The sequence below is a fragment of the Equus przewalskii genome, chromosome 11, assembly GCF_037783145.1.
Source record: "Equus przewalskii isolate Varuska chromosome 11, EquPr2, whole genome shotgun sequence".
Lineage (NCBI taxonomy): Eukaryota > Metazoa > Chordata > Mammalia > Perissodactyla > Equidae > Equus > Equus przewalskii.
The window spans coordinates 9,529,681-9,784,277 of NC_091841.1; the positions used below are offsets into that span (position 1 = coordinate 9,529,681).

At 59.0% G+C, this 254,597-nt stretch overlaps 2 protein-coding genes and 3 long non-coding RNA genes across 14 annotated transcripts; 3 read left to right on the top strand and 2 right to left on the bottom strand.

Annotated features, from left to right (window-relative positions):
- Positions 1-1,244: 1,244 nt before the first annotated feature.
- On the top strand, positions 1,245-10,241 carry LOC139074322 (uncharacterized). 2 transcript variants are annotated; one of them, XR_011523829.1, is made up of 4 exons: positions 1,261-1,321; positions 3,771-3,877; positions 9,129-9,339; positions 9,797-10,241. It is a non-coding gene; the product is annotated as an uncharacterized lncRNA (long non-coding RNA). The 2 variants fall into 2 exon arrangements; XR_011523830.1 differs by lacking the exon at positions 3,771-3,877 and having other exon boundaries at positions 1,245-1,321; positions 9,797-10,138.
- On the bottom strand, positions 8,065-11,190 carry LOC103560928 (uncharacterized). 2 transcript variants are annotated; one of them, XR_547319.2, is made up of 5 exons: positions 10,958-11,190; positions 9,814-9,981; positions 9,155-9,358; positions 8,581-8,845; positions 8,065-8,456 (listed from the first exon to the last, which is right to left on the bottom strand). It is a non-coding gene; the product is annotated as an uncharacterized lncRNA (long non-coding RNA). The 2 variants fall into 2 exon arrangements; XR_547318.2 differs by having other exon boundaries at positions 9,094-9,358; positions 10,958-11,096.
- Positions 11,191-32,645: 21,455 nt separating this feature from the next.
- TSPAN18 (tetraspanin 18) lies at positions 32,646-203,541 on the top strand. 7 transcript variants are annotated; one of them, XM_070563824.1, is made up of 10 exons: positions 32,646-32,939; positions 63,907-63,985; positions 178,301-178,384; positions 183,258-183,330; positions 185,554-185,748; positions 192,340-192,414; positions 192,900-192,998; positions 193,475-193,657; positions 198,794-198,877; positions 200,441-203,541. In XM_070563824.1, the coding sequence occupies exons 4-10, from the start codon at positions 183,268-183,270 to the stop codon at positions 200,486-200,488; spliced, it is 747 nt and encodes a 248-aa protein (XP_070419925.1). In that variant the 5' UTR covers positions 32,646-32,939; positions 63,907-63,985; positions 178,301-178,384; positions 183,258-183,267; the 3' UTR covers positions 200,489-203,541. The 7 variants fall into 7 exon arrangements, with proteins under 7 accessions (XP_070419925.1, XP_070419928.1, XP_070419924.1 ...); XM_070563823.1 differs by lacking the exon at positions 32,646-32,939 and adding an exon at positions 33,578-33,835; XM_070563825.1 differs by lacking the exon at positions 32,646-32,939 and adding an exon at positions 34,066-34,115.
- On the bottom strand, positions 203,465-220,526 carry TP53I11 (tumor protein p53 inducible protein 11). 2 transcript variants are annotated; one of them, XM_070563831.1, is made up of 8 exons: positions 220,193-220,526; positions 210,068-210,145; positions 209,179-209,338; positions 208,559-208,617; positions 208,298-208,346; positions 207,928-208,024; positions 206,480-206,581; positions 203,465-205,983 (listed from the first exon to the last, which is right to left on the bottom strand). In XM_070563831.1, the coding sequence occupies exons 3-8, from the start codon at positions 209,305-209,307 to the stop codon at positions 205,850-205,852; spliced, it is 570 nt and encodes a 189-aa protein (XP_070419932.1). In that variant the 5' UTR covers positions 209,308-209,338; positions 210,068-210,145; positions 220,193-220,526; the 3' UTR covers positions 203,465-205,849. The 2 variants fall into 2 exon arrangements, with proteins under 2 accessions (XP_070419932.1, XP_070419931.1); XM_070563830.1 differs by lacking the exon at positions 210,068-210,145 and having other exon boundaries at positions 220,193-220,359.
- A 3,987-nt stretch (positions 220,527-224,513) lies between these two features.
- On the top strand, positions 224,514-226,408 carry LOC139074324 (uncharacterized). The gene is made up of 2 exons (XR_011523831.1): positions 224,514-224,914; positions 226,066-226,408. It is a non-coding gene; the product is annotated as an uncharacterized lncRNA (long non-coding RNA).
- Positions 226,409-254,597: the final 28,189 nt, after the last annotated feature.

Genomic DNA, 254,597 nt, shown 5'->3' on the forward strand with positions numbered 1-254,597 from the left:
AGGATGTCTGAAATGAGTGGTTGCAGAGTTGGCAGATTCAGCAGCTCCACGGAAGTGAATTCTCAGTTGGCTTCTCAACTTCGGTCTTGACTTTCCCCTCATGGTCGCAAGATGGCTGCCACAGTTCCAGACAGCGCAGCAAGATCTAAAGCAGGAAGACCAGAGATCCTGTATTAGGTAGAACAGCTGCTGTAACAAGACTCACAGCTGCAATGGATTAAACCAGATGGAAGGCTGTTTTCCTGCCCCTTTGCAGTTCAAGGCCCGTTCAGGGTTCACATGGCAGCCAGCAGTCCCGGGGGCTAGGCCGCTCTATCTTGTCACCCTTACCTGCAAGGATGGAGATGCCTCATCACGAGTAAGTATTCTAGTCGTCAGGAAGGGGGGAGGGAGGACACGCCCCTCGGCCTTCAGACTCGGCCCCAGAAGTTGTACACGTCACTTCCACTCACACCAGTGGGTAGAACTTGGCTGCGTGGCCACACTTAGCTGCAAGGGAGGCTGGGAAGCACAGTCCTTGGCTGCACAGCCAGGTGCCCAACTAAAAACTCCTCCTACGTGGAGAAAGGGTCAAACGGATACCTGGGGACACCGAGCTATGTCCTCACAGCCCCTGTCACAGGTCCCCTTGGAATAATAAGGGAAACTCCCCCTGGCAGCCGCCGCCTCCAGCACCCTCCCTTTCGTCTCATCGGCCGGTTCGTTCTCTGCATGAAGCCTGGGGCGCAGGTTCCGCCAGAAGAAAAGACGAGCAAGGATGGCTGTGGAGTGGTCAGCTCAGCTCAGCCATCCACCACACGACACAGCTGCGGCCTCGGCAGCAGCCTCATCCTCGGACTCTCTCTCCCTCCTCCTCCTCCTCCTCCTCCTCCTTCTTCTCTGGCCGGAGGCAGAAACCCGCCGCGTCCACCGAGGCCAACATAAAAAGGAATGAACAAGCAAACAGCAAGCAGGGCTGGGATGCCGCTGGATCCGGAAACTGGAAGCAGAAAACCTGACACCACAGGACTCTGTGCAGCCTGTGCTCACGCCCTCTCCTTGCAGACGGAGTCCCCCACAGGCGGGGACACAGCCAAGGAGATCTCCGGAGCCACGTCTTGCATCCCATCACCAGGCAAGGGCCCTTCCTGCATTCCAGCTTGAAAACCTGTGGAAGGACCATGATTGGGATCAAACGCCCACCCTCGGACCAATCAGCTGTGGTCCAGGGGTGAGGTCATAAAAGAGCAGGGCAGCCACTCCTCACAGCATGAGAGGGAGTTGGGAGGGGCGGCACCCCAAAAAGAAGGCGTGGGCGGAGCCTGGGCGGATGGAACCCTAGGTGAGCATTTCCTCTCTTCACCAAGACTGGAAAGTGGGGTGGTGAGGTGGCTTTTGAGGGTGACAGGACCCTAGAAGGCTGCTGAGGTCCCAGGGAAGGGTCCCTGGTTGAACTTTCTGTGGCACACGGGTTTAAGACTAAATTAGACAATCCGTGAGAAGTGCTTCACGGAGCACCGGGCACCTAGGAAGGGCTCACCCCCCATTGGCTGGTGTTATTATCATTGATTACTTACAGAAGAGGTTATTTGAAATAAGGGCTCTCTGGCTAAAGGGACTTGAAATGGCTGGCCTATTGGAATGGAGGTCCAGGGGCCTGAGGACCTGTGACCTGGCAATGGTGTGACCCAGGGCAAACCTCGGCCTCCTCCTGCAGACTGGATCTGCCCACCCGGGGCCCCTGTGCCGACTGGAAAGCAGGCCCCACCCACCCCACCCCTGGGGAACAGCCCCGTGCGAGGGCTCGTGACTGGGGGGCCGGCCAGCCTGCACCTCAACCCCACCTGCCCGCTGAGTTGGCTGCCCTTATGCAGTGTGCAACCTGCGCATCCTTCCCGGACTCGGTCTCCTGTTTGGTGGGGTGGGGGTCACACGGCACCCTGTGCCTGTCCATCAGGGTGGCTGTGACTGTTGATGAGGTGCTGACTGTGCAAGGGTTTGAACCTGCTGCGCCTCGTGAGGAGGGGCGGAAACGTCACCACAGAGAGGTGACCAGCAGAGGTCCCGGGTGGTGGGGGGGCAGAGGCTGGGAGGGTGAGTCGAAGTCGGGGAAGATCTGCCCGGAAGGCTCCTGCCTGCCCCCAGGGAGAGGCGTGGGCGTCCCTCCTCCACCAGGCCTCACCCCAGCACTGACAGGCCCCCACTGATCAGCCAGCCGAGAGCCCCGCCTGCCCAGGCCTTTTAGCCGAGGCCTTGGGCCTTCATTGCCTCCAGGCTGCCAGACCCAGCGGGCCGGAGAAGTACCGGCCCCTCCGCCAACCCGGGGCAGCCTCCCGTCAGCCCGGAGACACCAGAGACTCCTCCCCACACGGGCTGCAGCCCTCAAAGCCAGACGCAGCTGGGTGCTTCTGCCCTCAGGCAGGTTCCTCTGACAGCCAAGGGCAGGATCTTCCAATCGCGCCTGATCCCAAGGATCACCTGGGGCACTTGTCAAAATACAGCTTCGGAGCGGCTGCCCTAGCATCCAGCGAGTCCAGGTGGGGCCCAGGAGTCTGCATTTCACCAGCACCCCGAACGATGTGACGGACACTGAAGTTGGACAGTCACATAGCCACCGAGATTAAGAGGGTGGGCTATGGATCCCTTCCGATCTGGGTTAGATGCTGTGTGACCTTGGGCAAATGACTTAACCTCTCTGGTTCCCTCTGAGTCAAAATAAGGACAACAGATTACCTACCTCAGACGTTCAATGTGAAGCCCGAGTCCCTGCGGCGAAAGTTCTTAGAAGCAGCCCAGTAAGCACCAGCAGATGGCAGTGACTGTGGTGGTTGTTATTATTATTAATATCATCGCTACCCCCTGCCTCCCCAGGATGTCAAGTCCCTTAAGTGAAGGGCTTGGGGGCCCACAGGGCACCTGCTGTGGCTCTGCTCCTGCGTTTTGTCCCCTCCCGGGGCCCCGGATGGGAGCTCGGCCCTGTGCGCCCTGAGGGTCTGTGAATGCCATTAGCTCTGCGGCGCACCCCCTCCTGCCCGCTCCACACCTCCCCTCCCCAGAGCCCACCAGGCAGCGTCTGCTTCTGCCATCAGGCGGCCCCACACGCTGCCCCTTTGGGGTGGGTGGTCGTCCCCCTGAAGGTGGTGAGCAGAGCGCAGCAGGCCCGGCTGGGGGGGCGGGGAGGGGGGGGCGGGGAGAGGGGTGCGCAGGGGGCGCGGGGGGCGCGGGGCTCACGCTGGAGTTCAGGGTCTGCGCCCGGCGCTGGGCCAGACGCGGGGTCCAAACCCTCCCCCGGGCCGGGCGAGGCTGGGACGAGGATGCCCGAGCGCAGGAGAGCAGGGCGGGGTGCAAAGGGTCCGCGCACCCCTCTCCCGTCCTCCCTCGGCCCGAGGGTGCGGGGTCCCGACATCCCGGCTCCAGAGCGCGCGCGGGGCCGCCAGGGAGCCGCCGGGGTCCGCGCCCCCCTGAGCGGGTTTCTGCGGGAGAAGGAGCGCGAGCGGGGCGGCTCCGAGCTGGTCCGGCGATGCCGCGGGGGCGCTGCCACCGCATCCCCGACACGGGTCCCGCCAGGACCGAGCGCGGTCCCCCCTCACGTCCGCGCCGCACAAACCACGTTAGTGGAGACGAAATGGAGTCACCCCCCCACCCCATGTCCTCATCCTCCCTGACCCTTCCGTCCTGTCCCCACTGGACACAATCCTGGCGGAGCTGCCACTCGGTCTAGAGCCGCAGTCTGGATGTTTTTTCCCTACTTAACCTCATAAAAATCATAAAATGTTTTCTATTTATCGTAGTGTTTCATTCAATTCAATAAAAACCTACTGGACATCCCTCGGGCGCCAGGCCCTGAGTTTTCATCCCGAGGAAATGTCGCTCGCTAAACTCGACACCTGCACAGGAGGTCAGTGGCCCGGTTTCCCCCATTTTGAGAGGAGAGGTTGAGGGGCTCCGGCGGTGGACAGCGGAGGGGGATCTGGAACCCGAGACCCAGCCTGGCTGATGCCCGAGCCCGGCTCCCAGCCCCCGGCTGCCGTCATAGGTGGGATGTGGTCCCTCCCCGGCCGGGAGCGCTCATGCTGCCAAGACTGCCAGACGTGGGTGTTTTCCGTTGTTGTTTTTCATTGATGTATTTATTGGTGAGGAAGATTAGTCCTGCGCTAACTGCCGCCAATCCTCCTCTTTTTGCTGAGGAAGACTGGCCCTGAGCTCACATCCGTACCCATCTTCCTCTACTTTATATGTGGGACGCCTACCACAGCATGGCTTGACAAGCGGTGCCATGTCCACACCCGGGATCCGAACCAGCGAACCCCGGGCAGCCGAAGCGGAGCGCGTGAACTCAACCGCTGTGCCACCGGGCCGGCCCTGGACTTGGGTTTTTAAAAGCCACACGCGAAGCCTCTGAGGTCAGATTTAAGCTGGCCGTCGCTCTGAGGTGGGTCTGTGGGGCACGGCCCGTGGATTATTAGTATTGTCATTATTATTTTGCTTCCACGAGGATTTTAACGACTCTGATCTGCCCCCGTGGTCTGGACATTCTCCCCATTCTGGGGACAGGGACTCGGGTTCAGAATTTCCAAGGTAAAAGGCGAAAGATCAGAGTGGGGTGTGCTCCTTGCTCCCACCCCTGCCCAGCCCTGTAGAAGACACAGCCCTCCTCCAGGACAGCAGGAAAGAGGGGAGCCGGAACTCTCAGGAGTCCACAAACTATTGTTCCCGCCATGTTTCCAGGATGCAGACGAGGCAGAGGGGAGCGATGCTTGCCCATCTCAGCCCTCCGCCTTCCAAGCCTCTTACAGGACAGGGGCCAAGGGCCCAGGCAGAGCCAGACTGCCTGGGTTCAAATCCCAGCTTTGCCACTTCCCGGCTGTGTGACCTTAGGCAAGTCACTTGACCTTGCTGTGTCTTAGTCTCTTCAACACAGCGGTACTTCTCGCATAAAATGATTGTGAGGGTAACTGAGTTAATGCCCAGCAAGGAGTGAGCACTTTATAACCATCACGCACCGTCCGCCCCTGGTCCAGGGACAACATGGCCACTTAAGGCTGACAGCCCTCGAGCCATCTCGGCCTTGTGCAGAGGCACCGCAGCTCCACCGAGAAAAGCCGGCACGCGTGGCCACAGGCTCTCACAAGTCCCCTGGCCACATGGAGGCTGCTCTGGCTTTGGCGACATCGCCGCACCAAGTACTGATTCCTGTTCTGAATGTGCCGCCCACATTCCCTCCCCGGGGCTCAATCTCATGTCCTGTTTCCCACTGTCACCATCTGTGACAGAAAGAGCCCAGGACTTGGACTCAAGCTGTGACCTCAAAGTGGCCTTCCGGACACCAGGCGGGCTCTCTTTCCTCCGTCACGCTGAGTCTAAACGTCCTCGGCAGAAACCCCTGCGGCTTCTGCACGGTCACCTCCAGGACCGGCTCCTCCCACTGAACTCTCCAGAAACACCAAACTTGTGTGTCTTGCTGCTTCTCGCCTCTGTGCCTCTCCTCCTGCCTGAGACTCCCTGTGCGTTTGCCCAGTGCCACCTCGTCCTTCCAGACCTGCTCGGCTCAGACCTCACCTCCTCCTGCAAACTTTTCCTCACCTGCACTGAGAAGAGACAGTCCCAAGATGTGCTCAGGAATCTGTGGGTTGCAAGTGACAGAAATGCAAATCAAATTGGTCAAAGCAATAAAGAGAATGTCTTTGCTCCTGTAATGGAAATGTCAAAAGTAGGGCTTCAGGCATGGTTGGATCTAGGGACCAGGATTATGCTCTCTGCACTCAGTGCTGGCCATCTCTCTGTTCTGCTTCCCTCCAGGTTGGGGTTTCTCACCCAGAGGCCAGAGAGTCCCTGGCAGGTCCAGGCTGACCCCCTATACTCTTGGCAATCTCGGTGGAAACACAGCTTCCTTTCTCTGAGTTAAGTTCCAAAGTTGTCTTTTCTCTCGTGTTGGACCATGAGCCACAGAGTCGGATTAATCATAATCCTTCCTGCACGACCCCCTCTTGTCACAGGTTCAGGAATGGTTCTCCTTTGTTTATTCATATAATTAAACACTCAGGACCTGATCGCTCAACAGAAGAGTCAGAACCTTTACCAAACCCCGCCTCTGTCTGTGCCTGCTCCTTTCTTCCCACTGCAGGCCTCTGCCTGGCAGAGGAAGTCCCTGTCCTGAAGCCTTGCTCAGGTCGTACCATCACCCCTAAACCAGTCCCTGTGGCCTGGGGGACAGGACACGCTGACTGGCTGGCTCTGGATCACATGACCACCCTGGCTTAGGGCCTGGGGGGAGAATTAGCCCCACCCGACGCATGCGGACTGAGCCGGGCGATGGGTGGTTTCCCAAGGGCCACCTGAGGGGACGGGGGCCACACGGGAAAAAGGAGAGCTGTCAACCCGCTTAGGCCCATACTCGGGGTCACATGACCCGGTCCTTCTGCCGGGCGCAGGGCTGCCTGCCCGCCCCAGGGGGACCCCGATCCTGGAGGCAGTGAGAGCTGGTAAGAAAGGACGGCCTCGCTGTCCCCCACAGCCTGCGGCCCCTCGCCCCCATGTTGGCCGACGGAGCCGGGAGAGGGGGCACCCGTGGGGGCCCTGTGGAGGGGAGGGCCGTGGCCTGCAGGAGGGGCCTGGGTTCGGGTCCTAACCCCCTCCACGTCATGTGCTCGGGGTGTTGCCCGCTTCGTCTCGGTTTATCCTCTTAGGGACTTGGTGCCCGGGGGTCGATATTGTCCTCTCACAGCCGAGGCTCAGGGAACGGAGGGGACCTGCCCAAGGTCATACAGCTAAGTTGGGGGAGAGGGTGCCAGAGCGGGGTGGGGCACTGGGAGTCGGCCCAACTGGCACGTTGACCTTATTATGTTGGGGAACTCGAAGCCTGAAGAGGTCGGGTTCTGGCCCCAGATCACTGCCCGGGGCTCACTCCGCAATGCCACGGACAGCCAGCCCTGAGCGCTCAGGCAGAACTGCCCTCCTCTTCAAACTTCTTCCTTCCTTTCTTTCTTTTTGTTGAGGAAGATTGGCCCAGAGCTAACATGGGTGCCAGTCTTCCTCTACTTTGTATGTAGGTCGCCTCCACAGTGTGCCCACTGACAAGTGGTGTAGGTGTACCCTGGGGTCCAAACCTGGGCTGCCGAAGCCCATCACTCTGAACTTAGCCCCCAGGCCCCCAGGCCAGCCCCCTCTTAGCCTCTGTCCCTCCATGCCCTCTTCCCGATGGGGACAGCAACAGGGCCCACTGAGGAGCTGGCCGTGAGGCTGACTCGGGTCTCACCCACAAGGTGCCGAGCACAGCGGCTGGCACGCGGGACCTTTGGTAAGTGCTCAGCAGGCGAGGACTTTTTTGAGGATTGTGGTGTAGGCTGCGTTTCTCCATCTGCAGCGTGGGCAGACGGGGGCCCGAATGAGCCGAGGGCTGTGTCCCTGCTTTGGGCGATGTAAGGTCGAAACAGGCACAGAGAGGGTTTGTTAGAAACCAGCGCGGCGGTTAAGATCTCGGAGCCCCGGCCAGCCCGGGTTTCAGCCCCATTCCGCCACGTGGCATTCTGGACACACTCCTTGACCTTTCTGTGCCTCGGTTTCCTCTCCTGTAAACTGGGAGAATGATGGCTGCTGCCTCCTGGGGTTGCCATGGGGATTAAGCAGGTCACCTTCTGCGTCAGGGACTCTGAGCAACACCAGGACGCGGCGACGGCTGCGTGAGTGTCGGCTGTTGCTAAAGCCGCTGGCCCCTGGCCGTCACCTTTCCCAATCTGTCAGTCACAGTCAGAAGACAGACGTAAGTGCCAATCTGAAAATAAAATCGCACAGCCAGCTCACACCAGGGGCGGGTGCCTCACCAAGTCCCTACTTCCGTGCAGGGTCATCAGCGTTACTGCCTGAAAGGGACACACGACACAACAGGAGTGTTCTTTTCTTTCTTTTTTTTTAAAAATTGGTACCTGAGCTAACACCTGTTGCCAATCTTTCTTTTTTCTTTTCCTTCTTTTCCCCAAAGCCCCCCTCAGTACCTAGCCGTATATTCTCATGGTAGGTCCTTCTGGTTGTGCTAGGAGTGTATTTCTTAAAGTTTCATTCCGAAAAATGAGAAGCAAACTTGGAGGGTTTGGGAAAATAGAGACATTTGCCTTTTATTATTTTTTAACCACATGCATGTATTCTTTCCACGGGAAAAAACAGTTTAACAGAAAAACTTAAAGACAAATAGATGGAGGGGTATCTCCAGAATGACCAGCAGCTGGTGTGTATGCGCAGCCCGGGAAAATTGTCCCAAACACGTTATTTAGCATAAAAACAAATTACAGAGTAATAGAGTGATGTGGGGTTAGCAAAGGAAAGAAGAAGACGCTCAGTGAGTGGACTGGGTGTCCAGCACCAATGTGGAGGGGCCGTGCTGGACTGTCGACCATGCTACCCGCCCTGGGCAGGAAGGAACAGAGGGGCAGAAGCGTCCATGCTCCCGCCCAGTTTGGAGATCTTTCGACAAGTATTTCTCCCTATAAAGAGAAAGTGTGTGAGGAAGGAAATAAGTCTGAAGCAAATGTGATGATTTTTATTTCCAGCAGGAAGGAGCCAGGCACCCAGAAACACACTCCACCCACCCCCCCGCCCGGCCCCCACCTCCGACTGGCCGGGAGTCCTGCTCGCATCCCGGAAGCTGCAGGGTCCCTGATGGCAGGACCGCGGGCCTGGTCCAGCTCGGGCTGGGCCTTCAGATCTGCTCAGGGACCCCGTGGGGAGGGACAAAGTTCTCCTGAGCAGCTTCTGACCCAGCCAGGAGCTGGCTACCAGGACCAAGGCGGTCTCGTGCTTAGCTGGTTCTGGAACTTAGAAGGTTCTGGAACTGGGGGCAGAATACCTCACGCGGGCCCAGACAAGAGGTCACCTGTGGGTGGTACATGAAGGCATCAAAGAGCCCCTTCAACAATATGTCCCCAGGCATTCATTCGTTCACCTGTCAAATGTGTCCTGAGCCCCTGACATCGACGTCCGAATTTTTACAACTTCGTTGGAGCTCGAAACCCCAGGTCCCAGCACTCTCACCCCGACCCCTTCCTTTTATGTTAAAAATACGTCATATCCTTCTTAATACTCTGAAAGGTAGCCCATGGATGCTGTAACCTATATACTCACATAACTTTTTAAAATCCCCGTATGTCACACCCCAGCTGTAATATAAAGAAGCATGAAGAACCTCGTGTGAAATGAAACCTTGTTGGACACATCAGTGCTCCAGCCTAGCCGCTCTGGGAGACGCGATGAGATGGTCAGGAGCTCGCAGCCCCACAGAACCATCGTGAAGGTGACAGCCGCAGGTGGACAGGAATGCGGGGCTCTGAGCCAGGACGCCACACCCCAACAGCGACACTGTCCAGAACGGTGAGGACTCTTGGCTCTTCTGGATAGAACAATATAGAAACTTCTCTTGGTTTTGTCTTTCGTTGTGTCCCTGGGAAATTCGGTGTGTGTTCAAATTGTGCAAAAACACTTCCTATTTATATGTACAGCAGCGTTAGTTAAAGTCGAGACTCGTAGCATTGTCAATCATCGTTGGCATCGTTTCTTCCCTACCTGGGTGGCCAGCGGGACTCGTGAAAGTCACGTGTTCTCTCTGGGCGGGTCTGTCCTGGTCTTTGCTCGTCACCTGCCTTCCCCAGTCCACTGTCCACTAATAAATACAGTGGGCTGCCCACCTGCCCCCAGCTTTGTGACAAGCCAAAATACCCCCGTCCCTTTCCAAAACATCCCCTGGGGGCAGTGCCACCCAATTAGATGAGCCCTTTAATTGTCTCAACAAGCTGGTTTAAGAGGAACTAATATCGTCTCCACCTTACAGATGAGGACGCTGCGCACCTGGTGGGAGGGGCTGAGCCCGGACGCTCACCCGAGGCTGTCTAACATCCACCGAGTCTGCGCACGGCCTTCTCTCCTGTCGATGAGAACTGGGCTGGCACCGGGGACCCAAATACGAGAAGGGCACCTCTCAGGGGGACACCGACACCGGGATGCTCCCTCCACAGCCTGGTGAGGAAATGAGAGAGGACGTGTGAAGTGCAGGGGACGTGCAGCCAAGGAGCGACCATAGAGCGAGAGTTCCAGTGGTAGAGAAGGGGGACAAGCAAGCGGGAACAGCATTCAGGCAGGGGGAACTGCATGGATAAAGGCATAGAGGACTGGGGAGCTGGACACGCTCCTTGGGCGAGGCAGGGGGTGGCAGAGGGGCATGGGCCTGGACCAGGAGACTGTGATGTCATTGCAAAGCATCCAGGAGGCCCAGCGAAGCAGTGTGGTTTGGGCTGGGGAGGCAATGGGGAGCCATGAGAGGCTTTAGAGCCGGGCAGCTGCATGAGGGCGTGGGTTGTAGAACAATCCTGGGAGCCGGGAGGAGGAGGAGGCCCAGAGGGTGGAGAGACGAGCTGGGGACCAGGGAGGGGGTGTCTCAACAGCCCAGGGTTAACACGGCAGCTCCTTAAAGTCACAGAGGGGAATGTCAGCGCTTCTCTCTGAGCCACCCTGCTAGGAAGAGGGGTCTCTGTGGACCGCACCCCCACTTGCTACGAGAGGACAGTGGGAGGGCACTCCCTCCACCCCTGCTCTCTGTGTGTGTGTGTTGGGGTGGGAGGGGAGAAGGACGGGAGCCTGGGTCCTTTCCGGAAGCTGGAGGCAGGGTGCCAGCGGCAGGTTCCTGAGCAATTCCCAGGACCAGGGGAGGGGGCCCCAGACCTGAGCTCAGCAGCTCCAAGATGTGCCGGCCCCGCAGTCCCCAGCCCGCCCCACCCTTCCCGAGGTCCTGCAAGCCCCCCCACCCCGCGCCCCCGTCCCACCCCGCAGAGTCCTCCAGGGGCTCTCTGCCTCGGCAACAGAAGTGAGACGTCCCCAGTGGTGCGGTGACTTCCACCGTCTCCCTCAGTGCCCACAGTGGCCCTGGGAGAGGGGCACCCGCGCCACCCCTATTTCACAGACGGGGAAACGGAAGCTGGGGGAGGCTGCCACTCACCCGAGGACGCAGAGCCAGGCAGAAATCGCGTGCTGCGACATGGACCGGCCCCACCACCCCAGCCCCGCGTGCAGGCAGGGCCCACACATCTGGACACCCCAGCCTCGGTGCCCCATGCCAGCAGAGAGAGTGGCCGTGGGGCCTCCCCAGCAGGCGCCCGGCCCTGGAGCCTCCAGGAACCTCGCTCCCTATCACAGTCATGCACAGGGCCTGCCTCCCGCTCTCTGTCCCCTGGGGCAGGAAACAGCCCGGAGAGAGATAAGGAGAAGAGAAGGAGGGGGGGCTCCGGGGAGAGGGCCCTCCCCACACACAGCAGAAGAATAGAAGGAAACGGCTGGAGAGAGGCCAGCGTCTGCCCGGGGCAGGGGGTTATCTTGGTCTATAAATAACCCCAGCTCCAGGCTCCCAGGACGGGGAGGGAAGGGACTGAGGCCGAGGGCCTGGACTCTGCGGTGGGCTTGGGGTGGGGGCGGCGGTCATTCCTGTTGGCCAGGGATTCAGACCAAAGGGCCAAAGGGGATAATGGCCCGACCTGGGACCCTACCCCTCACCTCCCGCTAGGGGGCTCTGACCCTGTACTTGACCAGGGGGTCCTGCAGCCCCCCGTTCCTCCCCCGTCCCCATCCACTCACCTGTCCACCTACCCTTCCCGCCTCCCTCCCTGCCTCTGAGCTTCCCATTTGCTGTTCCTTCTGTCTGCAACACTCTTCCTGCCCTCTTCACCTTGCTGACTCGCCCTCCAGGCCCCAGCCTAGGCGCACACTCTCCAGGAAGCCTTCTCGGACCCCCAGTCGGGGGTCAGGGCGGTAGCCGGTGGCGGCCGCAGCCCGGTCTTCCCTTCCCACAGCACTTATCACAGTTACATTTTCACACTCACGCCCCTCCCACCCCCGAGGGAGCTGATGTTTCCACAGCGCCTAGGGCGACGCCTGGCACACAGTAGGGGCTCAATAAATTCGTTTGGTGTCTCCATGTTCCATCTGTCTTCCCTCTCTCCCCCCTCCTCCCCTCCTCCCTTCCTGAGTGCCGACCTCAGCCAGGCTGCTGTCGGTCCCTGCCCCTGAGGATGGCTGAGCCTGGTGAGGGAGGAGAGAGGGGAGCGGAGGGGAGCAGGGCCAGGCCACAAATCACACGACACAGGTGGAGAGAGAGACCCACCGACTCCTCGAACTTCAGACGACTGAGCTCTCTGTTCAGGGGGAGGGGGTGAGGAGGTAATGAGGGTGGGCTTCAAGGAGGAGGTGGCTCTGTCTGGAGGTAGCCCTCTGTGGAGATGGCAGCAGGCTCAGCTGGCTCAGGAGACACAGAGGCAGGAAAGCACAGGGTGGCGTTAGGGAGTGGGAGGTGGACGGGGGTGCCTGCAGCCAAGGGGGTCAGAGGGAAAGGGATAGAGCGGTATCGAGATGCCGGGCGGGGAGAGAGAGACACGAAGGGGAGACAGAGACAGAGAGTGAGACGTCCCGAGACCCCGTGACATCCCAGGGTGTGTGCTGGGGGAGGCCAGAGGGTGGCCCAGGGCCTGGATACGTGTGTCCTGCCCCTGAGAGAACGGACAGACAGCAGCTCCTAACCTCCCCAAGAGAAGTGGTCATCGTCCTGAGGTCGCAGTGGAGCCAATGACTCTCCCTGTGTGTGTGCACGTGTGCACGTGTGTGTGTGCATGTGCGTGTGTGTGCCCATGTGCACATGCGGGTTCATGGCCATGCAGACAGCCACCCAGGAGCTGTGGCTCTCAGGAGGGAATGTGGAGCGAGGCCAGTGCTGGGGCCCACTCATTGCCTGGACGCCTCTGACACCAAGGGGCCAGGCTGAGCCCGCCTTGGAGCCTCTGGCTGCATGCCGCCCCTGCCACCCCTCCAACCCCTTCCTCCCTGGGCTGGGGATGGAAGGCCCTTCTCTAAGAAAGGTTGGCTTCTGGAGGTGGGGCAGCGGGGGCACAAATCCTGAGGTCGCCCTGAGGGTGAAGCTGGGGTACAAACCAGTCCAGGGTGCAGGGTGGGACCTGCCAAGTCACGGACATCAGGACAACCATGAGGTCCTGCAGGGGCAAAGTGACTGGGGCAAAGACACTCCTGTCCTCGGGGTGGGAGGTCCGAGCCTGGCCCTTCTAGACTCAGATCTGTGCAAACCCCAGGCACGGTTCAGGCCGGGAGTCGGGGTGGCACAGGCTTCTCATTCGCCCTCAGGAAGGACTTAATCATGAAAGTGAAAACAGCGACTGTTCCTTGAGATGTCACTCTGTACCGGGCAGGGGGCCACAGGCCTTATAGGAAGCATTGTGTTTGATCCCCAGATAGCTATCAGTGGCAGCCACAAGTATCACCCCCTGTGTCAGTAAGCTATTGCTGTGGAACAAATTACCCAAAATTGCAGCAGCTCACGATAAGACAGTTACGGTCTCACAATTTCTGTGGGTCAGGAGTGTGGCATGGCTCAGCTGGACCCCGTGCTTCATTCAGGGTCTGTCCCGGGCTGCAGTCAAGCTGGCTGCCGGGGTCACGGTCTCATCTGCAGGCTTGACTGTGAAAGGGTCCCCTTCCCAGCTCCCTTGCAGCTGCGGGCAGAGCTCCGTGCTTTGTGGGCTGTAGCCAGAGGCCGCCCTCGGTTCCTTACGGCATGGGCCGCCCCCCCGCGGCTGCCAGCTTTCTTGAAGTCTGCAAGCCCAGGACGCAGCGACTCTCCTAGCAAGATGAGCTCACAGTCTTTCCTGACCTAATCGGGGACGTGGCCTCCCTCAGGGTCCCCATGTTGTGTTAGGTCGCTCCCTGGAGAGAATTACACAGGTCGGGGACACCAGGAGGAGGCACCTCCGGTGCCATCTCCGAGGCCACCTGCCACCCCTCATGTTATAGAGTTTCATCATCCGAAGTCACAGCTGAGAAGGGACAGGGCCGGGACCTGGCTGTGGGTCTGCCGGACCCCGGTCCACGGTGCTGCTGAGCCCGGCTTCCGCTAACAGAGCGGCTCCACCGTGGCTAGCGGCTGACCTTGGGCAAGTTAGTTGCCCCTCGAAGCCTCAGTTTCTCCTTCTGTAAAAGGAGACTGACAATAATAGGGGGTAGCAGAGCTCGTACAGCCCTTCCCCTCAGGCTCTGCAGGCGCCGAACCCCTGGCTCCTGCCTGCACGGCGCAGCACGAGCCCTCGCATCCCGCCACCACAAATCATGCCACCTCACTCCCGACTCGAGCTTGACAGTGGTTTCCTTCCTGCTCGAAGGGCACGCTGAAGCCCTCTGCGCGGCCGCGGGACCCGCCCTCGCTCGCCCTCCTCCAGCCACACTGGCCTCTGGCTCTTTCTCCAAAGCCCCAAGCCCGCTCTTCTGGGGGCTCCCGCGAGCAGCACCCCCACGGCCTGGAGTCCCGTTCCCGTGGCTGTGGCTCCTCCCTCACTTCCTGCGGGTCTCTGTCCAAGCGCCGTCTCCCAGAGAGGCCCCCCCCGGGCCCCAGTTTTATGTGCCCCCCTCATTCTCCTTCCCCACCCTGCTTCTCTTCTCACACAGCCCTGGCATTGCACTCCTCACCTACTGGTGTGTTCGCTCACTGTCTGTCTCCCTCACTAGATTGCAAACGCCATGAGGCCAAGGACTTTGCTCACTCACCACCACGTCAGCGGAAGCAGGATAGTGCCTGACCTGCCACAAGGCACCCAGCAGATATTTGTTGAGGGAATGAAGGAATGAGTGAATGAATGAATGCATGCATGAGTGAATGAATGAATGCATGACTGAATGAATAAATGAACGAATGAAAGAATAAGTGAACGAATGAACAAATGAGTGAATGACAGAATGGGCGAATGAATGAATGAGCGAATGAATGAATGAGCAAATGAATGAATGAGCAAATGAATGAATGAGTGAGTGAAAGAATGAGCAAATCAAATAAGTGAACAAATGAGTGAAGGAAAGGATGAGTGAGGGAATGAATGAATGTGTGAATGAATGAGTGAGTGAGTGGGTGAATGAATAAATGAGTGAATGAAAGAATAAGTGAATGAATGAACAAATGAGTGAGTGAGTGGGTGAATGAATGAATGACGGAATGAGGAATGAAAACCTTTGGGCGGGAAAGGCATCTCTGACCCTTCCGCTCATCCTGGCTGCATCTCCCTCTGAGAGACCGGCCAGGGTGGGAAGGAATCCTCTGGAAAGTGCTGAAAGGAGGCTCCCCTGTGGCTGCTCAGAGCAGGGATGGAGCCGCCCGGAAAGGAGCAACTCGGGTGCCTTCCACGCACCAGCTCTGGCTGCCAGCAGCTCGTGTCCCCCCGCCAGCCTCCCCCACTGCCAGGAATGGATCGTTTCCTTGCTGCCAAGGGGCCCATTCAGCTGTCACCACTCCAGGCTGAGATGCCACCTGCCAGGCAAGACCAGGAGGCCAGGGCCAGTAGGGCACCACCACCAGCTGGGCACCCAGGCTTTACCCAGCGAAGCAGGCAGGAGCCAGGGGCCTCGAGTGCTTTCCCCGCCCTCCAGGAGGTACCATCCCTAGATGCCCCCAGCAGCGACTCCTCCCCAGGGTAGGGGTTTGTCGGCAGAGTAATGTCTCCTAGAGGATTTTTAATTTTGTTTTAACAGGTCAGTCATATAGAGCGGAGACTTCAATTTCCATCTCCTGGTGGAACCGTATTTAGAGAGAGGGTCTTAAAGAGGCCATTAAGGTGAAAAGGGGTCCTTAGGGTGGGCCTGTTCCAATATGACCGGTGTCCTTGTAGGGAGACATGATTAGGACACAGACACACAGAGGGACGACCGTGTGAAGACGCAGAGGGAAGACAGCTGTCTACAAGCCAAGGGGAGAGGCCTCAGGATGAAACACCACCAGCACCTTGATCTTGGCCTTCCAGCCTCCAGAACTGTGAGAAAAGAAAATTCTGTTGTTTAAGTCACCCAGTTTTGGGTGGCCGGAGCAAACTAAGACTCCAGGCACGGAGCTAGGGCATATGTGCCATTCCAGCTGATGAGATGCAAGGGAGGTCTGATGGGGTGCTTCCAGAAGGTTTTTCTCTCTCTTAAAAAGGAGCAGCAGGATGAAGGAGCCCACTCGCCTCAGGCCTGTAGACATTGTTGTTTGAGCACATTGTGCCGGGAGCTACTGCAGCCATTTTGCCACCATGAGGTGAGCAAGGATGGATGAACAGAAAGATGGAGAAACCCTGGGTCTTTGATGCCATCACTGAGCATAAATTATTCACCCTAGTGCTGACTTCTATTTATAAGAGAAATAAAGCTTCCTTCCTGTTTAGGCCACTTTGAGTTGGGCTTTTTGTTATTTGCCTCCACATGGCTGTAACACTCCAGTGACGGAGGTAGGCCTGGTCGCATCTGAGGCTCAGAGAAGCAGAGTGATGCATCTCAGATCATACAAGTGAGTAAGGTTGCTGAGACTCAGGCCCCCTCTTTCTACTCCAAAGTTCCAGCCCTCCGGGCTGGGTCGGGCTGCCCTGGCCCTGACATTTTGGTTGGGAAGAAATCCCCGTCATCTAAAGCCACGTGGCCTCCCAGCTGCTCCAGGAGGCAAGGAGGACGCAGAGGACAGAGCAGGGCCGAGAGGTGGACGCTGGATGGAAGCGATTGTGGGCGCAGAGAGAGCCGGGACGTGATCAGAGTCGGTGGCAGCTGAGGCAGCCTCGGGAGGCTGTGGGCCTCAGTTTCCTCAGTCGTCCAGGAGGAGGGAGAATGGTGCCCACGTCTTTGCCTTGTGAGACTAAGGGAAGAAACTGCAAAAGGCTCCAGGCAGGATTAGGCACATAGTGAGGAGCCGAGGGTCTCAGCTGCTACTGTTACTGTTGACATGAGCCTGTCCCGTCCTCGTCCTCCAGGCCCCAGCTTGGGCCCAGCCTCCTCCCGCCTGGACCAGTGGCATCAGTTGACAACTGGCTTTGAGAAGGTCCCTCCGTTCTTCAATTTGGGGATTTGTTCCCGGTCACAAAACAGCTCTGGGATGTTGCGATCTGAAACCCAAGAGCCCCACAGGCATGATGGGAATTCAGGGGCAGCATCCCTCTGCGGCCCCCGCACGGCCTGCCAGGACCACCTGCCCTCTCCCTCTCGCCGTGTCCGCCTGGCTTGACCGTGGTCAGAGGAGGTGCCGCTCCAGGTGATGGTCACCCTCATAGCTGCTGTTTGTCCCGGACCTCATTTCATTCACCAACACAACCCATCGAGTGGTAGGTACCCTCTCCCAGAAGAGGAGACCGAAGTTCAGAGTGGTGAGGCCACTTTCCCACCCAAAGTGGCAGAACCATAACCTGCACGCTCCCTCTCTAGATCCAAGGCCTGTGCTTTTCCCCTCTCCCGTGCACGCTGGAAAATGGCCAATTTACCCCAGCCAAACTGAACCAAGTCGAGGGTCCAAATCACCAACTGGTCACCCACCACATGCTGGGTTCAGTTAAGAGTCCACTCTGTGAAGCACTGTGCCAGACGCCGTGTTCGAGGTCCCTCTTGGGGATTCGCCATGTGCTGTAGCCCAGTAAAGGCCCTGAGAAGTCCTGCTGGGAAGAGCTCCATTCAGCTCTCATTCCTCACCAGTTGCATTTGGGGGCTCCTTTCTAAGACTCCTGCTCGCACCCCTCACACAGAAAGTACTTTTGGGAAAGGTTGGTCTAGAGAAGGGGGTGCTGAAGAGTCTCACAGGGCCTTCAGAGCAAATTCACGCAGACGAGGCAACTTCCTCCCCAGAGACGCACGGAGCTCGCAGAGAGCAAGCAAGGGTGGACTCCAGACTGTGAGCTCTACAAGGGCAGGACGTGCTCAAGTACCTGGATGATGAGTCCAGGGGACGAGAGACACAGAAAGATGGTCTCCACCCACCTTCCCACCAGAAGGAAATATCCAGACGGCGGGAGGGCGGCCCGCCTCTTTCCCTCCCCCACACCTCACGCGGGTGCATTAACTGTAAAACCTCGCTCACGGCCTAGCTGCAAGGGAGTCTGGGAATATCAGTTTTTAGCTTTCCAACCTCCCCCCAAAGAAGGAGGTTGAGAGAGCCATTCAAGAACCTGCCACATCAGCCAACAGTGGCTCAACTGGAAGGAGATGATGCTTTTCACTAATCAAAAGGACTGGAGCAAGGGGTGGCGGGCGTCGGGTTGGTGTCCTAAGGGCATCAGAGCTGCCAGCCTCTCTGAGCCTGGTGGCTTTTCCCTTATGGTGGCAAGGTGGCTGTCACACCTCCCATGTTACGTTGTCCAGGGTGGCAAGGAAGATGGGGGTGGGGTGTGATTTGGGGGAGCTGACCAACAGTCACCACAAGCTACTGACTAGCCAGAAAGAGCTTAGAAAAATCTGGAACGCCCTCTCTCTTTACCTCCTCCCCCCTTTCCTTAAACCATCGAAGAGCCACCAAGTCCTGTGTGTAGTGAGGCCACCGTATCCTCTCAGCTTGTCCCCTGTTTGTCGCCCCTTCTGGGCACCATAGAGCCTCCTAAACTGTCTCCGCTTCCTGTCACCCTCTTCATGCAGCAAAGTCCCTGAGTCCCTCAGGTGGGGCAGGCGCTGATCTCGACACCCGGACAGTTCAGGGAGCAAAGTAAACAGGCCCCCCACCCCCGGCTTGTTCCCACAGCACGAGGGGAGCGGTAAGCAACGACCAGAGCAAATAACCGAGTTGTCTCATTGTGGGACGGTGATGGCGTTATGTAACGAGAAACGTGGCTCAGGATTAGAGCGATCGGAGGCAGAGATGCAATGTTAACTTTCGTGGGGGTTAAGGGTTGAATTGTGTCCCCACCCCCTCAAATTTAACTTGTTAACGTCCCCATGTCCCCCAGTACCTTGGAATGTGAGCTCGTAGTAATTTGTTTAGTTAAAATGAGGTCATCCGGGGCAGGGTGGACCCCCTCCCAGGTCCTTACGAAAAGGGGGAATTTGGGTGCAGATGCGCACGTGGGAGAACGCCGTGGGAAGGGGGCGGCAGAGACCTGCCAGCCAGGGCACGTCGGAGAGCGCGGAACAGATTTTCCCCCACTGCCCTCAGGAGGAACCCACGCTGCCGACACCCTGATCTCAGACTCACGGCCTCCAGAACCGTGAGGCAGTAAATTCCTGTTACTTCAGCCGCCTAGTCTGTGTCACTTTATTACGGCAGCCCCAGGAGATGACTAGAGCGATCAGGCAGCCTCACTGAGAAGACGCCTCTGAATGACGATGTGAAAGCAGTGGGTGTGAAGGCAGTGAGCCTACCTGGAGGAAGAGCATGCCGGGCACGGGAACAGCCAGTGCAAAGGCCCTGAGGCAAGCACTTGCCTGAAGAGTTTGAAGACAAGCACGGAGGCCTGAGCACAGCAGGTGAGATGAGGGCTGCAGTGCTGGGGGTGGGGGGCTGGAGGGTAGACCACGTTGGGCCCTCAGGCCACCACACAGACTGTGGCTTCTACTCAGCAAGAGATGGAGCCATCGCAGGGTTTTGAGCTGAATGGTGACATGACCTGACTGACATTGTAACAGGATCACTCTGGCCGCTGTGCAAGAAGAGGCTGGGGGTGGGGAGTGGCAGAGGTGAGCAGAGGGGCAGAACAGGGTTAGGGGCTGTGGCAAGAGATGACCGCGTCCTGGACGAGGCTGGGCACGTGGACGTGGGGAGAAGATTCTAGGCGCATTTTGAAAGTGCAGCCGATGGGTTTCCTGACAGAGCAGCGGTTGGCGAGCGGAGGAGCTGAGCCGAGGATGTCGCCAGGGTTCCGACCTGAGCAGCCACCGACTGGAGAGGGAAGGCCGGGGGTCCTGCTGCTCCCTGAAAGTCCGGGGAGTCAGTGAAGGCGGAGAGTCCAGCCTGGACCCGCTAAGGTGACAAGTTCAAATTCCTCTTCGTCCGCAGAACAGCTGCCTGATTGATATTTCTGTAAAAAGCAGATAAATGAATGAGGAAACAGGCAAAAATGCTCGTTGGCCAAGGCGTGAAGTCCCAGCTCCTAGCATGGGGGGAAAGGTCGTTAATAAAACCCACCCAAACACGTCACTCCAGCTCTTCTCCGCCGACTCTCTTCATGCCACTATGCCTCAAGACGCCACTGAGCCTCTTGCAACTTATTCATTCACTCAGCATTTGTTTAACATCTGAATTGGGCATTGAGGTACAGCCCTCATGGAGCTCACTGTTACCTGATTATCACTTTCTCCCACACCCCAGGGCCTTTGCACAAGCTGTGTCATTTGCCTCAAATCCCAGTCACACTCTCTCTCCTACCCCTATTCACTTTCTAAGCCCCAGCCACTACTCTCTCCTCTGAGGGACCTTTCTGATGCTCTAGACTCAGGGAGGTTGGTATTTCCAGAGTCCTCTGTCCGTGTCACCTGTGGGGGCTTCTCAAAGGCAGTAACCTGTGTTCAGTCAGCCCTCTATCTCCAAATGTTTGAATGAATGAATGAGTATCAGTAAGGATTCAGCAGCTTTGATCCTGGTCTGACCCACACTTGGCTAATGGTCGTGAATCCAGCCTAGAGGAGCCCGCCACGGGTCTGACTTCTTTTCAAGCAAGCTGCCAGCACTGTCCTTTTGAGAACTGTATGGCCGCCCAGAGAATTAGGGTGGGCTCCCTGGGCTGGAATCCCTTGGAAAGGAGGAGAGAGGCCCGTTAAGGGGGGACACGGGACCCAGGGAGGTGTTTCTGGTCCCAGTTAGTCCAAGCCAGCAGCGCCAGCATCCCCCGTGGCCTCGGAAGAGAGCCGAGGTAACCATGGCAACCGGGCATCCGAGCCAGGAGCGGGATGGAGCCAGGCCGCTGAGGCCTGCAGGCCAGGCTGGGCTCCAGGGCCACTCTGTGCATGTCGGGTGGGGGCACGGGGAGATGAGGGGGGTCCCAGAGACCAGGGGGTGAACTGGCTGTGGGAAACGGGGGTCTGTAAGGCACAGATTTGGGGTCCCGAGTTGATGAATTGTCCTTGAGCTTCACACGGCTCAGGCTTCTCTGGTCCTCAGGGCCCTTCTGTGAGCGTCAGGAAAGAAAGCGGGAGTGAGAGGCGTGGAGATAGAGACCGAGGCGGAAAAGGAGGGCAGGGACATGGAGCCACGCCCGAGAGAGGGAGAGCAGGGGCAGTCGGGTATCTATCCAGAGGGAGCACCGACAGGAAGGAAAACAACACGGAGACCCAGAGACACACAGAGGGATGGAGAGACAGAGGGAAAGGCTAAGCAGAGGTGGAGGAGATAAGGCGAGAGGGAGAACGAGGTACAGAGAGCAGGCAGGCGGGAGAAGCACGGGGCAGAGAATCAGAATCCACAAGAGGGGGACACAGAGAGCGAAAGAGACCAGCAGAGAAAAGAAGGAGGAAAATGAGACAATGAGGGCCAAAAACATGAGAATGGCCAAAAATGAGAGAAAGAAGAAGGAGAAAGAGTCAGAAATAGAGAGATCAGCAGGAAAGAGGGAGGGGTGCGGGAGCTGAAAGACGATCAGGTGGGCAGGGGCGCCCTCTGAGCCACAGTGGCGACCGAGGCGGGCTCCCAGCTCGGCCCCAGGCAGGGCTCGAATTCCCTGCAGGCGAAGGACCCAGAGAGGACCCCAGTCCATTCCAGGACAGGTCACCAGGGTGTCGCATTAGAGTGTCCTCAGGCCCGGATTGGGTGGGCCCAGGCTGTTCCGTGGGGTCCACAGGGCACAGTGGTGGCGGGGGCAGCCTTTCCTGGTGGCGGCCGCACTCCCTGGCCCTCCAAATGTCCCCTGCGTGTGTTTAGCAACCTACCTCCAAACCAGGAGCTGCGTTTACACCCAGGGCAGGTGACAGTCTAAAGGCAACTGGCAGTGTTCTGCATTCCAAGGTGGTGTTGCCATCTTCCCAGGCTGGGATTCCCAGGCAACCTGCAGCTCCCGCTTCGTGGAAAAATAAGAACCATTGTCTTTCTGCCGAGAGAGAAATTCCTGCCAGATGATGGGGCCAGCAGGGAGATTCTTCTCTTTTGAAGAACTTAATATGCTTTTTCCCGTGAAGATAAACGAGAACCACAGAACTCAGTATCTCCTTTTTGCCTTGGCTGCCAGGAAGCTCAGACCTAAATTGCAATGATAAACGTGTTTATAACCAGCTTCTAAACCAGGGGTTCTTCACTTGAAGTCTGTGGATCCTGAAGCCTTTCTAAAGCCCCTGAAATTGTATGCAAAATTATTTCATCTGCTCAGGCTGCCATAGCAAAGCACCATAGGCTGGGCGGCTCAAACATCACAGTACATTTATTTCTCACAGTTCTGGACGTTGGCAAGTCCAAGGTCAAGGTGTGGGAGGATTTGGTGTCTGGTGAGGGCCCCCTTTCCTGCTGTGTATTCATGTGGTGGACAGAGGAAGTTCTGGTGTGTCTTCTCGTAAGGGCACTAACCCCCTCATGGGGGGCCACCACCACGGCCTCATCTAAACCTAATTACCTCCCGCCTCCGGCACGGTCACACTGGGGCGTGGGGCTTCGCATGTGAGTTTCGGGGGACTCGTTCGGTCCATAACGATGACGTGTATGCACGTTTCTGGGAAGGGAGGACTCCAGCTTTCTCAAGGTTCTCAAAGACGTTCATTACCTTTAAAAGTTTCAAAAACGGGGGCAGTGCGGCTCAGTGTGACACTGTCCCCTGGACACCCAGTGCTCCCGTCAACGCCACAGCGTCCTCCCCTCTGCAGCGGGGGGTCACAGCGGCCGTGGCTGGTGGGAGCTGTCAGGGGGATGATGAGCACGGCCTGGCCAGCGACAGGTCTTCACAAGTGTCGGCTGTCCCTGTTGTCCCACCAGGCTGCCTCGGGCGTGACTTCTAGCACGCAGCCTTGCACACAGTAGGTGCTTAATAAACCGTGGCTGCCTGACTCACTACCTAGAGCTCTCTGGGTCCCTGGTGTCCCTGACGGGCCTCGGCAAACACGGGCTGAGCCGGGGGAATTGAAACCAGAGGCCGGGTGTGAGGAGACTTCTGGAAAGTAACTCCCGTTTCCGTCTGAGCCGCTCTCACAGGCAGACCCCGCCACCAACACGGGCCCAGGGAGCTGGCCCGGCCCGTGTCTTCTGTCCTTACTGTCCCCGGGACTGGAGCCCAGGGGGGCAGGGGACCCAGATCCGCCGCCATCTGCCGGGAGCACCCGGGCCAGCGTGGACCCAGGGGGGCAGAGGCGTCTGCACCAGCGATGGCGGCCCTGCGCCCTCCGTCGTGATCTCATCTATCAGCCTGGGGGCCGTGCGCCGAGGGGCCCGACACATCCTGCTTCGTTAGTGATGATCTTTTGAAGGTGTCTCGGGTCCTAAAGGCTCTCCCTCTCTGTCATCCTTTGAGACGGCGGCCAGAGCACCGGGTGCCCAGAGGAAGGGGGCGCGGAGCTTCCAGGCAGGGTTTTGAAGTTTCGTTCCTAGGGAGCTGGGTAAAGGAGTGAAACTCATCCATCCATCCATCCATTCATTCAATTCATTCATTCAATTCTCAGATGACCGTAGGACCTCTGCTGGGAGTCAGGACTCGAGCCAGACACCTTTCCTCTCTACAGGGGTGGTCTTCAAACACGGGTCCAAGGATGTGCCTGCTCCATAGCAAGCATTGAAAAAACGTTTGTTTGTTGAATGAACAAAAGAATTCGCTGCACTGCCTCCAGAACTCCTCATAAAGCCCAAACTCTTCAGCTCAGCACTTCATGAGCGGCCCCTCCCGACTTCTCTGACTTTGCCTCCCTCTCTCCCTGCGCATCCCATGATTCAATCAACAAACCCTCACAAGTCCCAGAGGGCCTCATGCTGTCTCACACGCTCGTCCCTTTGACCTGGAACACCCTCTTTGTTTCTTCAGCTGGTGAACTCCTATACATACTTCAGGACCCCAGGGAAGCATCACTTATCATAGGTGGCCTCTCTGACCATATTTGATATCAATGTCCCCTTTGCTTCCTCGCGTGCTTGGGCTGCCCTTTAAGGACTGCATGAGTCATTGGCGTGGAGTGCCCTCTACCAGCCTGTGGGCTCCTAGGCAGTACGGGCTCTTGGGCCAGGCCCCTGAATCCAAGCCCATCTCTGCCACTTATCAGACTTTGGGAACTGGCTCGGTTTCCTCCTCTGACAGTGGGGCTGAGGGCGGCACAGGGTCAAAGGCATTCACGCATCCACAGGCCCTGGAACGCCACTGGCCAAGGAGCGCTGAGTAACGGGAGCTCCTGTGGTGGTCGTGGTCGTCATTGTGGTCCAGCGGGCCTGCCCTCTGGGCGAGATTCCGTCTGGTTCTTGAGCTCTGTGTCGGGTGGGGTGCTTGTGAGGAAGGCCTGTAAGCAGTGAAAGGCCCCTGGATGACAGAGAGAAAGGGGCTGCGTCACCGTCTCTGGAAGCCACAGGACGGCCAGCTGAGGAGGCGAGGGGCTGGCTGAGCCTCAAGCCCAGGTGCTGCCCGCATCCCCGGACCCCAGCACTGACATCTTTGCCCTTTGACTTCCGAGCCCAACAGTGGAAGCGGGGGGCCCCTCCCGGACCTGGGGTAGGCTGAGGCTCTGGTGCACGACTGGGCCTGTGGCCACCTAGGAAACTCACTGTTGAGAGTGAGAACACGCTCCTAAGAATTGCACCGGCCAATCCAGGCATCAGGGGGATCCTCAGTGGGGGGACGACAGGCAGAGGGTCAGAGAAGACGGAGGAAAACAAGGTGCTTATAGAGACGTAGAAGGTCTAGCTGGAGGGACCCATGGTTCATCTGGTCCCACTCGGACATCTCCTTTCAGGGCGGGGCCTCGTCCAGGCCACCAGCGTGTCAAGGGGGTCTCTCGTGCCCTGGGACACGAGGAGCGACTGGGGCGGCTTCTGCATTCACAGGGCAGCCTCGTGTCTAGTAAATCCCAACACAGACAGCCTCCCCCTGACCTGAGCGCCGGAAAGGCAGGGACCACAGCTGTCGCGTTCACCGCGAGACGCCCCACGTTCCCTAGCACAGCGGCTGGCACACACGCGTCCTCTGAAATGGTGGCCAGGTGAACGGAAGCTCTGACGTGAGCGATCACGTCCCTGAACGCAGCCCTGCGTCTCTGACAACGGGGTGCCCAGGGACACAGACAATCAGAAGAACAAGGTCTTTTTGGCCCGAGAGGATGCACTATTTCATTTTTTCCCTTAGGAGGATTTGATCTCCTAACTCTGTTTTGCTGAAGCTAATATTTCTTGATTCTTTGATTCATTCCTTCATTCACCAGACATTTCTCGAACCCTGACCAGGTGCCAGGTGCTGGAAATTAAACTCCGAGCTGGTTCACGCATGCTCAGTCGTGAGCCACCGCGCCTGCTGCGTGCCCATCCTCTGAGCCGACCCCAGGTCTCCCAGCAAAGGTCAGCCTCTCAAAGAACCGAGCCAGGAAGTGGATCTTCTGGGGGCGCTTGATGGCGCTAAGCTGTTTATGCTGGGGAAGCGTTTCTAAAAACTGCACAGGGGGCCTGTTGTCTGCCTTACAATCGGCTCCAGCTCCCCAGGAACCAGGGAGAAACGTGCCTCTAAGTTTATTAGAGGTTTACATATTTGGAGTAAAAAGCAAGGAATCGGGCCAGCAGCAGCAGAGGAGAGAAACCTGGGAAGAAGAAAAACTCGAAGGAGAGAAGCTGACAGCTGGCCTCGGGGGGCCTGGGCTCCGCTTCCGCAGCGAATCAGCGGGTGAGCTGGGCCGAGCCGCTTCCCCGCCCGGAGCTGGGAGGGTCCCCATCTGCGGGGGAAGTCGGGCGGCAAAGCCACTCCAGATAAACGGTGGGATCCTCGCCTCTTCCTGTCTTCCGGGAGTCTAGGTCCCCTTCCTCCACGAGCTCTCACGCTTCTCCTCTGCCAGATGCCCGAGGGGCACCAGTGGGCATCGCTGCGAAAACCCAGCACAAGCCAGAGGAAGCTGACTGTCGCCCAACGCTTGTTAACTCCAGAGCAAGTCACGCCCCAGATCCTCCTGAGGGGAGCGTCTTAGGTCAGTTCACACGGCACAGGCACTAGCTGTTCCCGTCACATGCGGCGGGCAAAATGTGACCATTAATCTGAGTAAGTGAATCAGCCTCACTCTGGAACAAAGATGCCATTAAGCAGTGTGGACGTGTACCAGCACACACACAGAGACACACACAGACACAAGCACAGATGCTCACACGCACATATACACAAGCACAGGCATGTACATATGCAAGTATAGACACACATACGTACGCATAAGCACCAACATGCATCATCACACACACACAACACTACGTACCCCTATTCACACACTCACAGACATGGATATGTACACAGACAGCGCAGAAACGCTCACACACACTCGAGCAGAGGGCTGGCCACTCATCACAGGTCCTTCCATCTCCACGGCCTAATGAGCTCCACTATGGGAACCGCCATTTAGCTGTGCAACGTTTGTCAAATTACTGAGCCACTCTGTGCCTCAACTTTCCCGTCGGTGAAATGGGATAATGACAGTAGTGACTATTCAGAGAGGGCTTAGAAGAGCATCTGGCGTGTAGCAAATAGGAACCCGTCTCCGAGGAGCAGGAGAAGGCCCCGGAGTCCTGCCTTTCGTGTTCCAGGCACCAAGTCGCACAGCCCAGTTGTTGGGGAGAACTCGGCCCAGGGCCCTTTCTTCTGGGCCTGGTCGCCCTGAAGCGCGTGTTTGGGATACGGAGGCGAAGTGGGGTCGTGAAGACAGAGCGAGCACCCCTTCCCTAGGGCGGATATCACCGCGTCCCACAGGCCACGTGCCTTAAAGGACAGAGCACCATTGCGTCACTTCTGGAGGCTGGAAGTCTGACTCCGGGCGTCGGCAGGGCCTCGCTCCTTCTGAGTCTTGGGGTAGAGTCCCACCTCGCCTCATGGGGGCTCCTGCAGGTGGCCAGCAGGCCTCGGCTCGCAGCCGCCTCCCTCCCGTCTCTGCCTCCGTCGTCTCATGCGTTCTCTGTGCGTCTTCACGTGGTCTTCCCTCTGGTCCGGCTCTCTGCCCGAACTTCCCCTTTTTATAAGGACCTGTCCTATTGGATTAGGGCCTGCCCTAATGACCTCATCTTAACTCTGTCACCTACGGACACTGTTTCCAAATCAAGTGCCATTTGCAGGTACTGGGGGCAGTGGCTTCCATATCTTTGGGGGCCACAATTCAGCCCCTCACCGAGGGAGAGGGGAGGCAGGAGCACGAGGGAGGAAGAGAAGGTTGCGGTGAGCGAGGGAGCAGGAAGCAGCCCGGGCTACCTAGGTAACAAGAGCAGGGCCTGTGTGACACACAGCCTGTCACAGTGACAGTGGGACGCAGGTCTGTCCTTGAGCCCAGAGATAGCCCGGTGGGGACGGGTTTCTCAGCCCTCTCTCCGTCACTGACCGACACACCAGAACACAGCACGGACACCAAAATCTGAGACCAGGCGCTGGACAGGCCTTCTTGGTCCACACGCCCCAGGGGCCCGAGAGCCCTACGCGACACCTACGGGGTCCCTCAGCTCCGAAGCAGGCAGCCCTTCCTGGCTCGAGGGACCCCGTAGGCCAGTCACCTCTCTTGTCTCTCACAAGCCACGGCCATTGCTGCCAGAACAGCTGGGGCTCTTTCTCTCTCTGCCCTCGCTCTGCTCAGCGAGTCCCTGCACCTCTCTGAACCTCACTGTGCTCATCTGTAAAATCGGGACGACACTAACAACCACAGGATTATTGGGACGAACAGAGAGAGCGGGCATGGAGCGGTGGGAGCCGGGAGGAGCTGGCCTCTGGAACACCACTGCCTGGATTCAAATCCCGCTCTGCTGCTCACCGGCTGCGACGGACGGGAGACTTCATCTCTCTGAGCCTCAGCTCCCCCTCTGTGAAATGGGGACAATAACAGGCGCTTCCTCCTGGGATCTTTGGGCAGAACGAATACGGGTACCGTATTCAGCAAAGTGCCCAGGATTTAGTAAGAACGCAGTGAGGTTCCTGGCCTGTGGCCCCCGTGGCTTGGCCTCCCTCTGAGCACGCGGCAGGCTCGCACAGCTTCGCGTAGCAATGGGACTCGGTCTGCGAGGAAAATGGGTCCAATGGGCTGTAAGGCTGGCCCTGCGCCCTCTGTAAGCGCTTTCCACGTGTCGGTTCAGTGAACTTTCTCGAACCCCAGCGGTGTTCCTGTCTCCATTCGCAGAGGAGGAAGCGAGCTTCAGGGAGCGTGAGAGGCCTGCCCAGGGTCACGTGGCTGCAATTGCAGCCCAGGTCCCGTGTGCCCCCAAGTCCAAGGGCTGCGACATTTCCATGCTGCGTGGAAGTTGATCTCCATGGCAGTTACTTCCACGGCTGGAAGGTTAGCGGCCTAAATGGGGGGTCCACTGCTCACGGGCAAAGATGGGGAGCAGAGGTGTGGGGGCTGACGGTTCAGAGGAGAGATGGGATCTGCAGGCAACGGAGGCTCAGAGAGCAGAAACGAGGCAGGAGGTTTGGTCAAAAGAACATTGGGTTGGGAAGCAGGACCCAAACTCCCCGAAACTCTGAAGTCAGTTTGCTGGCCGACCTTGGGTAAGTGGCCCGTGCCCCCCGCAGCGTGACCTCAGTGTGTCCATCTGTAAAATGGGCGCGCCATCGCACGAGCTGAGTCTTCCATTAAAAGACTCGCCAGTCGTGTTGCTTGTTTCCTTTCAAGCATCGGAACGAGGGCAGGGACCACGGACCACGTGCATTCTGGCCTCCACTCCGGTTGGGGGGTCCAGAGCCAGAGCCAGTTCCCGGCCCACAACTCACCTTCACAAACATTTGCTGCGTGACTGAACGGTACCCGGGGACCCTGAGGTCCCAACTCGTAATCTCAGCAGCTCCACGTAGACCATAAAGAGGACCTTAAAAAAGACTTACATTTCTTACATGGTTTTCAAAGCCCCTTTGCCAACGTCGTCTCCTTCAATGTTTACAACAACTGCCCCCTGGGCTAGGTGCTATCCTCTCCCTTCACAGAAGACAAGGGAGGCACAGAGAAGTCAGGCCACTTGGCCAAGACCACACAGCCCGAAAGTTCAGCGTCAGGATGGCCGCGGTCTCCTGACATCCTCCCGTCCATCCCTTTCTCCCTCTCTCGTGAGCGTGTGGTCCTGATGGACATGAGAGAAAGATGTGGACCTCAGTTCTTTGTGTGCTGGGTGCCTTTGGGCAGGTCTCTCGGAGTTTCTCTCTCTGTAAAACAGGCTCTGGCCATCCCTCCCAGATGAGCTCCTTGGAGGCTTATGTGAGCTGGCACTCTAAGGGCTCATCCCAGTGCCTGGCACACAGTCTGCCTTCCTCATGTTAATGATTAGGAGTCTAAAGCACAGAGAGGCCAAGTAACTTGCCCAAAGCCACACAGCTGATGAACAAAGGAGCTTTGAATGTGGGCTTCTCTAACCTCACATCTGAGCTTCTGCCCGACAAGCACTCCAGGAAAGGTAGTTAGTAGTACTGTGTTATTTACTACCAGTTAGTAAGAAAACAGAGGTGGACGATGAAGGGTCAGGGGTCTCTTTTCTGGCGGGATTTATTCCCAGGGCGCTGCTTTCTGGAAAGCCAGGCTGCGGGCACCCAGAGGAAGCTGCCCTGGGCCCTCCCGGCGCAGCACAGCCATCCAGAATCCACCTCTTTGCCTGCCAAGGGTGGGGGCAGCGAGCACCACCCCGGCTTCCAGCTCCCGGCCTGCGGCATTCCTGCCAGGGGAGGGGGCCTCGGGCCTGGTGCTGAAAACACTCAGAGGCTGGCTGTGGCCTCTGGGTATCTCTTTGGAGGGAGAAAAAGAGAGAAAGAGGGGGAACCGTGCAACTGGTCCAGGCCCGGCAGGGTCAAGACCAGATTCTTCAAACCTCCCACGGACGTTCCTAGGATTTGCAAATTTATTTCCGTGAAAATCATTGTGAAGATAAACAGATTTGATCACACTCCGTTGTACATTTAATGAACTGTCATTTTTTGGGAAATGATTGCAAATTACAGATGAAAAGAGACAATTCAGAAAAAATCAGAGAGGCAATGATTAAATATTTAAAATGCAGACTGCCTTGGAAAAGCTGGGTTGTGAGGTCGAGACGCCTTCTGGGGAGAGATCTGGCCGGCCCAGCATCCTCCTGCCGTCCGTGCACACACAGGCTCGCCTTTACGGAGCATCTGTTCAGCACAGGGGCTGCGCTGAGGCCTTCCCAAGACTCTGACAGCCCCCCAGTGCCAGAGGTGTGGTTCTGAGTCCCGTTTGAGGAATGCATCAGCTGGGGCTCAGAGAGTTTAAGCGGCTGGCTCGAGGGGGCCCAGTTAGGCAGAGGCCTCCAACATGCCCGAGTGCTGACTCTGCAGATCCCAGGGACCCAGAAATGGACAATGCAGGGCCCCAGGCCTTGAGAGCTCACAGTCTGATCAGCCACAAATTTATGAATGTTAGGAGCAAGAGGTCATCACTTCCAGTGATTTCAAGTTCTTTTTAAGTGAAGGACAGTCTCTCCTTGAAATCTTATGTGAGACACCATCACACAAAGCAGAGGAAAAGGGCCCCTGCTTCTGGTCAAAGCTGGGAGGGAGGTTTCCCTCCGTCTCCCATGGTCCTTAGGGACCTAGGAAGGAGCAGGAACCGCCAGCCCAGGTTGACACCCGCTGACTTGCTCAGACGTCTCCTTTTACAGATAGGAACATGGAGGCCCGGAGAGCCAAGGGTAGCGTCCAGATCGCCAGGACCGGAACTCGGGCCTGTGGGCTCCTGGTCTGGGGCTCTCTGCTCTGCATTAGTGCCCCCAGGATGCCTGTGTGTGGATGCTCGCCCCAGGGGTCCTGTGTCCAGGGACTGGGGCACAGCGCCTGGGCTGCCCAGCATTGGCCACGACTGGAAAATTCAACGTTTCTTCCAAACGCCAGAGAAAACGAAGTCTTAGAGCCCCTGAGGGAGAAGAGAGAATTTTCAAAGGAACCATTTCTACTAGACCCCCAAACGCCTGGGGAGTTGAAAGGGCCCCCACCCAGGAGACAGGAGGTCTCATTCGAGGCCCAGCTTTCCCACCTTGACTAGCATCTAGTCCATCGTTCTACCTCAGTATCCCCATCTGTAAAATGAGGTGGTTGATGACAATGAATTTGCCATAAGGTTCCCTCCAGAATGGGCATGTGGGGGATCTGGAACCTTCTGGGCCGGGCCACCTCTGGGTTTATGACAACCTAGAGCCCAATGGGTCAGCAGTGGCCTTAACAGCACCTTTGCTTCCTGACCCTCATTCCTGCCCACCCCCCTCCCAGCATCTCTCCTTCTCAGTTTCCTGACAAGCCACCATCTTGGTTCCTTTCTTGCTTTTATCAAGAACGGCAAAAGGGATCCTGGAGGCCACTCGCCCAGCCCCTCATTGTGCAGGTGGAGACACGAGGCCAGGGAGGGGACTAAGGCCCCAGCTAACCCTGCGAGAGGGAGGCTGGCACTCTGCAACCCGGGTCGCCCTCCCTTGGCCAGGACTAAACTCTTGGGGTTCCTAACTTTTGCCAAAAACTACTTTTTGCCTCCTTCCCTCCGAGTGGCGTTTCCCAATTGCGGGGGACACAGCTTCACGAGATTTAAGGTCATTCATCCGCGGGCCTCCCCTAGACAGAGACGGGGTGGGACGACCTTTCCGGTTCCCTTCCAAGCCTTCCGTCACAGCTCAGTCTCACTTTGGTGTTAATGCGTCTTTAACACGTTTCCAGCCCTTGTCACCTCCCTTTTCAAGAGAGAAGGGGGCCTCGCTGGGCCCTAACTCAGGCGGCAGGACCTCGTTAGAATGTTTTTATTGTGGTTAAATATACATTGCTAGAATTTAATAACACTGTTTTATTTTCATTGTATTTATTGCCTTCTATTTATAGTCGCATGGTGCTGGTTTTCCATTTATGGTAATGATATAACATTTCTTTGCAAAAATAAGCACATTTAAGTTAAAAAAAAAATAACAAGCGTTGATTTAAAGAAAGCTATTAACCAAATGGCCCTTTCTGGGGCACCGAGAGATCCTCCATGGAGGCGGGCGCATGGCTGAGGTCTGGGAAACTCTGCCCGGACGCTGGATGCGAAGCTCTCGTCCTGGCTGGGTGGCTGAGCCGTCCAGCTGTCCTGCTCTGCCCTCAGCTCCCTGCACGCTCCCCCTACCCCCTCCTGCCTGTTTCTACCAATCCTCCCCACCCTCGGAAACCCCCTCCATCCTCTGCGCTGGCTCCGGCCTCCACCCCCCAGGCCCCAGCACCCTCGCCATGGGCGCACGCTTTTTTCCTCTTTAAATTTAAGTGGCGCCTTGCCTCCGAGGAGGCCCACACAGACGGCCTCTCCCAGCAGCATTCCATAAACGCAGAGCCTGTGGGGTTTCTCAGTGCCAAGGGTCAGCCTTCCCCCCAGACCCTGTTTTGGCAGCTGGGGAGGGGGCATGTGGAGGCTGAAGCCCTCTAGAGTTTTCTTTGTCCATGTTTTACAGAAATTGCACTGTTAGAGGTTTTCTCCCCTTGGGTTAAGCACTGCTCACTCTGGCTCCACTCAAACACTGCGGCCCGGTTTTTTTTCTCACAGCCACACACACTTCTGCTCTGTTAGCCTCTCCTCGATTTACTTGGTGACTCAGGGAAATGGCCGAAGGGCCAGACATCCTCGAAGTCCTTGGAGGGACACTATTGTTTTCCTGGAATGTGGGCAAGGAAAACCAGCGGCTTCCTGGCCCTGGAAACCCTGCCCTGTGGCCTGACATGACCAACATTCACATCCAAGCCTGGAGCAGGTTCAGCTCCTATCAGTCACTCACTCCTTAGTGCAAATCAGTGGACCCAGGGGCCTCCTGCAGAGCTTGTGTGTGTTCCAAAGTCCAGGGCCGGCAGGCACCGGGTGCGGGAGCTTCAGAACTGGAACTCAGTTGCCCAGGGAAGAGGAGTGGGCAGCCCAGCCCCGCGCATCTTGGGGCTAGCCGGTGCCTTCCCTTGGGCTGTCGGCTTTGATCTGGTCCTTCCTCATGTCCTCTGGGACAGGGGGCTGGGCAGCGGCCTCACAGAGGAGGCTCAGAGGTTAAAGTCTCAGGGCCGTCGCGAGCCGGGCTGGAGAGGGGTGTGCGGCTGCGACAGTAGGGCAAAGAGGAAAAGGTGAGTCCTGGGGTTGGCCACACAGCCCTGGCCCCTTGCGATCAAGTCATTTGCATGGGGTCTGGGGTCTGCCTCCCCCCTCTGCCTCTAATATCTGCAACACGTGAAGCAGCCCAGGGCGGGGGAAGGGCCCTGGCTTGCAACAGGTACTGCCAGGGCCGAGCAGCGAGGTCCGGATGGAGGACCACCGCCCCTCCAGCCCCGCAGCTGGCCACGGGGATGCGGCGGGGTGTGTGTGGGGGGGGGGGGGGGGGTTTGGGTAGCGTGAAAGTTTCCCCGGAATAAATCCTCTGGGTCCAGCCCTCTCCCCACTTCCCAATGGAGCTTCTGAATTCAGAGGATGCACGGCCCGCGAGCAGAGCGGGGAGGCGGGCAGGGGGCGAAGGGAGGGGAGAAGGGCAGAGGTGACCCCAGGGACCCCTAGCGCGGCCTGGATGCTGGACTGAAGGCGGAGGCCGAGCCGGGAGGAGGCGAGGGCAGCTGACCGGAGGACCGTGCCTTCCCGGCGGCCGCCACGGCAGCGGCGGCGGCGGCAGGAGCCCGAGGGGGCGGCGGCGCGGGGAGGGGCGGGGGCGCGGGGGAAGGGCCGGCGCGGCGGCGGGAGGTGGGGCCGGCGGGCGGGCGGTGCAGCTGCCGCCGGCGTCTCGGGGGCTCCAGGCTGCGGGGCGGACGCAGCGCCGAGCGATCCACAGCCGAGTCCCGGCCCCGGCCCCGAGCGAGCCCCGCTGCCGCCGCCGCCCCGGGCCCGCCGCACCCCGGACACGCCGCGGCCGCCACCGCCGGGAAGGCAGCGGGCGCCGGGCAAGTTGCGAGCGAGCACGCCCCTCGCCCGGGGAAAGTTTCCCCCGCGGCCGCCGGCGGGAGTTGGCACGGGGTCCGGCCGCTGCCGCTGGAAGGTAGGGGGCTCCGCACCTCCGTGCGCCCCGCCGCTGCGCCCCCGGGACTTGGGGACCCCGCGCGCGCGCTCGCTCCGGGCGACTGCTGAGCACGGTGGGGAGGAGAGGTGGAATGGGGGCATCTCAGGACCGGCCCGGGGAAGCCCCGGAGCTAAGTTCTACTTAAACTAGCGTGGGGAGGGGCCGAGGGGACGTGCTCGCCCCCGATCCCGGCCCGGAATCGGCAGAGGGCTGGGGGCTTCCTAGCGCACAGGTGCAGCGCAGGTCTGCGCCCTGGGTGGTGAGTGGGGGCCGCCGGCACACTGGCGGGAGGGGGGCTGGCAGGTGTGGCGGCCAGGTTCGGGGGCTCGGCGAGGGCTGCGAGCGGAGGGAGGGGTGCGCGCCACTCCGCTCTCTAGGAGGGCAGGTAGGGACTCGGGGTTCCGAGCGGGGATCCGGGCCCAGAGGATGGCGGGGCCCAGCGGGGGCACCGAGCGCCGGCAGCCTTCGGGGTCCCAGGCAGCGGGCGGGGCGGGGGCGCCGCGCTTTGCTCCGGGCCCCCCCCCCCCCTTATTCCGTGCGCGGTGTGCGCGGTTGGGGGAAACGGAGACTCCGTGGGGTGCTCGGTGGGTCCGACCCTCGGGCACGTCCAGATTTAGGGGGTGCAATGGGAGTCCGCGGGGAGGGCCGGCCGGCCGCGGTGGGCTCGCGCGGATTTGGGGTCCCGGCTGGATCGAGGTAGTCGGCTGCCGCCAGGGGGCGCCCCTCCCCGGCCCTCTCACCGACAGGAAGGCGAGTCCTGGTTCCTGCGAGACAAACGCCGCGAAACCCGGGACCCGCGGCCCCGGAGCCCCACCCCTCCCCACGCAGGGGCGCCCGCCTGAGGGGCCCCGCCGGCCCCGGGCTCGGGGACAGCGTCCGGCTGTGAGGTGGGGTCCCCCCGGGGTCCCCGCGCAGCGCGCTGGAGAGCTCGGCTCGCGGGAGGCGGTTCGTCTGGGGGGCTGGCAGGGGGCTTGGGTGCGTGAGAATTTCACCCCCAGACAGACAAAAACGAGAGTCTTTACATTAAGGGCGAATTGGTGTGGAGTGGGTGCATGGGAGAATTAACTTTCTGAGGTTCCTTTGGAGTCTGGAACCCAAACCGCGGGGTGCACCCTTTTTGTAAAAGTTGCACCTTTGTTCCGTGGATCTGGCCAGGTCGATACCTGGGGTGGGCGGGACGGGGATCTTGGGGCGTATCCCTTCTTATCCATCTTCTCTCTGGGTGCAAGTGAACTGGGAGGCACCGGGTGGGGCGATGGGGCCCCCTTGAAGACTTTAGCGTCGCAGGCTCAAATGGTAAATTTCTCAGCAGTCAACAAGACCCCCTTGCCCCGGGTCTGGGGTCCACAGGCCACAGCCATCTGGTCATTTCACAGTTACTGGTGGAAACCTGCTGTGCGCCCTGTTGCCTGACCTCGGGGCGTCTGTGTGTCTGTGCCGACGGCTGCTGGCGTCTATGAGGAGCATCATTGTCACAGTGGGGCTGCGCGACATTGAAGGGACACTGAGGGGACCGTTGCCTCCTCTTTCTCTAATTCCCTCCCTCCTCCCCACACCCTTTGCAAACGAGCAAATCACAGGATGTGAGCGGCCTCATAGCGCAGGGAAGTTTTCCTCTTTCTTTTGGCCACGGGTGCTCCTTGGGCAGCCCCCTCCTGCATCCCCAGTCCCCTGCAAAGGTGATGGAGACGAGGTGGTCCCTGAAAGAGAGCTGAGCTGCTTGCTTTCAACGCAGCCCACCAAATGTTTTTGTTGGATGCTATCAGAATGCTCCTGGACAAAAGTTGCCGTAAAGAAAGGCCGGCAGGATTTTTATTTTGAATAGAAGAGGAGGAGGGGAGAGGAAAGGGTGGAGGAACTCGTGTCTCTGGATATGTCTTCAACACATTCCACGGGGCCAGAAAACAAAAGGAGTTTTTTGTTTTGTTTTGTTTTGAGTGACTCTTGTTTTTGTGCGGAGGGAAGCCTGCCCGGAACAGCCCGGCCCTTGGAACCTGGGTGTGGGCACGGGGCCCCCAGAGGGCTGGCAGCTCCTGTGTGGGACCCCTCTGCTCTGCCCCCCACCCACACCAACCTGCCCAGAAGAGAAGAGGAGATCCAGGCCCTGAGGGCTGCTGATGGCCCTGTTTGGACTTGGCGTTTCGTGTGTGTGTGTGGCCTCAGACTGCTCCCAGGCGAGCTCCAGGATCTCTGATTCAGCAACATTTCACATGGTGAACACTCCGTCTGCTTGTTTCCCCACTGTCCCCAAATCCATTCACACAACCGATCGTCGGGGCGTCTTTTCCCAGCTCCAGGCCGAAAGGGCAGTCTCTCGATGAGACTTCCAGGCCGCTTTCTAGAAGCAGAAGTCCATCAGGAGTTGGGGTTAGGACACTGTGGGTTGATCCAGGAAATTCCCCCTCCTCCTGTAAAAAACCCACAACAGCCTGGAATTAGCTCCCTGAGTTCCTGAATGAGGTTTTCATGGTCTGGGGGGTGGGGGGTGGGACGGGGGGCAGGGTGCTCAGGGACAGGCTGGGGAGGAGGTGTCGGGGCAAAGGATTACCAGGGTTTTGTGGGAGGAGGTTGGGGCGGGAGGAAACAGCAGATTGGAGATCCAGTCCGTCAGTGTGGCCTTGGCGAGTCACTTCCCTTCTTGAATCCGCTTTCCTGGTCTGTCAAACCGGGGTGTTGGCCCGGAAGATTCTGAGGGGCCTTGGAACTTAAAGTCAGGAGGGTCTAACCTTTTAGGGTGCTAGGCCGCCCTGCTCTGCCTCCGGGGGGCCCCTCTCTGGGCTGTCCGGCCCTGCCCCGTCCCCCACAGCAAACCATCAGATGGCGGTTCTGGGGTACAGAAGGTGATGTGGGGGACCGGTTCCTGCTGGGAGCCCCAGATCTGTCTGCCAGCTGGCACATGGCAGGCTTTCTCCGTCTGCCTGTCCAGCCCTCAGTCTCTCCCCGTCCCCGGGAAGGGCAAATGGTGGCTGGGCTGTCCCTTTGAGGGACCCCTCTTGCAGAAGGCTGCTCTCCCGGGCTGTTTCATCAGCCGCTGGGAAAGAAAATCAGGAACATTTGTTCGTGCTCGGCTGGGATACAGCAAAGGGAGGCGGCCTTGGAAACCCCGCTCGGGTCTCCCGAGCAGATGATTGGCTGGTTGTTATTTCGCAGCTCCCTGCCCTGGAGCAAAGCCACCAGCCTGGGCTCCTCCTGCCTCGCGGGCTGGCACCCTGGCCCCGTGTCAGCGCTCCGGTCTGTGTCGGGAGAGGCAGGCAGAGAATGAAGCGCTTTTTAAAGAGAGCGTGAGATGCTGAGCCCCCAGTGTTTGCAGCTGGCAGAGCAGGTCTTTCATTTCAGCCCTTGTTTTCTTAAGATCCAAGCCTTGCACCTTGTCTGAGCCCAACACGGCTGGTTAATTAGTGAATGAAACGACCCGGAGATGAGCAAAAACATGTTCCCTGGTCGTGTGCGTTGTGTCTGTACTGAGAGGCAACGGGCTGGAGTGGGCGCTGGCCCAGGGGTTGGGGGACATGGGTTCTAGCCCTGATTCTGTTCCCAGTGGAGCTGTGTGACCTCAGTGAATCCCCACCCCTCTCTGAGCCTCAGTTTCCTTATTTCTCTCCAGGCAGCATCGTGTGGTGCTTAGGCTGCATGGGTTCGAGTGTTGGCTTTCTCCTACTTACTAGCTGCGTGATCTTAGGCCACTCGGCCTCTGGCGCCTCAGTTTCCTGATCTGTAAAATGGGACTAATAATGCCCCATCAGTTGGTTGTGAATAGTCAGCGAGGTAAACGCCAGGCCCGGCAGGTGGTAAATGCTCCGCAAATATTCACTACCATCAATGTCGTTATTATTATTACTGTCACTGTGAAATGGGAGGGATCAACTTCCATCCTTTCCAGCTCCGATATTCTGGGGCACCGTGCGTGTGTGTGTGTGTGTGTGTGTGTGTGTGTGTGTGTCCTGGCATTTGGGATGAAAGGCAAGGGTAAATAAAATGAACTGCCCTTTTGGTTTTTTTGTCTTCCTTTCCCTGCCCCGGTGAGGGGCTCCTGAGTTACGGTCTTGTACGTGTTCTCTTGATCACCCGTCCCCGTGGCAGGAAGCCCAGTTTGACGTCACTGAAAATATCCTGCTTTCTGGCACGTAAGGGACGAGATTTCATCAGCTGGTGCTCGCGCATCCTCTCCCTTCCACCCTTAGCCGTAGCACGGAGGCCGTATGTGCAGATAATAAGTTTAAGCTGATAAACAACGCCCAGATTCACCCAAATGAAAGGCCGTCCCCCTAGAAGACACTTTGCACTTTCAAATAAATGACCTGGCTCCTCTGCGACGTCGCCTTGCGTCCGGCCGCCCTGCCTCCCTCTGTGCCCTGCCCCTGGGTCTGTGTCAGGGGCGTGGGCCGGGCCAGCTCTGCGGTCTTGGCTTTGTCAGCGTCCTGGCTGGGCGGCCTCCTCTGGCGGCTCCTCTGCCTCGGCTCCCTCCGGCGAGGCTGGTCCTTGCAGCCACCCAGGCACCGTCTTCACGGTGACACACGTTTTGGGAGAGCATACCATCCTCCGCCAGCAGCCAGCAATGCTTCATCTTGCCGCCACCCTCAAGGCAGGTTCAGATGTTGTCCCCATTTTACAGAATAGAGAGGAAGGCTGGGAGAAATCGAGAGAGAAAACGGTGGGACGAGGGTTTGACCCTGGGCTGACCTGATGCCCGTCCTGTGCTCTGGTCCACTATGTCACAGCTCCTCTTGTATCGAGACCTCCTGTGAGCCCGAGGGCCCAGGAAGGACATCCCTGAGCTGCGCTCCAGCCTCTCCTCCCGGCTTTGGGTCCTTGTCCAGGCTCAGCGTGCCGTGTGGGCTTCTCTCTTCTCATCCTGCATCAGTCACTCGCTTATCCTGGGGACAGTGAGGGCCAGGAGTTTTTTGGGACAAGGCCGCTAAGAGGAGAGGAATGATCTTATTAAGCAACAAAAGGCTGTCACTGAAAGAGGATGCGTGTCGGAGTCACAGTCTGAACTTGCATCTTGTTTCTGCCACTTAGGGCTCTGTGGCCTTGGTTTCCTTCTCTGTGAAAATCAGAATAGGAGCGACAATGATACTGCTGAGCTGTGAGCCCGCTGCCACAGCGGACGGCCCCAGGCCCTCAGAGGCTTAACCCGGCCGGTTTGGTGCTCGCTCCTGTCACTTGTGTAACGTGGTCTCTGCTCCACGCGGTTACTCAGGGCCCCAGGCTGATGGTGACGCCGCTGCCTCTATAGCTGCATCTTCTGACCATGTGGCTTCTGCAGTGACTGCAGAAGGGGAAGGAGGTGGAGAAGACAGGCTCACCATCCGCAGCCTCGGCCGGGAGGCGACACGCATCACTTCAGCTCCAGCAGCATCGTCAAAACCACCACGCGGGCCGCACTGCCCTCTGGGGAGGCTGGGAGGGTGAGGCAGCCCGTGGGTATTTGCTGAGTGCTGACTCCTGCGTTTGCGTTTCCTGCGTAGGGTTCTCTGAGGATTAATCGAGGTGATGCATTTAAAGCGTCTAGCGTAGACCTGGCACCATGGAAGGCTGCTTTCCCCCATAGTCCCTGACGCGCATGGCTCTTCACAGATTACAGGCTGTGTGCGCGGAAATGATGTCCCGGTGGATCATGTAGTGCCCGTCATACACTGGAGGAAGGCGGGGTTCAGAGAGGCCAAGGGACTGGCTGGTGGATACACAGCAAGGGCGCTAAGCCGGGCCCCTACCTTCCGCCCGGTGCTCCCATGGCCTCCTTTGCTTGCTGAAATTTACTGCTCCCAGAACTTCTTCCAGGAGCTTCCAGAACCTCCTTCTGCTCCTGTCTCCTCCTCCTGACCCCTCATGGTATGGAGCGCCTGTGTTCGTCTTGTGGGTGCATGGGGTGGGGGCCGAAGGGGCTGCAGACGAGAGGCTGCAGGAACCATCTGGAAGCTGAGGAAGGAGCGAAGGGGCGTGAGGTGAGGGAGCCACGGTTTTAGGTTTTCGTAGTGGAAGCCACAGGAATTTGGGCCCCACGTGCCGCTTTGGGGACTGCTGTGCGTTCAAGCTCTGGGGTGTCCCCAGATGATGACAAGGTTCCCTGTGGGTCCTGTCCCACCCACGCAGCCCCGCGCTGGCCCTTTGGCCTCTTGTGGGCTTGGGAGGGGGAAGGAGGGCCCGATGGGGCCACCCTGCCCGCTGCTCGGAGGACAGTGGGATGGTCAGACCGAGCTTCTGATCCTGCCTCCTCTGCCAGCCCTCATGCCTCTCTCTGAGCCTCAGTTTTCTCCCCTGCAAAATGGGAAGGGTGTGGGGAAGCTGTAAGGCGGTCAAGTTCCTGGTACGTCGTGGGTGTCAACGTGTTTGCACATGTCTCCTCTCCCACTTGAGTCGGAGGAGGAGGTGCCTGGCGAGGGACCAGCAGCTGAGGAGAGGCCAGAAGCTGCCCAGCACGGCCGCCCGTGCCTCGCCTCTTGGATAGAGGGTCGCCGGGCCCCCTCCCCGCGGCCCCAGGCCGAGCTCTGGTGGTGAGCTGATGTGGCTTCCGTTTGAAAGGGGAGAAGAGCTTGGAGCCCTGGCCCTTGGATTCGCGCCCGTCTTTTCATGTCTAATTACTACGGTGGGCACGGGGCCTGGGGTACCGCGGCACGGGGCTCCCTCCCGCGTGGCTGCCTCTCCGGCTAGGCCAGATGGCTGTGCGCTCGCTGGCCAAGTGCGCCCCAGCCCCCCCAGGAGCCGCCCTGCCACCACCTGGAGCCTGACATTCCCGGCTGCAGGGAGCCGGGCAGGCCGGGCCACTGCTCGGTGTGGGGTTTCAGCCCCCGGGGCAGGGAGGTGCTTCTGCCGCCAAAACCTAAATGCCCGGAGTAATGGAGGTTAACTGTCCCCTTCAAAGGACCCCCAGGAAGGGCTAGTGGGCTGGACACCGGAGGGGAGGGGCCTCTGGGAGAGGATGGCTCCCCAAGACGGGTTCTGAGGTGGCCCATCGTCCCCCTACGCATAGAGGACACTTGTTCTTGGGGGCACTGAAGAGAGCGACTTCCACTGTGGCCACCAGGATGCCTGGGAGGCACGCTGGCTGCCGGCTGGCATGCAGGCCGGTGGGGCCGGGAGTCGGACGCCGTGGGGCCTCAAACACGCCCCATTCCGCCTGTCCCCTGACCTCGGCTTTGCAGCCCCTCCCACCTGAAACGCCTGGGCCGGGCCTGGGACCAGCTCTGGAGCCCCCTGAGGCGGTGTCCTGGTCCCCTCGGGCTGCCGTAACAAAGCGCCACTAAGTGGGGGCCCAAAACAGCAGACGTTTGTCCTCTCGCAGTTCTGGAGGCTAAAGTCCTGGTGTTGGCAGGTCCCAGGGAGGGTGCTCCATGCTCCTTCCTAGCAGCTGCTGGTGGCTGCTGGCAGGCTCGGTGTCCTTGGCTTGTGGACACATGACTCCCGTGTCTTCCTTGGTCGTCACGTGCGGGTCTTCCTGTGCCATCCGTCCTCTCACTGGATTGGGGCTTAACAACCTCGTCTGAACTTGATCACGTCTGCAAAGACCTGATTTGCACATAAGGTCACATTCACAGGTACCGGGGGCTGGAACTTCCGCATATCTTTTTGGGGGACGCAATTCAACCCATACCAGGTGGGCACTATTATTTCCCCATTTTACAACCAAAAAACCCAACCCAGGGGGGTGAAGTCGTTTGCCCAAGTTCGTCCCACTGTCTAGGAAGGGGTTGAATTGATCTCCGTGCGCTTCAGTTTTCTTATCAGTGAAGCGGGCACTTAGACCCGCCTCGTGGCCTGGTTGTGAGCGTCCGAGGAGTGACCGTCTGCGACAGACACGCTGCCCACAGCTCGGCGCTGTCAGATGCTGTGAGCCGTGTCCGCCCCCTCCCTCCAGGCCTGGAAGGCTGCTGGGTGTTCAGTCTGGGCCCCAGGAGCATCGACGTCCATGGACCATAACCAGATGCAGATGGGGTGTTTTCCAGAAACGTGATTGGAAATGACTGCGCAAAAGGCGCCACGTGCGTTGCCTCCACTTGGCTCCTGGAGCTGCCCGTGTCCCCGTCCTCTCAGGTGGACAAGATGGGGTTGAGGTGAATGTTCGTGCTGCTTGTCCTGGATTCACCTTTAGCGCCGGAGATCACTGTGACTTTTGCGCCTTGGGCACCTCTCCCCGGGGACAGCGTCTGGACGTCTCTGCCCGAGGAGGGGCCTGGAAGGATCCACAGGTGCTTCTGGGCTCCAGAACCCACCCCGTGGGACCCAGCAGGGTTTGGGGCTCCGCTGTGGACGCCCGGGGTTCAGATCCACAGCCTCGTCCCCATGCCGTGGAGCAGAGGAGGCGTCGCCCCATCGAGGGGCTGTGGCCTCTGAGCGTGTGGCCCTGGGTTCACGTCCCAGTTCAGCCGCGTTCTGTGGCCTTTGACAAATTACTTCACGTCTGTGTGTCGCCGTTTCACCTCCTAGGGTTTTATGAAGATGAAATAAGATGAAAATGCAGAAATGTGCCTCTTAGGGCTGAATGTGGCTCTATTCAATGAGTGTTAGAATTATTCTAATTCTAGATTCTAATTCTAATTCTCTGCTCTGCTGATTACTTTATTTATTATTTGTTTCCCTCCGTGTGATGAGGGCAGAGACCTGTCTGTTTTGTTCTTCTTGGACCCCGCAGGGTGTTCTCAGTGCTGGGGGCTGAAGGATGCTCGATAGGCACATGGTGAATGAATGAATGAATGAATGAATTCCTAGTCACAGCTTCTCTGGGATCACATCCTTCCTTGTGTGCACTGAGGCCTCTGCCAAGAAGCCTCTCTTACATGGGGGTACTGGGGATATTATGGGAACAAAGCCGGTGGGGAGCCCCGGGGCGCCATGGAAAACTCCGGAAAAGCCCTTCCATCTGGGGGCATGGCCACGCAGGCCCCCCACGGAGTGAAGTACAAGTTGAAGCTGGGAGGACGACAAGAAGCTGGGGAGTGGGGCCTGGAGGGCGGTGGCCGCCACGGGAAACAGGCCGTGGGGTGGCCCGGTGGGGAGAGCCACGTCCGCAGTGTCGGGCGTCCCCACGGCTCGTGGGACAGAGGGGCACGGCCGGCAGGGACACTCGCCCCACTTCTGGCGCACGGAAGGGAGGCCAGTGCTTCTCCAGGGTTGCTCCCGAGCAGGTGCGTCTCGCCCGGGACATCCCTGATCTCAGAAAATGCCAGCTGGACTGCGGGCTCCTCATTCAATGTGCAGACAGATTAACTCTCAGGTTCCCTGTGCCCCCTCCTGCCTTGAAAATCGAATTCGATTCACCCCAGTTCCACTCACGCACTTGGTTGGGGAAACGTCTGTCGTGTAATGTGATCCTGTTAGCCGCCCGGCTCGAAGCCCTTCAGCGGATTCTCAGTTGTGTTCAGAGTTTTCCCCGCAGCCTTGGCCCCCGTCCCCAAGCCTGCCTCCCTCTGCCCCGGCCCACCTGCCGTCTTCTGCCTTCTCTTGCCCCCCCCATAGAGGGTCGATCTGCATCCTCTCCCCCCTCCCCTGCGATGCTTTTCCCTCCCTCTCTAGCTCCCGACTCCTCCTCATCCTTTGGACCCCAGCCCCTGTGCCACCTCCTCCGGGAAGCCCTCCTTGACTTCCGAGTGGGCCACGTTGCCCACCCAGTGGCTCCAGCTGCTCCACAATCCCCTCTTTCATGGGATCTTGTCACAGCTGGGAGATTGTTGCCTTGTCTGTGTCGTTCTTTAACGTCCTTCTCCCCTCATCTAGTGTAAGCGCCAGAGGACAGGGGCCCCGTCTGTCTTCACTCACCCCTGCCTCCCGGGCGCCTGGCACAGCCATGCCAGATGCCCGCCTCCCTTTTCTCCTCTGCAGGCCGGTCTCCTTCGGGCTGTCTCGGCAGCAAGCACCGCGAGCGTGTACCGATTACTCGCTGTGTGCCGGGCGCCCGCCCGTCTGACCTCACCGGATGGAAGGTTTACAGTCCCGGCCCTACCCACTGCCCAGCTCTGCAGCCTTGGGCAAGTCACTCAGCCTCTCTGAGCCTCATTTTCTCATCCATGAAATGGGACTAAAAATAATACCTAATTTATTGGGTTGTTGGGAGGATTAAATAGGTTAGTTCATTTCAAATTTATTTTCTCCGTTTCGGAGGCTAGAAGTTCACGACCAAGGTGTGGGCGGGGTTGGCTTCTGAGGTCCCTCTCCTTGGTCTGGAGATGGCCGCCTTCTCCTGTCCTCACGTGGTCTTCCCTCTGTGCACGTGTGGCCCTGGTGTCCCCGGGGTGTCCAGTCTCCTCTTATAAGGACATCAGTGAGACTGGATTAGGGCCCATCCTAACGGCCTCATTTAATTTGGTCACCTCTTGAAAGACCCCGTGTCCAAATACCGTCCCAGTCTGAGGTCCTGGGGGCTAGGGCTTCAACACATGAATTCTGGGGACAGAGTTCAGCTCATCACACCTTCTAACGAAGTAGTATGATTATTCTCATTTTATGGCTAAGGAAGCTGGGGCACAGAGAGGTTAAGTCACTTCCCGAAAGTCACACAGCTGGTAAACAGATGTAGAAATGCCAACTCGGGGTCTGAACCCCGAGCCCACTCTCAGGCATTCGGTGGTCTGTTTCCTGGCTAGGCTCCTTGGCAGGACACCAGGGTCGTCCCTGTTGGAGCCAGTCTGTGTCTTAACAGCCAGGATGGGGAGGGAATCAGGATCCAGGGCTCTCAGAGGCCTCTCCCCTGGCCCTTTGCTCCCTCCAGCCCTTCCCCCCTTGCTCAGTGGCAGCTGCCAAACCTTTGAGAGAATTGGGGCCTGTGTCCTGCACCCGGGCCGAGGCCACAATGGGGCGAGAATGCAGTGAGAGGGTCCCAGGAAGTGAGAGGGGTTATCCATTCCAGAGTTTTCTCCCCCTCCATAGTTGATCTATTTGATTTCCCAGGAGTTCTCAGAAACTATTTGAAAATAGTGAAGTTTTGCTGGTGAAACACCTAAGACAAAAATAATGAGGGTAAACGCAGTGAGAGAATATGGAAATAGAACAAAGGCGTCTTCAATGGAAATGCACTCTGGGTCTTAACCCCGCGCCCTGCGTGGAGACGACCACGGTGGCCAGCTTCTCGTGTCTCTGGAGCGGCGCTCTCGGTGGACGAGCCCTCTGTGAGCATCGCGCCCTTCATCTTTACATCTCTGTTACCTTCCATACCTGGTACGCTGCGCCTCGCATCTTTTCACTTGTTCTGTATCCGCACACACTCTGCTTTTTTCGGTTGGGTGTCTCCAAAAGCAGACCCTGAGCAAGGATTTGGGTGCAAATCGTTTATCTGTGAGGTTGGCCCCAGAGGTGAGGGATGCAGAGGGAGGAGAGCCTATGAGAGCCTGCGCTGTGGGCAAGGGGGCTCCCTCCCCGAGAGTGTGGGGGGCATCCCTCAGAATCTTCCGTCTCCCATTGGTGGAGGGTTGCTCCTGGGGACTTCAGCTTCCGGAAGCTTCCAGCCTGCCCTCGGGCCAAGAGACTGAAGGGGGTTCTTGAGCAGAGGCCACCAGAGTGAACAGAAGTGTCCCCTGAAGCTGTGGGGTCTCCAGGGTGGACCACGGGATACAGGCAAGACACAGCTCACGTGCCTGCTACTTACCGCGTCCTTTGTGACGGGTGCCTAGTATTCCATGGGGCACAGCGATGCTGCTCCTCCCAATTCCCAGCTGGTGACCTGAGTGCTTTTCTCGCACACGCCCCTTTCCCGACCCTCCACCAGGCAGACGGTCCGTGGAGACCCCTGTGGTGGGGCGGCCAGCTGGGTCCCTAGCCGTCTCCTGTCTCCCATAGTTGCTTGGCCCTCTTCCTGCCCTCTGTCCATCCCTGCTCGGTCCCCACAGTGTCATCTGACCCTTTCATCTCACAGGGTCCAGCAGCCCGGGCCGTGTGAGAGGGAGGCCAGCAGGTCATGGCAGAGGGTCACTCCCGCCCCTGCCAGGGTTGGACAAGTGTGTCCATCGGTAGATCAAAGGGCCTTTGTTGTTGTTTTATTTTCCTTTCCAGCAGCTTCTTGCTGGGGAAGCCGGCTGCAGAGCCAAGGCAAACAGAAGGTCGTGGGGCTTTGGTGCTGCAGGGGGTCTGGAGCTGGGGCCACAGGGGGCTTGCCCGGGGCCTTCCCTCTTCTGAGCCCAGAGACGAAATGGGGACACTGGGGGCCGGGCTCGGAGCCTGATGGGCCCCAGGAGGCCTGGGAATGTGGTGTTACCACGGAATTGGGGGAGCCGGTGGGGGCGCCAAGAGAGCTGGACCGCAGCCTGGACCCAACCCGTGAATGGCCGTCCCCACTGTTCTCCAGCTGAAGAGCGGGGGCGAGCACTGGGTTGGGAGTCCAGAGTCACAGCTTAGAGCCTAGTTCTGCTTTGACCTGAGTGGACTTGTGACATTGCATCTCCACGCTGGGTTCTCCGGGTCTCCTAACTTTAGAGTCGCCCCCGGACTCTCCAGCGGGAAATCTGAGCAGCCTCGAGTCCCCTGGAGAAAAGCTCTCAGGAAGCCGAGGCGCGGCTGTGGATGGAAGTGGGGGTGTTGTTTAAATAAATTAAAAGCGCGAGAGGAAAACCCATCAGCGTTATTTTCAATAGCTGGGACGATAGGCAAAGCATTTCCTTCCTTTCATTTGATAATTTTTCCTTCTCCCAGTGGTTCGAAGAAAGTGTCTGATGCTTTGCGGCACAATGAGCTCAAATGAAAATATTCTCTTTAAAAAGTGGTTGCTATGTCACTAATTTAGATAATGGGCAATTTTTGTTTCTCAGTAGCCCTACCACTCACAAAGGTCTATTCACAATTCACAGCTGCCTGAGAGGTGCACGCGTGCGCGCGCGCGCGTGTGTGTGTGTGTGTACATGCAAAGGGAGAAGATCTCACCGACAGAATCTTTTTGGCAAAACAATCCTAATGATAATAGAATATTGAAATGAAATTGTGTGCCTGAGTCCATGCATGTCTGCCGGTGAGAAGGGTACGGGATTAAAGGGAACCACGCGTCGAGAAGGAGGCAGCTGTGGATCCGAGCGGCATGTGGATGCCGGCTGGAGGCAGGAAGAATCCGGCTTCGGAATCCCACAGGTCTGAGTTCCAAACGGCCTCTGCCGCCCTCAGCTGCCTGAGCTTTGCGAGTTACTGATCCTCACTGAGCCTCAGTTTCCTCATCTGGAAAAAAGGACAGCACAGGCGGATGACGCGCCTCGCCGGGCGCTGGGCGAGGAGCGACCTGCCACGGGGCTCTCTTCCCTTCCCTTTCTCTCCAGGAGCACAGCAGAGTTTTTCCACGTGCGCACCGGACCCACAGCCGGGGTCTCATTCGATACCCCACAATCCGATCGGGCTGAGCTTTTAATCTGCGTTTTACGGAAGGGAGACCCGAGGCGCCGAGACTGTGGAATTCCATCCATCACCCAGTCAGTGGAGGCGGTGGGGCCGTGAGAAGCAGGGTTTGTCTGAGCCGTCACAGGGCCTGGCCCTTCCCGTCCTCGGGGAATGTGGCCTGCGAGTTCTGCTGGATGCAGAGAGGAGCTCCTGGTGATGCTTCGTGTGGGCGGTCCTTCATTCATTCGTTCATTCGTTCTTTCTCTCTTCCGTTGTGTGTGCTAGACTTTTCCTGAGGATTTGAGGCCGAGGTGGTACGTTCCGAGGGTCTAACCATCCAGCCCGACACTGCCAGTGTAGACTTTTCCGGGTCCTTAAAGCCCCTGAGCCATACCCACCACGAGGGACTCTCTCCCGGGTCCCTGACCCCACTCCTCTCGTCTCCCAAGCGTGTCCCTGGCCTCGGGCCCCCACTGTCCCTCCCTCTGAGGACCCCTGGTCTTGCCCGGGCCCTCGTGCGGGTGACGCACCCTTGGTCTGCTACCACGCAGACGCGGATGAGGAGACCGCCTCTTGGTGCCCAGCTCACCCCCTCTCCTGCCATCCAAATGCCTGTTACGGGACACCCTTCCCGACGGGGCGTGGCCGGGCTCCCAGGCCTCCCGCTCTGGTGCCGCCAGATTCCCCCAACACTGACTGTCTTGGCAGGTGGAGGTTCTTCAGGAAACACTGTCCTTCAGACCCTCCTGTGGGGGTGGGGATCGTCTCCGTCATCACACCTGTGTGCTTGTCTCTCTTGTCAGTTAACAGGATGCTGTGAACAGAAGTAGCACTTTTTCCCCCCAAAAGAGTTCAGGAGCTGATGCATATGTGCGTCCACACGTCTGGGCCCTGCTGGGCCCTGAACCACCTGTGCCTGAAGGTGGGACTGAGGGCTGTGTCAGAAATAAGTGCGACAGTGAAGGCAGTGGATAATGGCATCTTCGGGATGAGGACCAATAGGATTAGGCCAGTGCAGTGGGTCATGGGAAGAGAGCCATGTGGTGCAGTGGTTAGAGCTGCGCCTGGGGTCAGGCCATCCATCGTGGGTGGGTTCTGGCCCTGTCCCTTTCTGGTTTGTGTGACCTCGGACTGCTTCCTTTTCCCTCCGTGTTGACTGTGCTGAGCACAGCTGGGGGGCCCTCCACGGCGGCTGCCGGGTGCCGTCAACAGCGAGTCCCCAGAAGTTTGGGGAGGGGGTGAGTGCACCTCGTGGGAAGACGTCCTCAGGACTAGAGATTCTCCACATTCTGAGTGGCCCTGGGGCCCTTTTTCCCCTCACATCAGTTCTGCCACCTCTGGGCGTCGCCGGAAGTTTCCTGAACGCCACAGCCGTTTCTGGAGTCCTGCCTTCCCTCCCCCCACGCAGACGATGCGCTGGGTGCCTCCCTTGCCCGCACGTGGACCATTCACCGGGTGGCTCCCTCCCAGCATGTGGACGATGCACCCGGTGCCTCCCCTCCCCACACGCGGACGGTGCTCCAGATTCCTCCTCTGCCATTCCCGGAAGCCCCCACGCCCCGCAGAAGGAAAGGCTTGGGAGGTGAAGGGAAAGCTGTCCCCGAGGGAGGAAATGCCATGGTGACACAATTGAGGACCCAGTTTCAGGTACATTTTGGTAAAAATGGCCTCAAAAGGCAGACTTGCAGATGTTAGGGAACTTTTAGTAGTTTTGAGCTTTTAAAAAAATTTCTAGCATGAGTGAGGAGAGACAGACTAGAAGGATCCATCTGGCCTGGTTGAAGGGAGAAAATGAGATCGCAGCAAAGTGCACTGTGGGTCTTTCTGCAAATGGTAATGAAGAGAGAAGGCTGGAGGACCACAGAGCGGCTGGGCTGCTGCTGGAGACACCCCCCGTGGCGGAGCCCCTCCCTCCGCGGCATGTGGGCATCATCGTGTGGGAAAAGGGCACATTTCAGCCGCGTCGCATCACCAATCTCAGCTGCCGGGGGAAATCTCTTCCTCCTAGCCCAGGATCAGCCTGGGAAGGAAGCCTCGCCCACTCTTGGCTGCGGCCTTGTCGCTGAGCTGAGATCCCAGCCTGCAGCCAGCCTGGGCGCTGTCTCCCCTGTTTACTGCTTAGCGGGGAAGAAGTGAAACAGATGCGGTTGGTCTCAGATGAATGAGGTTATCATCATGTTCCTGGTCTGTCCAGGGCTCCTAATTGAGAGGCGCCCTGGAGTGGAGAGAAAGTGCCCTGGAGTAGAAATAGGGAGGTGGTTCAAGTTCCAGCTTTGGCGTAGCCTTGCTGTGTGACCTTGGGCAAAGCACTAGCCCTCTCTGGGCTTGCCATCCATAACACCCAGGGCAAAACCCCAGACCAAACAAACAAGAACACACCAGGGAAGAGAGAAATCATCTTCGCAGCCAGCTTAGCAGAGTTGGTGTGGGAATCAGAATCAAATAAGCTGAAGAATGGGGCCAGGCCTGGGTGTGGTCCTTTCTAGGTTGCTCTGTAACCATCCTGAGTGTCGGAAGACTGAGCCACTGACCAGCAGCAGGATGTGGTGGCTGGATGCCCAACACCTTTCATCTCAAATGCTGACTCTGATCGATTGGTAGGGTCTGCTTGAGCCCCACTGAAGGGAGGGTGAGGCTTTGATTTGGGCTCAGCAGAAACGCGCCAAGATCGACTATTGATGTCTGCTGTGGTTGGAGGAGAGGAGAGTGCTAGCCTCAGTATAGGAGGTATTAGAATGTTCCCCATAATATTGCATGCATTTGTGGGGCGCCAGTATGCGCCCGGGGAAGGCGGTCTGGCCAGTGGCTGAAACGGACAAAACGCACAGGCCAGAGATGCACCCTGGTGGCCTGTGGGCCGCATCCAAGCTGCAGACGGTGTTTGTTGAAAACATGAAAGGGACCCCACGTTAAAATACTGGGAAATGTAACTAAAGTTGAACATACGCTTACTGCACGAGCCCACGAGGCCACTCCTAGGTATATACCCGACAGAAAGGCGTACATGCCCCAAAAGGCACGTCTGAGATTGCTCATAGCGTCGTTATCCGTGACAGGCAATACCTGGGAGCATTGCGAGTGTCCATACATAGAGGGGTGAAATGGATGTAGTCGCGCAGTGGAAAGCCACGCGGCACAGAGTGGATGAAGAGCTCCCACTGCCCCCCGCCCGGGGGACGCTCTGCATCCCAGTGTGCAGCAAAGACGCCAGATGTGGAAGGGCACACGCAGTGGGACTCTGTTTATGTCAGGTTCGAAGTCAGCAGCGTGACGCCCTGTGTTGGAAGTCACCACAATGATGGCCTTTGGGCGGAAGGTGGGGGTGCGGGGAGGGGGCGCCAGGCCCTGGGTGCTGCCTGGGTCACTCTCTGATCCTGGTTGGTGGTTTTGTGGGTGAGCTCAGTTCGTGGATAGCCCCTGAGCTGTGCGCTTCAGATCTTTGTACTTTTCCATGTATATGTTATATTTCAATGTTTAAAATTCCATTAAAACAAAACATAAGGAGGATTCTCACTGGTTGAAGAAGCGAGAGATGAAGCATAAAGCTCTTGATTCCCGCTTTCCTTGACAAGTGGGACAGTCTGGGCCTCTGGGTGGCGAGAGGGGCCTGGAAGTGACCGGTGCCTGCAGCCTCTGGGCGGGGTGTCTGCCTCTCCGTTTCTGCTCCAGGGTTCTTGGGGTTTGGAACCCCTAACTAAACACTGCCCTCGGGCCCCCACCCCAGTCAGCAAGGAGGGTGTTGCGGTGAGTGACGGGTGACCTGGAAGGAGCAGAGGTCGCCTGGTCACGCTGGGCTTCAATCCAGCTGTGCCTGGATTCACCATCTCGGTGACCTGGGTGAGTTACATAGTCTCCCCGAGCCTCAGTTTACCCATTTGTAAGGCGAGATGAGTATACCCACATCAAAGGGTTGTTTGGGGTGAGGACAAGACCATGGTTAGAACATACACAGCAGGCCTGTGGCCGTGGATGCTTGGCACAGTGACATCTGTCCACTCCCCACGGCCTCATGCCTGTTGAGAGGGGCGCCTTGGTGGTTCCTGAGCTGCAGCCGCCTGCATCCGGGAGATGGGAGATGGGAAGCCCTTGCTCTGGGGCCCTGGCATGCCCACCTCCCTGCCTGTCCTGGGTGCCAGGGCCCGGCTTGCATGGAAGGGCAAGGCCTTCCTCTGGCCAGCCAGCGCCAGGCGCCAGCACAGTGGTGACCACGGCCCCCAGCGGCTGATAGCCTGGTCCTGACGCCAGGCGCTCGGGCACAGGCGGGCGTCTGCCCTGCCTTGCGGGCAGCTGGGCACAGGAACATGCCAGCTTCCCTCCCTGCCTCGGGCCTGCCTGCTCCGGCCTGCGCGCAGCTCAGGGGCTCAGTTCTCAGGAGCACGGAGCTTCCACGGGAAGCCTGCTGGGTGATTCTGCTGCGCCCCAGGCTTCCTCGTCCCAGAAACCACTTGGGCAGGGAGGTGTGGGCCTCGGTGACCCCCTCTGCAGCCTCAGTGGCCTCATGCGGGCAGTGGGCCGTGGTCACGCCTGGCTTGGCATTGCTGCTCGAGAACCCGCCGTGTGACTGTGACAGTTCCTGTTGCTGTTTTATTGGTCATGAGGGGGCATCAGGTGGGCCATTTGGGGTTGACGCTGGGATAAAGGATGTGGTTTGAAACGGGCGCTTTGTCTCAGAACAATCTGTTTTGATTTAGTCAACTGTGGGAATTTGAAAATGGCCCAAATGTGTTTCCTCCTCTTGTTGGCTCGCTCTCTCTCTCTCTCCAGCTCTCGGATTTCCTCTCATTCACTCCTCACCGCTCACATCCCTCTTGCTCACTCATCCTCACACTTGGTCACCCTCATCTTCTCACACCCGAGTCAAGTGCAGGTGGAACTCGAAATGGCCCCGATGTTTTCCCTTCGACCTCAGAGGCTCGTGCTCGCTCAGCTGCACACGCTCAGTCGTGTGTACACTTCTCACGGTCTCGCTCCCTCCCTCTCTCCATCTCTGTCTCTCGCACCCCCGAGTGCCGGCAGGGAGACCTGGTTCCCTCTCTGTCTCTTTCACCAACCGACTCTGTGGCTGTGTGGCATAGGCCAAACCACTCAACCCCTCTGGGCCTCCGTTTCCTCCCTCGCAACAGGCAAAGCTGCCACTTTACATTTAGACACATCATCACTTTCTCCTGCCGGATCTCAGATGCTGCGAGGTGAGGTTGTGTCTGCATCTTAAATGCCCTGACTCTGCAAACGCGTGGATTTGATCTCCTTAGGCAGACCGTGTGCCAGCCTGAAACTACTTCTCAGCCCTTTCCTGGTCCCGAAGAGACATCATTCTAGTTTGAGCTAGAAATTAACACGAGGTCAAGAGAGAATAGAAAGTTCAAGAGGATGCTTCTTGCTTGACCTTAGAGAGAGACCCATCACAGCGTCTCCCTTGGGCTCATTCCTCTTACTGCCCCCCGATGTCCCAGGCAGAGGGGACTAGGGAGACAGGGGCGGTGGTCAGTTTGCCACTGCCAGTGGGGGAGGGGGTGGAAACGAGGACAAAGGGCCTGTGTGTCCTGCCCCAAATCCCCCAGGAGGGTCCCGTTCACCTTGTGTCCCCAGGTTCTAGCTCTAAGCAAGTGAGAACTTACTGAGCCCGCGCCACGTGGCGTACACTGTCCTACGGAATCCTCGCGACAGCCCCGCACATTCAGTGGGACTGGCATCGCATTCCAGCGAGGGTGAGACGGGAGCTGGTGAGCCTGAGCGCCGCAGCATGTCCATGGCACAGTTGGCTCTGCGGCCAGCAGTGTCTGCGCTTCAGCCAAGCTCTGACCGCCAAACCGCGCTGTCCTGAGTGGCCCCTTGGTGCCAAGGTCGCGTGGGAAGACGTAGGAGTCTAAGATTGGAGTCTGAGTTTTAGCCCTCCTCTGCTGCAAGCTCTTAATGAAGCTTGGGCGAGTCGCTGACCCTCTCTGGGCCTTGGCACCCACTGAAAGATGGAGGAGAGGGGCCGGTCGATCCCCAGTCCCCTCAGGCGTGGTATTCTGGGGCCGTATATTCCAGGTGGCAATCAAGAGTCAGGGTGCTGGGGTTAAATTCTGGCTGAAGGGCTGTGTGGCCTTGGGCCGGTTACCTACCTTCTCTGATGCTCGGGTTCGCCATCTGCAAAATGGAGAGATCAACACCTGTTGCACAAGGTTGCCATGGGGACTGAGAGGTCAAGTCCTGGGACCGTGTGAGCGTTCCAGCTTGCCAGCTGTTCACGATCCATCTTGCCAGACCCTTTTGCTGGGAGTGTGGGCTTGCTACCTGGCGTGGAGAGCCCTGCCCCAGAGTGAGGGCCATTCCGTCCCCAAGTGACGCTGTGCACGCACTGCCATGATGCCATTGGATGAAACCCACTTGGCCACCAGCCTGCCTTGGGGTTTCCTAATCAAGGTGCCGTCGTGGGCATTCCACGTGCTGGACTGTCTGGGATGGTTTGGTCCGAGGACACTTAATTTGCTTGTAGTCGTAGGACTTGCAGAAAGTTCGACACACGGCCCCCAAATATTAAGTAGCTCCAAATGGAGCTGTTGATGCAGGCTCAGGGGGCTGCTTCCCCCCCCCCGGTTTCCCCCTCCACATTGCCGTCTCCCGAGGAACCCCTGGGACACCCACTTTGAGAATTGCAGGCTGTCAGGTGCTAAATAATGAAACTGAGACCCTGAAAGGGGCGGCGAGTCACCCAGGACTCAGATGCAGGCGCGTCTGCTGGAATCCTCGTCCTCAGCAGACTCGTTTTCCCTTTTTATGAGAGGGTCCTCCCATGCTCTTATTGTCCCTTGATTGTAATTAATCACCTCCAGACGCGTCTTTCAATATCGACACTCGCTTCCTGGCTGGAATTTCTGGATTGTTCTCTCTCCCACCTGCCTCACGGCCGTCGGTAAAGGCTGGATGGATATTTATTGTTAAATCAGGGAAAATGGGGCTTTCTATCGGGAAGGTTTTGAGACATAGTATTTGCCCGAATAATCCTGCCTGAGTCTGCAGGTGCCTGGAGACCTGGGAAAATAAATTTGACCAAAAAATGAATAAATAAACGCTGACCCGAATGAGCCCACAGGTGGTGCTTTGTCTCAAGAGCCTGTCAGGTGGAGCGTCTCTTCCCACTCCCCACCTGCCTCCCTTTGCATCCCCCCCCGCCCGCCCCAGTTTAGTTTTCCAGATCACGTGGTGTTCTTGCCGTAAAGCCTAATTTCCACACGGACCTAGCCCGCGGTGACCTGCCATAGGAAGAGCTTTATTGGGAATCCGTAGGGGTGGGTGTGAGACCCTGCGGTGTCAGAGCACGATGGGTCCCCTCCCCCCCATTTTAAAGGCGAGGTGATGTGGCCCAGAGAGGCTTGGTGACTTGCCTAAGGTCATGCAGTGATTTAGCGGCAGAGTTCAGGTCCTTAGGTTCCCCTAGCTTGGACCTGTCACCCTGTGCCTCCTCTCTGCTGAGGCCAGGCTGCTCTTTGCCTTATGATCTAGGTGATAAGCGGGTTCTGTGGTGCCAGCACGGGCAGAGAGGGGACAGTGCGAGCGCGTCACGGCAGGCTGGCTTTGGAGGATGGCAGGAGGTCTGGCTGAAGGCGATGCCATCGGAGCAGCTAGAGAGGTGTTCTGTGGTCTTTGCCCAGCACCCGCGAGCCTTCTGTCCTGCTGTGATGGGAGGCTCAAGAATGGAGAAGAGGGGCCGGCCCGGTGGCACAGCGGTTAAGTTCGCACGTTCCACTTCTCGGCAGCCTGGGGTTCACCGGTTCGGGTGCCAGGTGCAGACATGGCACCGCTTGGCAAAAGCCATGCTATAGTAGGCCTCCCACGTATAAAGTAGAGGAAGATGGGCATGGATGTTAGCTCAGGGCCAGTCTTCCTCAGCAAAAAGAGGAGGATTGGTGGTGGATGTTAGCTCAGGGCTAATCTTCCTCAAAAAAAAAGAATGGAGAAGAGCTAGAGAGACCCGTGTGAATTCCACTCGAGGCTGGCGGAGGCCTGCGCTGGCTGCCCCGCGGCAGTGCCCTGGGAGCAGGGGGGGAGGGGCGGGGGGTGTGGGCACGGACGGGGGTGGGGTGGGGGCACATGGTCTCCTCCAGGCCGACCCCTGGCGGCCGGGCAGCTGTGTTTATTTCCTCCATTGCCACTTGGGAGGCGGCTCTGCAGGGCGGTTGGGGGGCAGCCTCCGGGGCCAGGCTGCCTGGGCTGCAGATCCTGGCGCTTTGGGCTTCGGCCTGTGGTCTGAGGCTGGCCGCTTGGGCTTCCGGTTCCTCGTCTCTGGTGTGGGGTCACAAAGGTGCCTTCACGCAGGGTGGCGGTGACATGACATCAGCCGCCTTCGTGCCGAGAGCCCAGCTCAGAGACGGGGTGAGCCAGCGATCTGCGTTAGCTGTTAGTTTGGGGAATCTCAGAAGGGGGCGTGAATGTTCTCCCTGTAAAAAATAACATTTATCACTTTTTGATTCTAAAAGTCACGCATAGACATATTTCAACCACCTAAAGCTACCCATTGGAAGGTTTTGCTGTGTTTCATCCCATTCTTTTCCTTAGGCATCGTGTGTGTGTGTGTGTAATGGGGTGTGTACTGTCAAGTATAATTTTCAAGAAATTATAAATCATATAAAATCTCACATAAATCTTTAACGGACAGGGATCCAAAATTGATTTAACTCCTTAATGAGGAAGCCAGCAGGATGGAGAATGAGAGGCACGGGTGTTACACAGGCCTTGAAGAAAGAAGCCTGGAATAAGATGGCTGGGTTTAGGCTGGCCTGGTGGCTCAGCGGTTAAGTGCACATGTTCCGCTTTGGCAGCCTGGGGTTCGCTGGTTCCGATCCCGGGTGCGGACATGGCACCGCTTGGTACACCGTGCTGTGGCAGGCGTCCCACGTATAAAGTAGAGGAAGATGGGCACGCATGTTAGCTCAGGGCCAGTCTTCCTCGGCAAAAAGAGGAGGATTGGCAGTAGTTAGCTCAGGGCTAATCTTCCTAAAAAAAAAAAAAGATCGCTGGGTTGATAAGAAACTGGCAGTAAAATCATAACCTTTGGGGTTATCTTTTCTATGAGACCAAAAAAGAAAAAAAATCTAGAAGATCACATGTAACTTCACATGAGTCAAAGTTCTTCTAGAATCCCCTAGATGATTGAAGAATCCTTGGGTGGATCTGCTATGCAATGCTCCCATATGATGTGGAAAAGGCCGGCCTTTGCCCGATTTCCAAGTTTTGGGTCATTTTTCTTAACAGCATCTATATGTTCTTTCTGATCAGACGCTAGAAAACTCTGTGCCTCTCCCTGTCTACACTTGATATTACATAACATTCACTTTCAAAAGAGAGTTTTGAGGGAGGACCAGGCACCCCCCCGAAGGGTGTGACCTGCTCATAAACCCGGCTTGGTTTGAGGTGCCTGTCTCCCTGGGGTCTCAGGGCGGCCACCCTTGCCTCTGTCGCCCACTGTGTTTCACTGTAATCGTTCATTTCCCTGGTTCTCTCCCCGTCTACACTGAGTTTCCTGAGAGCAGGGATTTGTGGAGCGGAACTGACTTCTGATCCTTCTCTCCCACGTGTGTAATAGGCAGCACAGAGCGATTCTCCTCGGAGATGCTTCTGGGGGTGTGGACGTGGAGTGGGCGTGGACATCAAGAGGAGGGGCCTTTGTCAGTTGCAGATAAACCGCGCTGTTGGGAACCGGCGGGCTCCTCTCCCGGACCTAAAGTGTCCTTCTGTTGAGTCAGAGATGCTCCTGACCCCCACGCCCCGCACAGCCTTTTCCCCTCCCACGTCCCTGATTCTGCCATTTAATTGTTTGGAGAGCTGGACTCACCCAGCCTAGAAAATCAGCGTCGTCTCTTCTCTGTAGGACATTAAGACTGAGCTTTCTGAGTTCCTGACCTTCCTTCCTAATCGAGGTCAGTAAAGGGGTAGAAAGTTCTTGGCCACCTCGAGCTGGGGAGAGCAAGGCATGACTGGAAGGGTTAATCTCCACACTCTGAATTTTAAAGCTGTCTTGTTCCATGTGCTGGGAAAACCCATCAAAATGCTAATGGCTGTGCGCTCCAACCTCCCGCAGACCCGTTCTGCGGTTCTGCGTTAGAATATATTTACATGGATTGAGCCGGGAAGAATGACAAAGAGCTGGGGTGCCATTTTCCCAGATTCCACCGCAACCCCGTGGGTTATAAAGTCTGAATTAATAGCCTCGCGTTCCGGAGGAAAGCTGTGGTTGGCTGTGGGGTCGGCCCCTCCGCTCAGCTCCAGTGACGCGTTCTCAGCTTTCGGCTTCCTTGCTGAGCTGCGGGTGGCCAGTGTGGAAACATCTCTGTTCCGGTCGTGTGGCTTTTTATTACTGCCTCTCTCAGAGGCAGAATATCCTCGGACGGGCGTCCCGGGTGCATAAGACTGCACGGTGGATCCACAGTGAGTTCAAGGTCTGGAAGGTGTCGGGACATCATTGTCCCAACGCCACCTTCAGCACGAAGACAGTCTCTGGTCTTGAACCACGTCCCGGGAGCGCTGGCTCTTCTTGTGGCCTTTGAAACCCCAGAGGTCTTTGCTCCAGCCGGCCAGTGGCCTGAGAGCCATTCGGATGCATCCTGGGGAGGACGGACACCCCGGCTTTGCCCTACTGCAGGCTGGACTCGATGACGTGGCTCCGGGCAATTGGGCTGCAGACAAAATCGTGGCTTCCGGTCCTCCATCGGCCCGGTTCAGCTCTGGGGCTGTAGACCAGCCTCTTGGCCTCTCTGAGCCTCAGTGCCATCCTTGGCTGGTGAGGACGAGGACACTGGCCGCCTGGTGGAGGAGTTACGGGGCTCGTGTCGTTCACTCACTCGTTCATGCGGACGGCACGGTGGTGTCAGGGTGGGCAGGCCAGGCTCCACCTTCAGGGATGGGTCCCTTAAACCATGAGGGCTTCCAGGTCCTTTTGGGACCAAGTGCCCAGGCCCAGGCTGTGGGTGCTTGCCCGGAGGTGCGCTGCAGCCTCCCTCGTGCAGGTGAGGGAGCCTTCCTTAGCAGACGCCCCTGATAGAATGCTCTATGCTTTCTTGTTCCCTCTCTCCACGAACAAGGCAGCGATGTGTGGTGACATAAAGTGCTGTGGCCCAGCTCGCTGTCCTCCTCTGTTGGATGGGAAGGGTGATCCCGCTCCCCTTGCACGTGGGTGGGTGAGGAGTGAAGATCAGGTGGGAAGTGGGCTCCCGTGGATGGGGACCCCTCGTCCTCACCTCCTTCAGGAACCTTACAGATAGGACACGGGAGCAAGCGCAGGGCAGTGCCCGCTGTTGACAGGGGGCTTGGGCTCCCAGAGGCCCGCATTCTCCTTCCTGCTCAGTGGAGCATCGTGGTGGCGTCTGTCTCACGCCGATACTGCTGGGGAGGGCACGAGAGACGCTGGCTGCTGCGCCATCTGCAGGAAAGGCCAGAGACTGATGGGAGGGGCGGAGAGAGAGAGAGGATGACTAAGGACCATCGCATGGAGAAGAAACAGCTCCCCTGTTAACTGATGGGGTTCTACAGCCCCTCCTCCCTGGGCCTTCCACCCTCCGCAAGCTGCCAAGAGCTAATGGGCTCAGCCTGGGGGGACCCTCCCTGGACCTTGCTGGCAGTCCCAGAGCCCACCACCCCGTGCCCAGTGGGATGGAGGGAGCGGCCCTCTGCTCCAGGGCATAAATAAATCCCAGTATTTCTGAGGATGTCCTGGCTCCCACCCCAGCCCTGCTGTGACCCTGGGGCACAATTAGCAGGCCCATTCAGGGGCTCATTATGGGACCCGAGGGTGATGGGGCTGAGTGACTGGGCAGGTGGTCCTGGGAAAAACTGTCCCTCCTCCGGCAAGACAGGTGCAGGCGGAGAGACGGGCAGACGGGACAGGCTCCGGCAGCTTCATTAAGGGCTGCCTGGGGGTCATGAAGATGCAGGACGCAGCAGGAACGTGTCCTGAACACGCCTGGGCTCCCCCCTCTCCCCCACATCACTCCCCCCGCGTTGCTAAGTTAAAACAAAGCGAAACAAAGGCCCAGCTTGGCTTTGGAGCCACAAACTGCAAGCTTTTATCTGTCAACAAGGGACGTGTCAGCCTGGCAGGGGCCCGGCCTGGGTCCCGTGACCTGGCATCGGCGTGGGGAGAGGGCGCCGAGGCTGAGCCCAGGGTCTCGCTGAGGCTGCCATCCCTTCTCGAGGCACAAGACCGAGAGTCCTGGTGGTCACAGGCTCAGAAGGATGCAGTTCCACCCAGGAGCCAGGAAGCAATGGAGGGTGGGTGGCTGGAGTGGGGAGGGGGAGATCGCTAGCAGGAGCTGCCCCGGAAAAGGCTCATCGTTGGGCTGGTCACCTCCCTCCCTCCATCCTTTCCTTGCCGCCTCTTCCAGGAAGCCTTCCCAGCTCTCCTTCTTCTCTGAAAGCCTGCTGACTTGGGATTGTAGGATATCAAGAGACTGTAAACCAGTAGCCTTCAGCATTATCTGGAAACTTTATGAAATATTAGAGAGTTCAGCTGTTGTGGATTAAGTATGGGGTGTAGACTCATCTGTGCTCAGTGGAGACCTCGGAGGGAGGGAGGGAAGGACCTGAGAAGTTTGATTTGGATCCACTAATCGTGGCCTCTACCATTGTTAGAGAAAGCAGCCGCAGATTCTATGTTACGTCATTGCTGCTTCCTCTGTGTATCAAGGGCTTATTTAGCACGTGTTTCCGTGGGAATCACCCAGGATCTGTTAGCTCATCTAAGCCCCTGCTCAGGCGAGCAAGATAGGGCTCTGGTGGTCCACAGTTTGCAGGCGAGTTCTCTTTGACTGCAGGGTCTATGCCCAGTGTGAGGACCTGCAGATCGGCCTGGAAAGCTGGGCAGCCAGAGATCAGATGATAAAAGGCCTTCTGTGTAGGCAAAGGGAGGCCAGGGAACCCACTGACGCAGGAGAGAGACATGGCCCCTCCGCATTCATGGGCTCAGTCTGACAGCAAAGGAGAAGGCAGGTTGGAGGGAACAGAGGGAGCGGGCTGGCCAACCAGCCAGGAGCCCGTTTGCAGTAAGCGGACAGGCAGTGAGAAGGCTGAAGCCGGGCCGGGCTGGGCAGTGGCGGTGGGGGTGGGGAGTCAAGGGTCATGTGGGAGACGTGCGCTGGAAGAGAAGCAATGCCGGGGAGAGCAGAGAAGAGTCTGATGGGCGTGGGTTACGCAGGGGCGCGCTGTCTGAAAATTCAGTGGCCGTCTGCTCAGGGTGTGCGCACTGTTGCGACATGTGTTCTGTTTTAATTAAAAAATAGAGGAGAAAGCATCAGAGGAGACATTAAAATCTCTCCTCCGGGCCCCATCCGGGATTTTCCTTATAAATCGAGAGCCAGCTTCCCTCACACAGTGCAAATTTGCTTTTTCCGGAAGAAAAAAGAGGAGGAAGAAGATGCGAGTTTTGAGCCAGACCTCGCAACACGGCAGGACCGACCGATAGTCGCACATTCGCTACCGCTGATTAAGCTCTGACTGTATTCACGGTCTAAGGCTCAGTTATTTTTTAATATTTGAATGTCTCTGAAACCAGGACGCGTCATACAATAAGTGACGTCCTCCTTAATTCACTTAAAGGTCGTGTTTTTTCCTTCGAGAAGTCCGTGAAATGATGGTCCGATTATAATCTGCGGGGTCTTACATTCAAGAGATGGGCCTCTGCGTGCCCGGCTCTCTGTGTAGACGTCCCCGTGGAGTCCTCACGGCAGCTGGTGACTCAGCGGCTGTTGCTGACGCTCTTCCTCAGAGTGGGAGTCGAGGCACGAGGTGGAAGGTCACTTGCTCAAGGTCACAGGGCTCGTTAGAGCTGGACTCAGCATTTCCAGCTGTGCCACCCCACACCTGAGGAGTCTTTGTGCAGAACAAGAGCAGGTCTGGGGGCCCGAGGATGGTGGCCTTTTCCTTTCTCCAGCCCGAGACGCCCAGGTCAACCGCGACCACTATCGCCTGGCCCACCATCTTTTGATGCTGCCTCTTGTCACCCAGGATCATTTCCCCTCTTGGCCCTAAACCCTGGGATTCCTTCTCCGTCCTAGGAGGGCTCTGGGTCCGACATCTGTGGTGACCTGCCTCCTGCACGGAGAGGAGGGGCTGAATGAGCTGTCGGGGTTGGGGGAGGGGGGAAGGAGGAAGAAATTCCAAGCCCAGCTGGTCTCTCGCACACGCAGATTTGCCTAAATAGGATTCAGGCTTAGGGCAGGATTTTGCTCTCCTGGCACACTGGCAATAAACTAACCCCCTCGCGGGCTGCGGGAGGGCAGGAGGGCAGAATTCCTCCGAAGACGGAGGCAGCTTCAGGCCCGGAGGGCGAGCCTGCAAAGTGCTTTAGTTACTGCCGGGCCCGCCCACCGCCTGACATCAGCCCCCAGCCTCTTCCCAGCGTGGCCGCAGCCTTTCATGCCGCTAACGTGTGACATTCACCCGGGCTGCGTGGCTGACAGGCACGCCTGACATTAATACGTGTTCCTCGCGGTCCCCAGAGCTCATAAAAGCTCATTATCAGTTCTGAGCCGGGGAATATGGTACCCGGCTCAGGTGCGCCCGGGATCCCCGGAGATGCCCCTGGGCGGTGGGGCTGTGTGCAGCGTCGTGAGCCTGGAAATAAACTCCTCCCTTCGTCCAGCCACTGGGCGGTGACCGGAAAAACCCCGGGTTCAAAGTTGCGTCCCAGCAAAGGGACTCCTTCCGCCCTGGTGTTTAAGGGGAGCTGGTCCAGCACTTTGGGAAGGCGGTTTGTCAGCGTCTGCTCAGATGTGCTGTGTGCAGGGCCTCGCCCGGCTCTCGCACTTGTGGGCATCCGGGCTTTGCAGCGCGTGGACGTTTCCACACGGAGATGTGGGCACCATGGGGCCCATCACAGCAAGGTTTAATGGCCGGAAATGGAAACACCGCCACATCCGTGGTGGGAGAGGTAAATAAATTACGGTCCACACCTCCTGGGGTGTTACGCGACTGTGGAAGGCTCCAGGTCGCTCTCTTCTCGCTCGTGGGTAGATGTGACAGCAGTGATACTGGGGGCGTAGGATGTGTGAGGCAAGAGCCCGTTTGTGTCGTCACACCGTCTGCACCTGGGCCCACCTGGCGCACGCACACACACACACACACACACGTGATCCTGTAGAATAAAGTCTGGGAGTCATGTTACAAAGATTTCGCGGTGGTTCTCTCGGTTAAATAGGATGGACGGGTTAAGGAATAACTTTCGCTTTTGTAGTTAAGAATGAAAATTATTTGCATACGGCCACGTACATCCGTGTGTGTCTGTGTGTGTGTGTGTGTGTGTGTGTGTACGGTCGCTTAACAACGGGCATGCGTGCTGAGAGCTGCGTCGTCAGGCAATTTCGTCACTGTGTGAACATCATGGAGTGTGGTTACACAGACTTGGATGGTACAGCCTGCTGCACACCTAGGCCGTGTGGGACTCATCTTATGGGACCACTGTCTTGTATGTGGTCTGTCACTGACCCAGACATCGCTCATTGTGCGGCGTGGGACTGTATGTATGTCTGCATCTGGATGTGTATGTATGTGTGTGTTTATACATATCATGAATTCCTCTGATTGTCGCCTCCGTCTGGTCTGTGATCCACGCGGTCCCCTGGGCTGAGGCAGAGATGGCCAGATAAACAGTCTCGCCTCCTCCGGCCACGCCGTGGTCCCCCTCCATTAGTGGGGCTTCTGAGAAGCTCCACCGTGCGGAGGGCGCCGAGACGGCATCCACAGCATCGACCTTGAGCCCTTGCTCTCTGCTTGCACGTCTCCCGCTGTGGGATTGGCGCTTGGCACCAGGCCTCCCTGCCCGTGGGCCTGCGCTCCAGTCCCAGCCTTGCCCCACTGCAGCTGTGTGCCCTTGGGCGACTTATTGACTCCTCTGGTTTGTGGTCATGGTCCCTAACGTGGGGGTGCCTTCCCACGGGATCAGAGAGGGTCATGGGATTATTGTCGTTGTCCCTTGAGCCAGCAGGACACTTGGTGAGGGCTTCCCCTGTGCGGCCTGCTCACTGGGGGCGGGGAGCCTGGGGTGAATGGAGTCGGGGGAACCTGGCTCCCCTCCCCTGGAAGCCTTGCTCTTCTGCTTCTCAGCCGTGCGTGCGAGCAGACGCGTCCCCTGGGCCTGGCAACAGCCTCACCTGGCACGTATGTGGCCTGGACACGGGGAATTTGATCCTTCGCTCCTGACCCGGGCCCCTCGTCAAACTGACGGGGGAAGCGGGAGAGGCTGGGCTTCTGGCCCCTGCCCTCCCTGGCTGAGATGCTTGTTTCCCCACCAGACCCTCTCTTCTTATGGCTTATCTCTTCCTGGATCCACAGCTTGAGGGTGTTGGTCTGCCCCAAGCCTCCTTCATTAAGCAAAGGTGAATTCTCCTTCCCGTTTTCCAAATTACTCAGAAAGCCTTTTTCCCGCCTGAGGAGGATGGAGTTCTCACGCCGTGTTGATCATGTTCTAGCTGGAAGCAAAGAAACGTGATGTGATGTGATTTGCAGACTCAATGTCCCCGCGTGGACGTTGCGCTGGCTCCCGGGCTGATTCTGGAAGCCTGAAAGTATGCCCCAGCCCGGAGGCTCCGGGACGCCATCCTGGGGCCCGTGGGAAGGGATGCGGACCGTGTCTTGCTGGCTGGGGGGGCCTGTGTGGCCTCTGCGGCTGCAGAGATGGAGGGAGGGGACACCCACATGAGTGGGTGCACGTCTGAGCTGAGTGGCCCTCAGCCACAGGCCCCGCTCACCACTGCCTCTTTAGCACTTACTTCCCTCTCTTCTCCTCCTCTTAGAGTTTACGGAAGCCGCCGTTGGAAAGAGACCTCGAGGCGTCTTTCCACCCCTGAAAGGAGAAGAAAGCGGTGGAAAGAGGTATGACGTGGCAGTGTGGCGGAGTGGCATCCTCCCTCGTTCAGAGAAGGGGTCCACCCTTCTCTCTCCTCTCGCTGCCCTCCAGACCCTCTACGTCCGAGCCGGAGAGCTCTTGGCTCGTGCTGGGGCGCAGGGCAGGCCGAGGGCCGCTTGACTCTTGGCCGCACCCCCGATGTTTGTTCAGGGATGGGGAGCAAAGGGGAGGATGGAGCAGCGAGGCCAATGCTGGGGTGGGGTCTCTCCGAGGCTGGCGGCTGCCCCGGTGAGGGGCCATGGGTCATAGTGGCTCCGCAGGGTCCATCCAGGAGGTGAGGGCTGAAGGGTTGGAGGGGGCGAGCCCGCCACAGGGAGGCAGCGTTCCCGGGGGCGCACAGAGGGTCCAGCCTGTGTCCCCTGCTTCCCAGGCCTCCCCACACCCACTGCAGTCTTGGGCCTTCCTAGGGTGACCCCTCCCCCCCATCGCAGGGCTGTCTGTTGGGTAGCATTTAAACCCACAGGACTCGGCCCCATCACCACATTCCGTGATGGAATCGGGAGTGGAGAAGGCCTGGGCTGCTTCTTGGCCTGGTCCTTGGGTTCCCGGGACCGGCGGTGGGCTGGGTGGCCTCATGGAAGGTTCCTGAATGAGGAGCCAGGACGTCTGTCCTCTGACCCAGTCTGTGCCACCATCATGCCACACGAGTCCTCATCAGCTGTTTCCCTCGTTGGGCCTTGTTCTCTCCTCTGTAAGATGGGGCGGCAGTGACTGGAGTCCCTGTTCCGGCCCTCATGTCCTCGGTTTCTGAGCTTCCTAGACCACGGCTGGCGCAGAGGACATGACAGGTGTGGGGGGCAGCCGGGAGGGGCGGGTGCCTGGGGACAGCTGCTGAGCGGAGAGGGGATTTGAGAGCTCCTAGGAGATTTGGTCTCCAGTCTGGGCAAAGGACGACTGAGTCCTTCCGTGCAAAGACCCCAGGGTCTGAGTGCAGATGGACCTGGTTGGAGTCCAGCTGATCAGAAGAGTCACTTTAACCTCCGCTGGCTGAGGCCACTCTCTGCCGGGAGAAGTGCCAGGCGCGCCCCTGCATCCTCTCATTCGCTTCTCTCAATGGCCCTGTGATCTTGGTCCTGTTCTCACCTTTCTTAGAGAAGAGAAAACCGGGCCTCAGAGAGGGTAAGCCACTTGCCCAAGGTCACACAGCAGTGAGCACTGTGGCAGAGGTTTAAAGCCCCTGCCTGGACGACCATACAATTCTTGTGTATTTCTCTTACCAGCTCAGACTTGAAGCATAAGGTTAAAAATAACTTTTTAGCTGAATCTGAAATTCCTGAAATTCCATTTCCTAAAGACATAAAAATGACTTGTTTGCTTGTCCTAGAATTTTTTTTTTTAAACTTTGGGCTCTTCTTAAAGTCCCTATGGGTCTTGGTTTTCTGATCTCTAAGGTGGGGGTATAGCACCTACCCGTGGGGTGGTTTTGGGGTGATAATGAGATGAAGGAGGTGAGGAAAGCCTCCCACACTGCCCCTCCCTACACCCCCCCCCCCGCCTCCCCCGCCCCGAGGGCCGCTGTGAGGGTGCATGGGGGTACACACTGTAAAGGGCTGTGCCCCGCCACCTGCTGGCCTTTGCACTTCCGTCCGCTTCCAGTGCCCCTGGTTGGGAAGCCCTCGGCCACGTTCCTCATCACCGATCTAATGTTCCCCAGTCTCGGAGCCCGTCCTCTCCTTTCTGGAGTGTGCTCGCTGGCTGGGAGTATTTTAGGCTGGGATCCAAGCAGGACATCCGGCTCCCAGCAGCCAGTAAAGCAGGGCTGGGCCAAGGCCTGAGTGGACGGTGGCAAAGAGTGGTGGGGCCCGGGGCCTGCGTGGCCTGTCCATCCCTGACGGCCTGTCCCACTCGGCCCGCCGCCGGGCCATCATCTTCATGGTCAGACTCCTGGCAGTGGCTGCCTTGAACCCCACAGGAAGCCGTCACCTTATCACAGAGCCTGGATCCGCGTGGTCTTCATCATCAGGAGACAGCGCTGAAGCGAGTCGGAAAAAGCTGGACTCGCCCGGGGCCTTCCAGCCAGGGATGTTCCCCAGCGGGTGGCTGTGGGCCCTGCTGGACGAGAGGAAGGGATCGTTCAAGTCCAGAGGACGGCAGCCAGGATGCTGCTGTTTCCGTTTATCTCCGGGAGGGCTGCCGAGGGAGCAGAGCCATGGTGCCTAGCCGCTCTTGTGTGCCAGGAAACAGAGGAACGCTGGAGTCCCAGGGAAACTTAAAGACGACCGCCGACGGCGCGTGCCATGGAGGGAAACCTCTGCTGGGGTCTGGGGGCCGGGCTGGCGGAGGCTGAGGCCCAGGCAGTGATTTGATGCCCCCAGTCTCCGTTTTCTCATCTATAAAGTGGGCAAATAGCACGCCCCGAAGTGGGTGGTGGTGAGGGCATGGGGCCGCCAGCGGGGCACTCCCGTTGGCCTTGGACGACGGCAGCCCCCTGGAAGAACATGGCCTTCCGAGGTCACCTCCCTCAAGAGGCTGGGGCTCTGGGGATGGACGAGCTGGGTGTTTGCGACTAACAGAACGGTCACCCTGGAGATGCATGCCTCTGTCTGTGCGGGGTCTAAAATGGGGCCGAGCGTGGGCCTGGGCTGTGTCAGCGCTCTGCTCTGACACCCTGGGCACAGGGCCACCCGGGTGTGGACAGCCCTTCTGGAGCTCCCTCCACGGTGTGTGCTGCTCTCCAGATGGTCTTGATGGGCCCTTTCTGGGGGTCTTTGCTGGTCCTCCCCTCACCCCGAGAGCCAGGGGTTCATAGGCGCCGTTTCGGCTTCAGAGAGGGTGTAAGTGCCTCCAGGCTTCTCCTCTGAAAAGCAGCAGGTCAGGACCCAGACCCAGCGCTCCTGCCCCGAGGGCAGTGTGGACTGGGGCTCCCACGGTGCCACAGAGGCCCTCCGTGTGTCCACAGCCACGTGCCGCAGCATCGTGACAGCACCTCACACCCACGGCACCTGCAGAAGCACCCACGTTGTCCCTGGGGCACCCCTCAGGACTCAGCATCACCCATGGCGGTGGCGCTGGTGCCCGTGTGTCACAGAGCCGCCTGCACACCCACAGGGACACCCCGTGGCGCCCGTGGTGGCGCTCTTCCCATGTTCTCCACCTGGCCTCGCGGACTTTGGCACTCAGACGGGAAGGGAAGTCCCCTGAGGTTTTACCCCCTGCCCGCCCCCTGTGGCAGGTGGAGCGAGTGCGTGAGGCCCTTTCCGGGAAGCGTGGGGACGGTGCTCCTGCAGAGGGCTGACCGTGCTCGGGAAGCAGGGGTGGGCAGCGGGCGGGTGATGGCGTCTGGCCGCCATGGCAGAGCCCCTCCCTGGGCCCCAGTTTATCGATTTTCTCCTTTGGGGTTCAGCCTTCTGGGGTTCCTATCTGAGGATCCATTGCCAAATGCAAGGTCATGAAGATTCCCCCGCCTTTCCTTCTGAGTGTAGATTTTGGCTGTTGGAGTTGACGCGTGTGTGGTGTGAGGCAGGGCCCCGCTTCACTGGTTGGCGTCTGGCTTTCCAGTTGTCCCAGTGCCACTGGGTGAGGAGACCGGTTTCTCCCCGTTGGCTCATTTTGCGCCCGTGCTTAAAATCCATCCGCCGTAGACACACAGATCCGTCTCTGAATCTCCTTTCGATCCCGTTGGTCTGTGCGTTCTCAGGACAGTCCCGCGCTGTTTTGATTGCTGTGGCTTCCTGTGTAACTTTCGGAGGAGTGTCGGGAAGTTTTCAAGCTCCCTGGTGATCCCAGGGTGCGGCGAGGTTGAGCGTTCCCGGTGGGCGGAGGAAGATGAGGCACCATTAGGGAGGCTGGTTGGGAAGCTGCCGGAATGATCCAGGGCAGCGCTCGTGGGAGGGGCTGTGGCCTTGAAACAAAGCTGCGGTTCCGGGAACGAAGAGGCTGTGATGGACTGGAGAGAGGGGAGTGAGTGAGGGAGACGTCCTGGTCCTCCTTGATTCCAGGAAGATGCCAGGGGTGGGAATGGAAGCCAGTGGTCCGGGTGAGCTTGGTTAACCTCCTACTCAACTCCAGCATGATTTGAAGGAAGACTTGGGTCCCAGTTATAGCTCTGTTCCACTGTGTGACCTTGGGCAAGTCACTTGACCTCTCTGAGCACCCTCATTGCCTCTGCAAGGTGGATCAATGTTCTCTGCTGCTCACACAAAGAGTCGAGTGAAGGTCAAATGGGTCAGCTTTGCAAAGCCTGGGAGGGGCTTAAAGGCAACTGAACGTGTGGCAGAATCGCCACCCCTAAGTTCCTGCCAGGTTCCAGCATCTTCCTAACGGGCTGCGGGGACTAAGGGCTCCTGGCCTCCATTGCGGCGTGTGCAGCCTGGGGCTGCCTTGGGCTGGCACTGACAGTCAAAATGTCTCCTTGAGCTGGGTTGAAATCAGTTTTCTTGTACCCGCCATCTACTTGCCCCAAATCTGCCTCGTGGGGCTGCATCACCCCTTTTCCTCCAGGTCGTTACCCTGCATCCCCACCTGGCACCTTCTCCTCTGGGGCTGGAAGGTCGTCGCTCCCTCTGCCTCCCGCTGAAGACGCAGGTCTGGGGCCTCTCTTGACTCCGTGCTCGCCCCCTCGGTGGACTCTGGTCTGAGTTGCATTTCCCTTGGTGTTTAGAAACCGTAAATGGTCTGACCCGGGCGGGAGAGCACAGCTCCGGCCACGGGTCCGTTTCAGGGCTGTTTCTTACCTAGTTCTTAGCTTGAGCAGATGCGCTCAGTTTCTTCTCCTGCCAGATGAGGACTTCATGGCAGTTGCAGGCTCTGTGGTCCAGATTAAATGAGATGGTGGATGTCAGGTGTATTGCCCTCTGCCCCGGAAGGAGTCCAGAAAGTGGTGGGTGGACGTCATCACTCTCATCATCTCAATGCCGCCCTTCATTTTTCTCCAAGTCGGACGGATGGGGCGCGAGCCCTGAGTTTGAGACGAGGCAGGGACAGTGGCCCAGGCCTTGTCCCCTTCCTGGCTTCCGCCTCTCTGTCTGTCTGGGACTCGTAGGTGAGGGGACAGGGTGACAGGCTCTCACCACCCCGGTTTCCTGCTCACTCAGCCGACGTGGCCAGAGCTTGCTGGCCTCAGACCAGCCCTGTGTCCACATGTGACTCATGACAGCTCCCTGGCCTTTGCTCCCTTCCTAGATATTTTCCATCTCAAACCTTTTCCTTCTTTTCTTTTCTGAGTTGTTTTAAATTTACCCAAGAAGGTTCATTTCAGGGCCACGCAGCTGTCCTCCCTGACAGGAGGCTAAGCCAGTGGAGCTTCTCGCTCGGAGATGCTCGGTCCCTGACACAGCTGGCAGAGAGAGCGAGGCTGGACCGTTTGCTGGGGGGACGGCCTTTTCTTCACATCCTGGAGAGACGATAAGTCTTCATTTTCCCATCTGAAGAACCAGCAAAGCTTTGCTTATCTGTTTATGCAGCAAAAACGAGCAGAATGTGCCCTGCAGAGGCTCTGTTACTGTTTTTTAATAATGACCTATATACACAATGGGAATTACAGCTGAAGAACTTTCCAGCAGCCGGGCGTGGCAGGGAGGGAGGGAGTAGGAACCCCATTTTCGGATGCCGTGTCAGCATCAGAGAGGGGAAGTGACTTGCCCAAGGTCACACAGCTACAGAGTGGTAGAGACGGGCCTAGTCTGAGTCTTCTGACATGGCTGGTGGTCGTTGTGCCCCTCTTAGCTGCTGCTTCTATTATTTAAAAGTGTAAAATATACTTTAATGAACAGCTTGCAAAGAAAGAGGAAAGTCCAAACTGGCTGGCTGGCAGCTCTGTTGGCTGTTGTAGTTTATTATCGGCACGGAGCTGCTGATGTGGGGAGAAAGGAACGATGCCATTCCTGTGCTTTGGGGTTCGCCAGGGTGTCCCCCTGTCTGGGGCCTGGGTAGGGCTGGGTTGTGAGAGAAAAGCTCTGTGGGGTCGAGGAAAGAGACTGAACCCTGGGCTCCAAAGGCTTTTTTAATTTTTTTGATAAACTTATTTTCTAGAGCAGTGTCAGGTTCACAGCAAAATTAAGGGGAAAGTGGGGTGAATTCTCAGATTCCCCCTGCCCCACACGTGTGCAGCCTCCCCCGCTGCCGACATGGGGCGCCAGAGTGGTACCTGCATTACGATCAAGGCCCCTGCATGGACCCGTCATCATCGGCCAAACCCCGTAGTCTCCGTGAGGACTCCCTCTCGATGGGGGGCGTTTGTGGGTTTGGACAAACGTTTAATGGCATGTGTTGGTCGCTACAACATTACACGGAGTAGTTTCACTGCCCTAAAGCCCCCTGTGCTCCCCAGTTCACGCCCTGGCATCCACTGATCTTTCTACCGCCTCCGTGTCTTTTCATGGCTTGATAGCGCGTCTCTTTTATTTTTCCAATTTTTTATTGTGGTAAAATAGCCATCATGTAGAATGTACTGTTTTTAAGAGAAGAGCTCAGCGGTGTTAAGTACGTTCACAATGTTGTGCAACCATCACCCCGTCTGTCTCCGGAGCGCTTCTCCTCTTGCAACTCTGCACCCGTTACTCCATCACTCCCAATTCCCCTCCCCTCTCCACCTGGCAACCACCATTCTGCCTTCTGTCCCTGTGACTTTGTTACTCTAAGTGCCTCATAGAAGCGGAATCGTATAGTCTTTCTCCTTTTGCGATTGGCTTATTTCACTGAGCATAATGTCCTCGAGCTTCCTCCATGTTGAAGCATAAGTCAGAATTTCCTTCCTTTTTATGGCTGAGTAATATTCCTTTGTGTGTGTAAACTACATCTTGCTTATCCATTCGTCTGTCGACGGACACTTGGATCGCTTCGCATTTTAGCTTTTGTGAACAGTGCTGCTGAGCTCGTTTCTTTTTAGTGCTGAATAATAGTCCATTGTCTGGCTGGTCCTCTCACCTACTGAAGGACGTCTTGGCTGCTTCCAAGTTTTGGCAATTATGGATAAAGCCGCTATAAACATCTGTGTGTGAGTTTTTGTGCAGACATAGGTTTTTGACTCGTTTGAGTAAATACTAAGAAGTACAATTTCTGGATTGTGTGATAATGTGTGTTTAGTTTTCTGAGAATCTTCCGAAGTGGCTGGACCGCTTTGCATCCCCACCAGCAGTGGATGAGGGTTCCTGTTGCTCCACATCCTTGCCAGCTCTTGGTGTTGTCAGAGTTCCAGATTTTGGCCATTCTAATAGGTGTGTAGTGGTATCTCATTGTCGTTTTAATTGGCAATTCCCCGATGACATAGGGTGTTGATCATCTTTTCCTGTGCTTATTTTCCATCTGTGTCTCTTTGGTGAGTTTGTCTCTTCAGATCTTTTGCCATTTTTTAATTGGATTGTTCATTTACTTGTTGTTGAGTTTTACAAGTTCTTTGAGTATTTTGGATAACACTCCTTTATGTGTATGTCTTTGGCAAATATTTTCTCCCAGTCTTTGGCTTCCCATTCTCTTCACAGTGTCTTTCACAGAGCAGAATTTTTTAATTTTAATGAAATCCAGCTTATCAATCCTTTCTTTCACGGATTATCTGTAAAGTCCAAAGTCATCTAGATTTTTCTCCTGTGTTGTCTTTTAAAAGTTTTATAGTTCTGCATTTTCCATTTGGGCCTGTGATCCATTTTGAGTTAATTTTTGTGACCGTTGTAAGATCTGTGTCCAGATTTGCTTTTTACGTGTGGTGTCCAGTGGTTCTAGGGCCGTTTGTTGAGAAGACGACGTCTCCTCCATTGTATTCCTTTGCTCCTTTGTCAAAGACCAGTTAACTGTATTTGTGGGGCTCTATTTCTGGGCTCCCTGGTCTGTTCCGTTGATCTATTTGTGTCTTCTTTCGCTGGTCCCACCCTGTCTCGATGACTGTGTCTTTATGGTAAGCCTTCTAGTTGGGTAATGTCAGTGCTCCAACTTGATTCTTCTCCTTTACTGCTGTGTGGGCTGTTCTGGGTCTCACTTCTCCATGTAAACATTAGAATTAGTTCGTCAATATCCACAAAATAACTTGCTGGGATTTTGATTGGAATTTTGTTGAATCTGTAGGTTAAGTCGAGAGGCACTGACATCTTGATGGCTGAGTCTTTCTATCCATGAACATGGAATATCTCTCCATTTATTAGTTCTTTTTTGATATCTGTCATTAGAGTTTTGTAGTTTTCTTCATATAGATCTTACACATATTTTGTCAAATTTATACCCAAGTCTTTCATTTCTTTTGGTGCTATTGGAAATGATATTATGTTTTTAATTTCAAATTCCACTTGTTTGTTCCTTTTATATGCAGAAACAATTTACTTTTGTATATTATCCTTCTGTCCTGCAACCTTGTTTTACTATAAACACTTATTGGTTCCAAGAGTCTTTTTTTGTCAGTTGTTTCAGATTTCCTACGTAGACAACCATGTCATCTGTGAACAGAGACAGTTTTATTCCTTTCTTCTCAATTTGTAAAAACACAACACCTGTAAAAATAAAAAAACCTTCCTTATCAATCTGTGAAAATAAAAGACTTTGTCTTATTGCATTAGCTGGGACGTCAGTACAATGTTGAAAAGCAGTGGTGACGGGGGACGTACTTGCCTTGTCCCTGAGCTTAATGGGAGAAGTTCTGGTTTCTCACCAGTAAGTATGATGTTAACTGTAGGCTTTTTGTAGGTGTTCTTTGCCAAGTTGAGGAAATGCCCTTCTGTTCCTAGTTTGCTGAGAGTTTTTTAAAGTGGGTATTAGATTTTGTCAAATGCTTTTTCTGCATCTGTTGATAGCATCATGTGATTTTTCTTCCTTAGCCTGTGATGTACTGGATGACGTCATCTGATTTGTAAGTGTCGAACCATCCTTGCATACCTGGGATAAATTCCACTCGACCATGCTGTATAATTCTTTTTACTCATTGTTGGATTTGATTTGCTAATATTTTGTTGAGGATTTTTACACCTATTTTATGACATATATTGGCCTGTGGTTTTCTTTTCTTGTAATGTCTCTCTGGTTTTGGTATTGGGGTAATGCTGGCCTCGTAGAGTGCGTTAGGAAGTGTTCTTTCTGCTTGTGTCCTCTGACAGAGATTGTAGGGTAGTTGTGTAATTTCTTCTCTCAGTGTTTGGTAGAATTCACCAGTGAACCCATCTGGGCTGCTGCTTTCTGTTTTGGAAGGTTATTAATTACTGATTTGGTTTATTTAATAGCCATAGTCCTATTCAGAGTGTCTATTTTTTCTTCTCTGAGTTTCGGCAGGTTGTGTCCTTCAAGAAATTGTCTGTTTTATCTACATTATCAAATTTCGGGGCATAGACTTATTTAGTCTTCTTTTAACCTTTTAATGTTCATGGAAACTATAGTGATGTCCCCTCTTTCATTTGATATTAATAATTTACATCTTCTCTCTTTTTTCTTAGTTGGCCTGGTTAGAGGCTTTTTGATTTTATTGATCTCTTTAAAGAACCAGCTTTTGGTTTTATCAATTTTCCCTATTGATTTTCTGTTCTCTGAAGCCCATGTTTTAATCATGGCTCTAGTATTACCCGAGGGATCGTGCGGTAAATCCCTTCCATTCTCTGAGCCTCAGTTTCCATATCTGCAGAATGGGTGTATGATAACAATACCCAGCACAGAGTTGGTTTGAGGACACGTGTCGATCGTGAGTCCACGTTCGTGGATTCAATAAATATTTGTTGGGCCTCTAATGGGTGCCAGGCGCTGCTCTGCATGCTGGGAATGTCGTAGTGAACGAGACAGCAAGGTCCCTGTCCTCGTGCAGCTTTTCTTCTGCTGGGGAGACAGAGACCAAACAAGTAAACTGAGCGTCATGCAATATCCGTACCGGAAGGAGCAGGGGAGGCCCGGTGCTCGCTCTTTCAGATGGGGGCGCTCAGAGCCCTTCCTGACCAGATGCGTTGGAGCAGAGATCCGAAGGCCGTGAGCCTTGACTTCACCTGGGGAAGAGCCTTCATGGCAGAGGGAGCAGAGCAATAAGGGCCATTAGGTGGGTGGGTGGCTGGCATGTTGGCGTACCAACAAGGAGGCTGGGGTGCCACAGTGAGGATGCCATGGAAGGAAGGGCGGCCAGGAGGGAGCTGGAGGCGTGGGGAGGACTTTGCATTTTGATGCTAAGTGGGATGGGAAGCCAACGAGAAGGAAGAGATGGGATTAAATTGACGTTTTACCAAGGTCACTCTGGCTGCTGGTGGAGAACAGACAGCGGGGGGCAGGGAGAGCAGCGTGGAGCCTGACGTCAGACTCCAGGCGAGATGAGGCATTTGGAAGGATGGCCGAGGTGCTGAGGACCCACAAGATTCAGGATCTATGTTGAAAGTAGGGCCGACGGACTCGCTGATGGGTTGGGTGGGGTGGGAGAGAAAGAGGGGTCAAGGACGACCCTGGAATGTGTGCCTGAGATGGAGGGGCCAGCTTTGGTGGAGGGCGGAGCGGACCTGGTGAATTCTGCTTTGAGGCATTTTAAGTTGAGACTTTCTTAGCCATCCAGACGGAGGTGGCAAGAACGTGGGTGGAGATGCAAAGCTGAAGTTAACGGGCGAGGTCAGAGCTGGAGAGACCGTTTGGGATCCATCAGCTTCCAGAGAGTATTTCAAACCGTGGGCCTTCATGAGACCCCCTCAGAAGTGAGTGTGGATGGAGAAGAGATGGGGACCTCAGCGTCTTGGAGACGGCAGAAGGTCCCGCTGGTGGCCACCTGGAGCCGCCCAGAGGGCCGCCCACCCAGGACGCCAGGGCAGACAGGTCTTGTTTCCCTGGTGCCCTGGGAGCTGCTGAGTGGCAGGGGGTGAGGAAGGGAAGCCAGCTGCAAGAGCGGGCCCTGGGCTCCGTGCCTGCCCGCAAGGAGAGCATGTTCACTGTGGGTGCCCCACGTAAAACGTAACGGGCAGCAGGGATTCCTGCAGGGTTTGACCCCTGGGACGGTGCCTTTTAATACCTGCCTCCTCTATACAACAACGTTATTATGAGTAATAACAGTGAAATGAAATCAATTCCAGTCATGGCCGGAAAAGAAACACAGACAGAGAAACTTTCCTTTTGTGAATTTCATGTATATAACCAGGGCAGTCAACAAACAAATGTGACAGCACAGAAAAGGGGAAAAGTAATGGGTTCACACTTTTTAATTACGTTAATGTATATTTTGGAAAAAGAGGAAAAAGTACAGAAAGAAAGTTCCAAAAGCATGAAGCCCACAAGGCTCAGGGACTGACCTGCACAGAGGAGGCGGCGTCGGCAATAATCCAGATTCTGTTCTTCATCCTTCAAGTCGCTGGGCTGTTGTTGCTTAGTTCACATCTAGTGTTCAGGGGCGAGAACGTCTAGGGGCTGCAGATGCGAGCTGTGTGCCGGGAGCCCGCCGGGATTGCGAATCCTTATCCTCGAAATGCACGTGCAGCAGAATCGGCTTGTGTCACGGTCTCGCATGGTGTTCTCTGAACTCGCTTCCGTGTAAACACAATGTTTATTAAAGGGTAAGTCATAAAAATGTGCCCGTTTGAAGCTTACGTACATATTATTACAGCGCACCCGTGGCTATAGCAATTGGTTAGAACTTAGAGCAGCAAAAGATCTCGTTTTCTTTAAGGCAGAGTGTTTTGTCACTGACATTGTTTAGAATTGTCAGCTTTGAGTGGGTTTTATGTTTGTTTTTAAATTCCCTACAGATAGTTCATCCCTGGTTCCTACACGCTGTGCAGACGGCTCCCACTGCCCTGCCCTCGGCTCGCCCGAGCGGAGATGCTACCAGGAGGATGTTGCTGGGGGAGGGAGAGGAGGGGGCGGAACGCACTCACGACCAGGTGGTTTCCAGGTGGGACGGTGCAGGGAGCCCTGCTAGGTGTCCAGTATGTGCTGTGGCAGACAGGACAGAGCCTGGCATCCTGGGGACCCTGCGAGGTAAGGATTAGGCTGCAGCTCCTGAAAGTTCTGCATGTTCTGAGCACCATCTGTGTACAGCGTCTAGCATTATGGAGAGTCAGGTACCAAAAGCTTCATCCTCAGGGCTGAATTTGTGAGGCTGCATCCCACCCGAGGACTCATCCTACGCTGCTCACTGGGGTCCCTCCCTCTCCCCCTCCCTCCCTCTCCTTCCCTTTCGGCCTGCGGTCCGTGGAGGCAGCCCTCCTAACGAAAAATCTCATAAATACCGGGAAAGAAGCATCCAGGGCTTTTGGGTTTTATTTCTGCCGAGACTCCCTGGAGAGTCTTTTTGGTAGGAAATGTCCAGATTTTCTCCCAGACTTCAAAGACAGGGCTTCCTGGGAACACAACATCTGTTTAAACTGAACTTGAACCAAGAGACAGGCATCCCACGGGAGCGGGACAGGGCCGAGCAGGCGGTGCGGAATCTGCTTTCTGTCTCTGGGGGAAGCTCCCAGGCCTGTCCCCGTGTCCTGCAGCATCCTCATGCCGGGCACTGGCTCCCCATAAATGCAGAGGACCGGGGAGCAGGGAGCTCAGGCCAGCGCTGGGCCGTGCCGCCTGCTGTCCCAGTGGCATCCGGGCTGGGACTGCAGAGGCCTCCCCACCCAAGAGAGGGAGCAAAGACACCCGCGGCCATGGAGCCGGCTCCTCCAGCCCGGACAGGTCCTGGGGTTCTCGGAAGTCACTTTCCAGTTGGGGACGTCCCAGCTCTTGGCCTTTATACCTGCAGATCTGTCTTCAGCCTCCCCCGCTTTCTTCCTCCATCACCTGAGCGTCACCAGGATACAGAGACTAAAATTTCCCCATCGCCAACTTCAGTGAGCTTGAAATCGGATAGAACCACCTGATCGCTCTCAAAAGATAAAAAAAGCTGAGCCCTCTGTGTGCCTGTGCGTGCGTGCACAGCGTTATTGTTAAGACAATAAGGCAACATTACAGAGAGCTCGGAAAATGGAGGAAAAAGAAATCGCTTGGCCCCCTCTCAGGACAAGAGGCCGTTCACGTCCGGCTTTTGTTTGCGCACATTCAACAGAGTTGTCTCCAGAAAGTCCAATCACTCGGCTTCCTGCTCTCCTTCGCTCCCGTCTCCCGCCTCCCGCCTCCCGCCTCCCACCGCGTGCCAGCTGTATGGGACCCCTTCCTGCGCAGCCCTGGGCCGGCGGCCCCGCTGTTGACGTGCGCTTGCTTCCAGTGTCCGCTGTTGGGTGCACGTCTCCGGGACAGGGTGGCTGGGTCTAGCAAAGACAACTGCGGGACACCCAGTTAAATTTGGACTTCGTCTAGACGTTGAATAAGTTTTTAGCTTTAAGTATGTGCCATGCAATATCAGTCCTATGTCGTATTTGGGGCATAAGCTCAAAGGTTGTTTGTTATTTGGCTGAAATTCAAGCTTAACTCAGCATCCTGTATTTCATCCTCTAACTCTATGCCTTTAGTGTCCTTTTCCGTGTGTATAGTCATTGCTTTATCTCACCATGGAGACAGCTGTCCAGTGGATGTCTTTTCTTGCCCATTTCCTGGGGACACTCACTAACTTAATCTCTCCCCTTCTCTCCACCGTGCGTCCCCAGCAGCTCTGATGGCCACTGCTCTGTGGCTTAGCACACTTGGAGGTCAAGGAATCCAGCCCCTATGGGGCCCCTCTAAGCCCATGCCTTTCCCAGCCTCTTTCTGGAAGCTTCCGATGACTGCCCATGGTGGGTTTGCTCCCTGGAGGGGAAGAGGGGGTGGTGGGAGGTGTGAATTAGCCCGTCCTCTTGGGCCCATGGGGCTGCTTCCTCCAAGCGCACCAGCGTCTTAGGGGGCACCGGGTCCCAGCAGTGGGCTCTCCTTGTCCTGTTGGAGGGAGCCGAGGTTTGAGGGTGTGGGTGCCAGGCTGCAAATGCACAGAGGTTTACGACACCTTTCTCTCCATCAGTGAACCTATTTTTCATTCTAAGGCAGCTTCAGGGTGATTATAAATCTAAGTGGCAGACAGTAAAAGGAGAGTGATTGACTGGAGACTGGAAAGACAACGTTGCCTTGTGGTTAAATGGATTTTCTGTTTAACTGAGGGTTAAGTAGAAACCTCATTTTGATTCAACCTCTGTTGTCGCAATCTTTCTGGAAGGTATTGGCCTGCGCCCTGGGTTCCCTAAGTGCACCGTAATGGCCGTAATTGAATCTCGGCTGCTGGAGCTGCCTGTGGGGCGTCAGGGCGCCCTGTCATCAGTGCCGTCCTCTGGGTGCAGCCACTTTTCGGGCCCCAGAGCCTGCGGTGTTGGCCGTGTGCTTGGCCGTGGCTTTTCAAGTTCATGGCCCTCTCGTGCCATCTTCCCAGACCCCCGGGGCTGGAGCTCAGGAAGGGACCATTTTACAGATGTGGAAACTGAGGTCACCAGGTGCAGGATCTGCCCCGGTCCCTCTGGCTGGTGGCTATCTGGGTCTGAAGCGCTGGCGGTGGTAAGCTGGCCTGGATTCAAGTCCTGGCCCTCACTTGCTGGCTGGAAGAAGACCGTTAACTTCATGTGCCTCGATTTCTCCTTCTGTGAATTGGGCATCATAGCGTCTCCTTGCAGCGCTGCTGTGGGCAGTAAGTGAGGCGATGAGTGGGTGGGCTGCCCACCAGAGCCTCCATATGTTTAAAAGAAAAGTGCCACACACCCTCTTCCCCCTAAAATCAAACGTCCCTGGTCCTGGGACCCTGCATCCAGCTTCTTTCCACTTCGCTGTCCTCCCTCTGTGCTGATGGTTTTGCCTACAGACCCCAGGCCCAAGTGTCTGGGTTTGAATCCTGACTCCACCCTCCACTCGCTGTGTTTCTGAGCCTCAGTCTTTCCATCTGTAAAACGGGGATGATAATAGTAATCTGCCTCCTAGGGCTGCCAGGAGGATTAAAAGCAAGAGGGCTGGTCCCGGGGCAGGTGCCAGCAAGTTTGGATCCCGAGCATGCTGCCAGGATTGGGCGCTGGGCGCAAGTCCCCTGTTGGCGCCCCGGGAGTTGGCGTGGTCAGTCTGGGGGCAATGAAGGAGACGCCTCTCTTGAGACTGCTTCCTGCCGCTGTCTGGCTGATGCTTGCCCTCCCACGGTGCTCAGGGCAGGACGCCACCAGGGCCCCCCCCCGGGTAACTGAAGAGGTCTCTGGTCCTGGACAGGAGCCTTCTACCCTGACAGCCCCCCCCTCCCCCCCCCCCCGCCGGCCCCTGCCCGGGGATGCTGGCCCTGGATCAGCCTCTCTGACTGGGACCTCTGTGCTCTCTCCCATATGTCACACATTTCTAGTGTTTCAAGGGGCCATTTGTTTTTCTCCTTATCGGGGGATCCCCTTGGAGCATGGAGGCCTGTCTGTGTGTGACCTCTGCACCCTCCATGGGAAGCCGAGGTGGGGGTGGGGAGGACACTTGGCCAAGCACCTGCTGGCCTCTGGGCTGCTGGGTCATAGGCTCCCTGGGTCTTGCAGGCAAATCGACTTCAGCTCCCGAGTGCCCAGCGCTGACTCCGGCCGAGCCGCCTCCCGCTCCGAGTCCCCCACTCAGGGCACCTTCTGCGACTGGATGGGGGCGTTGCAGCTACAGAAACAGGCACCCTGGCGTTTTAGGACGGGAGCGGCAGCCTGTGTGCGGTGCCCCTGGGTTGGCTGGTTGATTTCTGTGTTTCTCCTTAATGGGAAGGCTCAGAGAAATGGCGTGGTTTGTGAATATTTACAGGCAAATTACCACGGGCAGGAAATGAATTCATTCTCTCCTCTCCCGCTGGTAACAGACCGCGCTGTGGTTCCCCACCTCCCAGGTCCCTCCCTCCTCTTTCTGGCAACTCCCTGTGGCCTTTCCACCAGCTCCAGAAGGGGCGGCTGGGTAGATGTGTCCGTGGAACTCAACCATGCATTTATGGAGCACCTGCTGCATTCCAGCCCTGGTTCAGGTGTTGGAGATGCCGAGGCGAGCACCATGTCTGCCGTCACGGGTCTCCCCATCGAGGGGGCTTGGGACAAAGAACACCAGTGCCCTGTTGGAGGAACCAGTTGCTTTGAGGCCTGTGGGGCTGTGGGCGGGGGGGTCATGACGGGCACAGGACGCTGGTGAAGTCTGGGCAGAGTGGCCGCCACTTGTCCAGAAGAGTCTGGAGGGGTGACCGATGGGACTTGCGGGGGGCGGGGAGTCTTCGGTGGATGAGAGTAGAGGAAGGTGGAGCTGGAAAGGTGGGTGGCCGGGTCATTCCTGTTTTTGAGCTGGGGAAGGAAGGTCCCAATCTGGGAAGAGATCGCCCAGGGGTGCCCGTGTCCGTGGGTTGCCAGGCCGACACGCCTCCTGTTGTCAGCGGCGCAGTTGGCAAATAGTAGCCCCTTATGGAGGGGGCGTGTCTCCCTCACTCCCCTTCCGGTGAGGCCAGGGTTTGAAGGTGAGTCTGACGTGCTGTCTCTCCTCCGTCCCTTCTCCACGGCAGGCATCACTGATCCCTCATGGCTCTTTCACTGAACCCCGAATCCTCAGGAAAGCAAGCTCTGCAGGCCCCGCCGGTCACTCAGCCTGCCCCCCAAGAGGAAGGTGGAGGCCTGACCGTGGCGGCTGGACCTTGGGTGGCCCCGGCAGTAGATTTGTGATGAGGAAATTGCTTCTTCTCTCTGGGCCTCAGTTTACTCGCCTGTGAAATGGGGAGAGGGGTGACCCACTTGATCTCTGAGGAGCTTTCCAGGGCCAGCTGGCCGGCATCCACTCATTTATTCATCCTCTCCACAGAACGTTCTTGTGCGTCTCCTTGGCTGGCCCTGGGGAGGGGCTTCCTAGGAATGTGCTGGTGAACCGGGCAGCCGAGGCCTGGCCTCGGTCCTGGTCTGAGCTGACACTCCTGTGCTCCGCACTGCTCAGGATCTCGAGGGTCCAGGTCACCTGTGACAGGGGCAGGGCTGGCCTTGATGTTCCAGACAGATGGCAGTCGGTGCAACTGCTTGTCCATGGCCAGAGGGCGTGGGACATCGGTCTTGGTCCCTGGTTCCCCCCACCAGGCGTCCTCACAGGGGTCCTCAGATGCCCTCGGGTCCAGTCTGTGCAGTAAGAGCCGCCACCCGGGCTCCCGGTCCAGCCGAGCCACGGAAGGCACTGGCCTGGCCCTTGTGGGCCTGGCGTGTCTGCTGGGAGCCTGCCTGCGCCCCGCCCCCGGGCTCCACTCAGCAGGGGGAAGCCCCGGTTGTGCTCACCTTCCTTCTGGCTTCGCACGTTGCTCCTCATTCCCACCATCCCCCAGGCTCCCTGTCGGCCGTGTCCTCAGTTTACCACAGGTTGTGGGAGGTAAGACCAGCCCTTTACCCTGAGGATTCTGCAGTGGGGCTAGGCAGAGAGTAGACATTGCGGACGGGTCCAGGTCCTTCTCAGATGCTAATAAAGCAGCGCAGCCTTTCCGTGCTCAGCGAGGGCCTGTCCTCCACCTGCTGTGGGAAGGAGTGGGGGTCAGGCAGGCTGGGTCGAGTCCTGGGGAGGGTTCGTTTGGGGCAGCAACCTTCCTAGGCTTGGAGCCTCCGGGATCAGGGCTGTGGCTGGAATTTGTCACCCCAGGGAGCACGTGGAGCATGCCCCGTGGCCTTGTGGACCGAGACTGCCTTCAGCTGCTTCTGATGGGCAGGCACCCACATGCTGCACACTGTGCCTTTGTGCTCCCCTTCCCCTGCACACGCTGAGCCACGTACCTGTGCACACCCACACATGTGCCTGCACGTACCTACTCGCACTCCTGTTCATGCAAACACCCTCACACACCCGTGCATACCTCTCCTTCACACCCCTGCTCCCCTTACCAGCCACGTGTCTCCCCTGCACACTCCCTCCATCCCACAGATGCCCTCACTCCAAACATGCGTCTTCCCTGCCCCCCAACATTCACGTGCGTGCACACACACACACGTATGCATGCACGCACGCACATGCACACACATGCATGCTGTTACTAGACTGTTGGATGGTCTTGCTTGTTTCTCAGCTCGAGGCCTGCAGAACTCTGGATTACCTGGGCCTCCTTTACTTGGGCACTGAGCCCAGCAGGGGTTTCAGGGAGAGTGAGAGGGTTAAGTCAGAGGCTAAACCTGGGCCCAGTGCACGTGCCCTCTAAAGCTGGGTGCATTTCCTGACTCCTCCTGTTTCACACATCCATCCGTCCACTCACCCACCCACCCATCCACCCACCCACCCATCTATCCATCCATCCGCCCATCCATCCATCCATCCATCCACCCACCCACCACCCCATCCACCCATCCATCCACCCATCCATCCATCCATCCACCCACCCACCTAGCCATCCATCCACCCATCCATCCATCCATCCATCCACCCACCCATCCATCCATCCATCCACCCACCCACCTAGCCATCCATCCACCCATCCATCCATCCATCCATCCACCCACCCACCCATCCATCCATCCACCCACACACCCACCCACCCATCCAGCCATCCATCCACCCACCCACCCACACACCCACCCACCCACCCACCCATCCACCCATCCATCCACCCACCCACCCACCCCTCCACCCATCTATCCATCCACCCACTCATCCATTCATCCATCCACCCACCCATCCATCCATCCATCCATCCACCCACCCATCCATCCATCCATCCATCCATCCATCCACTTATTCACCCACCCATTCATTCATTCCAGCCCATATTGATAACAGTGAACCAGTCATTTCTTCTGTGGTTCTGAGGTTTGTTAAGGAGAAAATGACACAGGACCTTGACACTTGTTTTTGGAACCAGAAACTCTGGAATCCAGTTTCTGCTGCTTGCTAGCTGTGTGACTTTGGACATGTCATATCATTCCCCAATCCTCAGTTTCCCCATCTGTAAAATGGGGATTGTGGTGCCTCACTTCCAGGAAGAGCCCTGAGCCCTCTGGATGACAGTCACAAGCACTGACTTGGGGACTTCTGTGTCCATCAACAAAACCCTCCTTAAAACAGGAGCAGGGTGGGGTGAAGTACACCGCCTGCACCCTGCCAGCTCCCTGGAGAAGGACGGAGAGTGGGGACACTGGTGAAGAGTTTTGGGGTACTGGTGGGTCTCTGAACCTGTCTGTTGAATGCCTTTTCAGCTGTGGCTGGTCAGTTCCTTTTTTCTGACCCTTTAAGAGAAAGCAATTAAGGTCTAGCTTATCACAACACTGAGGAAACATGATGCTCTAGAGGTTTCTACAAAGGGCAAGAGGAGCAGCCAGAAGCTGGTGGCTCAGTTGTCACGTGGCTGCCCTGGAGGGCCCCCGGCCAGTCGTGCCATCTGTAGGGAAGATGATGAAGCCTCTGGAAGGGCTGGAAAACCTCGCTGCCTCCTGGATGCTGGGCCTCGCTGGAGGACAGCCCACAGTCACCAGGTTCCACCGAGAGGCCGTTCCCCTCCTCACCTGGTTCCCCCAAGGTTGGGGGGCTCCTTGATGCAGGTCCAGATGCTGGGGCTGCCAAGGGCCTGGGGGGACCAAGAGGTGGCTGAGCGGCTGTGTTTTTTAATATTATTAACACCTTTAATTGGTCCTTGGAAAATATGATGGCTAACTTCTAGAGAAGTCACCCACAAGCACACACACGCACAAGCACACACACACGCATGCACACACAGACAAGCACACGCACGTGCATGCACACACATGCACACGTGGGATGACTGTTGGCTGTTTGATGGACGGGACACTATCTCACCCGCCTCTGTTGCTCCAGAGGCCGTGATAGCACACAGTAGGGGTGCACAGATCTTTGCTGGATGGAAATGAATGGAACCTTCCAGCAGCGTCTGTGCCCCTGTGTCTTTTCCCACATCTCCGGGCATGTCTGGTAACAACACAGGACTGCAGAGCCTTTTAAAATACTTGAGGTGTTTTCATATACATTCATCTAGCAGCTTGTTTCTTTTTCCCTCAAAGGACTACGAAGTTTACTGAGGTACGGTTTATGTACAGATCTCAAGAGTTCAGTCTGTTTTGACCTTGTGTACGCCCGTGTGACCCACGCTCCCTGCAGGGTAGACAACTTTCCCCTCAGCCCAGAAAGCTCCCACGTGCCCCTCTCCTGTCAGTCCCTCTTCCGTCCTGGGGCTACCGCTGATCTGCCTTCTATCACTGTAGTTAGCTTTGCCTGTTCTAGAACTTTCTGTAAGTGGCATCCTACAATTGCACTTTTGTATCTGGCTTCCTTCACGGAGCTTCATGTTTCTGAGATTCCTCTACGCTGTTGCCTGTATGGCTAGTTCATTTATGGCTGAGTAGTATCCCATCTCGTGTTTATATAATAATTTGTTTATTTATTCACCCTTTGATGGCTATTTGGTTGTTTCCAATTTTGGCTACTATGTAATCAAGCCGCTATGAACATTTGAGGACAAGCCTTTGTGTGGACACATAGTTTCTTTCTCTCTTGGTGAATACCTAGGACCGGAAAGATTGTATCAAGAGCAGGTGTGTGTTTCACTTATAAGAAAGTGTCAAGCTGTTTTCTGAAATGGTTCCACCAGCATGTCCCAGAGTTCCAGTTCCTCCATAGCCTGGGCGACACTTGCTTTGGTCGCGGTCAGCTTTTGAATTTTAGACATTCTGTGGTTGTGTAATGTTCTCATTGTGGTTTTAATTTGCGCTTCCTTATTTGGCTAGTGAAGTCGAGCGTCTTTTCACGAGCTTATCATCATTTGAATATCTTCTCTTGTGAAATAGCCATTCAAGCCTTTTGCCCATTTTCTTATTGAATTGTTTGTCTTTTTGTTATTGAGTTACAGGAATTCTTTAGTGTCTGGAAGAAAACACGGGAGAATATCTTCATGACCTCGTGGTAGGCAAAGACTTTTAGATGGGATATTAAAAGATAGTAACCACAGAAGGAAATTTGATGAATGGGACTTTATCAAAATTTAAAACTTCTGCTCATCAAAGATACTGTTAAGAAAATGAGTAGGAAAGACGCAGACTGGAAGAAAATGATCACAACACGTGTGCCCAGGACGTCCCACCACCGTTTCAAGCACTTGCTTATCCCTCGAGGTCCTGTGGGTCGGCCGGCGTGCTCTTTGTGGAACGCCCGTCCGTTCACGGCTCGCCCCTGTTTAACTCCCGCCGCCCGCAGGATGAATCCCACAGCCTCCGTGTGGCCCCCAGTCTGGCCCCCTCCCGCTTGTCGTCTGTGCCAGTGCTGTGTGTCATGTCCTTCTCTCAGTCCCTCGAGGTCCAAACTCCTTCACCCAGGAGCTGCCTTCACAGAGGCTGTTCCTCCGGAGCACGCTTTTCCTGGCTGCCGCGCAGCTCCCTCCCCTCCCCTTCAGAGCTCGTCGTCCCTGTGCTTTCACCAGGGAGACCTGCTCGGGTCCCAGAGGCAGCCTGGCCCTGTTGCGGGGCCTGGGGGGGCGTTCAGGGCACAGCCATGTTGTCGGCCTTGGAGGGAAGGATCGAGAGGCAGTTTAGAACCCCATCCTTTGACTCAGGGGAAAAATGCAAACTACTGAGCAGCAGGTGGGTGCTGGCACTGACCAGCTGGAGTGGACACTGGTCGTGGTGCTGGGCCCCAGAGGGCCCTGCTGGACCAGATGTCCCCCGTTAGCTCCTGGGTGTAGGGAGGGGCTGAGGAGGCCGTGGAACACTCTGGGTTACTAACCAGTGCCAACGGACGGCGGGATTCGTTCTGCTGTGTAAGCTGGGCTCAGCTCTCCTTCGACGGCCTTCTGTTCCCGGCTCATGGTCTTTCTGTCCCCCCAGGTCCTCTAAAGCCCTTTTATTCTTTTCTTTGCGACTGTCGTGTCAACCCATGACCTTTCCAGCAAGACCACAGGTTTTGAGGATGCGTTCAGGCGTTGATGCCCCAGCTCCGCCCCTCAGGCCTGTGGAATCCCTCGCCGGAAGCTCTCGGGGGACCCTGTGCTGTCACGTCTCACATTCATCTCCATGTGATGAGGTTCTAGTAGAATGTTCTTTGTCCACTGTCTGTCTCCATCCCTGGATGGCAGACTTGAGAAGGCAGCCAACACTTCTGCGTGTCCACTGCCGTGTCCCCAGCCCCCGGGGCCGTTCCCGGCACGCAGGAACGTTCCGTGAACCCTTGACCAATCCACGAAGGTTAATGAACCACCACCCAGCAGGATGGACAGCCTGCGTGCCTTCTCCCGTTTCCCCACTGGGAAACTGAGGCCCTGGGGGCTCAGTGGCTTGTTCAGGCTCTCACAGCTGGTTAGCGGCAGAGTCGTGAATAAAGGCCAGGTCTTCTGGCTTCTAGAATTTCTGCCCTAGGACGCTGTACTCCTTACTTCTAAGTTTAAAGCCAATCATGCAAGTGGTGAATGCTGTAAAAATGCGGAGTGCCATATGAATAAAAGGGATCGTTAAAAATATCGATGGTGATTTTAATCACCCCTAACCACGGTCACGAGACAAAGCCTTTTTCTAAATACGGGGCAGATGGTGCTAAAATCCAGATGTTCCATAGGGCCTTGATGTGTTTTGCATTGTGAATGTTTGTGTTTGACGTTGGTAAGATGCAAAAGGATATTTATAAGATAAAGGGAAGGGGGCCGGCCCGGTGGTGTGGCGGTTAAGGTCACGTGCTCTGCTTCGGCGGCCTGGGGTTCACCGGTTCGGATCCTGAGTGCAGGCATGGCACCGTTTATCAAGCCATGCTGTGGTGGCGTTCCACATATAAAATAGAGGAAGATGCGCACGGATGTTAGCTCAGGACCAATCTTCCTCTAAAGAAAGAAAGAAAGAAAGAAAGAGAATTAACTATAACAATACATTGAACACGAGTGTCCTCCACCAAGACCCAGAAACACCGAAGCCCCGTGTGCTGCCTGAGCCAGCCTCTTCCCATGCCAGATTTGACCTTTCTCTTCCTTTTGGTTTTTTTAATGTTTTTTTTTCACATCCTGCTTTAGTATTTTCTCTGCATTTATATATTCATTCAGCAAATGCATGCCAAGCTCTATTGCCACGGGTAGCGTTACAGGGCTTCCTACGCCCCCGGCTGCAGCCCTACAGTTGTTAAAAGGGAAGAAAGAGGTGATTGTTTCCCTCTGACAATCAACTTCTCCTGGGGGCTGTGCACCCCGTCTCTCCTAACCTGAAGCCTGCTCTCCCCTTCAATGCCTTGTTGGCGTTTTGGCCACACTGCAGCCCACTGTGAGTTTTTTCCACAGATATTTGTGCCCTTGCCAAGGTGGTTTATATCATTAATGTTCCCTTTGTCTGGAGTTTTCTCCCCCCCTCGATTTCACTCTGCGTCGGGTCATTGACTGGACCTGGCAAAGCGGAACTCGGCTCCTGGGGCCTCCTGCCCCGGCCTCCTGCTCGTCGGTGGTGCCAGGGCGGCTGCAGTGTTGCACAGAGGGCAGGGGCGAGGCGCCTGCAGGGCAGAGGACTTGCGCCAGAAGGCAATGAACACTCGCTGTTTAATATCGGCCGACCTTGGGCAAGCCTCTGAACCCCTTGCCTTCCCTGTCAGTAAGGAGGGTGCAACGGTGGTGCCCACCGACTGGGCCGCTTTGCAGGTTAGGCAGGCACAGCCCTCGAAGTGCTGAGGACGGTGGGGGGCGTGGCTCGTTAGCTGTTATTTTGAGCCTGCGAGACCAGGGCGCCGACGGATGCCACCCACAGGCCTCCCCGGTGAATGACAGTCTGGGGCTTCCAGATCCTTGCACACCCACCGCGCTCGTTCCGGCTCTGGCGCCAAGTAGGCTGGGCGCAGGTTGTGTCCCCATCTGACAGGTGAGCAGACTGAGCTCAGAGAGGATGGTGGGCTGGCGGTGCCCCTGGTCAGTGGCAGGACAGAGCTGGAGCCCTCTCTCGGTTCCGGGGGCTCCTCGCCCCAGCCGTCCTGGTGCAGAGGGGCCTGGCGAGCTCCGGGGGCTGGGAGAGGCTGCGGACAGAGAGGCTCGTGCTGCTGAGCTCTGAGACGTAGGACTGGGGCGCTCAGAGTGAAATTCAGCGATGTCCTTACAGTATCTTCCTGCCAGTTTTGTGGCATCTGTCACCTCTGGAGACAGCAGGGCCTTCCTTCCCGGCGCCGTTGGTGGGCGGAAAGGAACCCGGGGTGCCATCAGGGCTGCAGTCCCTGCACGTGGATGGTCTACTTCTGTTTTTACCCCAGCGCCGTTTCTGTCCATCACTGTTTAGGGTGGTCATAGGAATGCAGACCATTTTACTACTAGCCAGAGTAGAGCCTGATTCGGGAGGCGCATCTGTGCCACTTGTGGGGTGGGGACAAGATGGGAGGTCACAACAAAGACAGAATGGGTTTCCCAGCTAAACAAATTATTTGGGGTGCAAATTTCAATGCTTGAAAAATAGCGACAGAAGCAGCGTGTTCGAGCGCTAAGCTAGCAGTACCTGCATGGACTTGCTCACATCAACCCCGTGACGGATACGTTCAGGATTCCCATTTTGCAGATAGGGAAACTGAGGCTCGGAGAGGCAAATCGGCTGTCGGGCAGTTAGGGAGCCACACAGTTGGTTTCCAGAACCTAGAATGACATCCCCTTCCCCACCGGCAATCTGGATCTTTCCACGGCCGCGGGTGGTGCAGAGCGGACAGAGTTTGCAGGGGCCCGTTGGCGATTCTGTGTGCTGGTGTTGCTGGAGCTGATTCTCATGGTCTCGGAGAGCCGGGAAGGCAGGGCTAGGCGGGCAGCGGGCTTAGGGTAAGAGCCAGACTGCCTGGCCTCCTTGTGCCTCGGTTTCCTCATCTGTAAAATGGACATAAGAATCTGATCTCATAGGGTTGTTATGAGAGTTGAGAATATCAAGCCTGGCTGGGTCCCAAGCAAGCGCTGAATAGATGCTGATGGGTGTGAATATCGTCTCTGTCCAGACGAAATCCGGGGCTCAGGCTGCCCGGCCTCCGGCTGGTTTGGGATGCTCTTGAGCGGATCGGTCGTTGCCCCTTCTTTGCTGAAGGTGCTCTGGAGCCCTCAGGAGCCCCCCAGCGTCACTGCTCACCTAACTCGCTGTTCCCAGGCTGTGTGTCTGTCTAAACCCCCTGATTGTAGCCCAGAGCAGGCGGGCGTGCTGTGGGCCAACTGCGAGCCCGGCCCAGTGCGGGTGCCTTCCGCCCACACTCTTTGGCAGAGCAGGTGTCACAAGCCCCGTTTTGCGGATGAAGAAAAGGGCGAGAATCCAGAGTCTGGAGCCAGGAGCTGGCTGCGTCTGCTGTTTCCACGCCTCTTGTCCCGTGGGCCATGCAGGGGCAGGGGACCCCTTGGAGAGTGGGTCGCCCCCCAGGTGGCCCTGGTTATCCGCAGCGCTGTTCCATGAACTTTCCAGACCGCAGTGTTGCATGGGCACGCTGGCCAACATGAGAGCCGCTTGGCACATCGAACGCTTGAAGTGTGACTAGTATGACAGAGGGACTGGCATTTTCACTGGATGTAAGTTTTACTAATTTAAATTTAAATAGCGGCTGCTGTGGGGAGAGGGCAGGCCAGAGGAGGGGCTGCCTGCAGAGGCAAGTGCTTACCCAGCTGGTGGTGGCTTCCTTCCTCTCGTTCCTCTCGTGCCTGGAGAAGGGGCCAGGCTCAGGGAGGTCACAGGTCCCTCCCCACCGCCCCAGGTGCAGAGAGGGCCCGGGAGGGGAGAGTCCATGTGGCTGGCCGCCTTCGCTTTTCTGCAGAAAAGGCCGCATGGGGCGTCTGGGGAAAACGGCCAAGCAGCAAGGTCGCACTGGGTGGAGGGCATTCCCCCACCGCAACCCCGCTCCCTGTTAAAGCCACGCATGGGATCCCGAGAGAACCAGGACAGCCTGGGAAGGAAGACGTGTGGTTTCCCTTTGCAGCAACCAGACAGTAACCCCCTCGGGTCTGTCCAGCGTGGGATTTCATCCACCAGGGAGAAGAGAGCGTTGCCTGAATCCATCAGCGAGGTCTTTCCACAGCCTACGAATGTTTACACGCGGCAGAGCTGGGATCCTCAGAGACGCCAAGGTTCTCCCTCCCCAACAGGAAGGCGTCGTGGGCTGGGGAATAAAACAGCCAGCCCATGTCAGATCTTACAGGGCTCTCCCATCTTTAGTCAACACTGGGATTAAATTGTCCGATTTGGAGCCTTTTGGAAGGAAAACAGGTCTGTTGGCTTTTATATCTGCTAAGGAAGAAGCTTCCCACGATTTGTCTCTTCGTTAGTGAACTTGCTGTGTGGCCTGAGACAAGTTACCTAACCTCTCTGAGCCTCAGTCGGCTCATCTGACAGGTGGGCAGTGATCCCTTGCAGGGGGCTTGTGGGGATTTGATGAGACAGAAAGTGGGGCTGGCCTTGGCCAGCAGCAGAGCCCTGTTGGCCCTGAGAGTGGCTGTGACACGGCAGAGGGGTGTGCCCTCCAGGAGCCTTCAAGATTAGTGATGGTGAACCACGAGCGAGCCAGGGGTGAACTGTGTGCCATAAACCCAGAATCATGGTGCTCATGGAATGAGAAGAAAATATACCCAGATCAGTAGGAAATGAGGCTTTATTTTCATGGTCTGTCGGCAGGACCCCGCAAGCATTGGAAAAGGAAAAACGGTGATAGTCTGTTTTCAAAATATGGCCCTGCCCGCCTTCTCCCCATCCTTGTCCGCGTGGGACTGTGCGGGGCTCGTGGGTCTGGAGGACCCGTTCCAGAGCCTTCCCTGTGCCAGTGCCTCTTTCTGAGTGCTCTGGGAGCCTGGGAGGTGCTGGCTGGCACATGGGGGAGCAGAGCCTCCTGGGGTTTCCTGGGCGGACAGAAGGACACTCCTCATGAGGGTGTCCCCCTCCTGTCCCGGAGTCCAAGACCTCAGACATCATGGCCTCATAGCCCTGGGTCGGTCCCCCGGGCAGCATCTTCGCTGCTTGGCTATCAGGGGTCGGAAAGGCATCTGGCTGCCGCAGGAATGTGTGTGCGTGTTTGCGTGTGTGCATGCATGTATATGTGTATGTGCGCGCGTGTGTGTGGGTGTGCGCACGTGTGTATGTGAGTGTGCGCACGCTTGGTCTGAGCTATAGGAGAGCAGAACGGGAGACAGGGTGCCGGACCTCTAAGGAACCCAGGAACCCACTCAAGCAGAGCGAGATCCCTCAAAAGGGGCCACCACGAGGTTAGGCCGCCACGGTCCCCGAGCCTCGGCCTCCTCACCTGGGCATTGGCTCTGCTAGTGGCTGATTCAGGGGGAGAGAGCAGGGCGAGGCAGGCGGAGGGCACACGGGGCCCGAGAGACAGTATCCAGCACAGGATGCCCTTGAGATGGTCCTAAAGTCAGCTTCCTGTTGTGCATTCCTTCAGGAAGGGGCATTTTTGTGTTTGAAGTAGGAATTTTCCTTCTGTCTGGGTCCCCCCGTTCTCCTGGGGGCATCTCGTGAGGGTCTCTCCAGAGACCTTTCTCCAAGCCTCAGAAAATGAAGGCTGCCCGGGTCCCCACTGGCCATGGACCGGGGGTGGCTCTCTCGCTGGGATGCGAGCAATGGGACGCAGCTGATTTGGCCCCTGTACCTCCCACTTTTGAGGAGAAAGAGGAGATTTGCCAGAAATGCATCCGCATTCATTTCCAGTGAAATTTTTGAGCTAATTGGCTTCTGTGTTTAATTAATGATGGACATGTTGGGTACCCCTGAGAGGGTGGAGCGCTTCCGTCTGGCCCCCAGTGTGGGGAGGCTAGAAACCTTGGCAGTAATTAAGGAGCTGGCGGGGAGGGGGTCCGTTTTCCTTCTGAATAATTACTGCTCAGGCTGCCGCCAGCCCCACCTCCTCCTGGGCTCCGAGTGATGCTCAGGGCAGCCGGGCACTTCTTCTGGGGACCGTCTCCTCCTCCTGGTCCCCGCCGCACCCCCAGCAACAGGGCAGCCAGTCTCCGAGGTCTGGGCATCTGCTCTGGAAAGAGGGTATGGGCTCCAGGAGCAGCGGGCCTGGTGTGGGCTGCTCGAGAGGGTTCAAGGTCAAGGACGGGTCAGGACCCCGGCTGAGCCCCTCAGGGCACCCTCGGGCAGCCCCAGGCAAGGCATGTGGCCCAGTGAGCGTGCTCTGTAAGAGCGCTTACATCAAAGGACTGCTTCTCTGTGGTTGATTACGGGCTAGCGTTTTCTGCATTTATTCAGAAGCACTTACAGTGTCCTGCCGTCACCGTTCCGGGCCCCGTGTGACAGCGGTCCCCCCTAGTGGACCTTACGCCCTAGTGGGAGAGACAGACAACTAAATATATAGGCAGTGTGCATCGATTTGATCCTATAAATGTATTTGTAATCATATGCAGATATTTAAATATGCATTTATATGGGCTCGTATATTAATTATATGTAAATCAATATATATTTCAGGGAGTGGGAAAATCAGTGACGGTGCTGGGGGAGCTGCTAGGCAGGGAGGCCGCTCTGAGGGTGACGAGAGCGGAGACCTGAGGACTGGAGGGAACGAGCCGGGGCATCTGGGCAAAGAGCTTCGGGTGGGGGGAACAGCAGGCGTGAAGGGCCTGGGGCCGGCACTGGCTGGCCAGCCCCCAGACTGGAGTGGGCTGACGGGCGCGTGTGGGGGTCATCAGGGGCCATCGTGTGAGGACGGTGGGGTTCATCTTGCCGACTGCTTGGCAGAGTGGGTGTATCCTGACTGCGTGGTGTCCTTCACTCACTCCATGCTCATTGGCACCTCCTCAGTGGCGGACCCCGTGCGGGGCGGGAGGATGTGAGGTGAAGGCACCGTGCCTGCCCTGGGGGGCTCATAGCCAGCTCTGGGGCACCAGGTACATCCTCTCTGTTGTGATGGGGCTTTGGGGGAGCTGTGTGTGAATGATGTCAAAATAGGGAGGTCCCCATGCTCCTCTGAGCCCCGTCAGCAGTGGCTGAGGACCAGGAAAGGCCTGCTAGGTGAGGTGATGCCTCAGCCAGCCCCTGAAGGGTGAGCGGACCTCGTCCCAGGGAGGCAGCCTGGGAAGGAGGCGCTGAGCAGAGTGCACAGACGAATGGCATGTGCAAAGGCCCAGGGGTTCGAGAGAGCGTGGCTGTGGGGAAGGGTGGTCTTCCGATGTGGCTGGAATCCAGGGTTCGGGGTGGGGTTGGGGAAGTTATGAGAGCCGAGGCCGGGGGTGGGAGAAGCTCCAGCACATTTTACTGTGTGACCCAAGGTCAGGCTGGCCTGGGAGCTGACCCTGAGAGGAGGACTCATATGCCAGGGATTGGTTAAGGATCTGCGCCTGGGGTCCTGGTGAGGGAGTGAGGAAGACGGGGAGGAAGGGGAGGAGGCAAGCCGGTGGGATCCCAGGCAAAGTCCTGCATTCGGTGGCTTCAGCTGGACCCCACCGGGAGCTCCGAGCTTGTCCTGAATCTCGGGAAAGGAACCTGCTTTCCTATGCCCATGCCTGTCAGTCATTGCCTCGGGGACACCCGGCAGGGGGGTGGGTGGCTCAGAGCCCTTCCGACTCTGTGCTGGGGGGCAGAGCAGCTCCGGGGGCCCAGGGGCCGTCTGCTGAAGAAGAACACAGGCGAGGAGGCAGGACGCACGCAGAGGCGTGCAGGCATCTGCGAGGAGATGGGGAACGAGTGGAGCTCAGGTGCCCACCGTCCCGGTTTGCCGGGGACCAAGGGGTTTCCCGGGGTGCAGGATTTTGAGCACTAAAACCAGGATGACCAGTTACCCAGAGCACCAGCAGCATCCGCTACCGTGGCCTCACCTCCGTGAGCCTCAGTTTTCTCATCTGTAAAATGAGGCTGATAACGGTGCCAGCTTCGTGGGGATGTGGGTGAGATTCGTCAAAATAACCCCGGCAGAGCCCGTTGCCCGGTCTAGAAGCCACTCGAAACGCATTTGTGCTCTAAGCCCTCCCCTTCACATGGCGGGTACCCGGTGACCCCAAACCCTGAGAGGACGAGAGCCGACATTTCCAAGCCGGGGGTCCTCCTAATTCTTCACCTCCCCCCACGCTCCCCTCCACGCCCCCCAATATTTCACAACTGCCCGTCGACTGAGGCCCCAAAGAGGAGGAGGCTGCGTCTTTAAGTGTTCGGAACAGCCCTGAAATGTTATGACAGCGCCTCTCACAAGGGATGCCGTTGCCACGGCAACCCCACACTAAGATAAGCAAGCCGCCTGCGTTTTTTCCTGAAAGGTTCAGGAGCAGGGGGGAAATTAGGCAATCTGTCAGCAGGGGGGACTTGAAAGCGGGGGCCACGTCCTTCAGTCCTGGAGCTCTGATTGCGTTATCCGGGGATGGACGGGAGCCTGGGGGAGGGAGCAGCGGGGTCGCCTCTGGACGCACGGCGGGAGGGAGAAAGGGCAAGAGCCACTGTCAAGTTTCGTTTAAGAAATTGCAGCCGTCTAGACTCTCCTGGCTCCACCCCCACCGAGTGGTTCCTAGTGCCCAGGGAGTTGAAGCCGGGGGCCACGTGTGCACCCGCGCGCGTGTGCGCGCGTGGTGTGTGTGTGTGTGTGTGTGTGTAGAGCTCACCGTGGGGCTTAGTTTTAAGGACTCAGGCTCTGCATTCAGACAGGCATAGGTTCAGATCCGGCCCTGCCAGTGGCTGGGGTATCAGACAAGCTACTTAAGCTGCTGGAGCCTCAGTTTCTTCATCTGTGAAGTGGGATAATAACAAGAAACCTGTATCTTGGAGTGGGCGCGAGGATTTGATGAGAGGATGAGTGTATGTGCCTGGCACACAGTAGATGCTTAATAAATGCCAGCCTCATCCTCACCACCTTCCCCTCGCTCGCTCTGCTGCAGCCGAACTGGCCTTTCTCGGTTCCTTCTACACATGGACCAGTTCCTGATCTCACGCCAGCTGCTTCTCTGCCGGGACCCCTCTGTCCTCAATGGCCCGCTCCATCACCATCCAGCGGATGCCGCTGCCCAGTCCCCTGGTCCTGATGTTGGCAACAGATGATGCTTAAGACGCCTGCCCTTGGAGCCCTTCTGCTCGAGTTCCAATCCAGTGTCCCTTTGCCAACCCCAGTGGACGGGAGCCAGGTGATTTCTCTAACCCTCGGCTTCCTCCTCTGTGAGATGGGCGCAAGGACAGTCCTGCCTCCACATATGCACCGACGCGTCCTTTCTGTGTCCCCAGCCCCCCTCAGGCGCCCCCTCTTGCCCTTTGCCCGTCACAGCAACGTCACACTCATCTGTCTCCGGGTCCAGGAGACCCTGTGCCCGAGGTCGTCAGCTCTTGCACAGTAGCGGCCTGAGTTCTCACAGGACGGCGGGAGCAGGAGGGAGGCCGCGGGTCCTTGCTAACTGGTTCTGACAACTGTGATTTCGTTTTAATTATTTACGCTCAGGCCCAGAGCTCACTCCCGGCCGTGGTTCCTCCGTCCTGCCTGATGAATCGTTTTATTTCCGCAGCACAGAGATATAGAACAAGAAGAACGCAGCGCAAGGGGTCACGTGGGCGGCCGAGCCACCGCCCCCGCTTCTGGCTGACCTGCGCCTTCTTGGGTTTTGGGGGCAGCTCCCTCGGGGGTGTGGCCTGCGCGCAGTGCCCACCATGGAGCCCGGGATGTCAGGGTAAAATGTGATGACTAGTCTCGGCTCCTTGTCTGTGCAAGGAAATAAGGACCAGAGAGGGACAGGGATAGCCTCAGTCACACAGCACCAAGCAGACCCCAGACCTGCTGACCCCGGGCCGGCAGGAGCCCACTGACCCCTCCTCCATTTGTCCCGGCTGGAGACGGAGGCGGCCACAGGTCCGTTTGTCAGCAGGCAATGGGCCAGGACTTTCTCAAGGCGACGGTCGCTCTTGAGACACTGGTGTGGAGGGTGTGGTCGGGCCTGCGGCTTCCTCTGGGCCGTGGCTGGGGGTTTCTTCTCTCCTCGGCTTTGAAGGTGCTCCTGGGGGCAGTCTCATCCTCATCTCACTTCAGGCGCCCTGGGACCTGCACTTGCACCGCTGGAGAGTCTCTCTGGGGACAAGCATCGCCCTCCTCTTTCTTTCTGCTGTGACATCGGTGGGAGGCGTTCTTGCTAAGGCCGCGAGCAAGTCCGTGATGAGGCTCCTCTGGTCTCTCCCAGCCCCCGGGGAGGCAGACAGAGCAGGGCACACGCAGCCCGTGTTACAGATGGGGACCCGGAGGCCTCGAGAGGTTGATCCCTCGGGACAGCCCCAGTGAGTTCACAAACCGGACTCGGCCGTCTGAGCCCCCACCATGCCTTGGGGGTGGGGGAGGTGAGAAGGGCAAGGCTCTGGTGGGGCCCACCGTGGCCTCCCTTCTCATCCTGGCAGCTTGGAAGGTCTGTTCCTCCATCCGTTCCTTCTTTCTTTCCTCCTTCCCGGGCTCCGACCTGGACGGTGTGGGAGTGAAGCACCTGTGACAGGTCTGCTGTTTCACCGATGGGCTGTGTGACCTTAGGAAGAACGAGGGGCCTGAAACCTGCCTCTCAGGGCTGCTGGGAGGGTCTCAAGTCCCTCCCGTGTGTACAAGTGCCGGGCACAGCGCTGAGCACGATACGCGGTCTCAGCTACAGCGTGTCAAGTGGGGCAGGCTTCTGGTTGTGCTCAGGCCCTGGAGGCCGGGTCCTCGTCTTCGAGGCCAGGGGGGTGGGGTCGCTGTATAGGAATCTTTTCGCGGGTAGACCAGGACCAGGGACCGTCCCCGGGTGTGTCCTCACCACCCTCTGGTGAGCACTCTCCTTCACTCGCCCTTCCGGCAGTTTTTCTGGAACACCTACTGTGTGTGGGCATCGATCTGTGTCCCGAGACTGGAGCCCAGTGTGAGACAAAGCCCCTGACCTCATGGAACTTCTTCCTTCCCAGAGCAAGGAGAGAGAAAGGGGACGAGGAAGATTAAATGCAGAAATCTCGAGTGGAGGTGGCGCTGTGAAGGAAGCGGGCAGCACAACGTGGTGGTGGACAGGGTGGTCAGGGGAGGGCTTGCTAAGGAGCTGGACCATCAGGCAGACTCCTGATGTTTGTGGGAATTTCCCGGGGAAGAGCATTGCAGGCAGAGGGACCAGCAGGTGCAAAGGCCCTGGGGTGAGATCTGAAAGGAATCCAGCGCCACTGGAGGATAGGGAGTGGCAGGGTGAATTGTGTGCGAGTTGGTGGGTGAGCTAGGATCGTGGGAGGCTTTAGACGATGGAGCTAGGAGTTTAGTTTTGGTTTAGCATGAGAGGAAGCCGTTAGTGTTTAGCAGGGGGGTGACACGTCTGATTATATTTAGCTCCATTGAGAAAAGACTCTGGCAGAGCAAGAGAGGAAGCTGGGAGATCAGTGAGGAGGCAACAGAAGCCTCCAGGCGAGAGACGATGGGGACTGGGACCATTGCAGTAGTAGTTAGGAACAGGGAGCAGTAATTGGATCGGGGACATATCTTGGGGTGGATCTCATCAGACTTGCTGATGGATGTGAGAGATAATGGACAGGAGGGATGGAGAGTGACTGACAGATTTTGGGCCTGGGCATCTGGGAGAAGCGAAAATGCAGGAGGCACAGACAGTCTCTCCCTGCTGAGATTGAAGGATTCTTAAGGACGCTTCCTGTGCCAGATTCGTTATTTTATTGCCCATTCCGTGCCTCGTGGGGGCCTGACCGGAGGAGGTTGTCAGGAATGGTTTGTGGGTTGCCGATGTGAGTGAGGGAGGGAAGGGCTCGTGAAGACGTGCAAGTGTGAATACGTGAAAGGCGGGTTAATGACACTCCCACGCCCAAGGTGGACCAACATCCGGGCTTTCCCTAAGTGGATGACGCAGAACAATAGCCCTTGGCCCTAAGTGGTTCTGCAGCAGGATGGTTTGGGGACCAATGTGTATTTTTCTTCCCTTTCTGGAGATTCAAATTGTGCATTAGGTCAAATAAAGGCTCTGATAAGTCCCGCACAAAAGAGCCTATTTAATTTGGGTTAAGCCAGCATTTCCCAGACTTTACTGATCACAGAGCCTCTTTGGCTGGTGCATTTAACAACATCTAAACTCACTTCAGGAAAGGCTCTTCAGGCCAGCCCCCCTCAGTTCTGCTCAGTTGCTGGCTGCCACAGAAGAGTGTCAAAGGGACATAATGCCCTCCCACACTTACCTGCGATTGAGGGTTATTCTGAAGATAGTGCCCCCATTAGCATCATAATGACGTCTGTCCGTCAGTCAGTGCTCGCCCTGGGCCAGGCACTTTTAAGCGTGGTTCACTGAAAGCTCGCAGCAGCCCTGTGACCTGGGTACTGTCCTCGCATCCTCCTTTCACAGGTGGGAAGGCAGGGCTTGGAAGGACGAGGTCGCTTGCCCAAGGTCGGACGGCTGGGAAGCAGCACATCCTGGATGCCATCACAGGAAGGTCCTGGAGCATCCCCTCCTCCAGCCTGACCACTCCCTCCCCTCATCCATCCCAGCCCCAGCCGGTCAGCCACAGCGGGGGGCCCCCAGTTTGGCGTCTGCATCGCCAGCTTGCGTCTGGGCTCCCCTGGGCGGCCCACCCCCACCCCGCCCCCAGCCGTCCCGGCCAGCCCGACGTGAGCCTCTCCGAAGCCCGTGGAATTGGAGAGTTTTAAACAGGAAACTGGTATAATTTTGGTTAGGCGCTCAGGCCAGAGGGAGAAGCGCTGCCAGGCACAGCCGCATCCAAGAGAAATAGAGAGGAGGGTTTAGGGTTTCAAGTTTGTGCATTTCAGGGATGTTAAGACAAATAAAGGACTGTGTTCAGCCTGTCTGGGCTGGGCGAGCTCTGCTTCTCTAGTCTCCCACGTCCGTCCTGAGTGAACTGAGCGGGACTGGGGTCGACCAGGGGAGCCCACCCCGGCCTTTGTGACTTGGCCCTGGCCCCCCGCCCCCCTCCCCCTGCTCTGGCCCAGCCGCTGCTTCCCCGCCTCCCCCTCCCCCTGCATCGGGGTTTTTGTTCTTCCAGGGGCTCCCCAGAGACCGGGCCACTGTGGGGGCCGCCGGTGCGGGGAAGGCACAATGGAACTCTTGTGAGGCTGTGGACCCCTCCTGCCCCTCCCCTGGGGCCTGTGGGACATTCCTCAGCCTTGCCCAAGACCTCCCTGAACCCTTGTCCCCTTGGAAAACCAGACTAAACCGGTCTGGTGGGGAGAGGGCTTTTCTTGGCCCCAGGAGCCTGTGCCCCCACCCCCTGCCCCGCCGCCCTGGCGCATCCCACACCCATGGTCCCAATGACCACAGCACAGCGCCCGCCCCGCAGTTATCGATTTCCTGGATTAGCCGGTTCCTTCTTTCCTTAGGAGTCCCCAACCGCCATGCAGTTGCATTTCAAGTGCATGAACATCCCCTCCGAGTGTGGGAGAACCCTGGTGACCAGGCAGCGCTCCTGGGGGGCGAGGGGGCCCCGTGGTGGGAGAAGCGGGCGAGGACCACAGCCAGGCGTGGCGTCAGGAGCAGCCTTTACCGCGTGTTTATTCTGTGCTGGCTGTGATCCGTGCGGCCACAGCAACCCGGGGGGTGGCCCTACACTTATTCCCTTCCTGCAGGAGAGGAAACTGAGGCAGGGGGACCGATGCTCCTCGCCCAGGGTTACAGGGAGCAAGGGGCAGAGTCGGGATTCGAGTGCGGCAGCCGCTGTCGGGGCCGCTCCAGCCACCGGCTGTGTTTATCAGGTTGCTCTGCAAGCGTTTGTGGGCCCGGCACTGTCCTTGCCGCCAGAACCCCCTCTCCCGGGACACGGGCTTGAGATGCATGACGCGCTGTCCATCGCACTCTTTAGGAGGGCCAGGCCATGCAGCTAGGACAGCGCCCGTTTGGGTGATGGAGAAACTGAGGTTTGAAGAGGTGAAAGGAATTGCTGGAGAGCTCGCGGACCCAGCAGATCTGGGACGGACCTCTCCTGGCCCCCCGGAATTTCATCTAAGCCCCGCTCAGCATCTGCGCTCAGTGCACGTGCTGTGCATGAAACTTCATTGGATGCAGGAGACCGGGGTGCGGGTCCCCATGAGCCCCTCTGTCCCTGAGACCCGGTCACCTGCCCGGGGCTTTTGGTGACTGATCTAAGCCCCTCCCAGCTGGGCTGTATCTGCAGCCTTGGGAAGCTTGGCTCAAAGCAGGCTCGTGATGCATCTCCCCAGGGAGCCCCTTCCTGGGCTGTCTACAGGATGCTAGGTGCCACCTGTCTGCAGAAGTCTCTGGTCTCCCCACCTGGGCCAGATATCTCTGGAGCCCCCTGTGGCCCCCACCCCAAGATGGGTTCTTCGCCGGGTTGTGGGCGCGTGGGGGGAGTATGGGTAGGGACTTCTCGGGGAGTCTGTCAGATCATGAATCCGGGCTCATTGCAGACCGTCCCCACAGAGGCACACCATCTGCCCTGCCAGGAAGCCTGTCTCCTGAGATAAGGAAACTTCTGGAAGGCCACATTGGCTCTCTACCATGAGGGACCCAGCCGGGGCTTTGGGGGCTGCAGGGGCCTGACCCACAGCCCAAGGCCACGCAGGCGGTCAAGTGGCACCAGGACCAAACCTTGGATCACTGATCCCATCATACAGGCTTATTTACTTGTTTTTAAAGAGCCTCAGAATAAGGGCAGCATTGTGGAGGCTGCGTGACGGGTCCATGGGGGTTCAGTGTGTCGTCCTCTCTGTTTTCATATGGCTCTGAAAATTTCCGAAATCATCCGTTAAAACCATGACTGAATTGTCACCTTCTAGAAAGGCCTCCTCTGAACAAAAATATTAGGTGGCCGCTCTCCTCTACAGCCCCGTCTCTGCCTCCTCCACAGAACTTGGGGTCACTCGCGGCTCTTTGTTTCCGCCTGTCTCTGAGTGGACTGAGTTCCTGGGGTATGCGTGTCTGCTAGCACAGAGCCAGGCATACAGAAGGCACCCAGTAAATGCCTATGCAATAAAATAGTATACATATGGCATCTGGAGAAACCGCACAGGCTTCTGGGAGAAGTGGGGGTACTGGGAGAAAAAGAGAAGTGTCTCCCCCGTCAGGGCACCCCAGGGCGGCAGTTAAGAGTGTGGGAGATGGAAGGAAGCCTGGCCTGAAGCCCAGCTCCAGGTATCCCCGTGACCTTGGGGGAGCCTGTGACCTGCTCAAGGTCGCTGTTTCCTGCCCTGTGGATGGTGATCGTGATGGTGGGCGCTGGTGTTGGACTGCAGCCATGCAGAGGCCCCAGGCACGTCCCGCGGACCGCCTCCCTGCAGCCACTAATCTCATGGCCTCAAGTCCCCGGCCACTTGCCTAGTGGCCGTGGGGCCTCGTTGATCCTCCCTGGACCCCCTTGGCCCCGTCACGGAGCAAGGCTGTTGGTGCCTCATTTATCCAAAGGAAGAAGCTGGGCTGGGGGGACCACGGCGTGCTGAGCGGGTTCCGGAGCCCATGGGTGCTCTCGAACATGTGCTCCAGGGCCACCAGAGCCTGGGGCGGGGGGGCGAAGCAGGTGGCCACGGTCCAGTAGGTCCCGATTGGAGGCTGGCTTGGCCCCATCCTGCACGTGGCTTGGGGCCAAGCCCCTTCCATTTCTGTCCCCCTCCGCTCTGAGAGCTGCTTGTGCCCCTGCCCATCCCTGAGGCCCGTCCCGGCTCTGTGGCTCCGGAATGATGTCTCCTGGGTGGTGGGCTGGCTCTGTGCCAGAGGGATGAGGCTCATGGGGTGACCCGGGGGCCCGTTAGGGCCGGCCGTTTTGTTAGGGCCAGCTGCCTGGAGCCCGGCCTGGGGGAGTCCTCGGGAGCCAGGGGCACTTGCTGAGTGTGGGCGGCAGCATCTCGTTTAGGAGGTCACCTCGATGCCATCGAAGATGAGCACCCATCCTCGTTCCTGTTTTACACGTGAGGAAACTGAGGCACAGAAAGATGGAGTCACCTGCCCAGATTCTGCAACTGGGAAGAGGAGACACTGGGATTTGAACCCGGGCCCAGGTGGCCAGCTCTAGACTCGAAAAGCCTACTGACGCTTCATTCTTAGCCTGGTTAGGTAGGGGGAGCCCCTCAGGGGTGGAGGGGCCGATGGGGAGCACCTGCATTGGGCAGCCCCCCCGGGGCCTTTGATGGGGCGGGAACCCCCCGGAGAGGGAACAGCTCACACAGAGGCTCCGAGGTGTCAGGAGCCCAGAGGAGCAGCTGACGTGGCTGGGGACCGGGGAAGAGGACTGGGAGACCAGGTGGGGGGGCAGGCCTTGGGGCGTTTGGGTTTTGTTCTAAGTGCCAGGAGGAGCCTGGGAGGTTTAAGCGAGGGGCTCCAGGTTCTAATTTGCATTTTAAATAAATCTCTCTGGCTGCTGCGTGGAGAATGGATAACAGGGCGAAAGGAGGGCGGAGAGCAGAGGAGTGGAGATGGAAGTCAGGGCTGCCCCAGGGAGGACCTGCGGGGGTGGGCGTTGCACACACACACACACACATGCATGCACACACGTGTGCACGCAGATGCATGCGCACATGCACACACACGCACACATAGGATGGGGAAAGGGCTAGTTGGCCGGGCCAGACAGATGATGAACTCAGCTTTGGGTAAAGAAGTTAGGATTCTTGCTCCGTCACCCTTCGTAAAACAGAATCCCCTTCCAGCAGCATCCTTCCTCTCAGCACACAGGTGGAAGTGTGACCAGCCTTTGTGAGGCCTTGAATATAGGACTAGAATGGTGCCGGCCCGGGGCCTGTCTGTATGGTCTTTATTAGATTACAGCCTTTTTTCTCTTTCTCTGCTGCCTTGGCTCTTCCCGCGAGGCAGGGCCGCACCAGTTCTTCACTCCTGTGGACCCGGAGTATATCACCGTGCCGGGCAGTAGAAGAGCTCCAGGGTTTGTGGCTGGAAGGGAGGAGGGAGAAGAAAAGGAAGGAAAGGAGGAGGGTGGGAGGGCGGGCCGGAGTGGGTAAGTGATTCTTTGCTGTGTGTTGATCTTTAAGCTTTGGATCTAAGTTCTTCTTTCAAGTGCAAAGGCACGTACAAACCCCAGCCTAAAACCACAAGCGGCCTGGTTTCTGAGGAGGCCGGGCGGGTCGGGGTTCTAGAAGGAAGAGAGAGAAGCGAGAGAGCTCCCCACCCCCCACCTGAGGATTCCTGGGAGGGAGGCGAGAGCCGGTGGGTGCTGAAGTGGGGTGAGCAGCAAGCCCAGCCCCCTGGGGTGCCCGGAGAGACTCAGGGGAACAAATCGGTTTATGGAGGAACAACGGCCCTCCTCCTGGTCGGCTGTGTTGAGCAGCGAAGCCGCGGCCGACCTGGGGGGGCATCGGGAGTGTCTGTCTGCTGTCTCGGTGGTGGGAGCGGGTCCTCCTGGCCGCAGGCTGGGGCAGGCTGGCATTGTCCACCCACAAGAAACCACTCTGGTCATCGCCTTTCATACTGGTTGGGTCTGAGCGATGCTGGGGGCGCTTCTGGGCAGAGTAAGAAGCCGGCTCCACGGGAGCAGGATGTGCGCCTCTGTCTGGAGGGCCAGTGAACAGGCCAACAGATTTGGCTCACGGCTGGAGCCATTTCTGGCAACTTTTCACGGCTCTCTGCGATGCGGAAGTGAAAAAAAGCGGCTTGCATCGAGGCAAATACATTCTCAGGGATTTTCCGAGTGTTCGAGTTCAGTCAGGGAGGGCCGGGGGCAGGGTCTGCATGCCCACCTCGTGCTCTGGCTGCCGGCTGCCAGGAAGCTGCTGTTCCTCTCAAGGCGGATCCAAACCCAGCCTGGGGGCCTTCAGTTCTGGTCCTGCTTCTGAGACGAGATAACTGTGGGACCCCGCTCAGTCTGTTCCAGCCGGCACACCTCCCTCCTCTCAGGGCTCGTTGTACTTTGTGAAGTTCAACACGTGCGGTTCATAAGCAATTATTAAGTGCCTGTTGGGTGCAGAGTGCTGGGGAAGGGGCCTCCGGAGGTGGGTGTGACGTCTTTGGATCTGCCAGCTTCCTTCATGACAAGCCCACGTTGGCTGAACTTGGGCTACGCCTGCTGGGGGCTGGGGGGGCCGGGGGGCGTTCCAGGAAATGTGGCTGCTTAGCTGCAAGAGCTGTGGTGTCTGCATGAGACAGCCCCACACTTGCTTGCACGTCTAAAGAAAATTGCCAAGGCTTATCCTTTTGATGTCACTTGTTCCACTGTAAAAATCTGTCTCGGGGCTGGCAGAATGCCTTCTGATCCTGCAGACACTCCGTCCAACAATGTTGGAACATCAGCCGAGTAAGCTGAGGCGTGTTTGGCAGGTATAAGTCAGACGTAACTGGGGGAGGCCATTTCCTTCAACACTTCCGGAGCAGGGAGGAAACACGTCAGCGACCGGCGGCCTGCGGATGTCAGAGGGCCTCACGTGACTGGAACACGTTTCGTTGTAATGGTTCTGTGGTTCTTTGAATGAGTATTTGATGAAGTGTGTTTAACACATCGAACCCCTGGTTTCCTAGATAGCATTGCTTAAGACAAGGCTCAGTGTATAAAAGGAGTAGGTTTTAAGTGATTTGAAAGAAAAAGAATAGTACAGGTGGCATTCAGAGATAAGGGAAAATGAGTGACGGTTCTAGGCAGCGAGTGTGGTTATTGCAAACATCGCGAGGGGTCATGGGAGTGACTCAGGACTGGGGATGCTGGTTGGGTGGATGCGAGAGTTTGGCATCCGTTCCTCGGTTTGAATCTCGGCTGCACCGCTTACTGGCCTGGTGATTTCACGCGAGCCACTCAGTGCCTTCGAGCGTCAGTTTCCCCATCTGTGAATTGGGGTGTGGGAGCCCCGTGGCACAGGGGAGACCATCCCCGGGGGTGTGGAGCGCTGGGCACAGAGGGAGAGCTGATGGGCGGGATGTGGCTGTCACGTCAGAGGTGCCTCGGTGGGATCCAGACTGGAAGGTGGGCCAGACTCCAGCTGCCCAAGACAGAGGCCACGTGGGGCTAGCTGGGTTCCGGGGCTCTGAGCTGGCGGGGTCCCCTAGGGTGCTTGGCCCTGGGGTCTTAGTCCTAAGAGGCAGCATCCTCCAGGTCCGAGGCTGCACGGGGGCCAGGAGGAGACCCTGTTTCAGAAATTCAGGAAGCTTCGGTTTGAACTTTTTTCTAAGCTCTGACTGTGGACCGGGTGCTTCACTGGAGGCTTTATTGCTCCTGCAAGAACCCCATGAGAAGAGGGATGTTATTCCCGTTCGACAGATGAGGGCCCTGCGGCTCAGAGAGGTGAAGTAACTTACCCGAGGTCACAGAGCTGGATGAGTGGAGGGAGGAAGGGAGGCCTCTGCCGTCTTGCTCCGTCCGGCGCCTGCTCCCGCCGCCCTGGGGGCGGGTGTTTCTGAAGCTGGATGCAGAGACCAGCTGTGGGGATGGACAGACCTGGCGCAGGGGAGACAGGACGGTGACCAGAAAACCCACCCCTCCTTCTCCCTGAGGACCCCCAGGTGAAGGCCTCTGCAGGCCTGTGCTCTTCATTGCACCCGTCTTTCTAGGAGGGAGACGCCAGGGACCATCACCCAGCCTGTGGCTGTCGCATTTCTCTGCGGCGCAGCAGCAGGCGGTACTGTCCCAGCGCAGCCTCTGCATGCGTGGGGGTCAGGGATGCAATCTCGTGGGATTAAAAAGCAATCTGAACGTGAAGTTCCTCTCCGGGGCCTGGCAGCTACACAGGGAGGGGGCCGTAATTTGACATTTGGTGGAAATTGATCTTCTCGCTTCTCGGCGGATGCGGACTCATGGACCGTCCTGGGCTTCCGTCTGTCTCACGGTGGCTGTGATGGCTGCCGATCGTCCCTAGTCACTCAAGGTCACACAAGACTCAAGTGTCCACGGGGGCATGCACTTGAAAACGGGCCTGAGTTCGTTTGGCATTTGGCTCTGTTGTGGTTCACCGGGCGTCCTTCTTGAACTTTGCGCCTTAACTCCTTCCTCAGCTTACCGGCTACCCAGGCAGAGACCGTGGTGATAAAGTTAGTGCCAATCGTATAGCAGTGACCACATGCCGGGCCTCGTTCTAAGCACTTGCACGTGTCCTCAATTATTTAATCCTGAGCACAACCCTTTGAAGCAGGTACAATTAACCTTGTTTTACAAATAAGGCACAGAGAGGTTCGGTGACTTGCCCAAGGTCCCTCAGCACATCTGGTAGAAGCAGGGTTAGAACCAGCGTCTGCCTTCTTAACACCACGCCACGCCCATGGGTTCCTTTGACACACACCCCGGCTACCCCGAGCAGACGCTGTTGCTGAGTTTGTGATGCTTGAGTACGCGTTTATCTTCTCGTGTATCTCCACCGCGAGCTCTGAAGCCGGGGCGCAGGCTGGTTCAGCTCTGCATCCCTGGGGCCCAGTGTGGACTCGGCACGTGCAGGGTGCTCAGTAATGGTGCTTTTGTGACAAGAGGGTTTGAATTGGAAGTTCACTTGTGGGGAAATTCACATCAGTGAAGGGCCGGGAAATCAGGAGGAAGCCTTTTGAGAAGCACGAGTGGCCGGCCCGCCGGTGCGGCTGCTGGTGGGGTGGGGGGCAGAGTGGCGGCGCCCCTGGCTCAAGGCTGAACACGCTTGCCCTTGCGGGGTGGCGGTGGGCCCTGCGTCCCGAGGAGGCTGCCGCCGGTGCTCCTCTCGAGATGCGCCGAGCGCAGCATTAGCTGCCATCCTGCTGGACAGTCACGCGCACGCTGCGGGCGCGCAGTCTGGGCTGGAAATCCGGCCCCAGCTCTGATTTTCCTTAGACCTCAAATTCCTCTTCTGTAAAATGGGTTTGTTTTGCGGATTAAATGAGGTAAACAGTGAGGAGCGCTCCGTGCAGTAACTTGGTCCCCAAGTCCTCAATAAATGCTAGCTGAATGCAGCTTAGGTTTTCCAAACCGCTTTCCCATCTAGCATCTGCTGGGCCCGCACACAGCTCGGCGAGGCCCGCTCCCTGGGGGGGAAACCGAGGCTGAGAGATCTCAAAAGTGGTCACCTGGGTCTCCGGGTTAGAAAGAGTGCGCCCGCAGCCCCAGGGCCCCTGCCCCGTAAACCAGCGCATGGCCCTGAGTCACTCTGCGCCTCCCATCCTCAGGAGAGTGCAGGGTTTCCTTAAATTAAAAAAATAATAATTTATGGAGGTGCAATTGACATAACAGAAAATGAACCCTTTTAAAGTGAAAAGTTCAGTGGGATTCAGCTCATTCACAATGTGCGACCCTCTGTTTAGTTTTAAAACATTCTCTCGTTCCGCAGGCTCCCCTCCCCGGTCAGCTGTTTCTCCCCACTCTCAGCCCCGGCACATCATCTGCTTCTTTCTCTGCGCGTTCACCTATTTTGGGGATTTCCTGTAACTGGAGTCATACAATACGGACTTTCGTGTCTGGCTTCTTTCACGTCACGGGCTGTTAGACCTCAGCTGTGTTGTGGCTGGACCAGCACTTCATGCCTTTTTGTGGCTGAATCGTGTGCCGTTGTAGGGCCACACCGCGATGGGTCGATCCGCTCCTCGTGATGGACGTGTGGGTTGTTCCCGCCTTTTGGTTGTTGTGAACAGGGCGGCTGTGAACATGCGCGCGCATATACTTGTTTGAGTACCTATTTTCACGTCTTTTGGGTATATGCCACTTTCCTTAAATTTTAAAGAAATAAGTAGATGCGTGCGGCACTGTCATTTCTTAATATTACGAAACCAGCAGCATTTATAATTAAAGAATTTGGTTAATGTCTGTCTCATCTCCCCAAATAACAGACTTCCTGTTTGTCAGATGCAGTTTAAATACCTCCACGTTCCCGGTCAATAATTGGAGTTTTGCTCACACACACACACGAGTGTGCGCACGCCTGAGACTTCTCACTCTCTGCCCACAGCTTTTCCACGGGTTGCTGTCCAACTGGGAGATTGGGTCTCTGTTGAGGTTTATTGACATAATTGGATGTTTGGGGATTTGTTTTGTTTTGGTTTTTTTTTTGGTGAGGAAGATTGGCCCTGAGCTAACATCTGTGCCAATCTTCCTCTATTTGGTGTGTGGGATGCCGTCACAGCGTGGCTTGATGAGCAGTGTGTAGGTCCGTGCCCAGGATCTGAACCTGTGAACCCCAGGCCGCCCAAGTGGAACATGCGAACCCGACCACTATGCCACCTGGCTGGCCCTGATGTTTGGGTTTTTTAACTGCCTCCATTAGGCACTGGGCACCTTTCAAAGGATGTGAGAAAGGAGGGAGGGAGGGAGAGAGGCCGGGGCTGCCATCAGCCATGGACACAATCAGAGATGCAGGCACAGTCACTCCTCCAGCGATCAGGTCCTTGATGGCAGGGACCGTATTTCCCGCCTTCTGAAAACATTTCCTGTGGCCCCAGGTGTGAGGTTTGGGGCTCTGCAAATGTTCATTCAGTGAGTGAGTCGCAGTGTTCTATCGACGTGCGACAAGCTCCTTCATGGGGACAGCTGCCGTTGGGGAGATAAGGAGCCCCAGAAGGACAGGAGAAGGCCCCCTCACTGCACGGGGTGACAGCTGTCAGAGTGACCCCGGGGGTGGTCGGGGCCAGCCATGCCCTCGGCTGCTGCCAGCCTGTTTCTCCAGGCAGCACCTCGTGGAAATGCCACCCTCAGGAATTGATCAAAACAAGCCTCCCAGATGGCCCCAGCGGGGCCTCCAGGCTGGGACATCTTCTAGGGCAAAGAGCATGCACTTTGCACATCTGCAGGCCTGGGTTCAAATCCCAACCTGGCCACTTCCTGGCTGTGTGACCTTGGACAAATGACTTAACCTCTCTGGGCCTCAGTTCCCTTGTGAGATTCCAGTAACCGTGAAATGAGCGCAAGCCATCAGGTGCTCAGGCAGGGCCCTGGCGCACATCAGGGGCTCAGTCCTGTGACTGCTGTTACCAGGCTCTTTCATTCCTCTTGCTGCAGAGGTTTTCTGTGGCTGATGTGCCATAGATACTGTGGCTCAGCTCTGGGACTGCTCCATTTGTGGAGGGCAGTCTGGTGGGGATGATAAGCGTGCAAATTAACGGGATCCCAGAGGGCGGACTCCGTGCTGCTGGAGCTGGGGAGGGAGCCGCCCACGGACAGGGGATTGGACCCGTCTGCACAGCGAGCGGCTCCCTGACCTGGTGCCTGAAGGGTGAAGAGCCATGTGCCTGGTGGGGAAGGTGGCGCTGTCGTTCCCAGCGGGGGTCGACCTGTGAGCAGTGTGGCCTGAGGTTGCCCTGCTCTGAGCCTCCAGGGGCATGTGTGGGGGTGTGTGTGTGTGTTGAAGGTGCGATCTGATAACGCCTTGCCCCAGAAAGCCTGAGGCTTATAAATTCGGCTTGGATCGAGGGTCTGTCCTCGGTGGGGTGCAGCACTTGCCTTGCTTCTTGTCCCGCAGCGCCAGCCTTCCCAGCTCAGAGAGGTAGCAAGGGAGGCCATGCGAAATGCGAGCTCAGGTCACAGGACACCGCAGCGGCCCACCCGCCGACCCCACCCCCAAGGATGTCGGGCGTCGTTACCGTTGAGGCACACGCCAGGGTCACGACACAGCTTCCCTGGGCTGGAGGATGGGCTGGGGGCTCTTAGCCAGCATGGGCATCTGGGGGTCCAAGGGGGAGCCATAGGCAGCCCCCGGCCCAGGGCTACTGCTGCTGTGGACACCAGCGGGACTCCTGGGAATTCTGGGACCCATCAGTGCACGCAAAGCATGCACACGCATGCACACGCACAGAGTGTACAAAAGGCCACAAATTATTCAGTTTGCTGTGTGACAGAGATAAATACTCTGCGTGTGTGAGTTAATTAATTAATGACAGGGCACAGCCGTGTCTCCAGGCAGCTCCCCCGCACGGGGCCGGCCCGTGCAGACGCCCCCGACCCTCGCCTCGCGGGAGCCCATCTTGCTCTGTGCTTGGCTCCCACATGGCGCCCTGCAGGTTTGCAGCTCCAAGCCCCAGCCCGCGCGTCCCCTCCTGGCCTCGGCAGCCTGGCGCTTCCTTTCTCTGCAAGACAGTCAGTCGCTCAGCCAGGCTGCTTCTAGAAAGAGGACCCTGCGCAGAGAAGGGCCAGCGGAGCACCTACGGGTGGGGACCTGCGCCATGACTTGGGGACAGACACGAAGGAAAGAGGGTGCTCTTGGAGCAGAAGCGGGTCCTGCTCCCTGCGTGGCCGTCTAGAATTCTCATGGGATCATGGGCGATTCACAGAGCTTCTCTGAGCCCCGGAGTCCAGGGTAGAAAGTGGGGGTCACGGCACGTGCTTGCACCCGGTGCGTGGAGAGAATGCACTGAGTGCTGGGGCAGGCCGGTGCTCAACGCCTGGGGGTTACGCGCGCGCAGGGGTGCGTAAATTGGAGACGGGCTCAAGTTTCTCTCGTCCGGGATGGGCTGCCAAAGGCCCCTCAAAGTTTCCACTTGCAGGCTCTGCTGGGAGAACGACCTCTAAGAAGTGGCTTTGCGCCTTTGCTTGCTGCGTGACCTTGAACAAGACACCGGGTCTCGGAATGAGGCTGAAAGTGGGGGCATTGAAATCGCTGGGGCCCCAGATGCGTGCCTGCGAATACACCTTCAGGGCTGTTCTTTTGCCTTTTTTGCGAGATGCACAAACGCTGGGCTGAGAGGCCCAAGGGGGAGTGTGTGACCAGAAGGCAGGGGCTGCCGGCAGGCCGCCGCGGAGCGCTGACAGGTCCTCGGGCCGCCTCAGCCTGGCTGTGCACCCCTGGGACGCAAGCACACGCAGCCCTGGGGGAAAGTCTGAGCAACACAGGAGCGGAGATGTGAGGACAGGCGTCCAGGGCGCAGAGACCCAGGGGACGGGGCCTGGGAGAGGAACCCTTCAGGGATCACCAAACTTTTTAAAGCAGCAAAACCACTTTTTCAAAGGAACCCCGGAATAGGAAACGGACAAAGCCAAGGAGGCATCCCGGGCGGGTTAATTCTTCATTGTGGTGGAAAATACCTCATTGTTTGCGTTGTGTCCGCAGAGCGCCAGGCAGGAGGGTCCCCGGCTTCATTTCCTTTACCAATAAAATGCTCTTTAAAAAGGCAGGACTGACGTGTGCAGCTGGTCGACAGTCTCTTCCTGTGCAGAATGAGGATGTTGCAAAGACAGCCACCCGCTCCCGTCGCCCCTCCTTCGTAGGAAAAACGCTTGCCCCGTCCTTGCCCCAAGTAGGCAGGACGGGACTTTACAGGGAGGAGTGGAAACTCAGCGCCTCGTCTTGAGTTTGCTCACCTGCTGAGTCGAAGCAAGATCCAAGCAGAGGTGGGAGCCCCTCCCAGAGGGTTCGGACAGTGTTGACTTGTCCCACTGCCTCATTTTACAGACGTGGGAACTGCGGCCGTGTAAACAAGACACCCCTTCATCGAATGACGCTTTACCTGTCTCTGTTCCGTGCGACGCACTGTGCTGGTTAGTGCTGCGGCCCCAGGGAGAAATCCCGTCTAGGAGGACTAGATCTCACGGGGAGTCAGTGGTAGAATCATTCATTCACTCATTCATTCATTCATCAGCAGTTTACTGAGCCATGAAAAGAGAGCAGCCAGTGAGGAATACACACTGTGAGCAGGGGCCTCAGGTGCTGCCTGGCGGGGCACGGTGCCGACAGATAAAGGAAAACTAGAGAAAGCAAATAAGATGATTTTAGGGAGAGGAAGGGGTACAAAGACAGTGACACAGGGTGACGTGAGAGAGTGACGATGGGGGTGCTCAGGTGTGTCTCTGCAATGGGGTGATAGTTGTGTCAAGGCTAGAACCGTGAGCAGTCCCTGGCCGTGCAAAGAACTGGCAGAGGACATTCCAGACAGTGGAAACGGCAGAGCCAAGGTGTGGAGGTGGAATGGGCGCAGTGTCAGGGAGCAGTGGCAGGAAGGTTCCAGAATGGTGGCCGGTGGTGGTGAGTAAGGAGTGGACAGGAGAGATGCAGTGAGGGCAGGTGCAGAGGCTCCATCTGCTGACCTCGGGGCAGAAGGCGGGGGGCCGGGGCTGGGGCACACCGGGGGTCTGCCCAGGGTTTGGCAGGTGTGGAAGCCCACCTGGACTCTGGCCTGTGATGTGGGGGTGACACCCCTGAGGGGCTTCCTGGCCCCTAGTGGGGACACACCTTCCACCCTCACATACGATCTGGGTACAGAGAGGGGTGCACTGGGCGCTGGAAGCATCTTTCCAGTTATCTCAATGTCCTCAACCCTTTTTGGGTCCAAAACCAAGGGACCAAAGTTAACCCTTCTCCATTCCCAGCAGGTGACTGAGAATGAGGATGCCAGGGGCTCGATTCCGCAGCCCCGTGCTGACCAGCCCCTCTGCAGGGGCTGCTGGACTGGGGGGCTCCCCCCGGTTAGGCTGTGGGGTCTGGAGGCCTGCCCAGCGGAGGTGGCACCTCCTGTGCTTGAGGGGGGGTGTGTATGTGGGTGAAGGGGGTCTGTGGGCTGAACAGTGATGGGATTCATTGACCCGTGTTTACTGAGCACCCACTGGAATGCTGGGGGCTGCTCCGGGCCCCGCGGATGCCGTGGTGACGCTGATGAATACACACCTCAGATAAACTCAGGTCATGGCGAGCGCGCCGAAGAAGATAAAGGAGGTGACGGAGCAAAAGGACGGGCTGAAGCGGAGCGACTGCAGACTGAGGGGTCAGGGGACGTCCCTTTGAGGAGGGGCAGCTGAGAGCCGGGCTTGAGCCCCCGGCAGCCAGCGGATGTCAGGCGGCAGCGGGGCCAGCAAGGGCATGGAGGGGCGACAGGTCACGTGTTTCAGGGACGTAAAGAGGGCTGGGTGGCTGGAGCAGGGGAAAGAGCGGAGAGAGGAGCAGAGCAGAAGACGCGGGTCTCCCTGAGCCTCGCGTGTCGGGGACTGAGGACGCAGGGAAGACCAGTCCCTTCCTTGCCCCAAGTGTGTCCAGAAAACACAATCGGTGTCAGTGTGAGAAACCCTCGTGAGATGGGGATGGCACCAGAATCTAGAGACGTGCGTGACTGTCGTGCCTCCCTGTGTGATGGGGGCAGGTCTGCTGCCCACTCTGGGCTTTTGCTCTGTAAGCCAAGGCTGCTGGACTGGACCGGGGATGGGAAATGGGTTTTACTGTTAGTGCCACCTCAGCACGGTGACAGCAGCTGCACTGGGCTGGAAGGACTCTGAGGTCCCCTCTGGGTCGATCAGCAAAGAGTGCTGTAATCGATTAGTGATGTCTGCCACGCGGGAGCTGTGGAAGGCGGTTGCACGCGTGCCACACATGGGCCATTCCTGGATCGCTTGGGACTGAAATTGGCGGGGGACCACACTGGATGTGTTTGTACTTGGACGTATCTTCGGCATCTGTGTCTTTTCCCCTCTGGCTCATCAGAATTGAGTGCTGTGTGCACCCCTGGTGCAGACCAACATCTGAGATTAGCAGCCCATGTCTTAAGCTGCCTTAAAGGTGCTCACGACCCAGGCAGTCCTCAGAGCAACCCTGGGGGCGGGTCTTGAGTCTTTTCTCCTGCACCAGGTCCTGAAGCCCAGAGAGCTTACTTCTGGCCCTGCAGCCAGCCAGGGCCAGGCCCAGGATGGGAGCCCGTCTCGCTGCAAACGTGCTTTCTGCAGTGACAGTCACCTTCTCAGGGAAGCCGAGGGCCCCGCCCGTAGATGGAGACCGCAGTTCTGACGGAGAGTCCCTGGGGGAATGAGTCAATGAGCAATCAATCGATGCTGCCGCCTGCTTCTGCCGGGCCCCCCTCTCCCCCTGGGCCTGCTGTCTCCAGTGAATTCTGCCCCCTTCAAAGGGAGTGGAGGTTTCCTGGAAGGAGCTGGCTCCCAGGCTGTCTGGGTGCCGGAGGGGGCTCGCCCTCCTGCCTGCTGTCTGCTCGCCCCTCCTCCCCCATTTCGCCTCTGTCTGTCCCTGCCCAGGAAGCTCGGGAAGGCCGTAAATCTGCACACGTGTGGGCAGCCTCCACGGCCAGCTGGGCTCTGGTGCCAGAGCTGCGGCAAGCGGCCGGGCACAGTCGGGTGGGGCTGCTCTAAGGGAGGCCCCCCACGGGGAAGTGTGAGGCCAGAGGGCGGGTGGCGGGCGGGTGGCAACCCCTCAGGGAGCGCCCCGGGGATGTCGCGTGCTAGAGAGGATGCTGAGGGCATCCCAGGGGCCGCCCCGGCTTTCAGCCCTGGCTTTGCTGTCTGCCGGCATCATGAGCTTGACCAGGTCACGTAACCTTTCTTTCTCATAGGAAAGGGGGGGTCGTATGACTTATCGCCAAAATAATGCCACCTAACAGGAGACCCCCAAAGCTTGGGGGCATAAAGCCACATTTATTCTCACGTTCCGGGGGCTGCGGGTCGGCTGCAGCCTGGCTGGCCCGGCCCGGCCTCCAGGCTCCGGCCACAGATTGGGCTCAGTCTGCTCCACGTGTCCCTCGTCCTCCTCGGACCGGGGGCGGCTGGGGGCTGTGGTCTCCTCCCCGCGCGCTTATTCTGGGGCCCAGGCTGATGGCCCGTGGTTCCTGCGACTTGTGCTTCTCTCAGCAGGTGACCAGGTGGGAGAGGGCCCTCCCAGCCATGGGGGGGACATCCTGCCTCTGCTCTGGCATCCCACTGGTCAAACAAGTCACGCGGTCAGGCCTAAAGTCAAGGGCTGGGCGGTCACTGCCCCCTGAGGCCGTGGGAGGGGCGCGGATGAGCGACTCATTAGGAAGGAGGGAGCCCTGGGCCTGGGACTCTGGCTCCCGCTGAGATGCACTCGGCCTCCTCCAGCAGCCGCGGCTCCTGCTCACCGAGCATCACTGTGCACCAGGTGCAGTGAAGGGGCCTCAGGGGCCTCGCCTGTGAGGTGGCTGTCCCCCACCCATGTTCGGCACAGACGGGGGCATGAGGCTGGGGGCAAAGTCTCACCAGGCCACCGGACTCTGCGCCCGAACGCTGAGCCACTGCGGTCCAGGCACTTCCCCCATGTGGTTTCACTTCCGTCCAGCCTGACAGCGGGCCCCAGAGCTACCTGCAGGGGCTCCCGCTGTGTGGACGATGCTGAGGCCGGAGAGCAGAGTCCCACGGCTGAGATCCCGCATCTGGGAGCGGAGAGTGTCCGCAGACCTCAGAGTCTTTCCGTGCCGAGCGCTAGTGTCTGTTCCTTTTAGACTCAAACATTTGTTAGGCTAGGCGGGTGGGTGCAGTAGCCTGTGAGCCAGGATATCTAGGTCCTGCCTGACCAGGCATGTGATGTGGGCAAGCCTCCGGTGTTGAACTTGGCAGGCGCAGAAACGATGGCGAATGACAGGAAAGCTCGTTTCCCTCCGTGGGCCCCACCCCAGCTGCCCTGCCCGTGCAGGGGACGCTATTTCTATCCATCCTCCAAGACGCAGCCCTGCTGGCCCCAACCCTGACCTTCCTCTGGCCCCGGCTCGGAGGCCAGGGACAGCCTGGGGCCCGAGGGCCGGAGCATCTCCTGGCTCAGCCCCTGGCTGGCTGGCCGGGGAGTGTCCAGCTCTTCACTTGGCTTCTCCAATGGAGCATTTGGGGAGGGTGGCATGCGCCTTGCTGAGGGGTGGCTGGCCCAGGGTCCCACGGTTGTCTGAGACCAGGCTCCCTGCTTCGCTTATCTGAGAATAAGAGGGGAGGCCAGTGCCCACCTCACTGCGGGCAGAGCTGAGCCCTGCCCTCCTGCTGGCCCTCCCCCTCCCCTGCGCCCCCAGCCATCCCGCAGGGCTGGAAGCATGGCAGCGGTGTCTGCCCTGACCCCTGCGGGCAGGGGGAGGAAGTAAGCTGCTGTTGGTCCACCTTCTTGTATGTGCCAGACGGTACAGGCAAGAGTTACCATGTTGATACAACGTATGTAACATAGTGTGCCCTGGAATGTCCCACGTCATCTCTAGATGAGCCCTGGCTGCTCCAGAAGCCGAGGCCTGAGTCCGGGCCCTGCCCCTAAAAGCACGTGGCCCCACGTCCCTGAGCCTCAGTTTCCCCTCTTGCCGAGCGGCCTGGATGATCTCTGACACCACTCCTGACCCTGATATTCCAGAGTCAGGCCCCACAGGCCTCCTGAGCCAGCCCTGCGGGCCTCTGCCTGTCCGCACGGGGGGGGGGGCGTCCTCTCAGCCCCAGGTTTACGGATCGTTTCGAACGCTCGCTGGTGTCTGTGCCACTGACGCCTCTGGTTTCTAGATGCGAATGTGGTTCTGAGGATGGAGTCAGCTTGTTCTGAACTCCCTTCTTTCAATGTCGCTGTCAGACAGGCTCTGCTCTTGAGTGGCGTGGGCTGGTCTGGCCAGAGGCAGGGTCTGGACAAGATAAGCCGGCTGCTTCCTTGCGGCTCCTGTTGTGTGTTTCCTGTGCAGGAGTGTGCGCTGCCCACAAGCACCTCAGTGCCCACGGGAGAGCTGGGAGGAGCTGGGGATCGTAAGGGGTGGGGCTGGGGTATCTTGACTTTGGGGAATAGCCGGGGGTGGGGTGGGGCTGCAGAGACTGCTGTATTTCATGCCAGTCCAGGGGCCCAGGGAGCCTGGCTCTGCGGTGTGTGTGTGTGTGTGTGTTTCTTTAAAACTGCTAATTGTCAGGGTGAAAATATTTTCACACATTCGCTCTCCAGGAGGACGTGATTACTGGCAGCCTCACTGAAGTCAAACGGCCGCAGTCAACATGGAAACCCTAATTAATAGACGTTCCTGCTGCTCTCGGGCACGGCGGCGGGAGTCATTATCATGATTTAATTGACTTTTCTCCCCTCTGCTATGCACTCTGCTTTTTTCCGTTTTTCTCAAGCTGGAAAGACTTTTTTTATTTTTAAAGAAAAAACCCTTCTTTCTCTTGCTTTCTTTTCCCTTTTATACAGGATGTCTCTCACACCAGAGCTGTATTTGTCAAATCCTATGACAGTAAATATTGTGACAGCACAGATCTCTCTATTACAGAAAAGTCCAGAGCCTCAGCCGGCCGCTGACTCATTAGGAGCGTATTGGTTTCGTAAGGGTGCAGTCAGACCCAACGAAGGGTCTGGCAAGGAGCAGGAGAATTGATTTGCTGAGAGGTTCTGGTTTGGGCAAGCGCCTTGGGACTATGGGGGCCCGAGGGCCACGTGTGCTGGTGCCTTTCAAAGGAGGTTGCTGTCAAGATGGATTCAGGGCTCAAGGAAAGCCCAGGGGCAAGAATGGGGCAGCTCCAAGTTCCCAGAGCCAGAAAGCCATCTGCAGAATCCTGGGTCTCTGGTCAGGCTCCCCGGGCAGCTCCCTGCCCCCTCTCTGCTTGGACGAGCGTAGTCTGCTCATTTATCTTGACCGTGACCAGCTGGTGAGTGGACCCCGAGTCCTCACGGGTTTCGGTTCGGCTCCCCACAGCCAACTGGCCAGTGTCCTCTGAGCTCCCCGTGCCTTCCACACCAGGCCACGCCTCACCCTCTCGAGGTCAGGGGGTGGGCTGCCCTGGCCACAGGTGTCCTCCCTGGTCAGTCAGCTGTGGCAAGTGGCAAGTGGGCGGGGTCGTGTGGTCTGCTGTCCCCTCCTTGGGAGCTGTGAGCAGAGCCTTGTGTGAATAGTGGGCACTGTGGGAAGTGCCAGTGTTGCTCAAGAGACATTGACCACTTGGTTCGAATCCCAGTTTGGCCGCTTACTTGCTGTGCATCCTTGGGCAAATTGCTTCAGCTCTCTGTGTTGGTATCCTCATCTATAACATGATGACACCTATTTCATAGGCTTGTTCTGACGATAATTGATTTCAATCTTGTGACACGCTGGATGAGCACTCAGTAAATGTGAACTGATTGGTGGGGTCAGGTGGACAGGTTGGGCAGCTCCCCATGTCTGATAAGCAGGCGACTATCCTGGAGTCACAGAGTTTGAGATCTGCAGGGAGCCTGCAGTCAGCCTCTCATTATACCCCAGGGAAACCGGGGCACAGAGAAGGCGGGTGACCTTTATTGAGGTTAAGTAATTTCCACTAATAGGATATTGGACTCTGGCTCGGAGCTAAAATTAAGACCAAGACGTTTCCTCATCTCTCACTGGGCGTGAGGAAGAGCGCTCGCGTCTGCGTTAGAGCGGTGCAGCTGGTCACATCAGGCAGAAGAGCAGGTGAACCTGGGACACTGCTATTTCTGGTCTTTGTCCTGTATGGGAATTCTGGGGTAGGCGCATATTAAGGTTAACCTTTTGAGGGACATTGTCTTCACAGATCGTTTTCAGTTGACTCCTGTGTTGGGTCAGTGGCCAAGATGTCACCAATCAGCTCTGTTATTTTAATAATGGCAGTTTTGAAATCATCATCATTTAGGTTATAGATTTCATTGTCTTTGGGATTGTTTTCTGGGTGCTTATCATTTTCCTTCTGTTCTGGAGATTTAATATATTTTTTCATGCTGTTTGATGGCGTGGATTTGTGCCTCCGCATAGAGACAGAGTTTAGTTGCTGCTTCCACTTGTTGCGACCGGTGTTGGGGGGGTGGGGAAGCTGTTTAGACTGCACCAACCAGGAACCCTGTCAGCTGTTACTGACTGGACCTGGACCCCTCCTGGTAGTCACAGTGGTCCTGTGGGGTCCCTCGTTGGTTGTGGGGGCAATCGCAAGGGGGCCTCAGGCTGCAGGTGCCTACTGGTGCAGCCCACCTAGATGAGCTCCCTCCTTGTGGTCTGCAGTGGTGTTGTGGGCTTTCCCAGCAGCCAGTAGCAGGATCACCTATAATCGCCGCTTTGTCCCTAACAGAGCCCACCAGATCACACTTGTCCACTATAGGTCCCAGCAGAGCTATGGGTATCTTCTGCAGTCTGTCATTAGCTCACCTAGCTGTGCTGCTTTTGCCCCAGGGCCTTCCCGCCTTGCGATTGCCAGTCGGGACCTCTCCACTAGTGCTGTTCAGAGGCTTTCACTGAGGCTGCTGTAGGAACCTGGAGTTCCCCCCTGAGCTACGTAGCCATTTCACTGGAGCTCCACTCTGCCCCACTCCACTCTCACGGGATCTCTGGGAGCCCCTTGCCTCGTCTGGGACACGGCCAGAGTCCGTGGGCCTGGCGGTGGCTTGTAAGCTGCTGCCTTGTGGACAATTCTGCTCTAGGGAGCTTCCTGGGGTTCTGAATGCTGGGCAGGACCTCCCTGCCAATGGCGAGCAGAGGCCCTCCCTGCTGGGGGGGTGCGGGACCCTGGAGCGTACCCCCGGGCTGCAGAGCCGGGTGTTGGAGCTCCACCCAGTCCCCAGGCACGTCCACGGGAAGTCCAGGCACCCCCTGCACCAACCCGTGCGCCGGAGACCGTGGGCCCAGCAGCAGCTTGCGGTCTGGTGCCATGCCGGGGAATCTGCCCGCCTGGAGCTTCTCTTTGTCCTGGATTCTGGGTGAGGCCTCAGCTCTGATATTTTAGATACTTAGCTTTTCTGAGCCTCGGTTTCCTCGTCTGAAAAATGGGGATATACTACCCTCCCTGGACTGGAAGCTTCTCAAGGGCTGGGGTGGTTTCTGCTTTACCTCACCTTCCTCTTCAAGAACGTTGTCTAGCACACAGTAGACGTCCATAGAAATTTCTAGAAAGGAGCCGAATGATCCCTCCAGGTAGTAGTGAGGGTCAGAAGGAGTCAGCTGTGTAGACAGGCCATGTGGACATCTGCTTTCCCACAGGATGAGGCCAATGGATGCGGGAATGGAGGTCCCGAGAAATCGAGGCCCACTGAGCCACGCCTGTGATGGAGAGAGGATGACCTTTGCTGGGTCTGTTCTTGAGGTGGTCGGGGGTGGAGGCCGGGCTGGAGGGGGTTGAGATGTGAGTGGGAGATGTAGAAATGGCGCTGAGGGGTGTAGACAGCCCCCTTGAGAAAGGCAGGAGAGAACAGGTCACGGCTGTGCCTGGGGTGGAGGGGAAGTGACGGGGACCCCGGAGGGGTCTTCCCTGTCGATGAGAAGGGGCCAGGTGTGGGAGGTGCTCAGTCGGTGCTCCTGAGCTGGACGGGCTTCTCTCCGAGGCAGGGCGCCGCGGCCTTTCCCGGCCCCCTCGGGCATGGCTGGGAATAGCGGAGACCCCAGGGTGGTGTATTGTTTAGGGCAGGGCGAGTGCTGTAAGCTCAACCCTGAGTGTCCCGGCTTAACCCAAGGCAGATCTGTTTCTCCTTCAGCAACAGCTCAGTGACGTGGAGGGCGGCTCTCCCCACCATGCTTGGGGCCCCTAGTTCCTTCCGTCTTCAGCATGTGGCTCCCAAGGTCACTGTGGAAGGAGGAAGAAAAGGGAGAGGGCTGCGCCCCTTCCTCCTCACATCCAGGGAAGGGCTCACATCACTCCTCTCCCATTGGTGAGAATAAGTCACATGACCACAGAGCTGCAAAGCAGGCTGGGAAATGTAGTTCCCGTCTGAGGAGTCCTTCTCAACAGCCCAGGGAGACGCAGCCTAACTCTGGGAAAATGTCAGACCCCAAATGAAGACCAGGGCCCTGCTCCTGAGGGCAAAAGAGATAAATCATTGGTCTGGGCCTCAGTTTCCCCAAGTGTATAACACTCAGTCCTGCTGGACCAAGTTGAGCAGATTAAAGGAGCTAAGGGTTGGGCAAGCAGGTGGAACTGAGTGGACCACCCACTGGCTGTGTGACATTGGGCAGGTGTCTAAAGTTTCTGGGTCTTTGCGGAACCCTCCTGAGGTGCTACAAGGATCAGCAAGACGCTCCAGGCGTACAGTTGGTCCTCAGTAAGTGGGAGCCGTGGCTCTCAGTACCCGCGTCACCTCCCCCTCCATCATGTCGTCAGAAGTGAAAGGGCTGGATTTCAGTTTAAGCCCAAAATGAACAGGATTGATATTGCCGGGAGAGCTTGTCTTCAGTGTTTTACGTGGCTCTTGGCGACAATGAGAGAAGCTCATCCGAGTCAGTAGCTGGAGGAAGGGGAGGAAGAGGAGGAGGAGGAAGAAGTGAGCCACTCTGAGTGGGGTCCTTCCGGCCCATGCATGCCGGAGGACCAGCATCCTGGGGTGTTCCTGGCCTGTCCCTGAGCGCAGGTGCTGGAGTTCCCTGTGGCCGGCTGCTGTACAGCGGCTCAGACATGCGGCTTGGTCCTCACCCCGACCCCACCGCCCGCCTCCTGCTTTCCAGGGTCTTCCGGCAGCCTAAAGCCGGCCTCGCGGCCACAGCTGGGGGTTGGGGTTAAGGCCTCTGAGTTTCTCAGGTGAAGCTGAGTCCTGAGCAATCCCGGGCTCCGTGCTTCTGCGCTTTCTCCTCTGGGTTTCGTCCCCTCTGGGGGGGGATGGGTTCCTGCCCCTCTCTCCACGCCTTCCTCCCTGTCCTTACTCAGCATTCTGAGTTATTGGTCCTGGCACTCAGTACTGCCCACTTCAGCTAAGCTTGGCTTCTTTGGGGGCCCCTGGCCACCAGCCACCTGGGGATGGGGGCAGGGCCGGGGGCTGTGGTGGCCTCAGTGAGGGGAAAGGTTTCGAAAGGAATGTTTCCCAGGAGGGGAACGGGCTCTCTGGGGCAGTCCGGGGCCCTCTGACCTCCAAACAAAGCCAGCCTCAGTCTGGGGCTGTGGGAAGCAGGCGGGACAATGGGAGGAAGGAGAAAGCGGGGAGATAAAGCGGGGCCCAGGGTCTGTGCCGGGATCCAGAGGAGGCTTCGTGTAAACACGGGCTGGGCTTCCTGGCTCAGGGGCCGGCTGCCTTTATGGTGATGTTATTGTTGAGATAATTAGGCCATTTCAGGAGAAGCCTCAGCAAAGACTAAGTGTCTGATGCTTCCCCAGGGACACTGCTGTCATTCATTCATTCATTCATACGACAGGCGTTTATGCGCCCCAGCTGGCTGCTCAAGGCTTTGCCTGGTGCTAGGAATATAAAAATCGGCATCCACCCACCTCTGTCCTCAGTAAACCCTTCTCTGGTCCTGGACACAGACCCCAGGCAGACCTCATGGTTCCGTGTGGCCAAACAGCAGGAATGTGTCCAAGGGTGAGAAGTGGTGCTGAGGATGGAGCCGTCGATGCCTTTGGGGGGTGCGCATTGCTCCGGCCCACGCTGGGGACCAGGGGCCATCTGACCCCGGCGCCCTTGATGCCTCCTGAATGGCACAGGTGGACGGGGAGTTCCCTTCTTTTGATCTCTCTCTGATCCCAAACCCTAGGGCTCCTGAAGGCTGTCAGGTGGGGGCTGACGTTTCTCCAGCACCTTCCACGTGCCAGAAACTGTTATGGGAGCTTTCGCAGGTTGCCTTTGAGCCTTTAATCCTCAGGACACCCTCCGAGGTAGGGCTGGCTTTGAACCCATTTCACAGAGGAGGGGACTGAGGCCCCGCCTGGGAGGGAACGGACCCAGGTCACATCCCCAGGACGTGGGCAGTGCCTGGGAGTGGAGGCTGCAGGGCTCCAGCGCCCTCCACTGGGTCCCCCCAGCCTTTGGCATCCTCACCGGCCCAGGGTGCTCCACTCCCCACCTCTCAGGCACCAGCAGAGGGGGACCCCTCAGTGCTCTTCCAGGCCCCAGCTATAACATAACACACGACACACATGCCAGCGTGGGAACCCATAGATGGACCAAGACCAGCCGGCCTTGGGCACCATCGCCAAATGATCTGAGAGCTCAGGAGGGGCCTCACCCTGGGAGGGCTCGTGTCTTAAATGGCTTTGGTGACAAACCCGTGTTGGGGCACAGGAGTGGGGCGGTGCTGGGGAGAGAAAGGAGCGGCAATGTGGCCTCTGAGGCTCTGCCCTGAGACGGAAGCCATGCAACTCTGCAGTCCCTTGCCTTGCCCGAGCCTCAGTCTGCTCATCTGTGAAAGGGAGAGATGGGGTGGGAGGGTTGAACTGGATAATGAGTGTCTGGTGTGCCTCCCGTCTGCCCTGCTCCGAATCTCCGGAAGTCACAGGGTGGGACCCCTCGAGGAGAAGAAAGAAGGGAAGGAAGGCAGGTAGGACTGAGGCCTGGGGCTCTGGGAATGTGGGATAAAATGGTGGGAAATAAGCAAGGAATGAGAATTAGTGCTGTACCAGTGCACCCTGCCGTCTGTCCTGCCTGGGTCACCTGGCTGGCATGCCAGCGTCTAGAAAGAACAGCTTCCTGGTCCTTTGGTGCTATTTCCATCCCCATCCCAGACCCTCCACTCAGCTTGCCTCCCACTCCGTTCCAGCCTGTCCGATTTCTGCTCCCTCTCTCCATCACGGCTTGCCGTCTCCCTCGGTCCCTCCTGAGTCCTGGACTCCGCATGTCTGTGCTGGAACAAAGGAGGGGGCAGCGTCGCCATCCTTGTTCATTGTCCAGCCTCAGCCCGAACTCAGACTGAAATTATCCACCTTTCAGAGCGTGGCCTGCCTGACCGCCTGTGATTTAGGACACTGCTCAAGAGACCCGTTCTCCCGTTCCACAGCACGACGGAAGATTTCTTTCCAGCCAGGAAACTCATGTGTGCGCTTCAGAGACGGTGGATGGGAAGGCGGGTGCACTAGAAGAGGGCATGTGGACTCGTGTGGAAGGTGGAGCCTGGGGTCACCTGCCGTGGGCTGGCTGCAGGGTCTCTGGCCATTCTCTCGGTTTCTCTGGGACTCGGTTTCCTCATCTGTAGGATGAGGTAGGTCCTGGAGGCCATGGCAGGGCTGACGGCACCGTGGATAAATCCACAAAAACGTGTGCACTGAGTCGGGTCCCCGAGAGGCCGGCTGAATTGAACTGACAGACGTGAGCCCACTTCCCCAGGAGGAAGATTCCTGAACTTCTGGCTGGACCTCTTTCCGAAACTCCACACCGCATCCCCCGTGTCTGGATCCATGCGCTCCTTACTGACGCTGCAGCTTCCTTCCCCGTGTCCCATCCTCCCTTCTGCCGCCCGACCGCAGTGGAGGGAGCCGAGAGCACCACTGGGGGTCTCCTCCCTGACTCTCTCTCCTTCACCCCCATATCCAACGCAGTACCAGGTCCTGTCCATCCTCCGTCCTCAATAACTCGAATCCACCCCGTCCCCATCACCACCTCCTCGCAGCCACCGCCACCTGCCCTGGACAGCTGGTCTCCTGGAGCTGGTCTCCCCGCCTCCACTCTGGCCCCGCCCACGGGTCCAGTCTCTCCACTACAGCCCAGACATTTTTTAAATGTGTGTCTATTTTTAGATTTATAGACTTCGTTTTCTTAGAGCAGTTTCAGGTTCACAAAAAATTTGATCAAAACGTACAGAGTTCTGGGGCTGACCCGGTGGCAGAGCAGTTAAGTTCTCACGTTCCGCTTCGGTGACCTGGGGTTCGCCAGTTCGGATCCCGGGTGCAGACGTGGCACTGCTTGGCAAGCCATGCTGTGGTAGGCATCCCACATAGAAAGTAGAGGAAGATGGGCATGGATGTTAGCTCAGGGCCAGTCTTCCTCAGCAAAAAAGGAGGATTGGTGGCCGATGTTAGTTTAGGGCTAATCTTCCTCAAAAAAAAAGAAGAAAAAAAGTACCGAGTTCCAAATACTCACCCCAACACACAGAGTTTCCCCTATTATTTACAGCTTGTATTATTGTGGAACGTTTTTTGCATTTGATGAACCAATATTGATACAGTATTAGTAACTAAAGTCCGCAGTTTCCATTAGGTTTACTCTTTGTGTTGCACGTTCTATAGGTTGTAACAAATGTGTAGTGACGTGCGTCCCTCATGCTGTGTCGTACAGCATAGTTCCACAGCCCTGAAAATCCGCTGTGGCCTGCCTGTTCACCCCTGCCTCCCCCCGAACCCCCGGCAACCACTGATCTTCGTGCTGTCTCTATAGTTTCGCCGTTTCTGGAATGTCATGAGTTAGAATTATACAGGAAGGAGGCCGCGGGGGAGGAGGTGACACTTGCCCCATGGGGTTTGGTCAGTGCCGGCCGCCTGTGCAGGCCCTTGGCTTGTGTCGTGCGTCATCTCACCCAGCTCCCCCTTATGGCCCAGGAATCCTTGGACTCACCTCTTCGCAGGAGGAAGGCAGGGCCCGGAGAGGTGAGGCAACTTGCTCCAGGTGGCGTCCACCCCAAGCAGCCACTGTGGGATTCAAACCCGGGCTGTCTACCTCCGAGCGTCCTCCTTCTTGTCCACACATGTTTGGCATCTGCCAGTGTCCATAGCACAGCCCGTGCTGTAAATGAAAGAACGAGTGATTCTTGTAAGTTTTCCTCTAAGTGGAGAGGAAACTTCATTTTTTAAAAGGTGGTGTTTTTTTTTTTTGGTGAGGAAGATTGGCCCTGAGCTAACATCTGTTGCCAGTCTTCCTCTTTTTTTTTTCTCCTCAAAGCCCCAGTACATAGTTGTGTATCCTAGTTGTAAATCATTCTAGTTCTTCTATGTGAGATGCCAGTACAGCACAGCCTAATGAGCCATGTGTAGGTCTGTACCCAGGATCCGAAACCTTGAACCCTGGGCCGCCAAAGCGGAGCACGCGAACCCAACAACTGAGCCACGGGGCCGGCCCGTGGGAAACTTCATTTTTATCCTCAGCTCCCCTGTTCCTTTTCCCTCATTCCCTCTGCTCCTCTGTCCCTCTGGGCCCAGCTTCTATTTCCGGTTCTCTGCCCAGACCCTCAGAGGCCACGTCTCGAGTGGGACCAGCCTCCCGCCTCGGAGCTGCTTCCCTCCGTGTTGACGGCTGGGATGCAGGTCTGGGATGTGCCCAGCGTATTCCCCCCAACCACCACTGTCCCGGGGCTCCGAGTCTCTGTGGCATCCTCCTTCTCCCGGGGCCCCGCCCCCGCCCCGCAGCCCGAGGTGGTTGGTCTGCTGTGGCCCAGCCTCCCGGAGCTGCCCTCCCGCCATCCGCGCCGCCGGTCCCCGATTCGGCTGACAGCCTCCCCAGCCGCTTCAGAGACGGTCACTTGTCCACAGAAACCTCGGTGGCTTCCCACCGCCCGTCCTCACTGCCGCGTCAGGGCCTCCTACAGAGGACGGGGCAGAATACTCTGGACATCCCTGGGACTTTATTTCCCAACATGCCCCTTTGACATCCACCAGGTGAGGCTGGTGGCCAGCACCGCTCTGCCCTCCCCCTCTGTGCCTTTGCTCACACAGTCCCCTCACTGGGAATGCTCTTCCTCCTCCTCTGCCTGCCTATAGCCTCCACACTCGGAAGACACCGCCTCCGGGAAGCCTGCCCCCGTCGCTCCCACAGAAGCACTCTCTCCCGACTTTGGGCTCCACAGCACGTTGCCTGTCCCTTAGTGTTGGCCTCTGTGCTTGGCTGTCCATGACTCGGGGCATGGCAGTGGCCTGGGTGGATGTGTGGACCTGGGTTCAAATCCTAGCTTTCCTTCCTATTGGCTTGGTGACCTTGGGCAAGCAGCTTAACCTCTCTGAGCCCCATTCCTTCATCTGTAGAGTGGAATAACAGGACCACTTGCTGGATTCGTTTAATGTTTAGAGACTAAGTGAAGCCCCTAGCTCCTTGCTGGCAGGCGGCACGTGGTGGCTTTAGATAATTACTCCTCATTGGGCTCTTGCAGCCTGGATGCCAAGGGCCTTGCCTTCCACCTCCTCCAGGAAGCCCTCCGCGACCTCCCAGCTTAGTCCCTCCTCCCTGTTATCTCAGAGCCCTTGTTAATGACCACTTTCCACCCCTTACGAGAGCTCTGAGAATGATCTGTATTCTCTGCTAGATTCGGTTTTGAGGATGAATCTAACTCAAGGGCCCCCTGCGCTGGCTGAATTCACTGTGGGTCACTGCACCCCAGAGGCTGGCCAGCAGGGAGGGGGGCCAGGAGCAGAGCAGGCGCAGGCTCCTTGGGCCTGAGCGCAGACGCCGGGCCTCCACACCTCCCTTCTGCCGCCTTGATTTTCCTTCCTAAAAGTCACCCTCTGCGTCTCTGGGATCTGGGGACGTGCTGGGGAGTGAAGAGCCCCCCACCCTGATCATCCACAGTTAGGCGCTTGCTCCCGCCTGGAAGGGGAGGCCACGCGGCTGGAACTGCCCCGGTGGAGCCTGGTGGTGGGTCAGTGACGCACACAGGAATTTACGATGGTGACAGCAGCCCGGAGCCCCTTAGTGCCAGCTGCTCCCCTCCGCGGCCGCACAGCCCGGGGCAGCCTTTGTCCCGGGGCTTAAACGCAGGCAGGAGCGGCGAGGCTGCAAGGCCAGGGGCAGAGGCAGCTTCCTGTGATGCTTTTCCCCCACTTCAGAAAGACCCTGGGAGGTGGCAGAGTGGGGGGCGGGGGCCGGGACCATGGGGTCATTGGCTCCTTTCCAGCCTGCACGGGGCGCTGTGGCCCGAGGACCTGGACCTCCCTGTCCCCTGGGGAAACGGGTCCCTTCCTGAGCTGCGGCCGTGTTGGCTCTCAGGCAGAGAGCCCCCTCGGTCCCTCTGCAGTAACAGCAGCCCGGGCGGGGGGCCAGCAGACTGCGTCTCAGACCGCACTGTGTGTGCCGGAGTTGGCAAATGACGAATCTGTTTTGTTTTGTTTTACTTTGATGAAACCCGAGGCCCCAGAAGGCGCTTTCACCCGTTGTCCTTCACTACACGTATCTCCCTGGCCATTTAGGGCTCGGGGGCGCTCAGCCAGCTGGGGGGAGCAGCCGGGGGGCAGGGGAGCAGGACGGTCCAGCTAGGGAGGCCGAGGTGAGTCTGATCCGTTGATCCCCTGGGGCTCTCCCGGGGGGGACCGTCCTCCCCAGCTGTGTGGGCTCCTGGAGGCCACACTCCAGGGGGTGGCGTCCTCGGCCCCTCGCAGAGCCGTGCCTGGAGCCCACGGCCGGAGTGTCCCCAGGGTGCACGGCTCCCTCCGGAGTGAGCGTCGTCCCCGGGGGCTGAGGGACACGGCTTGGAAGGGCATCCGTGGAGACTCATCAGTGTTGTCACCTGGGGAGGGGGCCTTGCGTGTCTGCCGTTTCCCCTGGACAGGGTCCCTCTCCCTCTGTAGGGGGAGTTGATAGAGTAATAGCTGGATGCTGTGAGACAGCCTTCGCCCAGCGCTCTGGGAGGGAATGAAGTCCTTTGCTGGGTGACCTCGCTTCATGGTCCTGACAGCCGCGGGCGAGGGAGTTGTTCTCATTTGCAGAGGAGACACTGAACTTTGGAGGTTTGAGGGCACCTGCTCTGAGCGGGAGGGAGCAGGATTCCCGTCCAGGGCAGGCTGGCTCCAGAAGATGCTCTTTCCGCCCCTTGGCCGCCTCCCAAGGGGCGGGCGCAGACTCCATGGGCAAAGCAAACCGCGGGCTCTGTTTCCGTTTCCACATCAGGGCAGCCGCATGACGCCTGGCGGGGCGCAGAGCGCGTGTGCCACATTAATTGTCCTGCTCGATCGCGACGCGGCCTGCAGCTCAGGCGGGAGATCATGGCCCCAGTTTGCGGACGAGAAAAGCGCAGCCTGGAGAGATGGAGCCACACAGTGGCAGGTGGCACAGAACCAGCCGTGTCCAAGCTCAGGGCTCCTGGTTCCGGGTGGATGACCGTGGGCCCATCTATTCGATGCTCGGAGCCTCAGTTTCCCAACTAGTCCTGTCTCCGAGGGTGTAGGGAGAATGATATGACGCATGATGGCGTCATCATGGCACCTGGGGGGTCCTCCATCCCTGAGAATTTCTTCCCTTTGGGAAATTCTTACCCAAGCCCCTGAGGGCAGTGGGAACCCTCGAGCGCTGCCTGAGCGGATGGAAAAGTACACAAGTCTTTACTGAGCGCCTCCTGTGTGGATGGCAGAGGTGTAACCCTGGCAGACACAGGGCTGCCCCCATGGAATGTACACCCCAGTGCTGGAGACACACGGAAAATAAGGAGGCCACGAATTCATCTAATGGCTGCGTGCTGTAATAAGTGGTATGAAGGGGGAAAAAGAAAAATCAACTGGGAGGGACTGCTTTGTCTGGTCAGGGAAGGCCTCTGAGGAGGGCTCCTCTCAGCTGGTGCCTTAAAGCAGGTGAAGGCTGGCCATGCAAGACTGGGGAGGGGAGGGTTCCAGGCTGCAAGGGCAACATGTGCAAAGGCCCTGGGGCAGGAACACGTTTGTGTGTTCAAGGATGGAGGGAAGAACACTATGGCTGGGGCCTATGAGAGATGACAGATGGTTTGAGCCAAGGCTGGGGAGGTCGACGGGGACCTGACCACGGTCACGGACAGGGTTACTGGTTTGGATTTTATTCTCAATCTTGTATGAAGCCAGATAAAGTTTTAAGCAGGGAGGGACGTGATGTGATTTCGATTTTAAGAGGTGAGCAATTTATAAGTTCCTAACAGTTGTGGTTGCAAGGATCTCTAATACAATCCTGCCCACCCCTTTATTGCCACGTGTCGCTTAACAACAGGGACACATTCTGAGAAATGCATCGTCAGATGATTTCGTCATGTGCGAACATCAGAGAGAACTTACACAAGCTGGATGTATAGCCTCCCGCACACCCAGGCCGTATGGCATCAGTCTCATGGGACGACCATCGTATATGCGGTCCGTCATTGACCGAAATGTCATTAAGCGACGCATGACTGTGTAGCGCAGTGGGGAAACTGAGGCCCGAGAGGTGGGAAGCAGCACGTCAGGGCAGAAGCAGCCCTCGAACGCAGGATCTTAGACTCCAGCGTCAGTGCTCCCTGCTTTGGGGGGCCGGCAGAGGCCCCGGCCGGGACCCCCCCGTCTCCTTGGAGGATGGGCCCTGCGTGGCTCCAGCCCCATACCTGAGGGACCACGCCAGCGTCCGTGCCTCCCAGGCCCCCCCTGTGGCTGTCCCTTCCCCAGGACAACTTTTGCTGCCCAACCGCTGTCTCAGATCCTTCCTGCCAAAGAATCCCCCGTGGGTGCGTTTGCTTCACAACCACACGCTCACCGTGGCAGCTGCCATTCCACCCGCGTGTGCCTGACCCCATGCAGAGACGTCTGCCGGCAATTCTGGGGCCGCGGGGAGCGTTTCTGCTGTAAGGCTCAGAGCGTTTCCCGTGGAGACTTTCAAAGTGGCGTCCAGGGGGATGACCCTCTCTCTGCAGACGGGGTGCTGAGTCCGTTCCAGCTTCTGTTGCCATTAAGCCGTTGTTCTTGTTCTTGAACTTCAGGTAAATGGAACCGTACAGCATGAACTCTTCCAGATCTGGCTTCTTTCGCTCAACATCGTGATCTTATGCTCCATCCACGTTGCCACATATAGCAACAATTTGTTCCCTTTTCCTTGCTGTGTAATATTCCATCGTGTGAGTGTGTGAGCATGTGTGTGTGTAAAGAGTGATAACTATGCATCCATTCTTATGTGGATGCACATTGAGTTGTTTCCCATTTGGGAAACTTCCAAAGAAAGCTGCAGCAAGCATTCTGATCCACGTCTTCTTGTGGGCGTGTGCAGGCGTTTCTCTTGGGTGTGTAATTGGGAGTGAAATGCTGAACTGTCGTAGGCTGGGTGTAGTTCAGCTTTAGTAGATGTTGCCATATGGAGTGGCCGTGCTATCCAACAGTCTCACAGCAGTGTGTGAAAGTGCTCGTCTTCACCTCCTCACCCACCCTCAGGGTCACCCATCTGTTCAGTTTTAGTCAACTGGCGGCTCTGTGGATTTTATTTGCATTTCCCTGGTGAATGATGACACCGAGCACCTTTTCCTGTGTTTATCACCTATCGAGATCTCTTCTTGGGGGAAGTAACCCTTCAAGTCTTTTGCCCAGTTTTAAACTGGGTTCTTTTCTTTTTTTTCTTGTTGATTTGCAGGAGTTCTTTATATATTGTGGACACGAGTCCTTTGTCCTACTTAGATGTCGCAAGTCCTTCTCCCAGACTGTGGTCTGCTGTTGACTCTCTTCCTGGTGTCTGAGGAGAGTTTGAGAGGGAAGAGCATGAATGTTTGTTGAGTGCTTCCTTGCGCCAGGCCTGGTGCTCCGTGCATCTGTCCACCTTACCTCACCTAATGCTTGTTGCCTCTCAGTGAGCTGGGCCTCACTACCCTGCACCTCCGTGACCCCACAATAAGGGATTTAAAGAACTGGTCCCAGAGCTCGGGGTTGGCAAGTGGTGGGGCTGGATCCCTCTGGTCCTGAAGCTCCTCTTTCTGCTCTGAGTGTCACTCGGAGGGGAGGCCGCCCCACCCCCGCCCGCAGCGGCAAAGCAGAGGCGGGTCCTGGGCTGGCCACGTCCCACTGCCCCGGGAGGGAGCGCCTCCTGACTCGGCCGCCTCCTTTTGTTTGAAGTGCATTTCTTGGCATCTTCAACAAATTCACATTCCGTTGCAGATTCGAAAGAGCGTCCAAAAGCGTGTGGAAAAGCGTGGGCCCGCCCCGTGTTCGGGGTTATTCTTGATGCCGATCCCTCCGTGCGTCTAATTCCTGTGGTTTAGAAGGTGCTTCGTGATGACGTCTCACTGCACATTCGGGGAGGGACACAGCAACCGTTGTCAGGAGCTCGTGACCCAGGGCTGGGTGGGGTCGCGGCTGAATGAGTCCTGGCCTGGGCATTCAGAGTCCAACAAGGAAGACGTGTGTCTTGGGTCCACGTCCGATGTAGACGTACAGCTATGGAGACTCATTCGTGATTCAGCGAGTTTTTACTATAAAACAGGTACTTTGTCAGGGGACGTGGCAGAGAACAAACCAGACGCAGGCCCTGCCCTCACGGAACATGCAGAGATGAGGAAAAAGCAGTGGGAGCACAGCACGGTCGTGGCCGCCTTGCTCTGGGAGAGAGGAGAGGCTTCACATAGGAGGCAACATGAGAATGGGTTTTGAAGGATGAATAGGAGTTCCTCAGGTGGGGGAAGAGGGGTGTGACATTCCAAACCAGGAGAACCACACAGACAACAGCCTCGATCTGTGACTTTCCCGAGGCCACCTGGCCAGGAAATGAGCCAGCTCCTGCTGGCATCCAGGTCTGCTCTTCTCAGCCCCGTGTTCCTTCCGCCCTGCACGCTGCCTCCCTCGACCCTCCCCAGGTGCACAGTCCACACAGAGGGGCGTGGGGAAGTGCAGCCTGTGTCATTTCCCCAGCTGGCTGGGCCCTGGCCAGTGCCAGGCCCTGGGGCGGTTGGCCCAGACAGCAGCGGCTGCTCTGGACGTGCCTCATCTAGAAACCGGGCCTGCGCAGCGGAGGAACGCCTCAGCGTGGCTCCTGTGACCTCGCAGGGTGGCTCCAGCGTTCCAGCTCCAAGCTAACAGGGCTCCTGCTCCCACCTCTGTCCCCACCCCCAGCATCCATCGCAGGTGTTTAAGGAACGTCAGCGTCCCTTCCCGCTGGATGCTGGCTGGGTCTGTGACCTGGGGGGACAGCACAGGGCAGGGGCCCCTTCCCGCGAGGCCGGAGCCCTGATTTCTCCTGAGCTGCAGAAGCTGGCGGTGGAGGTGCCTTAACTCAGTCAGGGCTCGGCTGTCCCAGGGGCCCCAGATGCTGGACAGACACGCCAGCCCAGGCGGCAGGAAGTGGCCGTGCATTCATCACAAACTCTGGACCAGGTGGGCTTCCTGCCCAGCAGGAAAGCAGGTCAGAAAGTGCCCCCTGGTCAGAGGGCTTGGTCCTTCTCTCCCCTCCCGTCCCACAGTCGTCGGAGAGGCCCACTGGGACCAGGGCCCGTGTGTAGGAGGGTGTGAGTGTGTGCACATGGGTGAGCGGAGAGCCAGACTGTGCTGGGGGAGGGGCACGGAGGCCCCTCTCTCTCCGTCGCCTCGGTCGCATCCAGCCTGAGTGCGGCCAGCAGGGGGGTGGCCGTCCCCGAGTCGGTGGATTGCATCCTGGCCGTGTGGCCCCTCGCTGCGTCCGTCTGGAGCGGTCCTGCTTCCTGTTTTCCATCAGGGCTAGTCCTGCATGCGGACACCCAGGGGTGGGTGGCACCTTCCCGGTGGCCTTGCCCTGTGGCCGAGCAGGGAGCTCCCTGCAGACCCCGGGGGAGGAGTTGATCCAGTGCTCCCTGGGAAGTGCTCCATTGGCTCCCTCCAGGCGGCCTCAGAGCCCCGAGGACAAGCTCGACCTTCAGACGACAGGGAGACCCAGCGCCTCGTGGCCCCGGTGGCCCCTCGTGACTTTCTTTGGCTCCCCTTGAGCCCAGGCCTGTCCCAGCGCCCATGGCCGCCCCACCCTGCCGCTCTGCTGCCCCTGTCCTGAAGGCAGAGGCCCCCTGGGCTGTGCCCTCAGCCTGGAGCGCCCATCCCCTCCTCCCACCACCCTGGGGACTGAGCCGGCCCATCCAGGGGCTCCCTCCCCATCGTCACAACACTGTCGTCTGTCTGTCGAGCGCCCAGCGGTGACAGGCAATTCAAGGCACTGGGTTCTTTTCTTATTGATTTGCAGGAGTTCTTTATATATTGTGGACACGAGTCCTTTGTTCTACTTAGATGTTGCACGCCATGCAACAGGCCCACGCCCCTCGGCGCACTCCCCGTGTGCCATCTGGGCTGGAGTGTATACCATGCCCCCTACACTCGCCTCTCAGACAGACCACACTCTGGCCCCTGCACCTGCGGTCTGTATAGTGTCTCTTTGCTGAGCAGGACGTGTGGTCACTGTGCCCTGAAAGATTGGCTGTTCTAAATGCAGCTGCAATAGGGACGCTCATCAGGGCAGGTGGGAGGGAGACGAGCTGGTCTGGAAATGAACAGTGAAGAGTAAACCCCAAGTTCCGGGACCCCAAGCCTCAGAAAAGGCCCCGCTTGGTGGGCACGGGTGCCTCTCAAAGCTAGCAAGACATTCATTCATTCATTCATTCATTCATCATCATCAAAAACTGAGGAGCTCAGGCTATGCTAATGCCCTACGAAATGAAGGTGGAATCTGGGGCATCAGTGGTCTTCCAGGACCTAAAGCACCAGTGGGGGAGGTGGAGCTGGAGCTGGCTGCAAGGCAATGGGGAGCTACAGAAGGTTGTTGAGCAGGAGAGTGGCATGGCCTGAGCTACATCCTGGAGATCCGTCTCACACCGGGTGAGAGAAGATAAGGGCTTGGATGAGGGAAGGTGGCAGGCAGAGGGGAAGCGCCGAGGTCAGGGGCCGTTTCCAGGGAGATGGCACTCAGCTGTCGCCAGAGGGGAGGGAGAGAGTAGAATCCAAAAATCCAACGTTTGGGAGATTCTCCGATGGGGAGGATCCCTGGAGGGGCCACTTCCGGGTAGATAAATACAAGAATAGTTATGATGGGTCTTCTGGAAGCCCCACTTTGTGCCAGGCGCTCGGTCACATCAAATACTCACGAGAAACCCCTGCGGTAGTTACTGTCGTCATCTCCCTCTTACGTATGGGGAAACCGAGGCCCGTTAACTGGACCTGGATCCCGTGGCGCTGGGATTCAGCTCCAGCAGCGGCCGCCGAGCTGCCCCGGAAGCCCTGCCTCGCCCTCTCCATCCAGCCGCAGGCCCACGGGGCCGCCTGCAGCTCTGGACAGGACGTGCGTTTGTTTGCAGACCGGATGCTGGGGCAGAGGACCAGGCGGCTTGGGGTTCAGGTTAGCAGCAGCCCTCGGGGAGGGGCCGTGGGCGGGGGGATGGCGGGGAGGGAAGGGGAGGGAGAGAGAAGGAAGGCAGGTGCTGTCGCTGTACCTGTCCTCTGGCCACGCTGGGGAACCGGCAAAGCTCAGCCGTAAAACGCTTGGTTTCCGCTTAATTGCAAAGTGATCACGGGGTCCGGGCTGTGTATTAATCGTGTTGATAAAAAACACCCAGGCAGTAATTAAACATCTGCTGAATAATCGCGTGGGCTGAAGCTTACACACGCACGTGTGCATGCACGTACGCCTGTGCCACGCGCACAGATCCTTGGTGGTGGTGGTGCTCATTGTGTGTGCGCGTGTGTGTCACAGAGCCCGCCTGGGTTAAGAGACCCCTCCCTTCCCCACCTACACTGAGGCCTTTGTGCCCCCGGCCACCCCTGGGGCCCCGGGAGGACCTGACCCGGGCCTGGGGCTGTGCCCGCCCGCAGCCCCTCGGAACAGAACCCAAGGCCCCCGGTGTGTGTTGGCGCAGGGGTTCTGGGGCTCCCTACACGACAGTCTGCTCAAGTGTCTTAGAACTCACTTTGTTGTGTAGACTGTTTAGCTCTGAGGGTCCTTTTGGGGGCACATTACTTTTCCCCAGAAGCTGGGAGAAAGATCTTGTAGGAACCGCGCACGTCACACCCCAGCGTACCCCGTAGGCCTGGATTTAACGATCTGATGCAGAGGCTGCAGAGGCCAGAGCAGGACACTGACCTGGGTGCCAGGAGCCTGCATCTGGCTTGGATCCTGTCCCGTTTGCTGTGTGATCTTGGGCTAGTATCTCGGCCTCTCTGTCCCTCAGGTTCCGGATCCATAAAATAAAGACAGCTGAGCGCGGAGGCCTCCGGGGGCCTCTCCGGTTCTGCTGTACTCGGATTCTAATTTGGTTTGGACAAATCAGGAATTGGACACAATTTAAATTCAATACATGTGATCCTCTGCGAGTAAACAAACGGAAATAATCCCTCCCTTTATGACTTCTCAAAGACTCACTCGTGAGCGGCGGGAACCGGAGCTGAAATCAATAGCTTTCATTTTTCATACCGAGAGAGACGGCGCTTCCCGGCCTGCCGGGCATCGCGATTCACTCTTGGACGTTAAAATTTTATGTCTCTGTTTATGGACCGCCACGTGGTGATGCGGATCCGTCCTGAAGGGTGATTTTTTTCATTATCTTCACTCATTTTACTTATGAGTTCGCATTTATGGCTTGGGTTGAAGGAGCACATGGTGCAGAAGTCATAAAACAGCCTTTTTCTCAGCAATATTGTAGAATCGAGAGTCTTCTCTGAGTCGTCCCCGGGCGCTTTGCTCCTGACTCGCTTCTGCTGTGACTCGAGGCCCCGCACCGCCGATGCCCCGGCCACTGCACCTTGAGCTCCCGCTGTCCTCGTGGGGAAGGGCACCACCGGTTCATAACAGCCCCAAATGCTGGAGTTCAGAATGCTGGCATCCAGCGATCGCCCCGTGTGGTCGCAACTCCTCCCCTGGGTTATCCGGCTGAACCCCCATCTGTGAAGTGGCTTTATCTTTCTCACTTTGCAGGAGAGGAAACTGAGGCCCAGAGAGGTTAAATGATGTGCCTGACGCCACACAGTTGGTGACAGCAGCAGAGCTAGGATGCAAATCCAACATGTCTGAAGCCAGTCATCGTGTTTCCTCCCATATCTGTGTCACCTGCCCCCTCCCTCCCCACCCCTCCATCATCCCTTTATCCCCTTCCCACCACGGCTGTCCTCATCAGGCCCCGCCCATCCTCCTCCCATCCTCTCATCTGTTTCTGTTTGCTGGGCTTCTTGCTGCTTTTCATCTACCTGAAGCACACCTCTGCTCTATGACCATCGGTGGCTCCCTATTGCTCATAGATAAAGTTCGTCATCCTTGGCCTGGTATTTGAGGACCATCCCCATCCAACCCCTGCCTCCCTTTCCTGTTTCATTTCCCCTTCTGCCCATCAGGTAGCCTTGCCTATGGTCCTGAATGCCCATCTCACACCTGGGTACCTCCAAGCCTTTGCTCCCCCCTGGTCCCTTTGCCCACAGCGCCCTCCTCTCATCTCCATGCATTCCAATCTGCCCCGTCCTCCGGGAAGCCTTCCTGGCACCCAAGGAGGAAGGGGCTCCTCCCTCCTCCGAACTCAGAACAGTGGCAGAGCCGTCCTTTGCCACCATGAACCACAGACATGAGGACGTTGCCTTCTCTCCCCCATAACTGCCAGCCCCTTTGAAGGCGTAGTCCGTGCCTCACTCGTCTCTGCTGCCCCTGGAGTCCCAGGTACACAGCAGGTGCTCAATTATTGCTCCCCAAGTGAGTGAATGCTCCTGTGGCTTGTGGGCTCCAGGAAACAACTCCTGTGTCTTTTCCGTGGCATTGAGGGCCAGCCCAGTGCACACCCGGGGACAGACTTTGTGCAAGTTTCGTCAGCTTTCAGCACCTCCACCTCCCTCCCTTCTGCGTGCTTCCTTCTGTCTTTCTAGAATTGTCACGTCCCTTCTAGGTCAGTGACTCCAACGTGGAGCCGTTTTCCTCTCTCCTTCCATCCACACTGACCTGTGGGCCCCCTCACTCAGCTCACTGCCACGTGGACCGCCTTGTGGTTTCTGGCAAATGAAATCCAGCTATGATGTAAAGAGCGAATCCTGCAAAGACAGCAGGACACCTGGTGGCTGGCCACCACTCCGCATCTGAGCGTGAGGATCTTCGGTTTCATGGCTGGGGAAAGTGAGGCCCAGGGGAGTGGAAAAGGGGACTGGCTTAAAGGCATCGGCTGGACTCTCAGGCAAGGCTCCCTGGGAACTCTCTGGGCTGCTGGGCTGAGAACCACAACCCTGTCGGTGGGCACGGCACTTTACAGTTTTCCTGCACTCTCCCGCGGGTGGTCATCTCCGCAGCTCTGAGAGGTTCCTCTGAGGCTCAGAGAGGCAGCTTGCAGGCCCCGATCACACAGCCAGCGTGAGTGGCAGGGCGGGGGCTGGAAGACAGGTCTGGCCACCCCTCGGTGGGCTCTCTCCGCCTTCCCCGCAGGCGCTGGCGCTCGCTGGCTCCCCACCCGCTGGCAGCAGCCCGTCTCTGTGCTGGGCTCTCTGCGGGCTCCGTGCCCCAGGCTGGGAGGAGGTCGGGCCAAGGAAGATGCCAGGCCGAGGGCAGAGCATGCAGGCCAGGCCGGCTCACAGCCCGCAGGGCAAGGAGTCCCAGGTGGCTGTGGGGTGGCCAGGGCCTGCTGATGGCCCCCAGCCCCGTGGCCGCCCAGCCACGTCCTCCCCATCCAGACTTTCTGGGCCTGGACCCAGGACAGGCGCTTCCCTCAACAGTGACACACACACATTTACAACGTCCACACATCCACACACGGAACCCCCAACCCCACACACAGACGCAGCGTTGCCCACCCTGCGTGCCCCCGTGAGCTCCTCTGCACGTGTTGGTGACACACACACTCCCAAATTTCTCTGGAGCACGTTCCATTTTAGTCAGTTGAGATGGCAGCCTCCCACAGCCATCCAGCCGCCACATTACTTATCCTCTCTGAGCCTCAGTTTCTCAGCAGGAAGAGGGGAATGATAGCGCTGTTGGGATTAAACGGGGAAATTCGTGTGGAGCGCTGACCACAGGACTCTTGCATCTCATTTCCCACCACTTCTCCCTGACGGGCAGTGTGGGCTCCATGCCCTGCACCGGGGTACCTTCATGCTTTTGCTCACCTGGCCCCCTGCCCACAGCACCCTGCTCTCATCTCCACACACCCCCTCCTCCAGGAAGCTGCCTTATGCGCCTGTGACAGTCACCCGTGCCGTTGGCTGTCATAAGGAAATTCAAGGAGGTGGAGGCTTCCCTTGGCTTCTCGGCCTATGAGTTCCCGAGCCAAGTTGTGGGTTTGAGAGCCGACCCTGAGAGACTGTAGGCACTGATGGTGGCTCCAACTCCCCCCTTTCACAGAGGGGGAGACCACGGTCCCACGGAGGGGAGGATGTCCCTGAGCGCTCACAGCAGGCTGGTGGCGTTGGGACTGGAACCCAGGACTCTGCCTGCAGGCCCCCGCCAGGGGTCTGTACTGGGGTGGGTGGTCTGCTTCTCTCGGTAGGTTCCAGGGAGCGTGGGATGGAGTGGAAACAGAGGGTGCATACTGGAGGCCCCCGGTGAACCTCTTCATCAAGTGTGTGTGTCGGTGGGGAGAGGCCCAGAGAGGCTGAGATACATGTCATCCGGATGGGGCCGCAGCAGCGACCACAGGCGGCCCCGTGAGCCGTGAGGAAGACCAGCGGCTCGGCAGGCGGCTGAGACGGTGCCATCATCACCTCTCTCCGCAGCCGTTTGTTTCTTCTTCCTTATGCCCTTTGGGAAGAAGCGGGAGGGCCACCCCGCCTGGAGTTCGCCCCCCCCCAGCCCCCCCCACCCCGGGTCTCACACGCTGGCCGCCTTCTGGCGTGACCTGAGCGCTCCCCAGCTTGCGGAGCGCCCACGACGTTTGCCTTTGGCTGGCTGGTGCCGTGTGGGCTGGGGCGGGGGCCCGGGGGCAGGTGGGGAGTTTGAGCCCTTGGGCAGAGCAGGTGCTGGGCTGGGCACCCGAGCTGGTCTGTGAGCGGCAGAGAAGGGGGGAAGGTGCGGCAGAGGCCATGAATGACTGGCGGATACTGAGAGACTTTTGTTTAAAGACTTGCCAGGGACACGAGGCAGCTCCCAGTCCAGTGCTCCACCCAGCCCCACAGGCGCTCGAATATCCTCCTCTGCAGGGGCCTCCCTAACATTTATTGAGTGATTGCTGTGAGCCAAATGCTCCCTGCACGCTTCACAGACTTAGGAAGGTCATTTTAACTCCCCGCAGTCCTCGAAGAGAGAGCTGTTATTATCCCTGTTTGACAGAGGAGGAGACTGATGCTCCGAGAGGACCCCTGACTTACGCAAGGTCCACTTCTGGAAGGAAGTGACCCCAGCACGTGGCCCAGATCTGCGTGCCTTCCAAGCCCATGCTTCCGACCACAGTGGGCGCCGCCTCCCGCACTTTGTCTGGGCTTGAACATGGCGGGAAACAATTCTCCCTCTAGCTGGGGGCCAGCATTCATCTGACAGGCAGGCTCCAGGGGGTGCAAGTCGGACAACTACACTGAGGCCGCATCCCTGAGAGAGCACCGGCCCTGAGGCAGGGGAGACCCAGGCCTCACTCTGCTGCCAACTTGCTGTGTGACTTTGGACAAGTCACTGCCCCTCTCTGGGTGTCAGTCTCTTCGTTGGTGAAATGAAGCCATTGGTCTGGTTGGATGGAGCATCCCAGGACGGCTCCTCCCTCCAATGCCCTTGAACCCTCACTCCCTGAGTCATATAAAATTAGGTTTTCCCTCGAAGCAAACCAGAAAAGCTTTGTCGCGCTCCCCGCTCTGCAGAGGGCGCAGTGCTGGACACAGCGGGTGTGACATTTATGGGTTTTTATTCGGGACGTGGACACACAGACAGAGGTGTATCTTGTGTCTTAGGACTGTTTCCGGCAAGTTCAGCGGGGCCCTGCATGTGGCTCCTGATCCTGAGGCGCAGCCCGGGCTCCTGCAGGCCTGGCCTCATCCCACTGCCTCCTCAGCACCCGGAGAGCATCTCGAACAAACGGCAGACCCCCCGGGCGGGGGGCGCAGTGGGGGTCCCCCCCCAGGCAGTCACGGCGGGCCCTGCTCGTCCTTGACGGGTGGGCATCTCCCAGGCGCCCCGAGCTTGCGGCCGCAGGAGCTTCTGCCGCTGTCATCAAAGTAACTCGAACTCTTCGAACCTGACCTCTAGAAACGTGGGCCCAATCCTTTTCCAGACTCCCCCGCACCGGCCACCCAGGTAAGGGAGTTCGGGCCTATTTAGCGTGGGGTCTACACTGCCCTTGTTGTTGTCGTTGCTATAGTAACCATCAGCCGGGCACCCCATCCTTCTTTATCACAGGGTCCTGTTTTATTTCCTTCATTAGCAAGAGAGCCCAGTGGTTAAGCTCTCCAGTCTAACAGGCCTGGGTTCAAATCCTAGAACCACCAATTACTCGCTGTGTGACCTTGGGCAGGTTCCTCAACCTTTCTGTGTCTCAGCTTCCTCATCGATCAAGTGAGGAAGCCACAGCACCCACCGCTTGGGTTTGGTGTGAAGGTAAAATGAGATAATATAAGAAAAGGCTCAGAATGGGATGGACACGTGGGAAGCTCAGAACCCAATAAATGTTGGCTGTGCTAATAGCATTTCCGGATTCGTGACAGTCTATACTTCCTTCATTCCCTGGTCGATGGTCTGTCTGCTGCTCTGGAACGCAGACTCCCCGAGGGCAGGGGGCCATCTGTCGTGTTCTCAGTTGCGTCCCCGGATCACAGCACAGTAAACTGGCCGTTGTTTGTTGAATGAATGAATGTGTGAAGATGCTTCCTCGATATTTTGCAGAATCCTCAGAGGTCCTTGCATTCGTCAGGATGGGGTTGGTTTGGTGGTGTGTAGGAAAACCCCAAGAGAACAAACAAGAGAGAGGTGGCTTTTTCTCCAAGTAAAACTCTGAGCTAAGGGGCTTCTTCACAAAAGCAGTAGGGGCTCGGGTTCCTTCTGTCCTGTGGCTCCACTGTCACTGGTCCATGTGACCCAGGATGGCCCTTGACGGTGTCTCCATTCTGGTGAGCAAGAAGGGGGACATCAGAAAAGCGGAGGGTGTCTCTTCCCCTAAGAGCACACGTCACCTCCAGTCATGTCCCACTGGCCAGAATGTCGCCACATGGACGCCTGGCTGCCGGGGCTCTGGGACCTAGAGTCTTTATTCCGGGTGACCGTCTGGCCAATTACAATTCTATTTCGAGGGAAGAAGGGGAAACTGGACACTTGGGGACCCTCCTCGTTGCCAGATAAGCTGATGCCCCCCTCCTTTTTTTGTCCTCCCTCCCTTCTTGCCCCAGGCAACCACTGGTGTTTTCACGTCTCCAAAGTTTTGCCTTTTCCAGAACGTTGTATATTTGGAATCAGATAGTATGTGGCCTTTTCAGACTGGCTTCTTTCACTTAGCAATATGCATTTAAAGTTCCTCCATGTCTTTTTCTGGCTTGATCGCTCGTTCCTTTTTGTCGCTGAATGATACCCCGTTGGGTGTACCACCATGTGTTTATCCGCTCACCTGTTGAAGGCCGTCATGGTTGCTTCCATCTCTGGTGATTACGAATAAAGCCGCTATAGACATCCATGTGCAGGTTTTTGCATGCACATAAGGTTTTAACCCGTTGGGTGAACCCCCAGGAGCACGATGGCTGGACCAGATGGTGAGGGTGTATTTAGCTTTGTAAGAAACTGCCCAGCTGTCTTCCAAAGTGGCCGGACCATTTCACATTCCCACCCCCAGCGCACGAGAGTTCCCGTCGCTCCACGTCCTCGGCAGCAGTCCGTGCTGTCAGTTTTGTGTGGAGTGGCGTGCTCCGCATTTTTAAGGTGAGGATCATGAAACTTAGAGAGGGCACCTTCCCCCAGGCGGTGCGGCAGGTCAGAGGTCCAGGAACTTCCGGGCCTGATTGACATCTGAGCCCAATAGTCCCCGGCTGGACTCCTGCCCACGGCAGGTCTCTGAGACCGTGCACCAAAGCCTGGGCTGGCTCTTCCTGCCCCGAGCTCGGGAGTGGCTGGATTCCCCGGCCCTCGTTCATTGTTTGGTGTCTGTCTCCCGCTCCAGAACTCAAGGTCACTGAGGCAGGACGATGAGGGGTGGGAGCAGGGGGAGGGGGTCAGAGCCAAGGTTGGAGGGATCTCGGTAGACCAGACAGCTGGGAGGGCTGGGGTGCAGGCCAGCCCAGCCAGGCTGCCGGGCTGTGCCCAGTCCTCAAGTCTGAGGGCCCCCAGACCCCACTGGGCAAGGCTGCAGCTGCTGCGCAGGTCAGCGAGAACCAGCAACGGCCAGAAATGAAGGCCGGCTGCCCGGCGGCGCCAGGGCGAGGAGAGGCGGGCAAAGGCTGAGCTGAGGTCAGTTGCTGCATCGATTGGGAGCCAAGACTCAACTCAGGCCTGATAAGCAAGACAGGCAATTTATTAGCTTTTTATTGGCTTCCAATATATGGGCAATTGGCGGCCTGTTTATTGGTGTTCAAGGTAGGGCTGAATCCACGGCTCCGATGATGCCCGTGCCCGTGCCCTCTGCCACCTCCCTGGGGGCTCCGGTCCGTGGCGGGCACTCCGCGTGGTGGGGGCTGTGACGGACAGCTCCAGACCGACACCCTGCTCCCCTCAAATCCGGTGGAAGGAGAGCTGCTTTTTCCCACGAGCTCCAACAGGAGTCCCAGAGTCGAAGCTGATTGGCTGGACTTGGGTCACATGACCATCTCTGACCAATCACTGAAACCAGGAGGAGAGAACGTGCTGATTGGCCAGACTAGGTGGGTGGGGAGGATGCCGGGCGGAGGGGGTGGGCCTGAAGGTGTGAGAGGGCTGGGACCCCGAGGGAGAACGCGGGTGCTATTTCAGGGGGAGGAGGAAGGGAGGCTAGGCAGACATAACAGGGGCTCCCGGTCGGTGCCCTGGCGGGGGGTGGGGGGCATGGAGCCAGCAGGGCAGCTGATTGGTCCCAAACGGGTCCTTCCTGTGGTTTACAGCGCCAGGGCCGGCCTCTCCCTGATGGGGGTGCCCCGGTTTCAGTGGAAAGCCTGGCTTATGGGCGCACACGTGTGCACGCACACACACGCAGACACACACACACCATGTATCTTCCGTTCCAGAAGGGTTGCCCCAGAAGTCCTTCCCACACTGAGTCCCTGTGCTCCCCAGCGGCCACCCCACTGTGTCAGCCACCCCACGTCTGGCTGCCTGGAGTTCCCCCTCCACTTGCTGGGAGGGCCTTTTCCCTTCCTCGCCCACCCCGTTCCCTCACCACTTGGGGGAAGTTTCTGGAGCCACTTTAGGGTTTATTTGCCCTAAATGGCCTCCCAGAAGACCCCAGCCCATGGTGGCCGTCCCTCCCAAAAGATCCCCCACAGCCGTCCCCTCAGCTATGGCCGTCCTGAGGCCTTTAAGAGGAAGGGAAGGAGAGGGGGCAGTCGCTGATGGAGCAGGAGCCCACAGGTCTCTGTGGACCCCGGGGGCCTGTGCTGGGCCCCAGCACACGCGAGAGCAGGCCAGCCTCGCAGCCCCAGCATCCACCGTGGCAGCTCTGGTATGCATTTAGGGTGTGGCGCGTGACTTCATTTGAAAAATGATTGCTCTGCAGAAAAAAGATGGAAAACCACAGCGTCTCATGCTGCCTCCCGGAGCTGCGGCTGAGCGCTCTTTAAGATCTGTCCTCCGCTTGGTTTCCGTCAGCCGCAAACCTCCTGGCCCTTCACCCATCTTTCTCCTTCTCGCCCTCTCCCGCTGTCTCTCTCTCTCTCTCTCTCTCTCAGTCAGTCTCTCTCTCTCAGTCTCTCTCGCCCGTGGATTCTGCAGCTCTGACTCACCATGCAGACAGCTCGGTGGTCAGCACCACCCCGCCTTATATGGTGTGCTCAGCGCTCCTGGGTCAATGAGGGTTCGTTCGTGTCCTCAGCCAACGGCTGTTGAGTTCTTCCCATGGGCTCGGCCCTGTTTTATTTGCTGCGGATTGAGACTGAGCAAAGCTGGAAGGTCCCTGCCCTTGGGGGTCCCTGCCCCCTCCTCTAGGACCTCGCTGAGGGCAGGACCCATCCTATGGGTGTCTCACCCCCAACCCCTTGTCCAGTGTCTCGTTCACTGCCGACCCATAGTCAGACTCAATGGGTGTTTGTTGACTGATTATTTTCCTCGTTGCTTTTTTTTGTGTGTGGGGAAGATTGGCCCTGAGCTAACATCTATTGTCAATCTTCCTCTTTTTGCTGAGGAAGATTGTTGCTGAGCTAACGTCTGTGCCAGTCTTCCTCTATTTTGTATGTGGGACGCCACCACAGCATGGCCTGATGAGCGGTGCTAGGTCTGTGCCCGGGATCAGAACCTGTGAACACTGGGCCACAGAAGCAGAGTGCGTGAACTTCACCACTACTCCGCCAGGCCAGCCTCTTTCCACGCCATTTTTTCAGGCTGCATCATAGGACTGATGCTGCAGAGGCTCTAGAATGACTTGGTTCTCGCCCTCTAGGACGGGGCGTTTCAGATGCCACTTGTGATGGCTCCTGGAGAGGGAGGGAAGGCCCCAGTCAGAGATCTGCGTGCATGCCTGGTTGGGAGTGTGCACAGGTGGACAGAGAGAACCGGCCAGCTGCCCCCGCGGCCTTTCGTCACCCTCTCAGAGTGCCTGTCGTCCGGGAGATGGGCGTGAAAGTGAATCCGTGTCGTCCGAGGCAGAGCGTGAGAGGTGCAGAGCAGAAATATGCAGGAAGGTTCGGGGGTGACGAGGCCAGGTCCAGAGGTTCCTCGGGGTTGGCGACGGGGGTGGGAAATCAGAGAATGCAGCACCCTTCCCCTGGGCTTTGAATCTGCATGGGTATGGGGCAGGTGAGGATGCTGGGGAGACATCCAGGAGAAGGAACCAGAGAGAGCGAAGGCCTGGAGGTCGGACCCTGGGGCCTGGAAGGCTGTGCCAGGAGGAGGTGAGCAGGCCGCCATCAGCTTCCTCCCTGCAGGCCTCCAGGCTTGGCCGCGCAGGCCTGTGGCCGTCTTCAAGGCTGCCTTGGACCACAGCCTGGGTCTGGAGATGCGTGTTCCTTTTTCCTCCATGTTCCTTTTATCCCTTCATGCCCAAGAGAGGGAGTTTGGGAGGGGCCTTTAGAAGAGATGGTGCTGTCCAGGGACCGAGAGGAGTTAATCCTCCCGTCTCCCAGGGTCTTGAAAGAGCTTAGAAAGCCGTTCACTCGTAGCCTCCGCAGGAGCAGGCCTGGCGGCCGGCCCTGGGCTGGAGGTTGGAGGACGTGGGTCCTTGTCCAGCCCTGCTACTGAGGTCCCCAGCCTCCTGTCCTGGAGTTTGCCCTTTGTAAAATAGGGGGGAGGCCCCGCCCAGCTTTCAACTTTATGCCAAGTCCGACCTGAGAGCAGATCCCAGCGCTGCTGGTCATCCGGCCTCGGCACTCTGAGCCTCAGTTTCCCCTCCGTAGATTGGGGGTAATAATACTCGATCTCTCCCAGGACTGATGTGAAGATGGAATGAGATAAAGTGCTCACGGTGTGTCTGCCGGAGGGTCGGTACTCAGTGTTGTGCACTGATGCTGTTGGTGTTATTATTGATGTTTTCAGCGTTGTAACTCTGTGCGAGGACCCTCAGTACGGTCTTTGGTGTCTGGGTGCCTGTAGGGCAGCCCCAGTCCGTGTCCCAGAAGATTTGGTGATGGGGCCAAGAGTCACACCCTTCCCATCTCAAGTGGGGTCAGAGCTGCCCCCCTCAAAGTCACATGCATCCATTCATCCCTCAAATGTTTGTTGAGCCCTCGCTGCGTCCCTGGGCTCTGGGAGGCAGGTGGGATCCCATCGAATGGGACGCCCCAGCTCCCTGTGCTCAGCGGCTCAGGCTGTGCTTTGGGACGACCTTTGCCCTCCAGCTGGCCCTCTCCACACCACTGGCCAGAGGACGTCACGCCAAGCGTGAACACGCTCAGGTCTGCAGGCTGGAGCCCTGGGGAGAAACCCCACCCCGGCCTTCGTGGCTCCTGGAGATTTGCACACACACCCCCTTTCCGTCTTGGGGCTCAGCCCTGGGCGACGTGCCGGGGAATCCACTGCGGTTAACTGGTCTGGCCTCGTGCCTGGGCCGAGGAGATGGATCAGGTTGCATTACGCAAACGAAAGTGTTTTAGCGGGGAAGACTGGCCTGCCCCGGGCCTGGGTCACGGGGCTGATCCCTCCCACCCCCTTGCATGATTGTTTGGGTCCCAGATTACAAGGGCTTTTGTATATTTCTGGAGGATGCAGAGTCTGCAAATTGGAAGATGCTGAGGGGTCAAGGGTGCCCTGGGCTCACCTGGTCCTTTCCCGGTGGCTGTGGGCGTCTCACCCTCTCTGAACCCCAGCATCCAGCACGGAGCCGGGCACACGGGGGCGGACGTCCAGCAGTGGTTGGTGAACAAATGGACAGACGGACAGGTTGAGTGGATTTTCTGTCATTCACATTTTCCTAGTCTTGGCCCAAATTTCCAAGGGGGTTGGAGACGCCCGTCTCTGGGTTTGTTTTCCTGGGACCATTTGATTTTGGCTCCCGTGGAACGTCGGAGTTTCCAAGCGGACTCCAGACAAATGGCTGTTGAGCCCGTCAGTCTCTCGGTTGCATCTGGGGGAGGCCACGTGTCGCGCACCCTGATCTGAGACGAGGACTGGGTGCCAGACACACGAGAGTTCAGACCCCAGCTCCGAGGCTGGCTGACCTTGGGCATGTTAGTGAGTCTCCCAAATTCTGTTTTCTCATCTAGAAAATGGTGGCACTAATAGCGTCCCCTCCCAGGGCTTGATGACAGTGAGCTTTATAGCAGCTGTTAAAACAGGGAGTGGAGCTCTGGCTCGCGGTAAATACGCAGGAAGGGAGGACACCGGTGTATTTCCTGAGCCCGTAAGCTGTTGGTTGCATAAACTTCTCTCTTCCAAACAGTTTTTTGCAGACGGCTTTGCATTTTTGAGACAAAAATTATTTTTTAAAGTTATTATTATGGAAGTAATCGGTGCTCCTTAAAAATTCAAATGATCCGGAAGGATTTCAATAAGAAAGCAAGTGTGTCGTCCCTGCCCGCCAGCTCCTTCCGTCCCTTTCCCCAGCAACGTTCTCTTTGAATGTGGAGCTTTCCCAAGTCTGGGAATTTTCTTTTTTTCCTCCCTAAGGGCAGGGGACAGGTATGCAGACAGGAGCGACCCTGGACAGGTGGCTGTTGCACTGAATTGCCATCCAGGCCGGAAGAGTTGAGGCTGGTGCCCCAGTGGTCCCACTGGAGCCAGGGGCAGCCTGTGTCCCAGGACAGGCTGGTGGCCCCGACTCGGGTTTGCTGTGAGGTCTCCAGTGTCTGTGTCCTGGAGTCCTGGAGACTGGCCTGAAGTGGGCGTGCCACATTTGGGCCAAGCGTGAGGGGACAGGCTCACAGACGCCTTGTCTGGCCGTGAGCCAGGCCACCTCTTCTGTCACGGTGTCCCAGGGCTCGTCCAGCCAAGCATCCACATTCCTGGCGGGACAGTCGCTCATTCCTGGGCACCTTCTGACAGTGCATTTCCGTGTCCTCTGCTGCCTTCATCGGCAGAGGCCGGGGCCCAGCTTCCATGCATCAGCCGCGCCGGATGGACTCCCCGCGGGTTTGCATTTTACTCCCATCTGCCTTTGTTTCTCTCGATCGGCCCCCTGTGCCCTTTTGAAGGACGCTCAGTCCCAGTCACGTTGGAACGGAGGGTTCTTGCCCCCTAGGATCAGGTAGGAGTCTCGGTGGCCTTTATGGGGTCCAGAAGATTTGGGGGAGGCTGCTGGACGTCAGCCTGCACGGGACCCCATGGATCGGCTCCTTGGCTAAGCCTCGGGGTCCTGTGAGGGACATGGGCAGCGGCCCTTTCTGTGTCAGCCTGGGCACCCTGTGGCCTTGGGTTGCAACTCCAAGCCATGAGTTTGGGTGTCTAGGCTCCCAGCCTCTCTCGGGCACCTGAGGGTGGCCCCGTCAACGTCCTCTCCCCTCTTGGGAGGGCTGTTCTGGGAGCTGGCACTTGAGCCTGTTGCTCGTGGGTCCCACAAAAGCTGCTTCCCCTTGCTGCTCTCCTGGGATCGTCCCATCCAGCTCCCCAGCTGCTGCCTCCGCGTCCGCCTTACTCCCTCACAGGCTCACGCCCTGCCGTGCCCTGGGCTCCAGCCGAAGGCCCCTCGGGAAGTTCCCAAAGCCTGGGGGCCCGGGAAGCCAGCAGCCCCCAAGGGGAGGCACCCCGTGGCTTAGCCACCATCCCGGGAAAGGGGAGAGAGAATGCCCCCAGCAGAGCGAACGAGTCAGGAAAGCTTGTCTCTGTAAAGTCCCCTGCCACCCGCACGGGCTCCGACAGACGAGCGATACCTTTCCTTCCTGTGTTTCTCGAGCACCAGGTAAAACCAGATTCTCTCCGAGTCTGGAGGTGAAAAACCATACAAGATCCACCTCAAAGGGCTTAGGGCTTAACTAACGGTTCTCAGACGTGGTCCTCAGACCGGCCGCAGCAGCGTCGCCTGGGAGCTTGCTGGAGATGCACGTGTTTGGAACCCCCTCCCCCCCCAGACATACTGAGTGAGACTCAGGGTGGGGTCCAGCAATCTGGGCCTTGACAAGCCCTCCAGGGTCAAGTTGGAGAACCACTGAGGACAGCAGGCAGGTGGCCGGGGTCTCACACTGACGTGGCCGCACATAGACGGGGACAGAGCCCTCGCCGGGGAGGGGGAGATGCCGGGAAGGCTTGGATTATGAATGACTTAGGGGTGGACAAAGAAATCTGTGTGTGAGTAGGGGGGGGAGTGGGTTCTGGCAGAGGGGTCAACACACCCCCAGTCCCTGGGGCGTGATGGAGCAGGAGCACGCAGGAGCGAGTGGGGGAGGGAGGGCGTCCTCAATAGGCTCCTTGTGCTGCGATTTTGGGCTTTTCCCCAGGAGTGCTGGGGAGCCATCGAAAGGTTTATGCAGAGGAGGTGGGAAGATGGGGAGGAGAGATGGTTGAGGCAGAGGGCCCCTGGACCCCAGCCGGTGACAGGCTGTCTTCTGGAGGGATGGGGAGAAGGAGGCAGGTGGGGCTGGGATACCCTGGATCCTGGAGGAGCCATGCCCTGTTGCTAGAACATTCCATCGGGGGAGCCAAGCCTCCTGAGCACTGGACTCCAGGTAGCCATCCTATGTCCACTCTGTCTTGGTCCCTGGGAGCGTTGGGTAACTGTTGTGCCCTGTGCTTAGTCTCTGTGACCGTGCTGTCCGCCCCAGGGTCTCAGTTCACCACCTCTGGGGTAGAAGAGACTCAAACACCGTCTGCCTGTCTGGGTTCTAGACCTGGAGCGAGCAGAGGCACTGGGAAATAAAAGAGCCGACTCTAGACCCCTGAGGGCAGAGCTGGAGGGGGCAGGAGGGGCCCAGGGGAGGATGCTGTGGGTCAGGAGAGCCCCTGGCTGGGGGCCTGGTGGGGAGGAGGGGGCTGGGCAAGCCCCCAGCTCGGCGCCCTCCTCAGAGCGCAGCCTCCCTGCCTGCCTGCCCGGCCGCACACATGAAAGGGAGCGGGCCTCTCCCGGCGGCTCTGGTGGGAAGGGGCCTGGGGGCCTCGATGAGCTCATCCTATGTGAGGCTCTGGGAGAGGAGGGAATTTGCAAACTGCAGCCAGGATCCGAGTCCCTGGGGAGCCAGAGCGTGAGGGGGCGGGGCCCCATTGGGGTTGGCAGCTCCTGCCTCCTCTGCACCCCCTCCCTGGGGGCCAGTTTGAGCCCTGCGATGCCTGCCCCGGCCAGGCCCACGTGTCCTCAAGGACAGCATCAGCCCCAGCCAGCAGTCAGTGCTCATCTGTGGTGAGCGCCCAGAGGAGCTGCGGCTCCAGCTGAGGTGCCAGCCGGGCCCTGTGCGCGAGGCCGCCTCCGTCAGGATGCTCAAGCCTTTCTTTCTGCTTTACGCTGAGAACAGACCTAACCCTGGAGGGACATGGTCCACAAGGATTTGTGGCCTCACAAACTAGCTGGACTGGGAGGGGTTTCAAGGTCCTCTGAACCTTGAGAACTGTTCAAGTGTCTGCTTACATACCTCTAGCGATGGGGAGCTCACTACTAACCAAGAGAGCAATGCTCAGATTGCTCAAAAGTTATTCTCCTGCTTTGCACAGGCCCTGGGTTCGAGTCTTACCCCTGCCACTCACTGTGTGACCTCAGGCAAGGGACCTCCCAGAGCTCCAGTTTCCTTCCTCATTAAGAGGCTTTGATGAAGACCTGCCTCTCTCTCGCTTATGGAGAAGTTTGAACCAGACATCTGTACAACCATGAACAAGTCAGACCCCTGCACGGTGCACACCCCGGCGTGCAGGCAAGCCTTCTCTGCTGATCTCCAGGTCCCACGGCCAGTCGCATCCCCACGGTCATGTCCAGCCGTCCCTGGCACGTGGTGCTCAGCACACGATGGGTCCCTCCCCCACTCCCAGGTGGACCCGCCAATGCCATAGGGACAAGGCCAGGCCGAGCCTTCCGCTTTTCTCCTGGACCTGGAGTGGAGGCACCAGACAATGCAAGAGCAGCTTTCATCCTAACTCGGAGACCCCGAGGCCCCAGGCGCCAGAGGCCCCGAGCTGCCTCCCAGCCTGGTGTCCACGGGCGTCTGGGAGGCCAGTCTCCCGGGCTCCTCGCTCCTTCTGCGCCCCCCAGGCTCTGCACCCCTCTGCAGAGTCCTGCCTCCTCGCATCCCCTGGGGTTCCCTTCAAGGTTGTAATGAGGTCAGCTGGGGGGGGTCTGTTCCATTGCCTCGTATCTTATGGGGCAAGAAGCAACGAGAAAGTGCCAATGTGAAGCCACAGACGGAGGAGTCGAGAAGCTGGTGGTGGCCTCAGGCCTCCACGGCCACGCTCCCCAGGGTGCGGGCATCACCCCCAACCACGCCACTGGCCCCTCGGGACTCATTTTTGATGTTGTTGCTGCCGTCTTAGTTTTGTTTTTTAATAGCTTTATAGAGAGAGAATTTACACGTAATAAAATTCACTCAAGGGTATGAGTCAATGATTTGTAGCAACTTTACAAAGTTGTGCAACCATCGCCACAGTCTAATTTTAGAATGTTTCCATCATCCCCAAAGGAACTTGGTACCATTTGTCATCAGCTCCCGTTCCCACCTCCACCCCAGGGATCCGTCAGTCTATTCTCTGACTCTATAGATTTTGCCTTTTCTGGGCACTTCATCTGCTTGAATACACCCAGTGTCAGGCAGCTCACTACCCCCCAGAGACTGAAGGCAACTTGCGTGTCGTGGTCACGTGGTAAGTGCCAAGCCTGCTGATGCCATTTGATCTTTGGTTCCATCCTCTGAGGTGGAGTCATTTTACAGCAGAGACATTGCAGCTCAGAGAGGTTGAGGCACTCGCTCAAAGTCACACAGGTGGGAAGAGGGGGAAGCCAGGATTTAAACCCCGTGTCGCTCTGTCACCTCCACCCACTGTTTCTAGTTTTACTGACAAGATCCACACAGACCACCAACCTGGGCATGGGAAGTGGGGAGTGAAGGAAGACTTCTTGGAACTGAATTGGGACTTCAAAGATGAGCAGGAATTAACAGGCAGAGCTGGTCAGGAAATTTCCAGGATTGCCAGCCCTTTGTAATATTTCACAGCTGCTTGAGGCTGGAGGGCACTGTTGAGAATATCTACCCTTGCTCTTCATTCTTCTCCAAACATCACCAGCAAGTAGTGGTCCAGCAGCAGTGCTTGAATACCTCCAGCGACGGGGAGCTTACCACTTTACCTGGGAAACTTTCCCGTTGTGGAGTTGCTCTGACTCTGAGCTGGGCTGAAGATGGCCTCCCTGTAGCCACAGCAGGCTCATGACCATGCAGGACATGGCCAGTCCCTCTGCTGGTCACCACCAGACTGCAGGATGCTGAGCACAGCAGGTGGGATCCTCAAGGCAGCCTGAACTTGGACAAATGTGCCCCGTTCGTCCATCCATTCCCCTTGGTGTAGCTTGTACGTGCTGCTCAGACCTCTGGGGTGCCCACCCCGTGCCCTTGAACTGGGAGCCAGGTTCCGGGAGCCGGGAGTATGGACTCTGTAGCCAATGCCTGGCTCACATCCCAGCTCTGCCGCTCACCACATGGGACCTTGGACAAGAAGGTCCATTAACCTTGTTCCGCCTCGCTGTCTGTGTGTCAGGTGGGAGTGAGAATAACGCTGCGCGGTATCAGTCAGCTGGGGCTGGTGCAACACGATAGCAGAGGCTGGGCTCTCCAACAGGAGGCGTTTATTTTCTCGCAGTTCTGGAGTCAAGAAGCCCAAGATCAAGGTGCCAGGAGGTTCAGTTTCTGGGGAGGCCTCTCTTCCTGGCTTGCAAACAGCCGCTGTCTGGCTGTGTCCTCACGTGGCCCTTGCTCTGTGCTCAGAGGAGAGAGCTCCCTGGCATCTCTTCCTCTTCTTAAGGGACGCCAGTCCTATGGGGTGAGGGCCCCACCCTATGACCTCATTTAACTTAATCCCCTCCCTGGAGACGTCTTTCCAAACACAGTCACAGTAGGGCGTCAGGGTTACAGCATATGAAGTCGGGGGACCCCGTCCAGTCTGCGGGATGCGCCGCCCTGCAAGGGATGCCGTGAAATTAATTGAGTTAACGCATGTGAAGTGTGAGGGCCGCCCTGGCCCCGGGAAGTGCCAGATTCACACGCACCGGGATGGCACCGTTTAGCATTCAGCGCCAGGCGGGAGCGGCCCCCTTCCATCCTTGTGGCCTGTCAAGACCTCCAGAAAGCCTGGTGAGCACATACGTTAATAATAGCAGATATTTATATTCAGCCATAAAAAAGAAGGAGATCCTGCCCTTTGCAGCAACATGGATGAACCTTGACGGCCTTGTGCTGTGTGAGATAAGTCAGAGAGAGACAAATACCGGCTGGTCCCACTCACGCTTGGAACCTGGAGGCGCTGGACTCGTGGAAATCGCAGGCGGCTGCTGGGGGCTGGGGGGTGCTGGTCTGAGGCTCCCACCGCCAGCCCTGAGATGGATCAGCCCTGGGGCCTGATGCACAGCGTGGGGACTAGCGTCAACAACACGGTACTGTAGACTTGACGGGTGCTGAGAGAGTAGAGGTTAAATGTTCTCACCACAAAAGAGAAAGTGAAAAACATAATAACAGCGGATATTTACCTCGTGCTCGCCAGGCTCCATCTTCAGAGCTTTACGTAACTTATTGAAGCCTCTTATTGTTTGACACCCGCCTTTGTGGTGGTTGTTAGTGCCGCCGAGTCGATTCCGACTCCTGGTGGCCCTGCGGACGGCAGAGCAGAACCCTGCGCGGTCCTTTTGCGCCCTTCCAGCGCTCTCTCAGACTGTGCTCCCTGCTGTTCACAGGGTTTTCGTGGCCAGTGTTTTCGGAAGTGGGTGGCCGGGTCCTTCTTCCTTCTCTGTCTTAGTCTGGAAGCTCTGATGAAACCTGTCCACCGTGGGTGACCCTGCTGGTGTTTGAAATCCTGGTGCCATAGCCTTCAGCATCACAGCAACATGCAGTATGACAACCAACAGACGGGGGCTGTGGTCCCCTGCCTGAGAATTGAACTCGGGCTGTGGTGGTGAGAGTGCCCAGTCTTAATCACTAGACCCCCAGGGCTCACACCAGCCTTGTGAGATAGATATTCTTAGTATCCCAATTGTGCAGATGAGGAGACTGAGGCACAGAGAGGTGAAGTGACTTGCCCAAGGTCACACAGCCGTCAAGTGCCTAGTAAGTGAATAGCAGACAGTTGCTTATTCAGGTTATATTCGTTCAGGGCCATCTGTGCGTGCTGGACACGCAGCTCCTGCCCTCCAGGAGTTCACAGTCTGGTGAAAGAGACACATCCGTGGCCGGGTAAAGGCGGTGCTGTGTGCTGAGTCCTCTGATGGGGCAAACCAGGGAGCTGTGATGGAGCGCATGTCTTCTGTGTTCTGACACCTAGCAAGGCCCAGGCAGCACCAAGGAGGGCTCCCTGGAGGAAGAAACCTTTAAGCTGAGGTCAGGAAGAAGGTGGGAGAACAGCTCGAACGAGGAGCCAGGAGTGAGAGTGCGCGGTTGCGGGTCTTGCAGGATTCGTAAGCTGATCGTTTTCATCCTAAGGCATTCTGGCAGTCCCATGACTCCACAGGGCTTCTCTGGTGGCCCAGGGTCCCTGGCGTCATGGATTCAACACGGCCTGGAGACCCTGGGGCAGCCCAGCGGCGCAGGACGACCCAGGTCCGCCATGCTGCCTCAGGGAATTGGACGGTGGCCCGGGTCATTCTGGTGGGCACAGCGTGGACCTGCGTGGTCTTGGTGCCCTACGACAGCCCAGGGGTTCTGGACCCCCAGGGCCACTTCCACAGCTTGTGGACATACTGTGACGGCCCAGGGATGGCAGGACAGCCCCGGGGTCCCGTCGCCCCGTTCTGTGTGGCTGCAGAAAGAAGGACATGCAGACTCATAGCTAACAGACCCTTCACTGGGGGAAAAGAAAGCAGCACAGACAAGACCGGACCCCGAGGCACATTTGCGAGGCTTATGCAGGAAGGCCGTCTAAGGGGATGTGGCCGGAGGGCCCCTCCCTCTGGAGCCTGGGGGAGCCAAGGAGTCCGGACCCCTTGGGGTTCATTTCCTCGGGAAAGCTGGAATCAAGGCCCTCGGGGGTCTGCGGGGCCGCTGTCCTGACTTGCAGGCGTGTGACTGGAGGTCGGAAGACGCTCCTGTTGCCTAGATACAGAGCTGCCCCCCCACAGCCCTGCGAGCAGGTGCACGCACAGGGCCTGCAGCTGGCTGGGGTCCCCGAGGGCTGGCACCCCGCGACGTGCAGACATCAGCACAGGCCCCTCCAGGGGCTCCCACGAGCTGGGCCTCCCCAGGTCCCTCTCCCGGACAGCTGGGGGCTTCTCTGAGCCTGCAGAATGGGGGCGGCGCTCCTGCCTGTTTCATGGGCCCGAGGTGGGACAGTGGGACAGTGTGAGAACACGTGCCTGCCGCACCCCGGGGGGCTGTGTGCTCCTGGGCAGACCCCTTCATTCCGCTGAGCCTCAGTTTCCTCATCTGTAGAGAGGGGATGGGCCTGGCACAGCGTAGGACCCACGATAGTTTCTCAACAAGAATTAGCAGCTCCCGACCCCCACCAGAGACTGCAGCCAGGGGTGGGGTGTGGGAAGAGGGGAGGGCCCATCGGTCCCCATCAAAGTCTGTGCCTTTGCCTCTGAGCAAAACCTCCCTTTTCTGCCCTGGGAAGAGCCCACACGATGGCTACCTGTGGGCACTGTGCTGAGCGTGTTACCCCTACGATCTCCTTTAGTCCCCCTGCGTCACTATGAGGCAGAACTGTGGCAATCCCATTTTACAGACGAGCAAACCGGGGCACAGAGAAGGCAGCCAAGTTGTCCCAGATCACACGTGCTAACAGAGCAAGCATTCATCCCAGGGCTGTCTGGGCTGCGAAACCTGGACTCCAGTCACCTCTCTTCCCAGGGATCTTTCTGGAACATCCAGGGGAGAAAGAGGAAAACGGGGAGATGGGAACCAGCCGGAGAACCAGTTGGATGCTTGGCACCTGGGTGGGGGCATCATCTGTCCTTGTGGTCTGCGTCTGGCCTGGCTGGCCCTCCCCGGTCGGCCGTGGGTGGGGAGGATGCGAGAAGGAGAGGGGAGCAGGGGCTGGGTTCCACCCAGGCGGCTCCTTGGACCATCTGAGGGTCCCCACCCCTCAACAGCAGGGCACCTGCTGGGACTGGACCCCTCCCCACTAGTGGCTCTTTTTTAGAGAAATCCGGCCAGGGGATGGGTGTCAGGGCCTCGGTTCTGCCGGCACTTCAGAGGAACAGGCAGGAGAGAAGCAGACACGGTGACCGGGAGAGAGGAGGGGTCCGGCAGCCCACTGACCCATCTTCTCTCAGGATTCACGTCCGCCTCCCCCACTGCAGCTGGCTCTGCCCTGGGGCAGGGGTGGGAGGCCCCGTGCAGAAGGGGCGGCCCCGGACCGGCCCCTGAGCCCCAGCCTGCCTTCTCCCCCATGGGGCCCCCAGCCCGAAAGCCAAACAGCCCAGCGCAGAGCCAGTGTCTTTGATGCCACTGCCAAATACCAGACCACTTTAAGGGGCTCCTCCAGGGGACTGGTGTCCCCATGCAGAGCTCTGAGCCTGCAATTAAGACAAAGCAGCAAACGGCTTCCCTTTCTCTGGGCTGCGGTGGGAAAGATAAGCTTGGTCTGGTTTGAGCTGGAGGGAGAAATAATATTTACTCTCTGGTGCTCTCTGGCCAGGAGTAAGTCTGGGCCCTGGGCCTTCCGGGGTAGGGGCTGCCAGGGGATCTGCCACCTCCAGGCAGGCCGCCAGGATGTCTCGCCTCCCTACGGCCCCTCGGCTGGCTGGTTCCACACTCCGATTCACCACAGTGGGTGCATACCCTCGTGGTGAAATGAGAACGGGGAAAAGCTGTCACGTCCGGTGCGTTACCATCCCCGGAGCACTCGGGCTGTCAGTTAGCTCATCCAGTCCACGCAGCTGCCTTGGAGTGGGGCTCATTACCCCCAGATATGTCCAGACTCGAGTCCTGGTTTGGTCTCTTCTAGCTCTTGACCTTGGGGAAGCGGCTTCGTTCCCCGTGAGCCTTGATTTTCCACCTGGGACGTGGGCGTGATCACGGTGGCCTCAGAGTGCAGTCATGGAGACGGGCCAGGGTGGACACAGGGCCTCGCCGGGGCCCGGCTCCTGGGAGCGCTCGATCTACGCAGGGGGTTCTCTGATGTTAGGATTTCTGCCAACAGGAGGCTCAGGTGTGGGAGGCAACAGCTCTTCGGTGGGAAAGCTGAAGTTTGGACCCAGGGCCAAGTGGCCCCCTGTGAGCCGGGCCTGCCCCCGGCCAGCCAGCCAGGGGCCCGGGGCAGGGAGGCCTGCCTGCCCTCGAGGGGGCCATTCAGACGGCCTGAGCTCCAGAGAGGGCGGGAGGCCCTGGGGCTTCCTGTCCCCCTCCCCTTTGTGCAGCAACAACCAGGCCTTTTTCTGCCCCGCGTGCCCTGCCTCCCTGATCCCTGCCCCTGGAGGCCGGGAGAAGAGCGCCCTGGCTCGTCCCCGGGGAGCAAGACGGGGTCAAGCTGTCTCCGAGGGGGCAGGCGCTGGCTCCAGGGGAGGAAGGGGAGCTGAGGGGCCCCTCCTCCTCCTGGATGCTCTAGAAGGAGCCTGTCTGGGTTCCAGCGTGGCTTTCTCCACCGTGACTTTGCTGTGAGGCCCAAGGAGCTCCCTGGCCCTCTCTGGGCCTTGTCTTCTCATCTGCAAAACGAGGGTATTGGAACTAAACAGAAGGGACCCCTGCCTAGGCTGGAGAAATCAAGGAAGGCTTCGTGGTTGAGGAGGCGTCAAACTGGGGCTTGAAGGGTGAGAAGGGGCTCTCTAGGCAGGACCGTGGGGAACGTGTATTCCACGCCCAGCATCCCAGCAGCTTCAGAGTGCGGGTTACACGGCCCTTTCACAATTGTTTTAATTATGTGAACAATGTGTGTCCCTTGTAAGAAAAAAATAGAAATCACCTGGGTATAAAGAATAAAAATGAACCAATATCACCTAATATCTGGTATCATTTCAGCCCTTTTGGGTATGATTTAGGGGCCTTTAAGCTCCCTAATAGACGGGGAATCTCAGATTCCGGCCGACAGGGAGAACAAAGAACAGCCTTCTGGAAGAGGAGCCGGGCCCCTAGGCAGACGGACAGCGTTTCCGGGGGCGGGGGGCTGGGAAGATGACATGGTAGTGGGACGGACGCAGGGAAGGGAGACGGCGCTGGCGCCTGCTCCCCCGGCCCCCTGCTTCTCTCTTGGTGGGGGGGTGGGGGGTTCCTTTGTGTGCATGAATGAGGCCTTGTGGCAAGTCCCTGTGCCTATCACCTGGCCAAAGTGGCCGTCCCGCCGCCAGGCAGCTGAGGGTCCCCTAATGGCTTCACTGGTTTCCCAAGACGTCTGGCTGTGGGTACAGCAGGCAGGGGGAACCTAATGGCATGGCAGTGGCTGCTGTGAGCTCGCCGGCTCTCTGGCGCCACCTTTAAAATAAGGTCCATCATAAAGGCCAGGAGCTGAGGCCGCACGGGGGCCCAGGACGGGCGCCTGAGCCAGCAGCCGTGGGTCAACATCGGCACGGAGCGGTCTGTCCACTCCTCAAGCTCCCAGCTCAGGGCCCCACTTGGGGGTCTCTTCCCGAGGTGTCCACATCCTCCTTGGCCTCCTGCCTCAGTTTCCCCCAGCCCCCAACACCAGCCAATGTTCCCCTAAATGAGGCAGGGGAAGCAGCCCATGCGGGAGCCCCAGCACCCTACCCCGTCACACCGTCATCCCGGGGTCTGGGCATCTCGGGGCCCTGAGGGAATCCTGGCGCCTCGGTGGGGGGAGGGTCAGAGTCACCCCCGGACCATCATTGCCGTGAAAGTGGGCGGCGGGCGTCCCGTTTCCTTCTCGGCCCCTGTGAAGTGTGTTCACAGCAATTAGGACGTTATGGGGAGGTCCCGTCCACCTCATTAGCGTTGATCGGCTCGGGGAGCTGCATGGGAAAACAGACGTCTTTGTTCCCCTTCTCAAACCGAGACCCTGCGGCCTGGCTCTAGGGTGATATGCTGTGTTCTCTTCACCCCTCCTCCCGCTCCTGTCCCCTGAGCCGGGGACATGCTCACACTTGCACACACCCTCTGAGCGTCATATTCACCGCACGCCTGCACTTACACACACGCGTGCACACACGTGCACACACACGGCAGCACAACAGACTTAGACTCTTTGGATGCTGGACTAAGGCATCATTTTGCAGAAAGCAACGCCCGAAAGCAAACAGCATTTCAGTCGCACGCGCAGCCCTCTGTGGCAATACCATTGCCAAGGCGCCCCCACCCCCGACGCCACGCCCCACCCTGGAGACCCCCAGGGCGCCTCCCTCCCCAGCTTAGTCAAACCGTCACGTGTTTCAATTAGTGCGGAGGGGGCCTGGCCGGGGAGCAGGGTAAGGACGCCCCACCTGCCGCTAACAGCCGAGGCACGTCCCCCGGGGAGGGAACCCCAGGGCGCCCCGCTGTCTCTGCTGGGAGAATGAGATGGGGTGTCTCTCCCATTGAGGCCTGAGGCCGTCCTGGAGGAGGGCTCCCCGGACCGGCAGGAGGGAGGAAGGGCTGAGGGCGGCACTGAGGTTTTGGTGCAGGGTGGGCGCTCAGCCTGAGCTGGAATCTTCTGCCGCGGTTGATGGTTTTCCGGCTGGGTCGTGGGTCCCCGAGGCCCAGGCTGCCCCGCCCAGCCCAGGGCACAGGGTCTCAGGATTAGCCCGGGCGTCCTAACAGAACAGCAATACTCCCCAAAGATTGGGAAGATGCGACCTTATTTTTATATTCATACAACTGTGGGGGCCGGCCCTGGGATGTAAGTTAAGTTCTGTGCACCCCACTCTGGCAGCCCAGGTTCATGGGTTTGGATCCTGGGCACAGACCTACACAGCTCATCAGCCGTGCTGTGGCTGCACCCACATACAAAGTGGAGGAAAACCGGCATGGATGTTAGCTTGGGGCTAATCTTTCTCAGCAAAAACAAACAAAAAACAACTGTGGATATGTTTTGAAGTGAAATGCAAATATATATATATATATATATATATATATATATCTCCATCTCATGAATGTGTTAGGTAAAACAGGACATTTACAGGTGGTTTTGCTCTCTCATTTTCTTCTCTGAATTGAGTCCCCAGATTTCCAGAAGTTGGGGTGACAGGATTCCTTCTGTAGCCCCTGTGGGCACTAACGAGGGAGAGTTTGTGAGGTTCTAAGCCATAGCGTAATGCTGTGTGATGTTGGACAAGCCACTGCACCTCTCTGATCCTATGATCCCTGAGCAGCACAGTGGAAATGGTTGTAACACCTCCCCAGGGCCAGCTTGACAGGTGTGCAACCTGGGCAGCTGCACAGGGCCCTCTTTTAGCAAGGCCCCTCACTTGGTTTAAGGCTCTGCTTGAAATTCTTAATAACTTTTGAATAAGATACCTCTCCTGTGTCGTGGGCCCCATAAAACATGTAGCTGGTCCTGCATCTTTCAACAGAGGATGCAGGGGTGAAATCAGAAATGTGCGAAAGAGGCCCACGCAGAGATTCCGCCTCCCTCCGTCCCTCCGTCCCTCCCTCCCTCCCTCCCTCCTCTCGGCCCTTCCCCAAACATCCGCTGACACTCACTCCTGTGGCGCCCTGTGCTGGACGCTGGGACTCAGCAGTGAACCAGATAGAGTCGCTGCTGCCTTCAAGGGAGGGGCGAGAAGATAAATCACGGGAAGAAAACGTTGTTGGAAATAAGCGTCAAAAACAAGAGGGGCTATTTTAGGCGGGTGGGGAGTGGGGGTGGGGGAGGTCAGGGGAGGGTCCCTGAGGAATTGGATCAGAGACCAGAATGAAGTGAGGGGACATGCCATGTGGAATATCTGAGGGAAAGACATTTCCAGGGGAAGGACCCACAGGTGCAAAGGCCCTGAGGTAGGAATGTGCATACTGTGTGGCTGGAGCTGCCTGGAGTGGGTGATGGAGGGGGAGGGTGATTGGAGATGAGCGCGGTGAGTTGGGGGGGCCTTGTAAGCTGTTGTGAGGGTGTGGCTGGGGTAAGTAAATGGCAAGAGGGCAGAGGACCCCTTCAGCAAGAGCTGGATGTTTGTAGTCTCCATGGTTGGTGTCTGGAGGCCAGAATGGCAGGGGGAGAAGGACGAGGGTGTCCCATTGTGCTCTGGAGACTCAGGGGCAAGTTGTCTCTGGGCAGGGGACAAGTGGCAGCCTCAGGGCCGGGTCCTCCCAGCTGAGGGACGGCTCCCCTCCCAGCTCTCTGCCTGCTCCTCCAACCCGACAAGGACGGTCCTGGCCTGAGGGGTGACGCTGGGAAGGTGATGGGTGGTGAGGGAGGGGCCGCCTGCCTTTCTGGAGCCCCCACATCACCAGCCCGTCATCCAGTCTGGGCCCTGTGGCTCCATCTCGGACAAGCTGTGCAGCCCACAGGCCGACCCCCAGGTCCCCTGAGCCGTCACCCATGCCAGCGCAGCCCCAGGGCGGCCGTGGGGGTGCAGCTTCTCGCCTTCCAAGCTGTGTGGCCCTGGGGAGGGGGCGTCCCCTCCTGGAACCCCCATCTGTACCCGGGGACGCTGATAGTGATGGTGTGAGGATAAATGGGTGCTCGGATGAATTCAGCCCGGTGACCTCGGGAGCGGGGGCCTGACTGTTGGCTCCGAGCGGAGGCCCCGGCCACAGGTCAGGCAGGAGGCGAGCTGCAGGGAGCGAACCAGAATCTTAAGAGCAGCCCGCGCGTAATGCCGAGGACGTCAGAACGGCTGGGTGAGTGGGGCGGCCTCAGGGCCGTGTCTGTACCATGAAGGGGGGCACTCTGGGGCCCGAGCCCCTCAAGCCTGGACATCTCTAAGACGGGAAGGGATGGGTCCCTCTGGGAGAGCCCGCCCACCAGGACAGCTCTCCATGGGGCAGTGGCCTCTGTGCCCTGACTTTCACCTTGTGGCTGTGGAGGGCTCCCTAGCAAAGGGCTGGCCTGCAGCCTCTGGCTCTCAGTCCTTCGACACAGGCCTGGGGTCCTGCCATCACAGACGGGAGAGGGGCAGTGTCTGTCAGTGGTTACGAGCTCAGACTCTGGAGCCAGACTGCCGGGTTCAAATCCCAGCCCTGCTACTTTCTCACTGGGTGACCTTGGGCAAGTGACTTAACCTCTCTGAGCATCAGTTTTCCCAGCTGAAAAAGGGATAGCGGCCCCTACCACAGAGGCTTGTGGGAGAATTGTGTCTGCCACATGAAGCTCTGTAGAAGCGACGAGATCTTGTTACTGGTCCTCCCCTGGTCAGCTGGCTCCAGAGCTGAAGGGGCTGTGGTGGGGGGGACTCCTTCACAGCCCCGGCTTCTCAGTCCCCAGCCACCCTCTGAACCTCTGCCGCTGTCCCGAAGGCTCCTCCGGGAGCGGCTGGGCAGCTGTAGCCTCGGGACCAGGACAGGCATCCTGGGGATAAAGGATTTCTTTGAGCATCACAATAGAGTCGGGCACAGGATCTGTCAGCCCGTATTTCGGAGGGAAGCACGACCTGAAAACGGTGCGTGGCAACCCCCAGGCGCAGAGATCGGGCAGAGGCCCAGGGCCTCAGCGTTCGCACCAGCCGGCCCTGGCCCTGATCCTGCCCCCAGTGGTCTCTGCTCCTTTGGGGTCTCATCGCGTTTCCTCACCCGTGAACCGAGCGCGGTGAGAGCTCGCGAGGTGGTCGGAAGGCTTCAGTGAACACGTGGAAGCGTGTGGCCGGCCCCCCGGAGCCCGGCGATGCGAGTGGGTCCTCGCGGAGCCCCCGCAGACGCCAGGCCCGGCTCCCAGGGCACCCCTATTTCCTTCACCCCACTGAGGAGTTGCTGCCGCCCGAGGGCACACGGCTCAGAAGTGGCTTCTCTGTGAACTCTTGTCTCCGGTCCCTTTGGTCACAGGTTCCAGGTTCTCTTTGGGGTTTCTCTCTTACGGGACGTGGACCTTGCACGGTCCTGATACGATGCTCAACAGAAGAGGTGACTCCCGTGGACTGTTCCCCAGTGACATTCGCTATCGTGAATCACAGCCAGGAGGAGGCGGGGTGGGGCCGTGGTCTCGGGCAAAGTTCAGAACCCTTGTCCCAGGTCCCAGCGCTGCTTCCGGACAGCGCGGGCCTGTGGCTTCGGTCGCCTGGCCATGACCCAGCTCTGCAGAAGAGGTCAGGGCCCTGGTGGCTCTGGGGTCACCTTACAGGGGCTCAGATGTGAAGTCACTTGCTCAAGGTCCCACGAGTTCCTTGGGACAGGATCAGACGGGAGCAGGGGACAGTTTCCTTCCCCAGCCTGCCCCAGACGGCCCCTCCCCACCCCCGCGTGGGCCCTGGGAAAACCAGACCCTGCCCCCGGGGCTGCTGGCTCTTCCTCTTTCTTAATGACGGGCAGCCAGAGGGAAATGAAACACCTGCCGGTTCTTCCTTTTGCTCAGCAAGGCGGCCTCCCCAGGACCCCTGCTCCCAGCAGGACCCCGGCGGTCCTGAGGTCGCCTTTGGCAAGCCAGCTTTGTCCCCCAGCTCACACATGCACAGCCTCTAAATTAAACGTGGTCACCACCCGCTGGGGGTCACACTCCCAGGGCAGGCCTGGGGGATTATGTCCGGCCCCAGGGAGGTGTTCCAGGTGACGTCGGCGGGTAGCCCGCCACCTCTCCAGGAAGTGGGCAGAGTGTGTGTGTGTGCACATTCGCTTTCAGAGAGTGGAGAGAGAGCAGCCCGAGACAGAGAGACGAGACTCCGAGATGGGGAGGCAGAGGGACAGCCTGGCCCACGGGGCGCGGGGTGGAGAGAGTGGGGTTGGCCCAGCTGCAGAGCTGGCTGGCGTCGCGAAGGCTGAGCCTGACCCCAGATCTCCAGACCCGAGGGTGGTACCTTTTATCCTAACATCCTCCCGAACTGCAGAAAAGCTGCTAGTTTGCCTGATCTGAGCCTGGCCTGAAGCCCCCTCCCATACCCCTCTTCCTGGCACCCCTGCCGGCCACATGGGGACACACAGGTGACTGGCACCACGGCTGTCCGTGTGCCGCAGGGCGTCTCCGGTGTGCATGAGTGGGTGCGTGGCCTCCTTCCCCGCCGAGCTCAGACGCACCACGCACCCTGAGATCCCGTGTCCCTCTGCTTCCAGAGCCCTGGTTTCATCGGAACCGTTTTAAACCCTGACCCCTTTATTTTGCTGACATTTCTTAGCCCTGGAGGCTGCAGGTGGGGCTGTATTTACAGGTTTAAAGAATGGTCCACTCATCAAATATTCAGGCCACCATTTCCATTCCTAAATGGAAAGTACCTGCATCCTGGCCACCCAGAAATGGAGCCGACAACACCAGACATTTGCTGGGCATTGGCATTGTGAGCCGCGGAACCCTCACTCGGGGCCTGGGCTGGGCGAGCAAAAGGGGCGGCTTCCGGACCAATGATGCTGACAGCTCCCGCTTCCCGGGAGCCTTTCCGTGTGGCAGGCCGTGTGGTCTCAATGACGCTCACACCACCTGTGGGATTCCAGGGGACACCGAGGCCAGAGGCCAAGGCTGCACGGGTCGCGAGTTGGGGAGGTGGTTCCGCCTGGTCCCTCTGATGCCTTTGGCCAGTCTGTGTGCCGCCTCCCCAGAGGGAGAGTGACTCACTCTACATCAGGCAGTTGGTTAGTGGCAGAGCAAGGACTAGTCGCTGAGACCCCTAATTTCTACAGCAACACTCTCTTCGGTGGGTTTCATGGTTCTGGAGGGTTCCAGGGTTCACCCCACCAGCTCCAGGACATCTTAGACACCCTCTGAGCCCAGACACTGGAACTAGACTGCCTGCATTCCAATGCCGGCCTAATAGCTGTGTGACTCTAGGCAAGTTACTTCACTTCTCTGTGCCCCAGTTTCCTCATCTGTAAAACGGGCATAATAATTATACCCACGTCATAGATGGTTGTGAAAATTCAATGAGTTCATAGATGTGACGTGTCCAGAGTGTGCCCGACACCCAGAAGCACCGTGTAAGTGCCGACTCTCACCATCGCCGTCCCGGCCACCATCCTCCCCCCCCAGGGATGCAAGGCTGTGGCCGGCTCCGATCCACCCACCAGCCTCCCGGCCCCTTCTAATTGCCGTTGGGCTTCCACAGAGCAGGCGCGAGAGCTCCCTAGCCCAGTGGGCCAGTCAGAGGGCACGTCCTGGCCTGTGATGCTCAGCACGGGTCCTTTGTCATCCACTGTTGCCTTAGAGAGGGGCCGAGCCTGCAGCAGGTGGCTGCCCAGACACGTCCGGACTTGGCCATGGCCGTGGCCGAAGGGTCAGCCCTGTGTGGCAGAGCCCGGCTCCCCAGAGCTCTTGGCGAAGGCTCGGCCCAGGGCCTCCTCCTGGGTTCAGACAGGCAGTGGGGTCCAGCCCGGCCTCGGTGGGGGCCAGTCCGGCTCCTCTGGCTCCTTCCGCCCCTTCTGTGGGACAGCTCCCTGTGCTGTTCAGGCCGTGGCATCCCCGCTCGGAGCCTGGAGCCGGGCCTCACCAGCCCCCCGGGGGGCACAGCCGTGGCCCCGCCGGCTGCAGCTTAATTACCTCTTGCCCAGCGTTTTCTGGCTGCCGAGGGCCCTGCCCATCGCTCACGAGGGCCTCCTTTGACCCTCACGACGACCCTGGGAGGTGGTACCATCTTTGTCCCCCGTGGTCCCAGGGAAGCTGCTGAGGCTCAGAGAGGGGCTGGGACGCGGCAGAAGCCACACAGCCTGAATACAGGGCTGGATCCAGCTCTCTGGGAACTTGCTCTGTTCTCTCTCCCATTCTCTGTCCCCCACACCACAGGGGAAACGTGTCCACCTCGAGTCCTCCACGCCAGCCCAAGGGGAGTCCCTAAATATACCTTAGGGTCTGTCTGCAAACTATGGCCGGCCCAGTGTTTTTGTCAATAAAGTGGTGGTGGCCACAGCCGGGCCTCAGTCGGTGGCTGCTTTCTGGAACAAGGCAGCATTGAGCGGTTGTGACAGAAACGATATGCCCACCAAGCCTGAAAGATTTACTGTCTGGCCCTTGACGGAGAAAGGCGCCAGCCTGCTCTCGATGAGTGCTTGGCACACCCTCCATTGTCCCCGTCACGTCGGTGTTCCTTCCCTCGGCTGCCCGTCGGCCCAGCGCCCGCCCGTGGGATGAGCCACGTGGGGCTTCTGTCCCATTCTGAGCCCTGGAGAAGTTCATTCCTTATCATTGTTTGTTTTGCCCAAAGGAGGTAGAAATCCTCTCCTGGAGCTCCGTGAGACCCAACCCTCGCTCGTCCCCGAGCCTCCCTGGCAGCACCTCCTGCCTGGCCCGGAAATCCCCGTGTTGGTGGCACGGGTGACAGGCTCTGCGGAGGGACGCGGCATCTCCTGGCTCCTCTGTGTCTGAGCCCTGGCCCGTCTCCATCCAAGGCCAGCCCTTCCCGGCCTCCTCCCCACCCGTGCGCCCCGTCAGGGCCCCTAGGAGCGGCTGGGGGACTTTTCACGGGGAGGAGAGAAAACCGCGCTCCGGGACTCCCGCCTGGCCATCCGCTCAGGCCCCGGCCCTGCATTTTCCAGTTGATTCATTTCCTCGGAGGCTTTTCTCCAGCTCTGCCCCGGTCTCACTGCTTCTCAGGTCCTTGCCCTCCTTAACCTGGGCTCCAAATACCTGTGGTTATTCCTCTTATGGGAAGGGGTTGTGGCCTCCCTAATTCAGGCCAGGTGCCTGGAATCAATTACAGCTGCCCCGGGACGACCCAGTGTCTCTAATATTTATTACCCGGCAGAAGGAAGTGGGCAGCGACCCCCCCGAGGACGTGAGGCTGGGGGCGGGGCTTGGTTTCGGCTCCGATGGCAGTTCCTGGACGGAGGATGCTGTGAGGAGGAGGCGGGGCCGTGCACTCAGGAAGCTTCTGCCCCTGGGGCCTGCGGTGGGGAAGCTTCGGGGTAACCCAGCTGGGAGAGGGCCGCCTTCCTGCTGCACCGGGCCTCGCTCAGGCGGGAGGGAGGGGGCCGGGCCGGGGACATCCCCTGACTGCACACAGACAGGCCGAGGCCCCAGGAAGCCCCCTGCAGAGAGGAGCAGGCAGGTGAGACTGATGGACCTGGTCAGTGACCTGAGTCCTCAAAAGAGCCGGAAATCAGCAGCAAGATCGAAGCGGCTGTGTCATCTTGGGCAAGCTCCTTAACGTCTCTGGGCCTCTCTCCCCATAAAATCCAGTCCTCTCTGCCCTGCTTGCCTCGGGATGGTTATGAGGATCAAGCAAGAGCATGAAAATAGCAGGGCTCTGGGAGCTGTAAAGCCGAGTGTCGGTGCCAAGAGTTGTGTCGTGATTCGTGTAAAGCAGGAGGGACTTGGGTTAGAGGCCAGCAAGGACGTCCGTCCTTGAGGAGGAGACATCAGAATGGGGTTGTGGGGTTTGTCCTCCTTCCTGCAGATCTGTAAGAACAAGACCAGATCGCTTTGCCTGTTTAACATAGTCGTGACGTTGGCAGCGGCCAAGTGAGTTGGAATGCCTTTTCCGTCTTTTCCGTGACACTATAGTTGGTCCGTTCAGTGGGCGGGGGAGTGACCAGTGGCCGTGGCTCTGAGCGTGTGTGCGCGTGCACGTGCCTCTGTACGCGTGTGGCTGTAGTTGTCTCTGTGTCTGTATGTGTGCGTGTCTGTGCGTTTGTCTGTGGGGTGTGTCTGTCCGTCTGTGTGTCCGCGTGCTGTGCGGCTGCGTCTCTGTTGCGTCTGTGCGTGTCTGTGTGTAGAGCGCGTCGCTGAAGCCACACCTCGAGCTGACTCATCTCTCTTACTAAGTGGGGAGAATTTCCTCTCGCCGTCCAGTCCGACTTGGGAAGACAGGGACACAGCACGAGGGGAACAACGATTGTACATTTGATTTTATTTATTTATTCTTATTTGTCGTTGTCATAGAACTTTCTAAATTCGGGCAAAGAAGAGCTAGATGAAGAGGACAGCTCTGGGGTCCCCTGCTGAGGCCCCTCGCTCACCTGTCATCTTGGCGTCCCACCTCCCCTCTCGGGGCCTCAGTTGCCACGTCTGTGAAATGGGGGTGACAGTGCCTTCCTCGCAGGGGCTGGTGAGGGTTAAGCGCATTGCAGGCATCAAGCCCTTCGCACAGTGCCTGGCCCGCGGGAGGCACGTCGCACCTGCTGGTCCTTACGGTTACCGGCAGCGGGCGTGTCGGCAGCCCTGGCTCCTGAGAGATGCAGTGGAGACAGCACTTTGCAGCCGCACTGCCCTGGGTTCAAGTCTGCCGCGCAGCGGCTGTGTGGCCTTGGGCTGGTCACTTGATCTCTCTGATCCCAGTTTTCTCGGCTGTATTTTTTTTTTTATTATTTTATTGAGGTCATGTTGGCTCATAACATTGTGTAATTCCAGGTGTACAGTATTATATATCAGTTTCTGTATAGACTGCAATTGCACTCACTGCCAATAGTCTAATTTTTGTCCATCACCATATAAATGGGCCCCTTTACCCCTTTTGGCCACCCCCCAACCCCCTTCCCCTCTGGTAACCACTAATATGTTCTCTTTGTCTGTGTGTTTATCTTCTTCACATGAGTGAAATCATGTGGTGTTTGTCTTTCTCTGTCCGGCTTATCTCACTTAACATCATACCCTCCAGGTCCATCCATGTTGTTGTGAATGGGACGATTTTGCCCTTTTTTCTGGCTGAGTAGTATTCCATTATATGTATATACCACATCTTCTTTATCCAATCATTGGTCAATGGGCACTTGGGTTGTTTCCAGGTCTTGGCTATTGTGAATAGTGCTGCAGTGAACATAGGGGTACGTATGTTACTTTAGATTGTTGATTTCAAGTTCTTTGCAGAGACACCCAGTACTGGGGTAGTTGGGTCATAAGGTATTTCTGTTTTTAGTTTGTTGAGAAATCTCCATACTGTTTTCCATAGTGGCTGTACCAATTACATTCCCCCCAGCAGTGTATGAGGGTTCCCTTTTCTCCACATCCTCTCCAACATTTGTTATTTTTTGTCTTGGTGATTATAGCCATTCTAATGGGTGTAAGGTGATATCTCAGTGTAGTTTTGATTTGCATTTCCCTGATGATTAACGATGTTAACATCTTTTCATGTGCCTGTTGGCCACCTGTATATCTTAGGAAAAATGTCTGTTCCTGTCGTCTGCCCACTTTGTGATCATGTTGTCTGTAAATTGGGCATAACTGTAGGCTGCCTCATAGGGTTAGCGTGAGGGTTGAAGGAGATCCTGTGAGAGCTGCAGAGTAGGCACTTAAGAAACAAAGTTGCCTTTGTCCACCCGCCACAGAGAAATTCCCCCCGGCCCACAGCCCCCATCAATACCCCACAGCGCGATTCTGCATCTTACTCACTTCCCAGGTTCCCGTCCCCATCTGCTTTATCCTGTCGACCTGGTCACGCAGGACGAGTCCAGCAGCAGAAGCTGGGAGCCCTGGGTCCCTTCTCTGCGTGGGGGCGGGGGCTGCTCCGGCGGGAGTTGCCAGGGCTCCCCACTCAGACCTGTGCCCTGGCCTCCCGGTTCCCAGGCCCCCTCAATACCCATGAAGCCATTACATATTTAAATACGCATGCATGCGAGGCAGGTTGCCCACCAACAGCCCTGCGTATTTGGGGGTGGATTAGCAGGTCTTTCAAAGGATCTCCTGCAGGGGCCGGCCCGGTGGTGCAGCAGTTAAATTCGCACATTCCGCTTCTCAGCGGCCCGGGGTTCAATGGTTCGGATCCTGGGTGCAGACATGGCACCACTTGGCAAGCCATGCTGTGGTAGGTATCCCACAAATAAAGTAGAGGAAGATGGGCATGGATGTTAGCTCAGGGCCAGGTTTCCTCAGCAAAAAAAATGAGGAGGATTGGCAGTAGTTAGCTCAGGGCTAATCTTCCTCAAAACAAAATGAAAAACAAAAAACAAACCAAAACAAAGGGTCTCTTGCAGCTCCCGGCCCCGAGGAGGGTGAGATGGGAAGGCAGAGCTGGCGGGCAGAAGGGTTGGGTGTACCAAGCCTCAGAGATGCAGCTTCCGTGAGACCCAGCGAGGGGTCGCGGGTCAGAGGGAGGGCAGGCATCTGCGGAGTTTTCAGAGTCCAGACTTGAACCCAGGACTCGTGCCTCCTGCCAGTTCCTCTTAGGCGCTTGCTTCTGCTTGCGGGCGTGCTGGCTAACAGCCCACTGCCCGCTGGGCGCCCTGGCACTGCGCAGCAGCGTGCCTTCTGGGGACAGAACCCCAGTTCTGTTCCTCACTGGCTGGGCCACCGTGGGGAGCTTACTTGCCTTCTCTGAGCCTCAGTGTATCCCAGGTAACTTGAGGATAATTCACCCATTTCAGATGACGCTGTGACAGCACTTTGCACGGTTCCTGGCACCCGTGATGCAGGAGCAATTGTGACACTTGAGAGTATCCTGTCTAGTACCCCGTGCGCCCTGGAGGGACTCAGAGGGAGTAAGACCCGGCCACCACAGGCTTCATCTGGGGGAGAAGGTCCAACAGCAAGGGTCCGCTCAGAGGACACATCCGGCGTTCCCCCTTCCTGCTCCCCCAATCCTGGTGCAAGTCCGGCGGCACCTGCCGAGGCCACGCTCACGTCCCCAGGGCCTGGTCCTGCCTGGGCTGCACTTTGAGGCCGCCCCTGGCTTGCAGCTGGGAGAGCCCAGGCTGGGACTCTGGACTGTGCTGTCCGGTCCTGGCTGTGCCGTGGGCCCTTGGGCAAGTCCCTTCCCCTCTGGACACCAGCCTCCTCGGCTCTAGGATGAGGGTGACGCCTGGGTTACTTTCTGGGGCAGCTCCCTCTCCAGCTGGAAGGATGTGCCAGAAAACCACAAGGATGGGCCTCGTCCTGTGGGTGCCCCCTTAGGACGGGAGCCCGAGGGGGTCAGGCCCCCAGTCCTGCCAATTCCTCCTGGTCTCTGTGTGGCCTCTGCTCCTTGAAGGTGATTTGGGGCCAGGTGGGTGGCCTTGAGGCCCCGAGCCCCCCCTCCTGGCCAGGGGACACTTCAGCGGGTCCCAACCAGCTTCTCTAGATTCGATTCGCCATCATGCCTGTGGGGAGCAGGGACGCGCGCTGCCTCCCGCCGCAGCCCAGGCTCTCTGCAAACGCAGGGCTTTCCAGGGAAGGAAACCCTCTGTTCCACACACTCCACTTGTGGGCTGGTCCCGGCAGGAGGCCAGTGGGATGCAATCATTGTCCGGTTCGGGCTCCCCTGGAAGGGCAAGGTGAATGGGAGGCTGGGAGGAGCGATGGGCCAAGTGCTGGATGCTGGGTCATGTCAGAGGACCTGAGCTCCAGCTGCTGGGAACGGCGGAGAAAGGACCTCTGGGCATTTGACCGGCAGATGGGCCGTGGCTGGTTGCACGGCTACCCCCAAATTTTGGGGGCATGATTTTCAGCCTGCCTGTTCCTGCCGGTCTCCCAGACAGACCTCAGGGGGCTTCTTACCCTGAGGTCTCTGAACCTGATGGTGGAGCCCCCCAGGGCTGTACCAAAAAGAAAGACGGCTGGGCCCCTCCTTGATCCCACAGAATCCAAATCTCAGAGCCTGGGGCTGGAGGTTCCAGGTCTTAGCGAGCTCCCCTGGGGATCGGCAGACCCTGGTCGGCTCCCTGGCCCCCCAGGCTGGCTGGCCTGCCCTGGGCGGGAAGATGGCCGCATTCGCCTGCGGTCGGTCGGTTTAGGCTTCTGACCACTCCTCTTCCTGCTCCCATGGTCCCGTTTGCTCCCGCTGCGAGCTTTCTGCCCCTCTGCCTCTGCCGGGGGTGGGCGGAGGAGAAAGGGCGACCTTTGTCTGGGGACGGATGGAACTTGTTGATCAGCAAACCGATGGAGGAGCCACAGACCAGACGGGCCGGGGCGTCCCTGCCGGGATGGAGTTAGTCTACGGCAGGAGTTCCCGTCCGGGGTCCACGGGGCACACGGAACTCGAGGGACCGACCAGTGAACTTGGTGGGGGGGGAATTGTATCTTCACTTTCACTAATGTTTAACTGAAACCAAGCATTTCCTTCAACTCTGATCACGGGCAACAAGCCACAGAACTGTTAGCAATCTTTGTCTTTTTGTCATCAGTAAATATAAACAGATATTTTCATAGCACCAGAAAAGGGTTATAGTTGCTTGGAATTGCAACAGTTCTTGGATCCATCGCGAGATCTTGGACTGAATGTGTTACTAGAGAAGCCCTTGGATTACTCTTACAAATGTGGTTTTTAAAAAATACTTTGATAAAAAAAAATTTTGATAATTGCACTTCAGTATAATTGGTTTCCTTTATAATCCTATGCATTTTATTTTATGCATTTAAAAGGGGTCCATGGGCTTCTCTAGACTGTGAAAGGGGCTGGGGGGAGTAAGAGACCCCCTACTGAGGGGCTAAGAGCTGGGCTTTGCAGTCAGGCCAGGTGGCCGTCGAGGCCTGGCTGAGTGACCTGAGGCGGGCTGCTCACCGTCTCTGAGCCGGGTTCCATCACAGGGCGATGGGGAGCAGACGTGCCTCCTAGGATTCTTGTGAGGATCTGTATGCCCTTAGTTCAAGGCCGTGTATACAGTAGGCGCTAACTAAAAGCAGGCTCTGGTCAGCATGAAGTTTAACAGAACCTTCTGGGCGGCGCCCTGGACAATGAGGCGGGTGGGACGCTGGCCCTGAGCCAGCGTGGGGGAGGGGGCTTCTGGGAGGCTGGGCCACGGGGACACCTGCCAGCGCCAGAGGAGCTCCAGAGGGTGTCTGCTGGCCTGTCCCCAGGCCCAGGGCCGCGCGGGTCCCACCACCGCCTGGCGTGCTCAGTACACGGGGAATGAAGCGCCTTCGGGTGTGACTGACCACGAGAGGACGGCTGGGAGGAAGCTTGTTCCCTGGCCCTCCAGGCAGGCCGGGAGGACGGTCTGAACCCCGGGGAGCAGCCAGGCCCCTGCCTGCAGCCCCTTCCCCAGGCCTGGCCGGCCACCGAGTGCCTATACCCCAATGGGAGGCTGCCTTCTTCCCTGGGCCTCAGCGCCCACACCACCTCCCGGATGCCAGAGGCCCCGCCACCCCCGGAAGGACGGCTTGGGTCCCTGCTGCCCCCCTACCCCCTCGATCCCGGGAGCCCCGCGCTGGCCTGGAACGGCTGCTCGTTCGCTCCTCCACCTGCTTTCCCAGATCTCGGGCCGGCTCAGGGCCACTTTCCTGGAGGGCTCGGGGCCTGAAGGACAGGGCACCTGGTGCCCCTTTGTCCCTCCGGGCCCCGGAATTCAGTCCCTCATCCTGCTTCAGCTGCATCCGCTGTTGGGCTCTCCCTGGACTCGGACTCCGGGGTCCTGAGGCCAAAGCTGTGCCTGAGGCACAGTGACCTCCCCTCTTCCGCTCCTGCCCGAGTTCAAAGGGCCCAGCCCCTGTGAACGGGCCGACCCAGTGCAGAGGCCGCAGGATGGCCCTGCTGCCCTGAGCCTGGGGTGAGCTCCACTGTGGCTTGAGTCCAGCCTAGGTCCGGGGGGAGCATGGGAGGCACGGACTGTGGCCAGGTTGCTCAGGGATCCACAGGCCCAGAGTACCCAGGGCCACACCTGTGGAGGACAGCCAGGCCGAAGGACGAGGAACCCTGCCCTGTCCCACCAGTTCCTCCAACCTGCTGTGTGACTTTGAGCCAGTGATTTCATCTCTCTGAGCCTCCGTTCCTTCATCTGTAAAGCTGGAGTGCCCATCTCCTGGGGCCCTTACGAGGATTCAGTGAGTTAAGATGCGTAAAATGCTTCCAGAAGCCAAGATGACGGACGATGGCAGTCTGTGGAGGCCACCTTGAATGGTGGGAAGAGCAGCCGGCTTCAAATCAGGAGCTCTTCCTTCCAGCCCTGCTGTGTGACCTTGGGCAAGACCCTGCCCCTCTCTGGGCCTCAGCAGCCCCCAGTGGGAAAAGAGGGAGCTGGAGTCAGCCCTTGCTAAGGTTCTTCCTTCTTTGAAGATTCTCCAAGGGAAACCGGCCGCCGGAGTTCTGGGGCGGAAGAAGGGGCTTGTGGCGGGACCGAGCACCTGGCCTGGTTCGCCCCGTAGACCAGAGACAGGCCTTCCCAGCCATTCACGTCTGAGTCTGGGGCCAGGGAGGCTGCCATTTAGGGTCCGGTTGCATCCACGCAGACTCTGCACGGTGTCCTTAACCCTCTCGGGGAGCCTAATTAGATTGTGTCCCCGCCCAGCTGTGTCCATGTCCCCGTGTCTGTGCCATCACCAGGCGCGCCAGGATTTCAGGCCAACTGCTTGTTTACGAGACCGTCTGTCTCGGGATGAGGCCCAGCAGGCACCGCCAGCGAACAAATGAGGCTTCCCCACTCGGCTTCGAACCTGATGGCAGGAATCCTTTTGACTGCGACAAGCTGGGCCCCGGATGGAGGGGAATGTGCGTCCTAGAGTCGGGCAGACCTGGCTGTCTGTTCTGGCTCCCTCCCTTTCTACCTCTGGGGCCTTTCTAGCCCCTCGGAGCCTTAGTTTCCTCATCTGTAAAACGGAATGCTGGTCAAGTAAGATCATTATAGGTGCAGGCCATGACGCAGTGCTTGGCATTATCCTGGGGGCTCACTGTTGGGCCCTGCCCTGTCCTCCCGGCACATGGGCCCCCCCAGATTCTGGGCTCCCCCCGCAGCCCCCAGTGGTCAACACTTTCTCTGTGCTGCCCAGCATGCCCGGAGCACTTGGTTGCTGAGGCTGCTAGCACTCCTCTCCAAGTACCGGGTTATTGATGGCACTGGGCTTGAGTGAGTCCTGGAGCGAGGGCAGCCCCTGATCTCAGTGCCATGGACCAGGCACAGGCTGGCACTAGCGGGCGCCTGGCATGCAGGGGAAGGAGCGGACGCCCGTGCAGCCCTAAAGTGCTTCCACCGACCGTCTCCCATCCTCTCAATGACCTGGGAGTTAGATGGCAGAATCCCCAGCTCGCGGATGAGGCGGATGGGGCGGTGGAGGCTCTGGTCGCCCGGCACCTGGGCGGCGCCCCGCTGGCTGGAGCCTGGGCCTCGGTGGTGAGGCTTCTCTGCGGGGCCACAGCGCCCTCGCCTGGCGGGCGCACCCAGGACATCTCCCAGCTCTGCAGCAGCCCTGCCGCTGGGGCTGCTCGGATGGGGCTCCGCCATCGCTCACGTCCCCCTGCTTTCTCTCTCTCCGGAAAGCATGCCCAGGGCCGGGGGCAGTGAAAGTGGGAGGGGTGATTTATGAACTGAGCGCTTCGTCTTCATCAGAGAACCCCTCCCTGGCCGCTCGGCACAGATGGGATGAGCGCCATCTGGGGCGGTGGGAGGGGCTGGATTAAAAAAGCTGTCTGGCCAGGCAGGGGCCTGCGGAGGAGACCCCTGAGGCTCTGGGTGACCTCACCCCGGCTCTGCCCGGATCCGGGCCTCAGGGCTCCCATCTGTCAAGGGGTGGCAGGATCGGTCATCCCCTGGGGCCTCCAGCTGGCACAGGGGAGGGTGCTGGCCACCTCCCTGCGTCTCTGCCTGGTTGCTTGCTTCAGGGCAGAGCCACACTGGGTTGGGGAGTTTGGAAACTGAACAGGGGACGCCCCCTCTCTGGTGCCACAGCCATGGGCTGGTGTCTTGTCAGGAGCCTGGAGCCCGCAGACTTGGGCCTGAATCACTGCCATGTCTTAGTAATCACATGAATGAACTCAGGCCGGTTAATTACATTCTCTGAGCCTCGGTTTCATCTGTAAAATGGGATAATAATGGTACCCACCTCCTGTTGAGGATTAAATAAGAGAACGCAGGAGACGTGCCCAGCAGGGTCTGCTACCTGGTAAACACTCAATACTATTAGTTATTATTAGGTTTGGGTATCACAAAATTGTAGCAACTAATTTGAACTTGGGGCCGTTTAGGGGAAAAATATTTATATCTATGCTGCCCAAACCACGTCCATGGTCTCGCCCACGCCCACGTCCATTGGTGACTTTCCGAAGGTCTCAGGGGAGCCGGCCACGTGAGGTGGCGTCCCGGGCTGTGCAGAAGCAGCAGGGATGGGGGAGCGTGACAGGCTCCCAGGCTGGCTTTTCCACCTGCGCCACGTGAGAAAGCAGTCAGGAGCCGGCCACTTCCTGGGGGATGCAGGAGGGCAAGGAGAGAAGGGAAGTTGGTTCAGGGCAATTGGGACTCAAAAGGGCGGAGAAGCCGTGTCAGGCAGGAGCCAGCATGCAATGGGTGGGGGCCTCCTGCCGCCATTCGCACAGGGTTCAGCGCCTCGCCCCGTCCCTGGGCCAGCCTTCTGCATCACCCGAGCCTCCCATTCCAGCCTTCGTGTCCAGAGGAAGGCGGGCCGGGTCTCACTCAGGACGCCTGCCAGCCTGAGACGCTGGGCAGGGAACGGTGACTCTGGGGGACCCCGGCTGGAACGGGAGGGGAGGAATAGAGGAGAAAACCATGACCCCCTCCCGGCCTCCCTGAGCCCTGGGGCCGGGCATGGGGCGCAGCCCCTGAGCTAGACCTCAAGGCTCCCCCGCAAGGCTGCAGAGACCCGAGCTCTGGGAGTGGGCCTGAAGTGGCTTCATCTTGCCCAGAGACCCGTCCCTAGACAAAGTTCCAGCCTAAAGCCCCTTGGGCCACGCCTAGACCCGGGGGCATCTGTGCCCAGCCTCCCACTGTCCACCGTGCTGGCAGGGTCCTGCCTGGTAGGGGGCAGAGTACATAGACCTCCCCTCACCCCTCGGCCAATTTCAGGGGCCTCATCACTGTTCAGATCAGATGGGGCGGGGCTTCTGCCCTCTCCCCATCCCAGCCCCCGACACAGCTGTCCCGACTCCTGGCCTGGAGCTGTAGAAAGAGCTCAGCATCTCAGGAGGATGCGCGGCTTTGCCACATGCATCCCTAAACCTCTGTTTCCTTCTGCAAAATGGGGCTGGAGTCCACCTAGCAGGGCTGTTGTGAGCATTCGGTGTCACCACAAAAGCAGACAAGCCCTTTCCAGCAAAGCCGGTTTTGATTCTGACTCCTGGGTTCAGATTCTGGCTCCATCGCTTACTAGCTGTGTGATGCTGGACAAGCCACTCCCCCCGCCCCAGGGCTCGGTTCCCCCTTGGAGGATGAGGATGATGCTACAGTACCTGCTTCCGAGGGGGATCCTGAGCATTTAGTGAGCTCATGCCCATGCGCGAGTAGCCCAAAGCTGTGCAGCAGACACAGGGACAGGCAGGTCAAGAGCCTGCCACCCTGTATGTTTAGGCCAAACAGGGGTCCCAGCTCCCGGGGCCACAGCGAGCTCTCTGGAGGGAGCCCCTTCTCCTTCCCAGCTGCCATCCCCATCACCACACTCCCTCAAGACTTAACTAGCCAGCCCCATCCACTTCCTGGGAAACCTTCCCTCCTGCCCCCAGGGGAGTGACAGCATTGGAGAGTTAGTCCTCCTTCCTGTGGGTCCCCAGCCCTGTTGGCATCTGTTTCCCTGTCTCCTCCAGTCTACTGCCACAACCACCCAACTTTGAGCACATGCCTATTTGCATCTCCATTGCCTAACACAGCATCCCTGGCACACAGTAGGAGCTCAATATATGTCTACTGAGCAGATGGATAGATGGATGAATGGGTGGCTGGATGGATAGATGGATGGATGGATGAGCAGATGGGTGCATGGATGGATGGACGGATGGATGAATAGGTAGATGGATGGATGGATGGGTGGATGGAAGGATGAATAGGGGGATGAATGAGTGGGAGGGTGGATGGATGGATGGGTGGGTGGATGGATGGATGGATGGATGGGTGGGTGGATGGATGGATGGATGGGTGGATGGGTGGATGGAAGGATGAATAGGGGGATGAATGAGTGGGAGGGTGGATGGATGGATGGGTGGGCGGATGGATGGGTGGGCGGATGGATGGATGGATGGATGGATGGATGGATGGATGGGTGGATGGATGGATGGATGGGTGGATGGGTGGGTGGGTGGGTGGATGGATGGATGGATGGACCGATGGATGGATGGGTGGATGGATGAGCAGATGGGTGCATGGATGGATGGACGGATGGATGAATAGGTAGATGGATGGATGGATAGATGGATGGAAGGATGAATAGGGGGATGAATGAGTGGGAGGGTGGATGGATGGATGGGTGGGCGGATGGATGGATGGATGGATGGATGGGTGGATGGATGGATGGATGGACCGATGGATGGATGGGTGGATGGATGAGCAGATGGGTGGATGGATGGATGGATGGATGGATGGATGGGTGGATGGATGGGTGGATGGATGGGTGGGTGGGTGGGTGGATGGATGGATGGATGGACTGATGGATGGATGGGTGGATGGATGAGCAGATGGGTGGATGGATGGATGGATGGATGGATGGATGGGTGGATGGATGGGTGGGTGGGTGGGTGGATGGATGGATGGATGGACTGATGGATGGATGGGTGGATGGATGAGCAGATGGGTGGATGGATGGATGGATGGATGGATGGATGGGTGGATGGATGGATGGATGGGTGGATGGGTGGGTGGGTGGGTGGATGGATGGATGGATGGACCGATGGATGGATGGGTGGATGGATGAGCAGATGGGTGGATGGCTGGCTGGCTGGATGGATGAATAGGTAGATGAATGAGTGGGTGGATGGATGGGTGGATGGATGGATGGGTGGATGGATGGCTGGCTGGATGGATGGGTGGATGGGTGGATGGATGGATGGATGGGTGGATGGGTGGATGGATGGATGGACAGATGCTGGATGCATAGTGGATTGATGAATGGGGGGATGGATGGATGAAGAAGAAACTTTCACCCACTGCCCCTCCACTGATGTGAATGGGAAGGAATCTGAACTGGCACCTGAGACCCAGAAATCTCCGCCTTCCTCCGTCTGGGAATACCCACTGCAGCCCCGTGCTTGAGCAGGACCCGGCTGTGGAATTCCCCACAGGTGGGATCGAACAGGATCTCCCTCTGAGCCCATGTGACTGCTGACAGCAAAGCCTCATTTCCACCGCCGGGAGCTGGCTCCGTAAAGGAGCCTTCTGGCAAATCTTTACGCAAAGCTAAGGAACCCTTTCCAGCATCAAGTTTCTCTCCTGAGAGTCAGAGTTGGGGTTTGATGAACAGGGCCCTGCTGGCACGCTCCCTGCTGAGGCGTCCCAGGTGGCATCCAGGTGTGTGGGCTGCCACACCCACGTCTCCTCCCGGTTCATCAGCCACATGCAGCTGATGAAGACACAACACAGATGAAGCCCGTGCCAGGCACCTTGAGTCTCCCTGGCAGCCCCAGCAAGGGCGCCCAGGATCTGCCATCTGGCAGAACCCCCCCCCGACACACACACCGTGCAGGCCTCCCCAGCTGCAGGCCCCAGGTGCCGAGAGCTTTTCGTTAGTGCTAATGGGCCCAGAGCAGCAAGCTCTTGCCCCAAGTGTGTGCGCCCAGAGGGCGGGTTTTCCTAAACGGCTTCTTGAACGTGGCTGCTCCTTACTGACTTCCTCTAGTAACTGAATATTTTCTCTTATAGGACAAGCTGGGCCAATAAAGGAAATAAACAGGAGCCCCTTTGACCAGGAGACTCCATCTCGCTGACACCTGAAGACCTGCCCAGGTGACGAGCCAGCACTGGCCTCCCCTGCTCTCTCTGCATCTCGGCCCCATGCTGACACTGCCCGATTGCCCTTCAATTCTACCTGTCTGTCCGTCTCTTCCCTATCACTTCTCTCGCTCTTCCCCTGTCTCCTTCAGTCTTTCTCCATCTTTCCCTCTCTCTGACTTACCTTCGTCTGTTTCTCAGATTGGCTGCCTCTCCACCATTCTGTCTCTATTTCCCCTTTTCCACTATTCATTCATTCATTCAGACATACTAATTGAAGACACACTATGTACCAGGCACCGCCCTGGACACTAGGAACATGGCAGTGAACAAAGGCATGTCCATGCCTTCACGACACATATGTTCTGGCAAAGGAAGATGCCACCGGAGCAAATAAGGAAAATGTTGGGCAGGTGGCATGCCCGCGGGCACTGGCGCGGGCTCGAGGAGCAGGCTCCAGGCGCGGATCCATCGCCAGCTGGTCCTGTCGCTTGGCCAAGCCCCCTTTCCCTTCTCAGCCCCACTTTTCTCATTTCCACAGTGAGGGTGTTGGGCCAGGTCGGTGCTGCCCGCCCTTCTCACCACCAAGAACTTCTTTTTTTATGGAAATACTGGTGACATACATTATACAAGGCTGGATTCTAAACCATCATCACACAAATAAAAATAGCATCGAATAAGTTTCCCTTAAATTCCCTTGAATCTCCTAAACACCTGGTTTGGAGACAATTAACATTGGTTACATCTCGGGGGGGGGGGTGTCACGTTGTATGATAACGCCCACCTGTAAGCCCAGAGCCGTCTCCTGGCCGGGAGCTGTGACGCACGAGAGCCTTGGGACCTGGAGACCCATGGCTCGGGTGATGGCCCCCGCACGCTTGGCCTGGGCACACGCCCACGTGGAAGGAGCTGGAACCACAGCCCCGCATGCTCTCCCTGGCACGTGGGGATCCACATGGAGTCCATGTTGCCTGGGAGTCCAACGCCTGCATTTCAACCCTCAGGGCCCCAAGATTTAAAGGATTTTATTTACCAAACAGTGCTGACTTAACCGAGTCATTTCTTAAGTGTAGGTTAGAGATTCTCCTTGTTTTTGTCCTGCAGAATCATGCTTACCTGGTGGGCAGAGCTTCTGAACAACTTGAAGGACAGAGTCCCCACCCTGCAGTGGTTTAATTGCTCCCAAACCCAGGACACTCGCCCCTGGAGCCAGCCGGTGGCGGGGGGACAATTTCTGGGATGTTAGTTGAAATCCTGAAAATCGCTTTAGATATTGCTCGTCTCAGGGACCCCAGTTTGAGAACCACTGGACCCACCCATTCTCCCGCTCAAAACCCTCAACGTTGGGTCTTTCCTCTCCTCCTCGGGGCACTGCGGCTGATGTCGCCGGGGTCTGGGAGGGCAGTGAGAGGAGCCGCCTGGTGGAAAGAAGGGGCAGAGCCACCGAGGGTGACGCGTGGCCTGGGAATGTCTACGTGCATCATCGTCTAACCCTGGGTCGGTACCATCCCCCGAGGAGGTTAGCGTTCTCGGCCCCCTTTTGCAGACATGAAAGCAATGGCCCAGAGAGGTTGTGTGATGTCTCCCGGTCACGAGGCTGGAAGGCGGCGGAGCCAGGGCCCGTCTGACCGCCGGCCCCCCCGAGGCTCCCTCGGGCCCTGTGGGCTCCCCGCAACCGGCAAACCCAGGGGCCTTCCACCCCCGGCCCAGGGAGGGCCGCCATCTCCCCCCCCGGCAGAGGGGCCCCGGGTCCTGCATACGTGCCTCCCCACATCTTTTTTAAGAAAGGATGAGGCCCTGGGACCTCGTGGTCTCATACCTTCTCAGCGTCGCTCCAGGGACTGTCCAGGTGCCCGCTCCCCTTAGAGGGAGATGTGCGGTCCTGCTCTGGACTTCCAAGGACTCTGCGGGTGGGCGGGGCCGACGGCCCGGATTGGGGGCTCCCTGTGTCTGTCACTCGTCTGACCAATAGGCTGGGGAGGTGTGTCCCCACGGTCAGAGCCCCTTGTGGGGGGTGGAGGGGGCGACCCTGGTCCTCTGACTTCCGTGTGGCAGTGGGCCATGGCCCAGGAGGCTGTTTCCCCTGGACAGTCGGAAATAAAGTGGCATAGAAGGTGTGACGAGGGGCCTGAATTTTAGAGGAGGAGGATAAATGGGGCAAGGGAATTAGGATTCGTTGAAAGTGATGATTAAGAGTCGTGGCACCAGAATAAGACAGGCTTGGGTTCAGATCCTGGCTCAGGCACTTCCGTGCTGTGTGACCTTGGACAAGTTAGTCCACCTCTCTGAGCCTTAATTCCCTCTTCTGAAAAATGGAGCCCACGTTACCTATATCCTGGAGCTTCGTGAGGATTACATGACGTTCCATGTTCCTTGGCACGTCTAAGAACTCCAGCTGTGCCAGCTGTTGCTATTATTAACTACCATGTGCCAAGTCTGGCACTTAGTATTTTCCATGCATTAGGAGGAAGGCATTATTTTTATACTAATGTTCAAGACAAGGAAGCTCAGCTGCATGCCGTTCAGGAACGTGCCTCAGGCCACCCGCTGAGCCTGGCGGAGCTGGGGCTTGATCCTCTGTTGGGCACCAAAGCACTCTTTCCACTCGCCACCCCCTCCCCCCGCCCAGGAGCTGGAACTGGGGCCTCCACTTCTCCATCTGCGGCCTCATGTCATCTATTTTTCTCCACGCCTCACCCTGGAGGTTGTTGGAGTCCTTTCCCGGGAGACCCGCCTCCTTTTATTGGATTTGTCTGGGAGCCCAGCCCTCCACAAGCCGCCCGGTAGCTGTCATCGCTGCTGGATGCAGTCCGTAATAAATACAGGTAGCCCGTTTATGAGCTGCCATATTTATTAGGCCCCTTAATTGCTCAACTGCCAGAGCCGGCTCAGCAGCCCTGCCTGAGTGGGCGGGGGGGGGGGGGGCGGTGCCAGGGCCTAGCATCCTGCAGACTTGGCAGCATCCCACTGGGGCATCCACTCCGGCGGGTCGTCCAATTCCCGTTCTGTCATTTTGCAGTGAAGACACTGAGGCCAGAGAGAGGAAGGGACGTGCAGAGCAGAAGACCGGGCCTCTGGACTCCCAGTCCAGTGCTCCTTCTGCTCTCCGCTCTGCCTGAACAGCTGCCCCTGGACCGGGTGGAGCACAGCTCTGGAGCGGGCTGAGCAGCGTGCTCACAAGCTCCGGGATGTTGGGCAGGTCACTCCACCTCCCTGAGCCTCAGTGTCCTCATCTATAAAGTGGACACAACCCCTCCTGCCCTGTGGGGTTGTTAAAGAGTCCAGGGCAGTGGCTTCAGGGAGCTGGCGTGTGGCGGCGAGGATCAGGGCTCCTGAGTGCGCTTTCCCATCCGCTCCCCGCCGTCCGCAGAGCACAGGGTCTCAGCAGGTGAGTCGGCCTGTGGCACGTGGGGTGCAGGTCATCGTCCTGGCTCTGATCTCCTGGGGAGCGACAGCCAGCGAGTCACCCACGACTGCAGAGTCAGGTGTGGTCGCAGTAAGAGCTGTCCACCCCACTCCAGCCAGGCATGGGGGAGCCCTCACGCAGGGCTTATTTAATTCTCCCAACACACCACGATGTGGGTCATAAATGCCCATTTTTACAGATGAAGAAACTGAGGCTCCAAGAGGTTAAGTCACTTGCCAAAGACACAGAGGTAGAAAAGTGAAGAGCTGGGATTGGAGCCCAGGGGTGTCTGAGGTCAGAGCCCGTGCTGGAGCCACTGTGCTTAGATGCTGCTTCTAGAAGGTCAGGGGTGGAGGAGGGACATCCTGGGGGTGGCCTGGACATGGCATCCTGGGGACCTGTTCTGGAGGGAGAGAGGCTGGGCCTGGGAGGGACGCAAGAGACAAGGAGGACCCACAGCCAGGGATGAAGGTCAAGATGATGGTTTGGCAACTGGTGGGCATGGACCAATCAGAGAGATGCTGGCTGAACAGCAGGCCAGCGGTACCGCTGTGTCCCCGCCAATCACAGCCCTCCCCCGCCCTCCAGGAGGATGGGGCCTGGAACAAACGAAGGGCGGGTCCTCCTGGTCCGGCCCATGCTGTCCCCGGGGCTGTCATGAGCAGAGTGTGAAATACTGGACGAGACTTGTGCACCTGAGGTCTGACCTGTGCTGGCGGAAGCTGTCTGCTTCCCCGGGGCTGGGGAAGCTGCATCTCATTGGTTTCAAGCCCTGGGGCCTGGCATACAGTAGATGCACAATAAATGCTGGCTGAATAGAGCTGTAGTCAGTGACTCGCTCCCGCCGGCCTACTTTAGGTTGGGACGGGAAGGCTCCTGGGGCAGGCAGGATGCTGCAGGTCTCCTGATGGAGGTGGGGGGGGGGGTCTGGGCCCCAGGGTGGTACCTGCAGCTCCTTTCCCTTCACCCACCCTCACTGGGCAGCCCTGCAGCCGGGGGGCGTGTGGGGTGGTGGGAAATTTGTCAGACTTGAGCTCCAATCCCGCTCCGTGACCTTGGCAGATCCCTCAAGGCTCTGAGCCTTACTTTCTCACCTCCCAAACGGCAGGCTCCCCTCTGCCATCAAGTACCATCATGAAGTGGCGCCACTGAGCTCCCGCCGCGTGCTGGACGCGGTGCTAGGCGTGTTACTGCACTATTTCAGTTAATCCTCGCCACCTCGCTTGCAAGAACGCTGGTTTGAATCTCCATTGTCAAGTTGGAGAGAACAAGACTCAGAGAAGTGGAGTAATTTGCCTCAGGCCACACAGCAACACGCCTAACTCTGGCCCCACAGGGCAAAGCGCCTTTCCTGGGGAGGAAATGGTTCCCCCACCTGCTGCAAGGGCAGGCTGGGGCCCCCCATGTGGGAGGGGGAGGGAGGGGAGGAATCCTTCCCAGGTGGGCCCCCCCGGAGTACTGAGGGGCCTGGCTGTTTTGCAGGCGGAGCACCATGGAAGGCGACTGTCTGAGCTGCATGAAGTACCTGCTGTTTGTCTTCAATTTCTTCCTCTTCGTGAGTGTTTCTGCTGGGTGGGCGGAGCTGACCGCTGCTTGGAAGTGGTCACACCGGGCGACGTCCCAGGGCGGGAGCAGGGGCCCAGGCTAGAGCAGGTCTGCCTGCCCAGCCAGGATTTCCTGGAGGGGAGGCCCCCAGCGGTGCCCACCCAGCTCCAACGAGCCCCCCCGTCGTAGGAGAGACCCTGGAATGCGTAGCTCCTCTGGCAGAGGGCCGGGCCTCAGTCCTGGCCGCTGCCTTGGGATCTGAGCCCTGGTGGGGAGTGGGGGAGAAGCGGGGATGGGGGCGACCAGAAGGGCCCCGCCCAGCCTGGTCCCCAGAGCAATGACAGACATCAGAGCTGGGGGGCTGAGCGGATGGTGCCCCTGATGTAACTCGAAACCTCTGTGGCCTGGAAGCCCAGCTCGGCATCTTATCAGCTATGTGATCTGAAACCCAGTTCCTCTCTGAACCTCAGTATCTTCATCCCTTAATTACCTCCCTCAACAGGTTCTTTGCCAATTAAGCGAGGTTGGTTTAGGAAGTGCCTGGAATGGGTGGGCTCTCAGTGGTTTAGCTCCGTCTCCATCCAACCGTGGATTCTGTCCTGAAGGGACAGAGGCCCTGAGGTCGGGGCCAGCCCAGCGCCCTGCCACAAGCCCACCTGCCCAGGGCCCACGCTTCTGGCTTCTTGAGCCCCTGAAGGCTTTCCTGACCTCGCCTCAACCTTTGACCTTAGTGAGGCCAAGACCTGGCTCAGTGCCCACTGATGTCCTCCAGGGCAGGGTCACTGGGACAAAGAGGCCCTTTCTGGTCAAGGCTGACGTATGTCTGTCTGTCTCCATCTGTTTTTACCCATGAGAGCACCTCCCCGGGGCTCCCTCCCCTGCCCCGTCCTCCTGAAGAGCGGGGAGCCCCGCAGGCTCCCACCTCTCTGACCCTCAGTATCTTCATCCCTAGTCACCTCCTTCAACAGGCTCTTGTGAAAATTAAACAAGAGAGCAGACATGTCGACTTTGACGTTGGCCGTCCCCTCGGCTCTCCCCTCCTCCCTCCCTCGCTGCTCGGTCCCCCGGGCGTCTCCGCCCCACCCCTGCCCTGACTGCACCTGAAAACCTCGTCTCTGGCCCCAAGCCATGCGGCTCTTGCCCCCCCAGCTTGCAGACCCCTCTCCGCCAAGCCAGAGCTCACCAGTCTGCCTGCAGCCACCGCCTGTCCTTCCTCAGGTCCCCCCGCCCCACGGGGAGTTCAAACCCTTTACAGCCTTCGAAACCCCACGGTGCCAAACTGGTTCTCCTGTAGCCGTTCTGCTTCTGTACTCGGCTGTGCCCGAGACACAGAACAGATAGTTACTGACACCTGCTAAGCAGAGTCAGGTCCCTTCTGTCCTTCCTTCCCTTGGGAGGTGGGAATTTGCATGCTCTTTCAATCATCAGGAAGCTAAGGCTCAGAGAAGTTAAGCCACTTAGCCAAGGTCACACAGCTAGCAAGGGGCACAGCCCGTTCTCTGGACTAAGCTGCCTTTCTGCAAAGATGAGCCCAGCGTGGAGATGAAGACATACACAAGAAGGCTTCTGAGGCCTGGATTTGAGAGTGGGGGGCCCAGCCTCACGAGAGCTCCTGTTGAGACAAGGAGCATGCCTTTGGTCTGTGTTTTCCTGGCCCGGCACGGCACAGGCACAGCGTAGGTGTCCCTGCGTGCTGTGAGCGTAGGTGTCCCTGCATCCCTGAGTTTGCTGAGCGTCCCTGGGGCTGCAGTCGGGGAGGCCTGGGACTCAGCCCTGGCTCCGCCACAAACTTGCTGTGTGACCTTCTCCGAGTTGCTGGCCCACTCTGGACCGCAGTGTGGAATCAGAGGTTGGACTTGACGACGTCATTATCCTGCAGCTCTGAGAGTTAAGGAGAGTATAAAAGGGGCAGATGAACCCTTCGTGACCTGGATCTCAGCAGCCCGAGGTGGGGCGTGGGGCGAAGACGAGGATGCTACCCCACTTAGGGTAGAGTAACTAGGAGAATTCAGAGTGATGAGAAGCACAGTGGGACAGAGGCTGAGGCCCACGTGGATCCTGCCCGGCTCCCTGGGACACAGCGCCTCTGTCCGAGGGCCGCGCTCGGGAGACTGGCGTGCGTGTGCGCACGTGCATGCGTGTGTGTGTGTGTGCGCGTGTGCGCGTGTGTGTAGAGTGTCTAACCGCCCTGTCTGCCCATTTCTCCTCCCTCCTTGACGGGCCCTGGGAGCAGCTGGGCGGGGCCTGCCTGCTGGGCATCGGCATCTGGGTCCTGGTGGACCCCACCGGCTTCCGGGAGATCGTGGCCGCCAACCCCCTGCTCATCACGGGCGTCTACACCCTCCTGGCCATGGGGGGCCTGCTTTTCCTGCTTGGCTTCCTGGGCTGCTGCGGGGCCGTCCGTGAGAACAAGTGTCTGCTGCTGTTTGTGAGTACCCCATCCTGCCCCACCCACGGGGGCCCCGGGCGGGCGTGGGGGGCTCCGTGTCTACACTGCAGGGGGCTCACCCTGAGGGGGGCCAAGCAGGCTGTCCCCGCGGAGCCTGCCATGCGGGCGAGCGGCCCCCAGGGGGAGCGGGACCTTGGCCTCCATGTCTGAAGAGCCAGGCTCCTCCGAGGCGGGTCCGCGGAGAATGTGGCCCCCAGCGCTGTGTGCTGGCTCGCTTTTAGGAACCCAAGCGTGTGACTCCCCGGGGAAGAGCTAAGATAGCGGTCGGATGAATCATCTCCCTTTTGCACGTCCAGTTCTGAAGCAGAAACAATAGGACCTCTGAAGGACCTTTATTCATTAATAGTGCTTGAACTGCCGTGTGGGCCACATGGTTCACTGGTTGACAAAGATGCATGGCGGCGGGGGGGCAAGCGTGGCCTCCCCCCCTCCCCCAGGACACTCTCGGGGAGGGGTCAGCCCACGAGGATGAGCTGGGCAGCAGGTGGGGCTGGGTTTGCGTGTGCAGCCCGCTCTGTCCCCTAACTAAGGATGCTGTGACTCGGGTCTGGTTTCTTGACCTCTCTGAGCTTGAGTGTCTTTGCTGGTTAAAGGACGGGCCGACAGCTGTAAGTCGGAGCGAACAGCCATGAGGGGAGGTGCCGTTCTCCTGGGCCTCTGTATTCCTGGGGCTGTGGGTCTCCGGGCCCCTGCTTTCTTTCCCGGCCTGATGGATGATTGTGTCTCCCCTGCTGGGTCCTGCGGGGTGGGGGTAGGAGGGGCCCAGGCTGGGAGAGCTCCTGGGTTGAGCCCAGCCGAGCGTTGGGCAGCATGTCTGTGGCTGGGTGGCCTGCGGATGCCCCTGGAGGGTGGGGTCAGCTCCTTGCAAATTGTCCGTGGGCTCCTGCCCACGGCCAGCACCCGGGGCTCTGCCGCAGCGCCTCCTCCCCAGAGGAGGGCAGCCATACAGCCCCGTTTGTGTCGCCGTGAGATGCCCAAGTCCAGAGAGAAAGCAAATTGCCTGTGAAACGCACCGCGCCGCTTGGCCCCGCCCGCTTTTCCTCTGGGGAGGAGCGGAGAGCCTCTGGCGCCACTGGCCCATGTGCCCCGCAGTGCAGATGGGGCTGGGGAGCCAGAGGGGACTTCGGTGGGAGCTGGGAGCTGGGCCCCAGGATGCGCCGAGCCTCCCTGTGCCCCTCCCTGTGGCCCAGGCTTGTCCCCTGCTAATGGGTCCGTCGGGGAATCCTGGGGAAGCCAGGCTGTGTGCTGCGCCAAGGGCAGGCAGGTCTCCCATCCTCTCCAGCCTGGTAGCTCCCTCGGAGCCGGAGCCGGGACGTGCTCTCCCCGGGGCTTAGGGGAGGAGGCTGCGGCCAAGGGGGGACAAGGTGGCCCCACGTGCCCCAGAGAGAGGAGTCCTGGTGCTGCCAGGTCCAGCCCACCGAACCTGAAGGAGCCCCTCCCAGCCCTCTGCTGCCTCCCCCTGCCCTTGTCTCTTCAGTTCCATTCTCCCTGTCTCGCTCCCTTTCTTTTCTCGCTCCTTCTCCGCCTCTGCCTCTCTCATCTCTTGGTTTCTATTCTGCTGCCTTTCCTTGTCATCTCCTGAACCCTGCTTCTGTCTCCACGTCCCCCCACCCCCTCCCCTCCCTCTCTGAGGCCCACTGCATACAAGCCTGAGGTCACAGTGCAGGTCAAAGGCAGGGGACCCCTCGGTCCAGGTCTCCTGTCGCTCAGATCAGGGCTGGTCCAGGGGCTCCAGACCTGGAATGGACGTCCCTGGTCCAAAATTCACCTAAAATTACGTGCAGAATCCTTTCCAGGGCCTCTGTGTGTGTGTGCCTGTACATGTGTGCCATGTGCGTGTGTTGTGTGTGTGTGTGCGTGTTTCTGGGGAGAGACATCACAGCTTCTGGAAGGTTTTCAAAAAGATTCATGACCTAAAAAAGAGGAACCACTTTTCTCTTCCAACCTGGACCGGGCGGTTCGGTGGTTCCCGCTGAACAGGGGCACTGAGCCTCAACCCTGGTTGAAGCTGGGGTCCTTCCAGAAGCCTGAGACCCCACCAAGGAGACTTGTCTTGAGAGGGGCCCAGGGGGAGCGGCTTCAGCCACGTCGGGAACCACAGCTCAACGTGGAAGTTCACTGAGCGTCGCTCCCACCTGCTCTGAGGCGAAAACCCATGGGGGCCAGGTGACCCGTAGCCCGGGGACAAGGAGCCTGACGCCCACATCCCCGAGGGTCAGGTTTTCTAAGAGCACATTTTCCAAACCCTCCTGTTAATCAACTGAACAGCATTTCATACAGCAGGACGACTTCAGTCTGTTGTGGACATTTTGTGGGATCCCTTTTTCCTAGTTGCTTATCTACGAGCAGTTCGAGGAGTGTTTTCAGCCAATTTATTTAAAGATTCAACTGTTTTTTATACTTTATAAGAAAGGCATGCTAAATTGGAAAAGAGACGAGCAAAAAGAGCTGAGCGTATTTCAGAGAGATCAATGAGCTGAATCACACACGCAGTATGTGAATTTGGTAAATATTTATCAGAAAAGAGAACGGAAAGCAGCCGTGCCCGTAGGCAGATGGGTTGGAAAAGTCTGGAACTGCTCACTAGTAGGCAAAGCGCCGCTTCCGCCCCTTGGTTAATTTTCCCGGCTAAGCAAAGCGTTGTCGATTTGATGCTCAGAAATTACTGGCAAATGCATCCTTGGGCACACGGATGAGGTCAGACGCGCTCAAGGGAGCAACGCCGGGGAAGCCCCTGGCCAGGGGGAGCCCCAGGAAGCATGAGAACAAGCCTGGGGCCGGTCCGGGGGTGCCCCTGCCCGTAAGCAGGGGGAGCCCTGTGGAGCAGGAGGAAGCTGTTTCCTGCTGGAGAAGGCAAGGTGGCAGAGGTGGCATAGTCATGATGTGGGTGCCACAGCCCTGCACTGTCCTTCAGGTGACTCACACACACTCAGGTCACCCCTGGGTCCCCGTGCTCGGGGAAACCCTGCTCCGGGGGGCAACGGCGAGGTCTGCAGACCCCTTCCTCAGGGCAGGCCACTCTCCCTGGTCCACGAGGTACCACGTGCCTCCTATAACCTCATCCCCCGGATCTTCTGCATTTCGTCTCGTGAATTTCACTTCATGAGCCGTGCATCTCGGCCCGGCGTGAACTGCGTGAGGATGGGGACCACGTCTGCCTCGTGCGCATTTGTTTGCCAGGACCTGGCACGCTGCTGGCGCAGAGTAAGTGCTTGGTGAACAGCCCTGGGATGAAGGAACAGAGGGAGCCAGTGTCCGAGGTTTGGGTAAGAGCACAGGCTGTGGGGTCAGAAAAGCCTGCTTCTGATCCCAGCTCTGCCACTCCCTGGCTGTGTGACCTGGAGCTGGTTACCTAATCTCTCTGAACCTCCAATTCCTCATGTGCAAAATGAAGATAACAATACCTCCTGCCCGGCCAGCACTGTGATCATGGTTCAGGGAGAAAATGTGCGTCTTGCTTAGCTCTGTTCCTGGCCCGTGTCAGCACTTCGTAAATGGCAAACTAAAAGAATCGGTGTTGACCCATCACACACCCTCCAGGCCATGGGAAAGTCTTAAGATTCCGGCATCTCAAGTGTCCTGGAATCAGAGTTCCCATGTTTATCCCAGGGGTGCCACCCTCCGCTGGACCGGCTTGATCAAAGTGCTGCCCTCTCCGGGTCCCCCCTTCCCCATCAGGAAGATGGAGGTGTCCGTGGGTAAAGCCACTGCACTGTTGGACCCACAGAGCCCGGGCCGGAGGCGCGCAGGAGACGGTCACCGTCGTTATTCCCAGAGACCGGCCGTGCCCGCGATGCCTCGTCTTCTGGAGGCCACACCTGCTCTTTATTCTGAGCCGCCCTCTGAGGGCCGTGACACCAGGCCAGCCCTGGGCCCGCGCTCACCGGCATCTTCTCGCCGAAGCCGTGTGAGGTCCTCCTGCACGGTGCACACGCTCCCGGAGTGACCGAGGCGGGAGCTCGGTCGCATCCACAGTTTATTAGTCTCAGCCGCGGTCACTGGCCAGAGCCAGCTCAGTGGCTTCGCTGAGGATGGGGACCATGTCCAAGGCCAACTTTGCCTGCTGAGGACGCCGGCAGCTCCACTAAGAGGGCAGAGGGACAGGAGAGGCCCCTCGAAGGCCGGTGAGGCAGAACCACGTGGCCATCCGTCATCAGCCAAAGGGAAGTGCCAGGAGCCCTGGAGGGGCCTCCGTCATGGTCAGGGAGACGAGAGGCCGCAGCGGTGGAGGATGTACGGCCCAGCGCGGGGCCCACCAGCTCGGGGAGGGGTGGGGATGGTAGGGGTGGCTGGACTGTGGGGGGCACAGGAGGCCCCCTGTCACATTCCTCTCTGGTGGGGGAAGTCTGCCCACCCGCCGACCTCAGCCCAGGGTCACCCCACACAGCGGACCCCAGCAAGGCTGCCAGTGACCTGTCAGAAGCAGACGCCCAGGGTCCAGAAGAGTCAGTGGCAGGTCAGTCCTGGCCCACGCTCATCAGCAGGGCGAGAAGGAGCAACCCAGTGCTCTGGGAAGAGCTGGACTGAGAAGAGAGGGGTGGCTCTGGAATTTTCAAGCCGCACACTTTGGGATGGTCCTTCCCTCCTCCGGCCGGTTTCCTCCACTGAGGAACTGGGGGGCTGACCAGCAAGGAGACCGGGGAGCCAGGGTCGGCCTCTGATGCCTGACTCCTCTGTGAGGCCAGAGCCCGGCTGGGAGGCAGCTGGCCCCGGGCAAGACCCCCATGGCCGGAGGCGACAATTAGGAGTGAGGAGTGAGCGGCCCCATGCGGTGTGCTGGTCCATCTGTTCTGGCGACAGGGTGTCCTTGGGTTTGGATGTTGAAAAGAGACGAAACAAAGCTGTTTGGCGGGTCTGGGAGGTGTTTCAGGTCTGCATCCTGCATGGATCACCTCCTGCATGGACTGCCTCGAAACCGTCCCCAGGCCTCGGTTGGGGACCCCTGTGGGGCAGCCGCTGTTCGAGCTGAGAGTCAGGGAGGGGACGTGACCAGGTCTTCCCGGGATGAGGATAGAGTGACAGAAAGCTGCTTCTGGCCGGAAAAGACAGGATGCAGGAGAGAGACCCCGAGGGCGGCGCCCACGGTCCACAGAGCATCTGTGAGGAGCCCGGCGCCGTGCGTCCTGGGAGCCGGGTCTCCAGCTCCGTCTGCGCTCGGCAGAGGCTCCGCGACGATCTCGCTCAGCCTCTTTGAGACGTGGAGGACACGTCCCACCCAGCATCTCATGACGACCCACAAGCCCCCGGGCGTGGGTGTCATCGCCCCCTTCTCCTGATGAGGAAACAGGCTGCCGGGTCTTTGAGTGATTGTCCCTGTCACACAGAGTGAGAAAGGTGGGCTGTGGGGTCTGACACTGAACCCGGGCCCCCCCGGCTTCCCCCCGGCCCGGGCGCACCCAGGGCGGGCTGGCAGCCACGAGGACAGTGACCCACAGGCGGGGCGTCCGGGCAGCGGCCGAGGTGCTGGGAGGGTGTGTAAGAACCAGCCTCCGTGAGCCCTGGGGAGGCAGCCCTTTGCCGGTGTCTCTGGAGGGGGTGACAGCTCCAGCGTTGTCACCGCCTGTAAATGCCCGGGGCACCAGCGATGCTGAGCACGAAGGAAAGCCAGTTTGTTTCTTCTGCCAACAGCTGTTGCCCAAAACAGTGCCTGAGAGCGGCCAGGGCCCGAGAGGTAGCAGAGAGCAGGGCCCTGAAGGCGAGTCGGTCACTCGCGGATTCGTTCCTTCTCTGAGAGCCGTGCCCCACCCCTGTGCTCCGGGCACTGGGAAAGCAGCCGGCAGAGTGACAGCCTCTGTGCCCATGTCGGGGTCCCCGTGGGGGTGCAGCAGCGGCCGGCTGGGCCCCTCAGCTGGGACTATGATGCGGGGGACCCAGGAGAGGGGCTGGGGCCAAGCTGCTCTGGAAAGTGAGGAGCTGGCGGGCGAGGGAGGGCGGGAGCTGGCTGGCAGATGGAGCCCAGCGTGCGAGGAGCATCAGAAATGGGAACATCAAGAAACGAGTGAGTGCGCAGAGCGGGCTCTGTCAGTTAACAGCGCCCGGCCCCTGGGTTTTCAGATTTTGAAGGACACACCACCTTCCGATGATGAGCATCACCTCCCCACTTCCCACGGGAACGAGAGGCAGCAGGGCTAGGAGAGGTGGCCCTGGGGCTGGCGGGGTGGGGAAAGCCGGCCAGGGATCCCCAAGGATCTCAGGGTTCCCACAGCACGTACAATCCACCTGGAGGGACCCAAACCAGTTTCAAGATCCATCTCCCTCCAGGGCTGCCAGGTCAGGTTGTTCAGATGGTGCACTGCACAAGGGGCCTCGTCTAAGGGATGCCACTGGCACGGAAGGCGTATTTGTTTGTTCATTTTTTCCATATTTGGGTTACAACCATGTTGACTCCAAAGATGGATTGGTGGGACGTTTATTACGAAAAATGTCTGGCTCACGGCAGCAAAGTTTCTTAGTCTCACGGAATCAGCACACTGTGTCGGTCGGGTGACAGATGGAAGCGTGGATCACTGAGCAGCCGCCCTGTCCCCTCCCGCCCCCCTCGGGCTCACAAGCTGCCCCTTCTCTTCACAGTTTTTCCTGTTCATTCTGATCATCTTCTTGGCGGAGCTCTCGGCGGCCATCTTGGCCTTCGTCTTCAGGGAAAATGTACGTACCCGCCCCGTGCGCCTGGGTCCCCTGCCACCAGCAAGGTGCAGGAAGGAGGGGACTGGACCCCCGGAAGGAGAGGGTTCTGAGGGCGGAGTGGCCCCCAAGGATGTGCAGACCCCCTGCCCCGCCCAGGGCTTCTGCCGGGGCCAGGACCCAGGGCCTCTGCTGGCTGGTCCCAGGAGCTGCTGGGGGTAGCAGGGGTGGGAGCGGGGCCAGCCCCCCCAAGATAAGCCGCACTCCCCTCGAGGAGAGCTCGGGCCCCGGCTCAGGTTTACGGGATGGGGTGGGGGGGTGTAGACTCTCTTTTCACGTCGGTGATCCATGGGGGGGCACAGGCCTTGGGGTGGGGGTTGGGGGCCTGCCCCGAGTTGGGGGCAGGAGAGTCCCAGGTCCCAGGGCCCCGAGGCCCCCCACTCCCCGAGGCAGACAGAGGGGAGGCTGGGGCGCCGGGGGCCGTGTGCTCAGCACCCACCCCCCCTCAGCTCACCCGCGAGTTCTTCACCAAGGAGCTTGGCAAGCACTACCAGGGCGACAACGACACGGACATCTTCTCTGCCACCTGGAACTCCGTCATGATCACAGTGAGTGGCCCGGGGACGCTGGGGGCCTGCAGAGCGCGCCCCCCCCAGAGCGCACACTGGTCCCGCGGCCCGCTCTGCTCGTGCCTTTGCCCGAACCCAGGCATCAGTCCGGGCCCGGGCCGCCGAGCCCTGAGCCGGCTGGAGTGGGCAGCCTCTGCCCGCCACCACAGTCCAAGCTCGGGGTGAAACCTCCGCTCTCCCGGACTCGGGTCCTCGAGCACCTGTAACTCTCACCGACAATCACCGCTGCCATTCGCTGAGTGCTCAGTGCCCCGTGAGGAGGGAATTGTTACCACTTTACAGAGGCCACCGGGGCTCAGAGAAGCCCAGTGACTTTGCCAGGGTCACACAGCGCACACCTGGGTCCTGCCCCCCCCCCACGCTGCCTCCCAGCGGCCTTGGCGAGGCCGTCTGTCCGTCCTCTGCCCCTGCGTCCAGCTCCCGCCCACCAGACCCTTCCCTTTCTCTCCTCCCAGTTCGGCTGCTGCGGGGTCAACGGGCCTGAAGACTTTAAGTTCGCGTCCATTTTCCGGCTCCTGACCCTGGAGAGCGCCGAGGTGCCGGAGGCCTGCTGCCGGAGGGAACCGCAGACGCGGGGCGGCGTCCTGCTGAGCAGGGAGGAGTGCCTCCTGGGGAGGGACCTGTTCCTGAACAAGCAGGTAGTGGCCTTGTCCCCCACCCCCGGCAGGGGACGTGGTGTTCAGAGCTGGGCGGGCAGCCACGTGGGCCCAGAGGGTCGGAGGGCACTCTGGAGTCCCACGGGCATGTCGGCTGTGATGTGGATCCCTGATGGGGCTGACGGAGGGGGAGAGGATGAGGGTGACAGACGGTCCAGCGATGGCCCAGGCCAGAGCAGTGGGCATTTTGGCTGGGGCTAAAGGGTGAGTAGGAGTTTTCCAGGGTTCTAGGCGGAACACTCCCTGAGCTTCCAGTAATGCAGGTCGGGAGCCAGAATGGCAGTTACACAGGGGGACCCACGTCGGCCGTGCACTCAATTTGAGGAAGGTCACATCTGCCAGGTGGCAGCACCCCCTGACCCGGAGGGAGCAAGGTTTCCCTGGCCTGACCCTCCAGGTCACGGAAGCTGCTGGACTTCTCTGCATCTCTTACAACCCGAGGACCTCATCTCAGTGTCTTTCCATCATGCGCGTGCCACCCTGAGGGACGCAGGGCCCCGCTCTGCCCCGCTTTGTACTTGGTCTCCCCCCCTCCAGCGTGTATGTGAGACCGGGAAACTCAGTCCATACCCCACGCCCCTCACTGGGCCTGGCCTGCCATGAGGATCTCGTGGGAAAGTTCCGGAAGAGGGGACCCCGCAGGGGACAGCAGACAGGGCCCCTGTTCCTGGGGCTCCCCGTCTGGTCAGAGGAAGCAGACGAACAAGAAGCCGTCAGTTCACGAGAAAGTGACCACCATGGAGAAAATGAGAGCAGAGGATGGGCCGGGGCGAGGAGGCGTGGGGCGCCCCAGGCAGCCTGGGAGCCCGGGCAGGGGACAGTGGGCTGGGGCCTGACCCCGGCGTCTGATGAGCTCCTTCCAGCCCCAGCTTTGCCCCAGGGACCCTGCGCCCCACCCCTGCAGCTGCCGTGTGGAAGGATTCTCGAGGTCCGAGGGCCACATCCCCTGCCTCATGATCCTGCCCCCGGCACTGGGAGGGGACGTCAATAAAGGATCGAGGGCCTGGCATCCGCGCTGCGGGCGGGGGCACCTGGGGCGAGTTCCCGGCTGTGACGTCAGGCCCGGGCTGTCAGCCACTGTGTCCCCTTGGTCAGGCGCCCTCTCTGGACCTCAGATTCCTGTGCCGTGGTGCACACTGCTCGCTGGCCTCCTCGGATAAAGGGGTTTATAAGACCCCATGACCACCAGCCAAAGGCTGCCCTTCTCGCCTCCCTGGCGGTGAAGCCTCAGCGAGGTGAGCAGAAGTGACTTGTGCAGCCAAGTGGCGTCTTAAGGGATGTGGCTGGGCCGGCCCCTCCTCTTTTCCCCTGGCTGGGAGGCAGCTGTGGGGACCGCCATCTCGGGCCCTGCAGAGGAGGACGGCCCCCGGGATGTCAGCGTCACGAGAGGAGGAAGCTGGACCACTGACGGCTTCGTGGAGCGAACCGTGCCCTGAGGCCGCCTGCGAATTGTCCCCGGGGCTTTCCAGCCTGTCCCTTTAGAGCTTCAGCCTGACCTGCTTCCCGGTTCTGGAATCATCCTCTGGCTAGGACTCAGTCACATGGCCACCAGGAGCCAAGGCAGGGGGCACTTGTCTGTGCGTGTTGAGTTACTCCCCCAGCCCTGTTTACCTCTGAGCTCCAATGAAGAGAAATGAGGAAATCCTGAAAGTGGGGGACCCACGATGAATGCCCCGGCTCCTCCATGGAGTCGAGCCCCCCATAGCAGCTTCTCCAGCTCCTTCCTCAGCCTTCCCTGGGCAAGACGGCCACCCAGGCCAGTCAAGAATGCGTTATCCTGCTGGAAACAAATCGGGGGGCCTCCCAGTAGATGGTGACCTTGCTAGACCTGGACCCCAGCCCGGTATGGTGACCACAAATAGGAAACCATCCATTTCCCCTTTTGTCCGGGTGATCTTAGGTCTTTTCTCCCCACAGCATCGCTCAGTGTCTCTGCTCAGGCCCAGTGCTCCCCACCTGCTTCCTGGTGGGTTCTGAGTGTGGGTGCTGCTGTGACTTTCCTTGAAACAAAGTGCTATACCCTCATCCTCCTGGTGAGGGAAAAGCATTCCGACCAGAGAGCGGGAGCAGCCTGTGCAAAGGCCCTGGGGTGGGAGGGAGCACGGTGTGTTCCAGGAACCAAGAGAAGGCCAGCAGGGCTGGAGCACAGTGAATAGGGCCAGACCAGCTCAACGGGAGGGCATCAGCAGCGCAGACCACCCGGGGCCAGCGGGCCCATGGCGAGGATGCTGGAAGGGCAATGGAAACCCATGGGTGGTGCAGGGATGTGGCCATGTTAGCACACTGGCTGCTCAGTGGCCAGTGATTAGAGGTGGGCCTGAGTGGCCGGGGGGGCTTTTCAACTGGCCCCCCCGTGAGCAGTGGCGATGGGTTAGACCAGGGTGGTGCCAGTGGAGACGCAGAGAAACTATTCAGGAGGCAAAATGTGCCAGCCCCGGTGGCGGGTCGGCTTTGGGGAAGGGAGATGAGGAGGGTGGGGTGACTTTAGGGGTTCTGGTTTGGAGGGAGATCTCGAATCTGTGGGGGCCCGTTGAGTGTGCCTCTGGGACGCCCCCTGGGCAGCTGGGCAAATGGCGTGGATCTCGGGGGCAGGTCCATACTGGATGTGTAATGTGGGCGGTGTCTTGGTGGCACCTCTAGTCTAGCTGCCCTGAGTCCTGTCAGCTACAGATCGGGGGCAGGTGGGGGTGTCTCACCTGCCGAGGGAGGGCGGCGCTGGCACTGGACAGGGTCGGGGGTCAGGGTGCTGCATCGCGAGGGGAGGACGGGGTGCGGACGGAGCTCGGGGCCCTGAGCCGGGGACCGGCCCAGACGAGCAGGAACCAGCCTTCCCGATGCCGCTCCTTCCCCTCAGAACGGGGGGCAGCGGGACCCCGGGTACCTCTGCCTCCCTCCTCCTAGGTGTCACCTCGAGCAAGCTGTCCGGCTGCCCTCCCCTCCTCTCCTCGTATTAAATTCAAGGGGTGCCCTCCTCCCCAAGGGGGGACGCAATGAGCACACACCCACGCCCCCAGCAGCGTGCCCGCCAGAGCGGACGCTCACCCAGCGCAGATGGCATCGTCCAGTCCATGTCCCCGCCCGCCCTGCTCCCTTCGAGGTCTCGCAGTGGCCAGCCCGGTCTGCTTGCTTCAGTCCAGGGACCCCAAGGGGCTTTGGTGCCAGAGCTCGACAGAGGGCAGATGAGCGGCTAAGACCCCAGATGCCCACCCGCGGCCAGCGAGGGGCCTGGATGTCTCCCCTCTGCTGGACAAGGTCCCTGGGGGGCTTCAGGCTCCTGTCCCCTTTGGTGTAGGGGTGTGTGTGTGTATGGAGGGGAAGGACTGTCTTGCAGTGACACCAGGGACCTGGGGGTAATCCCACGCCCCAGCTCTGCGCTCAGACACTTCCCACCACCCAGGATGCTCTTCCAGGGCGCGGAGGGAGAGAGAGGACGGTGCCAACGGGGATGGAGGGTGCGGCCCAGGCCAGCGCTGCCCACACTGCTTTATCCCCCGCATCTCACTATGTCCTCACACGAGTCCTGTGAAATAGTTAGTCTACACAGCCTGAGTTGACAAATGGGGCAACTGAAGCCTAGAAAACATAAGTGAATGGCTCGAGGTCGCCAGGAAGCAGGTGGCGGGGCTGGACTGCGAGCCCAGGCGGCCAGGCCCCGGGGCCACGCGTGTCTGGACAGCCCGCACAGTGCACTGCACACCCGAGGCAGAGGGGGAGGCTGGGGCATTGGGTGCTCGTGCCTGGCCCCGGGGGGTGGGTGGTGCCCAGAGGGGACGAGGGGAGGCCAGAAGCATCCTCCCAGCCTCCCTTGCCTTCCCTCCAGAGCAGGTCAGACTTTGTCATCGTTCCACTTCTCAGGGTTCTGATGTTTTAAAGAGCTGAACAGAGCGGGTCTGCGGGTGGATCCACAGTGGCCCCTGGGCCTGGCTGGGCGGGTGGGCCTTCCCTGCCAGCCCCGAGGGGACCTCCGGCCACACTGGTTCCTGACCAGCTGGCCCATGTAGGGTGCGCTCGGGCTGTGCCCCCGTCACACAGCCCTCGCTGGGCTCCCCGTGTCCGGCTGAGCCTTCTTTCTCTGTCGGCCTCGCCGGGCCTGGGGTGTCTCACGGCCTGGCCACAGCACAGCCATAGATGCTCGCTCCCGGCTCCGCACCACACCCTTGATCCAGTCTCGGGGTGAGGCCGGCATCTGCATGTCAGTCGCCTCCCGGAAGATGCTGACACGCGGTCAGCCCCGACGACACTGGATCCGGGCCATCGTGCTCATGGGGTCTGTTTATCTGGGTGTATCCTGCTTGTTCTAGGGGGCTCGAGGGAGGGCCTCTGGGGGCCTTTCCCGCCCAGCCCCTGGTCAGTCTCCACCAGGCGGTACCGGGACATCCACCTGGCCCCCGTCTTCCGCAGTCATGGGCCTGAAGCTCCTAGCTTTGCTCTCCTTCTCTCCCCCGCTCTATTGCCACCTCTGTCTCAGTTTGGGTGTCCCCAGAACTGTTGGGAAAGCGGGAACAGCACGGGAATCCAATTCACTTAGGGGGGCCTGCAGGCTGCGCTGGTCCTGGAGGGCTGCCCGGAGGAGGTGAGGTGTGCACTGGGCTTAGAAGGATGGGCTGTTTCCTTAGGGCAGAGGCTGAAAACCAGACACCCTTCAGCCATCAGCCAGGGACTGAGAGTGAGTAGAGAGGGTGGTGTGGGACGACAGGGAGGGAGGGGGCTGTGGACCCCCAGGGGGCTCTGATCCTGTCTGACAGGTCCTGCCAGGTAGAAACGATGGCTCCCCTTGCTGGATCTTCTGGTTTCTTGAGAGCAACAAGAAGTCCAGATATTTACGGAAATTCCCCAATATTCCAGCCACAGGGGCAGCCATGCAGAAAGGGTCTGTGGCTGATGTGCTCAGGCTGGCGGTTTGCAGCCCCGCCTGAGGGCTGGAGGCCCAGAGGGTCCTGGGAGTGATGCTGCCTCCTGCCGCCCCTCCTCCGCACCCCACTGTCTGGGCGGGGGTCTGACAGGGCGGGCCTGCTGGCGCCTGAGCTTGGAGCCGCATGCCAGTTCCCAGGCTTCAGCCCGGTCCTGACGCTGGCCTCCGACCCCAGGCTGTGGCTTCACCTCCCGTTCTTCCCCCAGGGCTGTTACACGGTGATCCTCAACGCCTTCGAAACCTACGTCTACCTGGCCGGAGCCCTCGCCATAGGCGTGCTGGCCATCGAGGTAAGGAAGGCCCCCGGGCCTGCACCCCCAGCCTGCCTCCATCTCCGGGCCTTAACCCAGGACCAGATGGCCCCCCACTGTGGGGGCTACGGGGTGGTCAGTGCGGCCATGTCCGGCTGCTGCCTGAGCATCATCATGGCACTGGGAGCACATCCGAGCAAGACTTTGGGCGCCGGGGGTGGCCGGGCCCTGAGGGATGGCCATCGCCCCTCCTCTCCCACCCCCCACCCCCTACCCCCAGCCCGGCCCAGGGTCCAGAGTGGACCAGCATGGCTGACCTGAGGCAGGGGCTGCAGCCTGGCCTTTCTCTGGGGGGTGTTCAGGCCTGTGGGCCCTTGTCAACCTCACAAGGGTGGTCTTGGCCACCCCCCCACCCCAGGGCCCCAGATCCCCCCAAAGGGAGGGCAGCTGCAGACTGTCGCGGCCACCACCAGGTGGCGCTGCCGCCGCCGGCGGAGCCGCCCCTCCCGGGCTCAGGCCGCAGCCCGGGGCTGGGGAAGGGGCCGCTCGGGAGGGGAGGGGCGCGCGGCCCGGCCTGGGGGTGACCGCAGGCCGCCCGGTCCTTCCAGCTCCCGGCTCTGCCTGTCCCCAGGCCCAGGGCGGTGAGCGGCCGCTTCCTGACGGGCACGGTGGTGCTGACAGCGCCGTAATCGGGGCTTCCAGGGTGGGGACCACGCGCCTGGCGCGGGGCTCCTGAGGCAGCATGTGTGCCCGCCCCCCCGGCCCCGCGCCCAGCCGCGGCCCCCACGGAGGCGCCGCCCCCTCCGAGACGGGGCCTTTGCCGTATCCCTGTCCCAGCCCGGCCTCCCCACCCCACTGTCCCCCTGGAGGTTTGGCCGGGAGCCTGTGGCCTGGGGTCAGTTCCTTGTGCCACTTGCAAGAAGAGCTGTGGCCACAGGGGCATCAGCCAGTCTGGCGGGGGGTCCCCCCTGAGTCAGGGCTGCTCAGCAGGCGTTGAGAGCTTGTGCTCCTGACTCCGGGGAGGGCTGCGTCCACCTTGCCCGTTATCCTGGAAACTTCGTACTGACCACGTCCTATAAAAGAGGCCTCGTTACAGCATAGGCGGCCCCTTCTCCTTCAAGCCCACCCCTCCCTGTGAGCTAGCAGAGGCAAGCGCAGGTTCTGAGCCTGGACTCTGGGTCAGAACGCCTGGACTCAAACCCTGCTCCCCCGCTCCAAGCTGTGTGACCTTAGGCAGGTTACCTGACCTCTCTGTGTCTCCCTCACTGTCTGTGAAGAGGTGTGTGGGTAAGCACTTAGAACTGTGCCCTGCACACGGTGGCGAGCTCTCCATACCTCCTCACCAGAGAAGGGAAGTGTCCGGCCGGTGGTGCCGCCCGCAGTAGCAGCAGCTCTGGATTTGAACCCATGTCCCAACCCCCTTCTTGCCATGACTACACTGCGTCAAGGGGACCAGGGGCTGGCGAGAGGGGCTCGCGGCGGGACAGCGTCAGGAATCCCCTCAGTGGGAGATGCTGAGAGTGATGGGCGGCCCCTCCTGTCCCCGGGGTGGGCGGCCCTGTGGGTCTGCGGCCACCTGACCAGCCCCTCCTCTCTCCGCAGCTTCTCGCCATGATCTTCGCCATGTGCCTCTTCCGGGGCATCCAGTAGCGGCCCAGCCGGGAGCCCGCCCCCACCCCCGCCCTCCAGGCCGGTGGACGGGGGACCACGGGGCGGGGGGCGCAGGAGAAGGGGGAGGGAAATCGCTATTTTTTTAACAATACAAAATGAAGACAAAAATACAGCCTGATGTCCCCGCCGGCCCAGGCGCTGCCAGGGGCTCCCCGCAGGGCCCGGCGCCTGAGCCCGGGGCGCAGTCTGGCCTAGGGAGCAAAGGAGCCCCGGCCCAGGACCCTCCTCCGCTCAGCCCGACGGCGACCGGGCCTGGGCCCCCTCCTCGTAGCTTCAGGACCTGGTGCCGAGGAAGTGATGATCTAGGCAACCAGAAGCCTCGGAGAGAGGGCGCCACAGCCCAGGGGCTGCAAGGAGATTCGGGCTCCACGTCCCTGAGGATCGGAACCTACGTGCAGTCTTTGGTCCTCCGAGGATGGTGCTGTCCCTGCCTCGGGCTGGGGCCAAGAGTGGGCTTCAGACACTGGATGCAAGGATGGCCCGGCTGGCGAGGTCCTTGCCTTCCCCATCTGTTGGGCCAAATAATCGGGAAGGCCCAGAGAGGGGCAGTTTCTCATCCACAGTCACGCAGCACATGCATGATGACTCTCAACAAGGACCTGGTCATCGCCGGGCTGCCTGTCACGCCTTCCAGGGCTCTGTCGGTCCCCGCCGATCCGCTGCTCGCGCCCCCTCCCTGGCCTCCACATCCTGGTTTCCCCAGAAGAGAGAGGGCAGGCTGGCCAGGAGCCGTCTCTTCCCAGCTCTACAGCTAAGAAAATTCTGGACTTTTTTCCCCCCTGCCCTCCCTCCCGCCTCCCCACACCTCTCAGCCCCCAGGAACACACACACGGACACACACCACAGTCCCTTTGCCACACTGCCCACCGCGCCCCCCCAGCCCATCCCCTTCCTGTTCCCCACCAGCTCCCTGGCTCCTGGGCTGGAAGGAGCCCCCAGGATCATCTGGCTCTCCTTGAGGTTTGGATGTCTTCCACAAGATCCCTGCCAGACTTCTCTACCCTCTTCTTACACACCTCCAGGGACGGGGAGCTCACTACCTCCCAAGACAGCCTTTTGCCTTTGGACTGCTCTGACTTTAGCTTCACCTCAATACACAGAGAGGTTGGTTTTGCTGTGGCTCTGTCCGTGGCCTCCCGCGTGCTCGCTCTCCTTCCTGAAGTGTTCAAACCACCCATTGTCTCCCCCCCACCCCCAAGGCCCCTTGTCTCCATGCTGAAGAACTCCAGGACGTCATGGCCATTTCTGCCGTGACGTGGTCTCCTGTCCCTTCCCCGTCCACGGCGCGTTGCTGAGAGCTCCCTCCAGGCGCGGGCGGGGACAGGTCTCCCCACAGACGCATTCACACCCGCGCAGCACCCACAGTTCAGCCCCCATGCGCTGGCCTCAATTCTAGCCCGGTGTTGGCAGCAGGTGGCAGGATGCCTTGACCCCCATCGGTCAGGAGTGGCCGCCGGAGGCTGCACCAAGGACAGTCTGGCCTCAGTGGGAGAGGACAGTGTGATCCCGACTAGTAATGTCTGCCACAGACGTGGGAGTGGGGGCGCAGCCTGGTGCCGCTCCCCTCTCCCCTTCTCTGTCCCTCTTCAGGGTCTGGGAAGAAGAGCCCTTTCTGTCTCAGGCCCCAGGCCAGCGTCCAGCCTCCCCTTCTGCTTCCCAGCCACTGGGAGACAGAGCTGGGCCTGGAGCCCCCTGCCCCCCCCCCCCCGAGATGCAGCCAGAGCTCCGTGGCCCTCCTCCCATCTCTCCCACCGCACCCCTGCTGTCCCCACCAGTCCTGGCCCTGGCCCTGCTCCCAGGTCTCTGAGCTGGATCTTTCCAGATGGTCCCCGGAACAGCCTGTCCCGGCAACTCTGTGACACCATGAGCTCCCTAGCGACTGGCCATCCCTGGGACCCAGGGGGCCCTGCAGCCCGTTCCCCCGCCCAGGCTGAGAAGGGCCTGCTGTCTGGACCCGCCCACACGCTTAGCTCCAGCTTCCTGGCCAAGGCCCATGGCTGGTCTGAGGTTGACCAAAAAATGAACAAAACAAGCTGGGCGGGGTCAGGGTCAAGTCGGGCAGCTGTGTGGCTCCAGGCCAAGGCGTCCCCGGTATCCAGGCCCATCTGGTCGCCCACCGCCCAGGAGGACCTGGGGCCTTCAGCATAAGAAAAGCCTGGCATCTGGAAGCACACACTTCCCCCGTCTCTCCCACCCCACCCACCCCCGGGCCCCCTAAGAGGGAGGGACGCAGGCCATGGAGGAGCCCCGGGCTGAGGTGGTTCACAGGTGGAGGTGAGACTGCCCTCCCCAAGGCCTTCCAGAAAGGTGCCAGCGAGCCCTGGGCCTGTCCCACGGACCTCCCCAGCCTCCCACCAGGTCTGGGGCCGGGGAGGGACAGCAGGCAGACACTGCTCCCTGTAGCATCAGTCCAGGCGGGTAACTGTCTGCAGGGCTGGCTGCCGGAGCCCTTTCCTAGGGGCTGGAAGGAGAAAGCTCAGCCCCCATCAGACAAGCCTCTCGGGCTCACGTATCTGGCTTGGCCGGTCCAGATATAGCCCATAATAGGTGCTGGTGGCAGTTGGGGGGGGGGTTGGGGGGCAGGGGTGCAATGCCTCTCTGCCAAGACTTCCAACCCCACTGACAGGGAAGGCCCTGCGTGGTCACGCACCCCACCCTGCTCCAGAGCTGTGCCCCTTAGAGAAGGGAGTACATCTTAGGGGCGGGGGCCCCTCCTCGGCCCCCCAGGCCCCTCTCCTGTCTACACCTAAGGGGCTCAGACAGGGTCCCCCAAACCAGCCGAGGCCCCCACACCCCCCCCTCCTCATGGGTCCCGTCTGGAAAGTCTGTTTTGAACCCTGTCCCCGTTCCCCGCGGTGGATGCCAGAGCTAACTTATCCCGTGTTCCTGTGAGCCCCTTTTTATATTATATATCGAAAGGAGTTTTTGTAATATAAAACAGGACGCCCACACCAATGGGTTTGCACTGGTTTTTGTGACTGTTTCTTACAAAAAGACAAAGGAACGAAGAATAAATAGTGACCGTGAAGAAAGGTGGTCTTGATTTGAGGGGAGGGGCTGGGGGGGCAGGAGCTTGGCAAGACGGCCCTGGGTCCCTGTGGCAAGTTTTCTGGATCCCCCCAAACCTTTTGGATGGGGAGCTGGGCCCACACAGGCCTCCTCACTAGATTGGTGGGTTCTTTGTCCTTGTCCCCTGGTAACTGCCCCCACCCCAACCACGACTCTTGGCCTTAATGTGCCCCCACCCCCACCCCAGGGCCGTGTGTCTGTGTGCCAGGCCCCCTCCCTCCCATGTCTAAGCAAGCAGCATGGGATTCACAGCACTGCTGTGCCACAGCCCGGACATTCCCATGCCAGCGGGTCCTTACTGCCACCCCGCCCCCCTGCCCCCAGCTGAGGGAGGGAGCTTGGCCGGCTCAGCCTCAGAGATGCCAACCCAGAGCCCGAATCCCAAGCCTGTGCCCCCGCTCCCCTGCCTGCCTCCCAGGGGAATCTATCCCGCGCCCAGGGGTCATGAGGACAAACCGTCCATCACCCACTGTGGACTAGCCAGGCCTTAAAAGGCACGGTCAGACGGAAGACGTGGCCTTGGCCCGCAGCCACTGCCCAGTGGCCACCAACACCACCTCCCAAAGGCGACCATGGGATCCCGGCCGCCCAGGGCTCAGCGGGGGGCAGGGTTCTGGGGAGACACACAAACTTCAGAGGCAAGAGACGGAAGCCAGGGAAGAGCGGCCCTGTGTCTGTGACCAGGCTCCCTCCCGCGGGGCCTCCCCTCAGGTGTGGCGCTGCAGTGGTGCCACCGCTCTGCTGGGCACAGGGGACGGCAGTGTGGGGCCCCGTGTGGGCCAAGGAAGGTCCCCAGGCAGATGCCCACCTGGCAGCAGCCAGACCGGGGCCGCCCCTAAGGACCATCCATCACCCCTGAGGACCGTCCATCTCCCCCTAAGACCGTCCATTGCCCCTGGGGAGTGTCCATCGCCCCCTAAGGGCAGGGCTGTCCACCACCCCTAATGACCGTCCATCACCCCTGGGGACCGTCCATCACCCCCTAAGGACCGTCCATCACTCCTGAGGACCATCCATTGCCCCCTACACACACTCTATCCCAAGAGGGGCAGTGAGTCCGGGCTTGGGCTGCGGCTCTCCACCCCTGTCCCCAGAACCCGGGGGCTGCCATCCCTGGTGGGCACATTCTTGTCCCAGAGGGAAGGAGAGCGCTGGGGGCGGGGACTAATGGGGAGCACACGGTGCTGTGGGCAGGCATGGGCTTCAGCTCTGCGGGCCGGCCACCTTGTCCAGAGCACTGGGGCCGTGGGGGGGGGCCCTACTGAAATGTTTCCGTGTATTTTCCCCGCAGAGTTTGAAGAGCACTCAATCCTAGTCCGCCAGGCCTGGGGGGCAGCCCAGGCCGGAGGTCCAGGGGGCAGTAGCCTGGGGAGGGGGCATGGGTGGGGAGGGGCTGAGCCAGGCGGACATCAGACCCAGAGGACACACCAAGAGACAAGGAGATGCCACTGCTTTTCTTTCTTCCTCACCCCAAACCCCATCCCTTTCAGGTGGCCTCCATCTGGGGTTATCTGTGTGTCCCTCTCTCAGGGCCAGCCTGTGGGTGAAGCCCGGGCAGCCTCCAGACCCAGGCCGTTGTGGGGTGGGGGCTCCTAGGGGCCTCCAGGGGAGCCTAGAGCAAAGCCCCAGGAGGCCCGTGGTAGCCAGGCTGCCTGGGGACAGGGCTCTGGCTGCATGTGGCCCAGCTCGCAGAAAGGCTGTAAGGGGAGTGCGCAGTCAGAGGCAGCCCCGCCACCCGCCAGCCCCAGCTGGGCTGTGGGAGGGGCCGGGGTGTGTGCTCAGCAGGTGGCGGGGCCCCCACATGTGAGGTGCAGGGGGACAGGGTCAAGTTCCTGGCTTTTCCAGCACAGACAGAAGCCCAGTTCCGGGCTTCTAGCTCCGGCACTAGACTCGGTGGGGGGGAACTGTGGGGGCAGGACAGGGAGGCAGGCCACAGCCTCCCTGCCAAGAAAGGAGGGCCTCCTGGCCGAGGCGGGGAGCCTCGCCCTAGCCCAATGCCCCGTGGCTCAAACTCTTCAGTCGGTGTCTGTCCAGGGGGCCAAGAGACCCAGGAAAAGGGGGCGTCACTGTGTGGTGAAGGACGGGGTGCAGAGGCCCCATCCCCCCAAAACCTACAAGCCCAGAAGATCCCAGCATCCAGAGAGGAGGGCGGCCCCCCCGCCTGCCGGGGGCAGGGCTGGGCAGCCCAGGGTCCTTCCTGCCGGCCAGGAACCGAAGAGAGACGAAGGCGCCAGGGCCTCCCTGCCCAGCAGGGCCCCAGCTGGCCGGTGGCTAGACTTTCTTGGGTTTTCGGCCGACTTGGTAATAGTAGTAAATGCTGATGGCAACGAAGAGGAGGCGGCTGGCCAGGAGCAGCAAGATCCCCATGGACACAAGACCCGTCTCGGCCAGCGTGGCAGTGACCACTGCGGGAGAAAGGCCGGGAGGGGACAGAGGTCAGAGGGCTCCCCCCAACCACGCGATGCCATGCTGACCCCGCCCTGAGCCGGGATCCTGCAGGCTGGGACGGGCAGGACCTGCCCCCTCACCAGACCCCACACATGTCTGACGGCCCCCACGAGGCAGGGTCCGGGGCAAGCACATGAGCAAAACAGGGGCGTGCCGTCACGCCTGCGCTGGAACACATGTGCGCATGTGCACGTTCGGGAGGCTGCAAGTGCACCGCGTGTGCAAGGCTGTGCCGATGCACGTGTGTGTAGGCAGGAGGGTACAGGTACCCACCAGATGTGGAGCACAGGTGTGCAGGCACACAGGTGAACCCAGCCACACGAGGCCCTCCCCCTCAGACGGCGCTCCTCACTTCCTGGAAACCCAGGTGGGAAGACGTGGCAGATGGGGGCCCAGCAGCCCTGACGCGCCCGCCCCCCAGCCTCCCTCCCTCACCGCGACCTCAGGACTCACCCAAGAACTGCACCGCGAAGTAGCAGGCTTCGGTGAGCAGAGTCCACCGGATGATGACCTTCTCCGCCGTGTAGAGCGCGTTCCACATGATCAGGGAGATGCCTGGGGCGGGGGACAGAGCGTGGACTGGGGGCGGGGCCGCCTGCCCCCCACCGCCTCCGGCAGGGCCAGGGGCCTGGTCTTCCTCCCTGTAGCCTTATAAGGCGAGGGAGCCAGGATCGCGACTTCCACGTCTCCTGCGCCCACTCACATTCCTCAGTCGAAAACTCGGCCATCCATCCGTCCCTGGTCCCATTCCTGCCAGATCTGACTTGGCAGCCTCAGCAATAAGCTCCTCGCAGTTCATTTAATTTCCAAGGCGCCACGGGACACTGGGCAAGTCACGGCCCCTGCCTGGGGCTGCCTTTTCATTTGTAAAAGAGGAGGACTGAGCCCCTATCACATGGGTCAGGATTCTGCAGTGAGGGAGACCACCGAGTGGGTGGGCCCCTGGTCCTTCCATCCCCTTTTCTTTCCAAACGGACTCCTAGAGACGGGAAACCGCCCATTCGGGAATCACGCAGGGAGGCGTTAGGCCCTATTTTTCAGCGGTCCCAACCCCAGCCTAGACTCGACCTCCTACCCAGAGTCTGCTGGCTCTGAGCTCCAGATTCGTGCTCATTTTATTTCAACAAACCGAACCGTAACCGTGTAACTCCAGCCCTCCGCGCGTGGGTGAAGGGCTTCAAGCCGCCCCAAGCCTCACCACCCACCCCCGGCCCCGGAGGTACTACAGTGGGCCTTCCAGGGTTGAGCAGAAGTGCCATGGGCACAAGGCTGGGCAAACTGCGTGTGCCAAGGCACGGAGGCCTTCTGAAACAGGACTGGGCATCCCGCGGTGCAGCTGTGGTGCAGGGCCCGCTGTGGGATGTGGGGGAGGTGGATTTAGGAAGGCAGGCTGGATCCACCCCACAGACGACCTTGATTGCCAGGTGGAGCTGAGACTTTACCCTGCAGGTAATAGGGAGCCATAGAATGTTTTGGAGGGGAGGTAGGGAAACCATCTGTGCTAGGTTTTAGAATCTGTAATCGGCTTCCTAACACTGTGTGACTCAGAGGAGAGGACGCAGAAGGGGTTCAAATGAGAGGCCCAAGGGTGGAAGACTTTTGCCTCCTCCTCTCGGCTGTGAGGCCCCTGGAGGGCAGGGCCCGGGTCTCATTCATCTCTCTATCCCAGTGCCCAGGTGGTGCACTGTACACAGCAGGCGCTCCATAAATGCTTATCTCCAAAGACAGCAAAGGCAGAGCCCCAGTCCACTGGGTGCGTTCCGCCCATGGCCACAAGATGGCGGCACACACCCGGCAGAGATCAGCTCGCCGGCCAGATGGGGCTGGGAAGGGGCCCCGGCACGAGGGAGGCTCCCGGCCCCCCGCGGCTGCCCGTCCCCCCAGGCCTGCGCAGTACTCACTGAGGAGCGCGCCGCCGTAGAGGCGGATGGGGGTCTTGCTGGTCACCTGGGCCCCGTCGAAGACGGCATCATAGAGCTGGTCGGGGAAGGCGAGGGCCTGCGGGCGCGGGCGGGGGGGGGGGGGGGGCTTCAGGTGAGGGTCACTGTTGAGACCTCCCCTGGTCCTCCGTCCCTCCCCCAGAAGCTGGGCCGGACCGTGCCTGCCCCACCCCTCATGCCGCGACAGAAGGGCTGGGGTGCCGGGGACCGGACCACCGACGATGGCACCTGCGATGCTCCGGGCAGGCGGCGGGTGGGAGGAGGCCCAGGGAGGCCCAGGGACAGGGCAGGGGGGACAGACGCAGGGCCAGGGCCGGCGGGGCGGGCTCACCATGATGGCAATGCCGGAGAAGAGCACAGCAGACACGAACTGCCAGAGCCTGGGGGCACAGGGACGCAGGTCAGAGCCAGGCCCGCGGCCGCCCCAAGCCCCAGGGTCCCTCCCCATCCAGCTGAGGGCCCAGGGATGGCCGGTGTCGGGGGAGAGAATGAGGGGGGATGGGCTCAAGGTCAAGCGGACACAGGCCGGTGGGCAGGGTCCTAGGCAGCCCCTCCCATGACCCCCCAGCCCCCAGGCTCCCGACAGGCTCACCTCAGCCCCAAAGGCTCGCGAACAGTAAACTTGATTTCATTGCCCAAGACCTGGCTGATCTGAGGATACACGGGGGTCAGAGGCAACAGAGACGGCAGCTCCCAGCACGCCCAGCCCCTCCCGAGACCCCTGGCATGCCCGGGGCCCCACCCGGGACCTCTGCCTAGCCAGAGGGTCACCCCCTGTCTGCCTCCCTGACACCAGGGCTTAAGGGAAACTGAAAGCACAGCGGCTGAGAATGACGGCTCAGGGGTCTGCCTGAGGCCTGGCTCTGCCTTACTGGTGTGGCCTCGGGCAAGGCCTGAAGCTCTCTGAGCCTCAGTTTCCTCATCTGTAAAATGGGTTAATAACTCTGTCCACATCTCCCAGGGCTAGAAGCAGGTTCAGTAACGCTTATCAAGCAGTCATGGGACACTGCACACATAACACGCCCTCCATCCACTCTAACGATCGGCTTTCATTTTTGTTATTAGTCCCCTGGCGTCTCTGTTAAGTTTCCAGAAAAATGTGCCACGTCCTGGGCTTCCTGCAGCTACGTGGGCCCCAGCTGCTCTTCTCGCCACCCTGGTGCTCAGGGCGGACTGCAGGCGTGGCTGGCTCCAGGTGCCCTCTGCACCCACCTTGGAGCGGTGGACCTCCCCGTCGTCGTCCTCCCCACCCACGCCGAGGATCTTGCGGGTCTTCAGACGGCTCACGAGATCCGTCTGGCTGTGCTTCTTCATGAGAGGGGGAGGCTGCTTGGCCGCCATCTTGTCTGGGAGACCTGTGTCTGCGGGAGGGCTGAGAGGGGAGACACCGGCCTCAGGCCACTGGTCCTGCCCAGCTTCCAGGCCTCAGGGGGCAGCCAGCAAGTGGGACACAGGTGCCTGAGGGCCCAGACCCAGGGCTGGCTCCCTAAGCATGTGCTGTGTGACCACAGGGGCAATCCCTACCCTCTCTGGCCTCAGCTTCCTCATCTGTAAAATGGGTTGGAGCAGATGCTCCCAAGGCCCGTCCAGCTCTGCCAGCCCATCTGGCCCAAGTGGACATGGCACAGCCCAGGTGAGCAGGCTGGAAGGAGCTCAGAGACGGCCCTGGAGGAGGGTGTGGGCCCAGCACCAGGCATTCGGGTAGATGGAGACCCCACCCAAAGGTTCCCGGGGATGGAGTAAAGAGGAAGGCAGGGTTCAGAAGAGGGGAGGACCTGACGACACCTGGGGCGGGGGGTCCTGAGTCTGTGTGGGTCCAAGCCCCCCACTGCCCTGCAGCCCAGACCAACCCGGCTGCCCAGGACACCCTCCCTCCCTCGTATCTCCCAGACAACCTCCTTTGAACCTGCCGGTGCCGACAGAAGGGGAGGAGGTGGCCCTGGGACCCAGCTGAGCCAGGGGAAGGAGGGCCAGGAGTGCTGGCAGGGGTTCTGTTCCAGGCCTCGTCCCCTCCCTGCCATTGGCATCACCACCACCCCCCGTGTCTGCCCCCAATCCCCACAGCCCCCAACCCCACCTCGGGCCCGGTCTGGCGACCTACTGTGTGCAGGCACTGGGCCGGGCGACGGAGACGCAGAGATGAGGAGCGGGCCGGTCCTCGCCTTCGGTCAGCAGAGACCTGCGTGGAGGACGGGGAGTGGAGCCCACAGTGAGGGAAAGGCTGTGGGAGCCACCGGGGGCACCGGGCTCCTCCCCCACAGCCGCCCTGCCAGATGGGGACTCTACGCCCATTCCACAGATGAGGAAACCGAGCTCAGGGGGGCTCCACAGAGACGGGGGAAGCACTAGTACCCCTCCCAGTGCGTGCCCGCCAGCGCTGGGGGCCTCCCCTCTTCCAGCATCCCACTGCCACCCGCGGCCACCCTCTGGCAGGGCAGGAAGACACCCCCATTCACAGACACGGCCCAGAGGGGACCTGAGCTGGGTTTGTGGACCTCCCTGACCAGGCCTGGGACTGGGTCTTAGCCATGTGACCCCAGGCGTGAGCCCCAGCCAGGGCTGCCAGAGGCTGGAATGTCCCCAGGTCCCCTCTGGTCCTCCAGCCTCCCAGCATCTTCAAACAGAAGAAAGCAGCCAGCAAACCAACATGAGAGCAGAGACGGCCCTGTGGCTTCACGTCAACTTGGCTCCAGACTTGCATAAACCAGGTGGGCTGCCGCCAGCTGGAGTGTGGAAATGGCAGCAAAAGCGGGTATGTGGGTCTTCACGGGGCCGATGCCCCAGCCCCATCCCCATCCGTAAAATGGGGGCAGCAAAGCTTTCTCCTCCCACGCCCGCCCGGGGACACGGGAGGTGGCCAACGGTGACCAGGAAGCCAGTTCCAATGCCCAGTGCCAGTGGGCTGGAGGCATCTGGACCCCCCCCCGGGGAAAGCCAGGGTCACCACGCTGCTCCTTGGGCCCCGGGCACCGTCACAGCATCTCAGCCACTTCCACGACCTCCTTGTGAATCCAGAGCGAAGCTATGATCAGCCTCTGGCCCTTCCGCTGCCAGGTGGGCTGGCTCGAGGCTGCCCACCCACGAGAGCCACACAGCTCAGGGGCCCCCCCTCCCCCGCCCCTCCGCACAGGAAGCCCCTGGGGCAGCCCGGCCGGCGCCCCTCCCCTTCTGCCTCCCCCCGGCCTTCCATCTTTAATCTACACACAGCCAAACGGACCTTTTTTTGCTGTACGGTTATATGAATTTTAGCACACAGAGCATCTCCAAATGAGGACACAGGGCAGGCGCATGGCCCCAAACCACCTCATGCGGTCCCCGGCACACGCTCCCTTCACGGCAACCGCTGACCTGTCGCGTGCCACTAGGCTTACGCCTGCTGTTTCAAACGTTCAGTGAGTGGAATCACACGGGAATGACTTTCAGGACCGGCTTCTCTCACTCAGCACCACACCTTCGAGATCGCCCCAGCTGTCGTGCGCCATCGACGGCCCACTCCCCTTAGTGGCACAGCCCATTCCACGGAGGGACGGCCCGGGTTAGCCCGCCACTCACAGGGGGACATCTGGGTCGTTTCTGGATTTTGATGACTATGAACAGAGCTGCTGGAAACACCTGCGTACAGGTTTTTGTGTGACTGTAAGCTTTCATTTCTTGAAGGGAACAGCGGGAGTGGAAGAATACTGAGTTAGATGGGAAATCGGCCTTTGACTGGGGGACAAAGTGCCCTACTGTGTGCCAGAGCCGCCAACCGCGGGCACCGCCCGCAGCACATGAGCGGACCCGTTCCTCGTGTCCTTGCTGGCTCCAGGGATGGGCAGACCTCCCATGAGCCCCTCAGATGGGACCCCCTGGCTCTCTAACCCTTCTCGCCCGGGCCGGCCGTGCTGCCTGACTCCGTCCTTCCGGGCTGTGTGACTCAGGCACGTCGCTCACAGCCTGGGCGGACGGGGCGCTGACCTGTCAGCCATCGATCAGAGAAGTCACTCCTCCTCTGAGCATCCGTGAAACGGGAACACCAGCCCTTCCTCTCCCCCTAAGGCTGGTCTAAGGAGAAACGAAAGAATGGACAGGAAGCGCTTTAAAAGGGCCAGCGACCTGCCACAGCCAGAAGGCCAACGGTTGGGAGCTGAACAGCTGAAGCCACACTCTCTGGGTTCAAACCCTGGATCCACCACTTCTTAGCTGTGCGCCTGTAGGCAGCTCACTGAATCTCTCTGTGCCTCAGTCTCCCCATTTGTAGTTGGGAAATAAAGGGTCCTGCCTCACAGGGAGGCTGAGGACACACATCTCCATGCCTGTGTGAGGTAGGGCCTGGCCATGGAAAGGGCTGGATTGAGGTGGCACATAGACACAGAAACTCACACCCTCCCCACGCCGTTCACGTAGCAGTGGCTCCAGGGGTGGGGGCCAGGGAGGGGTCAGGAGAAGCACTCAGTCAGCGTCCGCCTGGGCTGTCCGTGACCCCGGCTCGTAGGGTCAGTTGCCTTCCTCTGCCGACGACCCTCCGCACCAGCACACACAGTGACCCCCTCCGCGCCACAGGCCTGAACCCGCAAAGCAAAGGCTGCGGGCGTGGCAGTGCCAGGCTGCTGGGGCTGGGGGCAGAAGGGGACTGCGGTGTCCTGGCCCCACTGGACATCCCACATCACCCTTCAGTGGGACAAGCTTAACCCACAGGCACTGCCATCAAGTTCAGAGCTGGTGGGACCCACTGTGGCCGCCGCCAGGGGCCAGCCGCAGCCAGGAGTGCACCACTGACAAGGGCCTGTGGCCGCCCAGGGAGAGGACGATCTTGAACTTGAGCTCCAGAGAGTAGGTTCCCCCGCACCTGCCTCAGCACATTAGCTGCTCCGGGCGCGGAGTCCCTTCTCCACCCTGGGGAGGGCGGACAGGCAGCCGCGATGCTCCCAGACACAGGCCAGCCCCGAGGTGGGCCCCACCCCTCCAGTCTGCCCTTGAACTCTCCCCGCTTCGAGGCCACTCCAGGAGTGTCTTTGAGGCCTGGCCCCACTGCGTGAGTACAGAGGGCACTTCCCGCCATGCCCCTCCCTGGCCCCTGGGGTATGCCCTCTGTCCCCTTTTTCCATTCAGCTGTGCACAATGCAAAAGGCCTGCCTGCAGGGCTGCCTTCCGAAGGACCCCCAGGGCGTCCCAGGTGCCAGGCTGCCCAAGGGTGGGGGAGAGCTGGGCAGGAGGCTGCCCTCCACCCCCAGACTCTCCTGGGTGGACCTGCCAAGCAGGGAGAAGGGACAGTGGCTTGCAGCCCCCCAGCCCCTGAGCTCACGACCCTCTGCATTCTGCCCTGGCCAGCTCTCTGACCTCAGTTCTCAGGAAAGCTGGCAGACCGCTGTCCTTTTAACGCCCTGACGCCCTGCTCTCCGCTCCCCCACCTCCATGCTCCTGGTCAAGTCGGGTCTTTGCACAGCCCCTCCTCGGGGGGGCCTTCCCCGGCACGGCGCCCTCCCTCCCCTGGACTCTCGAGGGTCTCCGTGTGGACCACTGGCCACTTCCAGCCCATCCTCCTGGTCACATCATGGGCACTGGGCTCCCTGAGACCACCAATCTGAAGGCAGGGCTGACTGTGCCCCCAAGAGTCCCCCCACTGGGCCTCGGCACACAGCGGGCACGGCATGCACACGGGCAAATGAGCGACCGCTGGGCTGAGGGAAGGAGGGCTCCCCAAGGCCACCCAGCACGCTCAGGCTCACCCCCAGCTCTGCGTGGCAGGGCCCAGCTGGTGGCCGAGGGGGGCAGGCAAGAGGCTGTGCAGTCAGGCTGGGCTGGGTTGGAATTTGGACACCCCTCCTGGCCAGGTGGCCCTGGGCGAGCGGGTGGTGAGGGCTGGAGACCCTAGGAGAGTGGGTGCAGATGCTCTGGGCGGAAGGCCCAGCCTCTGGAGTGCCCAGGAGATGTGGAGGCTGGAGGGCTGGGCGAGATGTCACCCCCCTGTCTCAGAAAGCTGCAGCCATCATGAGAAGACAAGCGCCACCGGGCAGGGGTCTGTGGATTTGTCCACGGGGCCTGGGATGGCTCCTGGCCCAGGAGGAGCTCTACCAGTGTTGGTGACCAATTACTGAGTGGGGGGAGGGCTTGAGACGCCGCCTGCTGGCCGTGGTCCGGGTACCTGCAGCCCCTCCCCCTTCCTCATGTCCAGTGACATCTGAGGCCAGGAGGGAACATCGCCACAGAGCTCCCAGCGGCAGCAAGACAGAGGGGCCGTGATGGGGTAGAGACCAAGCAAAGCCCCCAGAGAGGGCAGGAGGCCAGGAAGGGCGGGCTCATCGGGGGACAAGTGTCAGGGGAGGATGACAGAGTGGGGGGGCGAGTACTTAACGACTGCGCAAACTTGGGCTCAAACCCCAGTGCTTTGTCTCAACTGTTCTGTGACCTCAGGAAAGTTACTTGCCCTCTCTGAGCCTCCACCTCCTCCTGTGTGAAACCCCACTACTCCCTCTTCCCAGCTTCCTCCCTCACCGCGCAGGGAGGCATCGGAGGGGCTGGCACCCTTTCCGGGCTCCCTCAGGACAGCAGCGAGTAACGTTAACGGGGCACGGGGCCGGGACATCATTCCCATGCTGGTCCTCAGGACTTCTCCCAACCCGCACCCCCCCCTTGTCTTCCCAGGAAGGCTGGTTTCCATAGAAACGCATGGACTGCAGCGTTGTCCCCTTCACGGAGACCGTGCCCATGAGGGCTGCTTAGGAACCTGACCGGGAGGGATGGGGGGAGGAAGGGGCCTGGGGCCCAGAACACCCACCAGCTGCCGGCCGCCGGGTGACTCAGGGGGACGTCACTGCGGCCGAGCATCCCAGCCAAGAAGCTCTTCCTTCTCCAACAGGGCTCTGAGGGGGCAGCACACTGTCCCTCCCCAGCTGGTGAGGGCTGGAGGTGGGCCAGGCCTTGCAGACCAGGGGTTCCCTGGAGTCCCCAGGACAACGCTATGAGAAGGGCTGTATTGTCCGCCGCATCTTACAGACAAAGAAACCAAGGCCCAGATGACGTATTCAAGGGTCTCTTGGAGTGAGTGACAGAGCTGAAATTCACACCAACTCACTATGCTTTAACGGATGTCCCCAGAGCAGTTGGGGTGTGTGTTGGGGGGGGCAGTGCTGGGTGAGCCTGACCTCCAAGAAGAACCAAGCTCTAAGCCACGTTCCCCATCGGTCTCCTCTTGAAAGCCCCTGGCGGGTGGCCAGCATCTACATTCCTCCCTGGGCTCCTGCGGGGCCTCGGGCTAAGGCGAGACCCATTGTTCTGTTATCACATTGGTGCAAAATAGCTGGAAACGGGGCTGGGGCAGGGCCACACAGGAGCGGGGCTGGCAGAGAGAGATGGGGTGGCTGGCCAGAGCTCCAGCAAGGGGGGCCCTCCACCGTCCACCCTGTCGTCCCTCCCTGGGCCAGCCCCTCACCCACATGGGCAAGATGGGGTCTCAAGACGTGCAGCCAGAACCCACCACTGGGGCCCTGGAGCAGAGCCGATCTCACGTCTCCAGGGCCGTAATGGATGCTTGGGGAGGAAGGGACCTGCGTTCAAATCTCGGCTGTGCATCGCTAGCCCCGGGCCTTGGACAGATTCCCTCCGGGGAGCCTCCATTCCTTCCCTGGAAGTGGGGTGACCACGTCTGACTCAGTAGGCTGTTGGGAGGGTTGGAGCCAGACGAGGAAGTCACAGGACACAGAGGACCCTGGATGGATCGGTTGCACTACTGACATCATCAGGGTGGCCTCCGGGGTGCAGGTTTTAGGGGGCGTCTCGGGGCCCACGGGGTGAGTGGGGAAGCCGAGGTGAGGCTGCCACGTGGCAAGGCTTCCCTGCAGGGTGTCCCCTGACAGCGTAACTATCCTGTATCTATCCTGAAGGCTGGGCCTCAGAGAGCCAGCCGGGGGCGGGGCTGCATTCCCCCATCCCTCCGTCCAGCACCACTGCCCAGCGGCTCTGCGTCGATGCTGCCGCACAGGGCGAGGGTGACAGAGGGCAGAGCTGGCAGGGTAGAGGAGCGAGCACGGTGCAAATCCTGCAAGGACAACAAACCCAGCCCCCACGACGAAGCTCTGTGATCAAGAAAGAGATTCCACGCCCGTTTCCAAGACCCCCCAGGCCCAGGGCAGCCGCCGGTAGCAAAGGATTTGCACAGAAGCTGGAAGGGTGGTGGGTGAGCCCTGCGTCACTGGGCTGGGGGACAGGACAGCTGAGGCCACCAGCAGACTCTGCCATGGTGGGTAAGCCGGGGCCTGACCTTGGGACTCAGTTTCCCCATCTACAAAATGGGAGTGTGGTCTCTAGGAACCCGCCTGGCTGCAATACTCGTGATTTGGCTTCCACACTCCAGCAAGCAAGGCCCGAGCTCCAGCTGCCCCGCCCCCAGTCCCAGCGCCTGTCACTGTCCCCAGGGACCCACACCTCCCTCCTGTCTCTCCACTTGTTCTCTTTTGAAGGTGCCTGATTTCCAGAAAGGTGGAGGAAAGCCCAGATTTTCATACAAACGTCTCCAACGGTTCAAGGACCAAAAGCAAACATTCCCTATGGCGTTGGAGGATGAGAGGGCAGGGCAGAGGGCAGGAAGGAGGCACATCCCGGGGGCTCCCCCAGCGCTCTGAAGCTGCTGCTGTGTGCAGGGGGCCCAGCCCTCCGCCGGCCGGCCATCCATCACCACTCAGAAGTCACCGGGAGGGTCTTCCTGTCCCCAGTGTCGCTCACAAAGGCATGTGGAGAACTCCTGTCCTTTTCAGCTCAGGGGCAGGCCAGCCTCGCGCATGCCCAGCAACCACATGAGGGCCCTCAACGGCGGCTGGTGCTTCCGCGTCCCATGGGGCCCGAGGTCTTGTGAGAAGGCCCCGGACACATCCCTCTCCCCTCCCACCCCTCCCAACTCCCCAGCTGCCCAGGAACTTGTAGGAGGAGAGGCGGGCGGGACGGGAGTCTCCTTGAAGGATGCTCCACCGTTTTGAGCCAACTTTTTCAGAAGCAAGCGGTGATCTGCCCTCTGGGGGACGAGCGACACAGGAGAAGAGTCCCTGTACTTGTCCCCGACCCCCATGAGCCAGGACCACGGTCCAGGGCCACCCGTCTCCTGGGGGTTTGGGGCTCTGCCTTAGTGGTTAAAGGAGTGGGGTCATGACTCCAAAGGCCTGTGCTTAAATCTGGACGCTGCCACTTATTAGCTGCGTGGCCTTCAGCCAGGGTCTTGGTCTCCTCATCTGTTAAATGGGGGTGATAATGACACCTACCTCCCACCACAAACACCCAGAATGGGAGCTGTTGTGCAGCAAACACGTACTAACAACGTTGTTGCTATTTTCAGATTAGGACACTCAACTTCTTTGCCTCAGTTTCCCCCTTGACCATATCAGCTTCAGAGCAGGTCCCCTTCCAGGGCCCGCGGGGGCTCCACGCAGATACAGAGTGGGGAAGAGGGTGACCACGGGGAGGAAATGGGAAGAGAGAGAACAGGGTCCCCGTGGGTCATGGGAAGATGCTGGCCCCAGGGCACTGGCTCCAGCGGTGCTGGGAGACCGTGGGGAGGGGCTGGCAACAGGCTGCAGGTACGGAACCCCTCAGGGTACTAGGTGGCTCCCCTCCACGTCCCCGCACTTGGCCAGACCTGGCCCTGGGAGGGCACCACCCGGGCTGCGAAGGTTGGTTGAGATGCAGGAAGAAGGGAAAGTATTATGGGCCAGGACTCAGACCAGCAGGCACCCCGCCCTGCAGCTGCCGCTCCTGGGCTGCCTGTCTGGGGGTGATTTGTATGCTGTTTCTGAGCATCACTTCCCTCATCTGTGAAACGGGGGGGCTTCCCTTCTCTTCCCCACCCCCTCACTCCACTCCAGCTGCGCTGGCTCCTTGTTGTTCCTCAAATACAAGAGGCACATTCCTGCCTCAGGGCCTTTGAACAGGCTGTTCTCTGCAGGATCTTTACTTCCCAAGCCATCCTCACAGCTCACTCCTTCCAAGCTTTAGCTCAAAAGTCACCTCCTCCAAGAGGCCTCCTTGACCACCCTATTGAAAATGGCAATCCCACCTTCCCCAACCTCAACACTCAACTTTTCCACCTCACTTCCCAATAGGCCATATAATTTGCTTCTTTCTTTCCTTAGTTAACTGCCACTCCCCTTTAAGCGTCAGCTCCATGAGGGCAAGCATCTTTATTTTGTTCACACCTGTCTCCCAGGGCCTGGAACTGTGCCTGGCATTCTGCACGCAATCGTTTTTGGCACAGAGCTCACAAACATTTTGTCCAATAAGTAAAAGTAAAGAACAGTCCAGAAGTGTGTGCACATCAGGGGCCATTGTTAATTACAGTGCCCCCTACTCCCTCTCTGGAGGGGCAGACTGTTGCTCCAGCAGAGGGGGCGCTGCCATAAGACCTCGGGGGAAGGGAGACAGCGGAGTGTGGTTGGAGACTCTGCGGGGGTGGGGGGGGGGGGCTGGGGGCGGGGCCCGGCCGAGAACAGGCCTGAGCTGTGGGTCCCGCAGGTGTCACCCGCCACAGGTGGCCCCGGGGCTCTGAGCCTCAGCCCGCCACTCCAGATTTGGAAGGACGATGGAGCAGGCAGCGTGTGCAGGCAGAAGGGGAAGCGAGGACAGCTGGCTCCCGGGACACCGGGGCCAGAGGGGACCTCAGGGACCAGACGGCCCATTTCTCAGATGGGGTAACAGAAGCCGGCGGATTGCGCCGTGTCTTATTCCCTAACAACCCAAGAAGAGAAATCTTTCCTCCCGGTGGGCTGAGAGTGGGGCTTCGGCTAAGGAACGGACAGCGCGCCCTCCTGGCCCTCCAACAATTCCTCCCGCCCCACCCGGTGTCCCTGGTATCCGCGGGCTGCAGGAAGAGAGGGTCGTGGTCCCCTCTGCACAGGCAGCCAGGGGTGGAGATCCAGGGAGCCGCGCAGCCGGGGTGGCCATCCCTGCCCCCCGGGGCCCTCTCCCCGCAGGCCGGCCCCCCCCCCCCCCCGGGAGAAGTTGGTCTGCAGGAAATCAGCCAGGAAGCGCGGGGCGCTGGGGCGGCCTTGGCCGACCGCGCTGGGCTTCGGAGGAACCTGGGGATTTTCAGCCCCCGCCTCCGTCGCCCCCGCGGAAAAACCCGCTCCCCCACGGCCGCCAGGAGGCGGCGGGAGCCCCGGAAGGGGTGGGGGCAGGGGAGGGTGGAGCGCCGGACCCTGGGGGGCGCGCGGGGGCTGGGCGCGGCGTTCTGGCCATTCCTTTGCAGACCCCCAGGAGTGGGTGTGACTGTTCTGCCCACGGCAGGGGGCCCCAGCCCACCCAGCGCCAGGCCAATGGCCCACACCGCCCCCTTCCTGCTAAGGGCGCGACTTACGGGAGACCAGGGGGCGTCTGTCTCCACCTGCGCTTCCCCTCCTCGCCCCTCCCAACAACGGGGGCTTGGCGCGGCGTCGATTTCTGCCTCGCCCCACACCCCGAAGCCTGGAGCCTGGGGTCTCTCCCAGTCTCGCTCCTCCCCCTCCAATGTGTCCTTTATCTCCCAGCTCCAGACTCTCATCCACTTTCTGAGACCCGGGCCTGAGGGCTGGGGACCCCAGGCCGGGAGCTCCGGGCTGTGGGGCGCCCCGGATGCTCCCGCCCACGGCCCCCCGAACCAGAAGGTCGAGCCCGACTTGTGGGCAGCGGGAACTCCGCCGCCTCGGTCCACGGCCCTGCGGGGGCGAAGAGAGAAGGACGCGGACTCGCAAGTTTGTGCCGCGCACTCCTTGCACCCGGGAACAAAGGAAGGCGGGCGGAGGGGAGCGATGGAGGGAGGAAGGGACAGAGAACCGAGCGCGGGGACCGAGTCGGACCCCAAGGAGAAAGAAACTGCTTTTCGCTGTTTCTCTCTTCCTCCGAAGCAGAGAGCGCGAGCCCGAGAAAGGGAGGCCGAGGGCGATATAAACAGCCCAGGAGGGAGGAGACGGCGGAGCACGGAGGCCGGGGGCGAGAGGGAAACCGAGTCAGAGGGATGGGCAGCGAGCGGAGAGCGCGAAGCAGAGGAACACAAGGGCCTGCGGGACGCCGCCTTGGAGAGCCGCGGAGGAGACCCCTGGGGTCCCGGCAGGACGCGCCGGTGCCAAGCGGTCCTGGGGCGCCCGGCTTGCGCGCCGGGCATCCTCGCTGTCCCCAGCGGTCCCTGGGCCGCAGGAGCCCGCTGGGCTGCGCTGCGCTGCGCAGGCACCGGCCGGCGGCGGGAGGGGAAAGTGCGAGGCTGGGCGCGGCGGCGGGGAGCAGAACTTACGTTGCTAGCGCATGCTGGCGCCGGCGCTGCGCGGAGCTGGCGGGCGCGGGGACGCGGGGGCCTCGGCGCCTCACATCGCGCCGCCCGCGCGGGCAGGGCAGGGCCGGGCTGGACTGCGCGCGGAGCCCTGCGCGGCCGCGCTTTGCCTGAGTCTGGCGGCCAGCGCTGGTCCCTCCTCTCGGTTCCGCGCACAAGCCAATGGCGCGCCGTCCCCTCCCACGCGCCGGGCTGCCTCGCCCCCGAGGGTGGCCGGCGGGGCGGGCGGGAGAGAGGGCTTGGGGGGCCTTCGCTCCGGGGCTCCCCGGCGAGGCTTTCCCGGAGACCGCCTGCGGGGGGCGCGCTCACGCCCCGGGGGAAGGCGCTTGGGAGTCGAAACGGGGAAGACTTTCTTGGCAAGTTCCAAAGACTGCGCCCCTTTTGTAAGACTATCAACACCCCCCCCCCCACCAGGCTGGCAAACCACACTGTCTTAAGCATCCTCGGGGTATCCCCTGGGGCGTAGGCCAGTGTCTCAAATGGAAGGGATCGCTTTAGCTGGTGGATACCCAAGTGTGTAGTAACACGGTGACCGCAGCGGTCCCCCTCGGCTGAGCGCGCGCTCGGCGCCAGGCACGTTGTGCTGAAGGAGTCACGAGTATGAACTCACTGCATTCTCCCCACCTATGAGGTCGGGATGAGGAATCCCATTTTCCAGATGGCTGTCATTAGTGTTTGATTTCGTTTAGCCCTCTGGCTTCCAGCCTAGGCCCGCCCTTCCCTCCCGCTGCTTGGTGTGACTTTGCCAAATGAAATGACACCCCCCTCCCACCCTCCCCTTCTTCATCGGGCCCCCGCCTCAGCGAGGTTGCTGTAAATTGCATCATCACGGGCTAAGATCTTATCTGGGGCTCCTGGATGGGGGGTGGGGGTGGGCACAGTTGGCAGAACTTTTATCTCTACACATCCTGGGGGACAAGGCGGGGAATGGAGTTTGGGGGTCTTGGGGGCTCTCTCGGAGCCTTTCAGCCTAGAAAAAGGAGGGTCCTACAAACAACAGCCCCCTCCCCCCCACCCCATTCTGAGCTAGTCTCAGCCCCCTGTGACCAGCAATGTGCTCCCCCACCCCAGCCCGTGCCACCACCCTGCACCCCCTCCTTAACACCCCCTGCCTCTCTGCATCTTGTTTGGCGGTCACCGTGGGGGTGTGTGCGCGTGCGTGTGTGTGTGTGTGTGCATGTGTACGTGTGTCGAGGGAGGAGGAAGGCAAGCTTGATGACACGCTCCATTTCACAAGCTAAGTAAATGGGGCAGAGAGATGGGCGGCTGCCTGGGCATCTCGCCAGGTGGGCATCTTGACTCCAGGTCTGAGTTCTTTCTGCACAGGCTCCCTTGAGGGTTCCTACGTGGGCTCTGGAAGCTGACTGCCCGGGTTCAGATCCAGGCCGGGCCTTTTGGTGACTGCGCAGCCTTGGGCACATTCCTTAACCTCTAGGTGTCTGGTTTCTTGGGTCTACAAAATGGGGACAACCCACGGGAGGAACCACCTGTGGCCGCTGTGGAGTTCCATCGGGGCCTCTCACACTGACTGAGCGCTGTGTGCCAGGCGCCCAGAGCTGGCGTGCCAAGCGGATGTCCACTGCCCTCGCGAGAGCCAGGCCTGGGCTGGGCCTGTGCCCTTGACGCGGAGTAAACAGACCGCAGCCTGACTCGTAGGAAGCGCTCGGTGACTGTGAGCTGTCCCCATCACCAAGGTAACAACTCTGATCCGGAGGCAGGGCTGTGGCCCACAATGCCGCCATTCCTGCTTCCCGCCACGCGCCCCGCCCGTGATAGCCAAAAATGAATGAAGGAGTGAATGAATGAATGAATGTGACTACAGATCAGAGTGTTCCTCCACCCCTACAGATTGCCCCTAGGCGGGTTGGGTGAAGCACCCAAGAGCCACCTGACTCAGGGCTCAGGAACAGTCTTTGTGACAACTCAGATTCTCGGCTCGCTGCCTTCACTGAGCTGGCTCAGGCTGGCACGATGAATCCACTGGCTGCTCCTTCTCTGCCTTCCCAGCACGCGGAGCTCTGGGTTGCTGAAGGGAGGGCACCAGCCTCGCTAATGTGCTGTGTCACCCCTCATTGTCCCCCCTGACTTGGAGACACTACCAGTGCACCCCTGGGTGTGACCACTGGATGTACCCAAGAGGCTGACCCTTCATTGATAGAAAGAGGGGCTTAGTAACAATCATGCCAAGATCTCCAACGTGGAAGGGGCTGCCTCAGTAGTAGTGAGCCTCCTGTCGCTAGCAGCATGCAAGCAGAAGCCAGGGAAGGGTTAATGAGAGATGCTAGAGGAGGGATTCACTCCTCCGATGGCATTTTCTATGGATAACCTTTGAGCCTCGGGTGTCTGGATTCTTGTGCTCTTTGTTTCCCAAGCCCATAAGCCAGGCGGCTGGGGCACAGGCTGTCGCAGCATCCTGCATGGAGGAAGCAATCTGGATGTGGCCCTTCCTGTGTGCAGACAAGGTGCTGGGTGCTGGGGCCCCAGGGGGGAGGGGAACAGACCCCAGTCCCTGTCCTTGAGGCGCTCACAGCCCCTGGGAGACAGAAGTGACACAGAGAGGGAAGCGGAAACAGCTCACAATAACAGGCAGCGTGGCTGGGGCCAGAGGAGAAGGAAGACGCTCCATCCATTACCTCCCGCCACCCGCATCCGCCGCCCGCCCGCCGCCTGTCTTGCTCTCTTCCTTCCCATACGCCTTTCTAAAGAGATGTGCATCTGGTTCGGGAACGTTCCTTCGGCCACGGTTCTGCCCTTAGCTCTCCTGGGCGGCTTCGTCCTTCCTTGGGGCATGAAGTGCTCTCACTGGGCCGTGGCGAGGATGAAAACGCGTTTGTGAAGCGCTCCCCAAATGGAGGCCAGAATAGGTGCTCGACACCTGGGCATGGCGAGGTGTCCGAGGTGTCATCGTTACTCACAGCCCAGGAGAAGGAATACTGAGGCGGGAGGGAAAGGGCTGGGCCCCTGGCTCTGCCCCTAAGGAGCTCTGTGACTCTCGGTGGCAGCAGAGAAGTGGAAATCCAGCGAGGCGATGAGATGAGGCAGGCATGCAAAATGGAAATGCTGCTTCCTATTATTAGCATTTCTCATTATTGTGAAATGTTTCCCTCAAGGGAAGGTGGGGGTGGGGGTGGGAGTGGGGTGGGGGTGGGGCGCTGGGCGGCCCGCTGGGGGGAGGGCAGGCCCCTCCAGCCGCCCACGGGAGCCTGGGAGCAGCTGGGCCTCCATCTGCCGGGCCCCTCCGCAGGGGCGGCAGCCTCCTCCGGCCGCCTGGGTGTGGTGCTGAGCGCGTGTGCGCCCGGGCAGGTGGGCGCTGCAAGGTGGCACAGGCACAGGGACGGCGGGTGTCTGTGGCCAGAAATCACCTGTGGATTGTGAATCCCTGGGGAAGAATGCGGGCGCAATTGGATTTCCAAGATGCCAGGCGTGGGACCGGCGTTGGCACCCGGGAGGTGGGAGAGAGAGAGGCCGGGGCGACGGACGTGCGGGTTGGGCCTGGTTTTCCGCTCACGGGCCTGGGGATCCGTCTCAGCAGGGGCCCCTCCCCAGGGATGCGGGCACATGATAGAAGACCATGTTGTCAGAGACCTGTTGTGGTTGAACCCAGAGGGTACGGAGCTGACGGACCTGGGTCCAAATCCTAGTTATGGGACGGTGGGCCAGTGCTTTCAATTCTCTGAGCCTCAGTGTGCCCATCTGTAAAATGGGGTTGATGGAAGGGCCTACCTCCTGGGGGTTACTGGGCGGGTAAGGAGAGGATGCGTGCTCAGCCCTCAGCAAGGAGCAGGCACCTAGAAACCTTTGCTGCCGATACTGTTATTAGGCAGCCCAGAAGGAGGAGGGGGGAAGGCGAGTGCCTCGCAGGCGCTGGTGCTTTGCAAACTGTAAAAGGTCGCTGGCGGGGGGGGGGGGGGGGGGGGGGGGGGGGGGGGGGAGGGGGGGGGGGCGGGGGTCGTCAGCTAGGGTTAGCTGAAGCTGCCACACGGAGCGCCATCTTGGCCCAAGCCGAAGGGCCCCAGGACCAGGGAGTGAGGCAGCCAGCCAGCCTGCATGAGCCCCCCTGTTCACCCTCCTGGTTCCCCTCGCTCCCTCCAGCCCTTCCTTCCCCAGGAGCCGGCCAGGGGAGAAGGCCTCTGGCACTTTTCTCTCCTCCCAGCTTTGGGCCCTGGGAGGGCCTCTGGGAGCTCAGGAGCCCTGAGGCAGCCCTCCCGCAGGCACACAGCCGGCCCCGCCTCCAGCTGGGGGGGCTGCCCAAGCCTCCCTCCCTCCCCCCCACTCCCCCGCAGCCGCTCTCCGTCCTGTGAATCATCCCTGCCACCCACCCGCTGTTGACTCCGGAATGTCTCTCCTCACCTGTGGGAGAGACAGCCCAGGAGGAGGGGGTGGAAGCCAGGAGGCTCAGCCCTTCCCGAAGGCTCGCTCGGGGGCCAGAGGACCACAGCCAGCCCTTTCCCGCTTCTGATGGGGCAGGGGAGAGCAGGGCTGGGAGTCAGAGCATCCTGCCTTTAGGATCAAGGCCCTAGCCCTCTGCTAACTGGCTCTGTGGGCTTAGGTCAGTTACTCAACCTCTCTGAGCCACAGTTTCTTCATCTGCTAAATGGAAAGAGGAAAATCCTGATGATGCACAGGGTACCTGGAGGATAAAGTGAGACTCTCCAGGGAGGTCCTGAGCTCAGGGCCCAGCTGAAGGTAGGTGGTCAGTAGGTGCTCATTGACCCGAGGAATGAATGAAACGTGGAAACGGCAGGGACGGGGTGGCAGGGGCGCATGCGGCTGCCTGCGGGAAAGCTGCCTTCCACCAGCTGGGAGAGCCGAGGGATGTCTGGGGCCTGGTATCCGGGCCCAGGATGCGGCTGCTCTGTGCTGGTGTGAAGGCGCAGCTTCCAAGACTCAGACAGGATGGAGTCTGGACTATTCCTCTGGGCACAACAGACCCTTCTAGAAGCCACACCAGAGCTTCGGGCGGGGTCCAGACTCTCTGAGCCTGAGCCCCGACCCAGAAGAGAATTGCTGTGGGGGGTGGAGGGGAGCAGATGGTGGACCCTCCCCTCGGCTTGGGCAACCCCCAGGACCCCTTCACACTGAGAGCCTACAGCAGCCACTCGGGGCTGTGAGGTCTGGGCCTGGGCCCCTGGGTGGCCAGCACCTCACCTGCCTCCTGCCCAAGGGGATGCTAGGCCATTTGGGTACCACATCCCAGAAAGCTTTAGCATCCTCTCAGTAGCTGGCATTCTGAGCCCTTCTCTGTGCCAGGCCCCGGTCTAGGCACTTTACATGGATTTAATCTTAACACATCTCATAAGGTCGGTACCATTATTCACCCCATTTTATAGATGACGAAACTGAGGCCCGATGAGTCACGTAATGCCCAAGGCCACACCCGAGAAAGCAACGAGGTCAGGCTTGGAACCCCAGGCAGGCTGGCCCAGAGCCCCAGCCGGCTCCAGCTGTGCTGGTGGCCGGGGCAGGGATGGCCAATCCTCCCGTGAGGCTGTGCGGCTCCTTGTCCCAGCCATGCACACGGTCATCCATGTTTGGGGCTGAGCATCTCCTGTGCCAAAGAGCCTCATTTACAAATCACTTTCTGTTTGGAGCAGTGGTTCTCAAAGCACAGTCACAGGGAAAATGCTAGAAATGCAAATTGTCCATCCCCCTCAGGCAACAGAGTCAGAAACTCTAAGGGAGTCAGGCCCCGGGGCCACAGTCTGCATCCTACCCAGGTGATCCCCCTGCAAACTGACATGTGAGAACCCGACTTGAGAGTTCGCACGGCTGTCCCAGTGTGAAAAACGATATTCGACTGAGCAAGTGCTGAAGATCTCATCGGTTTTATTCAACAGCTCGTGCTTCAGGCGAGCTGCCCTCTCCACGTGGCAGGTGAAAAGGAGCTGCGAGGAGCTGGACAAAAGGGAAGACCTTTAGAGGCAGACGGGAGTGGAACATGGAAGCTATGCCAGCAAAAAGCCAACAGTTGGTCGTGGCAAGGTCGAATCCAGGGGTCGGTGAGACCGATGACCTCCCTCCTGCGCATCGGGTCATTCCTGGTGGACTGGTTTGGGGCTCCTTTTCCACGAGAACCAAAACTGTCATTACGTCTTGGTTTGGTGGGGGAGGGGCTTAGCATAAGTGACTCCATTTTGGGCCTGTCTTGTTTTTAACACTAGTCTCTCTCATCTAAACTGACACTTTGGTGTTATTCGACCCATTTTACAGGCAAGGCAGACGAGTCCCCCTTTGCCAGAAGTCGACCATCAGGGAAGTAGAAGAGATGGGCCTGGAGCCCACAGGTCTTGGTTCTGGGATATTTTGGTTTCCGTTCTGGAGACCAGACTGCCAACCAAGGTGGGGAGGGGAGGGGCTCTGAGCCGAGGGGCCCAGGAGAGGGTTGGGGGCAGGCCGTGTCTATTCCCTCCGGGGGCCCCAACCCAAATGTACATCCATGAAGCCGGGCCTGGCGGTTTGAGTGATGGGTTTATTAATACTGGAGGCCGCTGCCAGGCAATGAGCCAGATCGTGGTGACAAAGGCAGCCGCGGCGGCGCCCTGGGGGCGTCATTATGTAATTGCTCCAAGGATGAGGCAGGCTGGGGCCAGGGCAGGGGGGGCTGGGCGCCAGCCACGGGTAGAGGGAGCCCCCTCGGGAACCCTCACCGCTTCACCGCTCTGGGCTCCCACGCCCGGAGGCGGGTTAACCCCTGCCTGGCTGGGTGCAGCCCTCCGCTCCCGGCAAAGGGGCCCCCAGGGCGAGATCCCCAGTCCCTGGGGACCCCCGGAGAAGACTGAGCCAGGGCTTTCCCTCCTCCGGGCACTGCTGCCCCCCCGCCCCAACCCGCCCTCGCTGAGAGTTGGGGGAGAGAGAGAAAAGACCAACGCATTGGGCAACTTCTGGGTGTCAGTCGTGTGGCTTGCATATCAAACGGATGGCAACCTCTGTGTGGTGGCCCATGTTACAGACTGGGACCCAGCCCCAGAAGGCCTGGCTTCATGCCCCGAGGATTCCAGTCCTTGAGTTGGTCAGCTCTAAAGCTCGTGCTTTTTCCTTTGTACCCCACAAGGGGTCTTTATAACCATGGTGGATCAGTTGTTGCCTCAGTTTCCCCAGCCAGGATGCTGTTGATGGGGTGGAAAGGACCGTGTACGTCTCCGCATTAGGGGCCTGGGGAAGGGGTTTGGGACGCTGGTGTCCACCGAGCAGATGGTGCAAGGACAGGCCTGGCTGTTTGGGTCAGTGGGGGCCAGCACACCAGGCCCTGCCCCTATCCTGCCCGCCAGGGCCAGACCCCAAGAACACCCCCCGCCCGCCCCCAAATCCTGGTGCTGCAGCCCTCTGCGGGGAATGCCCTCCTCGAGTCCGCCATGTGCTGTCACCCCTGGGAAGTCCGTCCCAGTGCCCTGCCCCCCAGCGCACTTACCCAGGAGCCTTCACGGCTGTCCCCCTCCAGCCCTGGGCTCACTGGTGACGGTACCTCATACCCTGCGTCACTAAGGGAGCTGTTGTCGTCTGTCTGCCCCATGAGGCCACGCGCTGTGGGGCGCCGGTTCCGTGTCTGCCCATCTTCACAGCCGCCCGCCCAGCCTGGCACACAGTAGGCCTGTCCAGCACCTGCTAGACTTGAGGGGAAGGGCGTAACCCTCCAGTGGATTTCATGCTTGGGGACGGTCTCCAGACCCTGGCTTCAGGGCTCCACAGACCTGCCGGTGGCTCTGCGACTCCTAGCTGTGTGGCCTTGGGCAAATTTGTAGCCTCTCTGGGCCTCTGTTTCCCCATTAGGAAATGGGGTAATAGCAACCGCAGAGTCCCGAGGCCAGTTCCTGTTTACTGAGCACTTACTATGCGCTGGACGGTGTCTTGGACCCCACACCAGCCCTGAGGAGGCAACTCCTGTCGTCATCTCCATGCTATAGACAAGGAACTCTCCCCAGTCTGCTGACAAAGGACAGAACTGGATTTGAACCCTGGTCCTGCCCCCTGTGTGTCTGATCTCCCTTTCGCAGGATCGATGATTAGATGAGAAATAGCTAAGGACCAGCATACAGAAGGCGCTCAGTGATGTTTACACCCCTCCCCTTTTGCCCTTCAGTCTCCCCTCCCCCCTCCCCCCAGGCCATGCCGGGAGCCCCTCTGTGGGACGGGGCTGAAGGAGGGGTCCCAGGAGGGCTGGCAGGAGGCAGCGTCTGGGTTCTGAGTATAAATAAACGAGGGTTCCATATCCTCATGTTCAAATACGGGCCCAGCGAGCGTTTGCCAGTCTAAGCGTGTCGAGCTGCAGCTTCTCGATGTTTCTCCAGTTGCTAAACCATGTTTTCTGCCCAAGGTCATAAACAGAAGCCCACTGTGCCCGGCTGCCCGCAGGCTAGGGAGCAAGGCTGTCTGACTGCAGCCGGGCCTACAGAGAGAAGCGGTGTCAGGGGGGATACTGAGGCAGCAAGAGAGCTCCTGTGGTTCTCCTCCAGGTGGTAACCTCATACGACTCTTCACCTCTCTGAGCCTCAGCTGACGCAGCTGGTGCCCTGTGCCTCCCGCCTGGTGGAAAAGGGGCTGCAAAAGCGCTTTGTACTCGTGAATAATATCATTGTCATTATTATTATTACTATTGGGAGCAGAGTCCCCAACTCCATCGTGTCCTCTGGGCCTCTTCAGCCCAGCGCCTCCATCCCCCTGCGTGCCACCCCCACCCTAAGACAGGCCACTGTCATCTCACTGGGACTGCATCTCTCCTCCCGCTCTCAGCCTAGCCTCCTCTGAGTCACTCTCCACTTAGCGTTCCAAGAGAGCCTGGAGGAAGTTGATCACGGCTTGTGAAGAACGCTGTCCCTCTTGCTCAGCATAGAATCCAGGGTCGTCCGTGCGGGCAGCCTGGCCCTGCGTGCCCCGGCCCTCCCACTCTCCCTGCACTCCAGCTGCACCAAGGCCACCTTCCTATTTCTCATATCCACTGAACTTGTTTCCACCCCTGGCCCTTTGCACACACTGTTCCCTCTCCCTGGAATGCTCTTCCCTGCAGGCCTTCACATGCTGCCTCTCCTCTCACCACTGGTGTCAGCTAAAGGGTCCTCTCGGCAGAGAGGACTTCCAGACACCAGGTCACACTCATTGCCTCACCCTGTCTCCCTGCCCTGACAGCATCAACATCTAAGATTACCTTTACATTTTCGAACTTTCCTGTTTCTTTTATCTGCCTCCTCAAGAATATACTCTCCTTGAGGGAAGAGGATAAAGACTTCGCCTCTCTCACTCCCTGCTGTGTTCTCAGCACCTGACTCTATTCACACGGCATAAGCCGAGAGAGAGAGAGAATTACTACAAATAAATGACAGCATACAGCAGGCCTGTGGGTGTTACTCTTATTGCAGAGGGAGAATTGTAGTGCACAACCTGTGCAACAGTACATGGGATCCCAAGGGGAAAGGCCGTCATAGATCTGCCACTTCTTCCCACAAGATTTTTAATGCACTTTGTATTGTTCCAGCTAAAAGGGATGAAGGAATGAATGCACGCATACATTCATATATGCACACGTAAAGTTAGTGAGGAGTGGAATCCCATTTTTGCATCAGGGAAGCTTGTAATGTGGTGGTGGAGACAGACATCTGAGCAGACGCTACTCCCGGTGGCCCTCTTGTGCATCACTCTGCGCTGCGTCTGGACCTGTCCTCTGCGCTGTTCCCGCTGCTGGGACCTTCTTCCCCGTCATGCCCCGGTCTTCATCTGCCGGCTCTTGCGCGTGCTTCTCTCAGCCCTTTTCCTCTGGAGATCCTTCCTGGCCCCTCACCTGCGCCCCATGCGCCAGCCCGAGGTGGGGCCCCCGCAGACCCCCAAGCTGACCCGGCAGCTCCCTGAGGGCCCCGGAGTGGCTTGGACAGCGGGGTGCTGAGCGCCCTGGGCTGGCTCAGAGCCACTTCCAGCAGGACTGTGCCTGTTCCCCGCTGTGTGGTTGGGCCGCACAATGCTGGCCCCTCACAGGTGTCTGAAAAGTGGGCAGAGTCGGGGGTGCGGGGAGCCTCTGAGAGCCCGGCTCCGACACATACGCAGCTCCCCTGGCCCCAGGCGTTCATCCCTGGAGTCCCAGAGGCCTGATGCCACCCCCGGGGCAGTTAACCTCTGACGCACCCGCCCACCTCCGCTGTCGCCTCCTCCCCCACGCCTCCTGTCCCTCCCACAGGGGTCAGAGCGGCCTGGGGCGGCCTCTCCCCTCTGTCCGGCTCCCACCCCCTCTTTTTCTTTCTTTACCTTCTGTTCTGCTCCACACTCGGCCCCTCCCCCAGCCTGGTGAGTACAGACTGACAAGGAAAGAAGAGAAAGGCCCACACAGCGGCGTCAACCGAGGAAAATCACCAACTGGAGAGTGACGGCTGCGGGGTGACAGTGAAGCCCTGAGTCACCCGGGCAGCGGCGGGGTGCTGGGACCCCAGGCTCCCGGGGCTGTGCCGCGTGCGTTGTTTAAGGCCTGGGGCCTCAGTGTCTCCATCTGTAAAACGGGGGGAGCGCATCAGCCCGGAGGACCCGACACAGTGTCCCCTCATCTCACGATTCTCCCTGGGGCTGCCCCTCAGAGGCGGGGGCGGCACTCGCAGCCGCTGTAGGGCTCGTCCCGGGACGCCTTCTCCCGGCACGGGGCCGGGGGAGGGATTCAGTTCCCCAGGGTGCCCAGCTTCTAGGGTCTTGGGAAAGGCTTCCTAGAAATGGTGACGTTTAACTGAGCTGGGACGGACGAATGGGAGCCATGGAAAGTGCTGGAGTGATGGAAGGTCAGCCCTGGAAGGGACTAGAGAGGTCATCTGGTCTGGACACTCTTGTTTTACAGATGGGGAAACTGAGGCCCAAGCAGGCTGTGGAATTGCTCGAAGCCACCCACCTCTTAGTGGCAGCATCCAAATTAGAATGCAGGTGACCTGACACCCATTCCAGGGGTCCTTCTTCTGTCAGAGTAGCTCATAGTGACAATAGGGACTGTGTGTTGAATGCTCACTGTGAGCCAGGCTCTGTGCTAAACGCTGTGTGTGTGTGCACGCGCGTGTGTGTGTATGCGTGCGTGCGCACGTGCATGCGCTATTTCCTCTCATCTTTGTAAGGCAGAATTAGAATATAGGTCCTGTGCTACCTTAGTGAGGTTCAGAGAGGTTAAATGACTTATTCAAGGACACACAGCACTGCTTTCTCAGCCCCTTCAGTCCCTCCAGGCTTCTCCTGTCACGAGCGCCATCTGATACCAGTGGTCCCAAGAAGAGAGGGAGCAGCTTCTGGGCTGCGTCCCCGGGGGGGCTGCCCTCTCTCCCCTCTCTGACGAGGGTCAGGAAGGAGTCCCTTCCCCAGAGGGGTGAGGAGGGAGCGGGGGCTCTCCCTCGAGACCCCCACAGGAAGGAAGGAATGTCAAGGAGACAAGAGGCTGCATTTAAAAGCCCCGTGAAAGAGTCTGCCCAGCCAGGCCTGTCCCAGAGGCCCGGCTCCCCTGGGGGCGCATTCCACCTTCTGGGGGAGAACATTGGGTACAAGTGGGGGGGTCAAGCAGTGACCAGCAGACCCCTCACCCAGACCCCACGCTGGACGGGGCACTGGGACAGCGAGCTCTCTCTCAGGAAGTGGGGCAACGGCTCTGGGCACCACGGAAGTGGGGCCACCAGCCGAGTGAGGGAGGCGTTTTTAAAGAATTTAATATTAAAAAAAAATGCATCCAAGGACTATTGTCATCACGGGATTTCCTTGCAGTCACTTTAGCGTGCAGTGTTGTTTTATTTCAGATTGCACGGGGGAGAAAGGGAGGCACCATTGTCTTTTCAGGACCTGGAGACTTTAAGTGTCATAACTGGGGGAGGGAGGGGTGGCTGTCCCCTGGGGAGGCGGCACCCCGTAACTGAGGAGCCAGGAGTGTGGAGGCCGGGCTGGCTCTGGGCAGACCTCGGCGTGTGAAATTTACTTTGTGGAATTGTGTGTCCCATGGGGCCTCACCTTCTTCACCTGTGAATGGGGACGGTCACTCCTGTCCTGCCCACGTCGCATGGCAGGGCCTGCGAGCCTTTCTGAGAACCGCCTGGGAAGTTTACCGAGAATGCAGATTCACGGGCCCGCCCAGCCCTCCTGGGTCAGAATCTAACACCCCCCACAGCCATCCTGATGCTCCTGCCCCCCGAGGACCACAGCCGGGAGGCGGGGAGCACTCGCCAGGAGCCAGCAATTCAGGTTTCAGCCTGGCTTTTCCTCGGAGAAGCTGTGTGGCCTCAGGCGGGCGACTGGTGCCTTCTGTGTGGACCCAGGGGACTGGCCTGGTGGGGGTGCTGAGGGCCTGGACCTCACAGTGTCTCTCTGAATGGTCAGGGTGGGGCTGACCTGCAGGGGGAGGTGGGGAGGAGACCAGGGCTGGCAACAGAGGCCCCTGAGGTGGGGCCCAGGCCCCGGAGTCAGGCCTGGCCACTTCTGTAAGAGACCAACAGGCCCTCCCACCCCGGCTTCCAGCGGGGCCCCAGGGCTCCCCAGCCCCCGTGCAGGGCTGGCGGGTGGGCCATCTGCTCAGACCCGGGCCGGGAAAGGGAGGTAAACACAGGCAGGAGCCTGAATGGCCTCTCTGTGAGGACCCAGGCTGAAGAACAGATGGCTTGGGGGCCGCTGGTGGGTGAGGGGGCAGATGGAAGCCGGGCCTGCTTCCTTCCCGCTGCCAAGGCCCAAGGTACTCTCTTCCTGGGAGAGGGGGCCCCACGGGTCACATGGTGACAGTCGCCAGGAAGAAGCCGGTTTAGTGGGGATTAACTGGCCCAACTGCAAACTGCCGGGCGAGGCCGCAGAAGTGGGATGACCCCGCAGCCTCAGCCAGAGCCGGATGGAAGGGGCTGTGAGAGCCACGTCAGGCCCGGGACGCCCAGAGGCCACCCGGTCAAACCTCTCCCACTAGTTTTGCCGATGGGGGAACTGAGGCCTGAGAGGGGGCAGAGACCTCACTCGCCATCGGCCAGGAAGTCAGTGGCAGAGCTGGGGCCGGACCCAGGTGTCCCTGTTCCCCGCCCCCTGCAGTCTGTCCCCAGGCTGCCTCCTCGGGCCTGGCCCTGGCCACCCACCTGTGTCCTGGCCCCTGCTCTTCCTCCTGCACGTCCTTCAAGACCTGAATCAAGCCCCCACCTTCTGGAAACCTTCCAGCCCATCCTCGGAGCCTCACATGGCAAGTGGGGCCACACACTGTCGGGTCTGGTGGTCAAGGCCAGTCCCTTTGTCGTAAAGAATAACAAGACCCAAAGAGGGAGGGATGTCAGGAAACGGTCGCCGCCACCTCCCTCCCCAGCTGTTGGCCTGTGCCTCAGTTTCCCTTAAAAATATCTTAAAAGGGGCTTCCCTTCACAGAGGCTGCCAAGGAATCTGGTAAACAAGGGTCCCTTTGGGTCCCTCCCTTGAAAGGAGATATTCGTGCCTGCTTTCTCTCCAGGGTTTCCCACAGGGTCAGGTTTCCGTTCTTTTCAGAGGCAGGCTCTGAGCGGAAGCCGGGCTTGGTGCCAGCGGGGAACAGCCACACCTGCCGACACCCAGGTGAGGCCGTCCCGTGTGCTGGCCAATGACAGGGGATCAAGGTCGACAGCTGCTGCTGGGCCTGAACTGAAGGGGCCTGAGGGCAGCGGGGTGGGGGAGGGGGAGGGAGGAAGAGCATCTCCTGGAGCAGGAGAGACGTCGGGGTGTGACCCCGACGCCACCATTTACTACCCGTGGGAGCCTGGACCAGTGTCTCAGCCTCACCTGTGGCTCCCTGATGGCACTGTGGGGACTTCCCGGGAGGGTCCCCAGCAGGTCATGCTAGCACCGACCCCGGCACCCAAAGAGGGTGAAGTCAGGCCTCAGCCCTGCCCCTCATAGAGGTCCAGCCCCAGTGATGCACCCCTGCCCCAACACCTCCCAGGGTGCCTCAGTCACTCAGCCAAGTGCACCCCAATTGATCTCTGCTGGCAGTGTGTCCTGACCTCGCTGTGTGTCTTTAGGTAGGACCCTAGCCCTCTCTGACATTCCACATTCTCAGACCTCAAACGAGGGGAGTGGACACCTTGCTCTGCATAGCCTCTTGGGCCCCTGGAAGACCCCTCCCGGCTCGCCCGGACGGGCACATCGGGCCTCCGGGGTAGGGAGCCTGCAGAGGTCTGAGAGCGGAGAGCGGGAGGGAGCCCGTTCCCAGGTCCAGCAGCTTCTAGCGGTGGCCAGGAGACAAGTGCAGTCCGAGAAAAGGCTGCAGGTCCTCTCAGGTCCGTCCACTTGGTTCTTCATTCATTTCCTGAGCACCCACCTGGCCAGGCGCCGCGCTGGGCTCTGGGCAGACAGCAGCGAGAAAGCAGACGTGGGGCCTCCCGGGGGACCCCACGCTTGTCATCTGGAGGAGGGGGCAGGAAACGGAGTCCGCACACAGTTGACACAGTGACAAGAACCGACGGACGCTATAACGGTTGTGAAGGGAGCACGGAGCAAGAGCGGAACGGGGCGGGGGAAAGCCGTCTTTAGATGCAGGGCTGACCCTGACACGGGAACTGCGACCTGGAGGAGAGGGAGGGCATGTCGGGCGGGGCTGCATGACGCCCAGGAGGCCCTCATGGCTGCTGCGGAGCAGGACGGGGTGGGGGGACAGCAGGGGCACAGATGAGGCGGGAGAAGCAGCCAGATGGGGTCACAAGTTTTGCTCCCACCCCCACCCCCCCAGACCCCCGGGAAGCAAGGGAGGTCAGGCGTTGGATCAAATCTGCCTTTTCAGCCTTTTCCTGAGCTCCTGCTGGCTCCTGTTTGCAGCAGGATGTTAGGAGGTGAGGGGGCAGTGAACAGCCTGACACAGAGGTCTGGGGGGGGGGGCAAGGACCCCATGGGGGGCACCAGGTAGTTCTTTAAGGGGAAAGGAATGTTAAAAATGGTTATTTCTATTTCCATTTTCTCCAGGAAAAAAAAGGAAGGGAATAAAGTTTCACCAGTATTTATAGATCGACCCTGATGTCCATATTTGGTCTTTATGTCAGACGTCCCTCCGGGGAGGGTGGGGTGGAACGGTACAGAGAGGCTGGCGGCCTTTTTCCTTGCTTTCCTCATTTTGAAGTTTTCTCTTTGTGTGAGACCAGTTTGGCAGATTTATAGATTATAATACCCTTCACTGACTTTTCACCAAATGGACAAGGGACTTACAAGGAGAGCAGGAGGACCCGGCCCTGTGGTCTAGTGGTTAGGTTCCGCGCTCTGCTTCGACAGCCCGGGTCTGGTCCCCAGATGTGGACCTACACTGCTTGTTGGTAGCCGTGCTGTGGTGGCAACCCACGCAATACAAAATAGTGGAAGATTGGCACAGATGTTAGCTCAGGGACAATCTTCCTCAGCAAAAAAAAAAAAAAAGAAAGAAAAAAAAAGAAAAAGAAAGCTGGAAAAAAAGAAAAGAAAGAAACATTCAACAAGATGCAAACGCTCGAATCCAGAGTAAGACCCTTCGCTCCCACTGGTGTCTGCTCCCGACAGCCGCAGGGAAAGCAAAGAAGGAAATGATGCAGTTGGGTCTAACAAGAAAGTGGTCCCCAGATTTCAAAGATGAGCGAAAAGACAATTTGCAATGAAAGTATCTATCCTCTATTATCACTAATGAGCCTAACCACGAGTCCAGATGCTCGCTTCGAGATCTCAGCTAATGATGGCATAACACCGTTCACAATCATTAAGACATTTAAAATGTTATTTTCTTTTCATCTGATTGAATCTAATTTTTACTTTATCTTTTGTGATGTTTGATACCATTCATTATATAGCAGCACGGCCACGCAGGATTGTTATTTATAAAGGAGGCGGTACATTGAGTCTGTACGATCAGGAGCGTGCTGTGTTAAGACGGTGAGTGGGCTTGTGGAGACCATGGGCTGCGGTGTGAGGACCCCGGCGGGGGGCAGCATGGGCAGGGCTGGCCTCCTGCAGGAGGTGACTGTCCAGGGGGTGCCACGGCCCCTGCGCCGTCTCCTGGGAATCCTCCGGTTTCCACCAGCGTCCACGCCGTCTGTCCAGCTCACTCCGTGACGGCGACCGGGAGAAACGCTTCCCCCGGCCCGGGCTTGCGTCTGGGGAGGTTTTTTATAACTCCTCAAATGAAACAGAGGTTCATTCCCTCACAGGGTAAACAGCTTTCCGGTTATTTATTCGCCGGCCAGTAATAGAAGGGAACATACATCCGCCCGGAGGAGACACCGTTTCTGGTTCCTGCACCCGGGCCTGGAGCTTGTCCCCGGAAGGTGTCCTGCCAGCCCCCTCTATACAGAGGCCGGCTTTTCTGGCCTGTCCTCGTGGGGCACATGGTTCCTGCATATTTCTCTCCGCAGCATCCTGGAAACGTGCTAATGATGCTGGCTGTGTGTGCTGAGGGGCTGCCCTTCCTGCGTGTTCGAGAATCCCCCCAACGGAGCCCAGTGTCAGGCCGACGGCCCCTGGAGGAAGGTGACTTCCCCATGGCTTTGGGGTTTAACATCCTCTGCAGGGGGGCCGGTCTGGTAGCACAGTGGTTAAGTTCACATGTTCTGCTTCTCGGCAGCCCGGGGTTCACAGGTTCAGATCCCGGGTGTGGACATGGCACCGCTTGGCAAGCCATGCTGTGGTAGGCATCCCACATATAAAGTAGAGGAAGATGGGCACGGATGTGAGCTCAGGGCCGGTCTTCCCCAGCAAAAAGAGGAGGATTGGCAGCAGATGTTAGCTCAGGGCCAATCTTCCTCAAAAAAAGAAAAAAGAAAGAAAGAAAAAAGATCCTCTGCAGGTACAGCCCCGTGGTTGTCTACCCGCCCCTCTCCATATGCCCAGGGTCCAGCAGCCCCCGGGGAAAGATGTGTCCGGCCGTCCACAGCTAGGCTAGGCAAGGCCTCCAGCCCCAAGGGGCTCGAAGACCCCTGGATGGCAGGTCAGCACAACTGGCTCCTACGCATCCAGTTTCTCCCAACTCTCCTTTTCCCAAAAAAGGTCTTCACCAAGCCCGGCGGCCCTTGGATGCCCCGAGATGCCCTATATGGGGCCATCCAGCTGCCAGCCTCTCTCCGTTCTCCCCACAGACCCCTGTCTGTTTCTCCTGCCATCACCCTCCAGCCAGGAAACTCCCCAGAGCATGTTCCCAGGCCGCAGCTTCCACGCTGTTGGCAGCGGGACACGTTTATTAATAAAATGAGCAAAGGAACCAAATGCTCCAGCAGCTCCTGGAGCTTGCCAGGGGCTGTCCGCATGCCCAGGGGCACCCGAGGGTGGAGACGGGGCCCTGGAGAGGACGTCTGTGGGTGGCCAATGGGGGACGTGTCCCTGACCACTGGTGAGACCTTCCAGGGTCCACAAGGCCTGACGGGTCCCCCACTGTGTTGGCCGGGGGGTGGCTTTGGGGAAAGGAAGCCGTGATGGGGGCAGAGTGGCTTGCAAGTGGCTGCTTGGAGGACCCTGCTCAGGAGAGCCCCACCCTGCCCTCCGTGGAGAGAGGGCCAGGCCAGAATCCCCACCCCAGGGCCGTGGAGCACGCCGGTGCCCACCCCCAGGGAAAGTGCCCCGTGTGGGAAGGATGCTGGCTTAGGGTCCTACCTCGACGTTCAGATGTTGCTGTGTGGCCTCTGCCAAAGGGCCTAACCCGGCTCCCTGCTTCCGGGTGACCCGGGGTCCGGCCCCTGCTACAGACACGTCGCCGGGCCCGTCCTGGACTCACGGCGTCATCCTCTGCAGACCAGCCCCAGAACGTGCTCCATCTCGTGTTCTCCACGTGCGTTTGCATGAGGTCAGATCCGCACTCAGGAGCCACTGATTTACCCTCTCAGTTTTCACTTTCTCCCCAAAACCAGGGGTGAGATGAGGAAGAGGACAGTTAATCCCACCTTCAGGGGCATTGTGAAGAGTCCATGGACGACGTATGCAAAGAATACCAAAATCCAGCCAGCCTTCGCTCAGGCGGCTGCCGCGGGAACTCACTGAATCCGCGTCGCGGCTCCGTGAGGCGGGCGCGCTTCAACCCATTTCACAGATGACCGAAGCTCAGAGATGGTGAGTGACCTGCCCCAGGCTGCACAGGCCTTAGTGGCCAGGACCCATGTGAGCTGCTTGGCACAGTGCCTACAGCATAAATCATCACTAGTTGGTGGTTTGTTTAAAAAAAAAGGAGGGGGCGGCTCGGGCCCATGGCTCAGTCTTCGGAAGAGGAATGTCACCCCCACCCTGCAGCCCAGAACATTCTGCCCCACCCGGGGTCCACCGGACCCAAAGGATCTCCTTGCAGAAGTGCCTGTTCTGTGGCCAGAGTTGGCCACCTCTGCCTGTGGGGCCGCATCTCAGGCCCCGGGGAACATCCCGGAAGCTGAATCTGGCAGGATGCAGAGGCACCGGGCATGCCCGCGCGGGGCGGCCGACTCACCCCTCACCCCGGGAGGGTGTGGAGCCGGGTGGGAGAGGGAGATGCTCAGGGTGTCCTCGCTCATGCTGAGCGCAAGTTCACAAGTGACATGTGTCAGTACGCGGGAAGCTAAACCCGACCTGAGGAGGGCTGCGGGGAGGGGGGACGTGCTCGAGGCCGGGCACCCCATAGCTCTGGGCGTGTCGTCTCGTTTATCTCCCCAACGTCCTGACCGCGAGGTATCCTTACCCTATTTTGCGGCTGAGAAAACCCAACGGCGGCTCAAAGGTCCAGCCGCTCGTGAGGGTAATAAATAACGCTGGTGTTTGTTGAGCGCGTCCTTGCCCTGAGAGTCACCTGTACGAATGACTCCTTTAATCTTCACAAGGACCGTTTGAGGCTCCGCCATGGTCCTCACAGAGGAGAGAAACCGTTTGCCCAAGGTCACCCAGGAAGTGACAAAGCCAAAATTCAAACCCAGGTGCGTGTGGGTCCAAAACACTTCCCTGTACCTCTCAGCGTCACTGTTTTAGCATTTCCTGATTCTTTTAGACACTGGAAACCAGTCCCCAGGTTTGATGCAAGCCCCCTCTTCCTAGGAATCCTAGATTCACAATAGGAGTATTGAGTTTGAGCCTCCAATTGCTGTGTGACCTTGGGCAACTCGCTCCGCCTCTCTGTGCTTTGGTTTCTGCATCTGGAAAAGAGGAAGCGTGATCCTTGTTGGCATTACTGACTTGTGGGATCTACCCGGGGAGAAGCTGCACGCGCAGTGCCTGTAGGAGGAGTGGGTCTCATTCAGCTGCAGCTTCAACCACATTCCTCCCTCTCTGGGTCCCCTTTTTTGTTCTTTCGTGTCAGGTCAGTTCAACAGATGCTAGCGGCAGCCACGTGTGCTCCGCAGTGTGCTGGGCTCCCGGGTGCTGCAGGAAGTAAGGGCCACTGGGATCCGGTGCCTGCCCGCCTGCCCACCCATCCGCCGTGAGCTTGCTTTGTAGCCAGCCTGGCCCACCGCCCAGCTGTCTCCACGCAGCCCCTCCCGAACGCAGGTCTCTCCTAAGAGCGTCGTCTCCACTCAAATCTTACTTGTTCTCCGAGGCCGCTGTCCAACCTTCCAGGAAGCCACCCGCCTGGGTCAGGCCCTCTCTGATCCCCTCCCTCGGAATCTCCAGCCACGCCCAGCCAGGCGCCCCTCAGCCCTGCTCCGGGGTTTCTTATTTGGGGGGATGGCTCGCTGACGACGCAGAACCCCACAGCTGTGGGCCCCGGCAGCCTCCAGCACAGAGCTGAGCACCTGCTCAGGGGAGCCCAATGCCAGCTCTGCCACCCCGGGGGCACATGGGCAGGCTGCTTCACCTTCTGTGCCTCAGTTTCTCGTTCTGTAAAGTGAGGACAATAATGGCATCTGCTCCACAGTGTGGTTGTGAAGATTCAACGAAGGAGTCTGTGTGAAGGGCCCAGGGTCTGGAACACAGGAAGGCCTCGATGAATGAGAGGGAAGAATGATGACAACGATGAGGAGGACAAGTTCTTCATTCCCCTGATGGCGTAAAGCTTTAGCTAATGGCTTACAGATCGCTCGAGACCTAAGACCAGCTGCACGTTGAAAACAGTGGTCTTTGTGGGCATTTGGACGGGGTGGGTGGGGAGGAGCCAAGGAGGTGGGAGGTGGAGGCAGGCTTGGTCCCTGGCCGTGGCCACTTTGGGGGGTCTGCACAGCCTATGAAGCAAAGACCCCTCTGTCTGCAGAGCCGCCTCGCTCCTGTCCCCGGGGAGGGTGCGGGATGCTGCTGCGTGACGACGACACCCTGGCTGTGGGTGGTCAGACTCAGGATGGACGGGGACCAGATCAGGACTCGCCCCCAAACATTTGGACGTGAGAAGAGAGGCGTGCGGCTGGTGGGTCTCCACGCGGCTGGGCTTGAGCTGGAGGAGTGGACGCGGGTGCTCGGGCCGCCACGGCCTCTGAGGAGTGGAAGGCAGTCTTGGCCGAGAGAGAGAGATGAAGCCAGCGGCAGGAGGAGCCGGGACGACGGCTCCCAGCCCAGGCCTGGTCTCTGCGGATCTGACCCCTCCTGCCAGCCCAGGTGGGCAATCTGGAGGACCCCCCTGGGGCCTCGTAAAGAAGGCCCCCTTTTGGACGCACCCAGCTTGAGTGGGGTTCTCTGATTCAAAACTCTGGAGCCCAACCGTTACCGTCCTGCCTCCACCCAGGCCAGAGGAGCCCCGATGGCGACCCCGTCCTCCAGGCACGTCCTCAGAAAGCCCAGGGGAGAAGAAGAGCTGAGGCAGGAGGTCCTGGTCTCCCCAGTTCTCGGGGCAGAATTGGGGCTCTGTAACCGGGAGCTGCCGAGGGTGCCCTCCCCCTGAGCACGGGGCAGGGCCAGAGCTCGAGCTGGCCTCCACCTGTGTTGTCTTGACGCCTTTCCGAAAACTTGGCCCCAAGTCGGAGCCCTCGCTGGAGATGCTTCATGATAACGGGACCACGGCTCACATTTATGCAGCAATTCAGAGTGCAGACTGGCTGGTGGCCGGGCAGGGAGGCTGTCCTGCGTCTCCCCATCAGGCCGACCTGCTCTGCTCCTCTCCACGCGCACACATCCTTGCGCTGAGGCCGCCCCACCCTCACAACAGGCCGCCCGCGTCGGGGCAGAGCACTTGCTTCAGGGTGAGGCCAGGGGGCCCGAGTCCCAGCCCTACCGCCTGTGTCCGTTTGGAAAGTGGGGGTGGACGTGTCCCCACCGGCTGTGTTAAGATCTCTGACAGCGCGCCCTGCAGGGGCTCAGTACAGAGCCCGGCACTCAGGGACATCGGAGAAGGCAGCTGGATGACTGGCGCTGGTCTGTTTGCACACCTGCCCCACTGTACTGCGAGTGCTCTGGAGGAGGTGACAAGAGCCGTTCTACGGCCATGGCCTCATGTCTCACAGCGCCTGGGGAGCAGGAAATAGCAGCGGCGTCGCTGACACTTTTGGATCCACGAGATTCTCTGAGAGTCCCACAGCCAATGGGACCGACAGCGTGGCATTCTGCCGGGGCCCCGTGTGGGATCAGAACCCAGGTCTAGCTGTGCCCAAGCCCAGGCCTCGTCCTCACCTCGCCAGGTTGTATTTCCGCTCAAGACTTGATTAATCCCACACTCGTCAAATGAGACAATCTTCGGGACCTGGGGTTCCGCTGGAGGATGGACGCTGCCCGTCATTGATGAGTTTCTCAGTCAGGCCCTGAGCCCAGACAGGGGATAGGGTGAGGGGGGGGACATGGTGGCCTTTACTGGAGGCGGCCCAGCCATGGCCCCCTGCCCCAACTGGTCAACAAGGGCTTTGCTGAATTGTGGAGGCTCAGTGCTCAAAATTTCAGAGGTATCCGGGCCTCCCAGATTCTCAGAATCACCCACTCCTGTGTCTCTATCATCCACCCCAGTGCCTCCATCATCCCCCCCCAGTGTCTCCATCATCCACCCCAGTGTCTCTATCATCCCCCCAGGTCTCCATCACCCCCGCAGTGTCTCCATCATCCACCCAAGTGTCTCCATCATCCACCCCAGTGTCTCTGTCATCCACCCCAGTGTCTCCGTCATCCACCCCCCAGTGTCTCCATCATCCACTCCAGTGTCTCCGTCATCCACCCCAGTGTCTCCGTCATCCACCCAAGTCTCACCATCTCAGGTCCCAGGGGCCCGCTCCTTCCCAGCAGGGCTCTGACTTTGCTGACGACATCTGTCTAGGCTGTGCCTAGTCCCCTTTGCAGCCCTGTCACCCCTCTGGTTCCATGTGGAGCCTGATTTTCAGTACAGGGTGCCCTTCAGCTGAGGAGGAGGACTTGTCTTTCAACAGTCCCACAGAGGATGAGGCTCTTCCCGGCATGCCCTGGGTTGACACCTCGTGGACCTCAGATTGATATTTCCTTTCATCAAGGCTCTCAAAGCAGCTAACAGAAGCAGCCAACCCCGCAGTCCTCCTAATTGCCATTGTCCCTGTATCGTTCAGATGCCGGAGCTTTCAAATAACCTCCACCTGCGCCTCCTCCCAGCGTGCCACCAGGGATAGTCTTAATAACTGTGATGCTCGGGACGCCCCAGGCTGTCTGCTGCGGCGGGTTCTCACTGCGTGGCACCAAGTGTGCAGCTCCAAAGGCCACCCTGCGGTGCTGTTGTCAGGGCTGTGCTAGCGCCAGCCATCTCAGCCTCGTGTCCCCTCAAAACAGAAGCTGACGCAAGGACGTGTGCACAGGGACCTTATTTTGGAGGTGATCCAGGGGAGCAGAAATGAGGCGCCAAGACGGGTGAAGAAAGGGAAGCAGAAAAGCCAACATGACAGCATGTCATCGGGTCACTGCTGTGGGTGATTGGGGCTTGGGGCTGCCAGAACCTTCCAAGCAGTGTATTGAAGGACCCTCGGGCTTGTCAGCCGGATGACAGACTGACAGAAGCATTCATCCCTCAGCTCCCATGCCCCATGGTTGAGGCTGGCCCAGCGGAAGCCAACTTCCCTCCATATGTCCGCATGCTGAGCACGCTCCTGCCAGCAGCTCATGCTGGGCACTGCACAAGCCCCAGGACAGAAAAAGAAAAAGGCCTCCTGCTCTCACGAGGCGAGACGCTGTCAGCGCAAAGTGAGAGGAAGCCCGCGTGGAGCCGTTTGCCACAGCCTGGCTGGAAATAGAGGTGCCGCTGGGCGCCTGGGAGGCTGTGAAGACGGGCTCTTGAGCCAGCCTGTCTGGGTTCAGATCCTTTGCTGAGCTTCATTTTCCTCTGCTTATAAAAGGGGGAGTACTAAGAGGAAAATAATTTATTGGGTTGTTTTGACGTAAATGAGCAAATCCACACGAGGCACCCCAAAACTGCCCGGCACGTGAGCATCCCTCTGTAAGAAAGGCCTCTGTCATCCTTGTTGCCCAGCTGAGGAAAGTGGGAGTTAATTTCTAAGGGATGGAGAGAGGAGACTCTGCGCAGACCTCAGAGAAGCCCGGGTGTGCCCCTCACAGAGACCCCGGTGCTTCTAGGCAGAGGCCCCCCCCTCCCTGACTCTGCGCCCCTTCCCCCACCTTCATCCTTCCTCTGCCAGCGAAGGGTCCCAGGCTCCTTGCGATGTCACGGTAGGTTGCTATGGAGACCAGGTCGCTGTGAATGTCAATCTGGTCCATGAGGAGCACAGCAATCCGCATCCAGGCCGGGCCCAGGGAGAGAGGAAGATGAGGCACCCGGGAGGTCTCAGAAACACCCCTCCCCGGAGCCCCGAGCACGCAGACACGCACAGTGGAGTCAGCACACACACGCGTCCTGGGCCCGCCCCGCTCGGCTGAATCTGACAGTGTATGATGGGGGCAAACGGCCCCGGCAGCCAGGAGCAGGGTGGCGCAGATAGCATCACCGTCCCCTCCCGCTGCCCCCTTGGAGGGAAGGTGCAGCTCGGCAGGTGGTGGTGGGTCCTGAGGTCCCGGTGGAGACACTGAGGCCAGATCTCACTGCAGTGACCGCCCTCCAGGTCCACCGGCCTCAGGCCCAGCTGTCACGGCCACCAGGGGGGATGGGAAAGCTGTGAAGAGTCTCTCCAGAAAACACGGCTCTGCCTAGGAGGGTGACGGCTCTGGGTGAGTCGCCCCGGCCCTCCTGGGGCTTTTGGAGTGGGGAGCGAGGCTGCTGAGCCCAGAGCTGGCTTGCCGCAGGGCACAGCTGGGGCCGCAGGAAGCAGCTCTCCTGCCCCTTAGACAGCAGCACCCCAGCTGTGGGTCCGGGCTGGTTACTCTCAGACCCGCACGTGGGTTCAGTCTTCTGGGGGATGCGCAGAGGCAAGGGGAGCCCCCGCTGCCCATCTCTGGATTCCAGGGCATCCTCCCCACACCCCGGCCCCCTCCTAGCACCAAGGCACCCCTACTGCTGGTTCACCCCGCCTGCCCGCCCCCTCCTCCTTCCCCAGGCCGGGGCCCCGTGGAGCACCTGCCTGATTGGGACACTTCTTCAGGAGGGACTCGCCTTTCTTCCCTCATGGGGAGCAGCCACCCCTGACCTAGACCTTGACCCCTAGCTGTTGCCTTTCATCCTGCTGATGGGCAGTCGGGGTGGGGGAGGGGGAGGGGAACCACAAAGTCGTCCTGGATGGGAAGCCCACCCCCGCCCCTGCCTAGAAGTGTGGCCTCGTCACGTCCCCTCTCTGACACTCTTGTTCTCTCAGCGTTGTTGTGAGGGTTAGATGGCCCCGTAAGTTCTCATCCTTCTTCCCAGTTGCCCCCTGCCGGGACCCCCAGAAGCCACCGCCTGCCCCAGAGCCCCTATACCCAGGTTCTGCACGCCTGTCGTGTCACCTGGGGCCCCCAGGCTCTGGCTGGCTCAGTGGACGTGTCTAACTGAAGTTGGTCCTGAGCCCTCTCCACGGGTCCCTTCCCGAGAGGAGGACCACCAGGACCACGGCCCGCTCTGCACTGGGACCCCGGTGGACACGTGGCCCCATACTCTACCTAACCCTCACCACGAGCCTGTCAGCGAAACATCACTCGTCCCATTTCAGGGATGAGGAAAACGGAGACTTACAGAGGTAAAACGACCTGCCCAAGGTCACACGGCAACCACAGCTACCATGTATGAAGCATTTCCCTTTTGTTGAGATTTATACTTAAACGCTTTATGCATACCGTCTCCGTGTAGAGTAGGAAGTTAAGAGCAGAAAATATGGAGCCAGCCTGCTTGGGTTTGATTCCTGTCTCTGCCTCTTAAAAGCTGTGTGACCTTGGATAAGTTACTTAACCTCTCTGTGCCTCAGAGTCTTCATCTATAATATAAGATAATTACAGTGCCTCCCTCTTGGGTTGTTATAGGGATTAAGTTAGGAATAAAAGTGCTTCCAACAGTGCCTGGCACAAAGTAAGTACTAGGTAAATAGTATACACAGAAAATGAAAAGAAAAGGGGGCAGAGGGGAGAAAGTCTCATGACATCTTTTTGGGTAGAGTCCTACTGTTAGTTGCATCTTCGGGGATAAACAAGCTCAGAGAGGTGAGTAAAGGTCTCTGAGGTCACACAGGTGGGGCTGGGGACTCAGAACCAGGAGGGAGGGCTGCCTGGTGACCCCAGAGGTGGCCGAGGAGCTGAGCCGTGGCCAGGCGTGTGCCGGGGCAGGAGGACTCAGGGGCTGGGGTGGGGGATTTACTGGGACCCCAGCACCCCAAATTCCTGCTCTAGCCATGTCCCACAGAAGGAACCGCAGCTCGAGGGGCTGCGGGCGGAGCTGAGCCCCCTGCCTCCTGCCCGGATTGACCTGGACACGTGTGAAGCCTTGACTTGCCTGGAGGCACTGAGCGAGGTCCCCGGAAGGTTAGGAGCTGCCGCTGGCCCGTCCCCTCCTGGGGCAGCCTGGGAGGATGAAGGGAGGGCGTCTGTCATCCGCTCCCCGGCCATGGGTCCCTTCCCTGGCCTCAGTTTCCTCTTCTGTAAAATGGGGCCACTATCATCAGCTCTTAGCTCCTAACCTTCGCTGCTGTTTCAGGAGGGTCTGGTGACGTCACATGTGTACCATGGATTAGCTTTGCACCTGGCACAGAGTACCTTCCAGAACTGGGGCTGCGACTTCCTGCTCTGCGACCTCAGATGAGGAACTTGACCTTCCTGGGCCTCTGTCACGAACTGTTATGGGGATGTGACGCTCCGGGTGCGGCGTCCGCTTGGGGGAAGAATTCAGTGCGTGGAAGCTCCCGCCCGCTGCCCGATGTCATGGACACAGCTGAGCGTTAGTCCGCAGAGGGCCCTGAAGGACGCGTGCGCCTGGGAGGGGCCTCGGGGTGTCTTGTGGGGTCTGAGGGTGGAGAACTGGAGGTGCCAATGTCTTCACCGCCTCCTCAGTGTCTCTTGGAGCCAGAAACCTGGCTAAGAAACAACGGCAGGGCGCAGAGCCAGCATGACACGAACGGGCTTTCACCTTGTTCTCCCTGCAGAACGGTTCTGGAAACCACAGCCAGTCTCTGCTCAGCTGGGGGCCGAAGGGAAAGGGATCAGGCCAGGCCAGAGGGCCCGCGTTGACCGCAGTGGCCTCCGGAGGCCAGCCCGGGGGCGGCAGCGACGGAGAGCAGCCGAGGGAGACCCCAGGGGAGCTGGGGCTGAGCTGGAGGGGCTCCGAGCACTGTGCCACGGGCCTCGCTGTTCCCCTCGCCTCTCGGTCACACACGTGCACACCCTCACACTCCACACACACACACACACACACACACACACACACACACACACGCTTTGACAGCCTCGTGGCTGAAGAATGCTGTGTGATTCTCGATTCCCGTCCCGGCGCCCCCTCCACTCTCCAGCAGCGCACAGCACGAGGCCACCTCCCTCCCCGGTGCCCTGACAGCGGCTGGGGGCTGAGCCTGTGGGGGCGGAACGTGTGCCAGCTCCACACTCTCCCATTTAATCTCCCTACAGGCCAGGCCTCAAAGGCTTGTGCTGGAGCTGAAGCGCACGGGCACCGCAGCTCTTGATAAAGCCGAGCGTCTTGGAATTTGAAACCAGACGGAGAAATCTGAAGTCACCGGGTTCCCTTCGGGGACCGCACCTGGCTGGGCTCTTGGTGGGGGAGGAGGGTGGTGGTGTTGGTGGCAGTGGGGGACCCGAGGGGACAGTCAAGTCACAGACGGTGACACCAGGGGATGTGAGGGTGTGAGGAGGAGGGAAGCAGGGGTACGTGGCAGGGCAGGATCCAGGGGGAGACTGAGGTAGGCGGCTGGGGCTGCTGCCTGAGGAAGAGAGGGAAAGAAACAGCAGGCTCGCACGTTATGGGGCAGCCAGCCAAACAGCAGCACCAGAGGGGTCCATGTCTGGGCCAGGAGACACGCGGTGCGAGGTCCCACTCTGGGCCGCAATGTTGCTGTGTATCTGTGTACCCTGGGCGTCGGGTACCCCGACACAGCGCCTGAGCCTCCATGGTCCCGGGGCCCCTTTGGGCGACGGTCTCCAGATGGGGCCGTGTGGCTTCGCCCTGGAGCCCAGCGCAGCGCTGAGCCAGGACTGGCGACATCGTCAGCATCCCCCAAGCGCCAATGGCAACCGGGCTTGGCTGCGCGCCATGTGGGCACGTTTGGAAGTTTGCCCCTTTGTTTTCAAGGCTGGTTTTATTTAAGAAAGGAGGTAATTTGGGTTCAGACCCAAATCCTCACCTGGTTCAGTTTTGCTGGAAAGTGGATCAGCCTGGCCCCCTCAGGCTGGCCCGGTGCCCGCTGGTTCCTGGGTGCAAGGAAGCGAGGAGGGGCTTCTGCCTTGCAGGAGGGAGGTCGAGGCCGGGCTCGCTGCTGAGAGGGCAGAGGGCCAAAGGGGCCCCTTCCCAGCATCGGTCCAGCTCTGGGCTCCCTGCGTGTCCCGGGCCTTTGAGCCCCAGGGACGGGGGAAATGGGCTCTGCACTCCGGGCTGGTTCAGCCAGGACAATGAAGGGCCCAGGCCCCGGAGCTGCCGTTTCCAGCACCAGTGGCGTCAGACCGAGATGCTGAAGCTGCTTTTTCCACTTGCGCAGGAACGCTGAGCGCAGACACACGCAGCCGTGGCAGCAGGCGGGCGTTGGTGGGCCACCAGGGGCCCTGACACCTGAGTGGGCTGCCACATCAGACTGTGCTCTGGGGAGAGCAGACAGCTCCCCCGAGGGGTCCCCAGGATGGCAGCCCCTCAGCGACAGCCTCGTGCTCTCGGCAGCTCGGGAAGGATAGCACACCCACGCGGCATCGGCCAGCTGTACCGGGTCCCCGCGGGGCAGCCACCAGCGGGGGGCGGGCAAATCAGGGAGCTAGAGGATGGGCCCTTGGGTGGGGAGAGAAGAGAACAGAAGGGGTGTGTTCGGGGCAAGAGCGGAGGCAGGAAAAGGCCCCTAGAAGGTGGAGGGAGCATGGAGGTCCTGCCCCCTCAGCAAGTCGACTCCATCCGACGGGCCTAAGCACGGCTGCCAGTCTGCTGGGACCCTGGGCCTCGAAGGCCGAAGCCTCAGGGCTGTGGAGGTATAAGGAGGGGACCTTCCTCACGATGGGAGCTGGAGCTCCAGTAATCAAGCCGCCTTGGTTTCCTGAGCACTCGCAATGTGCCAGGTGCGGACAAGCCCCCCACGTGCTGGGCACTGGGCATCCTTCTGAGCACCTCACCTGTACTCACTCACACGTTCTTACCAACGGGGGGAGGAACGGAGGCACAGAGAGGCGGAGTGACTAGTCCAAGGTCGCCCAGGATGGGGACCCCAGAGACCGTGCTCCTGAACCCGCACTGCGGCCCCTCAGGATGCTGAGTCGTTCTTTGCTGGGCCTGCCCTGCACAGATTATTCTCCACATTCAACAAAGGAAGAGACTGAGGGTCAAGGAGATTCCCTGAGGGGGGAAGGAGCCCCCAGGCTCTGTCCTAGCCACATTCCCCGCTGTCACTCCTCTCAGCCTGGCCACAGGATCATTGTCCTCGTCCCACAGAGGAGAAGATGAGGGGACGGAGGGAGAAGTCATTTGCTAGGATTTGACCCAAGAATCGCCATGAAGCCTATGTGATTTCAAGTTGTTGGCCGCAGGGGGCCGCGGCTTTGACACCGCATTTCAGGGTCCACAGTTTCCCCAGACCACTCCCCACCTGCTGTCCCACTGGGGGGACCCAGGCTGGGGCCAGAGGGGCGAGATGGGCAGGGACCCACAGAGACTTTTCCTGCAGAGCCCAGCCCATCGCTCCCACCCACTTCCTGCCCCCAGCAGAGCCGGTGGCTCCAGGATGTGCTTGTTGGAACAGCAGAGGAGAGAGAGGACTTATGCCTACAGTCTCTGGTCCAGGAGGCGGGCCCCTGGGAGACCAGCCCAGGCCCCAAATAGCTCCAGAGCAACAGCTGGTGCAAAGGAAGGAAACGTGGAGAGGCCACGAGGTCATCGCTGAGTCGTCGGCCTGGGCCAGGCAGGCGATCTCGGTGTGCGGTCAACATTTTTGAGGCTATGGGCTCCACAAGCTCTCCTTGGCTCTCAATCCTCTCCCTCTGGCCTCTGGACTTCGGAGGCACAGACCAGCCCTGCGTAGTCCTTGCTCCTACCTTCTGGATCAAGCCATTTTCCAGCCTCCTGGCAGGGCTGGCTGTATCCCAGAGTCACCACGCTGGGAACCCGTCAGAGCAGCCTCTCCACCAGCCCTTGTTTGAGATGTGGGCCCTCTGCCGTCCACTCCCCTGGTCTTCAGCTTTTTCCCTTGAATGCCTCCAGTGACGGGAATCTCACGACCTCTCAAAGGCATTTTGGGGAGTTCCTCTCCACTGAATACCAGAGCTAGAAGGGATCTTGGAAATCTCTAAGCTACCCCTCCACTTTTTCTCACCATACTTTTTCCTGCCTTGTGCTTTATCCAGTACAGACTCAGATCCCTTCTCTGGGCTGGTTTCTGAATTGGGAAGGGGTGGGAAAGGTCCTCTTTCTTGAAGCATCTTCTGGGAAAGCACCAGAGAAGAAAATTGAAGACCAATTCCTACTCTCTACGCTAGCTGCCCCCTGCAGCCCCACCCGGCCAGGACGCGGATTGCCGGGGAAACGTGCTGCCATCCTGGCCCCCACACCCTCGGCCACCATTGTTAACCAATTGCCACTCTCGATGCAGGCTCAGCATCCTTCTTAACACAGTGCTCCAAACAGCTGCTCCCCGCAATGGAAACTGACGTGTAAGATGACACCCCTGCTCCTTCCAAGAAAGCCCTGAAGATGAGAATTTTTCCAAACCCATCTGCCGGCAAGCTACGTTTCCAACCCAACCAGGCCAAAGGCTTCCCTCAGCCCCCAAGCCTCCCCAGCTGCTGACCCCGGGTCGGTGCCCAGTCCCCGCAGCTTGAGCCTCCTTCGCAGCCAGTCCAGCCTCCTTTATTCACTGGTTTCCCAAAGGCCGTGCTCCACCCCAGGCTCCGAGGGTTTGTTCAACCTCCTCCCCAGATCTGGAGTTCCCTCCCGGGTCTTCACTGTGTATCTAAGTCCTCTCATCCTCAGAGGCCCCCGCCACCACCTGCCCCGGGAGCTCCCCCCGGCTGCTCCGACGCTGACGAAGCTGCCCTCTGGGACAGCGGCTCTCGGCCCTGGCTGGACGCTGGAACCACGCGGGACACCTGCCGATGCCTGGACGGGCCCTCGAGACCCTGATTTTTAATTGGAGTGGGGTGTGCCCTGGGCCCCCCGAGTCCTAACGCACACCCGAGGTTGAGGCACCACTGGGCCACCCAGTCAAGCTTTCCACACACCCCTTCAGTTCCGGCGGCGGCCAGACCTTCCCGCAAAGAGCTTTTCCGGGTTTGTCCACACTCGGGAAGAGCTCAAGCGCGGAATCGGAGCGTCCGTGGGGCCAGGCACAAAGCTGAGAGTCTTACGCACTCGTCTCATTAAATCTTCAAGACGCTCCTTGAAGCAGGCCTTCTTATTATAATCCTGATTTTCAGGAAATCAAAGCTCAAAGGGTGAGGGGCTTATCAGGTTTGTGCAGCTGGTCAGCGAGGCCCAGGCATCTGGATCCCGGCCTGACCCCGGAGTCTGCATAGCCAGCCCCTCTCTGCACGGCCATCCCTCGTTTGCTACAGCTCCCGCTTCTTGTCTCCTGCACGTCCTTCCCATCTCCCTTCTGGAAGGCCCCCCTTCACCTTTGTCAAAGCCCAGCGGACGCTCTCCCAGCCGTGTGTCTCTGCCCTGGAGCTCTTGGCTTTGTTACCGCTGCCACTTATTTGTGTCATTATTAGATTAGCATCTTTCGCCCCACTCCCACACTGTAAGCTCCAGGGAGGCCAGAGTGTGTCTGCTTGTGCTGCATTTCTTGGGCTTACTTAGCACAGTGTCTGGTATACATTTGTCAGGTGGGTGGAGGCGTGGATGAAAGAAAGAAACCAGATACAAAATACAAATTCCCGCCTCCCAGCCGGCCAGCCACGACTGTAGGGACCCGAGACCTGCTTTCTACTTCTCTGAGCAGCAGGGGTCCCAAGCAAAGGACAGTGGCTGGCCCTAGTGGCAACTTCCATTTCCTGGCTGTGTGACCTTGGGCAGACTCGCCACCTCTCTGAGCCTCGCCTGTAAAATGGAGATGGCGGGACTCACAGGAGGGTAGTGGAATGAAAAGAGATCAAGAGCAGGAAAGTCCTGAAAATAGCAAGAACTTGTCAACAAAGGTGGGCTCAGTGGGCAGCGAGGTGGCTGGCTCTTCCCAGCCCCGCCCACCTCACCATGCACCCTTGGCCCCGGCACTGGGGACAAGGCAGCCTGTGCCGATCCAGGGGATGTGAACTCTGGGAATGTACACCAGAGCAGACTCTCCCATGAGCCTTCTCTGCAAGCAAACCTTTCCAAAGGCTGCTAAGACTAGGATGAGAAGACAGGAGAGGAACGGGCTTGAGCATCAGCGGTCAGCCTGGGAGAGGCGGAGAGGGGACAGTGAAAGGCAGAGGGATTTGACAAAGCTTTGTCTCCCTCCACCTGGACCTGGGCTCCGCCCACCCGGCCCCCTGCAGGCTGCGGCTCCAGCCTCCTTGACTGAGCTCTCCACTCAGGTCCAGGATTTGAATGGGGAAAAAACTGCATCTTTATTCTTTGAATTTTGCATTTCTTTCAAGTGTGTGTAGGCCACAAACCACAGTGATGAGCAGCCTTTGTGACTTCCATGCCAACAGGAATCATAGGTATTTTCATATTACATTCTAGTTGCAGCAGCATCCTTTTTTTTTTTAAGGAAGAATTTCCTAATCCTTAGACCTTTTTTCTTTTTCTTTTTTGGTGAGGAAGATTGGCCCTGAGCTAACATCTGTTGCCAGTCTTCGTCTTACTTTTTTTTTCTCCTCAAAGCCGCAGTATACCGTTGTGTATCCTAGTTGTAGGTCATTCTAGTTCTTCTATGTGGGACGCTCCCACAGCACGGCCTCATGAGCAGTGCTAGGTCTGCGCCCAGGATCTAAACCCCCAAACCCTGGGCTGCTGACGCGGAGCACATGAACTTAACGACTCGGCCATGGGGCCAGCCTCTGTGCTCATCAGTATCTTGAAGTCACTGGAGTTTTTAAACCTACACTCAGATCTTGCCTTTTAATGAATCCGTAACAAGGCCAGTATATCACCATATCACAATTTTTTAATTTACTTTGATAATCGTATTTTCACATAATTGGTTTCCTTTGTAATATTCTGTATTTTATGAATTAAAAAAACAATTTTTCTGAGAAAGGGGGTCTGTAGGCTTCACCAGGCGGCTGGTGGGATCCGGGGCATAGACAAGGTCATGACGCCTCTTAGAACCTGGCTCGCCTTCTGCCCGAGTGGACATGTCACTGTCTGACTCCTCTTGGCCCTCAGCCGGTTGTCAGGGGCCAGGCCTGTGGCCCTGTGCTATGTGACAAGGCGTTGGGACTCTGAGTTTGTTTGGGGGGCCTCCCCGAGCCTGCAGGGGTCAAAGGATGAAGGATGGGGACCCTCGGGCTGGCGTCCCTCCCTTCCTTCCTCTGGGTCGCACCCAGCCGTCCCAGCCTCCCCGTCATCCAGGTTCCGGTAGCTTTGTTCGCAGATCCTTCTGGAGCTCTCCTGAACCTTGGCTTCCTTGTCTGCAGAATGGGGATGATAAGGCCCCGCTCACAGGCCGACACACTCCCAGGAGGTCGCCTGGGAAAGAGCACAGTAAACAGTGAGTGTCATCCATCTGGGCTGGTGACAGAGCCACCTCTCGTCCTCCCCGGTACCCAGGAAACCCCCAAACCAGCGTCCCTGGAGCATCAGTGAGGGGTCACTGCTGGCGGCCCAGGGCCTCTGTTCCTGCGTGGCCGATCCATCCAGCGGGTGCTGAGAAGCCAGCTGCAGCTTGCAGCCTCTGCGGCTCAGTGCTCCTGTTCTCTCGCTGGAGCGTGGGAGTCAGGGCAAACGGGGATCCTGGTCAGCCAGGCAGACAGCTGGCCCGGAAGGTCACACCCGGCCTGGCACGACCTTCAGTTCCCACTTGCACTCCCACTCGTTGACAACTTCTGGCTGACGCCTGATCACTCGTTGGACAAAGCGCCGGGGTGGTGGCAAACGGCTGACACGCATGAACTCACTGCCTTCAAACGGTCAGGTCACCCACCACACAGCCAGAAAACAGAGGCTCAGGGGAGCAAATAACCTCAGGACTCGAACCGAGGCAGCCCTGGCTCCGGGGCTCGTTCCCTTAACTCCGCTCCCGATCAGAGGTCTGCACACCTGAACGTGCATCAGACTCACCCGTGAAAACGCACGCCGCCGGGCCCATCCCCACAGCTTCCAAGGCCGCGGGGTGGAGACCTGCAGTGCGAGGACCCGGCTGCCCAGAGCACGGGGCTCGGCCGGGGCAGCGTCACCCGTGCTTGTTAGAAATGCAGATTCTCAGGCCCCGACCTGGTCCTACTGCATCGGAACCTGCATTTCAGAAGATTCCCGGGTGATTCGTGAGCACGTCACAGTTGACAAAGCTCTGCTCTAAACCACCCTGGGGACAAGGACCCCTCCTCATGGGGCTGAGACACCAGTGGGAGGGACACCAACAAACAGAGAGACGTAATCGGACTGTTTCCGATGGCAACGCGTTCTACGAAGGAAATAAAACAGGGCGCTGAGAAGTGGGCCATTTGAGGATGAGCAGCCAGGGAGGGCCTCGCTGAGGAGGTGACGTTGGAGTGAGACCTGAACTTTAACAATGACGGGGGAGCATGTGCTGCAGAGGTCCTCCTGCCTGCGGGGCCCTGGGCCGGGGCCGAGCAGGGTCCTCCCTGGGAAGCCACAAGATGTGCCCGCTCAAGGACGGCACGGAGGAGTCGCGGGGGGCCGGACGGTGTCAGGGCCCCTGGGTTAGGCGCTTCGGTTCATACCCAGGTGGGAGCCAGGCCCCGCCCTCCAGGAGCTCACAGTCCGGCGGGGGAGTGGGGGGTGGAGGGGGTGAGCTATGAGCAGCAGAGTTATGAGACGAAGCGGAAGGGCCAAGTCAGAGGGGCAGAGATAAGGGGCCATGGAGATCAGATGCTCCCAGAGGGATAACCCGCTGGGCGCCAGGACCTGTGCTCTGAGCGTCCTCACACCCACACACAGGCATGCACACACACGCACCACACC

Bases quoted from the DNA above. Each gene is read 5' to 3' on its own strand.
- TSPAN18 (XM_070563824.1), top strand. From the start codon at position 183,268: ATGGAAGGCGACTGTCTGAGCTGCATGAAGTACCTGCTGTTTGTCTTC. The intron at 192,415-192,899 runs GTACGTACCCGC...ACCCCCCCTCAG, and splicing joins CCTTCGTCTTCAGGGAAAAT to CTCACCCGCGAGTTCTTCAC. The intron at 193,658-198,793 runs GTAGTGGCCTTG...TTCTTCCCCCAG, and splicing joins ACCTGTTCCTGAACAAGCAG to GGCTGTTACACGGTGATCCT.
- TP53I11 (XM_070563831.1), bottom strand. From the start codon at position 209,307: ATGGCGGCCAAGCAGCCTCCCCCTCTCATGAAGAAGCACAGCCAGACG. The intron at 208,025-208,297 runs GTGAGCCCGCCC...CCGCGCCCGCAG, and splicing joins TCTCCGGCATTGCCATCATG to GCCCTCGCCTTCCCCGACCA. The intron at 206,582-207,927 runs GTGAGTACTGCG...CCCCCGCCCCAG, and splicing joins CTACGGCGGCGCGCTCCTCA to GCATCTCCCTGATCATGTGG.